The sequence below is a fragment of the Arctopsyche grandis genome, chromosome 10, assembly GCF_051622035.1.
Source record: "Arctopsyche grandis isolate Sample6627 chromosome 10, ASM5162203v2, whole genome shotgun sequence".
Taxonomy (NCBI): Eukaryota; Metazoa; Arthropoda; class Insecta; order Trichoptera; family Hydropsychidae; genus Arctopsyche; species Arctopsyche grandis.
Window position 1 is genome coordinate 18,454,535 of NC_135364.1, and position 265,654 is coordinate 18,720,188.

The 265,654-nt window shown below is 34.3% G+C and overlaps 8 protein-coding genes across 12 annotated transcripts; 5 read left to right on the plus strand and 3 right to left on the minus strand.

Annotated features, from left to right (window-relative positions):
• The first annotated feature begins 23,376 nt into the window (after window positions 1–23,376).
• Window positions 23,377–27,452, plus strand: LOC143918163 (larval cuticle protein A2B-like). Its single transcript, XM_077439904.1, has 2 exons — window positions 23,377–23,459; window positions 26,763–27,452. The coding sequence occupies exons 1-2, from the start codon at window positions 23,448–23,450 to the stop codon at window positions 27,345–27,347; spliced, it is 597 nt and encodes a 198-aa protein (XP_077296030.1). The 5' UTR covers window positions 23,377–23,447; the 3' UTR covers window positions 27,348–27,452.
• A 1,111-nt stretch (window positions 27,453–28,563) lies between these two features.
• Window positions 28,564–29,520, plus strand: LOC143917951 (uncharacterized). Its single transcript, XM_077439586.1, has 2 exons — window positions 28,564–28,621; window positions 28,706–29,520. Exons 1-2 carry the CDS (start codon window positions 28,610–28,612, stop codon window positions 29,444–29,446), a joined length of 753 nt encoding a protein of 250 aa, XP_077295712.1. The 5' UTR covers window positions 28,564–28,609; the 3' UTR covers window positions 29,447–29,520.
• A 2,158-nt stretch (window positions 29,521–31,678) lies between these two features.
• Window positions 31,679–32,636, plus strand: LOC143917950 (uncharacterized). Its single transcript, XM_077439585.1, has 2 exons — window positions 31,679–31,731; window positions 31,816–32,636. The coding sequence occupies exons 1-2, from the start codon at window positions 31,720–31,722 to the stop codon at window positions 32,578–32,580; spliced, it is 777 nt and encodes a 258-aa protein (XP_077295711.1). The 5' UTR covers window positions 31,679–31,719; the 3' UTR covers window positions 32,581–32,636.
• Window positions 32,637–36,397: 3,761 nt separating this feature from the next.
• LOC143917952 (uncharacterized) lies at window positions 36,398–37,344 on the plus strand. Its single transcript, XM_077439587.1, has 2 exons — window positions 36,398–36,453; window positions 36,537–37,344. The coding sequence occupies exons 1-2, from the start codon at window positions 36,442–36,444 to the stop codon at window positions 37,269–37,271; spliced, it is 747 nt and encodes a 248-aa protein (XP_077295713.1). The 5' UTR covers window positions 36,398–36,441; the 3' UTR covers window positions 37,272–37,344.
• A 1,421-nt stretch (window positions 37,345–38,765) lies between these two features.
• On the minus strand, window positions 38,766–40,863 carry LOC143917949 (uncharacterized). The gene is made up of 2 exons (XM_077439584.1): window positions 40,562–40,863; window positions 38,766–39,689 (listed from the first exon to the last, which is right to left on the minus strand). The coding sequence occupies exons 1-2, from the start codon at window positions 40,571–40,573 to the stop codon at window positions 38,904–38,906; spliced, it is 798 nt and encodes a 265-aa protein (XP_077295710.1). The 5' UTR covers window positions 40,574–40,863; the 3' UTR covers window positions 38,766–38,903.
• Window positions 40,864–51,699: 10,836 nt separating this feature from the next.
• Window positions 51,700–177,172, minus strand: chinmo (Chronologically inappropriate morphogenesis). Of its 5 annotated transcripts, XM_077440373.1 has the most exons (9): window positions 176,878–177,142; window positions 134,246–134,338; window positions 106,842–107,199; window positions 91,980–92,122; window positions 61,153–61,376; window positions 56,031–56,425; window positions 54,419–54,651; window positions 54,118–54,318; window positions 52,912–53,920 (listed from the first exon to the last, which is right to left on the minus strand). In XM_077440373.1, the coding sequence occupies exons 4-9, from the start codon at window positions 92,095–92,097 to the stop codon at window positions 53,691–53,693; spliced, it is 1,401 nt and encodes a 466-aa protein (XP_077296499.1). In that variant the 5' UTR covers window positions 92,098–92,122; window positions 106,842–107,199; window positions 134,246–134,338; window positions 176,878–177,142; the 3' UTR covers window positions 52,912–53,690. The 5 variants fall into 5 exon arrangements, 4 of the variants coding, with proteins under 4 accessions (XP_077296498.1, XP_077296499.1, XP_077296497.1 ...); XM_077440372.1 differs by lacking the exon at window positions 106,842–107,199 and having other exon boundaries at window positions 51,700–53,920; window positions 176,878–177,168; XM_077440371.1 differs by lacking the exons at window positions 106,842–107,199; window positions 134,246–134,338; window positions 176,878–177,142 and adding an exon at window positions 110,263–110,432.
• A 5,606-nt stretch (window positions 177,173–182,778) lies between these two features.
• On the plus strand, window positions 182,779–184,809 carry RFeSP (Rieske iron-sulfur protein). Its single transcript, XM_077439666.1, has 4 exons — window positions 182,779–183,171; window positions 183,902–184,039; window positions 184,109–184,286; window positions 184,355–184,809. Exons 1-4 carry the CDS (start codon window positions 182,961–182,963, stop codon window positions 184,644–184,646), a joined length of 819 nt encoding a protein of 272 aa, XP_077295792.1. The 5' UTR covers window positions 182,779–182,960; the 3' UTR covers window positions 184,647–184,809.
• Window positions 184,810–186,593: 1,784 nt separating this feature from the next.
• Window positions 186,594–262,523, minus strand: spir (spire type actin nucleation factor). Its single transcript, XM_077439299.1, has 18 exons — window positions 261,958–262,523; window positions 248,209–248,252; window positions 227,655–227,775; window positions 217,893–218,056; window positions 211,851–212,039; window positions 208,709–208,884; window positions 208,562–208,625; window positions 208,372–208,492; window positions 196,325–196,468; window positions 194,336–194,448; window positions 191,664–191,799; window positions 189,788–189,911; window positions 189,556–189,706; window positions 188,964–189,110; window positions 188,777–188,878; window positions 187,262–187,402; window positions 186,905–187,191; window positions 186,594–186,792 (listed from the first exon to the last, which is right to left on the minus strand). Exons 1-18 carry the CDS (start codon window positions 262,274–262,276, stop codon window positions 186,594–186,596), a joined length of 2,742 nt encoding a protein of 913 aa, XP_077295425.1. The 5' UTR covers window positions 262,277–262,523.
• Window positions 262,524–265,654: the final 3,131 nt, after the last annotated feature.

Below are 265,654 nucleotides of genomic sequence, written 5' to 3' on the forward strand. Positions count from 1 at the left end.
TATCCATACCTTTCCAATACTAATAACATGTTTGCTTCTATTTCAGCAATATATTGATTGATGTACAGAGGTACATGACCGCGTGATTGACGCAGAAAATATATAAATAAAAACATAACCTACAAAGACGCATGGGACACAGAGGTAATCCAAAATTATCGGAACGATCACATAAACATCGTAAAGGATATTCAAGTAAGTGAATGTATTCAATCTCAGGCAATCTGTTCAAAAGGCAATCATGTGGGTAGGTCAGTTTTTAAAATATGTTTTAAAGTATAACAATTAATTAACGCGATTGTATAAAATAATATCGCGCTACGAAGGAAGGTTTCATCGGTCGCATCGAATTTCGTATTAAAAGTGTAAAATCAGATGTAGTGTAAAATTAGCAAAGCACGTGGGGAATTATACTTGTAGCCCCAAAGTGGCTTAAACCAAGTACATACCGGTATATTCATATCGGTAGATCTTTGTTTCTTAATGTGTGTAGAAACACCCTCCCCCCCCCCCCCTTCCACGATAAATGTGGAATTATACTTGTAGCCCCAAAGTGGCTTAAACCAAGTACATACCGGTATATTCATATCGGTAGATCTTTGTTTCTTAATGTGTGTAGAAACACCCTCCTCCCCCCCCCCCCCTTCCACGATAAATGTGGAATTATACTTGTAGCCCCAAAGTGGCTTAAACCAAGTACATACCGGTATATGCATATCGGTAGATCTTTGTTTCTTAATGTGTGTAGAAACACCCTCCCCCCCCCCCCCTTCCACGATAAATGTGGAATTACACTTGTAGCCCCAAAGTGGATTAAATCAAGTACATACCGGCATATTCATACATCGGTAGATCTCTTTGTTTCATAATGTGTGATGAAACAGTGGTGATTTAAAATAAATCACAAGACTTGTAGCCCCAAAGTGGTTTAAATCAAGCACCCACCAATTTAGGGTTGTAATTTCTTCCAAAATATGTTGGATAGATTCTGGTGATAATAGTTAAAGTAGAATATTAAGATTCACGGTTAATCATTGAATATTATTACCTTATCTCTACGAATAGTTCAATTGACAGCTATAGTAGAGAACAACTGTATTTATGAGACGAAATAGTGCAACTTTCTGAAACAAATGTCAAGTGCTGAAAACGAGGAAATAGAAGCTTCGACTTCCAAGTCGCATAAAGGTCGAAATCCAACTAGGGACGTAGAACCTATTAGAGACAGGTCAAGCTCTAGAATACATCAGACTCGAAGTCAGACTCAATCGATAGAAATATTAGCGAAGGAAAATAAAGTAGAAGTTATAATGACGTCAATAGAATTAAGGTATTCAGGCGCGGTACAAAGACTAAAAGGAAAAATAGATAAATCCTCCGAATTAGATGAAGGACAGTATCAAACCATTAAAGAAGCATACGATTATGTCCGAAAACTCCATTACGAATATTTAGATAACCTTACAGACATACCGAAAGCGGCCAAAATAGACGAAGAGTACGATGCAATTACAATAACAGTTAAAAATCTTAAAGCAGCATTAGATTGCCAATCCTTTCAAGATAGTAAACTAAAGGTAGAGCAAGCAACAATTAAATTTGCTAGAGATAAGTTACCGACGTTAACCATTCCCACATTTCAGGGAGATCCATCTGAATGGCAATCGTTTCAACAAGCTTTTAAGAATATAATAGGAAACAAAACGGAATATTCGAATGTCACGAAATTGCAATATTTGCATCAATCCTTAATCGGTCCCGCTTTGGCAGCTGTATCAGGTTTAGATATTAGCTCAGACAATTACGAAATAGCTTGGAGTATTTTAGACAAGCAATATAATTTACCAAGACTTAATCTCAAAACTAGGATTAATTCACTTTGTGACTTAAAATTAATCACAAGAGAATCACATATCGAATTGAGAAATCTATTGAATCAGGTAACAGTGTGTATTAAAAACATTGAATCGTTGGGTTACGCGAGAGAAATTTTAGATCCATGGGTAACATGTTTAGTTCTAAGGAAATTACCTTTTAATATAGTAAGAGACTGGGAAATATCGCTGGTTAGCAGAGAAATGCCACCATATGAAAGTTTAGAGACATTCTTGCAGAATAGATGTAATGTATTACAATCTACTGCATCTGTAACTACGGTGAAGGAATTCCCTCATAGTCGTCAAAGAATCATGAGAACTCATGTCGCGAACAAAAACCCATCAAGTAAGGTAAACGCATGCGCATTCTGTCGAAATAATCATTTCATAGGCAAATGTGATAAATTCAAAGCAAAATCCAGTATGGAAAGAAATGAATTCGTTAAATCTAATAACATGTGTTTTAAATGTTTAAATTCATCGCATAAGATAACAAATTGCAAGTCTAACTATAATTGCTTAAGGTGCAAACAAAACCATCACACTTTGTTGCATCAGGACGATACATTTAGTTCCAATAATACGGGAAGGAAGTCAATTAATGCTCATTCTACTCATTTCTCTCAAAGGGAGATAATTTTACCGACGGTACAAGTAGACATTATAACGTCCAATGGAACGGTCGTTAAGGGTCGCACATTATTAGATTCCGGCTCACAAGTCAACTATGTTACCACATCTTTCGCTAAGAAGAATAACTTCAAATTAGAGAAAATCTCTCAAAAAATTGTAGGTATCGCTAATCAAGAAAGTAGCATTCGTCACATCACCAAGGTGACCATAAGGTCTTCAACCACTAATTACTCAACCAAAGTGTTGTGTTTGGTATTACCAGAAATTACTGGCGAAATTCCAACTGTGAAACTGGATCAACAGTTAATTTCAATACCAGCGGGAATCAAGTTATCAGATCCCCTTTGGAATAAACCGACGCCAATCGATTTCTTGCTCGGCGCCGAGATTTGCGTTCATGCTATGAAAGCAGGAACCATCCAGTTAGGAAAAGGTATGCCTATCTTAAAGGATACCGAATTCGGATGGACAATAGTTGGTCCATATCCCGAAGTAAATAATGCTCCAGGGAAGAGCCACATAGGCTTAAGTCAATTAGACAGTCACATTCAAAACTTTTGGATGATCGACCAGGTTCCTATGGTAAAACATCAATCTCTTGAGGAGAAAAGATGTGAGGAACATTTCCAAGCACACACATCACGAGATAAAAACGGTAGATTTTGTGTAGCTTTACCATATAAAAATTCCCCGGTAGTATTAGGAAGTTCATTGCACATTGCGGAGAAAAGACACAAAACTTTGGAAAGACGTTTTTTAGCCAATAATAATTTAAAAATGGAATACAATAAAGTTTTAGAAGAGTACATAAATTTAGGACATATGTCAGAGTGTGAACCTCCGGAGGCACATGAGGTTCATTGTTATTTACCTCATCACGTCGTGGTTAAGGAGTCTAGCCTTACCACTAAATATCGTGTAGTTTTTGATGCGTCCGCAAAGACAACGTCTAATATCTCACTAAATAATATTTTGATGGTGGGACCTAGTGTCCAATCAGATTTGTTAAGTTTACTACTCAACTTTCGACTCCATAAATACGTGATTACTGCGGATATTAAGCAGATGTACCGACAGATTCAAATAGCAGAGAAAAATAAAAATGTACAACGAATCATTTGGCGAACAGATCCCCAGAGTAAATTCAAGCATTACAAGCTTAATACAGTAACATTCGGAACTGCTTCAGCCCCATTTTTAGCTACTAGATGTCTAAATCAGTTAGCAGAGGAGAATAGAAACAAATATCCCATCGCTAGTAAAGTGATCGAACGTGATTTTTATGTTGATGATTTGCTCACGGGAACTAATACTATTGAAGCTGGTAAATTATTAAAGGTTCAACTGGAAACCATATTATTATCAGCCGGTATGCCCTTAAGCAAATGGACATCGAACAACTCCGATATAATCACGGATGTTAAAGCTGACGATTGTTCAGATTTTAACTTCTCTAACGAATCACACAAAACTTTAGGTTTATTTTGGAAACCGCGGGAAGACGTTTTTGTATTTAAGGTTCAAACCGAAGTCGAGACTGAAAATATAACAAAAAGAAACTTTTTATCAGTAATTAGTCAGATCTTCGACCCATTAGGACTATTATCTCCATTGTTAATTAATTATAAGATATTAATGCAATCTGTCTGGCAACAAACCATTGGTTGGGATGAATTCATTCCTCAGACAATCTTCAAAAAATGGAAAGATTGTCAATTATCCAATACAGTCATGAAACTTTATAAAATTCCTAGATTGATAATACTAAATAATGTCATTAATATACAGGCACACGGATTTTGTGACGCATCCGAGAAAGCTTATGGTGCTTGTATTTATGTAAAATGTACTGATCAATTGGGAAATTCCAAATGTCATCTTGTGTGTTCTCGTTCGAGAGTCGCTCCGCTCAGTTTTGTAACTATTCCGCGTTTAGAGCTGTGCTCCGCTATGTTATTATCAAAGTTAATGAAGTCAACAATAGACCAATTAACAATTCATATTAATGAAAAATATTATTGGACGGATTCAACCGTCGCATTGCATTGGATTAGAGGAGAGTCATGTAAATGGACCACCTTCGTTGCCAATCGAGTGGCCGAAATCCAATCAATATCTCAACCCATTGAGTGGTACCATGTCTCCTCTACAGACAATCCAGCAGATTTAATTTCTCGAGGGACTCAACCATCAGAATTAAATCATAATTCGTTATGGTGGGACGGCCCTAGTTGGTTGAAATTAGACGAATCACGATGGCCTCGAAGACCTCCTGAGATCACAATAGATCTTCCAGAGAGAAGGGTAGTCACTAACGCTACCCTTGTGAGGGAAAATAATTGGATAGATAAACATTCTCATCTTCCAAGACTCCTTCGAGTTTTATCATATGTTCGTCGGCCACTAAGGAATAAACAATTAAACGTTAAAGAAAATAACGAACCGTCCGCTTTAGAATTAAAAGATGCTTTAAATAATTTGATAAGGTTATCGCAAATGGAATCATTTCCATTGGAATATCGTTTGCTGAGCAAGGGACATCCAATTCCCAGTAGCAGTAAATTAGCTAAATTGTCCCCTCTATTCCACGAGAATTTAATTTGTGTTGGAAGTAGACTTCCTCTGGGAACAACTCTATCAACGTCACCCATTATCTTGTCAAATAAGCATAAACTTACACACATGATTGTCCGAGATGCGCACTTGAAATATATTCACTTGGGTACTCAAGCCTTACTATCGTTATTGCGGCAGACCTATTGGCCATTGGCCGGACATAATACTGTCAAAGGAGTGGTGCGTTCATGTGTCATTTGTTTCAGAAATAAACCACTGTCACACAATAGATTAATGGGATTACTCCCGCTTGAACGTACCACTGCGAATTTTCCTTTCAGTCATGTGGGGATAGATTTCGCAGGACCTTTTCCTGTGAAGAGTGGTTGCAATAAGAATTCTAAGATAATTAAGGGTTACGTTTGTGTCTTTGTGTGTTTTTCCAGTAAGGCAGTTCACTTGGAACTTGTCGGAGACTTAACGAGTTCAAATTTCTTAAATTGTTTAAGAAGATTCGTAGCCAGACGTGGCAGGCCCAATACGATATATTCCGACAATGCTACTAATTTTGTCGGTGCAAGTCGTGAACTCGTTAATTTAGTAAAATTAATTTACGAACGTCCTCATGAGGAGAAGCTACTACGGTATGTAGCCTCCGAAGGGATTCGTTGGAAGTTTAACCCGCCAAGGGCGCCTCACATGGGAGGGCTGTGGGAAGCAGCGGTTAAATCCATGAAGATTCATTTAAACAAGGTGTTAAAGGCCACCACCTTAAATTTCGAATCATTTTGTACGGTATTGACTCAAATAGAAGCTTGCATGAATTCCCGTCCTCTTAGTCCCTTGTCTTCGGATCCACTAGACCTTTTACCCCTCACACCTGGACATTTCTTAATTGGCAGATCCTTACTCGCTCTTCCAATGGAGGTTAAATATAACACTAATGTCCATGCCAATCTGCTTCAGATACAATTGACCACAGCAGCATTTTGGAAACGTTGGTCGGCGGAATATTTACATTCTTTGCAGTTACGACACAAATGGAAGAAGGACTCGAGCAACAATCTGAGTGTGGGTCAAATGGTCCTGTTAAAGGAGGAACACATGCTGCCAACCCGATGGGTCTTGGGTCGAGTCACTAAATTGTATCCCGGACCAGATGGCAGAGTTCGAGTCGTCGACGTCTTTACTGCCAGCGGAGAGTTTCGTCGGTCCAGTCATCTAGTGGCGCCATTGCCGATTCTACCACAAGGACCACTTGACAGGAAGGAAGATCAGCAAGAGGGAGGAGAAACAGCAGCTTCAATTCCGTCAACTTCGGTAGCTTAGTTTAACCCGAAGACACTACCCCCAACTCATATTACTTATTAGATGTAATCATGAGTTTAAATCAGTCAATGTTAATAGTAGTACTCCGTAATTCACTTTAATTGTGGTGTGTATAATTTAAGCTATTTTCATTTTAACATTCGGCAGTATATATCTCCGAATTTAATCTAATCATTTTGTCTTTATAATATAAGACTTGTCTCATGTCATCACTCGGAAGGATTATATCCGAGTTTAAAATAAACTGTTCAAATTTGACAGTTAAAATTAGATTCATGATTTGTTAATGTTAGTCTCCAAGCCACACTTAATGGAGCATCTTAAATTATTTCATGTCTACTTAATTATAACCTGCCGGGAGTCATCCGCAGGTCTTATGTTTCTTGTTATGAAAACATAAGTTAACTCTTACTGTTTATAGTATTTATGTGAATCATAGAATAAGTAAATATTATAATACTGAACATTTCGATGTAACGTAGAGACATCTATAATCATAGTTCGCCTTCATTTCCTGCTTGTAGGAATGAATGAATGACTTTCCAATTTACTTTTAATTTAGCAATGTTTGTGCTACTTGTTGATGAAATCAAGTTAACTTAGGAGCATTACACTCACTAATCAAGTTTAGTTGATCGGTAATAGCTGATCTGTCTTGACAACTGTAACAGTGTCAACATTGTATTGTCTAAGTTAACATCAAGATGAGGAATGCTTAAGTTTTAAACCATATACAGTCCACTCTCTCTTCTTTAAAGTAAACTTATCTTGTAATGCTTATTCACAGCTTCAAAGGAGATTTCAAAAATTTTAATGTAAAGAGAAACAACATTCACCAGAGGTATACCTATAAGTTGAAATATTACTGAACCAATAAATTGATTTTATCCTCACACTGGATGAGGCAAAGGTTTCATTATTCACCCTCTATTTAATTATTTTAAGAGCTATGATTTATTGTAAACGACTCGTCAGTAATGCTGTAACTCTGTAGAATAACTGTATTGTTCAACAGTTTTCCTATGTGGGACTATGTTCCGACTTTTGTAATGACGTGTGGCAAACAGTCTTATTAACTGATTGTCGATTGGCATTATTGACGAGTTGGCATTAGTGTCGGCCCAAGCGGAAATACGCGACGGTCGACAGAGTTCGAGCAGACGGCGTACGGACAACTTGTGTTCCGTACGCTCCGCTGAACCACCACGTGCAAATTTTACATTTCAATAAACTACATCAAACCATTATCGAAGTCTTTTCCACGTAGTATTTAACCCTCGAAACAGCAAATTTCCTAGCCTTATTAGTATTGTAAACCTCAACAAATGGTGTTCCATTATTCTTTTATTTCTGCCACTTACAGAAAACAGTAGAAAAACATTTTTCCAGAGAAGATTACATTAACTACTACATACATATATACCTATGTACATATATACAATCGTTATCTTAATATTTCAACAATACAATTCCAATATCGTATCGTAATGGTACATCAATTAAAATTTAAACCAACGCTAATTGCTTCAGTTAAATTTATAATCCGATCAATCACTATTCCTCTTATCTAACCAATTAGCTGCTAATTGTATAGGCATACGTCTAGTTTGTACGAATCAATTTTGCTAAGTGGTTAGCATCAATATGAACGAAGTGCACTTAATTCTACACCCAATTTCATAACCCACTCGATATTTTATTTCACAAATAAACGCTAAAATTTTGTACACTTAATAAAATAATCAGTGGCCTGTTGCCGTCTTAGTTAAGTTACACTCAAATTATTATATATTATATGTATATATGCTAAATGTATTCAATCGCTGAAAACATACAATATCTTATCATATATAATATAATACATCGTGCACTTATCATTGATTGTATAAAGGATTTGATACCATCCAATCGATAGTTTATACACATAGATATTAAGGGACGTAAGCCGGTAAAACAGTTCGTACTATTTTGTTTAAAAATACAATAAACGTACTACAGGTTACCATTATTTTTAAATATTGCTAAACGTGAAATATAATAATTAATGCTTTGCGAAATATTTATAGTACTCCAAATTAAAAAAAGTGAAACTATGCTACATTCAAATATAACGGCTCAAATATGTATGTACGACGTTGCATTTTATTCAAAGGTTAAATAATTGCATAGCTTTAAATTATTTATTGTTTATCGATTTGCAAACTCATCGCTGCTGAAACTATTACATATATGTACTTGCGACTGCAAGTCAGCGATAATACAAACACCATATTAAAAGCTCCACTACGAAGACAAAGCACACAGTGTTATATTTTTCGATAATTCCATATACTGTCACGTTGTATACAATACAATGAGTAATATGTTACTATAAAAATTCAAATTCATATTATATACAAACATATGTAAACTGGAGTGTTCTTCATTTTGCGGAAAATTTGTATGTGTATGTGTGTTTTTTTTTGTTTCTAATACGTCATTTGTTTAATATGTATGTATGTATAATATTAGTATTTGTAATCCATTTAGTGATACATTATAATGACGAAGTATACAAAATTATCAATGTTTCGGAAGTATACAAAAACACAATCAAATTCGGAATCTATTGTGGGAATAAATTTACAGTTGGTGTTTTATAAAGATTCATTTAATCCATCGTTTTCACAACTTTGCATATTTCCTTTGTAAACATCATTGTAATTAGCAATAGTTTAGTTTATGTACGGAAATAAATACATATATTTTTTTTATGTACCTTATATGTACTGTAACTCATAAGGTCAAGTAATTTTTACTCTAACAAAACACCATTCTTATTTTATTCAACGATACATAATTCCTATATTGTAAACTAGCTTATACTATAAAATCGTATATATAAATATATGTTTGTCAAATTTGTTTCGAAATCAAGACCAGCGATATTGCCGAGCTTTTTACATCACCTAAATCTGGCCAAAAAATTACAGTGGAATTCGTTTCCTCGTTGGAATATCTCATTTAGGGGGTTGAATTATACTTTTGCACAACTTTGACGCAACTCAAATACTGAGGACCGGCCGTACATAAATAGGTCATAAGGCCAAGTGATTTTTAGTCTTACAAAATATCATTCTTACTCGTATATAATACATACATAGCCAGCAGCACATCTTGGTGATTGCGTCACCGAAAGGTTGCCAGGTTCGATCCCGTGAATTGACCTCGATTGAAAAGAATTTATTCCGAGTATTTCTGTAATTTTTCTGGTCAGACTTGGATATTTGTGGCTTCAAGTCGTTTTTTTCCTATCAGAGTGTGCCAATTTATCTGATTTCATTATTGAAATGATTCCTTATCAAATTGACAAAAAACCATCCTACCTACTATTTGAATATGATTTCAAATTTATAATATTTATTTACATAAGAAAAACATCGTCGATCAATGTGTTTTGCCAGTGATGATGTATGGATGTGAAACTTGAACATTGAACACCAAGTTCCTACACAAAGTCCAATGCACTCAAAGAAGAACAGAATGTTGTATGCTTGGCATAACGAGGAAAGACAGGAAACGGTATGCGTGGGTGAGAAGTATGATAAGACTAGTAAATATAGTGGATAGAGTGAAGAGATTTAAATGGCATAGGGCGGGCCACATGGCTAGAAAAGTGGACAAAAGATGAACAAAATAAGTACTAGAATGGTACCCGAGAGAATGCAAAATGGTAAAAGAAATACCTCAGTGAAGATGAGTAGATTAAATTAGGAAAATGTGTGGGGTGCGATAGATAAGAGTTGCGCAAAACAGAGACGAGCAGAAGCGTGTTGGAGAAGCCTTCATCCATCAGTGTATGGTGAATGGCTGTAGATTATGATGATGATGATATATAAAAGATTAATACCATGAGTGTCACCTAAGGTTAAAAGCCGTAACGATGTCATGGGAGAATATAAATTAAATTAATATAATTTTATATTTTATAAGGCAAAAAAATACAATGCGATGGGTCTTCACGTTGGGAAAACTCATTTAGGTGATTGAATTACCATTTAAACCAGTAAGACATCACGTGAACGCTGTATTTGATCTTACTCACACACAATTAAGGCTGAGTGCAAGCAGAATGCAAGATGAAACCCACATTAATACAATAGCCTCGTCGGTGCTAAGATTCGAGGAACTCAACCATGGTACAAAATGTTATGCAAATAAATCATATCAAGCCTCATTATCGAGCTAAGCTCTGTCTTTCTGATTATATCTCCATTCCCATTAATACATATGTATGTATCATATCGTATAAATTAGGTTGTTCTACATCGAAATTGAAAAATCATGCCTTAACAATTAAAATAAGGCTTTAATAAGTGCCACAACACTAAATTCTAAGCAAAATTCACCTCATATTTAATGAATATGATCAAAGAGCGCTTGAAACGCTATGCGTTTTATTTACACGAGAGGAAGGGGTGACGGCGTCGCAGACGGCGCGCCCTCATCAGGAGCGCATCTTCTGTCAACAGGCGCTCCCCGGTCTGAACACACCCTAGGTCTACACTGCAACCACCCTATATCTACCCCCATATAGTATATAGCGAGTCTAAAGCCGCAGTGGCGTCACCCGGTACATGCTCTCACAGAAAGACTCTATAAATTATCATGATTTATACTCAACACTTGGCGGAAGAAGGGCGTAAGTGATATGTGGTTTTAAGAAAGTTTCAAATTAGGCACATCCTCATATATCATGCGGTGAAAAATTGTAACGATCGGACATATACGGAAAAAGTTATATAGTCAGATTGCTCATTGCATCAGAATTTTTTTTTATTATTTTTTTTATTTTTTACATATATACCAAGAAGGCCTTACAGGTAACTCCCAATGCGCCTTCCTGGCCAATTACAAATACAAATGCAGCATTTTTATTACAAGTCGTTGGATTACGAGACACTCGCAAATTAACGAGACATCTATGAATTGTACATAAACTTTATTGTACGTCAATCATACTTCAAATGGTGGTGACATAGTAGGTAGGAAGGATTTTTAGCCAATATTTTTTCCGGGAACCGTTTCAACAATGAAATCAGAGAAAATTGGCAAACTCTGATAGGAAACGATCAACCTGGAGTCACAAATCCAGGTCTGACCAACAGCATACTCATTATTCATTTTTTTATTCGAGGCCCGGGCCCAGGGATCTAACCCGGCGCCTTTTCGACGCTAAGCAGAAGCTTAACGACCGAGCTATGCTGCTGGCTATGTATCAATTGCCTCAAGAAAATTTACTAAATATCTATAGCGAGAATAATAGATTCAAACTATATGTATGTATGTACATATATAGAGCGTAGTTTATTCATATTTTTAATCTGTGTATGAGTACCAATTAAAAATAAAAATTGAGATGAAAATATTTTAAAATTCAATACGCGAAGTGAGCTTTTCCAATTATAGAGCAATTATCCTATTAACAGATGTTCACGAAGAGCGATCGAGCGATATTTTTAGATGTGAATCGAAGTCAATTTAAAGCTTATTATTAATTTTATATTTAAATTGAATACAAACGATACTCAATTAGATATCTAAAGCATTTGTTTTGATAACAGTGCTGCTACTGTATTAAAAAGAGTAGTTCGTGATTACAATTATATTCATTACGAAAAAGTAAATAAAACCGATAATACTGGTCATTTCATTTGAAAATTCCGATGCAAATGTTTGCAAGCCCTTGTCGTTAAGCTTCTTAGTCGATTTGTTCTACAATAGTATACATTCCGCTTTATCGTATTTATAGACGTCTTATTGGATAAATAGCCTAGTAAATATCAATCGCTGTGCTCATTCGCCCATTGAAGGTGAAGATAAAGACAAGCAAGTAATCGAATAACGAGCTGAATATTAAGCTGAAATATTTCAATGGAAAATATTGAGTAGTGACCTCACTCACCCTCCGCGTCCAACCCTCCCCACCCACAATTTCAGGTCACCACCGATGTCCAATTTTGTTTCAGTCGCTTATCTCCGGTTCTCAGGACGCGCAAATGCGACCTGATCACATTATTCCGCGCCATTCGCTTATTCGCTTAATCGCGCCAAACCGCCCGCCGACATTGGCTTGTGCGAAAAATGACCTTTCCCATTTTAAAATAATGTATTACATTCACGGGGGTGGTGCTATCACGTAGGTGACTGTGGCGTGTATCTAATCTGGGTACGAATTTTTACATCAGCTGAATAAAAATGACCGAAATGCTATGATATAAAAAGTCGTCCGGATGAAATTGAATCATTTCTGACAGTTGTTAAATGAATTAGCACTATGATTGGTAGCTTTTTACTCGATCTAATCTAAAAACATCAAATTTTGATGTAGTTATCCAATTATATGTGTTAAATCGTGTCCGGACATTTCATCGCATGGCCATTTCATCGCGGTGGCTTTTTATCGCGGGGACAACTCTCTGACAGATATCATGCAAATATTTTTTATCCACAATATTGTGGGAATTATGTAGTGAGTAATGTTGAGGAGTGATGTACAAACAGTGGTACATATGAGTGTACAGTTTTTGGGAGTTGACAGAAGTGTGACGCCAACTGACAGTTGGTAGTAGAGCCGCTGGCCGGACGGCCACCGGTAGGTGCGTACGCGCACGTTTGTATACTTTAATGTACAACAAACGTGCATTGATGGACAAAGATCGCCTTTGATTATCCCTCCCGCAATCCTCCCTATATCTTCGAATTCTACAATATTAACACTTTTATTATATTAATCAATTGTACTTTTGAAATGTATATTGAAACCGCTATTTACATATTTTTGGAGCAATGATTTTTCGAATCATACATGTATAGTAATAAAATAAACCCTCGCATACATGTATAGTAATAAAATAAACTCTTTTTTAATAAAATTAGCTATCGCAGGCGCCGGATTCTGGTATACATATAATTTTGAAAGAGACAGTATATATGTTTGTTTGTTCGTGAGTCATTTTAATAAAACATAAACAAATGAGTATTCAAATAAATTTATATAAAATAAAACTATTCAAATAAATTTAATAAAATGTTTAGTATTAGCCGGGTAAAACCACTAGTATATAATAATTTGATTGAAAAACATGAACAAAAACATAAAAACAAATATATTTTCCTTAAGATATGGGCTACATATTTATTTTCTTAAAAAGTTTCATTATTTTTTAAACCATTTAAAATATATATGCTATATTCATTCTAAATTTGTTTATTCCATAAAAACATTAAACCGAAAAATAACTACTTCAAACTCCAAATTTATTGCGATACTAATAAAATAAAATACCTCATATAAAATAAAGCTTGTTCTATTTTTACATCCATATGTACATATATTACGTATATGTGAGATATAAATACCCGTAAATATGCACGTAAATTCGTATCAAAAACATCAAAGTCCATTGAAGATATTTATCAATAAGCTGTGATGCATGAACAATAACCAAAATGAAACATTCGATGAATCATGCACTCCATATTTATTTAATCCGGTGAAGTCTATTTTTTTACAATTTTTTTATTCAATACTGAAATTCCAAGTAAAAAATAAATAAATTCGAATTGAAAACACATATTGTTTAAATCACAACAAAGCATTCAGTATGAGAGATCGTTTTTTATTAAGCACTTACACAACAAACGATCCATTCGTAATTTTAAAAAAGTCCATTCGTTCTAAAATTTACAATTTAGTTCCGCGGCGAACGCTTTTCCAAATTGAATCTAGTTTCGATTTAATTTGCGACGAGATTTTTTTTTTTGCAATCCGATGCTACGAGCGTCCATTTGAATATTGAACGATAAGCCGTCGGTACGGAAACTGCATGGCGGCTGGGAGAAATCGATTTGGATTGAAAATGCCCATCAAAGCAGAAGCCATATATTATTTCGATGGCCGATAGCTGATAATCGTCAGGTCTGTGATGAAAAGATACGAGTTTTCCAGGGGGTGCATGACACTTGATTGAAGCGCGCTGAATGCAGTGCGGGGTGGGAAAAGGGGGGGCTGTTTCCATGGTGAGAGACTTCCCCATCGCCCCCATGACAGGCCTGTCTCACCTGTCAGTTAAAACCCGTCCATTACGTCATGTTAGACACATTTTAGAGTCGACGATACCAGGAGAACACATTGCGCAGATGGTGGCTGCGCGTTGTATGGGATAAAGTGCACCATTCACTCTACATCTTGTTTTTCTATTCAAAATATTACTATTTTTAATATTTGAGCGTTCTATCTTCCACATTTAGTTTGTCAGTCTCAATTCAGGATAAAAATATTATAATGAGCTATAAAATAATACAATTCAATTAACAAACATTCTATTTTTTGATCAATTATCTTCGTATGCATATGAAGCTGTATAAGAAATATGATCAATTTGGCTTAGTCAATAATGGAAAACCGAAATTGAAATTTGTTTATACTATTTAGAATCCTCGTTTTAAAAAGGATGTTATATGTATTGAAAGGATTCAAAAATGCCTTTCGATCTAAATCGGTTTCATATGATATAAGGTTGAAATGAATAAATCTTCTCACATTAGAGCCGATTAGAACCAGATATGATTTAGTCGGAGTTTTCACATTTAAAAAAAACCCACTTCAATTCAGTATTTATGACGAACCTCCTAACGTTTGATCTCAGATCATTAAAGATTAATTTTCAAATAGTGGTTAAAATTTGGAGTAGTTTACCAAACGAATTTGTAAAATCTTTCTAAAAATAATCTTAATGACTACCTAAAATTCAATGAGTTTTTGTATTTCTTCTTTTTCGGTATATTCTTATTATTTATCGTTTTTATTATTATTTCCTTTTGATTCCTGATTTTTTTTTTATAATTGACATCATCTCCCAAGTATTTATTTTAAATGTCTCAAATTAACCATTTCTAAAACTTCATGTTTGAAATGTATGTGTGTAAATACATTGTATGTGTAGTTTAAGTTTGTATTATAAATGAAAAAGGTACTTATTTTGTCCATCTTTCGTTCATAGTGCTCGATTTGTACCCGATAAAATATCAATGGAAGGCCTTCATCCAGCAATGGATGATTGATGGCTATAAATGATGATTATATGTGTGTAAAAGTACAAAAACTCATTTTACAATATGTATTATTTAGTGATGGGTTTAATAAAGTTGATTAAAGAAAAGTGTGGTGTGCAAAAAGTTGTTTCTGTATTAAATATTTTAATAAATTCTCACTTTCGTAATACAGAATATGTATGATGTGCATAAGAAAATGAGAAAATGGCTACGAACGACACTAACGCCTCTCGCGGTCAACTTCTAAGTAATTGTTATATTTTAGTATGATCATATTTACATAGATGGCAGTACAACATATGTTTGCACGCAGTTATGTTAAAATTAAAAAAAAAAAACATTAATCATTTTCTTCAAATGATATATTTATAGTTCGTTATGCAGTTTTAAAATATTTCAGGCGCAATTAAGATGAGTATAGACCTGATAAAATACAAGTTTTATAAATTCTAAAAAAAAAAAATTATAAATTCTCATTATATTGCGTATATTTTTGCAATATGCACTCATAAATGTTTTGAAAGGGCGATTTGCCGGATGCAGCTGCTTTTTGTATTATGTTAGAATAAATTCGTGTGTTTTATTTCACATTCAATTTTTTCTTCGTACTTTTAACTATACAATATTTTAACAAAGAAAATATTTTATTTCAATTAATCCTTGTTATGTACATATGTATATTTACCTTGAAATGTGACAGTCCGAGAACCTCGCAATAATTACGAGTTCACATCAATAGGAATCACATTCCAGGCCGATAAATATTGTAGGCAAAAATTACCATATCCACGTCCTATGTATTTAATAAGTACATTTTAGGACTGATGATGCAAACTTTAGCTGCGACATTTCTAATACACATTTACGTAGAATCTAGAATAATCGGATTCAGAACGCAAAACTTATTAGATTATACAATATAACGCAACGATATTCCGGTTCAAGTTTATCGATATAATACATAAAATAAAACGACACTTCTTTTGTGTCGCCTGCTAGAAAGTAAAAACTAACAAAATGGATTTAGAAGGTTAAGCGCGTTTATGATTAATCGAACACAGCCACTTTCATACATCGCTTGTTCCGTATTAACAATCGTAAAAAAAAATAGTTACGTATCATTGCATACTTTAATCAATAAGCGTTTCCTCATACTGTTAATTCGCAATGCGCAAATCCTGCCGATGAATTGGATCAATTTGAGACATTTAGCATATTAATTGATGGTGACGTTTCGAGTACACCTTGACGACTAGGTTTTATCTTCTACAAAAAAAATTGTATATTAATGACCATATCTGAGTAATATATTAGTGTCGTCGATACACTTTTTCGACTGGTTGTCTCGAACAAGTGATATTTTGCATGCATGTGCCGTTTAGTGGGAAACTGTCCGACCTTGTAGTTGTCCACAGACGTGGTCATTGGTCATTGGTCCGCATTCTCCTTGTGGCCTTCCGAGGACGTTCGTAAAACCCTAGCCATAATGTAAAAGGCATTGTTTGATCCTGCCACGCCTTATCAACTCTTTTCATTGTAATCATACTGAATTAACCCTTCCTACACGATTTGTTTTTACGAACATATTAAATTATATCTACATAATATTTATATAATTTCTAGCTACAGACTAAACTTTACAACATTGCTGTCTCAAACCTTTGGAGCTAAGGTAAAGACACACAGAGAGGTACGCGGCACGCGATTTTTAGATAGTTTTGCACATGCAAAAAAATGTAAGACGCCAAATCTGTACCACAGCGTCCCTCGCCCCCTGGAGTGTTTTTACTTTTATTTTATCCTTATACTGACAGTGATCGATAACGGCGATTCCCATATTTGAAAAAATATAGGAGAAACGTGTCGAAATAATAAGATCGTACTTATCAATAATGACATGAAGATACAACTCTCACAGCTGGTGTCCACGAACACATCCCGTACTGCACTTTTGGGTGCGTTTTTACCATTAGGATTGGCGGTCCATTCTTGAATGATAAATAATTTGTAATAAAATATAAACGGAAGATAATATATAATGTCAATTTATAAGCATTACTTTACCTTCTTTGGTTTGCCGCCCTTCAATATGTGCCGCCCATAAGCGTTGCCTTACTTGCCTATGTCCATGGGATGTTCCTGCTTACAGGATGCACGGCCAAAGTCGTATTTATAAGAGACGTATTAAATTGGAGTGGACTACATATGGTCTAATGAATGCAATTTTCAAATCCAAAATACCACTTTGTATAATGAAAAATAATTGGATCAATGCAATAGTGCAGCACGCGACGCGTTTGCAGACACCAGCTGTGAGCTTCATATCAGTATCGATTAGTACGATCTTATTATTTCGACAATACTACATTTCTTCAAATTTATTAATCACCATTATCGATCACTATCAAACCTATGTCAATACAAGGATAAAATATCACCCAGGGGTTGAGGTTTGCCAAAGGATGCCACGTAAAGATATGGCGCACCACTGTTTTTTTTTTAATGGGAAACTATCTAATAAAAAAACACGTGCCGCGTACCTCTTAATGCTTTTTTACCTTTAACTGATCTAAATTAGTGTGTTATGACTACTTAAATATATAAAAACATATGTTATTTAAAACATCTATTATTAATATTATAATTATGATATTTTTTGTCGTTTGTATTAACCATATTTACAGAAGAGGCGGCATTTTGAACTTCACCTAGGGGCGGCGCAAAATCTAGGGACGTCACTGTCTATAAGTACCAGGGCTGTGGAGTTGAAGCATTTCAAGCGGAGTCGTAGTCGGAGTCGTAAAAAAAGCCTTGTAAAAAAATTTAGTAAAAAAATGTTTTTTAAAAACATACCTCTTGTATAATTTGTATATAAAATTATTATTTTGAATAAAAATACCAATAGTTTTTTTTACTACCGCCATCTATGTATAAAATTAATGACTACCAACTGTCACCGAGATTAAAAACCTTCGGACCTGAAATGCTTCTTATACGATATTTTATCTCTATCGTAATGGCGGAGGCTCCATTTACTTATATTGATGACCAAAATGAGCAATATGGCGAAGTATGAAAACGATCGGATAAGGGGCAAACTTTTTCCTGAATTGTAATCCTAAGTGAAACGTGGGAGGTATGTAAAAATCAACTGACTCCAACTACTTTTTGTTATTTTTTTTAATTAATAGTATTACGGTATGCATCAACTAGAATCTCTTATTTTAAAAGTTAATTAAATTTTATAATTACTTTATAAAAATCATGAATTTAAATTACATTATAAATAAAATCAGTGAATTACACATAAGTTTTGACCAAAACAGATGTCTCCTCCGTTTCATACTTTTTTATTCTCATTTTTTTATCAAATTGATTTGATATTGAAATTCATACATATATAGTATGAATATACTTACCTTTTATTTATACGTACATATTTCATTACATTCAATAATTTGGGTTACATTTCAATTTTTAGTGATTTTTTTTAATTCCTTTAATTTTTTTTATTTTGAAAATCGCTATTACTAATAATTTTACACGTTGGTAAGACAAGTTCGTCTTACCAAAAAGGTACGAATTGGAGTCGATAAATTTTGATCCGACTCCACAGCCCTGGTAAGCACAAATCCAAAATTATGTGTAACGAATTGCCACCATGAATTGCCGACCATAAAGGGTTAAATCAATTTCATCGACCTTTAAAGCAATCTCATACAAGACGTGTTTACAACCTTAAATTACATATATCACACAATAATTTCATAAAATTTAATGTAGTACATATAATCGAACTTAAAAAAAACACACACACAAGCGAACGCGTATAATTTAAATTTAATGCACGAGTGCAATGCATCCGGACATGACATTCAAAAGCGGACACGATATTCAAAGCACTTCATTCACCCACGTATTTAATGAAAAAGCTGTACCTGAAACTTACCTGCACTCTCCACATGATAATTTAAGCCATCCTATATTATAAATTCAAATTCTATCGCACGTAAAGCGTAGAAATACACTCGTAAATCACGCAATATATCAACCGGTCAAATTTATGCATGTAAACAGATTTATTTTATTGCGAGCTTTGTGCCACACGATTTTTTAATGATGTCGCCATATGTGTTTAAAATCCGCTGCCGGTTTCTATATTTATTAGGGGATTATCCGTGTGAATTTTAAATCGATTTATCGCGGATTCGGAAAAAATGTATACGTGTGATCTAGATCAGTTAATCAGTGATTCATGACCAAGGTTCATCTGCATAACCGGTAACTAGAATGTGCTATACTTGAGCTTCGACCCACAAATTACATAACGAATTGCCGCATACTCCGTATAAGGACGACCATACATCACTCGTTTGTATTGTATACAGTCAGTGTTATATTTTTTTCGATGGAAAGTTCAGACAAAGTGTGTTTATTTATAAGCGTAATTTGAAATTCAGATAAGAAGAAAAAAGTTAATTGTTTAATTTTATTTATATATAGAGTTTAGACGTGGCTATCTGTGTAATTTCATCGTGCAATTTAAGTTAAAAATTCTGTAATCTACTGTCAAATTAATTCAACAAACTACGTAGCTTAAAATTCGTAAGATTAGGTTGAATGTAAATCTAAAATGCTTTCTATTTTATTTGTAATATTGGTTCTCGTTCTCCTTGTAAATTGACGGCATAGAAGCAGCAACTATAATATAATATCGATATATTCATCCCCCTTAATACTATGTATGTACATATCTTCATCATCATCATTTACAACTATTCACCATCCACTGCTGGATGAAGGCCTTTCCATCACACTTCTATTCGTCTCTATTTTGGGTAACTCTCATCCATCTCATCCCACACATTTTTCTGATTCTACCCACCTATCTTCCGTGTGGCCTACTCTGCATCCTTTTACATTCTCTTGGGTAACATTCGAGCACTTCTTTCGTCCATCTATCATCCGTTCTTTTAGCTACGCTATTGCCATTTAAATCTCTTTACGTTTACCATTACAACAACTATATTTGTCATACTTCTCACCCACGTATTCCGTTTTCTATCTCTCCTCGTTATGCCAAGCATACAGCTTTTGAAAAATTGTCGCTATAAATATATTTATAATATGTATAATGATCAACATTCGTTATTGTATTTAGAAGTTCATTTATTATTACTTTTAAGAATTTCAACCGGTGTCTTATATTTTGTATCAAAATGACGAGTGAATCATATTATCTGTCAAAGAGTTTCTATAAAAAAAATTCGTTGGTGAAAAAATCTAATTTTATACATGAATATGTATATTATAAGTAAATAAAAAAATGTATTGAGCTCTAATATCACCCACTATATATAAAACCATATACATATGTTCGTATAGTACATACATAGATCATGGTCACCTTTTTTTGAACTCACGCACCATACCACTTTTAATGTCAATTGTCCAATTTTTTCACATCAAATTTAGCATACATACATACATATATAATTGTTCATATTTAAATAATTGATTATTTAATGAACTTAAAATTGATTCGCAACGAACTAGACGCGCAACAAGATAATACGATCAAAGCCATTGTCCGTTGCAATTTCAGGGACGTTTATACGTTACGACTAGTAAGATTTTTAACCTATTCAAAACCAGTATACTAAATATATAATTATAGATAGGTAGGCATTATAGTTCTTGTTTCCCTGACAAAGTAACCGGATGTCCAGACAAAACTAACGCCGACCTGACATATAATATTCCAATGTGAAAATATCGAGCAAATTTATTAGACACCCATTCGAGATACCTTCAACAGCATCGTAGTTTATTTTCCGATGTGTATTACATATGTTATAGATTTTGAATAAAATACGAGGAGTTTTTTTACGCGGTAAACTTGACCTTTGTGAGAACTCGTTTAGTTATAAATTTTTATTTTTATTGTGAACCACTTGGTTAAAAAAATGGAGTTTATAGGGCAATGAGAATAAGGTGTCAATATCATGAGCGTTTGCGTAATTTCTTGTGTGCTGTTTTGCGGTTGAAAAGTGCAATTGCAACCGTCAAAAGTATCGGGTTTTGTCCACTTTGAATTGTGACAGGTCGCCTACTCGTTTTAATCGATTTTGCATTGATACATGTTACTATACATACATAGTTCGAAACTTTATGCAACTTTGTATCAATACTAGGCGTTCAAAATTAATTTCAATACAATGTATTGTTCTTTTCGCATGTTAAAATTAAATATATAAATGATTCCGGCATTCATTGGTCAAACCATAAATGGAGTGAATACAATTGGTAGTTTTATATACGTACATACATTTACAATGAATGATATTCATTTTTATGCTATCACAAGAAATCTCGATACATTTTTCATTAAAATTATCACTTTATAAAGATGGACATATTTATCTGTTTTTCCACTGAAAATCCACATGTTTTAATTAAAACCAACAAATTTGATATTCTATGCATCATACATACTACGTATAAGCTAAAAAATGTTCCATAATTTACTTATATTTCCGACCTTTATCCACTTTAGCAATGCCAAGCAATTAAATTCATAGATATATAAATTAATTTTCATATTCTTATCTATATATTATACATATACATATATAAAAACTTCATCTATTGTTACTACGTACATACATAGATAAAGTAAAAATGAATGTCTGTGTGTGTGTCTCAAATAGGCTCCTAAGCCACCGAACCTATTACGATGGAACTTTCAGGATTTGTTGTATGTATGTCCGGGAAGATTACTGTGAAAAAAAATCACCCAAAAACGGAAACCGAAACGGGAAAAACGGGAATGAGTCTCATTGCAACGCTATAATTTAATTATTTTTTTTTGCTTCGCTGCCTACGTTTTACCTACAAATGGGAACGGGAACGAGAACGGGAACGGGAACGGGAACGAGAACTGGAACGGAAACGAGAACGGGAACAGGAACGAGAATTGCATGCGTTATTGTGGCATTGCAACGCATGCCGAGTTCAGCTAGTATATGTATGTATGTTACAGTTGAAGTGTTCACTCTTCCTCATTCATAAACATACTAGTTTGTTCATACACGAACTATTGGCCTTAGTTTAAGTGCTTACAGTCAAAATCTATCTTCAAACAGACTCACCAGGTGTTGCATGAAACTTTTAGCTGTCTAAAAAATAGATTTTTCAAAATGCCAAATATTTAATTGGGATATTTTATGGAGACCATATCACAAAGTTGCTATAACTCCGACTAATATCAAAAATATTACAACCCAGGATAAGCATACGCTTAAAGAGGATGGGACAAACGATTGAGAATACTTACGCTTAAAGAGGATGGGAGAACGATCTAGTCCATTTGTTTATTTTTTTCTTATGTGTACACTATAACTGGCCAGATTGGTTCGTGTATGAACAAACCAGAATGTTCACGAACGTACTAAATGTACACTTGGACTGTAACATGTACATACATTCATAATTTCTAAGTAATAAAATATTTCCGATACTCAATCTAAAAAATAATGATTACACAAAAGAGTAAAGATATGAAATAGTTCGTATATACACATTTGATATGTTTGTATGTATGTATGTATATTGAATTTTCCTGATTCTATAATTTTAGAACACCTACGAGTACAACACGTCTAATCGTCAGATCAGTACAATACAACTCCACATGTACATACATCCGATATTATCTCAACTCCTAGAACACAGCATCGCATAATACGATAGAATTACACAAGAATACGCAACACATATCATGTCAAACAGCGACACATTCCCACTAATCTAGGATATTAAATTCACATCGATTGGGAAATCTACAATTTTACGATCATATTTAAACCCTTGTCCGCAGAAGCACATACATCAAAGACGACTGACAGTTCTCCCCGACAACCAGCAGTCATTCCAGTACATATCCACATCGACAATATGGTGTTCAAGGTATTGTATAGTGTTCACCTTTAGCCGTATTATAGATTCGCGTGGGCCTCTTTCGTGTGTCCATTTCAGCAGTGTATAATTAATATTCACCGTTCGAGTACTGAATGTGAATCTAAATTTGAAACGGCATGTGTATGTATTCCGAACACGCGACAAGAGACCGCAAGGACGATATCCACGGAAATTGAAAGTAGCATTATCTAATCGCGGACGGCTTGATGGATTCGCTCAGCTCGATCTCAATCTGTCAATTAAGAGTGAAGTTGCCAGGAAAATGTAAAATGTTTTCGATACGTTTTTTTGTAGAAAGATGTGTTTTTATACAAATTTCAAATAGCCACCTAAACTTATTTCAACTGTTTTTTAATTATTTATATTTTATTAGTGTCGTACATATGTAGGTCAGTTTATCATTTGTATGAAAATTTTAGCTAAAAATTCACAAAAGATATTAATTTTCATCTCAAACTTAAAATTTGATCTTTTTTTAGGGTAATCATATTTCCCAGGACTCTGCGCAAAAAAATGTTCCCCCCTATGAATGTATGTACATATATAAAAAATATATATACAGACATACATACATATGTTGCAATTTTATAATTTTTCCCTCAAATAACCATTAATATTGTCAATGGATTATAATAATTTTTTTTCAGAATGTACAATTCTTGTGTACAAGGAATATATTATAGAAACAAGATAAAAAAATAATATAATATTTGATTCTCATGCACCGCAGGCAGATTTTTTTTCTGAAACGTATAAGATTAACAAACAAAATAACTACAAATTTTCCAAAACAACATTCTCGATTTCTTTTAATTGCAAAAATTAAGTAGGTGCAACCGAAATTTTTAATTTCTTTAATTTTCATTTCTTCTTTTGTTAAGTAATATAATTATTACCAGAACGAACATTTATTTAAAAAAAAAATAGAGCACAAATAATAATGAAGAAAATAATAGCACAAAGCGATATTTTTCAGAAACATGTAGAATGATTAATGTAACAAAATATTTGAATGTTAGTTAAAAATGAATAGGTATATTGTATTTAAATGGATATTTGTTTTCGATTGGAAAAAAATAATTTGGAAAAACGAAATAAAAAAAATTAAACGTTAAACAAAAGTTAAAACGGGACAAATCAAACAAGTTTACGAAAACGATGCGACGGGACACAAAGCACGTAAAAAAGGGACGTATGGTCATTCTTACTGTAATTCATATGTATGTAAATTAATGATCAAATAAATTAAATTGTGTTGATTTTTCACATGTAAATAATTCAATATTTTTAAGTAAAAATATTTGCTTTCGAATTTCTATAAATATAATCTTTATAAAAGCAAAAGATTGCTCCATCCCGAAATATCTAAGTATAAAACGAATCAAATATTTGAAAATAAATTATTGAAATCGTGAATGTCGATTCAAAAACCAATTCTGTTATTTTTTATTTAAAATTAACTACATACTTAAATTAAAAAAATATATCAACTTTCTGATTTTTTAAATTCATACATATCACATACATACATATGTACGTATGTTGTTCCAGAAAATATATCTTTTATTCAATAAAAATTAATAATTTTGTGATAATTAGGGCTGCCAAATATTCGAATGAACGTAATAATGAATAACGAATAGAAAGCTTTGAATTATTTAGATAAAGTTTTATAAAAGTCAAGATATCATCAAATTTTTAGTAGAATCCTAATCCTAAGCAATTAGAATCAAATGTGATGTATGTAGATCGAAAAAAAAAGTTCGTCTAAAATGTATTCGAATTCACGAATTGCTCAATAATTTATATAAATAGAGTAAAAAGAAGAACGATTTTGATTGATATAAATTTGATCCAATAATGGGTTTCACATTTGATTTTTCAAAAGCAATAAAAAAACTGCGCTAATTAAGATACAATAGAACTTTTTTCTATTGTACGTAACACCCAATAATATATCACCTTTAGATTGCTTCTTAATTTTATCTATTGGTAATATATGTGCACAATAAACAACATAATGAATAAAGATTTTACTCTCGTTTATACGTGATTGGGTTCTAATACCTTTTTTTCCACACTATAGGGTTCATTGTACGCTTAAACATTCCTTCGTTTCCATTTTTAAGATATTTTTAAATGTTAACGATGACTCCCGATACAATCAATCACCGTTTGACCACTCGTATCGCACGACTTGAAATGTAGAAAATGTAATTTAAGGTAAAAAAAAAAAAACCAGGACATAGTAGTAATACTTACGCAATCCAAATTAATTGAAACACTTGCACTCAAATTATGTTAGTACGTGTTTTGGCACTTGCTGTTTGCGCCATGTTTGGTCAATTGAGTTTTCGGCCTTCTTCCACATACTGTCGTCTATTTTAAAATTTATCGTATTGAGTATGGAGCGCGTGCTTATTTTCAAGACCACATTGCACATCAAATGGCGTTTCGCAAAGAGTTAAATCGTAAATGACCCCCTTAAAATGAAATGGCCATATTTTATGCATTCCTTTACCTATTGTATTCATGTTCATAAAACAATACTAAGAATATAGTATATTTTATGGAATCAAAGCGACCAAAAATTGATAATCAAAAACGTATCTAAGCAACATCAACAATAAAGCCTATAAACTCCAAATTGTTTTAATCGGTTTGGATATGCTTTTCTTGAATACTAGAAATTTTAATGGTAAGGATATAAATATCACAGTGGGCGATAAATAAAATGTATGGACTTATTTACAATGAGAATGATATTGTCAATACAATGCTTAAGTACGTATTTGTATATTATTATATAAAGCGTAATGTAAATAAACACATACATATAAATTATTATTGCCAATATGCTGAATGAGAAGACATTAAATAGGTTTGGTCGTTCTGAAGTTTAGAGGCAATTCGAATTTATTAGTAGGACGATTCATACCGAACCCTGTTTATGGGGTCCACGGAAAAGGCGATTCATCTATCGTAAAGATCGCTCCCTACGATCTAGCTAGCGATTTTACGATATCAATGCACTCAAATTTGATTGAGTAATACAATTCTTTTAAAAACTTGCTACCTTCTAAATTGTCGAACTGATTTGAACGAAAAATGAATCTTTTAAATCTATTTCATAGACCTTAAGTTGGGAAAGACTTGAATGAACTTATAAGATTCCATCTTATTGTAATACATTTTCCTACCTTTTGATTAATTAAATTCAAATCAAATCGTTTGATTATTAATATGATTCATTGAATCTACATTATATAATTTATGAATTCAATCTTCCAGATGTTGGTATTGTTAGCAATTGTCTGCATGACGCAAGCAGGAATCATCGTCCCAGCGATAGAAACCCACACACAAGTAGACTACGATGCAAATCCTCATTACAACTTCGCATACGACGTCCACGATCCTACAACTGGAGACATCAAGAACCAACAAGAGACCAGAACCGGAGACGTAGTCCAAGGACAATATTCTCTGATCGAACCGGACGGCTCGCGTAGGACCGTACACTATGCGGCAGATCCTGTTAACGGATTTAACGCCGTCGTTAACAAGAATCCTGCAGCTGCCGTTGTCGTCCCACAGCCAGCTGTCGTAGCCCACGCTCCAACTTTTATTCAAACATCTTCAGTAGTAGACAGGGCACATATCGTAGCTCCTGTTCGAGCTGTTACAGCTCCAGTTCGAGCTGTTGTAGCTCCAGTTAGAGCTGTTGTAGCTCCAATTCGACCGGTCGTAGCTCCGATACCTGCTGCCTTAGCTCACTCACCAACTATCGTAGCTCATTCGCCCACTTTCATAACCCATAGCTCTCCCATAACCTATGCCCATGCTCCTGTGATTTCCAATTCATATGTTCATTAAATTTATTTACAAACTGATTTAAAAGGACTGATCTTTCCTAATGACCGCCGATTTATATATTTTTTGTAGTACAATTGTAATAAAACTTAATACATTTTTTTATCGTATGTTGTCTTTTTATTTTTAATGTACATACATATCATAATAGATATAAAATGCGACTTAAAAGTTCAATAGCTGAAGGTCGAATTTGCAGAATGTGATGATTTTATACATATCATATATAGTATTATCTACTATCCATTAATTATTATAGAAATAAGTCATTAAAAGTTTAACTTAATGTATGTGTATTACGTATGCATCCATAAGCTTAAATTGCGTGTTTAAACTGTAAAATTTAAAAGCTAAAGATGAATGAAAAATCGTTTGCAATTTTTGAAGGTTCAAATTTAAGTATTCTATAGGTATATAAAAACAAATAATAATTACATTGACAAATTTAATATTTCGCCTTTACAACTTTTAGAAAGTTTTATTCGAAAACTTGTTTAAGTACATACTCACATTCAGTACAAAAATTGAAATTTAATTGTTTGAAGGTCGTTTATGCTAAAATGTCGTATTATTAACTTTTATACATAAATTCATTATATAAATTAAAACAATTCGTAGTTGAGACAAAATTTTTAAAATCTACTACAAATGTCCAAAGTCAATATTTGTATCAAACTACAAATGTATATATGTATGTACATACATACATATGTATGTTCTTATGAGTTCTTTGACAAATTTCGAATGAATATTAATTTGATTGCATACTTATTTAATATTAAAAGAAAATTTTAATAAAAAAAAAACAATCTATGAACGTAAATAAAAAATATTTCACGTATGTAACTAAGAGCATTATTTCAATGTCAATGTATGAAAATAAGTATTTTATTGGAGACTTCAATGAGTAAGTAACTTCGCAACCTAAACTCAAAATAAGTAAATATTCTTTGTAAACGTTTACTCTAAAAATGATGTATGTACATTTCAACATATTTATCAACGAAATCAAAAACGTACACTTTTACAATAATTGAAAAGGCGTCACATAGATATTTTTTTATGAAATAAAAAATGGTATACACAATAACTATTGTGTGTGCGTTCGATGATAAACGACCTTTCCGGTAAATGTTAACGCACATTGAGTGACGCACTCCCAGCATCTACCGGGTGGAGTTACTTCTACTTCAATATAAAAGGTAGAGGCGGACTCCAAACAGTATCACTTGTGCTCCAGTCTCTGAACACAAACGTTCTCAAAAATGGCATTCAAAGTAAGCACACGTGACTAAACACCTCAATCAAAACCCCCACCCACTATGTTTAATATAAAATTAATGATTTATTTTTAATTACAGTTCCTGTTCTTCGCCGCCGTCTTGGCCGTAGCTCAAGCTGGAGTAGTTCCAGTGGCTCTCACTTCCTCCGAATACGACCACGTCCCACAATACAGCTACGCATATGATGTCGAAGATGCGATCACCGGTGATAGCAAGAGCCAACATGAAACCCGCAACGGAGACATCGTCTCGGGACAATACTCCTTGACTGACTCTGATGGAACACGTCGTACTGTTGATTATGCCGCCGATCCCATCAATGGATTCAACGCCGTCGTCCGTAAAGACCCCATCGTCCATGCTGCTCCAATCGTAGCTGCTGCCGCCCCTATCATAGCTGCCGCCCCTGCCGTAGTTGCCGCCCGCACTGTAGCTGCTCCAGTTGCTTACTCTGCTGCTTCTCCTTTGGCTTACTCCGTCGGAGCTGCCCCAGTAGCTTATTCTGCTGCTGCTCCTTTGGCTTATTCGGCCGCTGCCGCTCCAGTAGCTTACTCTGGTGCCGGACATCTGGCTTACAACGCCGCTCCAGTTGCCTACTCTGCTGCCTCTCCTTTGGCCTATTCTGCTGCCTCTCCTTTGGCTTACTCCGCCGCTGGTCCTTTGGCCTATTCTGCTGCCTCTCCTTTGGCCTATTCCGCTGCCTCTCCTTTGGCTTACTCCGCCGCTGGTCCTTTGGCTTATTCTGCCTACTCCGCAGCCTCTCCCCTCGCCTACTCGGCCCGTCTTTCCCATGGAAACAACTTCGCCTATGCCTACTAATTAGTCAATTTTAACTAATTTATTCGGAACACAAATGATCTAGTATTAAGAAAACGAAAACAATAAATATTTATAAAAAATATAATATTTCTGCATTTTATTCAAATTTCTTACAGCACTGCAATTCACACATAATTTATCATACGAAGATATGAATGAAGATAATCAACATCTCTTCTTCGTAACAATTTGTCAATAACATACTTACATATGTATGTACATATATACACACATGTACATATACATACATTCATACATAAAAAGCTCATTGTATATTATGTAAAATTTCATAGTTTCATAATTTGAAGAAGAAATACTTTCATATGTGCATAAGAAGTAAATATTAAAAAAGAAATGCAAATAAGTTCAGTTTCATTTCATTATATTTATGCTATCAATTTTTATAATCATTCAAATCATATCATATTAATAAATAATTAAACAGCAAAAAAATGCCAATATGAGACATTTAATATAAAAGATTAACAATAGCTATAATAATATTCGCAAATTTTGATATTTTGACAATTTATCTTTTGCATTATCAATAGATAGCTTGCATTAAAATGTAGATTTTGAAAATCTGATAAGTTTCCAATGGATATATCATTGTGATGGATCATTATACTTCTGCAAATTATGAGTACTTTAAAAGACACCTGACAAAAAATTAAATAGTTTTTTTTATGAAATTGAAAACACAACATAAAAATGTCAAAAAGTACATTTTAAATTAAAATAGAACTTAAATATCGTTAGCAATTAGAAATAATATTATGAATTGATGTTTTTGAAATATTTAGATTTTTTATTGAAAATAAAATAAAGTTTTCGTCTAAAAAAAATTCTTAGAAATATAAAATTAAATAAATTTGCTACAAACTTTTGACATTTTATTTTATAAGTAATTATATATGTATATATTTATATATATATATATATATATATATATATATATATATATATATATATATATATATATATATATATATATATATATATATATATATATATATATATATATATATATATATATATATATATATATATATATATATATATATATATATATATAAATATATATAAATATATATATGTATATATATATATATATATATATATATATATATATATATAAAATATATAAAAAAAAGATTTAAAAGTAATAAGGTGTTTGCAACGTTTTTTATAAACTGGACTATGTCCGCGTAGATGCTTTTGTAAAAAAAATTATATTGAATAATAAAAGAAAAAATCCCTTAATAAATTACACATTATTTAAAAAATTATTTAATACTTTATCAGAAAAATAACGAAGTTCATTTATTTGAATCGACTTAATAAAACTTAAGATAGTAACTCTCAAACTGCAAAATTAGCAAATTAAACATAAAGGATAATAATTCCAGTCTTATAAATTAATAAAAGTAAGGTTTCAAGCGTTCTAGACTAATTAATTAAAGGGTTAACATATTTTTTACCTGCAAATAAATACATACATTTTCTGCACCACTTCCCAAGTTACGAAAGTGGCGACCAATTAGAACGGTTGAGTTAGTTTGATCAGTTAAGAATTTTTAAGAATGTTTATTTATTTTTCGTTATGTAATGTTTATTTTTTTTTCTTTATTTATGTATTTTTACTAGTATTTCATGTATTTTTTCCGTTTGTCCTTTCTTAATATTTTAAGCACAATCGTCGCTTTGGAGCAATCTGTTAGACGAGTGTGCTTGATTAATTGATGTACATATAATAAAATATCGAAAAATATTATACCTACGTATGTATATATGTACATACATATATAAAACATCATAATTTTGAACGACATATTATTAGTATGATCAAATCTAACACAAAAAGAAATAAACATTAAGAAAACTAATTGCATTGTTTTAAAAACTAAATGGAAAATGCTTAAGAAAAATAAGACATTATTGCTTCTAATAGCAATATCCGGTTCGACATATTTAATCCCTTCTTACATTATATAGCATGTACCTACTCTTAAAGTTTAGTTAAGAGCTATTATCTTACTCTATCATAAACCAATATATTTCAATACTACAAAAAAAAAAAAAACAAAAATCCCAATACTAAACAACTATTGAGTGTGCGTTGAAGCATATATAGCTTTCCGGTTAATTTTACGTGACGTGGGTATTTCGAGCATCAGTTGGGTGGAGTCAGTGCTACTTTACTATAAAAGGTGGAGACGGACTTCAAACAGTATCACTTGTGCTCCAGTCTTTGAACACAAACGTTCTCAAAAATGGCATTCAAAGTAAGCACACGTGACTAAGCACCTCATTCAAAACCCGCACCCACTATGTATAATATAAAATTAATGATTTATTTTTAATTACAGTTCCTGTTCTTCGCCGCCGTCTTGGCCGTAGCTCAAGCTGGAGTAGTTCCAGTTGCTCTCACTTCCTCCGAATACGACCACGTCCCTCAATACAGCTACGCATATGATGTCGAAGATGCGATCACCGGTGATAGCAAGAGCCAACACGAAACCCGCAACGGAGACATCGTCTCAGGACAATACTCCTTGACTGACTCTGATGGAACACGTCGTACTGTTGATTATGCCGCTGATCCCATCAATGGATTCAATGCCGTCGTCCGCAAAGACCCCATCGTCCATGCTGCTCCAATCGTAGCTGCTGCCGCCCCTATCGTAGCTGCCGCCCCTGCCGTAGTTGCCGCCCGCACTGTAGCTGCTCCAGTTGCTTACTCTGCTGCTTCTCCTTTGGCTTACTCCGTCGGTGCTGCTCCAGTAGCTTATTCTGCTGCTGCTCCTTTGGCTTATTCGGCCGCTGCCGCTCCAGTAGCTTACTCTGGTGCCGGACATCTGGCTTACAACGCCGCTCCAGTTGCCTACTCTGCTGCCTCTCCTTTGGCCTATTCTGCTGCCTCTCCTTTGGCCTATTCCGCTGCCTCTCCTTTGGCTTACTCCGCCGCTGGTCCTTTGGCCTATTCTGCTGCCTCTCCTTTGGCCTATTCCGCTGCCTCTCCTTTGGCTTACTCCGCCGCTGGTCCTTTGGCTTATTCTGCCTACTCCGCAGCCTCTCCCCTCGCCTACTCGGCCCGTCTTTCCCATGGAAACAACTTCGCCTATGCCTACTAATTAGTCAATTTTAACTAATTTATTCGGAACACAAATGATTTAGTCTTAAGTAAACGAAAATAATAAATATTTATAAAAAAAAATATATTTCTGCATTTTATTCAATTTTTATACCAATATACACATCTATACATTTTCAATTTATCAACAATTTAGGTTTACAGAGTATACATATGTGTACATTAGTGCTTCCAATCCCGGAAGGTTACTTCAGCACCGGGATTGCGGTGCTGGGAATTTCCGATCCCGGGATCCCGGTGCTAGCACCGGGATTTCAAATGTATAAGAAAAAAAGTTCAATTGCATGTTTTCATATTTCAAAAACGTTCAATTGCATTTTGCAAACTCTCTCGATGTTTCAAGCAATCCCATATTAGCATATTAGGCGCACTAATTTTGAGAGTTTGGCTACATTCTTTAAATTTTCGGTTGTTTCTACATTCTTTAAAGTTTCGATTCTTTAAAACATCGCTTTGATTAATTGATTTGTTTTTTACAAACAGTTGAAATAATCCACCCAATATAGAAAAAAACTCCAATTACATTTACTTTATGTAAAAAATTCGGATGTGACCAACCTACGACGTTATCTATGTATTTGAGGAATATAAGAAGTATAAAAAACAAAATTCGATAATCGAACATATGTATGTACATACACGTTCACACATACCGGCTATGAGCATTTTCAATACAAATTGAACACAAATGTAGGAAAACTTACACATATTATAGTTCTACTTCAGTCCGATTTGATGAGTGGTTTGGGAGATAATTTAAATCAAAAACCTAAAAAGAAAGAGAACACCTATAAGGGGAGGTACCATTTCCGGTCAACTTAACAATTTAAAAAAAAAATACGGTGTATCGATAAAAATTTCAGTAACCAATACTAAGTTTCAGTTCGATAGGACGAACAGTGTTCAAAAAATCCCCAAAATACACTGACACACAATAAACATACAGACAGAAACACAGACACATACATATTTTTTCTAGATCACGAAAACGTGATCAGTGGTCGATTCTGAGTTCAAATTAGTTAAAATATACATACTTCAAATATCATTGCGGTTGAGCACAATATCTGCGACAAAATACAGGCCGTTCATACCATTTCGTGGAAACGGCAAGCCGGCGTCGAAACCGGTGGCAAACAAATAGACTGACTGTCATTGCTCATCCCACCATTGTTCATTATATGTATAATATTGCTTTATGTTTTTTCCATATTATTTTTGTAAAAATAATATCTTTGAAGAAATTTATGCCAGCACCGTAATTTCGGTATTCAGACTAGTTTCAGCACCGGGGTTCACGGTGCCAGAAAACACCGGGATTCCGGGATCCCGGGATTGGAAGCCTTAGTGTACATACATAAAAGCTTATTTATTATACACTAGTTGTTTTACCCGGCTTCGCTCAGTTTTTGTAATATAAACAGCGTAAAAATGGCGAATCTAATAGTAAATATTTATTTGTTTTTTATTGAATTTATTTGAATCGCAAAAAATATCAAATAGTCGTCATAGAAATTTTGACTTGTTTACGAAGTTCCCAATCAAAGATACATACATACATACTTACATACATACAAAGTCTCTTTCGAAATTTTATATCAGATTTTGTCTAATTTCAACTAATTTTAATACATATTATTTTTAAATTTTATATATTTATTTACATTAAACTACATATCTATTCAAGATCGTTTCTTATCAGAGTTTTCCAATTTTATCTGATCATTGTTGAAACGGTTCCTTAAAATTGGCAAAAAAATCTTCCTACCTGTTGTCACAAATCTTCTGTATTATGTATGTATGTACAATTTGTAAAAATGTATGTACAAGTCTAAAATCCATAGATGTCTCAATGGATTAATGCTTTCAATTATTGTGCTCAACGTCTGCGTCAATTTCGCCAAGGTAACCAATAACATTATACAAATATTGAAATATTTGTATAATGTTATGTACGTGTTTTAACTATGAGATGATTTTTCAAATAAATAAATTAAATTTAAATAAATAAATTACGCATAAACACCGTAAATACTCGTAAAATGCATCCTCCGAGGAAGAGAGAAGATCAAAATTTCACTGATACATCACATTCAATTATGAAAATAATTGGCTACCAGACAAATAGGTTAATATATTCCCAACAAGCAACATGTTATTATAAAATCAAAATTAAAAAAATATATAACAATGGACGACAACTCTATGAACAGATAATTTTCAGATACAGAAATAAATATTATAAATATACCTAATAATAATGGATTATATGATTCATTTATAATCCATTATTATTAGATTCATTTATATTTAGATTCATTCATTCATTTAGATTCATTTATAATCCATATTATATATGTACAATTGTAATTTATCTAAAACTATTATATGTGATAATATTTGCAATTCATCGAAAATGGGAAGACGTTTATGAATCACAGTAGTATATATTTTTAATATGTCAAAAAAAAATTAAATAAAACATTCAATGTTTGATTAAGTATTAAATACTGAATGAAATGATATTTAATTTAACCATTAATAATTTATTTATTATTTATTATTTATTTATTAATAGTTTTGGACCATTGTGGCATTACAGGAAGAACCTAATGCGCCACAATGGCCTACATTAGGTTCTTCCTGTAATGCCACAATGGTCCAAAACTATTAATAAATAAATTATTAATGGTTAAATCAAATATCAATATCAATAATAAAATATAGTACTTACATTTAAAATATCAAAGCTAATAAAAAATTAAGTCGACTAATAAAAATGATTGTTTTTGTGATATCTGCGAATTCCGACTTCCAACTACAATATTTTCATGTGACGACTCATTTTTAATTTAGTCAATTAACCGGTAACCCCAATACTTTTGAGAAAGCTATTTTTATTTAAAAAAATATATAAAACATCATTCAAGCATTTAAATATGGATTAAAAATGAAAATTATACTATAGTCAATATTTTTTTCATTAGTTCATTGATTCAATTGGCGATCACACAAAAACCATTTCATAACCCCATTTGGGGTAAGACCCTTAAGTTGGAAGCCCGTATGCTAATCGATTAAAATATCTGAGTATACAATTATTTATTTGGACGAAGAAGATTTGCTGTGTGATTTGCACATTTTTTGTAAAGATTTTCAGTGACTCATATATGTACGTAATGAACTTTACATTAATTTCAGTTTAATTCTTTTTATCATAATTAAATCATAAATATGTACAAATTTTATTGAATCAAATATCAATCCTGAATATTTTATATTAAATATCGCAAAATGACAGTTTGTTTTATTTAATATGAATTACAAAAAAATAAAATAAAATAACACCAATGGAATGTGCGGCACTTCGATTATTTAAAATTTAAGATATATAATACTCAATATTCACATACATATATATATATTTTAAATATACGTGTAAGTAATTACCAATGTACGAATATGTAAAACAAATTACGTATGTCTATTATACACATACGTAGTTCAATATGTATTCTGAATTATCAATGTCCGTCCCACTTTGATCGCTTTTTACAAACTAATTGAATTATTATCGTGCCCAAATATTTTCCCCTTCCAATCAAATTGATTCGAATATTCTAGTAAAACTGTATCACCAATACACACATGTCTCAAGTACTAAACAACTATTAGGTATGCGGAGAAGGATATAAAAGCTTTCCGGTAAATTTTGCGTGACGTGGGTATTTCGACCATCGTCGGGCGGAATCACATAATATATTTACTATAAAAGGTGGAGTCGAGCTCCAAACAGTATCACTTGTGCTACAGTTGTCTCTGAACACAAACGCTCCCAAAAATGGCATTCAAAGTAAGCATACATATCCCAAAACTTCACACAAACCCATCTAAAATGATGATTCATCGTTACTAATTGCTTGTTTTTAATTGCAGTTCCTGTTCTTCGCCGCCGTCTTGGCCGTAGCTCAAGCTGGAGTAGTTCCAGTGGCTCTCACTTCCTCCGAATACGACCACGTCCCTCAATACAGCTACGCATATGATGTCGAAGATGCGATCACCGGTGATAGCAAAAGCCAACACGAAACCCGCAACGGAGACATCGTCACAGGACAATACTCCTTGACTGACTCTGATGGAACACGTCGTACTGTTGATTATGCCGCTGATCCCATCAATGGATTCAACGCCGTCGTCCGTAAAGATCCCCTCGTCCATGCTGCTCCAGTCGTAGCTGCCGCCCCTATCGTAGCTGCCGCCCCTGTCGTAGCTGCTACCCACACTCTTGCTTCCCCAGTTGCCTACTCTGCTGCTGCTCCTTTGGCTTACTCAGCCGCTGCCGCTCCAGTAGCTTATTCTGCTGCCGGACATTTGGCTTACAACGCTGCTCCAGTTGCCTACTCAGCAGCATCTCCTTTGGCCTATTCTGCTGCCTCTCCTTTGGCCTACTCTGCTGCCTCTCCTTTAGCCTACTCTGCTGCCTCTCCTTTGGCCTACTCTGCTGCCGGTCCTTTGGCCTACTCTGCTGCCTCTCCTTTGGCTTATTCTGCTGCCTCTCCTTTGGCCTACTCCGCTGCTGGTCCTTTGGCCTATTCTGCCTACTCCGCAGCCTCTCCCCTTGCCTACTCGGCCCGTCTTTCCCATGGAGCCAACTTCGCCTATGCCTACTAATTTGTCGATTTTAACTAATTTATTCGAAACTCAAATGAACTAGTATTAAGAAAACGAAATAATAAATATTTATAAAAAATAATATTTCTATATTTTTTTTCCACCATAATATCAACTTTTGCCTACACATTTTCAATTTATAATTGATCACCATTATGTTGATATAAAAACAATCTCGACATTGAATATATCGAACTAGATATATAATTTGCCTCCTCCAATTTTTGTTTCCAGTAACTTTAATATTTTTCTACTAATGGGTCACCAGATGTGAACAAATTCAGGCCAGGTAATATTATAATTTTCTTAAATCATATACCCAATTTCTCTTCAGCTTTGATTTTTTATTATATATTTGTGAACTAAATACTTATACTATATACATCCTTTAGTCGTTTTTTAATCTATACCGCTGAAATAATTTAACAATTTTGGATTTTATGCTATACACCCGAAATAAAAATAATAATGTCATGGGTTAGACTCGCCCATTTTTTGATTGATTTTTAATTTTTCGGCATTTCAACAAATAATAATATACTTGTAATTAATTATAAAAAAAATATTTATCATAAATGTGATCACATTTTATCTAAACCTCTTAATTTGAAAATTATCTTATTACTATGATTTTTTTGGAATAATGATTACGATATATATGTATGTACATACATATATATATATATTGTATATGTATAATGATACCAATAAATTCACATTTAATTTTCATAAATAAAATATAAAACTAGGAAAATAGGCACCAAAAAAATAAGTCGATACCTTTAAATTTTATGAAGATATGAAGACTATTACAATGTACTATAATTATTACTACCACATAAAATGAAACGATATATATGTACATACATGTATAATTTGAATTCTAAAAGCATTCATTATTAAAATACAATATCTATATATGTATATGTAAATAAAAATCAATGTTTGCCTGCTGTCTGTCACGTATGCGTTCCTATGCCATTCAACCGATTGCAATGAAACTTACATGAATTATTGGATATATGCCCGTGATGGTTTCTGTAAAAAAAATCGCCCGAAAATGGTATCGGGAACGGGAAAACAGGAATGAGTGGCATTGCAACGCAATAATTTCAAATGTGTTCGCGTCGCTACCTGCGTTGTTAGGGAAATATAAATAATAAAATAATAATAAACAAACAATTGAATAATTTCAAATGTGTTCGCCTGCGTTTTTCAAATAAAAATAAAAAATAAACAAACAATTAAATAATTTCAAATGTGTTCGCCGCCTGCGTTTTTCCGAAAATTAACAACACATGCCGGGTTCAGCTAGTTAGGAATACATTGCACAGTTAATTATTTATCTGTAATTATTGCCTCAATCCAGCTATATTTTACGTCATGTTTACTGGTGGTATGTAAAAGAAAGCCGTCTTTATTGTTCTTGTAAAATATGAGCTGAGAGAAATTTGTGTTTTTTAATAGAATTGGGAATAAATTAAACATGTATTTTAAATGTAAAAAATGTTTTATTTTTTCATTTTACTTTATTTTCTTATATTTATGAACAGTCGTTTTTTATTTTATGTTTTCTTTCGAGAAAGGTTGGAAAGTCGATTGCATGTTTAATAAATAAATTCTTTGACTAAATTAATAGCCATAAGCGAAGTTGGGTCCATGGGGGATGGCAAGACGGGCTGAATAGGCGAGAGGGGAAGCAGCAGAGTAGGCCAAAGGACCGGCAGCAGAATAAGCAACTGGAGCAGCAGCGGAATAGGCAACTGGAGCAGCAGCAGAGTAGGCAACGGGAGCAGCGGCTGAATAGGCAACTGGGGCAGCAGCTGAATAGGCAACTGGGGCAGCAGCAGCAGAATAGGCAACTGGAGCAGCAGCGGTATAAGCCAAAGGAGCAGCAGCGTTATAAGCCAAAGGACCAGCAGCAGAGTAAGCTACGGGAGCAGCAGCAGCAGAATAGGCAACTGTAGCAGCAGCGTTATAAGCCAAAGGAGCAGCAGCAGAGTAAGCTACGGGAGCAGCGACAGTACGGGCAGCAATGACAGCAGGGGCAGCAGCTACAACAGGGGCGGCAGCAGCCACGACGGGGGCAGCAGCTACAACGGGAGCAGCAGCTACGACGGGAGCAGCAGCTACGGTATGGACGAGAGGATCTTTACGGACAACAGCGTTGAAGCCATTGATGGGATCGGCAGCATAGTCAACAGTACGACGGGTTCCATCAGAGTCAGTCAAGGAATACTGTCCCTGGACGACATCTCCGCTACGGGTTTCATGTTGGCTCTTGCTATCTCCAGTGATGGCATCTTGCACATCATAAGCATAGCTGTATTGTGGGTTGTGATCGTATTCGGAGGAAGCATAAGCTACTGGGACTACGCCAGCACGGGCCACGGCCAAGACGGCGGCGAAAACCAAGTACTGCAATAAATGAAATAAGCATTTGTTTATTTCTAATTACGTATATTCTGTTTAAATTTAACTACTTAATGCTAAAACAAAACAAAACAACAGAAACTATATGAATCTATATTCAATCTTGAAGAAAATTATTTTTTTTTTTATTTTTTTTCAATTTTGCCACAGTGACACTACAGATTAGCTCCAAGTCGTCACTATGGCTACACAAAAAATATACAATAAGATGAAAAAATAAAATAACCATAATTAACCATACATATGTATAAGACAAATATAAAATAGAGCATGCTAAGATCCCAAATTAAACAATCCCTCAACCAGATCAGCATAGTTTAGATTAAACAAGTCCAAACCAATAGAAATCCGGTTGAGGAGCTTGATGCCCCTGGCAACAGGCGACGAAACCATCAAACTGGGTACGTGCCCCAGGTGAGGAGAATAATTTGCGGTATTTAATGTAGTAGCAACATTATATGATAACGAAATTGTTAATATGATAAGAATTGTACATAAGTTTTTGAGCTATTTTTTCTATTATGCTGTACATTAACATTAGAATAATATAATACTATAATTACTAACAAAATTAAATAAAAATTGTAAAATAGAAAATGATCAGTAGCTATTAAATTAGATATAAGATGTATTGTGAACATAATTCAGTAACAATAAAAAGCATTTAAAAATCAAAAAAAAATTGTTAACGATGCTATGTATGTATGTATGTATATAATGACTGAAATATCAAGCTGATGAAGCTTTACGTCGAGCAGGAGTTTTGAGGAGTAGGCTAAAACCCTATCTGGGTTGGTCGACCAATGATAGACAAGTATATATTTATTGAATAATGGTTAGGTTGGAGTACTACCCACCTTGAATGCCATTTTTGGTAGCGTTTGTGTTCAGGCACAACTGGAGCACAAATGATAGTGTTGCGAGTGGCCACCGCCGTTTATATACCTCCAGCTCCTGTCCGGTTGGCGAAATCCGTTGGTCCTGATAGTCGATGGTGGCCATGGTGACCAGCAAGCAGCAGAGGCGTCTTTCTGTGACCTTCTGAATGCTTGACGGGACGGGCGTGGTCTCTACGCCGACTCGTTGCGGTCAATATCGCCATTTTCAATCAGCGCCCACTAAACGCGGAAGCTTTAGATATTTACTATTACAGATTGTTAATTTAGTTCTGCTTGATGTATGGATGCATGTGTGTGTCTTTACTTTTTCCAGTTACATACGTTTGCCAATCCGTACAAGATTGGTTCGATGCGGTGCATACATATGTACGTAGTTGTGAGTCATGGACGCTCGGAGTGCAAATTGTATGGTTGTTATTTATTCATGATGGTTCTTTGTCGATGATACAATTTTGGCCACCAAATAGGAGTATGTATTGTACATAATTATCAGAGGTATTTAGGCTACATTTAAATTTACATTTGACTCAATTTCATCATAGTTTGAAAATACTTCAATAAAATGCTATTCTCGCTGTAGTCTTTCGAAATCGATAATTTTCTTTGTAGATTTTTTATCGTCAGTTTTTATTTTTATTTCAGATAAAATTAACTAAGCCCATCATTTTTAAGATTATATTATATATGTTACAGTTTAAGTGTTTACTCCAGTTCGTTCATTAACATACTAGTTTATTCATACACGAACTATTAGTTTTAGTTTAAATCAGGTCTGTGGAGTCGGATCAAAATTTACGATTCCAACTCCGACTCTGACTTAAACTCTAATTTGATCGATTTTAGTAAGAAATTTTCTTAAAGTATATTTTAAAGTATAAAATTATTAGTAATAAAAATAATAGCAATTCTCAAAATATAAAAAAATAAAATTAAAAAAATCATTAAAAATTGACGTGTTACCCAATTTATTGAATTATTGGTATTGAAATAGGTATACATAAAAATTAAGTACATTCATAGTATATGTGTATAAATATCATACACAAATAAATCAATTTAATAAAAAAAAAATGAGAATAAAAACACATCAAAATATGTGTTATTCAACGATTTTATTTAAAATGTAATTTAAATTCGTGATTTTTATAAAGAAGTTATTAAATTTAAATTTATTATTCGATTTCCCTCAATAAAATTAGAGACTCTAGTTGACGCATACCGTAATACTATTAATTAAAAAATAATATAAAAAGGAATTGGAGTCAGTTGATTTGCGGCTCCGACTCCGCTTGAAATGCTCCGACTCCATGACTCAGAGTCCGACTCCACAGCCAAAAGTTATCGTCAAATAGAATCACCAGGTATCGCATGAGACTTTTATCTGTCTAAGCTTTTGAACTGTCATAACCTTTGAGATATCAAAACTCCAAGTATTTAAAAGGGAAATATTTTGGAAACGATATTAAAACGTAGCTATAACTCCCGTTTCCGCTAATTTTTAAAATATTGCAAACCAGGGTAAGCATAAATCTATAAAGGATGGATCAAACAATTGAGAACACTAAAAATTATGCATGCTTAACAGTTTGTGCATGTACAAACTACATATGTAGTTCGTTTGCCAATTTGTTCTTTATGTACACTATAACTGGCCAGATTGGTTCGTGTATGAACAAATTAGTATGTTCATGAATGAACGGAATATACACTTAGCCTGAATTTTCGCCAATCACGAACTTCTAAACAAATAAACGAATTTCACAAAAATTAGACGCATTTTATTAAGAAAATTTATATCATATTAATATAGACTATGTACTTTCGGGAAATTTCCGACTTTCCAGTGTTGCATCCGCTCAAACTATAAAATCAACAACAAATGGGAAAGCATTAAGAGGTTTACACGTATCTTGAAATATTAAACGCGTTGACATTAAACGACTCTGCGAATTTATGCCGTTTTATTTGACATGATAAGAAATATTTTAAGCCACTGATAAAATAATTAAACTTATTAAGATTTATCTACTTGGCTTTAATCTTTTTCTTTAACGACACCCTAAATTGAAATTAATATTAAAAGTATCACATTTCGTAATTTGATAGTAACCAATAAATAGCAACCGATCGAAACGTACGCTGTAATTTTTTCAATCATTTTGATACTGGTTTTTTATTCATTTTTTAACTATGAACTATGCGGAAGGTTAAATGTATCATTGGTTTGGTATTGTGTCGTTCTTTTAACAAATGGCAACCACATTAAAACGACATCTTTAGTTTATATATACCTATATATAGATTGTTATAAATAAACGCGGTCGACATCCAGGTGAACTGAATTTTTTTTTGTATTATTTTCTTCGATCTCGACAAGTGCTCGACCTTTAAAAGAAAATCCTAACGAGACCATTTATTACATATCTGCGTCCAGCATCTACGCACGTCAGTTTCTTTTCAGCGAACGTTGTATATTGAGGTCGGCAGTTTTGAAACAGATACCGCACGAGTTTTTACCATCAGACATCCGAAGTTAACTAACCATTCTTCGAGTTTATTATTATCTTGCAAACGAGTTTTGCACGTAAAGGGTGCTCGTCGACATTGACTATTTCTTGTCTTTGAATCGCACTGTTACCTGGTGTGACGTACGCCCAACGTTTCCGTCATTCTACACCGTCGAAACTGGTTTAAATACACTTTTACCTGTAAATATCTCTATTAAAAATGAATTCGAATTGAGATATGCGACATATGAAGGGGATTGGGCGACTTGTCAATGTCGAATCTACGCGGTTTTTTCTTAAAAATATGATCCATCAGCATTCTAGAACTTTCTCTGACATTTTTTGCATTATTTTTATATACGTTTGATTAAATTGTCTTTCTACGACCTTGATTGAAATTTTCAATGGTTACTAAAACACTGTTCGATACGAAAAATTGTTAAGAGACGAGATATGACTTTTCTTATAGATCTATGCCCAGTAAACACGAATCTGGTAATAAAAAATGTTGATTGGCTCGAAATTCGGAGATATATTGTGTGTTTTTTAAATCGTGCGATTTTTCTATATCTTGGTGTTGTTCGGTCTATGTCTCAAAATCTGTCAATTTCCTGTTCAAAATTAATATTGGAATCTACAGTCGGGTATTTTATCTTTCATTTGTAGTACTTTTCAGCTTTCAAATCTCTCTGAGTAGTCGTCCAGTTCAAATCAAAATTCAAAAGTACGTATTTTCACTTGGGATTTTTTCCCGCTGTTAATACTATTTTATATTGAGTATTTTCTATTGAAACATGTTTATTGGGATAGTGTTCTTTTAAACGAAAACAAAAAATAGTGTGGCCAGAAAACTTTAAAAAACACATATATCTCCGAATCTCGAGCCAATAAACATTTTTTATTACCAGATTCGTGTTTACTGGGCATAGATCTATGTATAAGAAAAGTCATATCTCGTCTCTTAACCAAAAAAAAAGTCGTCATTTGTCGAACAGTGTAATCAATTGTAAGAAATTGATTTTTTTCTTTATTGATCATTAATCTTTTCTGATTATGCATATATGTATCATAATCGGGACATCGACATATTCAGTGTTACTTTTGGTCGGTTTATTAGATCCATTCAAAATATTGTTTTTCCTTAATATTATGATTTTACTATTTTTTTCATTTCTATGTTTTTTGTCATATATGTAAGTATATCATGTGATAAACCACATATTATTGTTTCGATTACTTTATCTATTGATATTATATTCTTTAATTGCTATTTTTTTTATATTGTATGATTTACTGTAATGGGGTTTTACCTGTACAAATATATATATGTTACAGTCCGACTGTAAATTTCGTTCGTTTATGAACATACTAGTTTGTTCATACACGAACCAATCTGGCCAGTTATAGGGTACGAATAGAACAAATTGACAAACGAACTAGCAACTAGTGGTTTCCATATGATTTCGCTTTTAAATACTTTTTTTGGCATCCCAAAAGGTTTGACAGCTAAAATTTTCACGCGACACCTAGTGAGTCTATTTGAAGATAGCTTTTGACAGCTAGTACTTAAACTAAAACCAATAAATAGTCCATGTATGAACAAACTAGTATATACAGAGAAATGTTATAACATTTCTTAATGAACGCACCGGAATGAACACTTGGACTGTAACAAATACATATTTTCCCACCAACTTGTCAAATTTGTATGATTGTATCACAAAATAAGTAAAACTGATGCTATATTTAAGTGTCTTGATAAATTATTACTTTTGTGTAATCATTACTGTTACATTATCTTAAAATATTTGAGCAGAAAATATTTATTTAAATTTATTTTTTATTGTGATTCAATTGTTTTTTTTTTTGGTCATAATTTTCATTTATAACTAGTAAGATATACATATGTAAATAATTTGAAAATATGTTTTACTTTTGAACTAGAATTTTAGTAAAATGTGCTCCAGTATAAATTGTTGTATAATATCTTCTTTTATATGGAAAATTTTGTTAAGTTGGTCGACTTATGAAATAGTCACAAACACTCCATATTGTATGGTAAAAATATGAATTGGGTTGGTGTAGAGTTAAAAAATAGTAAAATGAAAGTCGTATTACATATTAGCAACAAATTCGATTTATTTGTATTTATATTTTCACATGTCCGACATAATCCTCAAAAGTTGAAATATTACATAATGACTTATACAAGTTTTTTGTTAATGTTGAGTTGTTGAGTTGTAATGGTAGGTAGGTATGTATGTATATGGTAAGTGAGATAGTGCTTTGGTGAGGCGAGGGTGGAGGGTCGCAGCCCCTCGGGTTTCGCCCCCTGCGGCACGGCAGCTACTGGTCATACCCGGTCAACACAGGTAAAAAACAGTACGACTCACATATGCAATCGTTACATCAATATGTTATTGTATTTAAATTACTTATACTGTTCTCAAATGAACGTCGTCCAATGTTTTACAAAAAAACATCAAAATCAATATAGAGAATAAGAGATAAGGCATGATTGCTGAGAGCTTGCCGGCCAAGCCTGCAGCCCATACCGCACATCAGTTTTATCATTAAAACCGTAAAAAATGAAAACAATCCTTAATATAAAATCACAAATTGTGCTATACTTAAATTAGGGGAATTACAAATATAAATGTTGATTGAAAAAATCACAGACATTATTTTCAACGGACACAGACCATTTCTTATTTTTTTTTTAAGTTTTTTTTTGAAAAACAATATATTTTTGTAAAGCCTCACTATTTCCGCATTCATAAGCCTACATAGAAAACCCTAATTAGTTTTACAACCGAAGGTTTGAAATTTTTTTTCACATTATTTCTTTAGTTTTTGCAAAGATTACAATCGATTCATTCTCATCACACTCAACACACTCAAGCTAAGTTTTGGCCGAGCGAGCCTAGCGTCGCTCGGATTCTACGAGGTTCCGCACAACTCGAAAAAAATAAAAAACAGTCGACACACACTATCCGTTTTCCACGTTTAAATTTATAATTTAATATAATGTAGATAAAATAATATATCAGATAAACCCGAGTTTTTCACGTGACCGCCTCCTCGCATGAAGAACTCTTCGCCGTGCCTTCGCACAGGTCCACCCCATAGTCTCAGCAAGCAGACCGATAGATCAGGATAAAATATTCGACAACATCTATTAATAATACCAGAATATAACTTGTTTGCTTTTCTCAATATGTACTAAGTTTAGAAAATACCTGAATATTTTTCAAATTCAATTTTGTACTGACAGTTATACGTATAACATTTGTGATAAATTTGTACTTTGTATTTTGTTTCATTTTATACATATATACGACATTAAATGCTTCCAATCCAGAAGTATTAGACATACATATATGTATATATATAATATTTTTAATTACGGCCTGGCTCATTGCGAAGTAGCGCTCCTATATATATATATAATATAATATCTGACCGAGAGTTCTATCGAAGAACCGCTTGTCCCGCGACAGCCCCAATGATGACGAGCTCATGACCAATGCCTTACATAACATCAATTATTGTTATATATATATATATATATAGTATATATATGAATACACTTATTATTTCTCAACACATTTAAGAAGTGCAGTTTGCTAAGAAAAATCATATTTATATATCGTGCAAGTGGGGTTTTTGCATGTTTACCCACTCATCATAACATTTAATAGTTAATACACCGTATGTTTTATAATTGTAAATATAGTGCAAAAGGTATACTAAGATTTTTTAATTTATTTTTTTTACTTTTTTATTTATTGATTACCGAATCAACTCAAAGAAATCAACACTTGGACGGGTACTGTATATAAGATTTATCTTAAACTGACATTATCTTAAGATGGAAACTTTTTTTTTTAAACAAAACATACCAATGGAAGTGAGCGATTTGATTGACAAACACAAATCATACAATTAAAATGATACTGCACTATATATATATATATGTATGTATACAATATTTATAAAAAGTATTGAGTTCATTAATCTACTATCCACTGTTACACCAAACATCAATAAGATTTATATGTATATGCAGAATTTTCAAAACAAGTAAGCTTACAGGTAAGTAGTATGGTATAAATGCGGAATTTCGAAAAACCCAACGAAACACACAACAACAAATAATAAATAATAAATAAGGAAAAATAAATAAAACAAAAGAAATTAAAAATTTTTGTTAAATTTTAATTGGATAAATCCTAACAAACAATTATATTAATTTGCTTCATATCCAACGTAAAACATATATAACATCTATACAACATAAATGATAATAAAAGTAAAAATTAAAGGGTGTTTATACTCCATCAAGAGTTTTTTTTTTTCAATAAAGGTACAAGTTGTATATATCTTTTAGATTACTGAGTTATTAAAACATGAGACATGTGGTGAGCTCAAAACTGTGTAAGATGTATGTGTATGTGTGTGTGTGTGTGTGTGTGTCTTATGAATACTTTGCTGCCAAAAATTACGATTGAATATTTGACTTTGTTAAAAAGGAACTACGTTGAAAAAATCCACGGACATATATGATGCATTGCCTATTTATTTTTTAATAATAATTATTGTATCATTAAGTTAAGGAAAAAAAAAAACAAAATGAGGTAGAACGGTAAGAGATTATAACGAAAGAAAAAAAAACTAATACCTATTGTAAAGTTAACTCCGATAACCATGAAAACAGTCACCTGGCTCCGTGGAGCTTTGATCTCTAAAAAAAATACACCAAACAAACTACGCTGCAGAGATTCAAATCGAAGAAATAAAATGCCGCAGATTAAAGACTACAAAAATCTCCTGTGTGTGTTGATCTCTATGTATTTATATGCATGTTATATATTCTTTTCACTTTGTACTGTAATACATAATATAAAACTTTTTAATTATTGCCAGGAAAATTACAATTAGCTGTTGATTTTTCTTTCAAATTCTTAAACAATCGTAATTTTAACATAGGTGCAATCATATAATATTGAGCTCATCATACACAAACAAATAAACACTTATTGCATATGACGTGCCACACAATTATGTATATACTCTTTATATTTCGATGCCTATTTTTAAAACTCACAAATGATATTAGAATATTTTAAAAAACAGTTCATCTACATGTATATTTTTTTTTTACGTTTAATATGAATTTATTACGTGAGTTTAAATCTATTATAATATTCATTATCTGAAACCTGAGGTAGCTCATTTTTGTACTATCGATAAGTTGTGTCACTAAAAAATAATTATAAAACTTAAACTAGAGTATTTTTAAAATAAGATGGTATAATGAGGTAGATAAATTTTAGGATTAAAAAAATATTTAACGGCTAAGCAGTGATGTTCGTGTGGTGGTGCAAGTTAAGGTCCCTCGCGTTTACGGAGGGACATAGGAACTAGTAACACTGCAAAAGCAGCGCAGCGACGAGAGGGTCTCCTCACCCCAGTATCTTTGGCTTAAACGCTGCGACTGAACGCTCAAAAATATATAAACATATATATATATATATATATATATATGTGTATATATATATATACATATATATAATATAACTAAATAAATATAAACACTAAAAACAATTACTAAATTATAATATTTCCCTGAAACTTTTTTGAGCACATTCATAGGGAGAACTAATCTTATTATGTATATAATATATATATTTACGTACATATATACATATATTTATATATATATATATATATATATATATATATATATATATATATATATATATATATATATATATATTGTAAATATATATATATAATCACTTACTATTGAAATACTGTAAGTATCATAACAAAAATATTTCAAATGCACATCAATAGTGTTAAAATCGGCAATAGATGACTGCAATGCATGAAATATGAGTGGAGTCGTAGGTCAGAGCCGACCACAAGTCTCTGGCACGGTATCTTATCGAACATAACACAACTATTTCGAGAATAATTACAAATTTTTGTACACTTACGACTATAATTTTGATACAAACAAAAACAAAAAGTATAACAATTCATAATGGGATACATTAAATTTTAAAAATACATGTACATTATGTTAGGATGTTAATAACAATCATTGTGTTTGAATTCCAATTTGTTTTGAATAGTGTGTTGTGCCTAAAAGAATACCTTACCAAGAATGGACTTGTAATTTATATATAACATACCTCCATATTATACCCGTTTAAATTCATGCACAGTGTGCAATCACAAAGTTATTAATCTGAACCAAATTATACAGTAAAAATAGAAACAAACTTAATTTCACTTCTCAATATGCTCTTCAAACACTTGTAACGATTCGCTTGTTAGTATCGATATAACCATTCCCCAAAAAAAAATTGAAAAAATTAATTGAATGTGGAATTAAAAACAACAACATAACAATCGATATAAAGGATATGTCCTAAATTTAAACCATGCCTAAATAATTTCAATTATATTGCAAAAAAAAAATCAATTATTTATCAATCACTTATTGAAGTATAAAAAAGCTTATTAAGAAAAAATCACAAAAAAATTGTCTGAATTTAAAATTCAATCGAAAATAGAAACGATAAAATTAAACATAATTTTTCTGTTTAACAGAGAATTATATCACCACACTATATAAAAAATATAAATCGAAAAAAATATATTGTATGTATAAACATGCGTGACAACTGAGTTTTACATTTCATTCTTTAAAAAATATCTATTTTAAAACAAAAAATAATATTCCTAACACTTACTTCCATCCTTCACAAGCATTCCTCGGATCGGCAGTCGACTGCCGACCCATCCAGTATTTATATCTGTGCCTAGTCGTTATTAAATTTGTAATAGTAATATCGGTATCGAAACTTAACGAACCGCTTATTCAATAAGTGATTTCTAATCAGACTCCATTTATATTCCAAGTTTGCATAGTAGTAGTATTTTTTTTTTTTAATTAACAGTAAAGCATATAGGTAGAGACATTCAGATTCACAAATGGAAAAATCATATTGTTTAACATAATAATAAAGAAAGCCGATCCGAACGATCCAAAAATATTCAATTAGGGGGGGGGGGTGCGCGATTGGGGGGCACTTGGTGTTCGCAAAATGGCAAAAAACTGTGTCAAATACATATGTAATTCAGAGCGTGTAATAATATCAGCCACACTGATAAACTTATGCATGTACTGTAAAAATTAAAAACCCTGTTTTTATTTAAATAATTCACATATATGTATGTACTCAAATCTATTGTAAATATGTAATCATTAAGTTATTTAAAAAAATAAATATTTTTGGCTATTGTTTAAGCTTTGTAATATAAAAATCTGTTTTTAAATGATTTGATATTTATAATAATTAATAATAATAAAAATCAGCAGCGCTATTGTTAACTATTCAATAATAAATCTCAACCTATTCCATTAACTATATATTGCATCTTCAATATATATATAATAATATATATATAAATATAAATTATGTAAATGTCATGAATACAATTACTGTATTGCCTCTAAGTTCCGTTCCTGTAATATATTTATTAATATTGTACTGTAAATGGGTACTGTAACTATTGTTGAAAAAATATAATAAAAATACTGTAATGAGGTAACCACTTATAATCGGAGAAAGCTAAAACACTTCCTCGTCAAAAAACAGACGGGCTAAATAGACAACGAGCGAGGAATATTTGAGGGTCGGGCAACGGCAGGGGAACAAGGCAAACAGTAAATTACAAATGGAGACAACACAAACCTTATAGAACAATAAATATACAATAATAATAAAACATGAATGCAACATATCCCTAAATATCAGAGATATCACCTGTTGCTACACTCACACACAAAATAAAAATCGAAAATTATAATAAAACAAATTAAAAAAAAAAAAAAAAAAATTAAAAAGTAAATCGTGATTAAATAAGCACATGTGTTAAATAAAGTAGAATTATTATGCACGTAAAAATTAATCGAGGAGTTTTGGCACTAGCAGGTGTACGTGTGGCTAACGAAAACCACACTAATAATAATAGGTTCACTTTCCTATTTTTAATAATATAAGGACTATAAACGTAAAATCTACCCGTTGTGACATTTAACCGTTATTTAACATTCATAAGTTAGAGGTATTTTATTTATTTATTCATTTATTGGATACGGCGGCGTGTGAAAGCTTGTTTGCATATCTAGAGCACAACTCAAAAATCTCCATATTTTATATTATATTATAGTAAATTTGCAAACACGCTTCACAAAAATTGTACACATGTATGTATGTATGTATGTGTGAAAGTATGCGACGTCTTGTGTGCGCACATACTACATGCAGAAATTATTATTTTTATAATAAGTATATATGACCTGTTGCACATTAAATGACTAGTCGATAGATTGAAACAATGTTACGACGATTGATCCATTATTAAGTTGGAGCGATTTTTGAAAGTTAACCAAAAAATTGAATTACCCGTTGCTACGTGTTGTGCAGCAAGTCATCTACCCGTAAAAATAATGCACATCAACATAGGTCATAATAATGTTGTACATATGTTTCCATTTTTTTTTTTTTATTTAATATACTCCTACTTAATTAATACAGGGATAAGGCTGGATAAAGGTAGAAGGTTTAATTGATTTTTTGTATGTTTGTTTGTTTTTGTAAATATTGCGTTATATCAACATAGAAGTTTTGTCACTGGTTTTCCCCACAAAAGGTAAATGCAGAAAAAAAAAAAACACATTCATTCTTAAAAAACAATCACGCCAACATTGTTTAACAATTACCTAACTAACTATCCTATCTCATTGTACTTTGTACAATCATTTTCTAACATACCATGGTATAAAACTGTCCATCTACAATATTAACAGATGTGAAAACTGTATATTCCTATGTAAATAAAATTTCGCACCGACTCGCCCCAACAGTGTGAAATTCGCTTCGGACGATATTGAACAAAATTGAACCGAAGCACACATCCAGTATCACATATACAATTTTACATTACTGATAAAATCAAACGTAAAAAATAAGATGTTTCAAAGTGTAATAAAAACGAAACTTTTTACTATGATAAAAGTGAATAAAAAAAATATAAACTGATTTGGATCGAAGCGATTGGACACAATTTGGGCGAGTCGAGACTAAACCCCACAAATCCTCGACGGTTGGAAAAAGTCATCGGACGGCCGGTGCCGCATAGCATACTGATCTATTATTTACACCCGGCTAACGGCGAAGCCGCCCGCTCCAACCGTCGTTCCCTTATACGCCGATATATTCCCCTACAGAATACAGCTGTTTACGACATATATAATAATATGTACTTTTATATACGTAACATTTACATTCTTGACGCTTCACTGATCGTTATTATGATTTACACAAAACTAATCTTCATATTTTTATACACCTAGCTTGTAACTTATAGAGGTAACCATCATCTCACAGTCAACTGGACAAAACTTAAAGAATAACAGGTTTTCAACCCAAAGGATTTTTTTTAGGTACTGTAAGAACTTAAGTTATGGTTAAAAAAAAAAAAACATGTATATCTAAAAAAAAATGCAGTACTTTTCGAAAGTATAGATTTTTACTGCATTACTTTCTGACCATTATTATTTTGTCTATACACATTTTACTATTGATTTTTTATTACTTTGTAAATGGCCGTTTCGTATATATTATACACAGTACAACCGATTGTGGTAAAAATAGCTTCATCTTGCTTTTACTATTATTATTATGAATATATTATCTGTTTAATTATTTTTTCTTTATCTTTATTTCTTACAATTAAATATAAATATTTGTAGATCCTTTGAGGTATATCTGTTTCATCCTGAATAAAAATTTATTCATTCACAAATTTTGTATATGAAGGCGGTGCCAAAATATATATGAAGACCACAATCTCGTTCTGAGTAGATCAGTATCACTACACCATAATATATTATACGCTTTACAAAAAACTTCTCACAACGAGATTTAAAGATCACAGTTATGTTTGTAAATAACAAAAAAAGTAAAAATACATTATGTTAAAAATAATTTAACCAGCTATTCGACTTTTGTAATCGCTGTCAGTGTTTCAAAAATGAATTTTAACTCATTTCACAAATGTTTAAAAATCAATGATGAATTGCACCCGACTATACACAATGCGCCTAAACAACCACGACTGCCCTAATTGCAAACCAAAAACTCTCAAAATAACGTTCATATTTTAAATCGAAAATACGCACATATTCAATTATCAATAACAAATTTTGAAATTTTAATGTGTCATCAAATTTATTTTGATATTAATTCATTACTTTTTGATTCACTATTTTTATTTTACACAATAACAAAATCTAATAAGGCGGAAAACATATCTAATAATAATTATATACAAAATTAAACTATACTTACTTTTTAAGTACATATATAAAATTTGCTATTATAAGTCAACAGTTTAAAAATTACAACAGTTCGGTCGGTAACTAGGGGCAGTCGTTTTATCGTAGCGTTTAGTAAAATCGAGTGTCAACACACGAACGTATATATAAATTATATGAGCGACTACTGTGCGTGATTAGGTAATGGGCCGTGATGTTGTTGAAACTGTTTGAGAGCAGCTTCGTGTTTATGCTCACGGGCGATGTGTCTCCGCACCGTGTTGTTTCTTGTGAAGGTACGCGCACAGAACGGACAAGGTACCCTTATGCCTTGATGCCGTTGTCGTATGTGTGCCCGTAAATTTGTTTCGTACCCGTATAGCCTTTCACAAAATGGGCATTTCAATTTTTTACCTGCGAACACACAAACAACATTCAAAGATGATAGATACATCAAGACACATCAAGAACGGGACATGTATGTAACATAACGATTCAACTATCATATTTATTATGACTATTCATACATATGTTTACTACTTCCGTTACGAAACATTATCCCGTCTTTGGTCAAAATATAAATCAAATCCAACATTCAAATGAAATTTTACCATCTGCAGTAGCTATTCCTCCAGATTTACTCGCTGCTAAGTGTTTAGTTGGCCATAACGGTATGTCAGGAGGTGCATCAGGAGGAGGTGCGGGGGGAGTAGGTGGTGCACTATATGGCCCTCCTACTCCCCCTCCTCCCCCACCACCGCCTACTCCACCACTACTGGGAAAGTCTGGCGTTTCCATTTTAACACGTAGGTCTGAAAATGAAATAAATCTTGTATCAAAACTGTGTCCAATGTGTGTGTGTGTGTGTGTGTGTGTGTGTGTGTGATGTTTGAGTAATAATAAATACGGTACCTTCAGCTCCTTGGTCGGCTGACTGCCGGCGTTCACACATTTCATCTGTAGCACCTCTTTCGTATCCATTATTTGTAGACGCAGAAGAAGGAGGCTGGTGTGAATGGGGAGTGTGCGGTGTGGCAGGACCTGTCCCACTTTCTTCAAATCTACTACTACCTCCTCCACATCCTGGCGACGAACGCGTATCTGGTTCGTCACAGCTGCCTGCAATTGAACTTGATGAACCCGGCCTGAAAACAAATTGTTCCTGTTTAAGAATATGATAGTATACTATTTGAGCTTTGCCTCAATAGAAATTATGAATATACATATATATGTATAGCGTTTGGCTGATAACAAAGTTTGAGCGTTCAAATTCATCATTTCCAATCAAAATACAAAATTAGTATATAGAATCGGTGACGGGAAAAATGCATTCGAGACAGTTGCACTCTTGAGACATCCAAGACAAACAAGACATCTTGAGACATTCAGAGATGCTCAAAGAGAACTAACGCAATATAATTCCACAAAAAAGTGTCAAAGGGTATTTGTATGTTATCCGAGGGTGCTAACCTTTTTTTGTGGAATTCTATTAAGTTCTTTTTGAGCGCCTTTGTTAAAATTATGACTTCTCGAAACTGCGCTACTATTCAGTGCAATTGAGTGCATCTTTCCGGGAACCATAGAATCACTCATTGAAAATTATATCACTTATCCACTTAAAAATATATTAAATTTCCAAGACCTTCCAGTAGTAGTCAACGGAAAACGAATGCAGTATCTTTCCCAGGAAATGTATCGTAGATAAGAAACAAAAATAAAGCAGATGAATAAAAATGTGAGGATCTCAATCAGATCACTCATATGATTGCCAGATTTCTTGAGATAATTCAAACGTATCTCGGGATATCGTGGAAAATCAGGAGATCTGGCAACTTAGTCAAAGAATTTTTAAAAAGATTCAATTCTTGTGAAGTCTTCTTTATTTGGATAGTTTAAATACGATTTGGATTTGATAGTGAGACGGATAGATATGTCTGAAGTAAATTCTTTAGCATTTAAAATATTAGCCAAATTTATCATTGTACTTATCAACTAATCCTGATTGTACATAACAACGTCATAGTTATAGTTATTGCAGTTTACGTATTTTAACAAGAGAGTATAGAATTGTCATAATATAAAAATGGACCGATAATGTGAAGCAAATATTTTTAAGATGTTTGGCCTGAATAATGTGCTATGATAAAAAACATTTATTACACAAAAATGTGAATAAATTTTGTTTTCATTAAAATAAGGAGACTAATAAAAATAGAAAATTTCCAGATTAGAATTTGTAAAATGTTGAACTTTTCCTAGAACGTTGATCTAATTAAGAGTACATCAATGTTAGGCATTCCATTTAAAGAGGCTATTTACATAGGTTGCCAAATTATTGATTTGCCAAGAGTGCAAAAATATTTCACTATGATACTGCCGGTGTTTGTCACATTGGACTGGAGAAGTACATAGATTGGACAAACAATGGATAATGGGATGATTTTTCTGCATGATTTTCATTCGACTTCTTTGGCGATTGGTCAGAAATATACTTTTGACCATTCGTTGTGTTTTAGAAGTGTACCTGTAGTTTCGGGCGTGCGGTGAGGGCGTGGGCGAGAGTGGTGCCTTGCCATCGCGCAAAACAGAGGAGCGCAACTCAGGCGCTGCGGGCTCCTGAGGAGAGCGCAGCGCTCGACGACGAGGACCCTCGACGAACTGGTTGACGTGCTGATGATGGTGGTGAATAGGTGGAGGTAGTGGCGGTGCATACGGCCGGTGGTAGGCGGGCAGCGCGTGCAGGTAAGGTGGCAGCGCACCCCCAAAGGCTGCACCCGGGGAACTATCCGCTTCACCAGCCGCGGCATTTGCGCCCCCACCACCACCCCCGCCCGCTAGGTTGTTCAGCTTCACCTTTCCGGCAGGCTGTTGGCTCTGCGCCACTGCCAGCTTCTCGTGCTCTATGCTCAACCCCTTCACCTGAAGCAGAAAGTCAAAAGATATTACTATAAGCACTACCTATTTCAAAACCAAGCAACCACTAATATGTAGGACTAAACAACAAATGCTATTTAAATTCATTTGAAAGTTGGATGAAAACATGAAAGTTGGATTGAAGATAACAAAACTAGTATTATGCCAAGTAATTGATGGAATGTTTTTGTAAATGTTATGTTTACCAAGTCGAAAAATTTGATGCAATCAGCAAAAGCTGCAAAAATGTTTCATGTATTTGTGAAATACATGAAACAATTTACGAAAAAAAAAACACTTCGAAATAAAAAAAGTTTTAGATTGATAAAGATTTTTTGGAATCAAATAATGCTTTTTAGATAGATAAGAAATCCATGCCTCGCCAGTGTTCAATTATTGCCAAATAATCTTTAAAATGCAGAAGAATATATCATGGAGTAGACTAAAGAAGCTTTCTAAAAGAAAATGTAAACAAAATGATTCGACTTCTTTCTTAGATTAATTCTAAATAAACAGCTCTGTTATTGGAATTGACATAGCTATATATGTATGTTTATATATACATATATCCTAATTATTTTTGTCAAAATGTGGGATACTTCGGAACAATCTAATATTTTATTTTACATAGATACCTATAGAACATAGACCAGGAAGGCTTGAACAGGAAGACCCCAATGCGCCTTCCTGGACAATTAATTACAAACAATGCAGCATTTTTATTACATAAATCACTGTATTTCGAGAAGCCGAGGAACACGAAGTTAACAATTAATTAATTCATCTATTGTGACATCTATGGATTTTTAGACTTGTACATAATTTTTTACAAATTGTACATACATTAATACAGAAGATTTGTGATAGCAGGTAGGATGATTTTTTCACCAATTTTGAAGGAACCATTTCAACAATGATCAGATAAAATTGGCAAACTCTGATAAGAAACGATCGACTTGGACTCACAAACATCAAAGTCTAACCAGCAGTATTCTAAAGATTGGCCCGGGATCGAACCCAATAATCTCTTAGTGCTAAACATAAACGCAACCACTGAGCTATTCTGCTGGCTATATAATTTCGAAAGAGACTTTGTATCACAGTTTCTATGCTGACGATATTGATATCGTTGAATACTATTTTTTTCGGTTCAAATAAATTTAATAAAAAATCAAATAAATGTTTACTATTGACTAGCGGTAGTGGGCAAAATCACAAAGCTATGCGAATAAATACAATAGATTATAAAAATCGCTCAAAATTCAAACTCATATAAAAAAAAATCTCCATATACTATTGGAATAAGCGTAGTACTACGTATCCCACCTTCCGCGATGAACCAACGTAATACTACGTATCCCGCATTTCTCGTCAAGCTCATATGAAACGTAGTACTACGTGACCCGCTTAAGGTGTGTTAAATTGTTTTGCCATGTTTAAGCTGTTTATATTACAAATACCGAGCGAAGCCGAGTAACACCACTAGTATACTATATTAGTATGTCTCCAAATAGGTACGAGTGTTATAAATTTAGAAAAAGTTGCTATAGACAACCGTATTATACACACAAATAATCGTAAGTGAAACATAAAGGAGGTTTGTAAAAAGTAAAGCAAAAGGAAATTTTGGTTCCAGATTAGTCTAATGGAAGCAATGAGTGATTTTTTTGTACACCAAATAGCCCAAGATCATATTGTATGGAGATTTAACCTAATTAGACGAATAATAAAATAATTGATTTTTAAAACAGTTCAGTTAAGCTTTAGATAGTTTAAGGTTTAAATTACGTTAGTTGCCTTATTTATCAGGTTGTTTATTTAAAATCGGTTTGCATCTCTAGCCAATTCCCATAATCATATATCGCTCAAAGTAAATATTTTGTCCATTTTATCAGTGTCAACTAGTCGAAATGATTCTCCACAGAACTTGGCAATGTCCCATGACTAACTGGGTCGTTCTTAAATTTATTTCTTATAACTGCGGAAGACAATGAAAATCCAGAGAAAAATATAATGCTTCTGAGAAATGTTCAACAGACAGGCAACTATTTGATTGTCGAATTATCTAAGCTTGAAATGCATTTTGATATTCCACGTCCCATTTACAAGAATATTTTTATTAGAAGGTGCAATGCAGGTGCAGGTCACGATTTAGGGGCCTTTTTATGATATGCCCTCAGAAAAAAAAGTGGCAAATATGTATACTGATTTATAATATGTATATTTTTTGGAAAATTTCATTATGTAATTATTTTCCCGAGGACGAAAGCTGAATTGATATGGGTAAATATGTAAAATATATTTTCATACGTTAAAAATCAGTTTGTACTTGCCTTTAGATATTAACCTTTGATTAGACGCACGAACGTAAAATTTTACTCATAATTCAATTCGCTCAAATTTCCTTTTTGGAAAAAAAGCATAAACATAATACTTAAATCCTATAAACCTGGCGACAGGGATGAAATAAATTAACGTAACTGATCTTGCGAATACAAAATTCTAACTAATCGTTTTCCGGAAATTTTCCGCATTCATCATATTTGGCAAATTACTATAGATAGATATTTTTACTGCCAATTAAAACATTTGAAACAACTATCTATTCTAACTATCGTTCGAAAGAAATTTAAGCAATGAACTTTTGATCGAAGATCATATGGAGAAAAGCGGCTTTTCCGAATACACCACAGTTAAAATTATTAACAACAATAACGTTATCAACTCTCAATATATATTTATAAATGTTTTCATAATACATCCTTTTGATTACTTGTGGATTTATGACTGGCTATATACTACCAACATATTGATATCCAAATCAACTGTAGACAGATTGAGATTATGAATTTATCTGATTTCGTTTTTAGAGACAGTTCAATTAAAAAAATGACAAATATGTACATGTACATACATCATCATGCACACTTTGCTGTTTTCTTTGTTTCTTCGAATACACTCTAAAAGCAATAAGAAAAACTACTTCAGAGTACTGTCGTCAAGTTTTCACCCTTCAGATAAAGCAACATCCTTTTCTTAGAAAAAATCCCCTCCATAAAAACTAAACACCAATACGGAAATACCCAATCGAAAACATTACAAAATAACCAACGCAAAAATGTCAAAACAGCAACGTCCAAAAAAAAACCCTTCTAAAAGTTAATGGAAAAGTACTAGGCAAATACCCTTTCCAAGAAGAAAACATTTCCGGCAATTCACAATCGATCTAACCTACCCGACCCTTAGATTATGTATATCCCACGTGCGAAGTTCAGACTTTGAATATTTCAAATTAAGCTCCTTAATGAATTAAAAAAGTGTACTTTTGGCTATAGCAGCAAAATCAATACATTAAAACTTTAATTTGTAAACCTTGTAATGCAAAATTGCATATTATTCACATGACTGTTTATCGTTTTGTAATATCGTATACATGGCCGGGTATCGGGGGGACAGCCATGGCTCTAGCCTGAGGGCCCGGCTCGCGATGGGGCCCAGCATCAAGATCATTTTTTTTTAATTTGTTACGAAATTGAGAATTGTGTTTCATCTTCATACTTCGTAGTTATATTCTATTATTTTTACAAGATGACTTTTATTTGAAACTTGTGAAAATATATGTATGCTATCACTTATCAGGTGATCCTCAATGTTATTACTCCTTAATGTGTATTGTGAAAAATATTGATGAAATGATTTTTAATTTCAATTTTGAAACTTTTTTTGGGGGAGGGGACCTTAGCCCTTTAAGTGCTGACGTCTTTTCTGTAGAAAAGCCCACTGAAAATTTCGCAACATTTCCAACTAGAAATATTTAGAAATCCAATAGAAAGCAGATATAAAAATTGTAGCTAATCTAAACAAACCCTAGATAACTAGCACCGAGGATTTCGAGTTTTGTAAAGGTGTGTTTAGACTCTCTAATATATATTGCAGCAATAATAAAAGAAGTCTATTAATGAATGTATTTTTCAAAACTAGTGCTATCTTCTTCATTGTTGTTAAAATGCAATGCTCACAGTCTAAATGCCTAGCGACAATCCAAAATACTCAGCAGTTAGAGATTTCCATAGTGAAATTCTGCTATGGTTATAAATTCAGAAATTCCTGTGTAAACCAGTCTTTATAAACATTGACACAGATTACCCGACCCATGTTCAATGCATTTTTTTTAATACTACCTGGAAAGCCTAACGCCGATCGGCGTTTTGCCAACAAGTCCATGGGCCTGAAAAACGCCAATAGGCGTTGTATTTTGAGCATGTACAAAGTAAACAAGAATACTACCCGCTAAGTCAGGCCGCACACCAAAACAGCACGCAGCGTGCACGCTGCAATTGCTTCAGGAAGCATTTATTTTTCATACTACGCCGCGCAGCATATGTTTTGCCCGGTGTGCGCAATAAATGCATTCTGAAGTATTTGCAGCTTGCACGCTGCGTGCTGTTTTGGTGTGTTTTTCAGGCCCATGGATTTGATGGCATTTGATGGCCCTTTGGATGGCCAGCATTCAAAGTGTTAAGCATGCTACCCCAGGGGCTTTAAACATGTGTGGGCCATGATCGTGTATGTGTTATAACTTTTATCGAGCTTATTTGTGTCTAAAAGTTTTCATACAGAGGAAAATATAGAATGGTTCTGAAAATATTTTTGACGAAAAGTGGATACAAAAGTTGAAGCAATGATTGGCTTTTAATATTTGTATTCTCAGGATGGATGAGTGTGGTAGTAACCTGTAAGCTTTCAGCACTTTTGAGGAAGCCGGAGAGCGCGTCCTGGCTGACGTGCACCTCGCCCTTATACATGAACTCTAGCAGGGCAGCCATATTGGCCGCGCTGGTCGCTTCCAGGATCACGTAGCAAGGACCCGCATGGCTGGGGGGCGCAGCCGCGAACAGCTCCTGGAAGTGTTTGCTGCACGCCGCCAGGATCAGCTTATGCGCCCGAAACGTCGTGCCTGAAAATACGACAAAAGCCACATTTAATACACATGTGGTCGAAAAGAAAATATAATAATAAACATGTACAAGATATATATATATATATTATAGATAGTGCAAGATTTGGAGTTTCGCCCGTCGTATCGGTGGGCGGCGCCACTGGCGACTCGCGAAAAATAAAATCAAGGCCAAGCCGCATTCATATCAACGGGGTCGATGACTTTGGCAGATAATTGCAATCTTTATCCGTTACGTAAAATGCCGGTGCGCGTGCATCCGCGTACGCGCGCGTGCACCGCACGCACACACACACACATACATACATACATACAAAGATAATACATTCGAAATATGAAAAACAAAGTGATAGAATATATTTTCATAATATAATATTACATAAATGCTATACATGCATATTACTGCATACATAATACTTTATATTATAATTTTTTTCACACGATCCGGCTGTGACTGTGAAGGATCAAAAACAATCAATATACATATGTACATATGGTGTTGTGAGAATGTGTGCTCAAATTGTAATCGTTTCATGTTGCAAATGCCAATCAATGTGCATATTCGAGAATACATCGAAAAGTAGTGGAAGCAAACGGAAGAAAGTTGAGATAAGGGCTGTGGAGACGTTAAAAAAATACAGCTAAGGCATTTTCTTACAATTAGACACCGACTTTGAAGGATCAAAAGCATTCCATATAGTTCTGGGTGGGTATCAATGGTGTTGTGAGAATGTGTATATTACTGCATACATAATACTTTATATTATAATTATTTTCTCACGATCCGACTGTGACTGTGAAGGATCAAATGCAGTCAATATACATAGATCTGGGTGGGTTTCGATGGTGTTGTGAGAATGTGTTCTCAAATTGTAATCGTTTCATATGGCAAATGCCAATCAATGTACATATTCGAGAATACATCGAAAAGTAGAGGAAGCAAACGGAAGAAAGTCCTGATACGGGCTGTGGAGACGTTAAAAAAACACGGCTAAGGCATTTTCTTACAATCAGAGTCCGACTCTGAAGGATCAAAAGCAGTCAATATACATAGTTCTGGATGGGTGTCGATGGTGAGAATATATGCTCAAATTGCATTCGTTTTATGTGGAAAATGCCAATCAATGTACTATATATTCGATAATACGTCGAAAAGTAGTGGTAGCGAACGGAAAAAAGTGGATGTGGAGTTGTTCAAAAAAACATGGCATTTTCTTAGAATCAGACTACGACTCTGAAGGATCAAAATCAGTCAATATACATACATATGTACATAGTTCTGGGTGGGTATTGATGTTGCATAGATGGGTGTTGTAAACGTGGATGTTTAAATTGTATTCATTTCAAATGGTATATTCCAATCAATGTATTCAAGAATGAAAAGTAGTGGAAGTAAACAGAAGAAAGTTATGCTCTGTGGAGTCGTTAAAAAAATATAATTTCGAATCTGACTCCAATTTTAAAAATTACAAATTTTTACCATCATATTCCACCCGCTGTGGGAAGGACTTTGGTAAAACGCATATGCTGTCATTTTCACCCCATATTAACCAATAGCATTTCGTACGTACAATGTTCTATTGGCGATTCGAAATGCTATTTATTGGTCAAGAGACGCTGAAAGAGATAGTATGTATATACGTATTACCTAAGCCTCTTCCTCCAGCGGATGGATTATAGATTGATTTTTATATTAGATAAAATTAATATCTCGGTAGTACTTATGTAGTGTAGTTAGTAATTAAATATGCATATACATACATACATAATTAACAAAAAGCAATTTAAACGCGAAATCTGACATTATGGAGATACATATGCATGTACATACATATGTATGTTGCAAATAAATCACTATCTTCCTAAACACCTTTTTACTAACTTATTTAAAGATTTATATTCATAAAGTCATGCTTGAAATAACAAGTAGGAATCGAAGAAAGAATTTCGGTGTATATAATAAGGGAAAAAAGGTTGTGAAAGGCACGTGGTACTTTCCTAATTTCATGAGTATTCGATGTCGATCTACTTCAACATTTTTATTATTTGTGAAAGGTTTTCTTTAAATATTTTCTTTTGTTTTTTTATCTTTTTTTTATCTCATTTAAATTAACTTCACAGTGGGAATAAGAGTTTCAGTTTACTACATATTATGTTTTCAAAGTTTCTGAAGAATAGGAACAGCTTATTTCGAAGTTTTTAATAAAGCTCATCTACCGACAGAAATTGAGATCTATGTACATATGTAGATTTTAACTGGAGTGAGATATAAGTCAAATAGGCATGATGATTTTTTCGATTGGAGCTTTCCAAGTACATATATATATCTCTAGATCAGAGTTGACTGGTATGCCTTAATCATCAAAAAAAATTTTTTTTCAATTTTAGTTGGAATTTGAACTCATGACCTCTTCTCAACCGGTAGGCGAACGGAGTAAACCGATGAGCTACGTTGTGACTAAGAGGTGGAAAATTGGCAAAGAAAATATGCATTCATATGTATAGTTTTCAAGAGGATATGTAAAATAAATCAAGAACAGTTTAATCAAATAAAGATCGTTTATATACAACATTTGAAGACAAATGTACCAATTTTCCATTGGTTAAAAAGTGCACCAAAATTGAAAGTGCCTCCATAATAAACAAACAGTATAAATATTTCCACATCTTGAAAAAGTTTAGCACGTAACATGCAATTCATAGGAAAAGCGTGAAAATTTGAACGAAACTTTCCTGTAGATTCTGACAGCAGTTACTACACACCCTTAAGCTATGAGTGAAAACAACTACCACTCTCAAAACTTTCGCTGTAAAATTTTTAACATTGCGTGCCGATCGCCAATAGACGTTAGGCACCCCACACACAGACGGTATCTACACATAGTTCAAACAGAAATACGAAAACAACGTAGATAACCCAAACACGCAACCAACACATTAGAGTACGGACAAATGTTTTCGGTCAAATACATACATACATACATAAAACTAAATATAAAAATATTCATATACATATACATACAGGTATATAAATTATTTTAAATAAAAAAATTTCGTACATGTGCAGTATATAATAATATATGTAGGTATAAATAAAAAAAATAAAAATCATTTTTTTACAGTTATCCGTCATAAATGCTTATTTCAAACACTCAAAAAAGAAGTATCACAAAACATACAAGTCCAAGGGCGCGAGCGTCAAAATCGATTATTCCCCACAAACATGTGAAAATGGATTCTACGTCATACGTGATATAATAAAAGTGGCCTTTCCACGACCGCAAGAAATGGTAACGGAGTCAAAAAGCATTCACCGCTTTACATTTGTTTCTGTTATATAAATATAATGCAACTGTCATAATATTATATGACATGTGCCTACATATGACGTATGTATGTATGTATTTACATTGATATTATGTATTCATGTACATTGATACTATGAATGTATGACATTTAACACAATGATTCAATCCAAATAAGTAAAATTAGAAAAATTAGAAAAAAGCGACTACAAATTGTCATAGCTTATTTTAATAATAATTAGATACCATCATATATTCTAAAATTGATCCAATTCTAATGGGTTTATCTACTTTATTTCGGTAGCTTCCTTAGTCCAAACGTTTATCATTTGACCATTCTTATTAATTCCAATCTTATTTTAAATGGATGCTGCACTTTCCTACACTACATACATACATAAAATGTATGTCATTGCAGCGGTAATTTATAATATTACTAAATCTTCGAAAAAGATTTTTGTACTTTTTTATTAAATCGAATATAAAAAGCTCGTTTGGTAATTACATAGTAGCTCTATAATTAAGTGACTAAATGTTAATTCAACTTAACAAATTAAACAACAAACAGCTAGTGAAGCCAATAAAAAGCTTGTAAAAACAAGCTTTTTTCAGGTAAAAAGTACGTAATTCAATTTAAGAAAATGTGAATTCTTAAAAATGGTTCTCAAATAAAACTTGAATATTACTAAACCTTGAGCAATTAATTAAAACTATTTTTTAACCAAAGTATTTTATAATACTAATTTCGAACGTGTTAACTCTTAAAAAAAATTATACACATTCGTAAAAAAATACTAATCGATGATTTTATCAATTTCTACGGATGAAAGTACATATACAATATAGCCCATTCAAAAAATATATAATCGAATCTTTAAAAAAAAACTTCATACATTGTGTACGTATTATAATGTAATAATAGTATTTGGACAATTAAGATGAAACTTATAAAGATCGCCAATAGACCAATCAGTGTGCCTTCAAAGAATCATCAGCTTCTAGAGCCGGGTGGCATGGAAAGATTGTGCACTTGTGGCTGGACATGTGGAAGCTTCTTGGGAAAAGGGAAGGTCCTCTACTCGATGAATCAAACTAGCCAAGTCTTTACTGGATCTTTTCACTGAAACCACAAGGCTAGCGGAATTTTCTAGATAGGTAACGAAACGGTTGATGGAGATTGCCACCCTCCCTCTGTATAGATAAAAATGACCTATGAACCTATGCTAACAACAAAATCTTATTAATAACAGTTATATTCCCAATTTAATTACGATAACCTCACTTGAAGCTTTAAAAAAAAATCGAACTATGAGCCTATGAGCTGTTAAATACTGGTTCTAAAATTCATTTACACCTAAAAGTGGCTGGGATAGGTTGCGTTGGGTTTGAAATTGAAGTCGTATGATGTAAATCAATGGAATTAACACCTAGACGACGAAGCAGTGCCTATAGTAAGTAGTAAGGGCAAGGGCATACGGTCCAAGCATTATGCACCCAATAATAAAGCCCAAATTTGAAAGTACACGGTCGCAAATGCTGGTCGGCCTTCTAGCGCATTAGTGGTGGCAGTGGTTGCGCAACGGTGAGCTGCTGCTAGCCGATGCACGTACCACCGTTGTGGAACCGCACTCACCTTGACCGATTCTAGGAGTGATTCGATAAAAAGGTCAATAACAACGCCTCAAAACACTAAAATTATGTAACCTAAGCATCTTCTAATGCTCACTAAGAATTGTATTTTTTTTTTTTTGGGATTTTTCCCATTTTGAAATTCAAATTGGATTTTTCTTCTAATAATATGTAATGCATGAGACGTGCCTAAAGAAGATTTTTTACTAAACATATATGTAGCACTGGAATAACCGGATTTAGGCTCGATTACAACCTTAAAGGACAGGGTTGTCAAACATGTTGAACGGAAGTCTTACTATCTATTATTTTTTTTGTATATTATAGACATGTTTTTTAATTCATTTTATTATAAATATCATAACCTATAACCAAACTTGTACATATGCATTTATTATATGTATATAAAGTTGAAATTATATTGAAACAGACAGTGGTGATAAATAGATGGTAGCCAATCTAGGAAGGAACCGTATCAACAATTAAATCAAATAAATTGGCAAACTCTGATAGGAAACGATCAACTTACAAAACGACTGACCAGCAGCACCACAGAAATACTTCAAATCATACAGCGTATGATTCTTTTCAATCGAGGTCGAACCAGGGTTCGAACCCGTGACCCTTCAGTTGCTATCAATAAAGTATGATAAATCAATGAAGAGGCGGAGACCAAAAAGACAGCAAAATTGATTTTAAATTGCCAATTTTATAATAGTAATTCCCGATTACACTTTATTATCAAACAAACGTTTACAAAACATGAAGCATTACAAGAAAGAATATGGTGGGTCACCCGTTTTTGTACTTTTTTTGTACCGTTTTTGTAGTATAAACACTCTATACTATAGAGTGTATAGAGAATAACGAACTTATAAGAGGCTTATAAAAATAGCCAATAGTATAGCTCAGTGGCTGCATTAATGCCAACCAACGAGAGGTTTTCGGGTTCAAGTCCTGGGTTGACCTCGATTGAAGAGAATTTATTCGGAGTATTTCTGCAGTGCTCCTGGTCAGACTTGGATATTTGTGACTCCAAGTCGATAGTTGCCTATCAGAGTTTATCAATTTATCTGATTTCATTATTGAAACGGTTCCGCGACAAATCGGCAAAACCATCCTACCTACTATTTGTCACCACTATTTGAACGTGATTTCAAATTTATAATTTAAGACAAGCATTTATTTAAAGTAGGTGTCGCTCAGGGGTAAACTAGTAATGGCGTCATTATAAAATATAAATCTATTATTTTTAGTTATTTTATGAGTTACTTATACCGGATTAACCAGTTTTCAAATTTATGATGAAGGGCACAAAAGGGTTTCACATGAAAAATACGTTAATAATTGAGTATTTTTAAAAATGTTCTAATTAACATTATCTAAATGAATACGAAAGGGGGATCAAATCGCGATAACAAATTATGATCTTGTGTATACGAGTTCGACCCACTAGCAGAAGTAAGTTTGACAAGTCTGCCGTAGGATTTCTTATTTGCCATTTTTCAAAACAGGTTTACCTCCACATGTAACGGAATGATAGCAATTATACAAAATTACATTTTGGTAAGTAACATCGAAGAATTTTCCAAAAAAAACGTAGGTACCCACCGTAAAAAAATGGTAACAAAAATGCATGAATTACACACGTGCCTGTGCGTGACTATCACGATCGAATTCACTATTACAAGGAAGACCTTGAATTGAATTACGAGTCGTACTTATCAGAGCCCTATTTTTATAACAAATTTTAGTTGATAAAAATGCCACAAACATACGCGCAAATGCGCCTCTATCTTTGAGCAAAGCACGCTCGACGGAAAACAGCGTGAAAATGCACGAAAAACAAAAATTTATGCGTAGGCGTATACATTCTTGCTCTTGCGTGTCGTAAACAGTAATCATACACTCGAAAATAATCCAGGAAGCAAAGTGCATTCGAATCAATCGATGCGAATAATTATAGTCCGTTTCCAAAACCGCACAAGCAAATAGGTTCGATAATCAAACAACGATTAAAATTAAATTAAATTAAAAACGTAAGAGAAGCTGCACGGATTTTCGAACACATACTACGCGAATAGTTTGTTTTACCAGCTAACATACGAAGTACATAACATATTCTGAGGGGGATGAATGGTTAATTATTTAGTTACAAATTTTAATTATTTAATTATTTATTTAATTATTTAGTTATAAATGTTTAATGAGGGTCAAATCAAAGATGTGTTATTATTTGGAATTGTTACGAAACATCAGTTAAGATTTAGAACATTCAATAAAGATATATTTTATGTAGAAATGTATGAAATTAACACATATCTTTATCCGCCTGCACGCTTCAAATATATAAAATTCTTACATAATGTGATTTACATAAATTCAATATCAATAATTATCTTGAAAAAAGATTAATTAGTAGTTCGTTAGATAGACAGTAATAGTTAAAAATAGATGTATTAAAAAACATATGTACATATGTATATGTACATAAATACAGTAACAAGCGAATCATGCAAGCCTCTAAAATTTGCCAAAAATAAATACTAGTTTTAACAATTAATAAGCATTCTGTAAGAAAAATAACTATTTATATATATACATATATAATCAATATTTATGTACATAGGTATTTCTTATAAAATACATACGTGTGCATATGTATGTATGTACATTAGGCCGGAGCGGAAAACGCGAATTTTTGATTTTCATCGATTAACCCTGTACATAGAAATCTTTCATCTAAACGTTTTGAACAACATCCTGATTCTCCAACTAATCGATTTATCTCGACAAAAATATCGAAAAAGTAGATTTTTTGAATATATATCTTGTTCGAGCATAGTTTCGAATTTTTTTTCTACAATTAAAAAAAAAAAAACCGGTTAATATTCACCTATTGAAGTTTATTTGGGTCTACTATCATAAGTTTTGACTGATAAACGAGAATTTAAAGTCACCGAAAAAAAATAGTTGTTTGTATGGGGAAACCAATATTTTCAGAAAATCGACAATTTTTTTCATATTCCAGTGATTATTTTGAAAAAAATTCTCGTTGAAAGCTCTCTTGGGTATAGTGGGTACTTTTAATCTAAACATAAAATATTTTACATATAAGCAACTCTCATCCATCTCGTCCTACACATTTTCCTAATTTCATCCACCCATCTCCCCTGTAGCTTTTCTTGCACTCTTAATATTCTCTGGGATTACAATTTATTTACTTCTATCGTCCTTTCTTTTAGAATATACAATATGTACGTACATATATAATTAAATGTTTAATCCATATTTTTAATTCGTGCGTATTTTATCTCCCCTTGAAAAACCATTGAAAAAGTAATAAATTCATACTTTGAAAATTGAATTCTTAATTCATGAACCATTTTACATGTTACACTATTCGCCTTAATATAATTGCATCCGTCGCAATATTTTTATGTGAGTGAATCGCTCATGCTTTATATATGTACCTATGTATACAATATACATAGAATGATAGTATGATTGCATTCAACAACATAGTCGCAACTTACAGGATATCCTCATGCCTCAATTCAATATGAAAATTTGAACATTCATGCCTCGAATTAGGCAAGATGGCGACGCTTCAGGTGCACAACAAGAGTCTCTCCTGATAAGCAAATGGCAGACTTCCTCTCAACAGCGAAAACATCAACGTCATCGGTCATCAGTCAGTCGCACGCGATACGAGGCAAATTTAATGTATAATAATAAAAATACATATGCATATTTTTGCGCTAGGGTGTCAACGGGTTGGTTAATGGGTGGTCTAGCGTAGCAACTGCTGAATACATTTCATTTGAAGAAAAAAACTTATCAATTGAATCGATTAGTTACAGCCGCATGTTCTATGAATGAAATTGCAGATGGAACGAATCACTTAACCGTCGATTTATCGACGTTTAAAAACGAAATATTGAATTTTGAAGAATGAAATCAATCATTGCGATAATCCAAACGATCGTGCGCGATGATTAAATTGTACTGTGAAACACATTATTGAAGATTAAAATAGATTTTTATATGAATTTATTTCGCGATTGGAGTAACAATGTAATGTTACATAAATCGAGATTGTAGAATACTGCTTTTTTTTAATTTGAAACAATAAATTTGGCATTAAAAAGTTTGAGAGTCACTGAATTTATTAAGCTCTAAATCTAATCAGCACTTGACCTTGGCCTAACGAAAATTATTGCAAAAGTACACGTCTAGCCATTCGCGCTGAGAAATTCTAAGGGAGTACGTAATAAAAATAGCAGTAAATAATTTCCATAATTTTCCGACACTTCCGGTCACGGGAAAAACACGCAAAAATCAGACTAACGAGTGCGTTATGAAAAAAATACTGATTCTGAGAGAACAAAAGAAACTTTTTAAACACACAATTAAAAACTTTTCAAACAAACAATTATTTAAGGGTACCATTTATCGGCCCTGCAAAATGGCCCTATATCCAAACAAATTAGGTATTTATCACGACATAATATGCAAATGACCATCTCTAAAACATTTCGCCCTGCAAATAAAAAGAGTGCCCCTCTTTAAAATCGCTCGCACGACCCAATCGGGGTCCCCCGGCAAATCAAAAATAAAAGGGTTGCCAGTAACAAAAATAAAATTTGACAAAAATAAATACCGATCCTAAAAACCTAATCTTAAATTAATAAAACCAACCCTAACTTAACCTAACCTTAAATAAATAAGTGTTGGCTACTAAGATATTACGATGTGTTAGGATAGATATTACGATGTGTGGACCATGAGGAGAGTAGGAATGGACAGAAGCGGGGCGACGCGCTATCATCCAACTGCCAAAACTATAATTTCACTGATAGGAGGCCAGTTAAAATATAATTTGATATGATTTCACCCAACTATATCCAGTGAAAATGTAACTGGTTATGATTTCACTGAAACGTCAAATTTTATTTTTGTTACTAGCAACTCATTTGACGTTTGATTTGCAGGACGGACCCCGATTGGGTCGTGCGAGCTATTTCAGAGATGTTAATTTAACATTAAATGTCGTGTAATTTATTTTACAGCCGTGCCAAAAATATTATCCCATTATTTAAGACAGCAAACGTCAATTTTAAGATGTATTAGTTTTATACTGTACCAGCTTTATTACCCGGCTTCGCTCGGTATTTGTAATATAAACCACTTAAACATGACTAATCTAATAGTAAACATTTTATTAAATTTATTTGAATAGTTTTAATTTATATAAATGTATATGAGTTTAATTTATATAAAATTATATAAATGTATATATAGTAAGTCTCTTATAAAAAAATATATGTACGCCCCGGCGTCTGCGCCCCCTAGGACTCGTCCCTAGGGGGCGGAGCCCTAGGGCTTTACCCCCGACGTCTGCGCCCCCTAGGGCTTCGCCCTCGGCGCATACGCTCCGGGCACTTTGAATCCTTTGAATTGAAAAAAAACGAATCATTTGTTCGATGACGTCGCGGATCTACGAACGAACAAACAACCAAGGATACATACATCCATACATATAATGCGATTGTGTGGAATCCGCATGAAGCAAATTACTCTCTGATGATTGAGAAAGTGCAAAAAGCATTTCTTCGTTTCCTATATAGGAAAGAATATGGGTATTACCCATATCTCTACCCCACTCCTTTCCTTTTGGGCATGCTTGGGTATAATTCCCTTGAACTTCGGAGAAACTTCTCATTAATTCGTTTCGTTCTCCTGCTCTTACGTGGTAATACGTCATGCCCGTTGTTGCTGGAGCAGTTGGGGCTTTATGTCCCTATTCACTATGTGCGTGGTAGACATCATCATTTGCTGGCTGTACCTCCTGCCCGCACAGTCCTTTTTCGAATGGCTCCTATTCCAAGAGCTATCCGACTTCTTAATGAAATCGTTGCTGCCGAGACTGAATGTGATATTTTCCACCTTAGTGAGCGTAAATTGTCGGAAATTACTCTAACCCATTTATCTGGTAGTCTGCGCTCATCATTGTTTTCATGATTGATTGTGATTTATGAGTGAAATTTTGATTAACTCTCTTCCATTTGGGCCTTACAGGGATGTTTTGTATTTGTAGTTGTTTCTTACATATTTATTGAAACTGGCTGTAGGTGCAAGGCATTCCTTATGCTATATTTTATTTGATATTTTTACTTTATCTGTTATTATAAATGCTATTTTTTATGTATGTAGATGTATTTATGTTTATGTTTAATTGTTATTTTGTTTTTTTTCTTTTTTGTGTTATATTTTTTGACCATTGTGGCGCTTTAGGAATTCCTGTTATGCCACAATGGTCTGTTTAAAATAAATAAATAAATAAATAAATTACAAACATATGTATATACAAAGTCTCTTTCCAAATTATATATTAGATACATAAATATACATACATATATCATCCAAGCTTAACAATAATCAAAAATTAGACAACTAAACATAAAATGTACAGCCAACACACCCAGTACATTCGTAATGTTTATGAAGTGTTGGCTAGTATTATACGTTGTAACTACATAGTGTTGTAGAGAAGTACTATATTGTAAGAAATCTAGCAAAATTGTGCAGTAGATATTTTTAGCGCTTTAGTAGCCACCGCAGCATATATTTTTTTCATCTTGCGAGATGCTGGCGCGTCCGGGGCAGGGCATCAATGATGCGCACCCAATTCAGAGGCACCCAGAGTCCACTCGAGAGCTACAATATGTATCTAGTATAGTCCAACCACCAATGAGCGTCGAATTGGGCGAAACGCCATGGCGTTATTGAGTCACCGTTGCGCAATGGAGCAACTGCACGTTGCCCTCACATACTCCACGCACACACACCATGATGCGAACAAGAGACCGTTTGCATTCGTTGTTTTTTCAATTTTCCGTCTGGCGTCAAAGTGGGCCAATGTTAGCCGCGACTAGGGCCCGCTCAATGCCGACTTGTGCTAATTTTAGGGCTATGAAAACCACATGGGCACCGTGGAGCTGCCCGGCCTACGCAACTGCACGCTTGACCCATCCACACAATCCAAACACCATTAGGTGTGTGTATGTGCCTCCACCATTGGGAGCCATCATTGCTATGCGCTGTGTGGGAAGGATCAAAGACGGTCAATATAGTTCTGGGTGGCTATTGATGGTGTTGTAAGCGTGGATGCTCAAATTGTATTCGTTAAAAGCGGCAAATGCCAATCAATGTGTTTGAGAATACATCGAAAACTCATGGAAACAAAGAGCAGAAAGTTATGATCAAGGCTGAGGAGTCGTTAAAAACCACCGGCCAAGGCATTTTCTTACAATCTGACTCCGTAGGATCGAAGATGGTCAATATAGTTCTATATTGATTAGGGATTTCAAATATACCGATATTTTTCACTACCGGTACTACCAGTATTGAATTGTTTAAACAATTTGTGCTAAAAAAAAATCATTAATTACCAATAAAATATTAATGAATTAATTTAAAGACTCCGGATATTGAGTGTTGACTTATTCTTCGACTAATCCATACAAACTAGCCGACACGACGTTTTCTTCTAAATTCAAAACAATTGTACTTACATAAAATTAAAATAATTATATTTCAGAATCATCGTTAGTTTGTTTTGTACTACCGGTAGACTATTTTATAGTACGTCGAATCTCGTCCAAAAACCGGTAGAATCGATTTCGGTAGTGCCGGTATTGAAATTCCTAGTATTGATGGTGTTATGATCGTGGGAGATCAAAGTATATTCGTTAAAAGCGGAAAATTCCAATCAATGTATTTGGGAATACATCGAAAAGTGATGGAATCAAACACAAGGAAGCTATGATATGGGCTGTGAAGTCGTTAAAAACGGTACGACTCCGACTTGGGCATTTTCCGACAATCCGACTCCGACTACAAAGGATAAAAGACGATCAATAAAGTTATGTGTGGGTATCGATGATTTTGTTAACATGGATTATCAAATTGTACTCGTCAAAAGTGGTAAATGCCAATCAATGCACTTATTTGGGAATATGAACATCAAAAAATGATGGAAGCAAACAAAAAAATGCTATGATCTGAGATATGGGCGAAAACATGAGAAAAAGACAATGATATAAACACAGCGTCTCAGATCTGCTAACATTGGATATTGTTCAATCGCAAGTTAGAAGTTCACTATTCATACACACATATATTATTTAGAAAAAAAAATTGCGATTTAAAGTTTGAGTCGCTCGTTTTTTAACGACTGCGACTCCAACCAAAAAGCCATGACTCCTTGAGTCTCTCAGACTCTGACTCCACAGCCCTGATTATGATTTAAGTATACATCCATAGGTGGATCCTCTAGCGTTATAAGAGGGCCTGGAGGGGAGGGGGAGTCGGAAAAAACGAAATATTATCCTTAGTAACAAATCGTCTCTTCTATAGCAATATGTACATATGTTCGTATACATATATGTATGTACATACATACATGCATACAATGTAGACTTAGAAATAAAATAAGCGAAGTTAAAAATATTGCGATCACTTTAAATCCACGCGATATTAAATGTGTATGTAATATGATTCAAAAAGTTCATCATTCTGTATCATATATGTATGTATATATGTACTGTGCATTAATATTGAATGCAAATACAGTACCGAACTTCTCAGAAGATACGTCAATTGCATAAAAATTGAACAATTCACCGAAATAAATGTTTGACAATATGCTTATGTTAATTGTATTGTTGTTAATTAATTTTAAGTTCTAATTAACAAAATGCATTTTATAAAACTACATACATATGTATGTATAAAGTACCTACAGAAGCTTCACATAATTTTCAACCAATCACAAAGTCTTCTCTCAAGTGCATAAACGAAAACAAATTATGCATTTTATTTTTTCGCATAAAGGAAGAGATGATGCGTCATCCCAAATTCATCGAAATCATTCAGAGCAGAATGCAAAAAGCGCATGCGTCAATCCGACACATCCGTCATACTCATTCTGTTGGCAGAACCCGTCACAACCGGCAAACGTGTTACATTTTCATAAGCTTAACGATTAGGAAAAACGATACAATATAAATATATTTTTCATTTAAAAATACCGCTTACTTGCATACATACGTATAACTGACCCTGTAAAATCATCCGAGAGAAAATTCAACAAAAAAATCATTGACCCATTTACGCCAGCTGCTCGATAATTTACGAGAACAAATGTAGCTCGTAAAAACCTCATCACGCGCCACTATAGGTAATGTTTGAGAAAAACGTTCTCAACTTTTCACGAAAAACCTTACATATCGCACAAGTACCTTCGGAAAAATCCATAATACAACACACACACACATACATGCATACACACAGCCAAAGTACAAATGCATTATAAGCAACTTATACACGCACCCATTGTATAATTTGAACTTTGATTAAAACGATTCGTAAGAAATGATAAGCGACAATGAATAGATTACCAACTCCGATACAAACCCTGTGCACAAACTACTCATGCTTATCTCCAACTAGTATATGTGGCATAAACTATCGATAACATACATATGCGTGCGTTGCGCAATCGACCCGACTGTTTTCATATCTTAATATATACATATATATATATATATATATATATATATATATATATATATATATATATATATATATATATATATATATATATATATATATATATATATTATTAGGAGTATACAAATAGAGGGGCAATTTCAAAATGGAAGTGATTCTGAGATCCGTTTTGGCCGGACTCGACGGGGAAATTGGGCGAGGGGGTTGCTCTCCTCTTTTGAAGAACGTGAATGCGATTTTCCACTTGGGAACATGGCCTGATTGAATTCCCCGTTCTAAGGAGAAGGAGAACTAAGCCGAAAGCTAAGGTTCGACGAACCCGAAATACCCAAATATCTGATCGGTCTATCTTACCGAAGCAGATTTACCCCGTTTTCTAACGGGAAAACGGATTTACAATGCAAGAATTCATGAATAGAGTACAAAATCGAATATTTAAATGCAATCTAATCTTATTTTCAATGCTTTCAGATTACATTCTGTCTAATTTGATAAGAGTTTTCCGCAAAGTCAAACACGAACTGTCTTTAATCATATAAAAAATATGAACCATTGTTTACTTTTATACCTCCCATCACCTTCAAACAATAATATACATATGTACTTCAATGAAACTAACAGAAGAACTATGCACAGTATATACATACATATGTACATATGATGGTGTAGCAAAAAATATTTTGTAATATATGTAGGTACATTATTAGTCATAAATTGTATTTATTTATTATTATTTAAAGTTTGGACCATAGTGGCATTACAGGAAATCCTAATACACCACAGTGGTCAAAAATATAACAGAAAAGAAACAAAATAATTAACTTTATATATTTATAAATAAAATTTAAATTCTGATTCTTCGTAAATTTCATTTAAAAAGATTGCAATATCAAATCAGAATCATTCTACGGTACATTTCTCGCTTATTCGGCACTGTGAGAAAAATACGGGTTGGATTAACGATACATATTTAAATAAGTAAATATCGTTTTTCGTGAAACTTTTAAAGTGTTTTACTAACCGGGGATATTACATGCAAATAAATTGCAATGAAAAAATATTTTTAGCCCAATGTGACAACCCTAATACAATAATAGTAATGCGACGCCACACTAGATGCATATGTACATTTAGTGTACATATTTATATCTGTGGTTGCAATCTTATCTCAGATAATGCAATCTGTTTTGAATGCTAAAAACACTCTAAATTACGTCATAACGCCAACACCCTGACCATCCAAATTCTGTCGTGAAAACGTAATTTTATTTTAAAAAAAATCGATCAAATTTGAAATACATACATCAAAGTAAACGAGTGTCGTACAACAAAATGATGATTTGATGATACAAGTGCGATGTTATATAGCACTGTTTAAATTACAACACAAACTAAAATGCCTCTTCACAATACCTAGGCAAACAAGACACGCGTTCAAGGATAATTCTACATTTTCCACAAACAAAGCCTCAACAAATACGATTGAGTAATTAAAGGAAGAATTAACACGCATAAATTATTATTATAATTTACAATCAATAACGACAATATTTTGACAAGCCATATATCTAACGGAAACCCACCGGAGATCTTCCCGTGTATTTTTATTATTCGTCAAAATACACATATGACACATGCAGACAATTAGATAGCGTTGCAAAACCGAAAAACATTTTTTCTCATGGCCAACTACGCAATTTCCTAAGCACGTGTATGCACTGATATGCAACAGCCGATAAGTGGAAAAAACAACGCGTCGAAACAAATACCGATGGATTCGACCGCGTGTGAAGCGATGCAACGCAGTGCGACAATGTGAAGAGTAAGGAATTGCAATAACAACATCGATGATAGTGCATTGTTTGGGATTACTGTAGTATTCGTATCGCGTCGCGTCGTATCAAGTCACTTCGCTGTGGTCTCGGCCTTAGAAGGAATGAATCGCCGAAACTATTTACACATACGATAAGACATCGGATGTTAATCGAAATGTTATTAAAAAAAAAATCGATATTTATGTAAAAAAAAAACTGGGTGAATATGTAGGTGAAGAAATTATCAGTGCCTTTATAATGCAAGATAATCGATAAAAACGGCAGCCGAGCGTTATTTTACATTTATAAGCTGTCTAATAATTTTACAATCGGATACTTCATAATTTTTCCTACTATTTATGTCAGCATACGATTGATTGTTTGCTTAGGTAGTGTATGATAATAATATAGATACAGAAATTATAATATCTATTATTTTAAACACTGCTTAAATCCATATGTTTATTTATATTTTCTTCCCAAATATATAATCCATCCGCTGTAAAAAATCCCAATATATATAATCCATCCGCTGTAGGAAGAGACCTATGTAGGTAAAATGTATATGTTGTCCTTTTCACCCCATTACGATTAATAGCATTTCGTAAATACAATGTTCTATTGTCTATACAAAATGCTATGTATTGGTCGAGCGGCGCTGAAAGAGATAGCATGTACTTTTTACCAAAATATCTTCCTACAGTGGATGGATTATAATATAACATATTTACAATTATATGTAGTTATTTACGAAACCTTCAAAATCTCCACAATAGTATTTTTAAAATAAAATAAACCTTCGTGAAAAATGTGTATAATATACTAATATAGAAATACTAGTGATAACCAAGATGATATATCATGGGATGCATTATTAGAATAAAATTTTAAAATTTGTATTCATATTAACGAAAAACCTCTTAAAACTAAAACTAGTTTACGCTAAAAATTCATCTAATTGGTTTGACTCAAAGAAGTATGGACTTATATACAGATGATCGGCATAACGAGGAGATATATATGTATGTATGTAGAAAACGGAATACAAAAGGAGTGGATAAAATTGGGAGAGTGAAGAGATTGAAATAGCAATGAGTCGGTCACGAGACTTGAAGAATGGACGAAATAAGGACAAAAGAAGTGTTGCAGAGGTACCCAAGGGAATGTACATAAAAAGGATGAATACGAAGGGCGCAAAGATTTTTTTAAATTAATAATTTTTGACTCTCCGCGTTTTTAAATTCAAATGGATTAAACAATTATTTATATACATATATGCTAGAAGAAAAGACGATATAAGTGATCAAGTGGTAGGCGAGAGAATGTAAAACGGTGAAAAAGAAGACTGTAAAAAAGATGATTGGATGAAATTAGAAAAATGTGTGAGTGGTTGAGATGGATGAGAGTTGCGCAGAACAGAGACAAATAGAGGGGTGTTGGAGAGACCTTAATCCAGCAAAGAATAGTAAATAATGATAATATATACATGGTTAAATATAATAAAAATGTAAAAAACCAACCTTAAATCATTAACATGTCTTATACATATGTATATGCGTCATATTAGAAGGCGTTCTAAAAAATATTCTGTAACAGGTGCATAGGCACAAGTTCCAAGGCGAAGGGAACCTCTAAATTAAACCAATAAAAAATGCCTTTTTTAATATTGTGTAGTTTTAATAAAAAAATATACACCGTTACAAAAGTATTGCCTGCGGCACTGCACATGCTTAACATTACGCTAAGTTACACTAGTTACGTACTTAAAATTCTAATATTCAAACTAGCTGTTTACATACATATGTATGTATGTATTGCACAGTAAAAATGTACGACTGAGCAACATTCAAAGTAAATCGAACGATCCCAGCTGGAATTATAGTCCCCGGTATAAATTTTCCAAACAACATATGTGGTTTAGAAGGGGGTTGGGCAGCGGCGATGCGCGTCGCCCGTAAATCATCTGGTTTTCGTGAGGATGGGGATGAGGGGGGCGGCGACGGGCAGCAACGCTCCAGAAAAAACAAACATTAGCATAAGGCGGGCGGGTGCGGTAGGGCAGGGCGGCAGTCGGGGCAAGGCCGCACCGGGGAGGGCGGAAACAGGAGAACGAGTCGGTGGGCGGCCAGGGGGAGGGGGACAGCCCCAGACGCCGTCTGGCCTCAGCCTGGCTGCGTACCTCGCATTTTCCGGAAAAACGAACCGCCCACCGTTGCGGAAATCAAGAAAATTTTCACAGTAAATATGGATGAATCAGCTGTCTCCTAGCCGATTGGTCCGGTGTTCGTATGTCAAAGAAAATAGTACATAAATGGGTAGCACGCCATGTGTAATTTATGTACATAAGTGGGTTGCATATAAATTTATGTCTGAAGAGCAGGTGGTCTGATATAATATTACGCACAATGATACAGTCATCGTTCCGTTATCGGAAAATTTTGGACGTAAAATGAACTGATGAACTAAATGCCAATTTTGCAATTTCATTTTAGTAACAAAAATTTACTCTAGATAAAAATTTTATTTAAGTCTAAATACATGGAATGTAAACAATTTTGATAAGCAAATTTAATCAACAGATAAATTATCCATCGTATCTTTGAGACGAATACTTTTCAAGTAGTTTACATATTTCCTGTTATTATTTTATGTATATATATACCTATATACATTTTATGTATAAAAAAAACATTGAAATTTGTCGGTATATTTAGCAAAAAAAAAATCGCTCAACGAATTTCCACCAGGGTTTCCGAATATATGATTAAACAAACAAAGATGCATTAGCATTACAAATTTTAATCATAAAATGAAAAATCATTACAACAATCGAAACGATTAAGAAAGAGTAAATTGACGGTACTAAATGAAAGTCGAAGAACTCAAATCGAAGCAAATTACATTTTCTATTACTACATGATCCATGTTTTACAACTCGTAATAGAAGTAGACTTATTTGAATAAAAAGAAAGTGCCGATTCGAATTAAAAACTATCCACATTTTAAAAGCATCGAAATATAAATAAATACATATATGCACATATGTATATAATACTCGAATAATATGTAGGACATCATTTAATTATTATTATTAAGAAAAGAGTGTGTGTGCTCAAATCATCAATTTCAATATCGATTCAAGATTAAATGGCAAATATTTTCCTGCACTTTGGAGGTCTCCGAAATATTTCCCAGTTGATACGACATCAAGTACGATTTATAGTATAATATATCGGATCGCATGATAAAAGTCCTCGTATTCCATGAATAAGTGGTCCGGTAGGAGAGCGGCATCGCTGCGCAAATAGTCTCACAAGAGTCATTCGGGAGAAAAACAAACATTACCCCACGCGACGGTCCATAAAGTAGACCGTGGGGTGGCTGAAGGGGGAGGCTGGGAGGTGGGAGCGTGGTAGGGCGGATATCAAGGACGCCTGTAGTGGCGACGTAGGCGGACCCCGCCCCCTGGCAACTAGACACGTGGGACCCCAACAATATTATATAATAATAATATTATATTACAGTTATTCGACGGAATAAAACCGACCATTTAGCACCTGCTCATCGCCCGTAATAATTAAACCATTACATGTGTGTAACGCACGAGACCGAGAGAAAAAAACCGATGAACGAAAGCGAAACTGACTGCTATTTATAGCAGTGTTGATTTTGGTATAAAGCGGCGGTTCGAGGACAACGTTTAACCAAAGCTATATACATATTTACAAAGAGATTTGTTATCCTTCTGCTAAACGGGTATAATGCTAATTTTATCTAAATATGTACATATATACCGAGAACCCTTTTAAACTACTGCAGAAAGAAAATTTTTGCACCATTATAACGTAAGTTCTTTAACAGTATCCACATTAAAGCATTGCTTAATGTACAAACAGTTTCTGCTAATAAGGTTTGTAATAACGTTAATAATAATTTTAATAACATTATAATTGAACAGACAAATTTTGTCATCCAACAGCTGAACAGTCCATAAATGATAAAACATGTTAATTTGTTATGAAAAACAAATTGTTATGAAAACACAGCTTTCAACTCAGGAACATCAAACTTCCCACGCTACCCTAAAATTTAGAATGATGGCTTTTGAAAGAGATCAAATCCTCTTATCAAGACGTGAGTGCCCGGATTCATGTTCAAGAACACGTTCGGGAACGCGCTTAAGCCTACGTATTTATTGTATATAACTTTATTAATATGTCATTGATTTTGAATGAGTTTTCTTCTTAGACGCATCAAATTCAGACATTTTATATATTTATATACATTCAACCCGTCTAAAATTTGCTAGATCTGTTTCGTTAGAAAATGGAGAAAAAAGCAAGAAGAGGAAAGATTATTTTTTATTTTATTTCGAACCCCAACGCATTACTATAGACAGATGTAACAGAGTATAATTGTAAGAAAACAAGAAACTATAATATAATACATAGACATACATGTAGCTCCAATCTAAATTTTGACTAATTTTTTAATATATGTACATACATATATGTATGTACCTACCTTTCTTTATTTCATACTTTTTTGCTGATCCGATTTAGCATGTTATAGTATGGTTTACTGTATGTATATCGCATTACATATGTATATGTACATATTTCAAAATTGTACTACTATATGTATATACTTAGATACATATAGGTACATATGTATGTATATACTATTGGTAACCGAGAACAAACAATTCTTCAACCAAAATCTACCTTCAATTATCGATTCTTTGAACAATCACCAATTCCATTCCAAAATCACCCCATGATATATTAACGGAGATATCATTTATATTATAAATAAAATAGTTATTTCATCACGCTGGTGATTGTGCGTACAAACGTTACACATACAATGCGCATGCGCAGTCTTTCAACTGACATTACACTGATTGTTCGGTCACAAAAACGATGCGCAGTTTTTAAAACGGTACTCAATTTTTATCATAATGTTTTTGTTACTAAATGCAGACCAAAATGCATTTTATAACGATATCAACATATGAACTAAACCGAAATATTTTTCCTAGCAGTTTAATTTTATTTTTACATACACATTATACCAGGAAGGCCAAACAGGTAAACTCCAATGCGCCCTCCTGGCCAATTACAAACATCGATATACAATTTGAACACAGCAACATATGGATACATTTTTGATAAACTTACATTTTCGGAGCATTTTTTAATATAAATCGTCAAATTTCGAAATGCTGAAAAACTTGAAAATTTGCAAGTCATTTGTGGAAAAATTTGCAGCTTTTATATATGAATGAAGGAAATTCGAGATGCTGAAAAATCGAAAATTGCAAGAAATGGGTAAAGATTGCCAAATTGTTGGAACCGTTCAATGAAAATCAGATAAATTGGCACAATCTGTTAGGAAACGATCGAACTGGAGCTATAAATCGAGCTCTGGTCAGCAGCAACTAATGGGACTCGCTATATGCAACTAATAAGAATAATGGGAAAAAAATATACATATGTATGTAAGCTAATCCAAGCTACTGATTAATTTTATTTTGTTATTTTATTCAATCAATCTATGTTCACTCGTCATTACATATCGCTGCAATGCGACGAGTGTACTATAGAGATCAAGAAACACCACAAATCATAAGCATAATTATTACATAATTCGAAATTATACATGATATCTATGGCCAAACATAGCAAAGAACATTGCAAACATCGTATACAATACGATCAACAAACATGTATACAGATTTTTTACACAACAATCATCCACAGAGACATCTATGGAGAGAGACTCGGCGAACGTTGAGATATAACATAATAACTCAAGATTTTGCGAGAGAAATGGGGAGGCAAAGCCAATTTCGCAGGAATCATTTCTATGAAAATCACAAAAATTAGCAAACTCTGAGAGAAAAAGACCTACCTGGTCACAAACCAAGGTCTGGCCAGCAGACTCGAACTCATAATCACACTGACCATAGCAATATATGCTAACCACTAGTCCATGTTGCTGGTTATAATAATAAGAACATTAAAATTAGTCTGCACGCAATCTATTATCAACGGCCTCGGGCATAGAAATAAAACACATTCGGGAAATCGGAAAAATCTAGGGGAAGACAAAGAGGAAATCGGCAGAAAATACGCAGCCGCATATCGAAAACAAAGAAAAAGGCGGAAATCGAAAGTGAAAAGCGAAATCGCAACGGTGCAGGGGCGGGCGCGCCTCGGGATGCAAGGGAGTTGGGGGCGGATTGGGGGGGTGGTGGGCGGCCGCATAGAACCCAAACAGCCGCCCGCCACCCAGCCGCCATTACCGCCGGCTCGAGTTTCAAGGTCGTCGCGAGGGGCGCGGAGCCCGGGCGGCCGCGGGGGCGCAGCCTTCGAGGTTACCAGGTAACAGCGCATATCGAGCGACGCCCAAGCCCCAGGGCCGCGCTTCCGACTATCGAGCCCTGCAACACCCCACCTCCTACCCACCTTCCCCCCCCCCCACCCAAAGACCACCGAACAAACCTCCCCCTCCCACCCACTCGACACATCAAATCGTACAGCCCAAATTATTGCATCACTCATATGATTGGATGAAATTTATGATGGCGCAGTTGCCGCTTTCCCAGTTCCGACAATCAGAAGCTTCCACAAATCAGAATTGAAAGTGTGTAGGGAGCTTTGAAAACAGTCCATAAATAAAGCAGTAAAAAAATAAATCATGTACAATGTTGCCATGGTTAATACATACCTGTATCTGTATATAAAACTTTGATCGAGAAAATTATCTAGTAATTTATCATTATACAACAAAAAGCAATTAAAACGTACAATTCAGTTCATTTGAAAAGAATTTCGTGCCCATTTTAACTTTTGCAAAGTTTTTGCGTACAATTAGCGCTAAACGAGAAGCCATAAAAGGTCGGTTACTTTTGGCGGCCATTTTTCAAAATGGCGGACGGAATTGCCGCGTTCGGTAATACCATAAATGGAATAAATCATGCATTAGCGCAATCGAAATGCGTTTCATATTACATAGATATGTATTTTATAAATGAAATTATTTTATCAAATGTGTTCTTGATTAGTCGGCTGAAAATACGCTGCATTTTTTTTGCCTCAATGTACTCGTAAATACGCCGATAACGAATGTTGCGGTGACTATCATTCAAGACCTTGGAAGAAACTTTAAAAAATAACTCATATTTTTATATAATATAATGCTTCTTAATTACATCATTACTTTTATAATAGATGTACGTATTTATTATATTATACTGAATCGAAATGACATTCATCCATATATATGTACGATAAAGCCTTGAAATAGATATATCGATAAATGCTAATAAATATATATACATACATATGTATGTACCCTCATTTCCAATAAAATAACTCTAATTATTAGTAGTTCATGTGCAGAAAGCGTACGTACAACTGCAAGAACCAAAAAATTTCCTTCGAAAATATCAAAAAAAAATTAACAGCCTTAAATCGCGTATTTCAAATAAATATTTAAAAAAAAATTGATATCATACTCACCCTAAAAGTGCAACGAAAATATAAATACTATTGCAAAAAAAACAAAAAATAAGAATTTTATCGCAAATACGCGTAGTAAACAGGTAGACCTATCTGCACGAGAGAGAGATTATGAATGCGGGTGAAATTGATAAAGTAAATTAATGAATGAAAGACGCTTTACATAAAAATACATAAACCGAGTGTCAAAACATAAATATAATTTGGACCGAGCGAGCGCGTCAGCCACCGAACGAATTTTCCGAGAGAGAGAGAAGGAAAAGCGGAAAAGGGACGGAGTAGCGCAGACGGCGCCACCTTATATCCTTGAAGCTTCAAAAGTGCAGGCGGAAAAGTGACAGAGCTGTGGGGATGTTAAAAGAGCGAACGAGTAGGCGATACAAGGGGGCGAAGCCCCCACCACCCCTAGCCCAAAAGAGCCTACTCCAGTGACAGGGATGACGATAAGCACCCCCCCTTAGATATAGCGTGTTCTACGAATAAACGTAGTCTTGAATTATTATATGTATGTATGTATGATTCCATTCCTTTTTTTTTCCGCAAAACAAATTTTGATATAAAAAAATTTAAAAGCTGATTTTTTATAAATAACGGAGGAGGTTAAAACGATTCGCATCTATTCCGAAATGAAACCTGATAGGATCGCATGTACATATATACATAAATATATACGAATTTATCTGAAATGAATATGACTCACAGGGGAAAATTTCGTGGAAAATTGATATTGTTTTCCTTGATTTTTCCGTACAAAAAGATATATATTTACATTTTTAATAAAGAAAAGGTTATAGCGGCAGACTCCCACCAGACAACAGATATTTGAGAAATAACATGTTTTTGTTGAGAAATAACATGTTTAAAGGAAATTTTCCAAGAATTCTCCATAGGCAAGAAATATAATTAAACAAACACTGTATTGAACATAATAGATATCAGCTATCACAAGTAAATATATGAAAAGACGATAATTTGCTAAAAATTTGTATATACATACTATACATATGTACAATATAAAACACAATAAAATAACTAATTTAGCTTTTAAAAAATTATCAGCTGCGTACCTACGTACACCATCATTTGAATTATCAGATAAATTACGAGCGAAAATTAGTAAGAAGTACATATAAACTGATATTCAACGAATAAATCATTTTAAAAAAGTAGTATTAATGACGATAATCCGTTTTCGCAAAGGAAATCAATAAAATTAATTAAATTTTTTTTTAGTCGTCCGTTCTAAGATTTAGTATTCGTTTCTAAATATAATATACATACATACTAGTGGTTTTACCCGGCTTCGCTCGGTATATGTAATATAAACAGATTAAACATGGCAAAATAATCTAATAGTAAACATTCATTTGTTTTTTTTTATTAAATTTATTTTAATTCAAATAAAAATAATATTCAACGTCATAAACACTTTGATTTGTTTTCGATGCTCCCACCCAAACCTTTAAACCTTACATACAAAGTCTCTTTCGAATTATATATTAGATGACAGGCGTAAATTTCACCTCCTTCGCTGAATCATTTCATATTCAATTACATGTTAATACAATGTATTGATTATCTTAAGTCTCTTAGTCTATGTTGATGATATAATAAAACACAACTATATTAAGTCGAAACATCATTGGGATGCAAACAGCAATTCCGTACAATAATATACATACATATATACATATGTATGTACGTATTTTTCATTAATTACAACATTATACAAAAGTTTAAGCATGGATTTCAAATCGCGGATCAATTCCCTTCGCAAACAATATATCAAATGTCAACGAGTAAAACCCTATATATGTACATATACGTACATATGTATATGTAAACTACCGTTTTAATATTTAATTCGCTTAGGTTTTGCTGAGTTATCGCCGTTGAGTTCTAAGGACGCTATCATCAAAACTCAAGCAGTCCTTATCTTATAATGTGTAATAAAATAATTTAAAACTATTTTAAAATAATTCCGAGCGTTCTAATACGAAAGTAGGTATCGCTGTGGAGTTTATCGAAGACAAGCTCTGGTGTTCTATTTTAAGTTTTTACAACCGCAGTCGACGGAATAAAACAACACCATCTACAAGGCCACAGGGTGGGCGGGAAGGGAGACTTTGGTGGGGTGAGTGGGTCGAAGGGATGGGTGGGCGGGCAGACGGACGGAAGAGGGGGCGTAGGCGGGGCTGTTGTTGTGCCGGTGCGCCCTTATCTGGCACGCACTGCACCCGGCCGGCCGGCAGACGGTGGGTGGGGGTAGGCAGGAGTGGGCGGAAAAGGGGGCGGGAGGCCAGCTAAGGGTAGCCTACGCCGTAGACAAATTTAATCTAATATGTATCTCGCATATAATATTTCACAGCACATGTCACACACATGATCCACGTTTCATAATATTTTGATAATATTGCACTTTGTTGATTTTTCAACATACATATATACATATATGTAGTGTAGATATGACATTTTCATTTTATGTCAAAGCTATCAATAATTTATGTACGATAAAAATGGGCTACAAACTAATGAGAATGGAAAAAAAACTCGATAGATTACTATTATATGAATTGATAAATCGCCTTATCGTACGCAAACCTAAAAACACATATTAAATTTTCAAAAAAAAAAAAAAAACAATTTGAATGCAATAAATCAATCTATACATACATACATACATTCGATAAATAAAACTTTTGGTTTTTTTCAAAAGAAACCAACAAAATATAAAATAAAATACATGAAAACATAGAGAAAAGGAATACATAAGTAAATGTATTCGTCTTCAAACCATTTTATAAAATTCAGTATTTACAATTTTCATTTCAACTATAAATTTGTATAACCAAATGTTTGTATATATTTTTATAAACTCACTTAATATATAAATGACTATGACTACATACATATATGTATATTCAAGTTTTAGAAATACTGAAATATGCGCATCATAGTTTGAATAAAACGATTCTTAAGACAAAACAAATATGAATTTATTCGTTTCTCACAAAAATATATGCTCACATGTAAAGAGAAATGCATACTTCCGGTCGTAGAAAACTCTCACAGTACTCACACAGAATCATAGTTCATGTTATGGCGATAGTTATTTTGAACAGATTTAATCAAAAACACACATAAAACCGCATCAAATCTCACATCTACAGCGAAATGTCATAAAAACAGTATACGAGTGTACAAAACGTGTTTTTTCCATTTAAAATCCATTAGCAAATTCGAGCTATTATATATTACAGAAGGTAAGAGAATTAAATTAAAAACTTCAGCAGACCCATAAGTGCATTTTAAATCCAATTTATTTACCATCGCTCAAAAAACAACCAAGTGAAAAATTCGCAAATTTTTCAAGCTGTATAAGAACATCAAAACAGCGTTTTTCAAACTATTAGTACGTACATACATACGTCTTTTAATAATTGTATAAATCAGAAATTATTTCTTAAATACTTACATCGTTGAATAGAGTCAAAATTAATTGATAAGCGTGTTGACTTCAATTCTATTGCCTTTAATTCTCATGCTTAATACAGATTGAGCATATGTAGTACCAATATTTGAAAAGCCCATTACGTTTTAGGTAAATCGCATTTAAGGTAAAATGTATGTACATGGAAGTTGAATTACACATGTATGTATGTATATTATATACTAGTGGTTTTACCCGGCTTCGCTCGGTATTTGTAATATAAATCGCTTAAAAATGGCTAATCTAATAGTAAACATTTGATTAAATTTATTTGAATAGTTTTATTGTATTTAAATTTATTTTAATATTCATTTTTATTAAATTGAACGTCACGGATTCTACGAACTAAACAAACAAACATATATACATACATACAAAGTCTCTTTCGAAATTATATATTAGATTAAGCCTGGCTATAGTGACGCCCTGAAGTATATCTGTAATCTCACTATTGCTTAACTATAGTAAATAAATAAATAAATATGAATAAGAACAAAAATTGTATTTGACTAATTGAAAAAAACGGAAAATTTTGTATTCGAAATCGTTTTTTTTTTAAGATTTATGGAGCCCAGATTTATAGCAGTCGATTCTAATTTATTCATTGTAATTTTTATAATTGACGTCTTTGTTGTTTTGAAAGGACATCGACCCATTCCTAATTCAAAGTAAGATGAAATCTAATGGTGGGAGTTTGGACAGCGCTGATATATACAGCCTGAAGGAACTACCCAGGCTGGATTGGGGGCTGATTCTGCATCGACAGTACATATGTACATACGAAAGGAGATAGGATACAAGTAAAGGGTCGAGTGTCGAATGTCGAGCGGTGGGAGAACGGGATGGAGTCGGGCGTCATCGGGAGTTGGAGAGGGTGTCGTCAGGTGGTGGCTGGTGGCGAAGGGCGGCAGGGGCGCCCACCTGCCGCCCCCCAGCGTGGGCGGCGGCTGGCGGCGGGTCGATAAAGGAAGCCGCCGGCCGACACATGCACCTCACACCAGGCCCGTAGCCGCGTAGCGCGCACGCTCCTGCCCAAAGTGCAAGTTGCCCGCATTCCCTCTACTAGCACACTTTCCCTCTCCGGGGTGGCTAATGGCCGCCGACACACCTCCCCGACCCCCCACCCTTCCCGCCTTCATCCCTGAAAGTGAAAGCGACCCGCACGCCCCTGTGAAAATAAAAGCGACAGCTGTTCTGCGAGCGCAGCCGACCGACTGCACTCGGTACATGCGCGATCAATAACGACTCTCCCTTTCTCCCTCTCGCCGTGTGGAAAATGCTCCCCTGAATTATCCACCTATCTATTACGGCGATGAAAAATCGCGTGATTGTTGTTGTTATTATTATGACATGATCAACAAGTAGAAGACGGATAAAATAGACCGGCTCAGGGAAATGCCATTGACGGAAGTCATATGACATGATATACAAGTCGAATTGATTGATCGAATTGAACCTATTTACATACACACATAGCTATAATATACCGAATTAAACTACACTGCAATGTATATGTACAATATACAATAAAAAAAGATTCTCCAATAACTATATACCACTTGAATTTCCAAAAAGAAGTAAAAAGTTGACTCATCGGAAAATTGCACCAAATTCTATCTGCTTTGCTTCTTTCATTTCAGAAAGCAATACAAAACCATTGAACCACCTTTTGCTATACACAATTTATAGGTTGATGAATTTAACAATAAAAAAAAAACTAATAAAGTATTACACTCTGAAATGAAACATTTCGTTTGGGAATCAATAAATAATCAATAAAAGATTTATAAATGACTATGAAAGCAATTAAACGTAAAAAATTACTCTGTTTAAAGGTATATTCATACTAGCACAACACAGACCGGCGACTGCATGTAAACAGCAGTACGAAAAGTATTCTTTGGACACATTCATATGTTCCGTAATGTGTACGTGGCGTAGAGGTAATAGCAGTAGTTGACAAAATCTATGCATATGTCACCGAAATGTATCAAGCAGAAGCGTTTTTCTTTCGCCACTGTGGAAATATTCACCCACGGCGTGACGTTATAGTAGCGAGTGCAAGCGTACTAACGAAAGTGTGATGTGACAATTGTGACTCGACGATACGACGCAGGCAATATTGCGCCGTATCGTCGCACTCTGTAACGTATATGTAAACCGATTTTGCCTTGCACTCGACCCAAACAAGTCTGAACGTGCCGAAACGTGCGCTGCCGTATATAATGAATAGAAGTAGTATTTTCCATACTGTTAAAATGCAGTACTGAATAGTATGAATAGAACTTTACTTTAATGTATAAAATGAAAATTTGCGGAAGAAAAGTATTCTAAATTTAAATTTAATACAGTAATTTTAAGTAATTTACAGTAAGACAAACATTTAAAAAGACACCGTTGCTAATTAATTCGTTGTGATAACAACGTTCGTTTTCAGTTTGTCATTTTCATAATAATTTTTTTTCCACAAATACATATATGTATTATATTATGTATCTACGTTTTTAAGCAATCAGAATCTACAGAATCAATCATAAAATACGTGATAAATATAATATACGAGTATATTTCCTCCGTTATAAGTCTCCATTATAATTCTATTGATCGAGGTTGAATTTTCCACAGACGAAAAGAAAATTAAAACATTTTCACTAGAATTTCGTATTACACATTATATTTGAGAGCGAGTGATATTTCAGAAGTGTCTGTCCGTAGGGCACATTATGCCCGAGCGGCTCTTCATCTGACCTATTTTGGTTCCCCGGGTTTCCCCAACACCTCCTAACCCATCCCAACGGTCTCTCGCCACCCAGCATCCCCTCCTTCGACGCCCTCCCCACGCAATTTCAACCCATTCACCTAAGTTCCAGATTGCCCACCCGGCAACTCGCACCGCGATAACAAACCAAAAGTTTTTCATTAAATCTACATAATAACATCAGTCGGAAGACGCGTAGCTTATGCAATCGGCAAAATGAAACGTCACTGGACGCGAGTGGGAGGCGTCGTTTGAGATGTGCACGTTTTACGTCATGGCCAATTGTTACATTATATTGCTTTTTGCCAGGGGCCGCGACCGTCAAAATTGTACATGCAGAATTGCTGCACTTAATGGCGCACTTGCTATATCAATTGCACTAAACTGGCTTCGTTCAATAACAATCGGAGTTAGCCAAATGTATATATACGAGCACGTGAGTCAATCGATAAATTATTCAATCTAGAAATTCGTATTAAAATTATGAATTTTTTCGATCTCTCACCTTCGCAGTAGAGTGTGACATCTGCGAGACTCTCCGATTTGAATAAATTTGAAAAGGCTGTCGCAAGATTTGAACCGAAGCTATTCCACTTTAGACAGAACTGCTGCTGTGAGTCCATCCCCAGGCCGCCTGGAATGTCTAATCTGAAAGGACAAAAAATAAATAGAATAAGTTCAAGTCGGATAAAAATACACAAAGAAAATGAACCGTAGAAGAAAGAAAAATGAAAAATTCAAGTGGACTCGAGTTGCAGTAATCCGGCGCCTGTTTCATTTCAGTGAGTAAACACACATTTTACACATTTTTGACTTCTTAGATCTTATTAAAAAATATAATACTTACTAAATATTGTCACAACGAGTACCAAAACTACGATTTTAATAGTATGGTCTATAGTATGATACATGAATTCGACAAAAGTATCTTAATCAAACATGAATTCGGAATACATCCTGTCTCTTATAATCCGTACGATTATATAATACATACATACATATATGTATAAAGACTGATATTTCGTCACGGATAAACTATCAATGATTAACCGTCATCAATAATAATATCAGAAACCAATAATAGTTTTTCGCTTCCTGTAATGTACCGTCTTCGGTTCAACGAAATCTTCCAATCGTATTGCTTCATTCTATACGTACCCATAGTCATAGCCTAACGCAGTATACCTAAACATTTTTAAAGCCCATATCATTTCCAAGATCAAATTTTCGCATGGCAACAAAACTTCAGAACCGCAAAATTAGAAGGAAGGAAAACAACTTTAAAAGAGTAAGGCAATTAGTAATAAATAAAATTCTTACAACAAGAAGTTGTAGATCGAAACTGTATAGGAAGCTTCTATGTATTATATGTACATATATGTATTTGTACTAATTTTATTTAATATATATTTATATTTAGTTTTATGTTTAAGAACTGAATATATGTACATATCTAAAGATACATTTTAGTAACCACTATAACAACTACTACATACAACATTGAAGAAACATATATTTTTACATACATAATATTAAATGATATATAAAAACCTTTAGTAACGGAGGAAGAGTGTTAGAAAGCTTTCAGTACACAATACATCATATATAGCTGGTGCGCGTGTAACAATGCACTCAAATGTAATAATATGCAACGTATGGTGTTTAGGGGTGCATATGGGAGCTGCGAGTGGAGCGCGTGCGCTTCCCGAAATACGCATGCCCGGGCGGGGAAAGGGGGGTAGGTAGGGCATCAGTATCACACAGAGAGTAGGATGAGGAAGCTTCCCCACAGGGTGGTAGATGAAAGGTGGTAGGTGGTGGAGTGAAAGTGAAAAGAGGAGGGGAACGGGGTGGGTGGTGGAGTGAAAGCACGCAACTGCAGCTTGGGGCGGAAGGGAGCTCACATAAAAAGCGTCGGCCGCACTAGCCATCTGCTCGAATACCAAAGGTCGCTGGGTGGGGGTGGGAGTTGGGTGGCTGGGTGGGTGAGAGTGAAAGCGGTCGGCGGATCGAGGTATGGGGATGGAGGATGGGTGGTCCAAGGTCGTCTAGCGGCGGGTGAACGACCCCCCATCCCCCTTCCGGCACGCGTGACACACAATATGCACAAATCGATAGAGTGGGGGATGGTGAGCACCCCCATGGCGCTGATTAATGAAGCCTCTGCTGCTTTCTCACCGCCTGCTGCATTCGCCTGGCTGCCAGGAAAACTAGACGTACTGAAGCATACTGAACCAGATATAAATGGTTTCCTTTTGTTCGCCGATCTACTTTTATATTGAGCGCTACAGTCTGATGGGTTACTGTGGAAATAGACCAAGAGTTTTCCATTTCCTTTTGAAAGTGAAAGGGAAGTGTTATTTTACAAGCACACATGTGTACATATGTAGTCGCAATGAATTGATGGATACGATGGATATATTCAATAATTTTCATGATGCAAAAATGTTTATACATACATATGTACGTATGTATGTGTACCATCCACTGCTGGATGAAAGCCTCTCCAACACGCTTTCATTCGTCTTTGTTTTGCGCAACTTTCTCTACATACTTTATCTACATATCTCACCCCACACATTTTCCTAATTTCATCCATACATCTTCCTTGCGGTCTTCCTTTTACATTCTCTCGGGTACCATTCTAGCACTTATTTTTCCACCTTTCGTCCATTCTTCTAACTACGTGACCCGCACATTGCCATTTAAATATGTTCACTCTCCATTACATCCACTACCGTTGTCAAACTTCTCATCCACGAATTTCACTTCCTATATTTTCTCGTTATGCCGAGCATGCAGCATTCTATACGTCTTTGAGTACGTTAGACTTAGTTTAGATTATTTGCGTCCGATTTTCACATCCATACGTCATCATTGGCAAAACACATCCATTAAAATCTTTTTCTTCAGGCAAAGTGACATTTTTTATTCATAAACGGCCTCCATTCGTCTAAGATGCAATTCATCCAAATTTCATACATATATTCCTTTCTTCACCTTTACTACCGAACATGTCTAATTATATTATTTGTTCTGATTATACATTATAATTATATGCTGACTGCTTCTGCTATTTTATTATCTAATGAAATGCTAGTACATATGTATGTACATATATTTATATTATACATACATACACTAGTGGTGCTACCCAGCTTCGCTCGGTAAATGGAAATTAAATGAAAACCATGAAAAAAGTCTTCATTTTTTTTTATTAAATTTATTTGAATCGAAAAAAATTTATCAAAATCACAAACGTCTTTGACGACAGCCAATCAGAAAAGAATTACAGACGCCGTTTCGGTTTTATATACATATAAAACCGAAACAAGTATTAATGTTAATGTTAAAAGTACTCGGAGGAAATTTTTGAATGTTATATTTTAGATCAATTAATTTAAATAATCAAGTAAATTGTTCTGAATTAAAATATATTCCGTATAACAGTGGAGGGGGATAGATGTGATTTTTTATATAATACTTCACGATAACAATCATTCATACAGTTTACCCTATAATATAATAAAACTACAATTCGAAGTTCAATTACAGTTAAAGGGAAGGGCAAAAAAAGCATGATGGAAAAACTTCAAAAACAATAATAAATATTTCGACCGCAATATGAAACGAATCATAAATCTTCAGTCCATTAAACACATAACATCTAAACATTGAAAACGAAGCAAACAAACAACGTTACCTCACTTTCATTGGCCGATTTTACAACGCGCAAAACATTAACACGACAAACTTTAAACTAATTAAATTTGACCTAATTTTCATTCATCGCTTAGTCATCACATAAATAAAGTAAAATAACAAACATTTTCGGTTTGAATTATAAATGCGTGTGCATTAAAATAACGGCAACGAATTAATTTCAAATTATGTAGTTAAATATTAATAATGAAAAAAAAACAGTATACTTATTACCGTTTTAAAAATGAGTGCAGTATGCGAACATTTTTTTTAAAAACAAAATTTTTAAATAACAATAAGATAAATCCTCATTCATTATACATTTACTGTTTTTTGAAAGACGCATACAAATTATGTATGCAAAACAGTCGATAAAAACAACATCAAACGCATCTCCCTCATTAATGTCACATTCGCATTATTTTCCGAACAACAATATAAAATACACCTATCATTATTAAATACAAAAAAAAAAAACAAATTAAGTATGCGAATAATTCCGTTCATCGTTCACGTACAGTACAACGAATCGTACAATAAGCACCGATCGTTAGTGTATTGAATATATTGTACAAGAAAAATGTATGCGTGCTTAGGCAGAAGGAGGAAATTTCATTGTTACACGAAAATAGAAAGCAATTTTCTACATCAAAGCACCCGAAATCACGAAACGCTGATTGAAAGGTCGCAGTGGACTTTGCAAATGCAATTCGAAATTCACGATAGACTTTCGGCCGGGCAGGTAAGTGCTCGTGGGGTTATAAACCATACATATGTACACTACACAGGTGTAGGAAAGGCGATGTAAACGTCAATACATCACTTTGTTCGATCAAGTGAACAAGCGTGTACCAACTACTCAATAATTCAAAGCGACACGTAAAGGACAAGCTCGATCCCCGAACCATTTCACCGGTAAAAATCATTACTGAACTTTGGCAACCGTTGCGTGAAAAACAGAGCTTTTCCCACGGTTTTATTCATTGTGTCAAACCCCAAAGCTCAATTGAGCGAAATCACTTTATCGTGTTTTTAGAAAGTTTAAAAAATCGAATCGTTATCATGTACACACACACAGTCAAATTCATCAAGCTCAATTTTAAGCCGATGTTATGCGAAGTATTATGCGACGCAGACGATTCTTTTATAAAATTTTTCGAGCTTGATGTTTCAGATTACATATACTTTTTGACTTCTTAGAAACATTATCCAAAGCGAACTTTTTAATTATTTGAAATAAACAAACACCTACACTCTATGTAACATCGTTTGATGTTTGAAATTAAAATTATACGTATGTATGTATGTTAGTTAAACTTAATCCCATTGATTGAATAAAAAAGTACATGTTTAAAATCTCAATACTTATATTATTAAAAGTATTGTAAAAATACCGATTCAAATAGAATGCTCTTAGCAGTAAAAGTCTGTTTGAGGGTTGACGCCTATTGGGAAAACCCGAGAAGAATGAGCCTCGAGATTCAGGTTCAAAATTCAAATCCGGGGGGATGTGAAAACAAAGTGTAGAAAGCTTTTAAAAAATCTTTTATTCTAAGAATAAACACGTTATATTTTATTTGCTTGTTTTATCTCAGTTTTGTCGTTAAAAATCCAAATTACCGACCCTTAAGAAGTTGCTTCGACCAAACTGAACGGCGACTTTCCCGTGTTGACATTTAAAAATTCGTGATTGGAAAAAATAAACTTCACAAGTTTGTCAAATTGTGACAGGTTGTATATAAATATAATAAAAGTCAGCGAAAGGTCAAATTGTGAAATTTATAACTGAACAAAAGTTTAAAATTTACTTGTTAAATACGTAATGGGAAGGCTACGTCCCTGTTGGACTTCAACCCTGATATATTACAAAACAAAACAAAATAAACAAAAACGTTTCGAATTTACAATAACAAAATTATGTTTATTCACTAGATTGGTTCGTATATTAAAAATTTTCACTTCAAAAGGGAAACATTTCAGAAGAGAAGACCTACAAACACTTTTCTTGAAATTAAACCACTTTCATATATCGAACTTCAGAACTACGTATTAATATAATTTTTGGTGAATACATATGTACATATATAAAAATGTATAGGTAAATTCCAAATTAATGGAAGTCAAATGTATACATATACATATGTATTATTTCAGACCAGAATTTCTCCTAAAATCTACCTAGGAAAGTATTTTAGATGAAAAAACAGTCAACATTTAATTAAATGATTTTAGGTCCAGAATAAGGGGTAGTCAGTCTAATTTTCCGGAAAGCATTACCAAGTATACATACGTACATATATGTATATGTACAATCACAGCCGTGCGAAGGTGCGCCAAAATCGTCAAAAGTGAATGCTAATTTCAAAGGAGAAAAATTTGGGAATTACAAATTCCCAAATGTTTAAGTGAGATACATAATAAATACAATGCAATTTTCAGAAAATGGACCATTTAAAAGTCCTTCGATTAATTAATAAATTTAATTTAACTATAATAAAATATGAAGAAAACGTATAATTTTCTCGAATATTCTATTGACCGCCGCTAAAACAACATTCAATAAACTTAAAATAGTCAAAAGCTATTTTAGATCTATAATGATTCAGGACAGATTAATTTGTGTACACTTTCAATTGAAAGACAACACAATTCTTGGATTTGGATCGACGTTTTGCCTTTTTGGTAATTTGTCATATTGCATTGAATACTTATTATTGTTTCGTTTTCTTTAATTTGTTAATTATAGTTTACATACACACGAGCCTTTAAATTTGAAAGTGGCATAAGCCCATTTTTCTTCATTTCGAGATTTATTTCGCAAAACATTAAATATAATGTTTTGCGTTTCCGAGATCCGAATTCTGCTTTTCCGAGATTCTGGAAATATCGAATTAAAAGAAGCGATAACAATTGGTGAATTAAGTATAGCAGAAATAATGTTTTTAAAACTGAAAATTGAACTTCCGCCACTTTTAAATACAACGGCTCATATGTATGTATTATATATGCAGAGCCGATGAGGGGGGGGGGGAGCCGGGGTAAAGTTCCAGGGCCCTGACAACTCGAGGGGCCCGTATCGGAAAACCATACCTGTTATATCATACTTTCTTATTCAATTATTTAAAAAAAAAAATAGCAACCAACATATACATACATTTGTAGGTATTTTTCTGATAATTCTGGCATATTATAAATATATCTAAAAGATTTTTTTTTTTAGTTTGTCACAGGGGAAGCAATTATTTTCCCAGAGCCCGGGATTTCTCTCGGTAACGCTGTGTATATGTACAATTTTAAATACTATTTTTACATTTTGAGGGAGCGGGAGGTGCTGTATACTTATGCAAGATTAGAAATGTATGATGTACTTACACATAAAAACGTTACAAGAAATCCCGAAACCATACAGTCATTTTTCATCTACCAGAATTTGAACCCAATAGCTATCAATCTCAATCACGATCAAAACGCCAATGAGGTTTTTTTTTAATTCCTAGCATTCAACGACTAAAAACGCTCATGATGATTCTAATGCATTCTAAATGGGCTACCATTTGGTCATCGTCCTTTTACATTATCTCGGGTACCACTTCTTTTTCCACCTTTCGTCCATTCTTCTAGCTACGTGACCCGCATATTGCCATTTAAATCTCTTCACTCTCTCCACTACATCCACTACCCTTGTCAAACTTCCCACCCACAAGATTAGCTCACTAAAATAAATATGTACGATGTATAAAAACGTTACAAGAAACACCCGAAACCAATGCAGTCATTTTTCATCTACCGGAGTGTGAACCCAAGACCTATCAATCGTAATCACGATCAAAGCGCCAATGGGATTTTTTTTTAATTTTTAACATTCAACAACTAAAAACGCTCACGATGATTCTAATGCATTCTAAATGGGCCACCATTTGGTCAGCGCCGAAAGAAACTGCAGCACAAAGCGAAGCACTCCGAACGGTACATATATGAGGTGGTGTGCGTGTTGAAGTACTGCGTACATATGTACGTATAATAGTCGCACACCTCGGTTGCGAAACAGTTCACCGCATTAACGCACGCGAGATCAAATACAAAGAAGATAGTAGTGGTAATCGTAGCTGCAGCGGTGCGGTGCGTTGCGTTGCGTTGCTTGCGGTGTCGCAATCGCTCGAGAAATCTGCCGCGCGTTTAATTGCAGCTAGGCGCTTTTTCTGGTTGCAACACATCAGACCAAAAAAAAGGAAAGTACAGTTTGGCGGCCCTCGACGCGGCCCTTCACAGGCCCATTCTGCAGACTGGGAAGAGCGTCATTCTCACGGCTGGGTACTGCGCGAACAAAACAAGAAGAGTTCTCAACGCTGCCTGGGTCGCTCTTCTTGCACAAGAGCCGTGCCCGCACGCGCAACCCAACTGTCTGTTGTCACAATGGCGTACCAATTGCAGTACGTGCATGCTGAATATTTTAATTCGAATCCATTCCTGATGAGGAAATATCTATTGAGTTATTCTAATACACACTGTATATGCAGAAACATATCCGCTGTCTCGTCTAGTCAGTGTTGCAACGTTGGATTGCAGAATTGGCTAAACTTTTCTTTCGTTCTTAATTACATATATTTATTTACAATTTTACCATGTGACAAATTTACAGATTTACTCCAGTCATTATGGCTAACCATACAACAATATACATATGTATAATCCATGAGTGAAGTAAAAATATGTATGAGAGATACTGATAACCTATAAAGCAAATATTATAAGATACTAGCTGAACCCGGCATGCGTTACAATGCCACAATAACGCATGCAATTCATGTTCCCGTTCCCGTTTCTCGATAAGTGAATGTTTCAGTTTCACATTAATAGTCAATAATCAAATTAAAATACAGTAATTATAATTACAATGCCACTCATTCCTGTTTTCCCGTTCGCGGAAACAATTGCGGACATATACACAATAACTCATGTAAGTTTCATTGCAATCGGTTGAATGGTATAGGAACGCATACGTGACGGACAGACAGGCAGACAAACATTGATTTATATACATAAATATATAGACAGATAGTGTGAAAAAGAAAAAGAAATGTTTCTACGAAGTGACCCAAGAGAATTACATACAGCCAGCAGTTTGGCTTAGTGATAGCGTATATATTTAGCATCACTGAGGTCATAGGTTCGTGTCCTCGCCACTGCTGGTTAGATTTGGGGGTTTTGTGACTCCAAATCGATCGTTTCTCTATCAGAGTTTGCCAATTTTATCTGATCATTGCTGAAACGGTTCCTGAAAATTGGTATTAAAAAAATCTAATCCTGTTGTCACAAAAATCTGCCTGTGTATAATTTGTATTAATTATACACAGTAATCTGAAATCCATAGATGTCACTATGATTATTATTTCTGATTTGTTTATGTATTTCATTATTGTTATATTCTATATATTCTGATTGTATATGTATGTATTACTGTATTTCTGATTTCTGATTGTTTATGTATTTCATTAACGTACACCCGTCGCATTGGAGCAAATCTGTAATGGCGAGTGTGTATTGATTTGTGACAATAAAATAAAATAAAATAAAATAAAATATAACTTAGTGCTCCTGGTAGGAAGGCACTGAGATAAAGGCTTTGAAACTAAGAATAGCGACCATAAATTGTCACATAAAGGCGCAAACACACTGAATCGTACGACAAAGATGTGCTCGTGGTTTCCAGGTGGGATGGGCGTTTCTTTATATCTTTGTTAATTCGTACGATCTTATTATTTCTTCAAGTGTCTACTACATTTCTTCAAATATGGGAATCACCGATATCTATCACTGTAAATACAAAGGCAAAATATCACCAAAAGCACTAAAGGAGATGACTTTTGGAAAGATCGCAACGAGACGGACTAAGCATTCCACCGTGTTTTGCATGTGCAAAACTATGTATCTAAAAAAAAACACGTGCCGCGTACGATTCTGTGTGTATATCTCAGAAACCTCGATTGCATTATCAATTTCCAAGCAATTATGTAGCTCTGTCACTAGAGCTCCATATAAAATGTAATAGAAGAATACTCGAGATTGCTTCGGGCTAATGATTCTTCAACCGGAATTCGAAGCACTAAAGATATCATTTTGAAATGTGCTTACTTTTACCAAGAACCCCGACATTTTAGTGGTTCTTAATCAAATATCATGATATGCATAAGTACTATTTTTTTACTTTATACGAAGTGTCGATAGATACGGCATTGTGCTTTTTGATAATATTCCTTTAATGGAGTATTCATTTAGTAAGTATTGAAAATTTTTATTTAATTTTAAGTTCTCTTTCATTAAAGTTGCAATGATTTTTCAGTTGGAACCTTAGAAAAACTTTCAAGTTGTTCGGGAAGTAGGGTATCTTTTCATATACCTCGTACTTACATATGTTAACTTCTTCTCTAGATATTAATATGGTCCTCTAATATTCCAAAAACGAACCAAAGCGATCAACTGGGATGTTAGAAGTACTGAATATACATATGTAAGTTTATAGTTTTTAGCATACTTTCGTGTTTATCCGAAACATTTTCTCGAATTATTTGATGTCCAGAATTCATAATAAAACTTAATAAACATATAGAATACCGCATAGTCCACAGATATATGTTTTATTATTGTTTATGTACATGCATACTTATATTGTATGTATGTACATATCACCGCAAAAATATAGCTGAATATCAATATTGAAATATCTCGTTTTTTTTTAAACTGACAATCTGTTATTAGTTTCAATAAAATAGGAAGAGAACTGTCATCTTAGAATTTCGTATAATCAAAATTAATGAAGACCTCACATGAAGGAATTAAAAAATATCATGTTATATGTATCATACATATGTATGTATGTATGGAATTACTTCTAGTAAATATGCATGTCTAAATGCCAAATGCAAATTATCCTTACTATTTTCTTTCCAAGTATTCTTAATTCGGCCTCTTCTATGGTAATTGTGCTAACCGTACAATAAATATAGGAAGCAATGAAAAAGCTTCATAAAAAATCCTAGAAGCAAACAAACGATTCTGCACATCGAAAATGACAAGTTTGCCTAATATATTAGATATATGTCATACAACTTCGAACTACAGTTATCAATAAGTACACAGTCAATGTTTGAAACGATAATATCCCAACCAAAAATTTATGTAGAAACAAAGATAAGGGTTTCGATAGGTCGGAATCTATTTACATGCATTTCTATTCTATTACAAATTCTGGGAATAGACCAGCGCGAAGTTGGTCGATTGCTGTAATATTTTTAAAACTTACAAAAGCATCCCGCATCGTACACACTTAGCTTTCGAGATTTCCGGTCCATCGTAATTGACTTTGGAAATTAATTACGCGGGGCAGTATCCAGAGAGCGGAAGTTTGCACGAAAAACGGGAGAAAGAGATTCGGCACTTTTGGGAGGGAAACTCGACAGCGGAGAAAGTTTTCACAAGAGATAAAACCATTATAACATCTTACTGCAGATATGTAGTAGGTATTGTGAATTATGCGTAGTAGGTTCATATGGGTAGGGAAAAATCGAACTATGGAATGAAAATTGAAGGTCGCCGCAAGAGAAAAACTAGTTTTCCGTAAACAAGCGAGAAACCGAATAGAAACGACCAATGATAATGTTTGGGCAATGACGTCATGGACACGTGTGGCGTTCGCTCACCCACGCGCTAACTAACCTCACTCACAACCAATATGGTTTTGCTTGCACGCCCACAATCGAAGACTGGGATGCATTGATGTGGAAAATCGTGCGAAAATTTTGAGTTCCGATCAAAAGTGCAGAAATTTGTTCAACGATGCAGAAACATGGCAATGGTCCTATATACGTGTTACTTGAAGTATGAAAATTGTCTTCAGAATACAATATTTTTATTCCAATGACCTCAAATTAAATTATTTACGCATGGGAACCGTTACGAAATTCATTGGTTATTTTTCTCTTGTTGGGGCATTTTCTTATTAATGAATATTATATTATGAAATAATTTTAAAACGCTCCTCAAATTTTCAATACAGCTCTGGCGAAACATATATTAAATTAATAGATTATTTAAACAATACATTAAAGATAAAAAGTCTACTTAGACCAAATTATACAAATATAATAATATAACATTTTGCATTTTATAAGTGGAAATTTATATTAATAAATATTATAAAAAATGAAATATAATTTTTTAATAATTTGGTGACCGATGAAAACTTTTAACTTTTATCATTCAATTATTTAATTTTTCAGTTAAAACTCCAAGATCAATATTAAAATTTTAGTTAAAAAGAAAGCACTACCTCAAATTGAAACTAAAAATAGAAATAAACGCGTTTAACGTCATTTAAAACGCATTCCTGTGATCCAAGACACAATTAAATAAAAATTCCGATCTCAACTAGATCAAGTCGCAATTTTCCGGTTCTAACTCAAGCCAGCTTTCAAGTGGACCATCAACAATGACTAATAATATTTCATATCTACATTCATCAGCTAACCAAAGTGCCAAACTCATAGCTATGCAGCTCAAGTACGAAAAACAATAAAAAAAGAGCAAGTTTGCAAACAAACACACATATCCTATTACAGCATGTAATGAAAAATTTGGCCAGTTGCACCGGATAAATAAAAAATCAGAACATCCAAGCGTTCAAAAATAGACACATCATTGCGTCTGCAGCTTCCACACACACGTAACGTTGCATCACATTTTTAAATAAGTTTGCAACTGCGACTCGTCGAAGATAGCGAAGCATACGTGTGTACATTTTCGAACAGACACGCCCGGAGGTGTAGGAAAAATGTGTCCTCTTTTTTTTGCAAAACGGAATTTCGAACTTGCACATATGTATGTACTAGATACTAGATACATATAATTCGCAGATGGATTGGCCACTGCGTCGGTTAACTGGTTTGACAGAGTCACGTTCCACATACGTGGTGCGTGCAAAATGCAAATGCCAAATGGTCACCCTCGGTTCGATGAGTTACCGTTAAAATTCACGCATACTTTTCCGAAAACCTTTTCAAATATGTTACATGCCAAAAATGCGGTTCTAACGGTGTATTAACTGCAATAAAGATCCATAGGAAGATCTCGGGTTAAGCGTATAATATTGTAGGTAGAAGATACGCAACCACGGTGAAAACAAACAAATTAATCTCGTATTATCATATTTCGTCAATAACGCCTATTTTATTCTAATCACATGCGGGATATGTATGTAATAAATCACAATATTTAAAATGTTTTTAAAGACGTGTGAAAATTTATTCATCACTGTGAGCTGCGAGGATTTAGTATGAATTAGTTTTATAGTTATATTACATTATTATGAAATCAAACAGTTCCAAGAATGCTATTCAAGCTTTGAACGACTTGTTTAATATCTTGAAACTATCTTAAAACACACAAATGCGTATCTACATTAAAATTACAAAACAATACGACATCACTGAAGAAGAGTTAATGTACATAGGTACATAAAAGCACTCAGAAGATTTTATCCAAATAATACGTACTAAAATATATATATATATATATATATATATATATATATATATATATATATATATATATATATATATATATATATATATATTACTAATATTTATGTATAAGCATTTGATTTGATTTAACTTTGTACAAACTCATCAATATTAACATTAGTTAACATACACAAGCATAATAATTCACACAAAAAAATTATAATATATTGATTCAATGCACTATAATAAGTTCTGAGGCTAAGATTAAAATCTACAGAGTGGGTAAAAAATACCGTAATCTGTTTTGTGAAGATTTAAAATATAGCAGCATTTTGTACAAATCTACATATGTACATATGTATATCAAGTGAGATGTTTAGCAATTTAAAGCAAGCAAGTGATAAATATATGTATGTATATGTATACACAACTGTACTTTTCAAAAGCAAATTTAATTATATTAGTCAATCGAATGGTTACTAAATATATGTATAAATTACAAAAAAAATCATTATGTATATGAAAAATTGAAACAAAAATCTGACTAGGTGAAAGAAAATCATAAAAACATGTTTGTAATCGTTGTATATTATGGACTTTCATCCGATTTTTATAAGCGAAAGTTTTTTTTTAAATTATCCAATAAGATTTGAGTTTGACTAATATAATATTATATAAACGGTTCGATAGGTTTAAATTCCAATCATCAATAAATCATATTGGGCTATCAAATCAAACGATTTAATAATCGAATTTGTTTATCAACAGCTAAATCTGCAACTCTTCGACCGGTGCATTGGAATGAACCAGACCGGAGGCAGTCTATCTAGCAGATTTCGACCTGAGAACAAAGAGATAGTTCTAGACGGGGCATTTGAACGTACAGGTGAAGCATTGCAATTGGTTTTGGGTGTGAACGAACTGCAACACGAGCGCAGCGATTGCAACAGTCAAGCGTCCCGTTATGCGGCCGGGATGCCACCGTAACACCGCTCACGCATAACAATTGTTTTGTTCCGCGACAATCAAAACTGCCCAAATCCCACAATCGTCAACTCTGAATATAAAAAAAAACTACTAAAAACTAGCTCATCGGTCGACAACCAGAAGATTGTCAATGTAGAATAAATGTAAAAAAATCCCTTAAAAGAGGAAACAATCTGATGCACGGAAGAATTGGATGGCTTTGATGTGGGGCAGATATGAAACAACTTATGCCTTTTTCAAAATGAATTCGATTCGACTGAATCATTGATTATGATTTAATAATATATCATATAATATACTTCCAATATGACTTATTAAATAGCAAAACTTAAAAATCGTAGCAAATGCTTGTAAACTAAACTAGTTGCTTTGATGGTTACGTACAAAATTGATTAATGCATCCTCTCCAGAAGGCAGAAAGTTTGACTTGAGAAGATCTCAAAATACTGGCTTACTAAAAATGATAAAACATTTATATATGTACTTCAACGCTTCAAAATGAGTATGCTATGGCTAAAACATATTCATCTCGTTTAGTTTAAACGCTTCTATCAAAAGTTGAATTCAACATAAGATTGTCCCTACACATTCATTGCCTGTTGTCTTTGACAAAACGTAAAATATGTTTCACTTTAGATAATAAATGAAGACTTTGCAAAAAAGTAGCACTTGAAATGAGGTGCAATTACTTACATACGTCATAAGATAAGAAATCACTAAAAGTTATACATAATTCAGTAAGAGTGTTATAAACACGATTAAAATTAAGTAGGCTACTTAAAATAAAAACAATGATGACTTTGGAAGGAGTTTTAATTAGAGCAAAAGCCTTGACTTTAACAGCTTCTTTAAATTCATCCGAAAATGTAATAAACGGTTTTATTATTGAACATTTTAAAATTACTTTAACTAAAAAGTTAGCGTTTAGTATTGTCAACCATTTACGAACAAATTTTAGTTTGTATACAAATATCTAAAAGATAATACAAAATATATCCATGAAATACTTCGGTTATATAAAATGGAATTGAAAAGTTCCTCTTAGATTATAAAAAAGGTTGCCGACCGCCGATCTACTAACCGATCTAAAAAATAACAAAAAAAATCCTACTTAATAAAAAAAATTAAGAAAATAAAAAGGGAAAAAAACGTTTATTAAATACCTTAACAATTCAAAACAGTGACCGATCCGCCGTCCATTTCCTCGGAAAACCCAGTTCGATAGGTGATTTTCGAATTTCGTCGTTTGTACGATCTTGATATATCAACGCTCAACAACATTCTCTTCGATCACTATGTGGCGATATATATACCAGAAATATAAACGCAAAGATCTTCTCTAAACTACGAACATATAATGTATAATATATGTACGCACACAAATACACAGACACACACACAGAGGTATTATTTTTGAGATTTGAGATAGACACAGGGTTTCGAAGCGATTTTGCGTTTACGTGCACTCTTGCAAAGCGTCCCAAATGCGACTACGGCGAGAGCAGGCCGACCAAATATCCGCTGCAAAGAATTAAGCGTCATTAGATAGATTGAAAAACAGTTATATAAACTATTCTTTAAATGAAAAAATTCTACTAAAAAATTCTAAGTCTATTTTTTTCTAATATTCCATCTGGAATCTAGCTCAAAACGAAGTATTCAATTTTCCGGAAATGTATTGTATGCGAGAATACACCGACCAATTGTCAACGAATACGAGTTAATGCAGTTTTTTCCGCACCCCAAATTTTGCCAAATTGCATTCAAACTAGTTTCAAACATAACAGTTGTCACTCCTACCTAATGTATGTAGATCATTCAATTGGATGTAAAGTAGGGTGTGAAAGGAATTTTTTGTATTCGAAATGTGAATAAACGAAAGAAACTTCTCTAGTAGTATGTAACATATGGACAAACAAAATATACAAAAATTAATTACAAACAAATTTTTTTTAGTTTTTAAAAAATAATTGTATGTTTAAAAATTTAAGAATAGGAAATTTGAATCCAAAAGTTTAACATTAGAAATAAAACTTCCATAATTTCTTTTAACCAAAGATACTGTAAAGATTCGAACGATTTATTAAAATTAAAATTTTGGTTGTGCAATAGTATATACTAGTGCTGTGCCCGTTGATATTTGAACGGATGGTTTCGGAAAATAAGGTTATATGTATAATAATAATGATCGGGACCGAAGTCGTCATCGGAATCGGAATCGAAATCAAAATCGATATTTGTAATAGCTCTTGATATTTCTACATTATTTTTTTTGAATCTCCATACTTGTCCATGCACTCACCACATACCAACATACAAACACTAACACATACATATATACATCCTTTCATTTTTATATACATATTTTGTTTTAAATAGGCCTTTATTTATTTGATCACTTCGCAACTCCGTTTGATTTAGCCAGTAAAAGATGATCAGTAAGTTAAATCAGTCACCAACTGCTTGGTAAAAAATAGAAGTGATTTACTAACCGTTCATAGTACACTATCACTAAATCTTCGTAAAAGTCACTGACCATTTATTGAGAAAAAATGACCATTTAAATTGTTGCCTTTTAAATTTATTATAAATTACAATAAAAAAATAAAAGCCCGATAATGATTCAATTAAAGCTTCGTAAATTCGGTTTATCATTTGATACATTTCCAATTACACGTACAGTAAAACACGCTGGATCTCATTCGTAAAAAAATTGATGAAACATAAGAAAAATAATGAAATCGTAAGAAAACATGATACATGATATTTCGGTTTTTTTTTTTTATTTTCTTTTCTTACATTTCGTACGTCTTTTTGCTGAAACGCTTTTATGTATGTACATAATCGAGAATTAATGTACATATTAAATAAATAATCGTACATGTAAGACAGCTGCACAAAATAGATCTTATGCAGGAACAAAATGATGAATTTTGAAAATCCATTAACAATAACCACCTAACAAACTAATAAAAAACTAACGCACACATAATGTGCAATAAACAAAAAACTTGCCGTTAGCGGAATAACATAAAAAAAGAAAAACACATTACACATTTGTTTTGATGATAGCGGATTAGATAACAAACAAAATGTTCACTTGATAAAATATCGACGTACACACTATAATACATACACACACGCTAGTAGCGTAATTTACGCCAGCATACCAAAAATGCGTACAAACCTGCAATAAAAATTAACCGTCAAAAACACACACCCATACAATATTTTGTATACGCATTTACTCTGATATACAAACACCCTAATAACCTTGATGTCTGATTCAAGTTTAGGCGCGCGCGATGCGATGCGATGGTTGCGTTTGCGCAATACCGCGCGATTGCGTGTCTCTCTATCTAAATGGGTCACACTTGTGGGAGGAGAGCCGGACATTCGAAACCGACCGTTATATCATACATCAGCATGCATTCGAGTCTCGATTGCAATTCTTTGCGGAAATTTACACCGAGTTTGGGCACCAGGGGAGCCCTTGACCCATTTCCCGCCCTACCGGACATAAATCACGCGGGATGAAGAAAAAAAGTACCCCATGGGCGTCTTACAATGCCTGTGGACTCTTCGCAAGTACCCGAATACAATGTCGACGGGGTGAGGTGGTGAGCCACGTGACGGTGTCTTTTTTTTCTTTTCTCTCTATTTCATTATTTGTGAGAACGTTCTTGAACTTCCGAGTCTCATTTTTTCGCACGAAGGTTTTCGGCAATTCGACGAATCTCCCGTGACTCAACCCATCGTAAAATAATGACTCAAATATACTGAAAACACCCGTAGTCCAAAGGAGCGTTGAGAAAATGTATGAAAAGAGGCACCCGGAAGTGATCTTATCATTGGAATGGTATAAAATTTTGTTTAGAATATGAATTTCTATATAAAAACACACCAACGACGTTCTTTAGAAGTACGCATAATTTTTTTAATACGCCTTAGTTTAAAATACAAAATCATAGCTTTAACAATTTTAAGTGATCGAATATGAAAAAAGTATTTTTTAAATTGACTTAAATCGATAAATATATGAAATAAAATTTCCCGTTGCGTTTTAGTATGAAAAAACAAAATATTTTATGTAATATTGAATATACGTTGATCGAATTCGACCTTTCTCAAAATAAAAAAACATTGTCAAAACAAGTAAGCGACACTTTCGTATGCAGTACTGTGAGGAAGGCCGTGAATGTTAATTAGTTTTATATGCAAATTGAATATTTAACGCAATGTACATACAATTAGATGAGCTGGCAAAGAAAAAAAAACAAAAAAGAAAAGACTTGAATTTTTTTATCCAACCAAAAAAAGGCACTTACAGTAGAAGTGAACGAAATCCGCAAGGAATCTACCAAAGGTCCCATAGATGCGCCACCTTAAACTACACTCGGGTTTGTTTTGAGGGGGTGGGTCGTGGGGTGGCGCGAGGAGCGAGGGGGAGGGTTTGACGTGGGGGGAGGGAGGGCGACACTAGCGCCGCCAGTCGGTTATCAGCGTGCGTTCACGTGTTCTGCGCAAATTCGTCGGCGAAATAACACACATACACCAAAAACACACAGAAATAGCCAAACTTACAAATCACTGTACAGAGACGACATGGTCTCTCACGGAAACAATTCACAACAATCACTTCTGGCAGTATCGACAAATTCGGACGGTGTGGAGGAAAATAGATGCGCGCATCACGAAAGAGAGTACGGGAGCGGCACACTTCCGCGAGCTGCGGCGGTTCGCGACCGAATTTCGGCAGTTCGAATTTGAGCGCGCGCGCGTGCTGAGCCCAAACGTGTGTAAGTGACTATACGTGTGTGTGAGTGTCTGTTTTTGGGAGGTGGTGGGGGGGGAGGGCGCACGCGGTTGTCGCGAGAGCCGCGCCTGGAGCACCTCACCGGACCCAAATCTGATGAGTGCACAATTCGGCGGTGGGGGCGCCGCACAAGGTTACGCGCCTCCGCCCCCCGACCCCCCCGGGGCCCCCGTCGCCCCCCTCCCGGAGGCCCCCAGACCCCCGCTATTCAAATCGAGAGCGCATCTGCCGGGTGGGGAGGGATGCAGAGCAGCCCCGCTCTCGGTTGCTGCAATGCACTGCACCCATTGTAGTGGCGCGGGCAATGTCGACATTGCCGGTTCTATTGTCGGTGCGAAATGAGCCGTTTGGAAATTTTCATTTTTTTTTTCGATTGAAATGTGTATGTATGTCGGAATTGAAAGTCGGACAAAACAACTATGAGTACTTTAGTCGTCGTGTAAGTGTAAACAAATGCATTTGAAAATTTTGAGCATCACGTACACTGCTGATATTCGGATATACGCACATACACACATACATATATTAATAAAAAGAATAGATTTTAGTAAATATAAAAAAAGAAAATTTGTTGGGAAAATCGAAGGCTTAACGAATTTTAAAAATAGGCAAATGTGTCTGTACACATGTACAGATGTTTGAATATAATGTCTTACAAAAATTGTATATAATATATTCAAACAAAAGCATTTGTAATAGTGGTTTGAAAATTTTGAATATGACATGTCTGGGGTTTCTGATTTCCCGGACTTTTCAATTCCCGTGATACGGGACGAAGCTCACGATCGTTCCCGGGATTCCCGATATTCCGGGAAATGTGTAAAAATAATAATTTTTCAATATAATTTATATTTTATTAATATAAAATTTACTTATTCAAAAAATACACAATATATATACATATATAAAATGAAAAGAATCTAATTATAAAAATAAATTTATTTGAAATTCATGAACTTCTTAAGAATACTAAAATATTTAAATGAGAATCCGATTGCCTAGTTCTAGATTTGACACAAATATTTCCAGCAATGGAAAAAACTCTTTAAATTTCGGTCGAAGTTGGTTTTATAGCTAAAAAGACGAAAATATATTTTTTTAATCGGTTGTTTTTTCTCCTGTCATTATGTATATTAGAATATATCATTTGTTATTAGAATAGATCTAAGGTAATTTGTGAGCAAACATAATTTGTGAGCAATAAAAGCATTTAAAAATCAAAAATCAGATATTTTATATACATATACATATGTAGAATAGTAAATATAAAAAAATGTAAAGAGAATCGAAAGTTTGGCGCTGTTCAAAAATGGGCAAATGTATGCACATAATAATAATGAAAAACGAATTTCCTTTCTGCTATGCCGTTTTCCGAAATTTTGGCTCATTAGTTAATATACATATGTACATTTCATATCATGGATTTTGTATAATGACTATACACATGTAAATGTATGTATTATCTTCTTAGAAAACTTATATATTTACAATTATTGGTCACTTCTATTATATTACACGGAGACCATTAAATAATTTAAAGATGCTCATTGGTGCATTTATTTGCGTATTTTCTCCAGAGCTTTGGAGTCATTAAAAAAACACAACACCGACTTCGACATTTTCCCAAAATCCGATTCCAAATCCACAGCCCTGATTTCCTCATATTACTATATACTAATAAATAATTGTCATTTTATATTGTATTTTATTTATTTAGTTTTAAATAATGTATAAGTATGAAATCTACAGATATTCTAGGGATTTCATAACCTTACAAACGGATGCAAGTCATCCTGAAGACGACGAAAATAAGAAAAACATGTCTTAGATACTCTGTCTGAATTACCTAAAAAATTGGTTAAAATTCAAAAAGATTAAAATTCAAAAAAGAAAAGACAAACGGATCCATAAAAGAAAAGCGTAGCTTAATGTTTTTCGTCAAACAGTGTAATACGAAAATAACAAAATTTACCATAATAAACAAATGAGTACTGTAATTTCCAATGATATTTCAAAGAAATTCGAACTTAATTAAATAAAATTTTCACCTCGTAGACATAATTAATTGTAACTATAAAGGAAAAATTCCATTCACACTTATGCAATTTTCATTTTATGTACAATCCTAAAATAGTATATTAATAAATGAAAATCAGTACCGCAAATGAAAACAGTACGAGAATCACTTTGTTACAAGAATCCTTACTAAATTTGCGACATGCATCGTCTGTAACACATACATATGTACATATGTATGTATGTTCATAAGTTATGAACTTAGCCGAAATCAATAATCTCAACACCACACGAATGATAAAGACACCTTGCACGTTGGGAAAATTCGGCGATCAAACATTTCCAATTCTAATAATAACACGCAGTATAATTTGATCGCCATTTCCATTACACGTGCACATATGTACATATTTATTAATCGGACAATATGTATGTAGAGAATGAGCGAGATGGTTGGATTCAAAAACATGCGGTTGATGTTAATGTCACTGTGACACGTGGTGTCGATCTTTTCAAAATGATATGCAACCGCGAGTAACTCGATGAGGTAATGTTGAATAATAAACATCACATCGGTGACACACACGCAGGAGTTAGAGATTCAATATTCGAAGAAGTTTCAAATAAAAACGTGGAAAATACTACGGATATTGTAAATTCCATGAAGCTATTCAAATTTATTATACCCTCCCCTCTCACGTTATATCCTTCACCTGATTTCGACTCAATAGCATTCTAATTCACATCAGAAGTGAAGGTGTAGTCACTAACAATATCAAGTCGAATACATACAAATTACAACTATTATATTTGAATAATATACACAGTGGCGTCGTAAGGAGACGATAAAAGGTGTTCGACAGAGGAGGGTGCCATCTCATGATCTACATATACATATGTATTTCAATACAAATATATCACCAATTAAAAGCATACCAATCAATAGAACGGATTATTTTATTTTATTTTTATTTTTATTTTACATATATACCAGGAAGGCCTTACAGGTAAATCCCAATGCGCCTTCCTGGCCAATTACAAATACAAATGCAGCATTTTTATTATAAGTCGTTGAATTGCGAGACACTGAAAAAACTCGCAAATTAACGAGACATCTATGAATTGTACATAATTTTTTTATTGTACATCAATCAAATTTCAAATAATGGTGACATAGTAGGTAGGAAGGATTTTTAGCCAATTTTTTTTTTTCCGGGAACCGTTTCAACAATGAAATCAGAGAAAATTGGCAAACTCTGATAGGAAACGATCAACCTGGAGTCACAAGTCCAGGTCTGACCAACAGCATACTCTGAAAAATTCATTTTTCATTCAGGGATTGAACCCGGCACCTTCTTGACGGTAAGCAGAAGCTTAACGTCCGAGCTATGCTGCTGGCTACGCCCATCACAGATGGAGCCTATCTAAGCATGGCGTGCCGTATGATTCAATGTGTCTGCCCCTTAATCTATTCGAATTGCACGTAACTACTGCCACTCTAAATTCAAAGCCAATCATTAGTATAACCCAGACAAAAACATATAATAACTTTCAATGTCTATTTGGGCCGGTTCCTAAGATTTTCCTCCACGACTTGAGACTCGTATAAACCAGGCTTAACAGAAAAGTCTATGAGCACAATGCAGTGGCGCCATCATCTATTTTTCGTGCGGCGCGTGACGCTATAGCAAATATGCAGAGCGTTTCCGCCAAAAGCAATCCCCGCAACTAAACGACACAAGTCTATAAAATTGTGGAAAAAACTACGTAACAACATCAAAACGGACACCGAAACACTGAATAAGACATCCAGACACAATCAGGAAAGGCTTTTTTGTGTGGAGAATTTACGGTAGTCGTCGTCATACGTATTATACAAGGTCGACGTAAAATGTAAAAAGAACCGGTCGTTTTTATACCCACCGAGGAATAGGAGAGTAAGACTTAGTAGGGCATTCATTACTATGCTCGGGAAAAAAAGACGTTTTCAAAAGACAAACACACACACGCGCGTTCATTATGAATAGCCGTTCGTTTTATTGATAATTTATACCAGATTAATAATTCCCCCCTTGCGTGTGTTTTTTTTTTTTAGTGTACAAGGTTGTTTCGTTGGCGGGTGGTTTGGTTAATAAACGACAGTTTCGTTAATTTACGAGTACAAAACTGTACAAAATGAATATATGCATGTACATGTGTACTTTTTATGTTCTGAAAGCTGTGTATGGGCGCGGTGAGCAAAACTGACCAAGTTCAAAAAATTTTCAGTTATGTCAGGTGTACACCGTGCATGCTTTGGATGTTTAAAATCGTGTTAGGCTTTAAAATCTCGATGAACCGGTTTTGTATTAATCTCAGTGAAAATTGTCTTTTGTTTACCTTTTGCCGATTTTTATTTATATTAAATGTTAATGAACATACGTAAATATGAAATTTATGTTTTGTAGATGTTTTTCGCTCTATTCAACAAATAAATTTTATTACAAAATAGTCGTACATAATACTTAAAAGGTAATCATTACTACAACTTTCATTTTAATATGATTATAATCATTTCTTCATCTCAAAAATAGAATTTTTATGTGTTGTGATATTTTGATGAAAATTAACAAGACTCCCTATCGTTGCTAGCTTATTAAAATAATTGAATGCCTAATTGGATTTTCCATATATTTTATTATACATATAAGTATGTAATGTAATTGTTATTTAATATCCATCTCTGACTAAACTAACGAACCTTTCTTCTTTTTTGAGAAAAAAACAAATCCGTAAAACATTTTCTTTCCAAGAAAGCACAATCGAGACCAAGGACATATTTTCCTCCTGCTTTTCCTCTGTTTATTTATATGTACATACATATGTATTTTATTTTTTTATGTATAATTGATGGGTGTATTATTTTCGTTGTGTATTGATTTGTGTTTAATTGTTATTTTGTTTTTTTTTGTGTTATGTTTTTTGACCATTGTGGCGCTTTAGGAATTCCTGTTATGCCACAATGGTCTGTTTAGAATAAAATAAATAAATAAAAAAATAATATGTACATGCATTATTTTTATGCAATTTAATTCTATAAACATGTTATCTACATACATACATATTATATGTATGTACATAAATATGTTTATAAAAATTAATGTTCAGATTAATTGAATTAAATAATTATATATATTATATATGCATATCCGCGATTCATGGTCATGTTTTCGACCTAGGACCTCCAATTTTAATGTTTTTCTATTTGAAAGTACCCCAACTTTGAACGTTACAGATTTTCAGAAATGCTCGAACAAAAGACTCCAATACAAATATAAAGAAGTTCTTAACCTCAGTGTGTCTACATAGCAGCTTCGCCAAAATGTAGAAATCATAATCATTATCATCAATAGTATTTGTTACCAGAAAAGTTGTCGATTAAATTATGTCAGGAAAAAATAATAATTATATTTTCCAGGAAACGAGGGGGTCTTCGTAATATATAAGCATTCATATATAATATTATATTCGAATATAAAAAGTTGATGAAATTTTAAAATATTTTCCAATACAATTTCAAAAAAAAAATACATTCATCGAGTCCATCAAGTTTACATTGAAGTGCATTTTGAAAAAGCATACTTAATTATTGACTCCGCGTAAACCACGACTTGGTCACTTTTACCGGCTCACCGACAAAGATATAGAGATATAATTTTAATGACGCAAGAGCAGGTGTACGAGAACCGCGTAATAAACAGTTATCAATTAATTTGCATGCGTAACAAACACACACACACACACATGCACAAAACGACCACGAAAAAAAAGCAACAAAGATTTTCGACAATCCATTCACATTCGTATAGCAGATTTTAAAACGAATATACCACCTCATAGCGTTAAGCTGAAGAAAAATAATAATAAGTGCCAAATAATATACAATGTAGTTAAAATATGCGCGCAATTCGTCGATATCAGGTGTGTTTGCATACGAGGGGCCCACGAGAGTTTTCCAGTGGCAAAAATTGCATGTAAACAATGATCGCGTGAAAAAGCGTGTTTCAGATCAGCACACACAGCTGGGTATTTTTTCACACTATGCATATGTGTTTTATTTATTGGTTTCATCATCATCATCATCATCGCCGTAGAGCCGAGTGGCGCAACCGAGGCGCACATAATAATAGGTCACCGGGACGGGACGGTTGCTGGATGCTGAATGCTGCACAATCGACCGGGAATTCGCACACAGACACGCTCCGCGTGTCGGGATTGGGTCAACACTGGCTGGGATTCTTTTTTTCCCCGGTCAGAAATTATGGAAAAACTATGGTGTTAGTAAGTCAAAGCGGGGCCGTCCAATTATTTATTCAAATTGGTTCTAATTTTATAGTCGTTCTAAAAGCATTTAAAACTCGATTTTTTTTCAACTCGCGCACATATGTACATAGATACGTAGTTTATTACTCAAAGGCTGAATGATCCTTATTATAAATAATATAACTGGTTTATGTTATCTTGTGGCAGCCAATATACATGCATTAACAAATATTAAATCAATACATGAAAATAAGATCGTATATGTATAAGAGTAATAGAATCAACAAATTCTTTTATATATCATACTTGGGAAAATTCTACGTACAAAAAATATTGAGTTTGTAAAAAATAAACACACAATTTCATTCATCTGGGTAGAATCTTTTATGCAAAACTATGTATGTACTTTTAAAGAATGCATTATACGCTTTTTGCAACATTTATGTATGTACATACATAAAAACCGATGCAAAATTCAATCCTATTCATATTTATGAATGTATGTAGGTGTTTCAAAATTATAAAGCGGAAATTACAAGCGGATATACAGTTAGTTGTATGCATTTGAATGAGTAGTGCCATCAGTTAACCACTACCTTGCTCTCCTACATACATAAATACTTACCTTTACATGATAGTTATCTGATGAGCAAGCATTAATCGTGAAAGTGCATACAATAAGCATACACTGCAAACTTTCGAACAATTTAACAACGCCTAATATTGTGCGATACATAATAATGCACTTCAAAATTATGTAATTCTACAAAGTACACACACACAGTGAAATCAATCTAAATTACATACAATAAAGAAATCAAGAAATTTTCACACGACTGAACAAAATTCATGTGAAAATTCTTAAACATGTGTACGTATTTTCGATTGGGCAAAAATGCATGCACTGCAACAATGTATAAAAGATATGACAACATTGAAGTGCGGGCCTGAACCTCCCCCCACCCACCCACCCACCTGACACACATTCACACATACACACACACGCACACACACACAAAAAAAACATGCGACTTTGACAGTTGGAGCGCGCGCGATCAAACTCAGAACATGAACATCGACAATGACATTTACGACAACAACAACAACAACATGAAGAACGACAGCAAAGAACAAGGTAGATGATAAGAGATGGGAGGATGTGTGAAGGGGTAAATGTTGATATGTTCGTAGGGGTGGTTTTAGGAGGGTTGGTGGACTCACTTGTGTGTGAATTTCCTTGGCTTGGATGAGGGTAGGGGTGTTGTCGGGGCGCGGCATGTGCGATCGGGCCGGCGGCGCACGGCGCTCTCACGCGCTTGCAAGGCGAAGGCGCCGGGCGGCGCGCGCCGCCGCCCCCGCCCGCGCCCCCGCCCACCACACCCAAATCAATGGCTTCGATTATAATTCAGGAAAAGCGCCGCGCCGCCGCCGCCTGCACCCTGACCGGCGCGCCGCCCCCCAGACCCCCAAAAACTCCATTGCCATAAATAAAGGAAACACATGTGCCTCCCACCGCCCACCGCCCACCCTAACCCGCGATATACACACACACACCTTTCGAAATTCAAATGCAATCAAGTGTTTTCATAATCCCTCTACTTCCTCATTCTAACCCTCTAATGAGGCCGTCGTTCCATAAGTAATCACGACCAGTAAGCTTTCATTTTCATTTAATTGAAATGAGGCTATCATCCCCTAGGGCATAAAAAATCTCCATACTTCTAAATACTTCAAACAAATGGTATCAGGGGTTTTCACAATACATCCACTTCCTTGTTCTATGATCCCACTATTCAATTTTAAGGTCCTTAAACTTATCATCGTGTATCATACTCATTTTCGAGTTACATTAGGAGCTTTAATTATGCTATCATCCCTCAGAGTCTGACTAAAACAACCTGTAATTTCAACCGTGTACAAAACGATATTCAAAATGAAATTCCCTTTCAATACTTCAACCACTTCTCTATAAGCCTGAAGCTTTTAATTATACCCGTTTCCGTGCCATATACCCGTACCCGTATACGCGCTAAATATCTATACGTACATAAGTCTAGTTAAACTGTAGTATTTTAATCTTTCATTCAAAACTTGTGATTTCATGATTAAAACTTAAAACATGGATGCATCATCCACCTGGCGGAAATATGTATACAATTAATAAATTCAACTGCATTAAAAACTCAAATCAAAATACGTGGTATTGGTAAACAATGTACATGGTATTTTTAATCATTTCAACCACTTTCGAGGGCAACCGATATATTTAACTACCTTCAAATTAGAACATCAACCTAGAAAATACATATACATAGTTAGTGCATTCCCGATGCAGAGCTTTTACCATGTCATCACTTATACTTAGAATCCACTTACAAATGTATCTTACAGATTTCATTACACTTATTATTATCACTAGCTATCATAACTAAATGCATAGAATACATAATACAAAAGCATACTATTAAATTTAAATAAAACAAAATGAGCTTTTCAACACTTTTGAATTAACTCTTCACACCAGTAGTGCATTGAGTCAAAATTATGACAATAGGAACAAATTCAAAATTGAAAAAGAACCAAAAACTCCAAAGAAGACATTTCCAAAAAATATAGCCGATATAAAATGATTTTTGTATAAAAATATATAAAAATTATTTACATGAAAAGAGTCTGGAGAAAAACTGAATCTTAATTAAAGATAATATATGTACATATGTATCTACATACATTAGAATTCCGGTTAAAATAGCTAACGTATTTCAACTTAACTTGATGTATATCGTACTACGGATACGTATTTCAATTTAACTGGATGAATACATACGCATATCTATGGATGTATGTACATATGTATGTATGTACTCGCACAAAATTCAAACGCAATCAAAGTTCTTCCATAACCCTCGCTTCCGTGTATTACATAACACGAGCTACCTCCTAGAAAACTTACTCATCGAGACCCTAAAATGAGACCAACACCCCTTCAAAGAATGTAATAAATTAAGACCGTTCCGTTCGAGACGGAACAATAATGTACATCTATGTATGTACATATATATTACCTAAAACTAAAATTTGTTAATTATATGTATGTACATACATACATATGTAATTAATATAAGAACCAAAGCGATACAAGATCTTACTTAAAGCCAAAACTAGCAAATACTATTGATTTATACATTTAATAAATAGAGATGTGCAATTGACGTCGGTAAAGTGAAAAAATGCAAGGTAAAAGTTACTGAAAGAGCCTTTTCGTAACTTCGTAAACCTTTTCGATTTTAATAATATGTACATATTTCAGTTCTATGGCTAAAAAAATTGTATATTATACCTATAGATAGCGAATCGAAAGCGAAAAAGTCGACGACTTTATCAACTTAGATGCCTTGATCTCAATCCAAGGAGGCTGCTAATTGGAAATCCGCAGAAGAGTAGAAATAGCAAAAACGACGATCGTTAGTCTGATAAAAAGATATGGAAGAAACGCTCTACTGTGAGAAGAACGAAAATCCATTTGGTGCGATTTCTGGTTTTCCCCATTGCATTGTATGGAGTCGAGACATGGACCTAAAAAAGAGAGAATGGTACACGCTAGATGCATTCCAAATCTGGTGTTGTGGACCGCAAGACGCACGAACATCTCCATCCCCAAAGAGCTGGCAGTTTCAGAGACTCCACAACATGTAGGAATAGGGTACTTTCCTACTTTGGCCAAGAAGAATGTGGAGAGTCTGGAGAGGATGGTAGTCATAGAAACGCTGAAGGAAAGGCGAGCAAAAAGAACGGTTTCCCAAGAGATGATCAACTTGGCACAGAACCGGGAGGAGTGGAGGCGGATAATCCATCAAATTCCAGACGATATTAATGACCACGACACTCAGCATTAGGAAAATGAGGAAGAAAAAGTAGCCATAACATGTATTTAAATACAAGAGGGACGATGTATGTATGTACATATGTATGTGGAGAGGTATGATGTACATAGAAGGAAGTAAAATAGACCGAAAGTAACCCAGAATAAAGAAGAATATATAAAAATATATACCCAAAATATTTATAAGCCCGAGCTTAACAATACTACTACCACTATGCAGGGCCGACGGGGGGGGGGAAGGGTAAAATAACTGAGGCCCGGCTTTCGAAGGGGGCCCAAGGCCCCCGCAAATAATATGTACATTTTTAGCAAAATTATAAAAGCATTATTTGGTCTTTATACTCTTAGGGTATTTTGGACACTAAAGCAAAATGGTATAACTGTTTTCGAGTAACGGATTTTACCTACTTATGGCATAATAAAATTTAGGGAAAGGTCTGCTCGGGTGTTCAGAATGGTCAGTTCCCTTGTCACAATATCCAAAACAAATTAATAAAATAACCCTAGGCCGATTCAAGCAGGTAACAAGCGGACAAAAAAGAGATTAGTGCATTTTTACATCGATAATAAAGATAAAATCTTTCCCATTTACCTATTTTCAAATTTGCTATGAAATCAAAGTTAGTTTTTAATTAATAATATTTGTCGTTTACGAATTCATTTTTACTATTCAACTGTTTTCTATGTTGATTATTTTAACTCATAATCAATATGTATCAATCTGAAGTATGTATATGTACATATACATACATATATAAAGACATTTTAAAAAGCTCTCACAGAAAAAATCATCCCAAATTCAATACACTATTACCTACTATGTACCTACTTTTGCATAAGTAATATAAGTTGGTATTTTACAGTTTTTTAATGTTATATAATGTTATATGTTTAATTTTTATTTCATGTGTGACCGGCATTATTTTTTTTAAATGAAACTATCTTTTAACGTGTATTTTTAACATACATATGTTTAAATTATTTAATTTTTCATTTTATGTGTTGTTATAGTTTATTGTTGGATTTAATTAGTTTCATTTGTTTCACTGTATTGTATTTATGTATATAAATTAATATGAAATATATTTTTATTAATTAGCAACGATATTTATTAATTGAAATACACTTTTTTATATATTTTGGAATTTTTTTTTTTACTAAAATGGGTCAAGGGGGTGCGGATTTTCAAATTTGCACCGGGCCCGGATTTTCTTTCTACGGCCCTGCTACTATGTACATAAATAAACCAGGTCTTCGGGCTAGGACTTGGACGAGTTGCTACATACAATTGAAGTTGAAAACTATGTATGCACATAGAACCTTTCAATGATGTGTGGTCCACTAAAATAATACGCCAAGCTTTTGCGTTGGATTGAGAACCGACTCCATGTTGAAGCATTACAAAACGAACGTGGGGCAAGCAACAAGACTAAATTCCACGGATGCACACATCGCCAAAACAAGATAACGAGAAAAAAGCCATTCGAGTGTCGGACTACGACGACACCACATAGTGTGTAACGTAACGCGTGTTGTGCAACGAGCAACGAGCACAGGGCCAACACTCCACCCGAGACATTGACCCAAATGGGCCAAACCGCTGATAAAACACCAACGACTTCAATGTGCACCAAAAACTAGCGTACCAGTTGCACTGCAAACAAAAGAAAATCTAAAAAAAAAATCCAACAAGATCGAAACAACCAGTGTCTACTTTACAGTACATTGTATGTACATGTTACAAAGGTGTAAACGCTCAAAAAAGTTAATAGACACGTGGTAGCAAATGTGAAATATTTATTTATACGAGGATTCAGATCGTTTATAGGCTGCTTATATGCATGAGATCACTATCGAATGTTTTAAAAATGCCGCTAGTAGGAATTACACATGGATTTTGTACGTATGGCCTTCATGTCTTCGCCCTTCACCGCAATTAAACTTCACCTGTTGAAAAACGACCAAAAAAATTTATAAAGCACATTATCTACGGTAGTTTTCGATATTATTTAGGGCGCATTAAATATGTGTGTTAATAAAACTGCTTTGGATGACATGTCAATTTATTATCTGTATACATTATCGGCCATTGGAAACGCACCACACAGATGCAATTCTCGATTTACTTAAGCATTTTCACGGCTATACATACATATGTAACATTTTACAAATATAAAACTTACTTTCATAGAATCTTTCATTAATCGAATAAAAAAAATCAAAGCATTTTTTCAACAGTATTTATACTTAAAATTTGGAATTTGGTCCCATTGTATGGAATATTACACATTTTTCATGAAAATGTACTGTTTTTATTAACCCTTTGAATGCTGACTAACGCCAATCGGTGTTTTGCCAACAAGTCCATCGGCCTGAAACACGCCGATAGGCATTGTTTTTTGAGTATGTAAAAAATAAACAAGAATAATACCCGCTAAGTCTTTCCAGGGAGCATTGAAAAAAATGCTTGGCATTTAGATTGTGAGCATTACATTTTAACAACAATGAAAAAGATGGAACAAGTTTTGGAAAAATACATTCATTAATAGGCTTCTTTTGTTTATTGTATATTGTTGTAAGATATATTAGAGTCTAAGCACACCTTTACAAAACTCGAAATCCTCGGCGCTAGTTATCTAGGGTTTGTTTAGATTAGCTACAATTTTTATATCCGTTTTCTATTGGATTTCTAAATAATTCTAGTTGGAAATGTTGGCGAAATTTTCAGCTTTTAAAAAGCTAGCCCTGTCTAATGATATACACATATTATTTTATAAATGAATTAAAAAATAAGCTGTTCCTTCTTAGAAAATGTAAGATACAATTTGAATGAAACATATGTATTTCAATCTTATACAATTCAGCTCATAAGACAAGTAAAAATAACGGATACCTATCAAAATTCAAAGTCTTTGAATGATACAAAACTTAAGCAAAAGTAAATAAGAATATAAAAAAAATCAATACTGATTTTGCCGGCTATTTTAAAACCATTACACATTTCCAAATACCGCTTTTCATAATCTCGCCTTTATCTAATTGGACAAATATATATGTATGTACATACATATATGTATACATACTAAACTAGGCTTGACTACAAATACTCAACATTTTACTGCTGCTGCAATATTATCGTAGTGGTGATAAACAAAAATATACATAAATGTGTATAAAACATAATAATTTTATTGACCGATACTGTACGTATGATATCATTCTGCATTTTATTATGGAAAAATAGCAGGAGGTTTTTAGGATTGCGTTATTATGCAGTAAAGTTATCGGTGTGTGTTAGCTAGTTAGTGCGTGGGGCAGTAGGTACAGCCGCATGGCAACAACCACCCACCACCACCCGCCCCTAAAAGCTCAACCACCACGTACATACACACAGCTCCGAATTGTTTATGTCTGCAATATATCGATATCATTACAGTGCTATATGATATAGAAAACCTCAAAGAAAAGCAAAAAAATGGAATATCGACCTTCCCAAACTTTCATAACACTGTCTTTCACAGAAATAGGGAAGATTTTATTTTATTTTATTTATTTAAAAAGGCTCACCAACAATGTACATACATAACACAATATAGTCTTTACACATTTATGATTCTGGTATATACATATATCAATTATAGGTGTGCACAACATTACTTAAGCATATTACAAAAATAAAATATATAATAAATAAAATATAATATTTTTTAATATTTATATTAAAAAAATCTTACGGATATTTTCGTTCCATACATAGAACATACATAATTTCGCATTGATATAATTCAAAAGCCGTACTTCATATATTATGAAAAATCAGTACCTTTAATGGCAGTGAATTTCTTATATATTTTATAAAAAGTAAATTCAAACATCATTAAAATTTATATTACATCAAAAGTCGAACCTTTAAAACACGTGTATGAAGCCAAAGTACGTTCATATGTACATATGTATGTTTGTATTGAATTCTCAAACTTTACTTGTACGTGAAAATCAATTCCCTTTCAAGCGAAAACTAAACGTGGAAAAAATCATACAGCAAACTCGCGTCGGGAAATTTCGCTTTTGAATGAAAAATATTACGAAAGCACTTAACCTCGATTCGATTAATAAATACATAAAACAGTACTTATAAATAGATGTGAAAAGTTGAGAAAAAAAATAAATTGATCGAAAGAATTCAATCGAAACATTAAGGAACCGCATAGCACAAAGGTGACTGAACTTTATGTTGGAAACAAAGACATGCAAATCCTAAATAGTACGTTCGAAATCTTATAGTGCAAAAAAATCAACCTTGACTTTTGCAATAAACTCGCATTATAATGAACCTGGGTCGAAACGGCAACGAATACAACGAAATAAAAAAAATAAAAAACGAAAAAACACGAACAGCATCATGCAATTTGTATTCATCACGAACGAAAAGGAAATTTTCACCAAAGCATCTGCGCTCTCCGACCATGTATGAGAATAAGAGGAAAAATGGCACATCCAAAGATTCGTTTGGCACAACAGATACTTGCAGATGGTGAACAAGTGAAGACGGAAATAACGAACAAACAGTTGTTGGTCCGGAGCTGCGGTCGGGCATTGCAAGAGAGCGAGAGATAGGAGTGTGGAATAATTCTCTAGCTAAAGTTCAAGAGCGAGCAAAAATACGGCGTCAGCATAGTAAAAAGCACCACAACAACATTGCGAAAAAAAATTCAGCTCGTTGTTGGTTCGCTAACCAAAAAAAACCTTGCATTCTGCCGGCATGATGTAACAAACGATCGCTAGCTGTGTGCAGCCGGCCAGCATGGTTCCCAAGAGAGAACACGTAATAATCCACCAATCGTGTGTGGCCAGAAAAAAAAATGCATCGTTCGCTAATTTGAAATGCTAATTTTATCGCGGCAGATCTGTGCGGGTACAAAGTGCACCCGAGAATAAACGTTGCCGAGGACCCGATAAGGTGTTATCACCGAGTATTGTAGTGGATTCGTCGCTACCAAATGTGCATCCAATTCGTGAGGAATTTTCCCGGAAGTCACGTGGGCAAAGCCCAAGGTCGACAGTTTGGTTTAACGATGGTAAATACTTAATCGTATGTATGTGAGTGTGGTGCTTTACATGTAATATCATACATTTTAAACGAATGGATCGTTGAACTAAATAATAATAACTAAAATAAACTAATTAAAATTTAAAAAGACTAGTTTATTATACTGTATTATATACATAATATCAAGGCATTATTTGGTATTATAACTAAAACACAGAAATCCCAAAGGAAAATATAATTTAATATATTACATAATACATACATTGCGATTTTAATTTTCCTCTTAACGTGTCGTACTTGATTTCAAATTCCGCTTCATCTACATATCTTGAACATTTTTATTACATCTGATATTACAATTTTCTGGGAAAGATGTAATGTATATTAAATAAACAACCCAAACATAAAAGAACCTAAAGTTCCTTACGAAATATATTCAACTTTTTATACATTTCAAGATTTTCAAACACACTGGATACGCGTCGGAAAATCCTGAAAATTTTCCGAGAAGTACATAAAAGACATACTACATATATACATAAAATAAGCATGCTAAATTTCGTATGCAGAAATGTGAATGTGTACGTAACAATATACATACATATGTAGTTCAAGTAGATTATAGAAAACATTTATTCATACATCCTTGAATTGTTCCGTATATTTTTTGTTAATTATAATTTTAATTTATATTTTTTCCATTATGCCATTACGGGTTACTCCTGAGTGACACCCATGTTAATAAACTTATACATATATACATTTATAGACTACAAATTTGAAATCATATTTAAATAGTGGTGACACAGATAGGATGGTTTTGCCAATTTGATGAGGAAAAGTTTCAGCAATGAAATGAGATAAATTGGCAAGTCACAAATATCCAAGTCTGACCAGCAGCACTACAAGAATACTCTCGAACTAATTATTTTCAATCGAGGCCAACCCAGGGCTTGAACCCGAGAACCTCTGACTGCATTAACCCAACCACCGAGCTATACTGCTAACTAATTTCGCTTCACGACTAACCCGACCCCGGTAAATCGAGTGTGTCGTAAAATTTTTACTGGAAAGAAAACTATATTATAATAAGTACTTAGGAAAAGATAGTCGTACTTTTAACCAAAGTGGTTAAGAATGACTAATTCGACACTTCATTGACAGAATTATATCGTAGTTAAATGGAAAGAAAATTCTTCAGTGATTTCCCGTTACATTATAGAATAAATATTAGCAAAATAAAAACAGCTCATTCGAGCCAAACTCAAAATGAATTCTCCATAGGTGTCCAACAGTACAAAAGGCAATTCGAACAGCTCCGAGTGCAGAAGGTTAAACGCAAAAAACCGATAATGACGCGAGCGCAGTGTGTTGTACGTTATCGAATTCAAAACAGGAAAATAAAATTTCGGCACTGCGCAAAAACACTTTTATGATGCAATATTCGCAACCAAAGAGGGGGGGGGGCGAATGCAGGCGGCCCTATAGCACAGTGTCGCTTATAATTAGCGAATGCAGGGGGGCGGCAGGGGCGGCATAGGGGCGGGGGGTGCGGACGTGGAGGGGCGGCCATCGAGCAGGAGTCGTTCTCTCTTACATAACGCATTATTTTTATCGGGCTTTGGCTACGGCAACGACGCAGCGGCGTGCAGGGCAACGACCCACCAGCACACAAGTTCGCCAAAATATCTACATTTGCACAGAGGCCGACATAACCCGGAAAACCCGGAAACCGAAAACACCCGGGACAACCCCGTACCCTAGATAGGACCGGAGACCCCGCAAACGAGCGTGGGTGTCCGTCCAAAGTTCCAAAGAGCGCATTTTTATTCTCAGACACTTCATAAACCCAGGATGTTAGTTTTCATAGCTGAATATTTCAACTTGTTTATATATGTATAGGTTTCCGAGAAAGTTCAATATTTTTAGTAGCAATTCTTAATATACTGAACGAATTGATTTAGCTAGTTCAAGGTCTGGAAGTTGATCCTGAAACTTCTATTATGTGCTCAAATTAACGTGAACACATCCCAAAATAGAAGGAAATGTTTGATTAGGATGGCCAATCAAGTCCACAAAATGTTCAAAATCATAAACTTAAAATGAATAATGAATATTTATTCGTACCGTTGATTATTTTTTTTTATTTTTCATTAATTGGTTTTAATCCAAGAAAAACTTAAGCTAAAAAATAAAATGATTCTTGGTAATCAATAAAAAATAATTAAATGATAATTGCATTATTATATTTGTATGTATGTAAATACTAAGAAAAGATTTTGAAATTTTGTTAAAATACACATATGAGCCGTTATAATTGAAAGTTGCATGAGCCCACTTTTCGTAACTTCGAGAAATATCTCGCAAAAATAATAATGTTATGTTTAACAATATTTAAAAATACTGGTGGCCTGTAATACGTTAATTCTGTTTTTCTAAAATTCTGGACATATCAAATTAAAAGAAGTAATAAAAATTTGTGAAACAGAAAGTGTTTTTGAACTGAAAATTGGACTTCTGCCACTTTCAAATATAACGGCTCATATGTAGATGTTCTGCAAAACAAATCCAAACCACATTTAAATTCGTACATTCACATTGAAATTGTCCTAAAAAAAATCATGAAGTTTCCATTGTCAAAACATTTATCACGTAGCTTAGATTCTTTACGTAGAACTAGATACATATATACATATGTACATACGTCCACTCAATATGTATAAATCAGTATTAAAATCATAAAACTGCATTATTTATCGTATTATTCGTCAAATAATAAAATAAATAATGCATACCAAATATGAAATAGACCGCATTTTACCGTCGATTTTTCATATTAATTTTCATTAATACAGGAGATTTTTTTTTGTTTACTGGAAAATTTCTAGAATAATTGTGCATGCATACATACATATGTATATACTAAACGGACAAATACGACTTCTCTAAAAGACACACATATGTACATAGTACATACATATATGCATGCTATATTACACAATAATACAACCCACATTTCCATATCAAAAGATTTTCCGCAAATTTTTGAACCATCAAATACATTCACAACATCCAAAAATAGCCTCACCCGTGCATCATCCTCATACACACGCGTACATGCATAGATGAGATACTCCAAAACAAATGTGTATTGCCCGCTTTACAATGCAATGGCGCAACTATGTATGTATAAAGAGTTGAAGGCCACCGGGCCATTTCGCGTCTATTATGAGAATACTCCAGTAGTTCTTACATATATTTGCAATAATAAACTCAAATCATACATTGTTTATGCGAAACATAACAAAAACATGTATGTATGTATGTACAATCATTTGAACTTACACTTCAAATCATGCAACGTCTTAAAAAGATAACAGTTCCAAATTACGGAAATGCTCTGTTTTTTATTGTTTGAATATAGATTCTGAAATGAAATCAGCATCATGCAAATTTGCATCTGAGCAGAAAAAAGATGATATATTTCTATGAAACGTATACGAATAGATCGTGCAGGAAAAAAAGCACATAGCTTCAGCGTGGAATTAAATTATCGAGAAGCGAGTCGCAAACGGCAATGCAGAAATGAAAAAACAACCAACATAACCTCCATTTTTGGGTGAATCACCTACTTCAAGGATACAATCTGCACTAAAATCTAATCAGTTCTTCCTCAAACGTATGGCAGGGAAAAAAACTGAAAGCCGGTTTCGGCAAAAACCTGTTTATGCATTTGGCCGCACGGCTTTCATGCGACCAAAAGCGTTCTCTCTAGCAAGTATGTATGTATGTACATATGTGTGTATGTATGTATATATGTATGTATGTATGTATGCATGTACATATATGTATATGTAGAATACATACACGCAGTTTCGTTCTCTTTTTTTTTTCATTCTTCAAATATCACATTTTGATACGTCAAATCTCCCAACAGGCAATAGGCAATTTGAGCGAGATAAAAAAATCATCTTTAATTATGTATTTCAAAAATGAATGTAAGACGCCGTACACATTGATAAGCAATACATATGTATGTATATATATATATATATTTATGTATGAAACGAGATAATTAAAAAACCGTTGAATAAATAAATGAACCGACATTTAAACAATTAGTATCTATGGATCAATGCTCTTTAGAAAAATCGCCTAAAAACATCAAATTGAAATTCCTGCTAATTTTGCAGAATATTTATATTCATAATTTCAGGCCATTATTGAATAACGATTTTTATTGAAAATTAACTATCGTTATAATCTTTGATTTTTGAACAATTTTCCTCGTTCAGATTATATAATTCCCTCGTTTTATATACATATACAATCTATACATACCTACATATACATAATTATATGGCGATAAATTCGAATCCTACAGGTTTTATAGATACTTCAGGTGTGAACTATTATTACATCAATCTACTGATGTCGAAAACGTGAATATTCACTTTATCGCTTCTCTCTCTCTGAGGATTTGTGTCTTCTTAATATATGACGCATTTAGAATGATGAATCGTGTCAAAATGTACATATATGTAGATCAAATGCACTTACCAAAAAGCAAATTTATTAAAGTTCGAAATGTTGCTTATTATCAGTGTATGTATTGTATAATTAAAAAATCGAAACAAAATTAAACGAAAAGAAAGCATTTATAAAAAGAAATTCCACACGATCTACACGAAAACCTTACCTAAAAATTATTATCCTAGTGTAATGAGAAACTAATAGAAAAATATCATTTTCATTTCGCTTATTTACACTTAGCATATATAATTCATACGTAGATATAATAATATTATTGTTTGTTGGACTGTTTAGCGAAGAATCTAAACCAACAATCTTGGTCTTAAAAACTTATACCCTAAAAACAATGTATTTAAACCATGCGTTCTATAAAAAAAACTCTTATCCGTTACGATCTAAAATTTGACACCCTTTTTGGCGAGTACTTTAACTGTATAATTTCTTTCCATTAAAGCTTGTTATAATATTAACTCAAAAATAAAAGAAAAAAAAGCTAAAATTGAATCAACTTCCTTGAAATTCACCACGTTAAGTGAAACAGCATGTCGGATAGGTAATTGAAGGTCTACTACAATTAGTGAAAAAATACTGTAGGGCTCTTCAAGGTCCCAACGAATTGTATAACAATTTGCATATCAACTACGAAGCGCCTGACACTATATCTGAATAATTAATCTTATTTACTTTAAAAATGTATTAATTTTTCGAGTAAGAATCATTTTCCGACAGTCACAACCTTGAGGCTGTTTTGCAATCGACAATCAAAAGCCTATCATCAAATTTCATTGCAGGTGTCACGGATGGAGTTCGGCAACACAGGAACGAACCAACTTGAATACAAACTGCCCAGTTCAAGGCTGACGTTTTCGAACGTAGATAGATACCAAAATGCAAGTTAAACGTGAAAGTAACTATGGCAAATATTAGCCTAGAGATGATATCGAATCGAATAAAACATAAATACAACGAAAATAACTTACATACTTCAAATAGAAGGGGATAACGAGTGTACATACATAGATACCGACATTGAATTCCCATACCTTCAGGTTCGGTACGTGCAATTGTCGATTGTTGGGATTAGGAGGTATCAAACGATTTTTTGCCTTTACTTTCAAACAAAATCATTACAACATAATAGAAAATATATTATATGATTTTTTTGCGATGACGTTCGGTCAACAACTGGTTTTGCCCTTGACCTCGACTCCTCTTTTTATGCGTATTTTGTATCTGCCTCGAGCGACCATACAAATACCTACATAATAGTTTTTCAATGTCCGCTTTGCAAGACGCCTGCGCATGCAACACGATCACTATTATATTATATGTATATTCATCATTACTCAGTATGATTTCATATTACAAATATATATATGTATGTATATGGTATATGGATACGTATAAAATCAAATTTAAACTTCTTTAAGTATGTATCCTTGAAATTGCACGTTGAAAAATTTATAGACCAAAGGAAACAAATAAAACAACATATTGTATATATATGTAGAAAAATAAGCAGATACTAAGTAAATTATGAATATTTTTGGACACTAAATGAGAACATCAGTCAGGTCATGGAACGCAGACAGCGGAGATAAGATTTCTCAGGGAAATGAATGGTGACGTCATTGAGGAGAGGCAATTAAACTATGGAGAAGTATCAAATAAGACGTCTTGGTCATGTTCTACTATTTATTGAAAGATCGAAGAAAATTTGGATAGCTTTACCGAAGAGGAATCCAGTAAATTCAGAAGGTCAGTTGAAAAAAACTTAAAAGGGAAAGGTTGGAGAACCCATATATGTATATTTCAAATATTAAAATAAATGTATGGAGGACAGGCTACCTTGTAGAAGATGAAAGAATATATTTCGGTCCCATTATGATATATTAGTGCTGGCTATAAATGCAAGACATTCCATACTATGTATTCTGTTTATTTGATATTTTTATTGTATCTACTATTATTAATGATTATTTATTAATATATTTTTGTCTGTTTATTTTTTTCTCTTCTCTATTATATTTTCGACAATTGTGGCGCATTAGGGATTCCGATAATGCCACAACGGTCCAAACTTAAATAAATAAATTAATAATATTTTAGGAGAGATAGAAAAAAGAATACGTGGTTGAGAAGTATGACAAAGGTGGTTAATATAATGGTGAAAATAAAGAAAAATGCCGGGGTCTGACCTGGCTATGCCGGTATGACCCAGTGGACGATAAATGGACGAAATGAGTGCTAGAATGGTACCCGAGAGAGTGTAAATGGATGCAAGCCCACGGGGGAGATGTGTGGATGAAATCAGAAAAAATAGTGTGAGATGAGATAGATGAAAGTTGCTCAAAAGAGAGACGAATGGAATCGTGTTGAAGCCGTACAAAACACTCTCTCGGGTACCATTCGAGCACTTATTTCCTTCATCGACCAATCCTTTGGCATTTCAATATCTTTACTCTCATCCAGAGTTTCTTAAAACACAGACGAATGGAAGCATATTGGAGAGGCCTTCGTCCAGTAGTGAATGGCGAATGACTGTGAATGATGATGGAGATTTAGAAAAGTGATTTTTATTTTAATAATGGAACTTTGTGGGAAAAACGTAAAAAAAATTGTTGTGCATTTTTATTATCAGATAAACCTAAAAATTCGTAGACCACCGCATCGCTAGAATCGAACGAAGGCCTCTCTTGTCAGCGACCTGTAGCTCAGATAAAAAAAACACAAGTAGAGAAGGATTAATCTGTAGTAAAATAAAAAATTTAAGCTATAAAAATTGATTTCAGATAAAATGCACGCAAAACCCATACTAACAGTTTATAACATAATATTTCGAAACATTTTTAGAAAATGTGTGGAAAACCACTAATAATACTATAACATTATGAAATGAAAACTATTAAAAAATACTGTACAATTTTAGATTAAAGATTATTAAGTACAGTATTAAAACTCAAAATTAAGTATAGAAAAGTGGGTGATAATCATAAGGTTAAACATAAAAAAATGTTCTACTAAATTTTGAATCCAAATAATGTTATAAAATATTGTCTTTAATTTGAAAGCAATGAATAGCGTAAATTAATGCTGTATGTATTATTTTATTCAGATTTAAGCTTACAAAAACCAATTTAGTCAGCAGCTTATATTTAGGTCAAACTCTCGATAGCAAAACACGAAACACAAAAAACTAGCCTAACACTTGTTATATTAAGGTTAATATGATGAATGACCGAATAAAACTTATAATATCATATTTTACAAACCTTCAATAAATACTGGAAAATTTAAGTGCTTGAAAGTAAAAAATATATATACAAAAATCACAGAAACAATCTATAGATAAAAAAACAATCCAAAACTATCACACTTTCAAGTATGGGTCGTCGTAGATTAGCAAGCTCCGTGTTAAATTCATTCATAAATACTTATTATTACATACATGTCGAGTGGTGGTAGTAATATTTGATAATGTCGGCTGAAATCGCGCATCGTAAACAGTGCTCGATTCATTTTGAGCAAAAAAAAACTGTATGCCCTCAAAAGCCACAAAAATATGATAAACATGTGGTGTAACATCTTGAGAGCCAATCGACACACAAAATACGGAATTATTTTTATCGCCGCATATTCCTACACTTTTGAATGTTATATGCTTGAGTTGCTCGCGTACAATAAATATGTTTATGCAAAAAAGGCGCGATAAGGGGTTTATCAATTTTGGGGTCACGTTATATATGAATTGCCATAAAACTAACACTAAACACGGGAACCGCAAGTTTTTTTTTTCGTTTTTCATTCTGTATACGATTTTGCATGATTTGACGCATGCCGTTGGTTGGATGGAATAAAATTCAACTCTAAAAACAATCTATCAATACTTTCCGAAATGTTCAAAACAGGTGAGGCATACATACATATGTAAATAGACGTTCAAAAATAATGGGAGAGAATCACTTACATGCTTTTTATTTCGCCTTCTCCTGGCTCGTTCTAATCTGTATCGGTCATAGTCGGAAAGCCCCGTTGTGATTCGGGCTCTTCAAATTTTATTCTGAAAAGAGTGAAAAAAATGTTTAGTATTAATCAACAGCCAAAAAAGCTAAAAAAAACTATTCTTGTACAATGCTTTAAAATAAGTATGTTATCTTTTATCGGTAATCGGGCGTCTCGATTAGTCGTAATCTGGTATATAAAGGCCCCAATTCAAAATTAAACATCGATACACGTATTAGACCACGACCAGGCCTCCCCCCCCCCAGAATTTGAAAAATAATACATATTTAAAATAAAACATAAAATCAATTTTTTTTCAATACACTAAAAATAGTCTGAAAACCTGAATTTGATTTTAATTATTCGCAATATGATTAATAAACTTTTTGTATAAACCGTATTAAAGCAACGCAGGAAAAATTTTTTGATTACATAATTTGGTCTAAAAGTCACAAAAATAACGAAAATTATATATGTTTTCGCTAGATAAATATTTATCGTAAATGTACTGAAGAATATGTACCTAATATTTATATACTAATTTGCCGCAATTTCTACATGGGAATGAAATGAAACTTATAAAAAGTCTTATTTTCATTTTTAAAAAAGGCTCTGAAAGGAGGGGAGTTGCGCCTGTGTTTCAGCCCCCTCCCCTCCCCCCGGAAAATAATCCAGGCTACGGTCGTGTATCTGACATCGCATAGTAACAGATTTCAACGAATGTATGTAAATCGAAGATGAATCAGAACTATAAACACCGATTTTGTAGGGAATTTTATTTAAATTTTTTCGCTGAAGCATAACTATTTTAAATCAATCATTATTTCAGGAGTTACAATCGAAACAGTTTAATATATTATTTATTACTCGAGCCTCATTTCAAATCATAAATCCAAACTGTTCGACCTTCAGTACAAACGAAAATTACCCATTTTCGACAATAAATCACAAGACGTTGCATGACAATCGATCCAGTCCGAATTTGGGACACGAATAAATTTCCACCGAATCAAAGATGAGATACATACATAAGTACGCACGGTACATAAAAAAGCGAACATTTCAAATTTTCCACGGTGCAAAAAAATAAATCGAAATTTCCCAACAAACGATCCCAAAGTTATAAATATAAAAATTATTGAGAGAACGCTTTGAAATGCGCTCTAATTGATATTGAGGTGAAATTCGCGTGCGTCGTGAGAGTAATTAGGTTCGCGCTGCGGTGGGCTGGAGGGAGGTCGCGTAATTAGGGTAGAAGCCGCCCACCACCCCCGGGGAGGGTTATGTGGAAAATTCGGCAAAGGGGAAAACACGGGGGGTGGTCGTTAGTGGTGGCCGCGTGCATCGGTCAATAGGGGGCGGATATTTACGTCACGGGGCGAGCAATCGATCGAGCGCAACCTTCAGCCGCCCGGCCGCCACCACCACCGGCCTCATCTCGACAACAACCACCCTCATCCCTCACATAGACCCCCGAATATCCCCCATTAACCCCCAGGAGGGTCCCACCACTACTCGCTGCATCGCTGACCCTTTCCCTTTAACCCTTTCGGTCGGTGTGGCGTCTTGAATTTACCGCTTTTTGATAGCGCAAAGACCCAATCCGTCGGGAAAATTTCCCTAAAATCAGTACCAAAAAACTTTCCTGGTATCGGTGTGGAATGGAAAATCACAGTAGAAATTTAAACTTAACCAAATACTAATAATTAACCTTAAGCAAAATCAGATTCGGCAAATAAGCAAATGAGTCCACCGTACATTACGTCATAGATTTTTAAGCATGTTCAGACCAATAATCATTTACCGGTAAATAACACTGCAAATACAAGCCCACAAATGCATAAATCGATTCAAAGTTTTATCATATAAAAATTTTACTTTAAACATTTCAGTATAAGGTAGAAAGAAAACCGAAGATAGAAGGATAGAAGGAAGATTCCAACAGAAGATAAAAGGAAAACCGCTAGAGGAATATTCTTCCACAGAACACATTCGAAATGAATCCTATATTACTAAACGAGTTAATATTGTAGAATGTATGTACATATTTATGTATATTAATATATTTAGTCAGCAGTATAGCTCGGTGGTTGCATTAAAGCTAACCACCGAGAGGTTTCCAGGTTCGAGCCTTGGGTTGACCTTGATTAAAAAAAAATTATTCTAAATATTTATACAATGATGCTGGTCAGATTTAGATATTTGGGACTCCAAGTCGATCTTTTCCTATCATAGTTTGCCAATTCATCTGATTTCATTGTTGAAATGGATTCTCATGAATTGGCAAAACCATTCTACCTACTATTTGTCACCACTGTTTGAATATGATTTCAAATTTATAATATATAAATTTATACTTGATCCGTTCTAAGAGACTTGATAAAAGCGTACATGCTATCTCCCTCACCGCCTCTTGTCCAATACTCTTGTCCAACGGCATTTCTTGCAGACAGTAGAACATTTGTACGCCCGAAATACTATTGGTCGAGAAGCGGTGAGGGAGATAGTATTTGCGTTTTACCTGTCAACCTACACCGGATTGACAGTATATATAAATATATGCAAGTTTGATATCATAGGTGTCGCTCAGAACCAACCCGTAATGGCATCATAGGAAAATATATATTTTTAAAAGAAAAGATAAGAAATATTCAACTTAAAAAGAAATAAACCACATCGGTCGTTCAAAAGTCTACCACTATTTTTGCCATAAAAAAAATTGACCAGAATCTTTCAAAAATAAACCGATATTGCCAATAGTTATTGTATTACACAGTTATTGATATTTACAGATTTGGTCATCTTCTTATTAAATTTAAACTTTAAAATCCACTCTTTGACTGTTTACTAAGTCGAGCATTGAACACATGCCGATTAAAATATGATTCATGAAACACTCATACAAAAAAAAAACACATTTAACCTAAATATGACATGTAAATTAGAAACGAATTATAGATGAAGATATCAAACTTGCAAAAAAGTTATATTTATATTTAAATCGACCAATACCCAAGGTGTAAAACAACATTGCATTAAATACACCTTTCAAAAAAAAAAAAGAAACAAAAAATTGCGCAAACGCACAAAGATACATTACAAACTGTACCGAAAATAAAAAGCGTAATGCGACAATAATGACAAAAAAACAATGACCCGGAACTGAGTACTTCATAGTAGGCTTCTGCTGCTACTCTGCTGCGACACCAAACAACACAACACTATTTTCTATGTGAAAAATGACACTTTCGAGTGTAAAGCTTTCAACAACATGGCTAAATGTGTACGACAGCACTTTACAATGGAAAACAGTTGATAGGGGCGATACTGGACCATTTATTTCTTTATGCGGGCAAAGGCGGCGAAGGCCGACGAGCAGACAGTCGAGTTTGAAGGCCGACCGGTGGGGAGTCCCCAGGGACGGGAGACTAAACCTCCCAAAAACCCACCCCATCTCACCCAGAATCCTGCAGCCTTGACGTCGGCCTCGTCCTCGACTCCTGACAACCCACCCCGCCCACCTAACCACCCCCACACCATAGTGATAATATCTTGAAATGTTGCGGCAGCGCAATAACATCCGCACTACACAAACCTTACGTTCAAACCTGAGGTTACTGCGAATTTACATATGAAAACACTAGGCGAATCAAATGCTGTACCTTTTTTATAGAAGGCTGCATATTCCAAATTAATAATACCACTTACTACATATTATATTATATATAAATATATATATATATATATATATATATATATATATATATATATATATATATATATATATATATATATTTATAAGCTTGTTCGTTCCTTTGTTTGTTTGTGATAACGTTAATATTACATGCATACTTAATTTAAAGCCGATTATGTTTGTTTGTTCATTTGTTTATTTGTTTGTTTGTAGTAACGCTATTAGATACATAATATGACATATGTATGTATGATATAAAACCCGAAGAAAAATATTTACACCCTGGGTGGGTCCCGAACCCGTCACCCTCCGACTGAAAACTCGAACACGTTACGGGCACATATTTAAAATTCAACTTTAAATTAATAATATATGCTCATTTCGTACATTTTTCGATTAGTACGAAGTTGTTTTTATTCATATGAATATAAATTTTAAAATTGTATTTTAATAATTTCATCGGGTCTATCTAAAATATAATTTCGAAAGAGACTTTGTATGTAACTATGTATACATATATCTTTGATTGGTGTAATAAAAACACCAAATGAATATTTACTATTAGATTCTCCATGTTTACTCTGTTTATATTACAAATACTGAGCGAAGCCGGGTAAAACAACTAGTAGTCTATAAATATAAATACTACAGTTCTGAAAGGGACAGAGCGTCTTTTTATTATTAAATGCAGTGTCCCAGCATGCTATACACCTATTCACCCACACTACACGAGCGCATGTGTTCGCGCCAACTCTCGGTAACAGACCAATACGTACCGGTAACTTCATTGAACAATTTACAAGGGATAAAAACCTCTTAAATGATTTTTCGCGATTAATATCAATTTTTTTCGTAATAATAAAGAGTCAATATATTATTAACTGCATTAAATGTTTCGATTCAAGTTTTAGGAAGTTGTTTTTTCGTAGTAAACAATAATAGAGCTTACACATAAAAACACTTTTGAAATTTGACTATTTTAATCGACTGCTCTAAATCATAATTGTTGCTATATTAGGCTAGGCTAGACAATAAACTTGTCGAAAATTCCGAGTTTAGATTATGCAAAAGAGACATCGCATTTGAATAATATGTCTTAATATCAAAAATCTTAGCTCAGCATACTCGATAAAAAGTTGATCGTGTGCGCTTAGCCTCATCTATGATGTTTTGTCAACTTTTCAAAAAACTAAATAAAGTATATAAAAACCAAACACAGTAAGGAATAATCGGAACCCAACTCCTATCGAAATATCCCCATATGATTTGGATCTACATAATTTTCATTGTAATGATCAGCAATATCATCGAAACAAGATTTACATACATACATAATTTGATCACGATGACTCGAATGTCTTGTAATTTGTTCTCAGGGTATATCATTCGACCAACGATCATACCAACCTCTCTGATATACATATCTATACGTAGGCTTTCCAAATAGCGTACACACATATGTAAAAATGGAATATAGGGAATAATTAACGATCAAGAGCTAGGAATGCGTCAAATACGCGTACGCTTCAATAGTGCTAGTAGCAGTAGCAGCACATAGTACGAATCAAACGCAAATTGGCACACTTGTGCAATTATGAAGTCAACGAACTCTAAAATAAAACTATGTGGGCTCCGAAACAAAAGAAATGTCGCTCTCTTATGTGGCGATCGCCTATGAATAAACTCAAACAGAGATTTTTAAATAATGTAAAGCAAACTATCGATATTTTGGTTTAGTTAAGTACATACATACATATAATCAATTTTGCGTATACAAAATAAGAAAAGCAGGTACCAAAGAAGTGCAAAAAATTGTATCAAATCATAAAATCATTATTTTTATTTTTTGAAAAGACATTACATTTTGATCTTGACCTGTATTCAAATACGTGTGTGTATAATAAAGAGCACAAGAATTCCTCATCAAAAATTTTCTTCTCCCTTTTGCTCTCTCCCACTTAATCCCATCCGGTCATTAAAATATGCACATAAAGCGAAAGTCCATTACGTCAAATAAAATTACTATTGTTGGTTCAACATTCGTTATTAAATGTTGAAAATCGTAATATTTTCAGCATTGATATATATAATTATAAAAATGTAAATTCAATTAAAATATGTTTACTTGGTAGGATTTTAGTTGGAAGAATATAAAAGTAGTAAAAGTGTTGATCTCGAAGTAAACTAAAGCTAGTACGCACTAGAAATATAAAATATTTCCAGAATCACAATAGAATAATACAAAAAAAAAACTTCGGAAAGTCGAATTTTCTCACAATTGAAAATGTTCTCTAACGTGCGATATTGATATGGATTGTGTTAGACAGAGTAAGCAAAAAATCAAATAATAATCGTGAAAAATAGTTTTGATTCGCCATCAGAATGCGTACATTTATTTTCATCACATACATATATATGTACATATATAAAATTATACAAGTAATAGTTTAAGGAAAACTTTCCAATAACACATTACTGAAATATTAGCATTTATTATTTATAAACAATTTTTTTTCTTCGAAATAATACGTATGTAATTTGCATCGACTACGGCTGTGTAACAACCAAAATCAGATAAATAAATCAGTGGGCAGTGGCATCTTATGTACAGCATTTCCCAAGCTTTTCCGACAACTTACTTAAATATGAATCAAAAAAGTATATATAAATTTAAAAAAAAACCACACAAGATTGTAGCTGCGACTGCACAGCTTCCAGTCCTGGTAACTCCGCCATCCATATGTATGTATATTAGTACTTGAATCGCTGGCAAATAATTCAGTTGTCAAGAATCTAGATATTTACGTACATACGTTTGCTTTATTGATATTTATTACGTCGAAAATATCCTCGAATATATCGTCCAAGACACTAATTAACCACGGGGGAAAGATTCATTGCGCGAATTTTCACTTTCACACGTCGGATTTTCCTTGGCGCATTGTTCCGGTGAAAACAAGAGTAGAGACGGCTCTTCGAAGAGATTCTTCGGTCCAAAGGTGATTGAGCAAGCCGAAACATACGGCCCAAACCTTGAACACGGGCTCGCAATGAATGGACTTGGAATAGGAACGAAACCGACCTCGAATCGAAACCGGAGAGGTGGCCTACGAGCGCCTCGCGCCGAACCGAGGCACCGACCTTCAATTTTACCTGGTGCACCGGCCCAAAGCGAATAAACAAAAAAAAAACTAAAAATGCGACACGTGGACAACTTGCAAACCAGCCATTACAAAATATCAAAATTCATAAAACATGGCACGCAGCCATCGAAAGAGACGAAATGCGTCGCGACGCCATCGCCAACGCGTTCCAAATAATGCCCATGCGTTTTTTTCCGGCGACACTCAGATATTTAATGAGTATATATTTAAGTTGTATATATGTTTGAAAATAAAGTACGGCTCCTAAGATGCTGCATTAAATTAGAACATTTTGTTTGAAAAATGCACGCAAAAAGATTTCTGAATGCTGATTCATGATTTAGAAATTTTGCTACAACCGAATTCCGTAAACCATTCGGAATTCTTGGTTAGCTTTCAGCGTCAGAGAGTTTTGAATAAAAAAATGATTTTTTTTAATGAGACTGATTTGACATTTACTTCAATTGTGAGTAATAAAAAAAATTCCAATTTTAAATAATTTTCGAACACAGTAAAATACTAAAACTAGAGTAAAAGTACCACTTTCGGTTCAGGTAAAAATAATTAAAAATTATAATGGTATAAAATGTATAATTTCTATTAGATGTAAAAAAATTTCAGTCTGATTCTGAACAGTTTGGGAGATAATTGAATTCAAAACCTTTAAAAATAGAGGACAAGAGTAATAGATGCCGAGTTCGAATCCGTCAAAATCTCGAGTTCGAATTTTCGCATGATCACAAAATTTCATCTATTGTTACTACGTATATAATAAATATATATATATATATATATATATATATATATATATATATATATATATATATATATATATATATATATATATATTCTTTCATAGGATATGTATAAAAATAAATTATTATGAATAGTTAATTGCGGTCATATTTCTAAAATAGGTGCCTAGTTCAATGCTTATACTTTACAGATTAAAAATAAATATCTCCTTTATATCAAATCCATCGATTGATTTTACATTCACTCAAGACATCGTCTGCGTTGAAAATTTTCAAATTTGTCACATTTGTAGTGGAGGTAGGTTCGAAGCATTCTAAAATTGATCCTTGAACTGAAAAAGTTAAAGAACAGCTGTCTTACAACGAATTGAAACTTGAATGTTGACACTGTGGAAGCAAAAAAAAGCAGCACTTTACGTTATTGATAACGCCCATGTTAACAAAAGCAAATATTTTACCAAATACTCGAAAATACATTAAAATATCCCATTGCACCCAGTGGTTTATAAAACGCAGCTTTGCAAAATTGAGTTCAAACTAAACAAGCAATATAGAAATGTATCAATAAGGTTCGTCATACACAACGGCAAGTGTCTAAAAATAAATTCGTATTTACATAAAACACATCAATTTGTGCGACTTTCGTAAAAGGGACCGTCAGTAGAAATAATCCATTTTTTTAATAATTTGCATGAAAGGGCATCGCGTAACTCACTCCATACTCGAAGCAGATTAAATGATTATTTCAGCTCATAGAATTTTAATTTTAACTAAAATGTTTTTTTTTAATTTAAAAAAAGATCTTTTTTAGTAATTGAAGATTGTTTTGTTGCACAGCGTTGCTCAATTTTTCGCGATCATGATCCCGAAAAGCCCAAAAAATTAAGCACAACTAAAAAACACTTCCTACAAAGAGCAAAATCGATCGCACCAAAAGAGGAAATCTATCTATTTTCCGACCCAAATTTGCGCACCTATCCGAAAGATTGCATCGAGCAGCTCGCTAAAGAGAGTACGGTAAAAATAGCGTGTTGCGCAATATGCACACACAACTATGGAGATGATGATGATGATGTTGATGGTGGTGGTGGCGAGTACAACATGCGACTTGGCGAAAATATAATATGCGACGCGGCAGAGCACACACACACACACACACAAACCCATGCATACAAATAGTACATGTCGAAAAACGCAGTATGTACGTGTATTTTTAATACGCGCCGCACATTATGTATATCGAGTATCGTGAAAAACAAGTGGAAAGCGACTGCGACGATGACGCGCAAGCGGCTGCTGTTTTTCCCCGATTTTTTAAAAACGCAACCGCAACAGAACGGCCATAATTATAGAAAATAGTTAGCCGAATATGTGTCTTCATATGTACATGAAATGTGCACGAATGTGTGTGTGCGTGTGTGTGCACGCACTCTGTGACATGATGAGCATGAGTAGGCAAGAGTGTGTATGAGTATGGAGTAAGTATGTATGTAGTAGGGTGCAGCGTGCGCGCTCGCGTAATATTGGCGCGCAACATTTTGAGGCCCACCGACACAATCTGACATCCGCGACAGGGGTGTACTCATTGCTCTCGCCGTTTCATTTAGTGAAAGTATCCGAGTTAATTACGTAGTGAAGCGGTCAAATTGTCCGAAAAATTATTCTCGATTGTGTTTACACTTTCACGTTTGAACATATGTATCATACACATTTTGATGATAAGTAGCAATAAATTTGTATTCCAGATGTTAGAAAGGATAGTACTCTATTATATGTATGTAGATCTCTATCGTACATTTTTCGTAAAATGTACGATATCGTACTTGTATTGTATCGTACTAATTACAAATTTGTGAAAAACGATAGGGGATGCTGATTTTATTGAATCTGACAATTAAGTTAGATAAATGTGCAAATTCTACCAAAGCATGACCGGTCTGTATTAAAAATAAATCTTCAAATCTTGCAAGCAGCAATAGACGTATTAATCATCGAGAAAATCAAATAATTTTTTCTATTCAGGTCAGGTATTGAACCCACGACCTCTCTTCTAGTAAACGATTGCTTAACTGTAGCTCTTTAAATAAATATATAGATAATACAATTCAAATCAAAATAAATATAGATTTATGGTGGCCGGTGAAGCAGTTTTATCCACCGTATATTTTATTTTTTATATAGATATACCAGGAAGGCCTGACAGGTAGACCCCAATACGCCTTCCTAGACAATTAAATACAAACATTGCAGCATTTTTATTACATAAATCATTGTATTTCGAGATGCTGAAGAACCAGAAATTAACAATTAATCAATTAATGAATTAATCCATTGAGACACTTTGGATGGATATAGACTTGTACACACATTTTTACATATTGTACATAAATCAAATTCAGATATATGTGACAACACGTAGGATGATTTTTGCCAATTTGAGGAACCGTTTCAACAATGAAAATCAGATAAATTGGCAAACTCTGATAAGAAACGATCGACTTGGAGTCACAAATATCCAGCAGTATTAAAAATTAGCACGGGATCGAACCCAGTAATCTCTCGGTGCTAAACATAAACGCAACCACCGAGCCATACTGTTGGCTAATATATGTATGAATATGAATAGAAGTGGTAGTCGCAGCAGCAAGAAAACGAGGCCAATATTTTAGAATTTCAATGTACATATGTATTTACAGGCATTATTGCATAGAAACTCAAAAAAGCAGACGTATATGTATAGAAATTGAAATTCAATTGAAATCAATCTAAATTCTCTAAAATTAGTTATGTTAGTGTAATAATATGAGTTTTAACAAAAATGTCACAAATTCTCATTCGAAAGTTGGAATAATAAAAATAAATAACGAACGTTGGGTAAGATTTCGCACACTGGAAGGTGGAATGAAATGATAGACGCAGAAGACTGTCAAGTAACGTAAAGACGTCACTGAAACGTCGACGAGGATGGGTGGAGGGTAACCTACTCGAATTATGTAACCCCTAAACACCCCACCCCACCGAATTTTCTCCACCCATCCTTTCAGTTCCAAAGGCGATACCTGCCGTCCGAGCGACACGTTTTATTACTTCTCTTTCATAAGGGAATCAGGTCCATGGACGGCCGTTACATGATTATAAGATGAAGGTTTACCGCCTAAACCTTTTCGGGCCCTCATTTTTCGCCAACACGTATTTCCTCAAACCCACCCCCTTCGTAGCACACATAAAAAGTTCGTTCCATACAATCTACCAATTCTGAAAAAAAAACATTTCTTTTTCAATTTATTGAATTTATCAATATTATTTTCGATACGATATTATGACGTACAATAATATTTCTAACAAATGAAAAAGTATCGGAAAACTTTTCAAACCAATTCCACTTTTTGAATAATTAAAAGATTTGCGACACAAATATAATAAAATAATTTTAAAATAAATTATTTTTAATTTACCCCCATTTTAAAAATTAAGGTAGTTTAAATTTAAATTATGAACAAACGATCTTTAAAATAATTATACTTTGGATTATATATGTATATCACATTATTTAAATGGTTTAATTGTAATTTGTAGATATGTTATAAGATTTTCTTATTTTATTTTACTTTAAAAAAATATTTTAATATTAGAATAACTTGCCCACTGGCCCATCAAATTTTAATTTATGGCAAAATTATTATTAATAGTAATTATAGGTCTACTTTTTGTAGTATTCTTTGTTTTAAAAATATAATATTACCAACATTATTTTTATTTCAATGGTATTAATTGAAAATAATAAATACCTGAGGTTAGCGGAGAATCGATTATCCACACATACATGTGAATTTACAGAAAAATTTATTTGACAGAATCACAAAATAATGAGTTTCTAAAAAAAGTATCTATCAATTCATTTACTTTTCGGTACCTTTTTCTTTCAAGGTTGAATTTAATAAAACTTTTATCAAACTACGGAATTATATTTTGCGTATGAGATTAAATCACCGAAATTATTATGGCAATTAGTGAGTGAACGTATTAAAATTTTTGTCGAAGGGCAATTTCAAAGATTAAAACAGATATACATTTTAAATGGAAATATGTACAACTATTTCATGAGATTAATTGAGTGAAAATATACTGAACTACTTTCACACTTTTACAACATATTTTAACTATAAAAAGTAATTAATAAATAAACTAGAGAATTAAGTACCTTCAACCCTCATATAACGCTCTGAAATTAAAATAGAGGAAAAAACTAAAATTAATAAAGATAAAAATATAATAAAATTAAAGTACTATGGCAAAAAATATCACACGGCAACGTTCAGGGCGGCGAAGTAAATCCTTTTGAATCATATTTTCTGAAAATTTTGTTTATTCTCCCTTTTTCCTTTCTTACGGAATAGATCTAGCGCGTTATAGAAGGATTCACTATACAATATACGTAACGCATGTACATATAAGGGTTTTCAACTAGCCAGAAAACAATGATAGTCCGTTTTATCGGTGATTTTTCAACTGTTAACTGATTTTTCTCTTAACCGGTACTGAAGTATTGTAGCATTTTAACAAAATGATACGTCACCGTACTGATGTTACTTATTGACTGAAAATTTAAGGTTTTAAAGTTTTTTATTACTAAAATAAAAATAAGGTTGAATGAAGAGTTGAAAAGGGTTAGTGTACTGTTCTGAGAAATATGCACCAGTGGCGTGCGGTGAAATTATCCCCGTTTTTGTCGCACGGCCTTACTTACGTGAGCGCGAGTAGGATACCAAGGGCCTTGCTGACGTCATACCGAGTCCCCTTGTATCTGTAAGGCTGTGCGGCAAAAATAGCAAAACACACATAAAAACAAACCTATCTGATGGAAAATTTATATTTAAATAATGAAATAATGAAAGCCCCCTGACCGAGCGAATTTCGCCGGTTTTTAGTCATTTTAAAAAAGCAGTTTCTCCAAATGGCCGGTTTCAGTTTATCCGAATATCTAAACCCAAGTATCTGCTTAGATTTTTCGTATCAGAAACGTCAAAAATAACAAGAACTGTTGCACATCATCTGATAACTTGCACTAAATTCATGAATTAAGCCACGTGTTTTTTGCCTACTTCACAAAATCGGTAATTTCACAAATTCGGCATAAAATATAAGATAGCACCATAATTAAACGATATTTTTGCACCATCGTAATGGCGGAGGATCCATTTACTTATATTGATGACCAAAATGAGCAATATGGCAAATTATGAAAACGATCGGATAAGAGGCAAATTTTTTCCTGAATTGTAATCGTAAGTGAAACGTAAAGGACGTTTGTAAAAATCAAAATCAACCATCTTTCCACCGAACCCATTACAAAATATCAACGCCTCCTACGCGCAACCGAGAAAATTCTATCAGGAAACCAAAATTTTCATACATGTACATATACATATATGTATGTACTAACTCAGAGCACCGAAAACGTCTCTCTCCGAACGAAAAGGGATTAAAGGGCACTCGCCCAATGGGATTTCGCAGACACGAAAGCTGATTTCGCAGAAACCGTAGCCTAGAGGGAGAGAAACACGGAGACCGGGGGAGAGAAGTAGGCGTAGGGAGGAAGTGGGCGGGGGGGAGGAGGGGGAGACTCCTGGCAGCGAACGCAAAATAAATAACGCGGAAGCAGTTCGGCGAGTCGCCATGACTACCGCCCTGGTGGCCTTGCAATGGTGTGAGCAGGGCATTAGCCCCGGCACCGCTGACCCTGGCGTGTGCACGGCGCCGTGTGCCGCACACACACTCGCCCATGCCAAAACTCATACAAACCCATGACACCACATACAAACACATGCACGGCCTGTTACCTAATGTCGCGCAACGCAACACACACACACACACACACACTAACAAACACACCAACACGACCGTGCACGAGCTCGCAGTTGCGTGGCGCAGCGCTTCTCAAAGCATATGTACGTACGTTTCGTGGCCCTTGACGTTTGATAACGGAAAAGGCACTTATGTAGAGGAAAATTGTTTACCTATGTAATTATTGTCATGGGTGTACACTATAAATGCGTACGTGTGTTGACCTTCGTTTCGCTTTTTCTGTCGGTGTGCGTAAGTAAATTCACTATACGACACGGCGCATACGTAATGACTATTATTCAATCCGATTGTCTATGTACGATATTTTGCACTGTACTACACGAAAATGAGTTTTTTGTTTGCATTATTCTGAAAACGCAATAAATAGTATTTATAACACGTCAACGTTTTTCAATTGCAAAATCAAATATCCATAATGTGTATAAACGTACACAGGTCTATGATGCTGCAAAATTCTGCAGGTATATGCTGCAAAATTCTTAAGCAGTTTGCCTTTAAAAAAAATTACACGGTAGTCCCCCGTCCCGTCCCCCCCCCCCCCCTCCCCATCTACCTAAAAATATTGAAAAATTATTAAAAATCAGATATAAAAGAAAAAAGCGCTTGGGCCAAAACAAATTATTTCAATTCTTTTCTATCGCTAGTTTTATTATAACCTATGAGAAATCTTTACCAATTGGATACTTTAATAATTGGAAGGAAAACTCAATACATGAAATGCTAAGCAACATATATATTATTATATTATATTCGACATATGTACGTACGTACATATGTCGAATCAAAACGACTATTATACTACGCCGAGCGTTATTGCAGACAGACACACACAGAATAGCGCTATTATATACATACTCGTATATGATATTTTAAAACCCGCGGTAAAAAAAACGCCAGTGCGTTTCCGCCCTTATTATGAAACTTCTTGAAAAGTAATTACGTCAATATAAGAACTAAACATTTGCCTTACACACCAAAACCGTAATCAATATCAAAAAGATTTAAAATAATTAACAAAGACACTCGACAATAGACGAACACAAATATATACCCCATAAACCGAACTACAGCCATAACAGGCATATTTTAGGGGTTACATTCAATACCTATGTTTAGCATTGTTGGAAAAATCTCATAATCTCATAATCTCACCTAAACAAAGCTACTAGTTCGCTAACCACCTCAATTATTATATTAATACCTACATGTAGAATGTTTCCCCATCAAAATAAAGTCCCACTAATGCAAAATAATTCCCCTAGGCCCAGAGTACAAAATTGAATTTGTACCCCCTTTTCCCTAAATCCGACCAACTAAATTGAAGGGTTGCATAATTACATCAAGAGACGATTACTCATCGAGCTTATTCAATTTTAAAATGATATACAACATAACGATGTACGTTTGTCGAAAAGTAAAAATAAAATAATAAAATCACGCATAAACAAGCGCGATGCGATTGAGGGCCGCTGAGTCGCGTTACGTGCGATGCAAAACCGGAAGATAAATAATACCCATTATAATATTTTGCAGAGCGAAATATTTTTGACCCAATGACTAGAAATTTTCAACTGTCAACCTTTTACAGTCCGATGCAATTCGACACCGTGGCATGCAAAACACCACGGATAAAAAAACAACGGACTTCAAACGAAATTTTCCGAAGACCTTGAAGTGGATAAATAATTAATTCTGCGGCCGGTGAGGTAAATAAAGGTTTAAATGCCAAGGTTAAGGATGCCTTAAAAATAGTGTATGCGGTTTCCTTTCGTTATGCTAATCTCGCGAATCCCTAGAACCGTTCGCGTAATCACTGATAAAAAAAACATAATATATATTTAAAATTATTATTGTTTTGCACAACACTAGAGACAAGTTTACATACATCGAATATGATGCAATCAAAGAATACACATCCATATAAAACAATATTATAACTGTATTACATCGACTGTATGTACATATGTGTGTATGTACATAAGAGACATGTTTTTGGTATCGCTTAAATCGGGGTGCATCTTATAACGTATGTCAAAATTGCAGTTGCCATTGACGTTTCATCTTTTGGCGTCTCAACGTTCAATTGACAAGCCATATTAAGACTATCCAAGGAAGAAGTATGAAGTCTGGCTGTTGATTGACAACCATCCATTGACCCCTTCTGGTAAGATAAAAAAAAAACTCGGGCTTTTCTTAAAAGAGTGGGTACTCTTTTAAGAAATGCTGCATCACCAAAGTAGTCGATGGTGTTCTGCAAAAAAATGCAGATAACAACCATTATTTTACGACATACGTCTGGCATTTAAAAATATGGGTGCTGCCTATGAACGATTTTAATACGGTATTCGAAATATTTTATTAAGGACCCATTAATAAAAGTGCTGATCGGGTTCCGGATTGAAGTTCTACATACATACACAAAATTTTGCGATCACCATTGACACGATAAGCTAACTGGAAACGGCTGTACAAGTGTAAATAAACCTTTATACTAAATAGAGTTCATAAAATTTTAGACTTAGTCTACATAAATATTATCTTATGAACGTGTTTTCACACATGTATTTATGTTTGCAAAAACAAAACACGACGCATAAAAATATTGTAGTATTATAGTACATTTAAAATGCGCCGCAGTCAAAAATTTCCATTGAAAATGACTACATACATACATATGTATAGTATTTCAATTTATCCACGAAAAACACGATTCGATACATGTAAAAACGACCTTAGTCAATATAATCATATATAACTTGACAAGGATCAATATCAAGACTATATGTGTGTATGTAAGTTCAGACGTATATTTTTCTGAAAACAACCTCCCCCACCGTCTTTTGCTGTTACAAAACCGCTGTAAAAACAGTCGTGAATGGGTCCGCGCGAACTTGAACGCGAATTTCCACAAATGAGTTATCGTTTGTTGTGGAGCTTTCCCGCGCGGATGCGGACGGGGAGGCAGCATAGGCGGAAAAACTTTCGGGCGGCAACGGAGAAAAGCTCGGCACAATGAACTGAAAGCTCTCGGCGGAAGTGCCAGTGGCTCTCAACCCTGAAGGCGCGGCCAAAGCCAAGGCGAGAAAGCTATTTTTGGAGAAAACGCCGACGTCGAATCGCTCCCGGACCCGAACCCGACCGCCTCCGGACAATAACCCAACTACAAGCCACTTGTGCCAAAACACGCCAAATTACATAACTTTCCGCATTGAATCTCGCAGAAATCAACAATTTCCATCTCCAGTCCATCTTCCTAACTTAACTTTCTCTGAAAGTAAACTGTAGGCGGTCACAACCAGTGAGATATATAGCTTCAAGGTGTCTCGTTAAACAATGAAAAACGATTGGGAAATCTTTTGGGTTGACAAAAAAAAAATTGACAAATAGTCCGCGTTTAAATTGTTTCCATCGTTTTTTTTTCAGACTTTTTTTTCAAAAAACAATATTTTTATAAAACTTGACAAAATCTTATATAGCAACTATTGAATAAAAATGACGACACTTCTATTGAAATCTCTCATTTAATAAATCTTAAATACATTTTTGGACCAAATGAGTTTCGGCCATCTTACAAAAAAAAATTCCGGTTTAGGAAATAATATTGGGGTATAAAAACTTAAAAAAAGGAGGACACCTATAAGGGGAGGTACCATTTCCGGTCAACTTAAAAATTTAAGAATTTCAGTAACCGATACTAAATTTCAGTTCGATAGGACTAACGGTGTTCAAAAAAAAATCACACAAAAAACACACACACGCATACACACAGACACACATCGCGAATACGGAATACGGAATCGCGAAATCGTGAATACGGAATATCTGGCACTCGTTCTCGTTTGTACATTATTTCACGTGGGTATCTTTCGATTGATGCGAGTTTTTGGGTACCAGATATTCCGTGATCGAGAACTAAGTGACTTAGAGATTTTAGTGACGTGCGCTAAATCGCTTTTTGCGGAATAATCCGAACCACTGCATGTACCCGTCCAAAGTTTTTTTTATACAATAAAAAGTTGGGTTGGGGGTGCTGCAGTACCGCAATCCCTATGCACGAGCCGCGCCTAATTCTCTACGTAAAAATGAACACAAAAAAGGTCATCCTAACTGTCATTTTTATCAAGCCCGATCGTAAATGATAACCATATGGATGTAACGAAGGCAGCAAATTCACACACTACGTACATATGTATGTATGTACATGCATAGATGATCTATAATTATATAATAAATTGGGTCCAAATAGACCAAACTTACCGAGTCGCACATCAAGGATTGCGTCAACCTTCAAATCCTTGACATTTATTACACATAATAAGATAACTGCTATCAACATAGAAAAACCAACGAAAAAGTCGAACAAAGAAAGGACTGGGATAATGTTTACTCGTATTATGCATTCAAACATTTTGCTAAAAAAAAGCGACGCAACACGATGTGACACAACAAAAAGCCACAAAATGTTATCAGATCTGATGATGCTACCTTGTTGAAAGTGTACGTCGTATTCTGTGCACTCAGCCTTGCTCATAATTTTCAGTCCTCGCTTAGCCCTATTGTAGGTACGTATATTGTGTACATATTTCGAACCAGAGATAAGATCCAGAGATCGTGAGCCACGAAGATGGAGCGGCGTGTGAATTTTTGGGTACACGTGTTGTACAATTGCACTTCGAGGTCAAAACTACATACACTTACACAACTATGTTCTTTTCACATGTCGTTGCGCGCACACTATGCCGGAAGCGATGACTTCATTTTTAGGCACTGATGCTTGCAATAGAAGTGCAAAGACCGATAATCATTTGCGTTTTTATAACGCTTGTCCAAAAAAAAAAAAACCGACAAGCTGCATTTACTCCACGACTTAGTATGTATTATAAGTTATCATTATTATTATTTAATATATATATATATATATATATATATATATATATATATATATATATATATATATATATATATATATATATATATATATATATATATATATATATATATATATATATATATAAATATATATATATATAAGCTATCTATTTTACAAGCCTTAACATAAAAGCATACTAATATCCTCATTTAATTTAAATAATAATGATCAAAAAAATAAATAAACAGATAAGAATCGCCACTTTCGAAATCAATTAATAAATTCTCATTTATAATAATTACATTATTGGTCGTTGCATTATTCATCGACAATAATCTATGGATCATAATTTGTCAACTAATCAGTCGCAATATTTAGAAAAAAATGGCCGATCTGTTAAAACTTTGATGGGAAAATTAAATAAATAAAAAAATAGATGAATAATTTTAAATGGCGTTCTGAAATGTTAGTATATCCCTATTTTATATTTGAGATAATAAGATACATATTACTTATTTATATCTATATGATCAAAGTATGTATGTGGGCTTAAAGCTCGCGGGAATTAATTATCAATGATATATTTAAAAATTGAAACAAAACGCATGCTTATGGGAACTACCCTTTGCTGCTACTAGCGCAGAATCATAGTGCATAACGAAACAAACTGACAAGACAGGAATCAAACAGTTACCAAATACCACTTTATTACTAATTCTGGCGACTAATTGTAGCCTCGATCTTAAGAAACAATCAAGCTATTAATCGTTATAGCAATAAATGTGGTACGTTACGGTATACGGGGTGTGGGAAACCAGCGAGGATGAGTGCGCACGAGGCCCATATCTCATGTAGGTCAGCAAACGGGGGGCGGCCGCCCTTGGACAGACCCCAGCCTCCCAAAACAGCGTCCTTGGATCCCACAGTGCGAAACAGGAACATGTGTCCTCCGAGACGACAATACCGGGTATCACAACCCAAACAAGCCAGCTATGATTATTATCTTGACATAAGCTTATATTCAGGGCCTTTTAGTCGTCGTGATCGACTCCGGATTCGATTTCGGGTTTAAATCCCATTTATTTTTTGCTTAATAATGTAAGTGTGGGTCTGGTTCACGGCATCGAAATAGCAAATAACGGAAAGCAAAGATCGAAAATCGAAAGATCGAAAAGAATGTATTCATGGTAAACGGTATTATATATGTACATATATATATATATATATATATATATATATATATATATATATATATATATATATATATATATATATATATATATATATATATATATATATATATATATATATATATATATATATAATATATATCAGTGGCATGTGGTGAAATTCTCTCTTTTTGTCGTACGGTCTTGCTTAATGTGCGCGGGCAGGATACTGGAGGAAAAGCCTGTTCCTCTTGTTCCTTTGTACGACAAGTTCATCTGTACGACAAGTTCCTCTCTACGACAAGAGGCTGTACGACAAATGTGTATGAATACATTTTTTTACTTATCAATAATGTATATATATATATATTAAACTAACTGAACCCTGCATGCGTTGCAACGCTACAATAACGCATGCAATTCCCATTCCCGTTCCCGTTCTCATTCCCGTTCTCGTTCTCGTTCCCGTTCCCATTTGTCGGAAAAACGCAGGCAACTAACACGTTGGTCGCGACGCGAAAACATTTGAAATTATAGCGTTGCAATGGCACCCATTCCCGTTTCCGTTCCCGTTTTTTTTTCACAGTAATCTTCCCGGACATACATACAACAAATCCTGAAAGTTCCAGCGTAATCGGTTCAGGGGTTTAGGAGCCTATTCGAGACACACACACAGACATTCATTTTTAAATATATGTAAAATATCATTTTATATAGAAAGTAGTAAATAATAATTTATATTTAGGTTAAATAATTGACATATCCGGTAGTAAAGAAGAAGAAATAACGAGACGTATGAAATTCAGATGTAGTGCATTTGGACGAATGAATACGGTTTTTAAATAAAAAATGCCACTTTTCCGGAAAAAAAAGATCTTCAATCAATGTGTTTGACAGTGATGACGTATGGATGTGAAACTTGGACATTAAACGCCAAGTTGTTACACAAAGTCCAACGCACTCAAAGAAGTATGGAATTTTGTATGTTTGGCATAACGAGGAAAGACAGGAAACGGAATACGTGTGTGAGAAGTATGACAAGGGTTGTGGATATAGTGGATAGAGTGAAGAGATTGAAATGGCAATGGGCGGGTCACGTGCCTAGAATAATAGACGAAAGGTGGACAAAATAAATGCTAGAATGGTACCCGAGAGAATGCAAAAGGGTAAAAGGAAGACCGCAGGGAAGATGCGTAGACGAAATTAAGAAAATGTGTGGAGTGAGATGGATGAGAGTTGCGAGAGAGCCGAGTGGAAGCATATTGGAGAGGCCTTCATCCAGCAGTGGATGGCCAATGGCTGTAGATGATGATGATATGAATATTGAATTACTAAGTGGAATGGCACAAAAATACAAAATGTATCCAGATCTGAGACGCATTGTTTCTATCTTTGTCTTTTTCGCATGTTTTGGTCAAATTCAGGAGAGTCTGATATTTGATAAATCCATTACAACAAATGCGAACTAGTTAATACTCCAAAGAAATTTAAAAAAAAAAAGCTAATGGTAAAGAATAGGAAAAAATATATTATCTTCGAAACCGAATCGGAGTAGGAGTAGGAATCGCTTTTTTTCGAAACGACTCCAAAGCCCTGGTAATACTCATCCATCGAAATGACTCGTCATTGCGTCATTCTTTTACGTATCGAATATCTGCATAAAAAATCGTATATACACGTTGCAATTTTCGCAGAGCAGCTGAAAAACTGAGGAAATTCGCAGCACACAATAACGGGCGAATTTATGTGCCGCCGCCCAACGACGTCGTGTCTACTGCGCGGCCTTGGGAAGCGAATTCGTACAAATTGGGTTATTGTACCGGTGGCGATGGGGGTTGGAGAGTAGGGGGAGCCGGGGTGGTTCGGGGGTGAGCGGGAGGTGACTGGCCCTGACGGGAAGTGCGACTCACCCCCTCCCCGGCCGCCGCCGCCCACACCGCCTTCGGCACAAAAATCTCTTTCCCATTCCCCGGAGCAGTCGTGTCTGGTCTGGGATAGCGTGGGAAACACCGGCCCGGCCTAGCCCGGCCTGGCCCGACCCGGCCCGAACCACCCTCCCGCCCACCGCTGGCCCGGAGGAAGCGGCCGCCTAATCACGCGCCCCGCGCACGCCGCTGCTAGGCGGCAAAGTTCGTAACCACCCACCCACCCACCCAGATCCTCCCCTCACCCCCCCCTCTCCCCCCGTCGTCGCACTAAACATTTAACCCTGAATATTTCGTTTTATAAAATACGAGCTGAGTGCAGCAATGTAATAAACTGAAAACTTTGGATCACATTCAACCCAATTGATACCTAACGAATGTAATTTTACCGAATTCTTCTGGAGATGGCACTTCAAAACAATAACAATTAAGACAATGAGTGACCTTGGATAGAGGCATGACATAATAAATATAGAGAGAAATCTATTCGAAATGAGGGAATTGGAAATACGCATGTGCGGGACTAAGTGCACGCGCACTTAAACTATATACTGCAAACATCAATAAAGAACCTTACCGCCAACCTGCGTTTTTTTGCGAAAATACGCTATCTATTTTTTTGCTTGCGTATCTTCGAGCTTATACTATTGAACTATTCATTTTTTAATTCATTAACCCTTTGAACGCTGTCCAACGCCGATCGGCGTTTTGCCGACAAGTCCATGGGCCTGAAAAGAGCCGATAGGCGTTGTATTTTGTGCATGTATAAAGTAAACAAGAATACTACCCAGTAAGCCAGGTAGCATTGAAAAAAAAATGCATTGAACATGGGTCGTGTAATCCATTTGTAAACGTATTGTACGTTTATAAAGACTGGCTTACACTGGAATTTCTGAATTTATAACCATAGCAGAATTTCTCGATGGAAATCCCTAACTGCATTTATATTATTTAGAGTATTTAGAGCATTTAAGAGTATTTTTGATTGTGGCTTGGCATTTAGATTGTGAGCATAACATTTTAAAAAGAATGAAGAAGATGGAACTAGTTTAAGAAAAATACATTAATTAATAGACTTATTTTGTTTATTTTATATTGTTGCAAGATACGAGTATATAAGAGTGTCTAAACAGACCTTCACAAAGCTCGAAATCCGCGGCGGTGGTTATCTAGGGAAGTGATCTAGGGTTTGTTTGGATTAGCTTCAATTTTTATACCTGCTTTTTATTGGATTTCATAATAATTCCAGTTGGAAATGTTGGCGAAATTTTCAGCGTGCCGGACTTTCAATAGAAAAGATGTCAGCACTCAAAGTGTTAAAAAAACCGAGAAACATCGTTTACTATTCGGAAAACTACCCGTTGAATATCAACGGACATAACACTAACAATTATATAAATATACAAGTATCAAATACAAATTCAAATTCGTCTTCTAAATCCAAGATATGAAAATATGACTTTAAATTTCATGCTTTTGTGACGTGGCGCCACTCCGTATTGCGACTGCCCCATTGTCCCAATATAAAGCAATACGGCAATACAAGTTGCCTTATATTCGAACCAATATTGCCCTCGATCTACATATATTATACATACATATGTACATGTAGTGCTAAAAGTGGCGACTGAAATGGATAAGATACAAACAAAATTCAAAATAAGCTTGGAAATTCGATAAAAGTTTACGGTTGACTCGACCCAACAAATCCGCCGAATCAATACGTCGAATAAAATGGTCGAATGGAATACGTATATATTACATAAGGACAATACCCAAAAGGAGTTCGACTATCACTTATAAACGTCGAACCACTTCGGCGAAGGACGAAATCCAAGCAATTTCAAAAGTGTCCCGAAATGTCACAAGTCATCGATACGACGAAAAGTTGCGCACAGTAAGGGGAGAGGACGACGACACACTTTCCACTCGTCGACGTTGGCAAAGATACCATCGCAGGCTGAAGGGGTTAAACCAGGGTTGCCAACCGTCCTGAAAATAAATGTCCCCGACAAGGATCCCGGATATCTCAAGATATCCAGGTATCCAGGATCCCGGCCGAATAGACTAGTGGTTAGCATATAATGCTTTGAACAAGATAATCACGGGTTCAAATCCCACTGGTATCTGTTGGCCAGACCTTGGATTTGTGACTCCAAGTCGATCGTTTCCTATGAGAGTTTGCTAATTTATCTGATTTGCATCGAAACGGTTCCAACAAACTGGCAACCTTACCCATTTTCTCACAAAATCTCGAGTTTTCAGTAATCTCGAATTTCGCTGAATTGTATAAAATGCTGCAAATTTACAAATTTGACCATAAATGTCTTTGTAGATATTAATTGATATGTATTTACTTTGTATAATACTAATAATCCTTTGAATAATAATGTTTCTGGCCAGGAAAACCGAATGGGGTTACCTGCTAGGCCTTCCTGGTAAAAATTTAAAAAATAAAATAATAAAAAACAAATAATTAAATAGATACCCGGAACACAAATCGTTCCGGGAGTTTAAAATAAATATTTCTTAGCATTATATGAAAACTTAAACTCTAGGAAATTATCACCGAAAACTATGTAGATAGCCTCCGCCTTGTAACGATTTGATACATTCTCTGCAGAAATACTTGAAATCATACAACGTATGACTCATTTCAATCGGGGTTTAACCCGAGATTTCTCAATATCTAGCAACACAGGCTAATCACTGAGCTATACCATCTAATCTAATATATACATATGTACATAATTTCGAAAGAGACTTTGTAACTACATATGTAAGGTTTGGGTGGGAGCATCGAAAACAAATCAAAGTTTCTATGACGACGATATCGATATCGTTGAATATTATTTTTTTTCGATTCACATAAATTTAATAAAAAAACAAACGAATATTTACTATTACATTCGCCATGTTTAAGCGGTTTATATTACAAATTATATTAAAAATACCGAGCGAAGCCGGGTAAAACCACTAGTTGACTATACATATTATATATGTACATATGTATGTTATTCGAAAAACCATTAAAATCACATGCCAAAAATGTAATTGATAAATGGTAGTTGTGATCTCACACTGCCACATGTCCCGAAATGATTTCAACAATATGTAGTTGGCAACCCTGTCGGATGTCGGGAGAGAGCGGAGGGACCAACGTATCAGATGAGCCGAAGAGGGTGACGTATGGCCCCTCCATCGATGAGGGATTTGAACGTCCCGGGGCCCAGGGTCCCCGCTAACGATAAGCGATCGGTCACGGCGGCATTAATCCGCGAACTTTTACATTATCCCACACACTATGCCCACAGGACCCATGCTCAATGTCTCCCTACAGCACGGCGAGTTGACGTTCAGCCGTCGCTCGGATTTCCAATCGACGGCGCCAATTGTGCCAGATAAACTTTCGGCTGAAATTCTACCTTTGAATCACTCTCTAGCCCTCCTTGGATGGATCAATGTAGGTATTGTATTTATTCGGAAATTACTTTTGGCTTAAGCCTTTGAAGCAGTTTCCTTTATGAGAGCAGGTCGACGATTCTCCCGTGGGAGAGTAGGGGTTTGGGTGATGATGGGCGGGGGTGAAAAGGTGGTGGCCCCGTTGCGCCACGTCACAGGTTTCCAGAATTGTCGCCAGGCAACGCTTCAGCCCCCAGGTAGCCCGACACCAGGTGTGATCCCTACCAACCCGACACTCTTCCAATGCTTCATTCCGTGATCAATAGCCTAAAGCTCGTCCGCAAACATAGGCGACAACGACACAGACGGCTGTCGCTATTTCGAATTTTCCACCGACATACATATGTACATATGTACATATAATACAAACACACTAGTCTCTCTATATATCTACCGTATAGACAAAATGAATGATGGTCCAAGAAAATCCTCGTTCCACTTATCCGAGATTACGGCCTGGAGGCGGACAAAGTCTAAAATAGGATTACGATCCAGATACTCCGAATCCCACCAAAGAAAATTGCTAAATTGAAAAAATATTTTCATTGAAGATTGGAGATATTATCTCAAAACAATAATTTGAATATCAAAAAATATTAAAATAGAACCGATTGAATTTCAGACCATCGTCGTAAAGCGAAACAAAAGTATTTTAGCAAAAAACTTAAAAACATGTTTTTACATAAACTATCATACACATATGTACATATATATCTACAAATGTACATAGATACTAACGAAAGCATTCTGCTTAGTTTGAGCTAAAAATCGTAAATAATACCATATTAGATCTCATATTTCAATCAAGTTTTACCAATCCCAACAAAATTTTCATTCTAAAAACACCACAATCGTATCCACCAATAACGATTTGATTTAAGGTATTAATATTACACGAAATTTAGCAATTTATTGCGCTTATATAAACCCCGTGTAATACTAGTAACTAATACTACAAAGATATTCATGAAATTGATTTATCGCCTACACGTACAGATAAAGAAAGAACGTAGCTTTCTTCTTTATTTTCTTAGAGATGAATATTTGTACAAATCCACAATTTTTAACTAGAAAATTTTGTATGCATACAATAAACGAACAACTGATACATAACCAGTAGCCTGTGGTTAGCATATATTCTTTTGAACATAGTGGTCACGGGATTGAGTCCCACTGGTTGCTGCTGGCCAGACCTTGGTTTGTACTCTAGATCGATCGTTTTCTATCAGAGTTTGCCAATTGTATATCGACGTTTATAATTGGCCAAGAAGGCGCATTGGGGTTTACCTGTTAGGTCTTCCTGGTATATATGTATACATATCTTCTATGGAAACGGTCGCAGTGACGTCGATGTTTGCCTCTTCTCCTACATCTGCCTGCTCAAATGGTCCTGATAGTCGTGATTCTGTTGTGACTGTGTTGGCTTCTTCTTCTGCTTCCTCTTCCGTTTCGTCTCCATTGGCTCAACCTCCGTTGGCTCAATCAAAACTGCCATTTCTTGTCTCCAAGAAAGTCACGCGCCAAACTGGGAGACCGAAAATTGGTAATTTATTACCAAAATGCACGAGGTCTCAGGACAAAGCTGGCTGCGTTTAATTCAGCCGTTTCTACTACATATTTGTGATGATATGGTAGCACTAACGGAAACATGGTTGACTTCATCATTTTTTGATGCTGAATTTTTTTATTCTTCCTGGAGGCTGCATCGTCGCGATAGAGTAGATCGACGTGGTGGTGGTGTATTATTTGCTTGTCGTGATTGGTTTCGGTCAGTCCGGATGACAAATTTTGAAACTCTATCTGGTGAGGACTTATAGAATTCATAACTTGAAAATCATAATCGAGAAAGAATATTACGAAATACAAAAACCTTGTAAACATAGAATGAATTCAAGACGATAAACGATATATAATAATAATAATTATTATTTTTAGTTGTTTGTGTATATATATGTTTTGTTTTTGTTATGTCTAATTTATTATTTTGTTTCTTGTCTTTTCTGTTATATTTTTGACCATTGTGGCGCATTAGGAATTCCTGTAATGCTACAACGGTCCAAACTTTAAATAAATAAATAAATAAAATAAATATATGTATATGTATGTATGTATACATTTTTCGTAGCATTTCTGCATAGGACATACATATACATGTACATATAGAGACACGCCGCAAAGCAAGATCATGTTGTTAACATTCGAGTCCTCAACCTCTATATATAAAATAAAGCTTTAATTTCCATCTAATTAAAAACAAAGACTCGGGAAGGAGATTCCACTTATAAAAGAACACGCAGTTATTGAGCGAGTTTTTAGGGGAGTGCATAGTGCAAGACCCAAAAACGCAATAAATAAATCGAGGTCCCCGGTCGTAAAAAGTCTTCCGTCTCGACGCAGACTGCGAGATGTGTCCTTCAAGTGCTCTCGGTGGGAGGGGGGGCGCCGTGGGGTGGCAGCCCACGCCTGCAACCCTCCAACAGCCTCCCCTCCCACCCCCCCATTCCCCCACGACCTTTTCCAACCCACCACCCATCACCACACTCCTAGTGAGTATTTGCGGTCCCGTAATTATATTTGTCTGAGGAATACGCGCACAAACAAAATTACACCGGATTTGACAACGACGGTGATGAATTAAACGTCAAACACCGTCGTACCGAAACGTCACCCCATCGATTGCAAAAATCTAAAAATTATAAAAATAAATATATAATATATATATATATATATATATATATATATATATATATATATATATATATATATATATATATATATATATATATATATATGTATATATAAACATACATTCATACTATAAACACATAAATTAATAAATGTCATAACATGACCTCATTCACTCCACTATCAAAAATGCACAATATTGTGACGCAAGCAACCCGATGCGCCATATCACTTCCGAACATAAAAATACTTATCGGTACTAAATGCCATCATTACGCGCACTTTCATTTCCGTTATTAGTTTATTATGAAACCGAAATCAGTTAATGAAATAACCCAAAAATCGTTGCGTCGTGGAATAAGTCACTGTATCACTAGCGATTATACCCATTCCATTTCAGAGGGGTTGCAAATCTGGTTCGATGAATCTTCACATTTTTGCCTGTTATCCTCCTCTCCATCGAGTCTTCCAAATTTAGTGTTTCTTCATAACTAGTCGTACAATTTTGCTTTTAAAGCATTTCTATGAAAATTCCCGATGCATATTGGGAGTACTATCAAAATCGGTTCTGGAGACTAAAAAAATTGTATACCACAAAAAAATAAATAAGATAAAATTGGAACAAAGAAGATTTTTTTATTTTAATGACATTCAAATTTAAACGACGGCTATTGTTTCCAAGTATTTTTAGTCCTCATCCGATCCAGTACTAGATAATTTTGAACCTAGTCTCAATCCAATTACATACATAATCAAGATATTCTTATCTGAACTTGAACGAAATTCTCAAAATGGGCTGAACAATTTACATCATATCATAATGAACTTCTGCAAATACATACATACATATATATATACATATGCTTTAGCATTTTAAAGAAACACGTTTTCAATGGGACAGACGAAAAACTTGTCTCGTGATAAAGTCACCCTTAGAAACCGCCACAACTGAAAAAAATTATAAAAACAATTAATTCGAACAATCACACCCACGCGAGGGTAACGAGTTTTTAAAAGCTCACAAAGAGTCCGAGTAATGAAAAAAAATTCGCTCGACGAACTCCGAAGCTCCGAATTGAAATTAATTATATCCGAAGTAAAATAAAGTCAACAAACTTGAGTAAATAACAGACCCGAAATGCCGACTGAACAATTAACACGATGAAAGGAAATCCGTCAAGTTCACATCCGACTCTACGAGAGCGAAAAAATCGCCAGAGCGGATTGACGTCATCAGGCGGAACTGCAACTTTTCATTGACTGAAAACTCGAGACAAAGCTTCGTAAACTTTTCACCGCGTTTTGGACTTTTTCGATAATTCCTACGAGAGAGAGAGAGAGAGAGAGAGTATTTACGAAATGACTGTGCGCTGTTTTGTTTTCAAACCTCGTACAATAGAAACGTTTCGAAAATTTCACGCCTAGACTTAACTTGCAAGTAAATTCAGAGCCCAGAACCTGGAAACTTTTGATTTATTATTATTGTGTGCGGCAAACTTCGAATCAAAGATTCTCAAAATCTATTCGCGAAATTTGCCACACTCTTATATACGGAATTTCAATAACATACGTATATTTTTCAGAACAAAAATCTCTCAGTAGTCAACAAAAAATGATTAGTTGCAAAAACGTACCTACACAATTTTTTCGGTATATTTTTTTTATTCGCATAACATTTTTTAACAATAAAAACACTACCATACAAGATACTATTTGAAATGAAAGGAATGAAATAATTTAGTAACAAAATTGAATTTTAGTATGTCTGTGCAATCAACCCTCCTATAACGCGCTAGATCTATTCCGTAAAAAAACGGGAAAAAGTTAAAATTAACAATACAATGTAAAAATGATACAGAATATAACGCCCTCTTGCATATCCACTCTTTAACTTTTACGTATTTTTACTAAACCAATCTAGTGCTTTATAAGGGTTGACACACATTCATAGATCCCTAAACTTAATCAAACTCAACGATCAATGTATCATATTTTAAGAACCCAGAGGTTCTTAAACTATTAAAGCTTATATAGGCTATGCTAAAATAAAATCTCCTCCCCTGACACTAACACATCTTATATATAAAGCTGAAACGGTGTCTGTAATTCGTTTCTGATTGGCTGTCGTCAAATTCGTGTCTGATTGGCTGGATTGGTCGATCGTTAAATATTATGATTTTTTTTCGATTCAAATATATTTAATAAAAGCACAAATAAAGACTTTTTTCATGGTTCGATGGTATTCTCACTACTAGACTGCATTTCCATTTACCGAACTGAGCCGGATAGCACCACAAGTATTACATAAAAAAGCGAAAACGAATAGAATCAAAAATCGGCAAAACTTTTTCACCAGCGTATTATATTTAAACAATTTACTCAAACGAGTTAAAAACAAAAAAAAACTTGTTTGAGAATTTTCAACGTAAAATTGGGGTAAACGGGCCGAGCTTTAAAGCTCGCAGCGGCAAAGTTTCGCCGCCATTAAATCACCGGAGCGTCCTCCCTATAAATTATTGCACCTGCCGTTCCTCCCGGAAACGTGGCGTAAATCGAAATTCGAGAGAAAATTCATACGTGACCTGAAAATGGGAAAATCCAGATAGAATAATATTCCAAACCGGGCACGACCAGTTTTCGGAGAGAAAGAGAGAAACGGCAGGGGGAGGATGGTGCGAAATCTGGGAATTAATTATTTCGCATGCATATAAAGGCCGAAGAGCCACTGCAAAGCTCTGGAAGCTCCCCGATAAGGAACCCGCACTATAATTGTAAAGGACGAAACCGGAAACCGTCACACGAGCGATATTGCCGCATTTTGTACACACAGACACACTGTATAGTATGTACCTATGTACCTACCCACTGCCTAAGCCACCTGCATTAATTTACATGGCAACCGAAATAGTCGAAGTCTAAAATAAGGTCCCCACTATCAAATTATAGTCTTCACATGTTGAAGTGGCATATGCGTATCTGTGTTTCGTTTCGAATTTGGATGAAGGTCGACCAGAAATGAGGATGTGACCTATAGGGCCCAGAAAATTATGCGGTGACCTTTGTATAAGTTGCCTTGCCGTTTAGTTATCAGTTTCTGCTGCTGCTGCTGCTGCTGCTGCTATGGCGCAATCTGCGCCCGCCCAATAATATTGTAACTTCAACGACCTAATGTAGTAAAAACTCCATTATCCAGTTTAAACGGAACTGACCGTAGTTCGGATATCGAAAAACCCGCGCAGTGAAACGAAGAATGATTACATCAATATTTATAATTACGTCTAATTTTATTTTATATATGTACATACGTATGTATATGTATAGGTATATAAAACAGTGCGTATATTGAGAGCCAATCTTCTAAGCCTGCTTCAAAATGAAAACTTCATATGGACATATTCAAGCCACTAACTCACTCACTAATCTTGTGCTGCGCAATCGGCCTTCTGCGGTAATAATGCACTCGTAATTCTTATCATTGATATAATGATGTCACATAAAATGTCATTTGATTAACATTTAAAATATATGATCCACAATTGACTGGTAATTTCAGTCTGATATACAAGATTTTCTAGACTGACCTTCAAAAGGATGACTACCTAGTCAAAAAAGCAGGATATGTATTCCATTCTTGACATATAACGTTTATGTATAACTTAGACGTCAGGTGTTCCAGTACTTTTAAATCTTCATTAAAAAAAAAATAATATAAACTTATTATACTGCTTTCCATCTTAATCTTTTCGCAAGGATTCCGTTCCTTTCAATGTTTCTTCGTTACGCTTATTCACGTGATTCGAATAATTGAATCGAGGTCTCGATAAGTCATTTTCCGCTTCAATCTGGAGGAGGAAGTGCAAATTCAAAATACCCCGTTATAATTATCACACAATTCAAATTGGATATTAATTCGACAAACGTGAGAGGTTGTCAACGATACCATTGGCTCAGTCTCAAAAGACTTCCAGCAGTATACCTGTTTGTCTGCCGTTCATCATGCCCGAAACGACTACACGATAATTAGCTTCAGCTCCTTTGAAAACTTGTTTGGAAATTCACAAAGCGAAATTCGTATCTCCGCAGCATCGAACGGAGCAAGTGAATAAATTGCCAAGTCGATTATGGAAAGCCCTACGCGCTTCCTGTAGAAGATTGCGTGTATAAACCATTACAGTGAAAGAGTTTAAGAATTATTTTAATTATATTATTATACATATATGTATAATATGAACACAGCCCAGAGAAGTCTCTAGGATTTTTTTAAAAATATGTCAAAACTGTAAATCTCGAGAAAATCGAGGATTAAATAAAATTCTACACCTAGTGTGTCTCTGAATAAATTTAATTAAAGCTGTGTTATAAACGTTTCATCGGAATTGAAGAAATGTAATACGTATTTTGAGTTCAATGATTGTTGAATTCATCTAAAGTCGTTTAGTATTTATTTTCGTTTTTGTATTACATACTTTATTACACTTCATAGTTCATCGCACATTTCCAAAGAAATGCTACTTCCAACGCTCTATTTATTGTATTACATCATTTGAACAATCTGATCTTTCCAGTTGGATTTATAATTTTCCGGAACATTTCTAATAAGAACATATTTTCAGTTGGAGGCAACTTGAGTTTTCTTAGAAACGATCAAATAATAATACAAAACGACATATTTTCACTTTCTTCTAGTACGTTAGCTGTTCGAGGCACACTCTCCCTTTTCCTCACAGCGAACTAACGCTATAAGGTAAAATGGATATGAGCTCATCGGTCCAATCGATGTCGAGCTAAGGCAGGTTAAGCCCGCAATTTAGAAGAGCCTTACAGATACAAGCCACTTCACATGAAATTGGAACATAAACGAAATTTAAGCTCGAATTTGACTGATGTGAATCAATATCCAATACTCTTCTCATGTTGTTCTCTTCAAAAACCACAGATAATCCGAAGCCTTCCCTTACATACAATACAGTCGAAATTCCTGCTCATAATAAAATCTTCAAATACCCCACTCCGAAGAAAGAACGTTCAACAAACACTTTTCTTTCTTGTTAAATAACTGAGCAGCAAAAATGTCCACAACTTTCACTCGTCCAATACTTCCTGATGCGACTGGTATTCACGCAGACTTGCATCAAATCGTTATTACATACGTTTGCATCGGGTGACCGTCACCGCACCGAATGTTAAAAATTCGAAAATGTTCGTTTACCATGCATGCATATGAAAAACGGTTAGTATATATGTATATATATATATATATATATCAGTGGCGTGCGGTAAAAGTCTCTCTCCCCCCCCCCCCCCGTCGTACATCCTCACTTAATTTGTGCGAGCAGGATACAACAGGAACAAGAGGAACAGGCTTTTCCTCCCGTAACCTGCGCGCGCACATTAAACAAGGCTGTATGACAAAAAAAGAGAGATAATTTCACCGCATGCCACTGATATATATTATATATACATAGTACCGTTTACCATGCACCCTTTTTTTTTTGATCTTTCGACTTTCTTTCTTTTTCGAGATCTTTCGATTTTCGATCTTCGCCTTCCGATATTTGCTTTTTCGATCTTTTGACTTTCGGTGCCGTGAGGTAGACCCGTTTGCATCCAACTTTTCTCTGACGAGTATACTTTGTCAAAACTCCTGTCCTCTTTTGTTTGCCTCTACTTAAACGCCCTTCTCTTGATTTTCCACCTGCACCTCCGCAGTTTCACACGGAAGTTTACTATGCAGAGGCATAAATTTCACCTTTTCCCTTATGACATAATTACCGCCAGCGAAGACTTAAGTCCGGGTCAATTAGTCTCTGGGTGATATATTGAGACCCAAAGGACAGCAACGGCGAATAGTCGTCCAATATTCAGATGTTTAGGGCGAGCTGTTGTAGTTATAGGCGAGGCCACTTACATAAGCAACGAACGCAACTCGTTATCTGGGGGCCTTGACAGACCAGACCGCACCGCGACTGGTTTGGCATCCAAGCACGTGTGCGTAATATTACGCACACACATACGCACTCTCGCACACATGCTTACCAAAATGCGAACATGCCAACTGCCAAACCGCCAATTTTGGATCGTCCACGTGGAAGCTTACGCACCTTTCCGATATAAAACACGCACATTCCACAACACTTGTTTAGACGATCGGGTCTTTTAGTACCAAAATTTGCACCCCGCATGCGTCTCTCTCTCTCTCTCTCTCTCCTCAAAACACGCACTCGTGATTTAAATTTAAATTTAAATATAACCCCACCACCACCACCACCTAAAATAATACAAGGCGATTAAAATAACTCATACAAAAAAAAATAACCGCGTACGAGAATAAAATAATGATTAAAATTAAAATGTGCGTATAATAATATAGGCGTCACGCACACGAAGCGGTCAAGTTCAACGAAATGTGTTTGTTATTGATGGGGATGTGAACAAAAAAAACTCACCAAGGTCGTAAAATTTTATATAATGGAAAATTCAACAGTTTGCGACCTTCGCTTTCGGTACATTTTCCATAATATTTTCAATGTAAACATTAATATCCACTGCACGGATATCTGTATGTATGTACATATCTAATATATAAATTTAAAAAAAAGCGCAAAACCTCACAAATCGAGCTACGATCGGCATTGAATTATAACGATAAAAACAATTAATTGACCAGATGTAAATACGTATAAACTAAAACTCGAAATGAAAATGACAAAAAAAAGCAAAATCAAATGCGTACAAAATTTATTACTGTGAATTTTTTAACTGAAATTAGCCCGCTTGAATTAAACCTGCCCGACCCATTTTCGGCAAAATAAATTTTGGCATTTTTCTGCTATCGAACTTAAATTGAAAAAAAAATACCAGTCAACGAACCGGTTTTGGAATCTCTGATCAATTCTGGCGAATTCGATTCATTCAAATCTGGCGTTTCAATTGGACGAAAGCGAATAATAGAGAAACGCTCGCACGTTTATGTATAAGAATGGTCAAAAATAAAAGAAAATGACACAAACGCTAAAATTTAAGAAATAAATTATCATTAAAAGTCCTTAATGACACAATATTACATCGATAAAATTACAAATTTACTGATTGAAAAATGAATAAATACATATGTAGAAACGTTTACTAATTCCGAATGATTTATTGAATTGTTTAATAAATAACTTTTAATTGTTATATTTAAGATGTATTTATGTGAATAATAAACTATGTATTTGTTAATATAAGCTACATTTTTATTGATCGGTAACCGCGACATCTATGGGAGCTCAGTTCAATTTATTACTAAACAGAAGTGCATAACGTTATAATTTATTTAGTATGCAATTACTTTTTATAGAGGCAATTCTATTTGTAAATTAATCATTTTTATTAGAACTGAATAAGATAAATTGTCATTGTTATGAAAACTTCCAGATAGATAGATTCACATAAAAAGTTAAATTAAAATAATAATTTAGATATTTCAAAAACATACTTTAAATATTTATACAATTTATTTCACTGTCAAAATACAGGTCGTAAATAAAATCTGTTAGTAACTCTTAAAAACATTTTACAAAAACAATATAATATCAATTAAAATTTTCTAATATTATTCACCCCTTTATCGAAAAGTGATCTAAAATCATGAATTTTAAAAACTTCTCCCAAAATTAAGAATGTTATAACATTTCACCTGCATATATGAATTGATCGATCGATCGACTATTAAATAGAATTTTTTGATATTATTTAAATCTAATTGAAAATATTGTAATTGCACAAAGTAAATTTCATTTTATAATAGTTTCTCGTCATTTTTAACAGAAAATTCACACAGTAATAATCTACACATAACTTTAACAGACCGACAGATACGGAAAAGAATGACCGAAATTCTTCACGACAAAATGTGTTATTATTGGCGACATGTACGATTTTCCCCAAAATAAATATACGTACATACAAAAAGTGAGAATACACATAAAATATACCAATACAAAACCAAAATTATTTAGGAAAATGAGCAATGCTATGATTATACCCCACGTACGATAACAGATATCGCAGAATACCGTCAAACTTATTCGACATGTACCCCAAAACGCATAACTTCACCATGTAACAAAATCCTCTCATCCTCTCAACTTAGCAATTCTAACACTATAAAGCAACGAAAATCCACAAGAGAATCCTCCCTAAACAAATTTATATTTTGTGGAGTCGTTCGTCGCAGCCCATCCGAATGAAATATACATGTATATACATACATATGTATGTATGTATATACATGTATGTATGTACCTTTAACCGATGACTTAAAGCGAGACTGTAATATAAAAATGTTGAACTTAATAACGAGCAACAGCTATTCTACCGCCTCCGTTCGTTAGTTAGGAAAAGTTCGAGTTTTCCCGAAAGAGGTTTCTACGCCGACTGGTGTTAACCACGGCAGACCATAAAACGACTGTCAAAAAGTAAAGCACGCACATAAAAAAGAAATAGTGAATGCAAAAAACATTTCGAGTACATCTCAAACTCTACAACCCTGCTTATCGTGCGCAGAGTATACACCGAGGATGACAGATAGAATTCGTAACAAATAATATAAAAAATTACGTATTATTTTTCGTGAATAGTTACAGTTGAAAAGTATCTTTCATTGGTAATATATTTTGACTAGTTAGAATATATTCTGCCTAACCCGCGTTAGCCGATTCATATGGCGAATTACATTACAACTGGTCAAAATATATTGCAAATGAAAATATACATAATTCAACTATACCAGGTTAGATGGAGTGGTTAGGTTTTCGTGAAAACGTCACTCGATTAGTAAATTGAGTTGGAAAGTCTCATTTTCTTTTTTTTTTTAAACACATTCTTAGAGTTATCGTAATACAATACACATTACCTAGCAAGCATTTACGCATTCGGCATTATTTAATTCTAAAGCATTCGTAAAAACATCGGAACTGTCAAAACTCAACTGTTACATTACATCTGGTGCACATTGGTGAAACTGTATTTGCACTTGTAGAGTTCAAAAAACTAGTTGAATTGTATAAGAATAGGAATTACATACATATAATAACCCAATAATCTCTCGGTGCTAAACATAAACGCAACCATTGAGCTTTACTACTGGCTAAATTAAAGCAAATAAATCAAATCAACCGTCTCACGCTAAATTTATTTTAACTTAATTGTTGTGACGGTTCGTAAAAATCGAAATCCCAATTCGACTAGTCTGAATTTACAAACTGTTGCAACTATACACATACATACTTGCTTGCAGCTTGTAATTGATATCTACATACATTAATGATAACCCCTTGAACGTTTCTTTTCCAACGAGAATTTTCCGGCACACCGCGGAAAAACACGCTCCAACTATGCATTTGCCATCGCCGATTCGCACAGAGCCTTCATAATACATCAATTCCCCACCCCCTTCCCCCATTAACCCCCCACCCCCACCCCTACCGTTTTAACATGACGGCGGTGTAAAATGAATCACCCTCTCATCTCGCCCACCCACAACAGCCCACCCAAAACAGCCCACCCACCCGCCCGCCCGCCCGACTGACGCACTTTCAGACTTTTATCACCAACCCCGTATGTAAAAATCCCGACGAGCGTCGACCGAGCGACGCACTGTCGTGACGACAGAATCGCCATGACATTAACCTTTGACCCAGAAAAACACGGAAAAGTATATATATACATATTTATATATATATATTAAGCAGCCGGTCGGCCAAAATCAATAAGGGCAGGCCATAATATAGGCTCTAAAAGCGTCGCAATTATTACCGGTGAAACGCGACTCGGCTCGAATCGATCGGCTTCCACTTCCACTTCCCCACGCATATATACATATGTACTTCACCCGACACACATACACACACACACAATATACATATATATATACACATCTCCGACGTCAAATAGCGGCAAGTTAATCAAGTGCATCTGACGCGCGATGGGGGATGATGTGCAACCGGAAACCGCCCTCAAAGGTTTCGCTGACGACCCTCCGTGCAGTGCGTGCTTTGATGTGCCCCCCCTGGATTGCTAGAGTCGCTTTCCGGTTCGACGGGCAAACATCTCCGATGTGCAAACATGTCCCCTCCGAAAATGCATCCCATTATAATATACATAAGCCTGTGCGTACAATGCGTGCAGATAGCTGGAGATTCGCATTCGAGTTATAAGGCGACTCTCTAAAGTTCAGCGGTAGTGTGCGAACCGGTGTGGTGCGACCTTTACGCCATAGACCGGTTCGATGTTAGATTTTACGATACGGTTTTCCTGTGTCGTTTAGTGCCGAAGTTAGATTTGAGGCTAGCCCTAAAGTGGAAAGTGGATGTTTTTAATCTACATACATATGTATGTAGAATTCTATTTCTTGAACGTTTGAAAGAATATTCAGTAGCAGATGTACATATCAAAGGTGCATTGTATCTACAACTGCTGCGAATGTTTCAGTCTTATTATTATCGTTTGTTGTATAGGATTCAAAACATATTTGAAATTTATAGAAATCTGCCGGTAATGCAATGAATATTTACAGGACTTTAAATATCGTTCAAACTATTCAGAAGGGTATTCAAATTAGAGCTTTTGGTATAATCGAAAGTATTATGCATATCTACACATCTTTATATGTACATACTCGTAGATAAGTTCCACGAAAAATCGAGTTTTTCTTTCGTTTTCGGCGTTACAATCCAAATTTCGAATTGATCATCGACTCACTTCTATAATCATACGAACTAAACGAGAAGATGTTGCGAATAAATTTAAAGAAATTAAACGTTTTGCAAAGACGTAAGCGAAAATTGATTTGCATGATCGTGACAAATTGCGAACAATTTTCATTTCTTAGCGTTCGCACGTTTTTATTTATAAAATGAACATAAACGTTACAATCAAACTATTACATGCATACAATTTCAAAAAAGACGTACAAAATCTGCGTACAAAACTAAGACTTGCATTTATTTGGTCATATGACGACTGCTTGATTATTGAATATTTGTCAAAAAATACTTCAAATCATTCATTTTTATCTCCATATGTCTATGTATAAACACACTATTACATATAATTGAATTTTCGTCAAAGATACTGACCATTTAATTTGTTTCTAAAACAAAATGGAATTTCTATAACAAAAAATACAAAATTCTGAATTAAAAATATACTGTAAGCCTTTCTCAGCCTTTTTGACTTGTGGCCCCCTTTTGAGTTTAATATTTTTCTGTACCTCCGTCATACCATAATAGTGTCTGTTGCATACTAACAAGTTTGTCGATCTTCAGTTGTCAGCGACATACAAATATCGCCTCTATTGACGATATATCAAGCCAGGTACGAACTTTTGAGAAGAGATAAATAACTCGACCAAATCCAAATTCAACGAGATAAGATGTGGGAAATGCAATGAAATCGGTGACGTGCCGTGAAAATATCTTTGTCTTTTTGTCGTACAGCCTTACTTGCGTGTACGCGGGCGGAATGCAAGGGGTCTGAGGGCGAAATCACACAGCGTGGTATGTGGTATGTCGACAAGTTCTCCTATATTTCTTAAAACCGTTATCGATCACTGTCAAGGAAGGATAAATAAAACCATACAATTTGACCGAAAAAGGTCTAAAGGGGCGGGGCGTACTGCTCGGCCGGTCGGTTCGGACGGTCGTGGTATACGTGCCAGGTATGCCACATTTTTTATATATGTTTAAAACTATCTAAAAAAAACGTCCCACGTACAACATCCTGCATCCCGCGCTGTGTGTTCGCGCCCTTGGGGTCTTAAGTGACGTCATACCGAGTCCCCCTGTACTTACAGGCGCACGTAACGCACACTTACACGTAAGTGAAGCTGTGCGACAAAAACAGGAAGATTTTCACGGCACGCTACTGAATGAAACATAAACTTTCCCTCTTCCAAAGTTGTAGAAATGCATTCGCCATTTCAGCGCATGTCTTTATTTAGTTCAAATCTAAAAGGTGTCCTAGACTTTGACTATCTTCGAGAAGAATTATTGCCATTTCCAAATACTTCTTTGGAGTATTAAAGGGAAATATTGACAACCCTTCAATTTTGTCGGGGCTTAAATTTTGGTCGCCTGAATGCGGTAGAGCTTTGCGTCATCGTCGACTTTTCCAACCTATTATTGCGAAAACGTCTGCTTTCGGTAACTTGTCTCTTGCAAAAGCTGTCTGGTTCCTTAAACCTTTGAATGCCGACCAACGCCGATCGGCGTTTTGCCAACAAGTCCACGGGCCTGAAAAACGCCGATAGGCGTTGTATTTTGAGCATGTACAAACTAAACAAGAATACTAACCGCTAAGCCTTTCCAGGTAGCATTGAACATGTGTCGTTTAATCCGTGTCAATGTTTATAACGACTGGTTTACATCGTAATTTCTGAATTCATAACCATAGCAGAATTTCCCGATGAAAATCCCTAAATGCCGAGTATTTTAGATTGTGGCTTAGCATTTAAATTGTGAGCATTACATTCTAACAACAATGAAGAAGATGAAACTAGTTTTGGAAAAATACATTTATTAATAGACTTCTTTTGTTTCTTTTATATTGTAAAAACACCTTTACAAAACTCGAAATCCTCGGCGGTAGTTATATCTAAAGTTTGTTTGGATTAGCTACAATTTTTATACCTGATTTATATTGAATTTATAAATAGTTCTAGTTGGAAGTGTTGGCGAAATTTTCAACGTGGCGGGCTTTCAACAGAAAAGACGTCAGCACTCAAAGGGTTATTGTAATAGATGAGCATTTGGACCTGTTTAATTGTCACATTGATGAAGTCAGTTTCATGAGATTCAACACGAGACTATTTTTTTACTATATACATAACATGTGCGTGGTAGACATCATCATTTGCTGGCTGTACCTCCTGCCCGCACAGTCCTTTTTCAAATGGCTCCTATTCCAAGAGCTATTCGACTTCTTAATGAAATCGTTGCTGCCGAGCCGTAAATTGTCGGAAATTACTCTAACCCATTTATCTGGTAGTCTGCGCTCATCATTGTTTTCATGATTGATTGTGATTTATGAGTGAAATTTTGATTAACTCTCTTCCATTTGGGCCTTACAGGGATGTTTTGTATTTGTAGTTGTTTCTTACATATTTATTGAAACTGCCTGTAGGTGCAAGGCATTCCTTATGCTATATATTTTTTTATTTGATATTTTTACTTTATCTGTTATTATTAAATGCTGTTTTTTATGTTTATGTATGGATGTATTTATGTTTATGTTCAAATGTATTTTTTTTATGTATAATTGATGGGTGTATTATTTTCGTTGTGTATTGATTTGTGTTTAATTGTTATTTTGTTTTTTTTTTGTGTTATGTTTTTGACCATTGTGGCGCTTTAGGAATTCCTGTTATGCCACAATGGTCTGTTTAGAATAAAATAAATAAATAACTATATACTAGGAAGACCTAACAGGTTAATTACAAACAATGCAGCATTTTAACACTGAATTTATACGAAACACCGAAAACTCAAAATTAACGAGACATCTATGAATTTTAACTTGTTCATTAATCATACTGTCTGTGGAACGGGAACGGGAATTGCACGCGTTATTGTGGCATTGCAACGCATGCCGGGTTCGACCGAACACATCAACGACGACACACTTTTTTTTATTGAATAACTTAATATGCCAACACCCATGCGATGATATGTCATCGGGTACAACACTAGTTTATTATAATAATAAAAAATAAATAAAAATATTATTGAATTCCATCCGAGGCTCATGTAGAGTTTGCTATTCATTTTCACGGGTTGATATTTTCTTGAAAAGTTCTGAGGTGGACCCGCTGTTGTATAGGCCACGAATTTTCCGGCAAACTTTCATCCTGGTCAAGCCGATTATTTCATCAATGAACAATTTCCATAGGCGTGTGCCGCGCGCGCACTGCAATTCGACGACCGATCGCCAAAAAACCAGTTTCGTAAAGAATTTCCATAAAAAAAAATCACCAACAAATCGTACACGTATCCAACTGGAATCACATCAGAATCCGGCGACACCAATCGGCGACACATTCAAATCGCGACATATGTATGAAAAAAAAGACGAAATACAACATAGTTACGACGAGAGTCACCACAGTTTGCAGAGAACCATCGATTGACCCAGCTGTGCTGCTGCAACGAACATCAAACAGTACGAATCGTTACGCATTCTCCACACTTTGGAAAGAACACGTCGGCAAATATGTACCGAAAACACACACACACACACACATTCAAATACAAACCGTTCGTACGAAATTTGGGCGCGACCACCATCTATCGGTGCAGTTGCATCGACACGGAGCTTTCACTGCAGATGCGCAATAGGATTTCTCTCGCGCGTGCACGAGACCTACATTTCGACATGCAAACAAACCGACGAAAAAAAAGGCGCTTTCTAATGAACGGCACGTGCATAATTTTCGGCTTTGAATGCACGGGTTCGACGCACCGTGCAAAACTTACACGTAACAAATGTGCATGCTAGCTTGAAACGCCCGGCTCTGCCCGGAACCGCGAATGCTAAAATCATACATGTCGCCATTAAGCCTTTCACGCATGAAACATCTTCGTCTTTCACATATAAAACATTCTCGTTACATTACATATACATATATAAAACAAATGCATTTTTTCAAAATAAATGTATCGAAACAATTGAATGTCAATTGTTTTGTTTTTATTGTTTGTTTTTTTTTTAAGCATACAGTTATTGAAAAAACAAAATGGCAGGATCGTTGTGTGCATTAAATTGTGTATATTAATCGGTGAAACGATGTGGAAATGCACAATACGTACGTACGTTCACTTTCAGAGATAAGCGAAAATGGCGCGTATACTGAAATGTCAAAATAAGACGGCTGTGTTTGTTTGCTTTACGGCCAAATTGAACGTTGTGACATTTGGGGTGGAGGGGGCAGGGGGAGAGGGGGGGGACGCGGAAATGGAAAGCGGAAGCGCGAAGGGATGAGTTTGGTGTACCTGAGTGGCGCGGCTGATCGAGTCGCGGCGGGTGGTGGGCGGTGGGCGGTGGGTGGTGGGTGGTGGGTGGCGGGTGGCGATCGCAGATTACGTTCGATGACTGATCGGTGATAGTTTTCAGGCAGCGGCCATACAGCCGGCGGCGCCGTCAGCCGCGCTCCCCTCACTGTCAGTGCTCGGAACGCACTTCTCCTACTCCTACTCCTACTATTCACTACCACTAGGAAGAAGTCCGCGAGTGGCGCACGCCCGCCACCACACCACTGCTGCCAGTTCACCGCCACCGCTATTGTGTACATTCCGCCAACCTGACTATTATTGAGGAAAATTCAGATTTCCGCGTGACCTATTGAACAAATTTCAATGCGATGTATCAGTTGTGGTGGAAAATTACGTTATTTTGTATCATTATTCCTATCTTATATTTTTATTACATATCCTTTACGTTTCACTTACGATTACAATTCAGGAAAAAGTTTGCCTCTTATCCGATCGTTTTCATACTTTTCCTACATCAATATAAGTAAATGGATCCTCCGCCATTACGATAGAGATAAAATATCGTTTAAGAAGCTTTTCAAATCTGCCCGGCGAGATAAGGTCTGTTCATACCTAGTCAGCACGTACCGACTTCAGCAGGTATCCGGCCGTACGAAAAGAATTCTTTGGTACATTTTGTATGGGTATATTCATACCAACCGTCACGTTTACGCCACGGCAGGCTTACAGCAGTACCCGACATTTCCTGTTCATACCTTGCAGCAACATCCGTCAACGTATCGCATCCGTTTTTTTGGCCATCGTGGAAATATAAACGCGAATTACGTGTCATGAGTCTGCCGCTTTGCTGTTTTGGACCAATTATCGAAAGTGACAGTTGACAGTTGTTCAATCTTTCGACATGGTTTTGGCGCAAATATTTAAAAAAAATATATATATTTTTATGGAAATATTTAAAAAAATTTTGTCCATCATCCACAAGCTCCTTATACAGTGTCCAAAACTCTCCTTCGGTTTTTCTATTTTTTAACATGGGATGCACATCAAAACGCCTCCGTGCTTTTTTATTGCCTTCTTGAGCTTCTTCTTCCAACAACAGCGCGATTATACATAATTTTTCGTTCGATAAACGTCGAAACATTTTTGCTGACTTGTATTCTGACGCGTAGCTACGAATGCACGTGTATGCATTCATATTGTAAGTACTCGACAATACGAAGTAAGCAATATTGCGCCGTATCGTCATGGCCTCTAATGTATAAGTAAGCCGATTTTGCCTTGCACTCGGCCAAATTGCTGTAAACGTGACGTGACCGCGACGTGTAGGTAGATATGAATAGAAATGTAATAAAATGACATATCTGAAACGGAGTCGTGCAGTGCTGAAGTCGTGCAGTGCTGTTAAGTATGAACAGACCTATACTCGGTGACGTTTACCGTTGACGTTTGTTTATTAGTTTTAAACATAGATGGCGGTAGAAAAAAAATATTGATGTTTTTATTCAAAATAATAATTTGTTCCTATATGAAAGTCATCGACACTATAATTCATCCGCTGTAGGAATACACTTTGGTAAAACGTACATACTTATTTTATTTATTTATAGTTTTGGACCATTGTGGCATTAAAGGGAGAACCTAATGCGCCACAATGGCCTACATAAGAAAACAAAAAATAAAAATTAATACATAAAATAAATAGAAATAAAAGGCAAAAGCAGAAAAATACGATAAAAACAAAATAAAAATAGTACATAAATATGAACATAAGGAAAAAAGAATAAAATAAAATTTATAATATAATGTACTAATGTTTTTACCCGGTTTCGCTCGGTGTTTGTAATATAAACCGCTTAAACATGGCCAATATAATAGTAAACATTTTATTACATTTATTTGAATAGTTTTATTTTATTTAAATTTATTTGAATATTCATTTAGTCGATGACGTCACGGATTTACGAACCAACAATACTTACATATATACTTACAAAGTCTCTATCGAAATTATATATTAGATGACACATCCCTGCGAGACCCAAATGGAAGAGAGAAGATTAAAAATCACTCATACATCATATTCAAGGTAAACGGGTTACATCCCAAATGTGAATCGCTACCAGGATAACCACCGCTGCGAAATCGCTCACGCGGTACTCCTGTCGCACGAAAATTCGTCGCACTGGAAAATTTCCGTACAGAAAATTGCCCAAATATTGATCAGCAAATGCTTTTTTATGCAAAATTTGGGCAGTTTTGAGCAATATTTGGGCATTTTTCTGTACGGCAATTTTTCTGAGTGAAAAATTTTCGTGCGACGGGAGCCCACGCAAGCGATTTTCGTAGTAGCGGTTATGCTAGTAGCGATTCACATTTGGGATGTAATCACCGAACCCCCATTCAATTATGAAAATAATTATGACCGTAGACTACCAGACAAATAAGTTAAAATAATATCCGATAATCTATGTTCACTAAGGTGGAAAATGTTGCATTCAGGCTCAGCAGCAACGATTTTATTGAGAATTCGAATAGCGCTTGAAACACACATCTCTTTCACCGCCTCTTGACCAATAGCATTTCGTATAGACAACAGAACATTGTATGTACTATTGCTATTGGTAGATATGGAGTGAGAACGACAACGTATGCATTTTACCTAGTGTTTTCATACAGCGGATGGATTATAGCAAAGAGTTTCCGACAAAAACTCCCTTCCTAATAAATACTGAAGATAAAAGCCAACAGTATAACACAGTAGTTAACGTAAGTTGCTGACGACTGAGAGGTCACAAGTTTGAGCAATGATTTAAAGTTTTTAAAATAATCGATGCCTTGTATGATTTAAAGTATTTCTACGGTGCTGCTATATTTGGATATTTGTATTTCCGATTCAATCGTTCTCTATCAAAATTTGGAGATTTTTATGTTTTACTTGTCGAATTTAGTTGTTGAAACGATTCCTCTCAAATTGGTAACTTATCCTTTATTTATCAACACTTTAAAGTTTATATTATCTTCATTTACAACCATTCACCACCAATTGCTGAATGAAAGCTTTTCTAATACGTCTCCGTTCGTCTGTTTGGCGCAACTCTCATCCATCGCACCGCACAATTTTTCTCAATTTCGTCTTCCCATCTCCTATATGGCCTTCCTTTCACTTTTTTACATTATATTGGGTACCATTCTTGCACTTCTTTTGTCCACCTTTTGTCCATTCTTCCAGATACGTGACCCACTCATTTCCATTTCATTCTCTTCACTATATTCATTACCTTCGTCATACATCTCACCCATGAATTAGTTTTCCTATATCTCCTAGTTATGCTTAGTATTTACAGCCATTCTTCTTTGAGTACATATATAAAATATATAAATTGCTAAATATGCTACTATGTATTTTACTTTTACATTTTTTTTCGTTTCAAAAATGCTACACAACCGATGATTAAAAATATGTGCACAGCAAAATACCGCTGTTTTAAAACAGAAATGATTTTAATATACAAAGTTTGGTTACTATGTACAAAAAAAACATGGGTTGAATCTTATGGGAATCCAATAAGATTATTTCGATACAATTTGTGAATGCGTATACAACGAAATTAAGTTAATATTTCACTTTTAAAACACAACCTCGAGAATTATTTTAACGTATTTTAGCCCAATAGAAAATTTTACTTCATTACTTCATTACAGTTATTCTTATAGTTTTATAGTTATAATTGAAATTTTAAATAATGATTTATTTACTTATTGTAATGGATGTTATGAAAACACAGACACTTGTCTCGGGTACCTGAGTTTTGATTTTTAAAGCCCAATTTTTTTTGCATCCGGGTTCTACTCCGGAAACAGTGTTTTCCATATGTAATTTTTTACATATATCAACGCTAAAAATAATACTGGGAGTAAATAAAAATAGTTTCAGAAAATAATATGAAATGTCGAATGCAAAAAATGACGATGCATACACATAACAAACTCGGATTTGCACATTTTTGGCCCTATATCAAGTGGAAAAATTATGAACGCAAGCCAAAACGCAAAAATAAAAGAACTCAAATATTTTGAAACGCAAATATTATAATTAGAGACGTCAATTATGGCAAACTTTTTTATCATGTCCAAATATCTACAGTTTCAGTCTAAAAACTTGGGTATCATATAAAGTTATTGGTTGGGTGATTACTACAGACCGGAATCTGAAGGGGCTGTTTATTGTTCAAAGATTGTAAATGCATTGTTAAAAGTTTGCCGAACCTTTTTTACAAAGGATTTACAACAATGGAACAATAGGTGGCACGTTTCCGGCCCCTTCAGATTCCGACCTCTAGTGATTACATTGCAAAAGTGAATCGCTACCAGGATAACCATAGCTATGAAAATCGCGTGCGCGGAAAATTTGGCTTACAGAGAAATGAGCGTACAGAAAATTGCCTATCGGCTTTGCCGCCTTTCCCAAGTATATTAAATATTAGAAAACTGTGCAAATATTATTGCGCAAATGTTTTTTTTAATGATAATGTTGCGTAGGGGTGGGTGGAGGATCCAAGAAAAAGGCCTTAGTCGTTTCACAGCATTTATTGATGATTAAGGAGATACACGCACTAGCAGTGCTCAGTTCAGAATGACCTGATATCGCCTACGTACCGCCTTATAAAGGGTAGATCTCTCAGGACGTCTAATCTGTTTACCTATTGTATAGTCACGTATTCGGATATGTATTCCCACGACACTAGGTCTCCCCCGTACCGATTCTGAGAAAGGACTAATAACGGTCATTGTTTAGCCTAAATGCACTTAGAGTCCAGATATAATCCTGGAAGTAAGTGCAAGCACTTAGTTAATCCGTTAACAGATATCCGTTGGTCCTAAGTGCAAGCACTTAGTTAATCTGTTAGAGATAACCCTTGACAGGTAATCCTTGAACGGTCACACAGTATCTGGGATTCTATTCGCTTAATCTGCGGCGTACGTAACAATAATAATAAAAATCTCGTTAAAAAACATTCGCGCAATATCATTTGCGCAGTTTTCTGTACGCCAATTTTTCTTGCACCGGGATACCGCGCACGCGGTTTTCGTAGCGTCAGTTATTCTGATAGCGATTCACTTTTGCGACGTAATCCGTTTACCAAAATTATTACCAATCCAATGAAACTCGACCTCAACAATTTGGCTTAATTTGTCTCAATCCTTCCGTGGCGTTTCACTCGCGTTGGTTTGTATGAAACATAAAAGAGAAAAAAGAGCCACAACATGAAAAATTGCTTGTTTATGTACATATAACTAATTAAACAAACTTTTAAGTCCAGCAAAAAAGCACATTGGGGCCAGGTATACACTGGGCATTTTGTAAAACTACTACATAGACATCCCACAAAAGTGTAATCACATTTGTAAAGTAAAACTTATTAAGTTATTTAAGTGTTTCCACATGTATGGAAGTGTTCCAAAACACCCAGTATAAATTAACAAAAGGAAACCTTTGCCTAGCCCAAAGCTAGTTGTCGGATACATAATTTCAATAATATAAGCATCGCACTGTGAAATGATCACGTTACACTCACAAAACGTGTGTTTGATAATCATCCATTGAATTGAGACCAATATTTTTTGCCACAGAGATGCGAAGAGACACCTCTGTGAAGGACAGTACATATAAGTTCATTATAAATTTTAGAGTTAAGTAATTAAGATGTATTTTTTAAATTATCTTGATAGCTAAGATAATATACATATAAATAAAATAAATAAATAAATAAACGCAAAAAAAAACTAAGTATTAAAATTAAATCCAATAAAATGTTTCCCTATCTAGAGTTTTATAAATCGGAAATATTTGTAACGCAATCATCATCTAACAGTTTATTCATAATACGTAAATGAATTGTCATTAAAAAAAATAAACGAAAGAAGTGAGTCGTTTCGTAGTGGGACGAGTCACATCGCGTTTAGGCCAACAAGTGTCATAACGTGTGGTGTGGAAGTGGTCGAGCAGCTGAATCGGAAGGGTAGTCTTGGTCGGTGTTGACGATCGTAGTCAACGTCAAGTCCGCGACTCCAAATTCGACGAGATGATCTCGGTGGTGACCCGCGGGGGCCCGCTCGGCCCACTGGTGAGAGCCACCTCGACGGCCGTCGGCACCGGAGCGCGCGCCCCCGTCGCCGCGGCGCCCCCCTCCGCCCCCGTGGCTTCGCCCCCCCGCCCGCCCGCCGCCTCCACCAACCACGCGCTGGCCGCAGCCCTGCCCAGGGCCCATCTTCGCGTCACCTCGGGACCCGCAGGTTACATAACACTCACTCTACTCACACAACTCGTCCAAATTATCTTCTTTTCTTATCGCCAGGATCGAAAGTCGAGCTGGCCGACATGGCCACTTTCCCCCTCCCCCCCCAATCTTAACACCGTTCGTCTATATATCGAAGTTCACATTCAAAGTGACAGCTGATTTGAACATAACCTATACTACTATATGAATATCGATTTGAACGTTTCTTTCAAAATTTTGTTTCATATCCATTTTCATTATGACTACGCTTTTCTTGTGACACGTGACAATGAGATAAATCATTTCGATCGAAACTTTTGTATGTATTTAAAAAAAATTTCATCATTTTATATAACATTCTTCAATGGATCAAACAAATTTTCTAATATTTATCATTTTCCAAACCATTGAAAAAAACAGGCAAGTCTTTTTTTTTCTTTAAGAATGGTATCGATATTGCACAATCAATAGTAAAGTTACGTTGAATATTAATAAAAATTATTGATTTTAATAAGGTAGCAATTAAAAAATATACATTCAACCATTTATTTCAATGCTTTTTTTGAACATAGCATCATCATATTAATGCTGCATATGTTACCGATTCTAAATGAACTTACATATCGAAATCCACTTTCAGCTAATTCAAATTATAATAGTGCCATCTTTTGCTCGGTCTCAACATTATTATTGCAGTTCATATTTATATAATATGAAATATTTATTAACAAATTTACTCTTTACAGTTTCCACTCAATTGCGATATGCGCATACCGACGTCACCGTTCCTGACTTCTCTCACTATCGTCGCAAGGAGACTTTGGCTCCCGACAGCAAAAACAATCACGAAGCCCGAAACGGATACACATATTTGATTGCTGGAGGTATACTATAACGATCTAGAAACACTTTAAGGCAAACTTACAGCTTGTTTAAACGCAATCTCATTCTAGGTGGTACGATCGCCGGTGTTTACGGAGCCAAAGTCGTCGTACACGACCTGGTCCACTATTTCGGAGCGCCCGCCGACGTATTAGCTTTAGCCAAGATCGAAGTTAAGATCGACGCCATTCCCGAAGGAAAGTCCATGACCTTCAAGTGGAGAGGAAAACCGTTGTTCATTCGGCACAGGTATACTTCTTCACAGTTAGGCTGCGGTTTATTATAATTTGCAAAAATTAACGTCGGTTCCTTTACAGAACTGCCGAGGAGATCTCCAAGGAGGAGTCGGTCAGCTTGGCTTCGTTGCGAGATCCCGAACTCGATTCAGTGCGAGTCAAAGATCCAAAGTGGCTCGTAGTCATCGGAGTGTGCACTCACTTGGGTTGCATTCCGATCGCCAACTCTGGAGACTTTGGCGGGTTCTATTGTCCATGCCACGGTAGCCATTATGACGCATCCGGAAGAATTCGCAAGGGTCCAGCTCCCCTCAATCTTGAAGTACCGCCGTATCTATTCTCCGAAGACCATACCGAATTAGTCGTAGGTTAGGACAATTGTCGATGAAGATCCTCTTGTTCGATGGAGACATCGCTTGTTATATTTGAAGAACAACGTGAATGTTATTACTTTATTGTTAATAATAATGTATACATCAAATCCAACGTTTTATTTATGAAATAGAATAAATTATATCATAATACATTGAAATGCGATTTTTTATTTATTTCAAGTTAATTTCATATATCATTTATTTAATTTAACATATTACATATATAAGAAATATTTACATTTTACAACAATTTAAGGATAAATAAACGTAATCTCTTTTTTATTTTGTTTTAAATTCATTTTTAACGGATTAAATGTTGTCCGGCAACTACTTTTACTCATCGAATGAGATTCGTGATTGTATCGTAATACATATATAATATATATCTTTGAAGAGATTCTATTTATGTTATAATCATATACTTTTTTATATATATATATATCGGGCACTTCATTTCACATATAACATTTGTAAATACATTTTTTTTTCTTTTACTTTGAATTACATATATAATTATAAGGAAACTTTAGCCATGAATTTACACATAGATTTAATTTGCAAAAAAAACAAATATTCACGGATGAGTTCAGCATTTTTCAATAGAATAATAAAATAATATAAAATTGCAAAATAAGCATCATACATACGTTGCAACGCTATTTTAACACATAATATGATTTGTCAGATTTTTTAAATATTTTTTTTAATTAAAATTAGTATGAATAAATATGATTAAATCTTCTAAAAAGTTCAAATTTCTTTTCTTAATACAAATATAAATTTTCCTCACCGCATCCGTGATCGTAAAGTGAACGTATTACAACATTTAGAAAAGTCGGTTGACGCACGGTGTATCTTTGGGACAGGTACAAGTATTTATTACAGTATTTTCAGATGAATTAAATATCTTATAATCTTTGGTTTGATGCCTGGTAATACATATTAAATCATTTAAATATTTATTACACCTCAACAATAGCGTATTTGGAAAATGAACACGAGATAAATTTCGGCCACTACCGTGTGCCAAATTTATAATTATACCATACACGTGAACCCTCAATTTATTTCAAAAAAATTACAAAAAGCTTTGCACTTCTATTATGATTATATGTATGTAATAATTGTTAGTAATATTTTTATCAGTTGTATGTGCTGTATGAGAGAATTTGAATTATTTTTTTTAGTAAATATTTTAACTTTCGTATAATTGCCGAAACATTCTTCTTTTATTTTTGATATATTTAAAAATATAATTCTATTTTAAAGCTTTACGTAATTAATAAATTTTCTTTTTTTTTTAATTCTTTTTTTTACATTCAACAATTAAATATATATATAATATAAACGTGCGCATTTCAAATACTTAATAGTATGAATGAAATAGATTTATATAGATTAGCCTCGCTTATTTTATAATAGATTTGAGCTGCAAATAATAATATTATACATCGGTTGCTATTTCATTGAAATATTATGTAAATATGTTTCTTTTTTTTCATCTTTCGAATTATGAAGAAGAAAATCACTATTTCTAACTGAAATAGATAAAATTATAATATAATAATCTCTATATAGATACTTTTTAAAAATCTTATCCCTAGATATCTTTGGTGAGTGCCACCTAGGGTCACGAGTTATTTTTTAGCATTAATATATTACATAAAACATATACATAAATAAAAACAATGACGTTTGAATACGAAAGATCGGTATGTGCAAACAACAATGTTTTAAACTGTATATACACAATTCTTTTAATTTTTTTTTTTAAATAAAATAGGCCATAAAAGTATATTTACAATTATATGAAAACGTAAAATAAACCAAAAAAAAATTTAAAAAAATTGTGTTAATAAATATATAGGTATATGTATGTACATGTTACATTGAACATATTTACACAAACTAAGCAAGATAGTATAATGGTCTTTTTTTGTTCATTTTCAATTATAAACTGGTGATAGATCGAGAGTGAGATTTTTGATGGCGTCGTTGCGCGTCGCCGATCTGCTCGTCCTCGACGACTTGATGATTTGCAGCACCATCGTCTTGCAATCGTGACAGACTATCATCTGCGTACCTCGCAGTCTGTCCGAGGCTCGGCCGCCACCAGCCAACGTGGCGCCCCTATTAAATCTATTTCTGTAAAAAATAAATACACAATAAATCCATGTGCAACGAATCGACAATATCGGCTCGTATGCTTTATAATTGTGAAGGTTTGAGTCTGATCGTTCAATCACGAGCTGGTTACCTTCTGTCTAACGTGTGGCGAGGACTACCGCTGCTCAGCGGTAAACTTTGAGGTCCTTCCATACTCCGAGTCATGATACTGTTCAGCGACGAGACTTGCTGTTCGCTGACGTAGCCCAAAGACGAGCCTCCTCGTGAGCCGGGAGCTGACTGCGCACAAGACTGTGGCAATTTAATACCCGGAGAACTGTTCAATGCACTCTCCGCAGGTCGCACCATGTCTGAAGCTTGACTCCTCTGCATCAGTGGACTATTAGGAGCACTTCCGACAGAGTTATCAGCACGGTCCTGAACATAAATACCGATTAGACATCGGAAGCACAAAAAAGGGTTATTTAAATATGTTGTTTTATATTACAGTTTGGGTTTCCGGTGACATTAAACGAGCCATGAGCGATCTGGGGAATGATGTGTTGGTTTCGTCCTCGGGTGACGGCATCAGCGAAGGACTTAACAATACAACTGGTACATTTGAAAAGTGTTCTGTTGGTATCCTCATCTATAAGATTAAAATTAGTATGAGTAATGGATTATAAAAGAATATCATCGGAAATCTGATATTCAATAAATTATTAATAAAATATAAAATATTCGAAATCAATTCACCAAATGCGATTCTACTAGTGACGTTTTTTTTCGAAATGCAGCTGTTCGAAAGACATATTTTTCGAATAACACATTGTTCGAATGCATATATTTAGCAAAGTTTCAAACTGGTGTTAATATGTTTAATAACTTGCACTCGCTGTAACATTTTTTTCGATGGCGTAGTAACACAATTTATATATGTAATTTACCAGCAGAACAGACTGGTGGTTAGCATATAATGCTTTGAACAGAGTGGTCATAGGTTCAAATCCCACTGGTTTCTGCTGGCCAGACCTTGGATTTGTGACTCCAGGTTGATCGTTTCCCAGCAGTTTGATTTTCATTGAAATGGTTCAAACAAATTGACAACCTTACCCATTTTCTCGCAAAATCTCGAGTTTTCAGCATTCTCGAATTTCGCTGAATTGTATAAAATGCTACAAATTTACAAATTTGACCATAAGTGTAATAATATTTGTATCAAATGTACAATGTTTGTGGCCAGGAAGGCGCATTGGGGTTACCTGTTAGGCCTTCCTAGTATAAATTAACGATTAAAGATAACAATCAAAATAAAAATAAAAACGAGGACATCTATGAGGGAGGATACCACTTCCGGTCGACTTAAAAATTTTGAAAAAAAATTACCACGTTACGATAACAAATTAATTATGCAATGCAAAGTGTCAGTATGAAAAGCAGTCTTCGGCGGCGTCAAATAACAATAGACCACTACAAAGCAAGAGAGCAAAAGAGCATGGTTGACGATAGTGAACCATTTTTTGTGCCAAAAGCATCGTGATAAGCAGTTTTAGGCAGTCGATGGATGCTTTTCGCACAAAAAATGGTTTACTATTGTCAATTTCTTAGAAAAACCATGCTTTTTTGCTCTCCTGCTTTGAACACAAATGGAACGTTCTATTATTATTTGAAGATCATCCTTCCAACGCCGATCTTTGATGATAAGACATTTAATGATGTTTGAACAATCGCTAAAATACACACACTCATTTTTTTAAAACCATGAAAAACGTGATCAGTTTCAGATGAGCGATATTTTTATTATTAAAATAAACTTGAAACCGTCAGTACAACAACGCCATCTATCCGTCAACGTAATTCTTAACATTCGAACAATTTATCATTCAGGGATTTTTTTTCAGGAATTTGTCATCCGAAAAACTTTGCATTCGAAAGACTCGCGCTTCGATAATCTGCTATTCAAATTACTCGCTTCTACCAATTGATTTCGACAAATTTACCCAAAATCAAAATATATATATACCTTTGAATAGCATTTTGCGCATACGGTTTTCTTGCATAATTTACAGCGTTGTCCCCATGGTCCAAATATGCCAAACCTTGTTTTCAGACACAAAAAGCAGACCTAAAAAAATAAAAATAATTTATATTACAAATCCAATGTTCATTATTACACTTTGTTTCACAGTCAAATTAAATAAGTAATGTACCTTTCGTTTTTCTACATCTTCTTTTACGCGTCCTTCCACTGGCAAAGCTTCCAATTCCGCTTTAGTCAAAACAGATCTTATATGAACTATCTCCTCTAACGTAAGAGATAATCGGTCGTCTAGCGACATAGCGTCTTGCCAATGTTTCTAAAATCATTTAAAATCAGATTATTAATCGAACGCGTCAAATACTGCAAAAATTCTTTCAACAACTACGTATAAGATGGTTTTGAGGGTTGAAAATTTGATAAATGGCTTAAAAACGACAATAATGGCCTATTGTATATAGACAAAATATAAAGCAAGTTAATGATGAATTACAACTTATTACATGTTTCATGGCGGCGGTTCAATTCAACTACTGATTAATACTTTTTGTTCGATTTAAAACATGCATAAAGATTAAGAATACTTCAATGCATACATTTAAATATAATATGATACTTTTTTCTGTTAATTTACTCACAATAGCAAAACAAATACGTCAATGCAAAAATTAAAAAATAGCAAACACTGATACAATCGTTATATTGTCAGGATAGATACCTCATTGTAATTAAAAATGGATGAAAACAAGCATTACAACACTCACTTTACAAGGTTGACTAACCGACTGGATTAGTTCGTCTTGCAGCGAACTCCTCGACCACGATATATTGTTCGGTATTGTTCCGAGTGTCCCTAAAACGCCTCCTTCTAAATCACTACTAGCTCCTGATATACCCGATTGTCTAGAATCCGGCCTGAAATGTTACAAAATCATTGATTTATTGCAATACTTAACAACAAAAACAAAAGTTTATAATGAATTTCATTGCCAATACCTTGATTGTGGCACAGACTGAGATCCGGAGACTCCTAGTGAATCTGTCGGCTTACTGCATGCTACAACTGTATGTCTCCTCATTGAGGCTCGCCGTGACGGGCATTGTGTTGCTAAATCATAAGCTGAAAAAACAAACCAGTTGTTTAATACAAAAAAATTAAATAAAACAAAATGACACAAAGCAACATTCTACACATCTACGTGCAAAGGTAAAATGAAAAATTAAAATCCATGCATATATTATTGCTGTTCAGGCAAAAATAAAAATGAAGCAAAATCAATAATTTTATCATTATTAATATTGATTGGATTCTTTTCATACATTCGAGAGCGCTGTCACAAAAATGATGATATTCATCGTGCGTGACTCTTCTCGGCGGCGCACGAGGTGGACTTTCAGCTGTATTAAAATCATCTCGTATCAGAATTTGATCTTATATTTACATTTCAAATTAATACTATTGATAATATTTTAAAAATAACGGCAATTACTAAAAGAAATTCAATTAGTTAAAATTAGTAAATAGTTAAAAATTCAAGTAATCATCGAATATTAGTATTTCGGTACGCCAAATCTGTACCGTAGCGTCCCTTGGCAAGTCTCACCCCCTGAGGTGATTTTGGTAATATTTTCTCCTAGTATTGACATAGGTTTGACAGTAATCAATAATGTTGATTCTTATATTTGTAAAAATGTCGGAATAATAAGATCGTACGAATTCAGTTGCATATACATACACCCTAATTTGATATGGATAGCCCCTGCAGAGTGAAGATACGCCTCTCACCGCTGGACTCCACGTCCCGTATCGCACTCTTGTCAAACAAAGATGCAACACAAAGAAAAATAATCTATGATCTGATATTTTTTAACTAGTATTATATATATGTATGTAAATAATGGATTATGCTTTTGTATACTTTTAAAGAAGACTTAACATATCGATGGCCTGGTGCACGAATATTGTATGTCCATTTTTGAATTTGTAACGAATTTTTTGTTTGCAGATGTTGGGATAATTCAGGTTTTTATGTATACCACATAAATAACCTTTAAAAGAAAAACCTCATCTACAAACTTTAAATTCGATACAAATTCAAAAATGGACATACAATATCTGTGCACCAAGCCATCGAAATGTACGCTTTAAGTTCAAAATCAAATTTGTGGACGAATGGCGTGTCACGTTATGGTAAGCAACACTCAAAAGTGGGGCACGGGACGCGTAGATTGACTCCAGCTGTTAAAGGCGTATCTTTATGTCATTATTAATACGCACGATCCAATTTTCTCACATTTATTCAAATACGGGATTCAATTTTATCGATCAATGTCAATACAAGAATAAAATATCACCGAAAACACTCTAGGGGGTGAGTTTTGCCAAGGATAGCGATGGCACAGATTTTTTTACATGTGAAAACTATCTAAAAAAAGAACACGTGCCGTGTACCTCTCTTTGTGTTTTCACCTTAAGTTTCATTTTACAAAACTGAATAATCATTCTAATTAGTGCTTGTATAAATTGGAAAGCACATTTAAAGCTATATTTAATTGAAAATTGGTGTAATCCATAATAGGAGTTTAGTATTGACAACTATGTATAGGTATATAGCCATATAGGCACTGACAACTCAAATAGGGAAGAAAATAAGCTTACACCAAAAACAGTTGTGAATCTGACAATTCAACAGATCAAATCTGCCTCAGTACAAAAAAAAATATGTACTCTCAAAACATTGACCTTTATGCAAAAACGACACACTTCAAATTAAATTTTGCAAAATTGCCGTTATTCTTCGAATGTTGCATACATCATAACACATTCCAATTTACACTCTTAGCATAATTTACGAATATTTGATCAACTCACTTGTCCTCATCAACGGGTTGCAAGACGTGCCATTGGAAACACTGGAAGAATTTCTCACGAACTTCCTGGGGAAGGGTTGAGGTGCACACTTCTCCACGGAGTTTGAAACATCGTCGATATCCTCATCGTCGTCGTCCTGAAAATCAATAACACACATTTGGTTAATGCACGACTCTTTTTTTTTAGTACTCTTCCAAAGGTTTACTTTCTCCCGTACGTGGTGGCTGCTGGATCGATTCGACTGGAGAAAAGCTCGACCTGACCGCGTGACCCATTTACCGTATCCTCAACGAACCCGAATAAGGTATATTTATACGCAAGTATACACTCGTTGGGATAGGATCATGTCGAATGTTAAAGTATTGAGTTTATGAAATGAAAAAATTGGGTCATGTTTATAATAGGAGTGTCTAAATCCAAAACGATACAGTTTTGCACGATATTGTAGCATATGGCTGAAAACTCATCAAAACTTTTAACCGTAACGAGTACAATTACGATTTTTGGATTATTGATTCGAAAGGTGGGTTTTAGACCAACCGCTACTGGTCTAGTTGGCAATATTATATTATACGGCAGTGCAGTGGTTATTCCACAATTTGGACTGTAGCCAAAGAAGACTCTGCGAATGTACATATGTAGGTCCACGTACGCCAAATTTGCTTTTGCGATTTATGTATTGAAAAGCTCTTTGTTCGACTTGGAATATTCAAATTTAATGTAATCAACACCTTCAATGTGCGTAAGAATAGTAATGAGGCATGTGACGTGACGATACAAAGCCAAAACAATGGGTGACGTCACGTGTTCCATCATCAGGACTTGTCCTATGAAGGTGTCAGATCGATAGTAGCGCTGACAGCTGAGACAGGCCTAGTTCTAGAGGTATCATTTTAGAAAACATATAACATGATCGGGTCTGATTTATAGTGATCTGATCTACAGATTGTTGGCCAGGTAGCATATGTAGATGAGAGTTTGTCGCGTCGCGTCGTTTCACTATGCACTTACGAATATTTTTCGCCATATCTATGTACTTGAGACGGTGTCAATTCAAAGATCAATTTACTATAATCAGTGTCAATATCAAAGTCAACTACCGTATTCAGTCTGATTCGGCTCAGTAATTTGATTGACTGGTAGTTCTATAACGACACTTGAAGATGTTGAGACCTCTAATTGATAATAACATATCGAAAGCTCAATTTTCTACTGTCATAATTATGATTTACACATAATGGTAAGATCAACGCCGGTCTATATTGTAAGAGCATATCATAAGTTTCAATCTATCGACCGATTAATTTCCTAACACTCAATACTTTTGATCAATTTATGACCTTATGACTAGAGTACGAACCTAAAACGCGCCGCTCATTGTTCAATTGTTGTAAATGCTTTTTTTAAAAAGGTTCGGCAAACCTTTAACAATGCATTTACAACATTTCAACAATGAACGGCACGCTGGTTATCCGGGTTTTACTTTTGACTAGACTGCGGATAGACACCGTGTATTTTCTAGGAATCGGGGCGGTTTAGCTTTATTTACAAAGCTAGAGTCCAAAAAAAAAACGTTCAGCGAACCTTTAGCAATGCATTTACAACAATTACTTGTGGGCTTTACTTATGACAGTCATTACAATGGATGAAGATGTTTCTGTCGAAACACGTCTGCACGTACTCACTGATAAAACGTCTTCGGTTTATGTACCACACAATTATGGAACCATCTGATTTAATAACGACAATCGTAATGTCTAAAAAGTATTTTAAGCCCTAAAAATTCCGAAAATATTTCACTTAAAGTGTGTGTGAGAGAATTTCAGAAAGTACCACATGCATCAAATTCCGCAAATAAATAAATTTCAGCCAAAATAATCAGTGTAATAAAATAACCATTGATGAAAGCATATAATAACACTGAGCAATAAAAAAACACGTTTTTTATTTACTGAAGCGAAAACTAATCAATCTATACTAAGTTTGAGCCACTGAATTTGAATATGACAATATTTTTTTGTTGGCTCACTCTCGTTTGAGATATTTTGGCTTTTGTAGGGGGCTGGGGTGGGCAGCCCCCCCCCCCCCCCCTAGATTTGAACGGGACTATCAACGTTGTTTAATGTATTATTATAAGTTTCAATTAAAATACTAAACCAACAAAAATAGAATATTTAAATTCTTTAGAACACTGTCAGGTATAAACACGTCAATTTTTCCCAGAAAAAAAATACTAACTCCCAAATATACATATATAAATATTTGTTTTGTTGTTTATCTTGCTTTGAAAGATATTTGTAAAACTCGTTTATCCTTTAAAATTATTTGACTATTAATTTTATTAATAAAAATATATCGTAGTTCCGGGTCAACTTTCATCCCCATATATAAAACTATACCACATAGATCAAGCTGCACACATCTTTGTAGCCAAAAAACATTTTATAAAAAAGATCTGCCCAATTTAACGCACACTTCTTGTGTATGAACTATCAAGAAAGCGAAATCTAGTGTCTTGAAATGAATACCAGCACATTTGCTACTTGCCAAAGAGTCGAGAACTCGTTGGGCTTGAGAAAAACCTATCGCAAACCCCCCACCAGTCGATTCAAGATCCCGTCATACCAAAATTAAGCTATCAATTTTACATGTCAAATGTTAATATCACTTACATCAAACGATTCGAAGTCGACTTTGATCAGCCTGCGTTGTGGACCACCGTTGGAGCCTCCACCTCCGTCTCCTTCATCTCTAGAGCGTCGTCTACCAGGACTCGGTGCCGACACTGCAACAACATGTACACATGAATATACTTCACATAATTCACAAAAAAGCTAATGACAGACAACATGACTACGACATAAACAAAATATGTGGGAAACTGGAGAAGAACGTGGCCCTGACCGACCAGATGAACCGTTACTTTTCTTGTCCAACACATTTTCGATGATGAATACTCGCTTTCGAAGGCACGTAGAAGAATTTCGTATATGTATGTACATATTTACTACCAATTGTATTCTCTTATCTAACGTGGACCATTCGAAACCTCATATGCACGTATAATGTATGCGTAAAAGAAATATATATGTATGTATGTATATGAGAACAGATTTTGTCGGTTGTACATATGTATGTATGTATGTATGTAGTTTAAAGACTTTCGCGTATAGCATTGTTACATGTACTGTATAGTCATTTTCATTTTTTGTTTACTTAAGTATAATTTCTTCTTAACGACCGAAAAAGTACAAAAAAGAGACATAAAAACATTGAAAAATGTATGTGATGATTTGCCATTACCTCCTTTCACGGTTAAAATCAATTTCCTAAAAAAAATCTATTATAATTATTTATAGATTCCGTTATTCTATGAATGATATAATATATGTAATAATGCTCTAGTCAAAAAAGCTTCTGAAGTAATAATTCTTAACAACTTTCAGTTCATAGAAAATTTTAAGAAACAGTATATGTATATGTTACAGTCCAAGCTTTCACTCCGCTTCGTTAATGAACATACTAGTTTGTTCATACATGAATTACTTTTTTTTAATAGACTCACTAGGTGTCGTGTGAAACTTTTAGCTGTCAAAACTTTTAAACTCAAAACGGCAAGTATTTAAAAGTGAAATCCTATGGAAACCACATTACAACGTTGCTATTGTTCCCGTTTCGGCTAATATTGAAAATATTTCGCAACCCAGGGTGAGCGTAACAAACGATAAATAATATTTTAACTTATGCCTAATAGTTAGTTCATGAACAAACTGTTTAGTTAATTTATCAATTTGTTATTTTGTGTACACTAAACCTAGCTAAATTGGTTCGTATGAATATGAACAAACTAGTATACTCATGAACGAACGAAATGTATACTTGAACTGTAACATATATGTATGTATGTATGTATTATAAAAAGTTACACACTCTCTAAAAAAAAGTATTTTTGCATTAAAAACTTCTTTCAATATTTCGATACTTGTTGCAATGTATGTATGTACATACATATGTACATATTTATTGTAAGAATTGTAAGCATTTTTATTCACTAAGTTCTAAATTTAAATAAATTCTTGCAAAATTACATAGTAAATAACTACAAATTATCTATTATCAATCCAATATATGTAAAACTAATCTGTATTGTAGTCTAAGACCTAAATTAAATAAGAATTACATTCTTAATTCTTACTATTTATGTATTATTACTTATAACATGCTGATGTTTGTTCAATGATTTTGATCAAATGTTGTTCTTATATATATTTGCATATGCAATCATTACATACATACATACATATATTTACTATGAGGTTTACCGCACCTCGTTTTACACAATACAAAAAAGTAAAAAATTAAACAGATACGATTACATCAAGACAATCACACCGTGAGAATTATTTACAATGCAAACCAAAACCTATAACCAATTAAACGAATTCCAACCAAACGAATACGAACCAACAAAATACAAAAACACCTACGAATCATTCATATGCCATAAACTACAGACAAATAATAATAGACGAAGGAAATCCAACGAACTCGCTAATGAATCGATCGTGCTGAAATAAAAAAAAGCATAAGAGGAATTCACGACGTTCAAATTGGAGACAAACATCAAAGACAGCACGAGCACTAACCCACAGTGCTAATACCTGGTGTTGGTTGTGGATGTGGATGTTGGTGTGGCACTTGAATGACTCCAGATCTGACTTTGTTAGCCAGTGGATTCCTCTGATTAACGCGCGAATCTCTGCTGATTTCCAACTTGACGGATAGCTTTTCGTTTTTTTTCAGACCTAAATTTGAAATTAAACTGTTATAATCTTGAAGTTTTGGAAGCTTGACGTCGCCGACGAGAGTTGTGGGAGATGATTGTCGAAAGTGCAGAATGGAAAAACCGAAACGGACGGGCGGAGAGAGGGAGGATTTTTTCTTCGTATTGCAGCATCTGGTTTTTAAGAAAGTAAAACGTCACAATTCAATGACGTCAAATCGGCAGAGGTACAAAATCAACCACGGAGAGTAAATGTCAGTGACGTCGCGGTAAAGCGGGCTAATAGGGCATTGCCCCAGGGCGCCACACTCCAAAAGACCAGGGCAAATATAACCCCTAACCTATGTACGTAGCTTCTTTTATATAAAAAAAAAAGTTCAAATATGCATATAATACAACCGATTCATCTTGATGATTTCAATTCAGGGATTGAGAGCATCACCTTGCCTAGTAACGTCACTGGCTAAATAAACCTCGAATACCTATCGATGGAAAAACTCCAAATTAGATAAGGATTCAATGGACCGTTATGCGATGAGAACCAAACAAAAAAAAACAACGAATTGACCAATTCGCAGGGAAAGCCCCACATATTTAGTATGCATTGTTAGAATTTCGATTTGCACAACAAAACGGTCGTGTCTTCGGTAAAATATGTCACATGTCTAACCGACCGTCCATGTTCATGACACGAGTGAATCGAATACGTACACGAATTTCATGAACGAAAAAAAGACATGCATTTTCTCTTCGGCTGTGAAAACGACGTCTTGTTCCAATTAACATGTGGCTTCACTTCGTATGCGTATTATTACGCATTGTTCAAATGTAATTGTATTATATTATATTACGTATCAAATCGTTATAGATATTCGCTTTGTGTAACAATCGCTTTGCATGCGTAAGACTCGGGCAACGCCGTGTATTGATATAGCATTATATCTCGTAAACATTCCCGAGAGTGTCATCAATAAAATTTAGACTATTTTTAGAGACGCCCACAAATAAAAAAAATACCGAAAATACTACATAAGTGATCTGCAAACTTTTTTGTGGTGCATTTAAGAGCGAAAACACACCGAGTGGTACGGGACGGCACGTCCTTTAGCTTTGACCGTTTCAAAATTGGGGTTCCCCAAACCGAATTCGGGTGTATTTGCAAGTGCAGAGTGCATATGTTTAGGAGCTCGCACGTGTATGCATATCCATATGCAACTAAGATAAGACAAGTTTCTCCTACATTTCTTCAAATACAAGATGTGCCGTTATCGATCAATGGCAAGCAAGGATAAGGTATCACCGAAATCACTCCAGTGGGTGATCTTAGGGACTGTGTACTATGTATATGAGCAGCGTTTTTTTCGCATGTTTAAAATTATTTAAAAAAAAACTTACACGTACCACTCAGTGTGTTTTCGCCTTATGAGGAGAGATTAAAGAAAAATAAACCACAAATCCAAATGAAAGTCATCCAATCAAGCGGCAACCACGACAAGTAAGCGCAGCATTGAACATTTCAAATTCTTAGAATTGATTTTTATTTATTATCTTCTATATATGTATACTATGGGTATAGCCTGTGTTGCATATAACATGAGTTGACATCGATTCAAACATGTTGGTGCATCCCACTTTACTTCCTTCTTGCCCGTCACATTAAACAGCGTGAATAAACCACACCGTCTTTTGAATGTTTGTTTGTTATTTCATTAAGTATGTAAGTTTACAGTTTTCAATTTAAAACCACCAAATATGGAAAACCATCTTATGGTGCTCTAGCTCAAGACGTGGACGGTTTTTGGAAGAGGTCAAAAAATCATAGAAGGTTTTCTATTTTTATTTTTATTTAATTATTCCGAGCAATGCCGGTCAATTCGACTACATCGAACACTGTAGTATCACTGTAGTGATATAAATCCTGGATGAAATATCTAAGGTCGCAGACATACATAATCGTACGCGGCACTTTTTTTTATTGAGATAGTTTTGCACATGTAAAAAAACGCTAGCACGTCTTATCTATACCAGGGCAAAATCACCACCTGGAGTGTTTTCAGTGATACATTTTTCCTCGTATTGACATATGTTTGACAGTGATTTCCATATTTGAAGAGGTGTAGTAGAAACTTGTCGAAATAATAGAATCGTACAAATTAACAACGACTAGTCTTCGGCTTTGGCTGGGTGCTTGTAAAATAACAATAGTTAAGAAAACAAGCGAGAAAAAAAGTATGGTTGAAAATAGTGAACAATTGTTTGTGCAAAAAGCATCGTCCCAACGGCCATCTTTGATAATGGCCTGAAGAAACGCCCTTCCCAGCTGGAAGACACGAAAACGTGCATGGCGTACGATTCAGTGTGTTTGCGCCTATAGTCTATGCTCAATACATGTGACATCGTCAACATTTGTTTGTTAAATAAGACTTATTCGTATTTGTGCATCCTTTAAAATGTTAAAACCTGTTGCTTCATAAAAGCACATATGCAACATATGAACATGACAATAAGTTGCCGCGCAGACCTGGTAAACTTTTCAAGGCCTAGTTTTGAAACATTGTAAAGATAGCTTAATTTTTCATTTTGTATGATACACTAAAAGTAATATAATGCAATATAGAATACATGTTCACGTAACATGAATGTTGGCAAGTGTTGGCTGAACCTTTCAGTTTGCATACGTACGTATGTATGTATATTTGGAAATTTAAAGTTGATTTCCTCTTAAAATGTCCTTTCACTCTGTTTAAACCGTGTTACGTACGAGCATACGCCATATGTTTTTAAAACAACCTTCTAATAAAATACAACCAATATGTCAAAAAGTTGAAATGTCTCTCATGAAAAACTACGAGCACTAAAATCACGCTCTAACTACAAAAAAAAAATTGTACATTTTCAAGGCACTGCCTGAAATATTGAGAAAGAAATAGCATGTCTCGAATAAACACGCACCTTATTATAGTAATTTTAAAGATTGTTGCGATACTGTCCGTTTATTTGTAAAAATATAGACCAAAAATATAGATATTTTAAAAATAAGTAGTATCACCTGTCAAAGTATATGTAAAACGTATAAAAATATTCATCAGATTACAAGGAGAAAAATTGATACACTTTCGTCTACATTTGATACAATAATTTCTATGTACAATAAAAATAGCAACACGCAAACAACCCATTCAACTTTATAGCAAACCGCTTCATAGTTCTGAAACATCTGCACTTGAGCACGATTTAATATACAAATATATCAATGATTTTGTATAGAAATACGTACTTGGATATGCTATAAACAGATTCAACAATTATATTTAAACAATTATAAATACACTTCATTTATATTCGTACAAATTGACGCAACTTATTTTCGTGTTGCTATGTTACACATACATATAAACATTTTTAAACAATGTTAAAACAAAACTGGTAGCTTTCTATGATGTCATAAACATACGTACATATGTATATATCCAGCTCTGCCCAGGGTTTTTATTTTAATAATTTACATATGTAGATCACAATAAGAGCTTTGAGCGACCAGCCCCGTCTTCAACAGCTAAGTTGACCTAAATTTCAAGTATAATATTATCAGTTACAGATCAGAGCCTAAATTATTTATGCACACACGGATCGACCGATAAACATACAATCGGACCTATTTTACACGGTCGATTCGTCGGTTGAACGACCGGACAGTATCGTTTAATACAATTAACACGAGATTATAATGGCGTGTTTAAAAATAAACACGTGGCCGTGGAGAAGTGAATGGATACGTTGCCTTTGGACTTTCTGGAAGTTGGCACTGGTTGCCAGTAGGATTGGTCTTGGGCTACGTCAACGACAGGCTCGTCCGGAGACTGGGGCGGCTGCGCCAGACCGACTACGGCCCTGGGCGCCCCTCCGACAAGGAGAAGAGCAGATCTGCCGCCCTTGCCGCCTCTTCCACACTCCTTCATCGCACGCCCCTGGACTGGGGTGAGACTCTACTCGGGTGTAAATATGCCGCCATCACCTTCCCCCGGCCCCTATGCAAGCGCACGCCCCTGCCTCGGGTCAGAGCCGTACTGGCCGTGGTTGCGGGACGCGCCTGCGCAATGCGCCATACCCTCCCTCTGGTGCGCCCCCTTAAATCACCCCCTAAACACCCCCCTGGTTTACCTCGACGTTTCACAAACTTTGACATTTTCAGAGTATTTATACATAGGTATATATTTAGATATTTCTGAATAAAATCTGGCGAGCAAATAAGTGTCAAAGGTTGCCCAAGCGTGGTAAAATGTAACCCACGTTAAATAAATGTCTTGCGTTTGAGGTGTTCAGATTGAATTAAGGATTTAGACGATTCAAAAATAGAACCATTGTGTGTTTGTGTAACGAAAATATCCAGCTCTGCTTGGGATTGCTATATATATTTCATTTTAGTAGGAAAACTCTAAAGTTCCATTCCTATTGGTTGAACATCTAACATATGTAAATCTCAAAATACGCAATTCCTATTATTCAGAACATTTCAATTAACCAATATAAATGGCGTATTATAATCTTTACGGCGAACATCAATGAAGTGAAATATAGACGGAAGCAGCTAAGAATCATAGTGGAATAAGCTAAGATGTCCTGACGAATAGGTATGGCGTATTTCTACTGCAAACATCAATGAAGTGAAATATAAACGAAAACAGCTAACAATTAAATAGCAATAACCAGCAGCATGAACGAGTGGTCACGGGTTCGAGTTCCACTAGTTGCTGCTGGCCAGATCTTGGTTTGTGACTCGTTTCCTATCAGAGTTTGCCAATTTTCCTGATTTTCATTAAAACGGTTCCTTCAAAAATTTGCATTCCTTCCCCTATCTCTTTGGCATATCTTGAGTTATTTTGCGTCTCAAAGTTTAATTTCTCCATAAATATCTATGTGGATGATTATCGTATAAAATTTATATATAATTTGGTGTATTTCTTAATATGTATAGTACACTCGTCGCATTAGAGCGATCTGTGAGATTACACGATTAATTAAATAAAAAATAAAATAAACAAGATGTTCCGACCAATAGCAATCGCGTATTTTTTCTCCTTGCTGCACACATCCATGAAATTAAATATAGATGGAAACATTCGTACTGACGTGAAATGTTTTTGATTCAAAATTCAAAACATTGAGAAACTCTCAGACTCGTACATTATCCTCCCTCGTATTTAACGAGTACAAATTTAAATTCCACATAGCAAAATGTCCTGCAAAATTAAATACCAGTGACTTACAAACGTCCTCCAGACGAAGGACCATTGTACTTGGATTCGCCTTCTATTATTTATATTGTAAGGATCAAGATTGAAGACTCGAAAATTCAACAGCTCGAATTTGTTATCAATGAAAAAACATTTATCATTAAAACTAGAGAAACTTTGATTCATACATAGTATTTACATATGTATAGCGTGTTTAATAAAATGCATTACCATTTTCGCAATGACTCACTAACTTCAATTTGAGGGGCGATGAAACAGTAACGATAAGCGGCGGGATTACATTAGAAAAGGAGTTCTCAACCAGTGTTCCATGGATCTCCTGGGGATTGGTAAATGAGTCTTAGGGGATGCGTGGGTTGCAGACTTACATATTTGCAAACTCAATTTCGCTCGAGTTGATAATATTTTTCTGATAGGTATAATAAGAATAACGCATAATATAAAAAATCGTCTGCGTCGAAAATGACCTTAAAAATTGATTAAATAGGCGAGCCTACCCATAACATTTTTAATGGAATCGTAAAAAGACGTTAGATTGAATTTATAATTTCTAGAATAACAATTTCCGAAATTAGCCTACATATAATGTTTCTAAACAAATACAGAATGTAAATATAATAATAAATAAATTTATTTTTACTCTTCCTGGGACGCATTAGGCTTGATCTATTTAGCTAGTTTAATACATACTATATACACTTATATTTATCTTAATTACATAACTCTAACCAGCAGCGTGGTCTAGTGGTGAATGTTGAATTATTTCGTACTTGATGTTACGAGTTCGAATTCCCGCTAAGTCTCGCTGTTGGCCAGACCTTGATTTGTCTAGGTCGATCGTTTCTTATCAGAATATGCCAATTTTTCTGATTTTCATTGAAACGATTCCTGTAAAATTGGCGTTTCCTTCCCAATTTTCTGTTGCGAACCTTTAGTTATTGTTATATATTAGGTTTCGCCATATTACTCACCATAGATGTCTCTGTGGTTGTTTATCGAATATAAAATTCGTATTGTTTCATGAAAGTTATTCATCGTTATTTATCGTATTAATACGATGTTTGTAATATATGTATACTGACCATAGATGTCAGATATTTAGATTTACATGTATCTATGTAATAATTATGTGGACCAGGAAGGCGCATTTGGGGTTTACCTGTTAAGCCTTCCTGGTATATTTGTATATATGTATGTGAAAATATGTATGTAAAATAAAAAAAAATAAAAAAAAAACTCTAAAACTAAACAAACGTATATGATTACAACAAAATTAAAATTGAATTACGTTACATTCAAGTAAAATTTGCTTAAATAAGTGTGTATAAGTTACGAACAAGCCAAATACATACATTGTATGTATAAAATTTTCATCCATGTTTCTAAAGTTAGATAAGATTTGATTTTAATGTTTATTGTTAAATATGTTAGAATAAGCATGTACATATGTATATTACAAGCCAGCAGTATAAGTCGGTGATTGCGTTAACGCTAACCACCGAGAGGTTCACGGGTTCAATCCCATAGTTGACCTCGATTGAAGATAATAAATAGCCTCGGGTGTGGCTCATGTATGAATTCCTTCCCAAAACCACTCGTTGAAATATCAACGGGCGCAACGCTAGTTTTCGATATAAAAATTTATGAATAATAGATTCATATACTTATTTGATTTGAATTTTTAATTTAAAATGTATTCATAAAACTGATTTAGAATCTCAGAACGAAAGAATATTACATCCCTTTATGGTGGTCTTCCATTATAGGTATGTAATATAAAACGTAGGTGCAAAAAGTCAATTTCATTTCGTTTAAGTTAAAAATAAAATAAAATTAAATCACAATAAACGTCAACCAAAATTGGAAGCGAGATAGATTTAAAATTGTATCCCGAATTTCCGCGTGGGATTTGACCTTTATGGTTCTATCTACGTACATACATACGTTTGGATAGAACCTGCAAACCGGAACCGAACAACGCTTAACTAAACCGAAAACATTGAACAAATCGTATTTGGGCGATGTTGTTATTTTTTCCACTTTATTCAAATTTAGTCACTGCACGCCATGATAAGATTAAACGGTTTTGTCTTTCGTGAAAAGAAAAAAAAAGAACGAACGAGCGAAGGATTGAGTCGAATATAAAAGAGCATTCACTGTACCAATGGCCACTTTCTCCATCTCAACACTGTTTATTATTAGTCGTGCTTGTAACATTTGCCACGTCGAAAATTTGTGGTCGTTGATATTACGATTGCCAAATGTAGTAATATGTATGTATAACAAAGCGTGTCTGGTTGCGATCCAGATGATTTCCAAAGATCGCCTTGAATATTCAATGTTCACTCGAATGATGTGTAACAAATTGGTTATATTTCAATACAGCTGAGTAATGATGATTTATCGTTTATGTGAAAATAAATATATGTAAGCCTGTAAAACAGAAGTAATTGTAGCAAATCGGTACGTTTAAGAAACAATGTTAGTGTGTTAAAGATTAACATAACGTTACAGCATGTAACCGAATTCTAATAGACGGTAAATCTATTGATCCCATTACATACATACATGCAAGTTGAAAATATAATTAAGTTTTGAACTGTACTACGTGGGTCGATGTACTTACGTACATATGTACATACTGAATGCCAGTTTTTTGCATGGACTTTGACAGGTGACTTTTTTTTTTGCTCAGAGTTTGACGTTAACTGATGCCGGAAAAACATAGGCCACACTTTTGTACCGTTTTCAGATTTGCTTTAATTTATCAATTAATGTTTAGTCTAGTCGTCTTAAATCTTTGCCTTTATTCGTCTGTGCTGATTTTGTATTGCTTTTTAGTAGTCGAAAACAGTGGAAAATAAAACAAGACAATCGGAAAATGATTAAGGCAATATGCTTTTGGAGAATTGGAGCAAGAAAGGAAAACCTTTTTTTCCTCTCTTGCATTCATCACTGTTGGAACGTGTATCGTTATTTTCCGGTGCCCTAATTCGCCCTATAGACCTCGGATTTTGACGGGCAATATCCTTTTGAGGCGGGACAAGTTGCTGATGGGCCTCATTTGTAACGCATTATGTAAATTAAATAATATATTTAAAGCTAGCGGAAATATAACAAACAACGTTCTCTTCTTTCACTAACAACCTGAAACATGTCCTTGGCTGGTGCACTATTGTTTTTTAATTAATCAAAGGGAGAATTTTAGCCCTCGCGATTCATAGAATATATTCAACGCCAATATTAGATATGTATGTATTGATTTAAAATTACATCTTTGGTTTAAATTATTTAAAATGACATATAATCAATATAACGTTGACTTCTTGTTCAAAAAATAATTTTTATTTTATAAATTATAATAATTCCTTGAAAAATGTAAGACAATTGCCCAGTTCGGCCTTTGAAGTGACCATTTTTTCAAGGCCGGCGCAACCCTGCACACCATTGTTCATTTTTATGGTGAACCTTTTTTTTTGCTCTCTAGCTTTGTAGTTTGCCCTGTTTCCTGGAAAATAGCCCCAAAACGCCCTCTTTCCCGGAAAAAGCACGCTCCACCGCCTAAGACTAATAATTATCATCCGAACTCTAGTCATAAATAGACTACAGAAGGTGATTAGGGTAAATAGTTTTTACTATTGTTAACTTCATTAACTTCGAAAACCTTTTGTTTTTGCTTTCTTGGTTTTAGCTCTGTTGGAATGTGTATTGCTATTTGTCATTGCCCTAATCACCCTTCCGTAATCTAGTCATGAACTTCATAAAAACGATTTTCTTGAAATAACATTTTAAAAGTTTAATATTAAGAGAACTATGATTATGATTTTTTCACTTTTAAAATACAAAAGTACAAACAAAAGTGAAAGGTCAAATTTTGCGCCAAAATATTTGGCGCAATATTTTTAGGATTTTATTTTTATTAATAGATCGAAATTTGTGAAATATAGCTCAAACAGTTACATGAATTGAATTTCAGCCTGAACATTGTAAAAAAGACAATCTTCAAATATTGAAATTAACTAATATTAAAATTGATTTATGAAAACAGCGACTATCAAAAAACAATAAATTAAGATCAAATTTAATATTTAAGTTCTCTATTTTTAGTAATTATCAATGTTTACGCATCTCAAGATTAGGTTAAATTGAAATACAAACAATACAGTATTATTTAATTTAATCGTTACGTTTTCTAATTGAACAGTCGCGCTATAATTAGTAACCAAACCAAACAATGTAAAGTTTACCAGTTAAAATATCCATAGTCATGTTGATAAGATCCTATTAGTCCAAGGTTAATTCGCACAATAACACAATACTAAATATAAATACGCGTGGCTTTCACGGCGATTGTTGTAAGACAAAAAAAAAGCAAACAAACGATCCGACGAAAATTGATCCAATTAACCAAAACGGAGATTGAAAAAAAAAATAGCGCCACTTGAACTCGGCCGTAAACAAACTCGGAAGTACAATAATGGGAAATCGACGTTTATTAAAGATCAGCAAGACAAACGAAAGATTGAGACGAGCAACAACGACCCAGACCGGTGTCTACTGGACCACTGCATAGTACATTTTCCGTAGCCGCAAAGCCTCCAGCGGTTTTACTAATGCCCGCCATACACTATATTTTTTTCTTTGAAATGAAAGTACGCAGTCAAATAAACACAATCCTCATATAACTTACCAAAAATCGAATGGGAGCTTCGCAACATAGCACTTAAAAGTTTCACTACACTGATTTATTACCGGTTTGTAATTAAATTGATGGAACATCTCATCCGCAACATGTCGAAAGTATACATATAAATAAATAGTGATAAAAAAATACAGTGAATATAGATATGTATTATTAGATCCTCCGCTAGCCTTTTAAAATCCAAGACCCTCGCTTTATTATCATCAATTTTATTATAATAATGTAATGAGACCTTTAAAATATGTATATATTATAGTCCAAGTGTACATTTCGTTCATACACGAAACAATCTGGCCAGTTAGTGTGCACAAAACAACAAATTGACAAACGGACTAGTTTGTTCATGCACCAGCTCTATGGTTTGTTCCATCTTTTTATGTATGTATGGATTTACATATGTATGCTTAAGCCGAGTTGCATTTTTTTAATGTTAGCGAAAACGGGAATTATAACAACGTTATAAATGTGGTTTCTATAGGATTTCCTTATAATTTTTTAAATCCTTGGCGTTTTGACATCTCAAAGGTATCAACAGCTAAAAGTTTCATGCGACACCCAGTGAGTCTATTTGAAGAAAAATTTTGACTACTAGCACTTAAACTAAAACCAATAGTTAGTGTATGAACAAACTGGTATGTTCATGAATGGACCGGAGTGAACACTTGGACTGTAATATATATGTACATCGTGAAATCATTTGAATTTTTATTCATATTGAATCTACTTAAGATGTTTAAACTGTCTTTAACTCAAAAAATAATTCTTTTAAATAATTCAATTGGGATTTTACACATATTTTTAGCTAATAATGCCATCATTCAATTTGATATGTCAAGTTTTTGATACCAAAAAAAATGTAATTTCCACAAAAAGAATTGTTTCGATATGTTTGAATATAATTTTTAGCATTCTCCGTGATTTTTTTTTATTGCAAGTCATATTTTGGGTGTTGCCAATTTACATTCAGGCAAAAATTCCGAATATGCAGTTAATTATCGTATCGTATCGTGTATGACCGACAAAATTTCGAGATAGCGAGTGAGAGGACGGTTGAGAGCCTGTTTTGGTTCCTGTCGTGCCTTCACATATTGTAGCAAGTAAAAGTATCGTTATTGACGTGTATAGGTGTATTATATAGACGATAGGTATATAATGTATAACACCAGATTTATCTCGCAAATGCGAATCGTGGCCCTATTTCCCACGGCGAGTTGCGCGACCTGCGTCATTGCAAATCTGCTGAAATTGCAATCGTGTTATGCGCTGTGCGAACGTTGTTATGGAATCGTTATGTAAAATTGGCAAGTAGTAATAAAGATGAATGCATCGTAGTAAATCCATAAAATCCATTCAAAATTTATGCATCGTAAATTTGAATGTTAAATGAAAATGCAAACATTTTATATTAGTAGTAGTATATAAAAATAAAAATTATTAAATAGAGACATCTATGAAAAGTTTAAAATGTTATTTTGATCTACGATCAATTTATTATTATAGTTTGTTACCATTGCCAATAGATGTCTCTAGACTACAATCAATACTAAAAAATAAATGAAACAATATAAAAAAAACTATTTAAATTTTAATTTTGAATTTAAAATTATCACATCGCATGCAATCAAGAAAAAAATTTTTTCACCGCAAAATAGTTGTAATAAAGAGTTCCAAAAACCAAATAAAATAAGGGTGTAAGTTTGGACTGGGATTTTCAGGATTTGTGAGGTTCGTCAGGAATACATATTCTAAAATGAACAATAAAAAATATACACATACATTCAACAATATGATACTTTAAAAGAACCAAAAAATCTAAATAAATAAGATCTACGTTAGATAAATGTACTTAACTTTGTTAAAGGACATTGAATCCCGATTGAAAATACCTTGTTAGACAATAATTCAATTAGTGAACAGTAAAATTATGAACAGTCATACTGTAAATAAATTCAAGCAAAGCATACTCACGTTTCGATCTTGATCTGGTGAGGGTAGGTCTTAAGGGTCGTCCTCGTTTTATTGAATCTAATAGCTGTTCTCTGGGCGTAGCTTCCCGAGCAGTAGCCGGTGGTAACTTCCTTTCCGAGGCCTGCGACAAAATCCCACTTGAAATACACAATAATAACCCAAATAACATATGAAATATATAATACAATACCTTTTTCAATGGAGGCCTACTTCTAATGAATTCCAAGATCATAGCATGAGCGTCCTTCTTCACTCTAAAAATTAAAACAAAACTTAAATATATACATACATCATCAACATATTTTATGAAAATAAAATGAATATATACATAAGATACCTAGGAGGAATATTTCCGTCGACTTTTCTCAATTTGTATCTCCTCGAACGAATATCGTCCATTAAAATTTCATACGGAGTCATTTCGTATTCAATAGGAGTACAAGATGAAAAGTCGACCTTTTTTAGCTTGACCCCCATCCTCAATTCGCCGATTACTTGCATCCAAAATCGTGCCTATAAGCAAGAAAAATGAATGGTAAGTAAAAATTATATGCATAGTAATGGTTATAAACAAAACTACACAGATCAATTGAGCATGCATTTACAGGATATAAATGTTACATACTTGCAGTGCCAGCCATATCCTACGGTGGGACTAAAATAAATTATAATTCTTTTAGAATTACAATTGCAGTACAGGAATATGGTTACACACATAAGTAATTACTATTGTTATTTCGATAATCTTAATATAAATCGCATTGTTCGAGATTATTGGCATAGTTTCGCAAGCGGAAAACGTTCGGTTAGGTTAGGTTAGGTTGCAGGATGTTGCGGCATTCGAAAGTGTGTGGAGTTTTCTTATCGATAACGATCTTTCCGATTCGTAAGATGAATTTCCTCCTATTTGGATGCGATGTCGGTAACGCTCCGACCGAGCGTTGTGCAAATATAATAATTCTTAACTAGAGTCGTTACTGTGGGGTCTTTAGTTTTGGTTTTTTCTTTACATAAGCAACGCACCGTTCGTTCGTTGTTCTCTCGGTAAGTGCAATTATTTCGACATTAGGTACGGCAAACACTTTTTAAAAATATCATATAACGAGCATTAGATTGGTGGTAGTACTAGAAAAATTGTTAAAATAAAATACGACACAGAAAAAGAAAATTAATTAGAAATCGGTGACGTTGTAATTGAATTTTGTACGGAGTCCTGTTAATTTCGATTGTTAAATCGACGATTCTTGAGAATTTTTGAACACCAAATTGGATTTAATTATTCATTTTGCCTATACATATGTACAAATTGACATTCTGCCGAAAAAGATTCACGCAAGATAGTCGGCAACCTACAGTATATAAATCCTAGGGTATTTTTGGTAAAATTTGACCTTTTACTTTTGGATTTGTCACAGTCCTATTAGTAGAAAGTTCTTAAAACTTTATTTCACAAAAATCGTTTATGTCAAGTTCATGATTAGACTACGGAATGTGATTACGGCAAATAAAAATACACATTGGGAAATGACAGAGCGAATTTGGCAAATAACAGAGCTGAAAGCAAGAAAGCAAAAAAAAAGCTTGTAAAAAAGGTTTTCGATGAAGTTAACAATAGCAAAACATATTTGCCCTAATCACTTTCCGTAGTCTATTCATGACTAGTGTTCAGATATTAATTATAGCATGAATGAATAATGGTCACTGCAGTGGTCTAAATAGGCAATTATTTTATATTTATAAAATTAAAATTATTTTTAAACAAGAAGAAACGTTGAATTAATTTTAATAACTAGCACTAAATCAATGGATTTAGCGTTAAATATTTTCTATGAACCGCTAGGACCAAAATTCTCCTTTAGACTAAATAAAAAAAAATTGCATATACATGTGTGATAGTAGATAGTGGAAGAAGAAAACGTTGTTTATTATATTTCCGCTAGATGTTAGTGTATATAATGTGTTACCAATACGGCCCATTGGAAACTTATCCCGCCCGAAAATGATACTGTTCTAGTTTAAATTCAATGTATACGCATAATGAATTTCAACTGCGACATTTTGACTGATTTGTACTCAGTATTGATCACTGATCACTTTTTTAATATAATTTAATATGTATAATATTTGCCCATTGCCATTTTGTTCCGCCCCAAAACAATATCGCCCTGGTCATAGTTTCAGGTATTTATTGCTAATGTTGCTTACTTTAGTATTAACAAATTTTATACATTGCAAAAAAGTTGTATTTCCCAAAAAAAAATACGCATGTGATTTATTACAATAGTTTCACTATATGCTTAGTTTTTTGCAGAATCATGTTCATTACAGAAATCACTTCGAACGTGTGGCCCACTTGAAATATTTAATATATTAAATCAAATCAGCCTTTTTCATACAAACAAAAACCATGAAAAGTGTCTCAGGTTTAAGTATGAATTTATATATGAAATTTAAATGCCGCATTTACGAGTATATAAGATGGAATTTCGATTCGTGTAAATTGAGGGACAAAGTGCTAAAAATTATATTAATTCGACACAATTTCCTCACATTAAATTTTACGAAGAAACTGAAATTGATAAAGTGCTCAAATCAACTTCGCTACACTTCAGGTAATGACACACAAAAATTAAATTTGTAAACATTTTACTATTCACTTTCAAGCGTTTCTATTTATACACTTTTCATTAAAACTAGCGGATAACATCAATACACATATAATTACTTCCGACATATGCAATCTTTGTATTGTAGCTTAGCCTTCAATGACATAAGCAATTACACTGTCCAGATTTATACTGTGGGTATTTTACAAAAGCTTTTATGTACAAAGAAAACAAATCTAACACTTCTTTAATAAGATTTCCGGATCGACGTCTGACATATATAATTCGAAAATGATAAATCACGATCAAAATTAATACAAGCTCTCTAGATAAATAAGATGATAGATGATAAGGAGACAATAAACGAGGCAATTTATCGAGCGATAAGTCGCATGTATGGTAAATGTCGTAGTAGGCTATGCTACGAGCGATTTGTCGAGCAATCGATTGCCCCGATTTGTTTCTGATAATCTTCTGACAAACAAAGATTCATTTGTCAAATACAATTTTAGGAGCACATTGATAGGGATGGAAGCTTTGGGATCAAATTTTGCTCGAATCATCATCGATTGTATTGTGAACAAAAGCCGTAGACTCTATGGAGACACTCTACGTAGACACTACGTCGTAGACTTTACGCTGTAGACTCTACGGCAAACCATCACCCAGTAGTAGATTGCCGAGCAATCTGTTTGGTGATAGATTGACGGCAATAAATTGCCTCATCTGTGAATTCCTTCAGACTAATACAATGAGGCAAATTTCGATAAAAAGTCCGTGAGACCAATTTTATTGGCTCAAAGGACCAATTTTATTGGTACTAAACGTAGCAAACTTTTCATACTTGTGAATTTATAGAATGTTGTAAATTACCCAATCGGAAAATCTTAGACTGTCCAACTCCCGGCAGGCGGCAGCATCAGCTCTCCGATAGAGGTCCTTGGCTCCTCCATCGCGCACGCGCGCCAGGAATTGTGTCAATTCCATAGCTTCTGCAACCAGCGCGCGACACACAGCTTGGTAGTGAGCTGCGGCTCCCCTGCCCCCATGCCACGCACATCTCTGCAAAAACATAAACAATGCAATAAATACAACCGATCAATACGTACCACTCAATGCTCAAAAATCAAACCGAAGAAAAGCGTTTTTCCTTTGAAAAGCATATTATTCAATTTCAAAATAATAAAAATATAAAGCATTAAAGTTTCGTTTATACCAACACAGCTCAAGCTAGCAACTGCTCGTAAACGAAAAATATTATATAGTACATTCTATGTATATGTACACATTCATATGTTCCGTAATGTGTATGTGACTTATCGAAACAGCAGCAACCGACATGATCTATTTATTGTATTTTTTTATTTCAATCGAACATGCATACATGTAATACTGATACAATACAATTGTACAAGCATTTTTACAGTGCGAATTCATACAAACATCATCCACATTGACATATATGGAGAAATTTTTGCAGCACTTTATTATATAAATTGACGAACCTCAAGACACTGAATAGCTTGAAATTTGCAAGACAGATTCGAAATGAAATGCCAATTCACAGGAATCGTTTCAGTGAAAATCAAAAAAATTGGCAAACTTTCAAAGGAAACGATCGACCTGGAGTTAGATATCAAGGTTTCACCAGCGGCGGAACTCTAGTGGGACTCGAACCCGTGACCGATACATGATATGCTGACCACTAGTCCACGCTGCTGGTTAAATTATACAGCAGTACGTGTCACTGAAACGTATCAAGCAGAATCGGCTTTCTTCGGCCGCTGTAGAAATATTCACGCATGACGTGACGTCATAATGGCGAGTGCACCCGCATTAACGAAAGTGTTTCCATTTGCGTATGAAAATTTTCCGAAATATTATTTTTTGAAATGATCGAATAAGAAAGTATGATATAACAGGTACGATTTCCCATGGAAACAAAGAATGCGCGGATCGAAAAATAATAAACATTTAGCATTAAAAAAATGTATATACATATTTTTATGTAGAATAATATAAAATATCAATATCGATCAGTCGAACGTCTCAACACGGGGACCCCCAAGTAGTCTGGGCCCTCGAACTTTGACCCCAGCTTCCCTCCCCCAGGGCCCTGGAACATTGGCCCTACATACAATGTAAGCCGATTATGCCTAGCAATTGTCCAAAACAAGCAAGAACCTGCCGAAAACGAGCAGTGCCGTATAGTATTAATAGAACTAGTCTTTTCGATGCAGTGCTGTGCTGTTTTCAAATCAGTTCGAATTCTGTCTATATCCCATTTCAATCAGCTTGGTAGTACACGTGCTTTGGATCTCGATTTAGATCGGATGAGATTTGTTGTTGATAGGATAAATTTTGTATGGAGCTATTAAGATCAACATCAGGGTGTAAAAATATTTACGTACATACATACATACATATCGAAACCAATAGATTTATAACCGCACATCTAAATATGAACCTGAGTTTAAGTGTGAAATAATTTTGCAAACTGCACGTGCTTTTATGCGTCACACTTCCAGTACAATTAATTCTGAAGTACTTTTCAAAAACATTTGATAAATATTCACATTTCTAATACATAATAAGTTCGCCTCGTCAAAACAACATGAGCATGCAGATTTTAGCACAGATTACATTATAATAAAATCAATAAATTAATTAAAAACTAAATTTAAACGGATAATGCATAGATCAATAGATGTTTGATAACATAACATTTTGCGAATATCTAAGCCTATCTGATAATAAGAATAGCCTTGTAAAGAGCAAATTTCACTGGCGTACGTGCCTGTTTTATACATATACATTAAAGTGTATATATTTATATTAAAAATTTGAGATCATATCAACTAGCGAATTAATACATATAGTATCATATTAAATTACAGCCAATTTGAGATGTGAAAATCGTTGTATTGCTAAGTAATGGTGGCAGTAGCTTTCCGTTCGACCGCTTAATATCGAATTATCTCCGATTCGGACTTCTCTCTCGGCACTTTTGCACAGGCCGATGATGATAAGCCATCTCTAGAAGTGTATTAAGTATACTTTTGTGGAGTGCAGAACAATTGCTCGGCGTGGAATATAATGCGCCAGCAGTTTGACCCCGATCTCTGTGTGTGCGAGCTGAATTTCATTTATAGGTTTCATAAAACGTGCCTCACTTAGATCGTGATGGCCTTTTGTGTGGATTTTTTCCCCGATGCCTTTCCATTTTCATGCACGCGTGTAATATTTATTTATTTATTTGTCTACGTATGTATATTTGGACATAATAATAACAATCGGAGCGATGGTTATGCGCTTGTGGAGCGTTCCGTTCGTTACTTCTTACTGAATGAAAGGTCCGGAGTTCAAACTGTGTTATGAGATTTTAACGATCGTATCGCTACTGATTGGTATTAAAAGATAATTCCTAACCTTCAATTTTTCCTCTACATTCAATTTTTTTGTTGTTTAATTCTTCTGAAATTGCTTTCTTGTGTAACATTGACAGATATAAAATTCAGAACGGTCATCCCCTAACCTAACCTAAAAGTATTCATTTTTGTCACTACATTTTATACCTAATAGTTGATACACACAGTCAGTGGTGTCACCCCAATTTTAGAACAACGGGTTTCCAATTTTTTTATCCGTCAAAATAAATATAAATTTCAATTTTTACGTAATAAAGACTTGAATGAAATTTTTTCTTATATTTTATTCTAATGTTATAATATTTCAAATGATTATTTATATAAATTCACTAGCTGTTAAATTTGAATTCAATACTGTACATAATTTGATTTTTTTACGTTGCTAATTTAAATTTTTGACACTTCAAATAAGTGTTCGCAGACTTCCAAAGAGCTTGAAATTTTAAAATATTAAATATACAGTAAAATGAATTTTAAAAACATAAAATCATACAATATATACATACATACATAAAAGAACCTTTAGAAGCATAAAACATGCAAATATGTATGTATACTTTTATAACCTACTCGAAAATAATTAATATTTTAAAATAATTAATGAATTGATTAATTTCAAATATGTATGTAGATAATAAATAATTTATGAATTATATTATTTACAATTTAGTGTAAATCTACATATATTTTTTATCAAGCTTCTCTTTGACTTTTACTAGAAATAATGATTCCATGTGCAGACTGCAGAGACATTGAACGGCGAACAGTTAATTTTGCTTGTGCATAACGGAAAAAAGGTATTTTCTCTTTACCTGCTATGTAATCCGACTACGACCTTTTCTAAATTGTAACCCTGGAAAACAATTTTCAAGATTTGTATAATTTTTGACAAAAATTATATGAATTTTTAGATTTCTAACAACGGGTTTCCAGAAACTTTTGATTTTTAACAACGGGTTTTCGGAAACCCATGGAAACCATTAGGGTGAAACCACTGAACACACTCCTTCTTCTCTCATGCTGAAGATATCCCAACAGTTTTTCTTTCTTTGTTTATATCTCCATCGATCAGAGTTCGAGGGTTAGAGTTTTCCTCTCCTTAATCCACTGTACATATGTATGTACATAGAATAGTTCCAAGCTCATCACATAACTGATCTCATCTTCTTCACATCATGAACATCCATTTGAGCATGGCTTGGTGGTTGCGTTAATTCTAGCCACCGAAAGGTTGCCGGGATTGATCCCATGGGTTGACCTCTATTGAAAATAATTTATTCGGATTATTACATATCTGTAGTACTGCTTGTCAGATTTTGATATTTGTGACTCCAAGTCGATTGTTTCCTATCAGAGTTTGCCAATTTATCTGATTTCATTGTTGAAACGGATCCTTATAGAATTAGAATAAACCAATAAAAGCATCCTACCTATTGTCACCACTATTTGAATATGATTTCAAAATACATTTATATGTGTGCCAGTTTAATACATAGCCATGGAGTCCATCGGCTATGCCACCTTTCCCAAATATAAATTAAATAAATAAAAATAAAGCATCTCATACAGAAGACAGCAATGGAACAATCATCCTTAGTTCCCATTGAACTTGAAGTATCCCATATTCACATCACCTGGGGCACGTACCAATTTGATGGTTTCGTCGCCTGTTGCCGGGGGCATGAAGTTCCTCAACCAGATTTCTATTAACTTGAATTTGTTAAATCTAAAAAATATGCTGATCTAATTGAGGGATTGTTTAATTGTTTTATATTTATGCTAGTTTGTTTTTTTATTGTGTTTTATTTTATTTCCATCTTATTGTATACTTTTTTTCTTTTTTTGATTAGCCATAGTGGCGACTTAAAACTACTCTGTAATGTCACTATGACAAAATTGTAATAAATAAATACGTTAAGTCTTATTTAAAAATACACAAAGGCTTAATACATACTGTACATCATATATATAATACCGATATTCTGTCTGTCTATCTGAGATAACGCTCGCCGCACTATATTAGTCGTTTCAATTCGACATACATATGTACGTCACATCTAAACCACTGCCAAAAAAACGTACGAATATAATAAGAAAATAAAAAATTCTGTTTGCTACCAATGTTTCCTCTGGGCAAATAGACGGCGCTAAGTCTCTGAGCGTTTACCGCCAACTATTGAAAATTTATTTAATTAATTAATTTTTCTATTGGTGTTTTTTATTGTTTACAAGTAGGTATGTAGGTATTTTTACCATTTTTTTTTCATATTAAACAATTAAATATAAATATTAAATTAAATATATTTAAATATAAATATTAAATGAAATATATTTGAAAAAAATTCGACGAGAAATTCACAAACAGAACCGACACATTAATTTAATTTTTTTTTTTTATTTAATAATTTAATAATATGCCAACACCCATGCGATGATACTTCATCGGGTACAACACTAGTACATACATATAATACTACATATGTAGTTAGAAAAATATCACATCATTTTTTTCTTCGTGTTGCATCTTTGTTTGATACAAAAGACAAACCTCATGTTAACTATTTTAACTATTCCACATAAATACAAAACTCAGAATTATTATGCTATATACATCCAGAGGTCAGTGGCATAGTATTGAAGATAGATCACTTCCTTATACAGCTATTGAAATTAGGATGCATCATCTCCTGTCGAACTGGATTTCCTTTCAATTGTATAGGTATATTATGAATTTACGAAGCAAGTCGTCTCAAGTTCAATCGAACGTTTGCAAAACATCACCTAGTCTCATTTATAAAAGAGATAAATGGTCCATTAAAGATCACGCCAAATCCATATCATTACTTTTTCCATACAGAAATCATTGTGCAATCGAATTTCACAATACATGACCTCGGTAATGGTAAGGAAATCTGTATTACATATGTTAATTCAAGTCCTTCATAAGTGGGTGGTACAATACTATTACGTGTACACAATTGTCGAACAAATAAAGATGTAGCACACAGAGAGATAAAATTATATTTTTACTCCAAAACATGTCCAGATTGATTGTATAAATTGAAAAAATGAACTCTTCCAAAGAAAATCAAGATAAATAAAATCAAAACCATTACATATTTGGAATAGTATGACTGTTGGAAATATAAAAATAGATCAATACAAAAAAAAATCTGTCAGATAAATGCCGTGGGTGTTGATCTTATAACTTTTATGCATACGGACAATACATCATTACGCGAGACAAATACCCAACGACCTTCGATATAATGACCGGTAAAACATTCTCCAAAGTCCAAATTTAAATTTTTGCGGATACGTTATATAATTGGATACGTAATGGTATCAAAAAGTGGGTATTGGAGAACCACGTGAGTGATGGGAATGTTAACGAAAAATGTGTATCATTGAAATTATAATATGAACGCTTGAGAGCTTGGAGGCCAAATCTTTCATAGAGCTAACGTACGAAATGCGGATAAATTACCTCCAAAACATCATTACAAGTGAAATATCTTCTATTTGGTTCATCCAAAACATCTCCAGAATCTCTTTCGATGCCTTCATCGTCTGTTTCAGCCGTACCACTGCCGATTCCAACTCCAATTCCGTGATCGTTTTCATCACTCTTCAATTGAGATTCCCCCGTATCTAAAACAAAAAGAAAAAAAAATGAGAACAAACGTTAAGACTTGAAGATTTAGATCAAATTTATCCGAGAGATTATCATATTTAATGCAGACATTACGACGACTTAAAATACCCAAACGATATCGAATGTAAAAAATAGCGCTTTCGTTTGAAAACGACATAGATAAATTTTTATCAACTTATATTGTTGTCATTGTGATATATGATTGTTTGTTTATGATCTTAATATGTAATATATTCAACAATTGCGATATCTATCTATAAATACTATGATAAATAAAACACAAAAATAACAAATTCCACAAATTGAATTACATAATTATCTGCAAAGCCAAGAAGGAATTTAAGGTTATGCAAAATACAATTTAAAATCAGATGTTTTAGATCAAAACCTTAACGGTAAAAGATGAAAAAATATAAAATAAAACTTCATGAATAATTTAAGAAAGTTAAACGCGCGTATACGTGAGTAATTACAAGCATTTCATATTTTCATTCAAATTAAGTTCATATACATAATGTATGCGATATAAACCGACCGTCATATCGTGGCAAATAAGAAATAATTTTAACTGAAATAATACTGTCACATGAAAGCTCATTTTAAACTTTCAGTATTTCGATTATTTTCATAAAATCAACATCCAAGAGTTAACCTCATTCCTTTCAAGTCTATAAAAAAGTCCATCAACATACAGACACTCTTTACTATCATCATATCAATAAAAGTATGAGCTGTGGTTTCCAAACCAATTGCTACTAGGTCTCCCTTTTGAAAAAAAATCTATTCTTGGTGCCTCCTATTTTATTTCATGAAATAATACCAACACATTTTTTAATAATAAAAAAAAATACAAATAGAATAAAATTGACGGAACAAGGAAATTCTTCTTCCAACTGAATTATCAGCAAGCGATTTCACACATGATTCGCCTAACATTATTTCAACCATATCAATAGCTGCTGGCAAAACTAGTGTTTCTACTATCGTATATAGTTTTTTTAATTTTTGCCATTCAGAAAGAAACTTTGTACGATATTGGCATTGCATTTGATGAAACAGAAACTATTTTCCTGAACGTCTGCTCATGTTTATTAAATCAAACTATAATAATTGGCAAAAAATTTATGGGTTTACCAACGTATTCAGAATGCATAGTTTCAAGGTGCCAGTTTAATTTACTTGATCTCATACTATCTGAAGCTAAAACTTTGATACAGAACAAACTTCTTGATCTTCCCGAACATGATAGCATTTGAGAATCCCATTAATAAATAGGATGAATCGTATTTTCTTGTTTTGATATTTCTACTTTCTTGTTTTCTGTCGCTTATATTCCTACTATCTTTACATGTATTATCGTCAGCATCTTCATTAGTGAATTTTCTCTTTTAACCAATCAAAGATTATGTGCGTTGATTTATAAATATATATTATTTTATTTTATCATGTTTATTTTATTTCATCAATTTGAAAATCGCTGGTATAGAGTGCTTTTCTTAATATTAACAACCGACTTTAGTGTCTCAACAACCATAAATTCTATTTCCATTTAAATGAACCGCACACAAAGTTAATCAACGAATCAAAGTCACACAGTAACAAGCATTCCATTAGCAGCAATATATAGAAAGCAGCTGTTGATACATCGAAAATTGGATTAAGAATTTCAAAATTTCGAAATAAACGACAGACCTCTACTTCAAAATGGATTCTCTTCAGACAGTTCCGGGATTGCATATGGCCCGATGAAGGTTGACGATTTAATTTCCCGTCGTGTTAAGAGTCATTGTAGGCAGAAACCGCAACATCAACAACGGCAAGGCAAATCTCAATCGTTGACATTAAAATATTATTACAACAACGCACTATAGAAAGTGGCCGATCATTCTGCATAGAGAGCGAGTGCAGGCGAGTCCGTTAACTGCTCAATATAATGCATACTATACGCATTTAATACATTAGAAATGCAAAACAAACAGTAGATACGCACCATGCGTGACATTTACGATACAAATACACATATAATATATGTATGTACATCAGAGCGATAATACTAGTACCTACAAAACCTTAACTTGACAGAACTATTGTCAGACTATTCGTTCTGCGATTTTCGCTGACACTTTAGCATAGTTTATGTTTAGGTATTATCGACATTGCACATTTGCGTCGAAACCTTCCATGACTCACTGAAGGATTATGCACGCTTATGGCAATGATTGTGCACGAGGTATGGGGTCAAATAACGTCATCTGTAGTGTCCTTTGTAAAAGGGCTCCGACCGGAAGGAAATGCACTCAAATATTATGAAAAGTATTCAATTTGCTATTTTTTGCGATTCATCTGTGAAACATTCTGTTTGAGTTTCTGAATTGAGAAGATTCATATATGTATGTAAATGTACATATATGCAGTATTCGTGACTTGCTTTTGTAAATTTTTGGTCATAGGTGAAAATTTTTTTCCGTTTGGACCTGATTATCCCAAAGTTTTGTGAAAAATTCATTTTTTTCCAAATTAAAAGCACGTGATCGTGGTTTTTTTTTCTTTTTTGAGAAATAATTATTTCAGTTCGTCTATTGATGAATGAAGATTAATGTCTATGAGTAGTTTTTTTTTTACACTAAATGCCCAATTTATCTCAATATGTGCACATATTATATTTCCAATTATGTTCAAACTGTCTTCGGTCTGCGTTTAACATCAATTCAGTGTTGAGCGACTGGCCGTTGTCATCAATATCCTTTCAAAATTAATACATATGTACATATATAATCAATGCTCTGATTATCTATTGCAATCAAAATTTGCTATTATTATTCCACAAAAATTCTATTTTTTACAAGGTTTTTCTTGGTTAGTAATTGAATTTCAGACATATCAAAGGCGATTTGTATGAACAAGAAAACTCTTGTTATAAACGTATGTACATAGGTACATAAGTTATGGCATTATCTACACGCCTATCTCCGGCTGGTTCTTCCAATTAAAAAAATGCGAAACGTTTATAAATAAATTATGATGTCCGGTATGAATCACATACGTAGAACGCATTTCCTATTTATTTTGATAAAACGTTTAGTTTAAAATACAATAAAAAACACGGTAAAACTTGTCGCGCCCACTGCACTTCGATACGATTCTATAAGTGGGATAATGATATATAGACGACGTGTATACAAATATCACAATATGTATTTGAACGACAAGATCAATAATTCACATGAAACTGAAACCAGCACCATATTGGCTTTGATCGGTGGCGCAACTAGCGCCCCCGCACTGTTGCATTGCGGAGGGCCCAGATTCTTAATAGGTACCTTGCAGAATTTGAAATAATTAATTCAACGTTCATGTAACACACTGTTACTTACAGTCCTAGAATGCATTTTGATGAGAAATGGTACTTCATCATTTACAGCCAATCACTATCCACTGTCATCCGTCTCACCCCTCGTTTATATTCACTCTGGTACCATTCCAGTTCTTCCTTTGTCCAACTTTCATCCATTAGGGCGAAAACACACAGCGATGAACGTGGCACGTTTTTTTTTAGATAATTTTAATGTGTGAAAAAAATGGGCCGTGCCTTGCACATATTCTTGGAACGCCCAGCACTCACTGTCCCAAAATGACCTCCTGGAGCGTTTTCGGTAAAATTGTATCCTTGTATTTATCCTTGCTTGACAGTGGTCGATAACGGTGTATCCCATATTTGAAGAAATATAGAAGAACTTGTCGACGTTCACGTGCCACGTTCCTTGCTGTGTATTTTCGCCCCTTTTCTCTTCATTATATCAGCTTCCCTTGTCAAACTTCTCACTCAAGTATTTAATATCGTATCTGTCCTCATTATAACGATCACACAGTGTTCAATACTCCTTCGATTTGTTAAAGTTTCACATCCGTACGCCATCACTGGCAAAGCACATTGATCGAAAATCTTTTTCTTCGGGTAGAGTGGCATTTTTTAAATTTAAAAACGACGTTTATTCGCCCAAATGCACTTCATCCTAATATCATGTATCTTATCTCCTCTTCTTTGCTCAACTACTTCTAATGTTTTATCATATAATGGCATGCAATAACTGTTGAATATTAGTTCGATTTTATTTACGTTAATTTTTAGTCCTACTGTCCTATATACATATATTGTATGCGTCTTATACTTAGTGACTAATCTCCTCGATATAGGATTACATCGAATATGAATCGATGTAGTGAGCTTAGAATGTTCGAAAATGAACCCCTTTAACCCATTAATCCGTCTTAGAAACTACCTCATTGTGTTGGCCATCGAAATACATAACTTACAAACCGAAAAACTTAATCGATGTCATCATAATCATTTACAGCCATTCACCATCCAATGCTAGATGAAGGCCTCTTCAACACACTCCCAATCGTCTCTGTTTTGCGCAACTTTCTTCCATTTCACCCCATATATTTTCGTAATTTCATCTACCCATCTTCCTTGCGGTGTTTCATTTACCCTTTTACATTCTCTCAAGTATCATTCTAGCACTTCTTTTATCCTTTCGTTTAACTACATGACCCAACCGCTGTCGTTTCAATCTCTGCACTCTCTCCACTATACCCACTACTCTAGTCATACTTCTCACCCACATATTCCGCTTCCTATATTTTCTCGTTACGCCGAGCATGCAGCGGTCCATACTTCTTCATAGAGCGCATTGGATTTTGTGTAGCATTTTGGCGTTTAATGTCCAAGTTTCGCATCAATACATCATCATTGGCAAAAACCATTGATAGAAGATCATTTTATTGATACTACATATACTAAAACTTGGCATAGCCCTATTTTTGTAGCCCAGAATTTATGGGCAATTTAGTTGAAACATTACTATACGCATAAAACGTCTACATGTATATTACACGTTGGCCATAATATCTAAAACTTCATTAAAATATAACAAAGAAAGTTAATGTAAAGCAAACAAAACACGTAAAATTTCGTTTATATTGAATACGAAATTAAATGAACATATGTATGTATAAAGCCTACTATAAATTTTAATATAGATATATGTAACTCTCATATGCGAACAAATTATTCACTCGGAATGTACGCTATTTTCAGACATGCCCAATAACAATTTATGGTCTGATTTTATAAATGTAAAAAAAACGAATGTGAATAAAAAATTAAATGGCAATAATAATTTGTTCGTTCGAAATCATAAATCACTGTGCCGACTGCTGTCATTAATAAATTTTTGAATACATAATAATCGCATCAAATTTAACGTATCAACCGCTAATTGCTACAATTTAGAAATCTAATTTTACGGACGGAAACCTACGGAAAAAAATAAAATTAAAAAAAAGCCGACAGAATTTTCACACACAGTCTAAATACCTACTTATAAGACAAATACAAAAATAATTGATAACAACACATGTGTTGGACACAATTTTACATGGGAGCACATCTGATCAACCGCGATTACTCTAACTGGGAAAATGCTTTCACTCGTCACGTCAACCGGTCTTTAACGTATGAAATTTGTGTGTTTTGTATATACGTTTTATAGCATTTTAACGATATATCCCTTGTTAAGGTTAAACTTGATTATCACCATCATTATATCCGGCTAGTCAGCCGGTGGTCATCATTTGCACAAAAACAATAGACGTTTGCGCGAATGTCACGAACGATGCACATATTTAATGTACCTCTATGTACACACATATGTATGGAATACAACTAAATCGAAAGTTTTCAAACTTTTTTTACATATGAATGTTATATAAAAGAAAAAAAGATAAGAAGAGACTTCACTTTGAGATAAATAACTCGACTAAATTCAGATTCAACGAGATAAGATGTGGGAAATGCAATTATGTAAACTTGCCCTCTCCCAGAGCTGTGTAAATGTGCTCGTCATTTCAGTACTTATCTAGAAATTATCTTAATTTAGTTTAAATTTATCTACTGTTTAATTCTGACTCTTATAGAGTTTGCCATTTCTTCCCAATAGTTGATTTTTGGCTTTTGCCTCCCTTAAATTCCCTGGGTCTCCAAGGGGACCACCCGGACTTCTAACTGTACTGTACCTGTAACTTTTACCTTTTACAGTTTACTACTTTGTAAAATGAATGTTTATCTCAATTAAGTTAGCTGGGGCACGTATTCAGAATGCCTGAAGAAATTCTCTCCTCAGTACCGGTAGGTAAAATACTATGAGGTGCCCCGAAAGGTATTGAAAACGTGCCAAAAGGACTACAATGTGGATTATTGTAAATTACTCGGACCCAACCATAAGAGAGGGGGGAAAATAAGAGACGAAACAAAATTAGAACTACAGCGTGGTACAAAGTAAGCATTCTGAAACTTTAAGCTAAGCATGCACTGCAGTTTTTCTTTGCTAAGTTAAAACGGGCTGAACTTATGTACATTCATATGTACATATGTATATTGTCTGCAATTTTGATGTTTCAGCTTTAAAGTTTCACAGCTTAAACATCTCGTAATATTATTGATATATACAACGTCATACAACTTGCCCTTTATCAGCCTCCTGCAGCTATTGACCAAAATAAAGTCAGCAACTCTATTTTTTTATAACCACATTTCGCAACTAGGTCTAATACCAAGTCGTGGAAGGTTTAATATTTACTGAATTCACTATCAGGCGTCAATAAACCCTTAGTTCAATAGTTTAAAGTTAATATATTAACTTTTTAAAGGCACTCTTTGGAGCAGTTTGAAAACCCAGGATCTGAACAAAATAGATGTGATGGTAAATAGTAAATGTGGGCCAGCACAATGCGAATCTGGTCAATGGCGATAGAATGACACGGAGGTCTCGTATTCGGTTCCGGTGATGGTGATGGTGGTGGTTTGGCACTCAATCTCATGAAACTCGTCATCGTCCACCGCAATGTCATTCTTGATAACCTTCTACAATTTAATCCACGCTTATCGCAAACGATTCCTCCAATTTGAGGTGTTCCATTGATGAATTGCTTCGCTGAGTGTATTCTAAAAATAGTTATTTTGAGTAAAATCCAGTGTCGTTTGAATCATACATATACATATTATATCATTATGTCTTGCATCAGCAAGCCTGATTATATGTAGGTATTCTTCGAAGACTGTGCCCATTACCAGCTAGCTTATCGCTTATAAATAGTATCAGAATTGAGTTAATTAGGCTTTTTAGCAATTCTTCGAATCTACTGCGAAAATTGATACTCATATTTATAGTTCAAATTTAATAAAACTGTTTTCAAAGCATGGTAAAAAATTGATAAATAACATGAATATTTTACTTTCATCCATCCATCTATTCGATTTGTAAATAGCGATAATTATTTAGGTTGTTTTAAATTTTGAAACCTGTAATTGGTATTATTTATTTTTTGGCAAAATAGGAGAATATGGAATACACCACCACTGGAATATCATATCATATCGTATCATACCTCGTTGACTTATTCGTTCACACCTACCAACTTAATTGAGACCATTTTATGAAAAGCTATACTATTCTATACTATTTTCTTATTTGATTTACTAGAAATACCGTAAACGTATAAAAACTTCAACTCAACAAAGGAATGATTTATATACAGTTTGAGTTCATTTTCATTGAATTTATAGCGTTTTGGATTACGTGAAAAGATCATAATACCATTTTTTAATATAAAAAACACTACATATCCAACAGTATTTCCACGGCATAAAAAGGCACTGAAAAGAAAATCCGCAAACGTTCGCAAAACTACAGCATTGAACCGAACGATAATTTCGGCAAGCGTTGACCGTGAACCGAATCTGCAAAAGCACTTCAATAAATACACTACTTTTTTTTTTAATTCAAAGCGACTTTTGCGTGAACGGGTTAAAGATAAAAAGACGACATTTTGTGTGCAAAGAGCGTGATGGAGCGTTTACACAATCAACGACATATAAATCATCTCAGGACCGTTTCGGTACTTTGCGGCTCACAAATGCATGCACACCGAATTATGTACAATGCACAGATATCATTATCCAACGAGAATACGGTTTGGAATATTCACTGATCCATTTCGAGAAGATCTATGTACTTGGTAAAAAAGAACACTAATCGACGACAGGGAACTATGTACTTCTAGCTGTAATTTTATATAGATTGTAACAAAAACAATAAGGCACGCATAAATTAAAGCTCGGAAACGAACTGGTATCTGTCAACGGCCATATAAGAAAGGCGGAAGATCCATTACTTGGACAACTGTGACCGTAATGTTCCTACGGTACCAGTCGAGCTGGTAGTTTTTCAATTTCGTCGTTAAAATGATAGACTGCATAGCAAAACATCGTTCAGGTATTCAAAGTGACCACTATAAATATTAACCCTTTGCGGTCGCACGGTGTCTTCCCTTCGTCGACACTTCGCCCCGATCTGGTCGCTTGTCTAGTACGATTCAACTTTTCACATATTTTAGTGAAATAACGCATAAATTTACCACAATACAATGCAACATTAGTATTTTTCATTAATGTGATAAAAATTTGTATTAATATGATTTTATCACAAACAATCACACCTGTGTATTAAATAAATGTTTATTATTGAGCTTACCTATTTATCTATCTATTTTGAACCATTTAAAAAAATGCTTTTTAGTCTTATTTCATACAACATCGCATAACAGGATTATCCAAGTATTCAAGTGATGATGAAAAGGATTTCCTCTCTAAGTAATGCAGGTTCAATACAAAACAGTATATTTTTATTCTCATCATATTATAAGATTCGTTTATACAGTACAGCTCAAGCTGGCAACTGTAAACAGCAGTACGAAAAATATTCTTTAGTACATTCTATATAGACACATTGATATGTTCCGTAATGTGTAAGTTGCCTATACGAAACAGCAGTAACCGACACGATCTATTCAAATAATACAACAGTAAATTTCACCGAAGTGTATCAAACAGAGCCGGTTTCCTTTGTACATTGTGGAAATATTCACGTCATAGTGGCGAATGCACCCGTACTGACGAAAGTGATGCCTTTTGCATATGAATATTTTGCATATGATATTGTGACAATATTGACTTAACGATACGACGCAAGCAACTTTGTGCCGTATCGTCATGCTCTGTAATGTATCCGAAAACTTCTCCGTACAGTGTTGTGCCGAGCTGTTGACGTGCCGTGCTGGATAATATAAACGGGCTTTAAGACGTACTTATTTCTGTCACCCAAATTTATACTGAAAAAATAATAGCCTGGAATTTTTTTAATCAAAACTATAACAGTTTTTATACTTCCACGTATAAAGGACTTATTCTTCAAGGATACAAGAAGTAGACTGCGTCTAAATGGCAAAGTTCCAAAAGCCGTAAGCCAAATTTATGGTAATAAAACTATATAGACTTATTAATTTGCGAGCATTTCGAAACTGTCATCTAGATCCACCATAATAACCAACGACCTTACACATTTTACAACCAAATAGCAGGAAAATGAAGATAACATATGTATATATCTATTTTTTTTTTAAATCACATTAGAATACAATAACTACTAAATATTTGACTAAAATATAAAATAACATAATATAAAATTCACCAACCATCATCGGTCGTCATATCTCTGATGAGCCTTTCGAGATCCGGTGATATGAGTCGTTCTTCGTCTTCGGGTTGAGCATAGTCCAAAGCTTGATAAACGATCAATGCGAGATTGACCACCATCTGAAACAATCAATGACTAAATATAATAATGCACATTTTAGCATATTCGTATTCAGCTGCATATTTCCCAATAATTTCAAACAATATTCCGATATTGACAATATATAATGATACTTAATAATCTTATCGCGAATACACACGTCCTTTCTGATAACCCAATCAATATATCTAATATAATATCCAAAAATAAACTCACGCATTTGCGTCAATGATGAAAGATATCAATTCTATCTTTCGAGTTTATAATATTTAGATTAGATATCTATCTAATCTAAATATTATAAACTCTCTTCGGGGAAAATTAGCAAAGTTCAATGCGATATCAATTATATTGAACTATGGTTGAAAACAAAAAACAAACATGATGACTTGATAAATTAAATTTAAAACGATTGAAAAGATCAAAATTAATTTGATACAATATATAGATATGTATGTACATACATACATATGTAGGTATATTTGCGTGCATAAAATTACAGATATCAATCAAATGAAAGTTGGAAGCATATCAAATATTGATTTAAATTTGCTTTGTTTGTTACGCTACGATAAATTAGAATGCGTATAAAATCATCTATCTAAATATTTTTTTGTTTGAAAGGAAAGTTTGTTTAAATGCTATGATCAAAATATAATACGTCGATGAGGCGGAAAATCAGTTTAATGGATTTTTGCCATATTTTGCGCAATCAATAAATGTTTTATTATTTCAATGGACGAATTACAAACAAAGTCATTCACAAAATTTTTAAAATTAATTGATTACAATTTTACAATTTTACGATTAAAATCAATTACAATTAATTACAATTTTACGATTGAAATCGGACATTCCTTGTCAAAACATTATTAACATACGTATAACCTTGAAAAAACGTCATAAATCACAATAGTTTTTAAAATTATCCGTAATAAAACTTGAAATCGTACTTCTTCCTACTTTCATTTCGATCTCCTTCAAACGGCAACGAAAATCCACTTAAAAAGCAAGAAAATTCCAAAATAATTCTTAGAACAACCCCTCACTAACAAGCACAGTACTTTCGTAAATTCTACATTCACGTTAAGTTTACCCTCGATTTGCGTCCTAAAAACAAAGCAATCGTCAATACCAATGACCCAATCAGTACAATAGATCAATTGAGGGCTTATAAATATTTCAAAACCACTCGCTTCATAGTTTTGAAACGTGTGTACATCCGCCAGACAATGATGCAAAACAAAAGATATAAATAGGAAATAAAAAGTAAGACATAATATGTAATTCTAACGATTAAAATGTATATGAAAAATGTATACATGCTCTGAACAATTTTGCACATTATGTCACAACAGCAGTCGAGTTTCAAGATAAGATACCAATAATCTAAACGAGGTTTAATACAATTTGTACAATTCGAAACTCGATAAACCAGCACGCATGTCGACAAAGTTTCAGCATGAAATCGATTAAAAACAACAACAACGAATCAAATAGCACCCTATCGCACGCATCATCAGAGCCAGCACTAATCACCCTAAAAGTGGGTAACAGTAAAACAAAAACTGATAGCGGTGGTAGATAGAAGAACCGAAGAACGGTCATAAATTGCCTCTTCACATTTGGAGAGTTGGCTGGCTGGGTGCGTTGGGAATGTTCCCACGTGGAGTACTATGTACATATATACGAGGTATACGAGAAGAAGAGGTAGAAGAAGGTGGTGATGTTGTAGAGGTGGACGCAGATAACATCTCTGAACCGATTCAGTACAATCGCGATCAAAAACAGAAAACTGGTGCACCTCTCTCGACACCGAACGGTATTCTAACGCAATTATTGTAGATAATATATTTCCGTGTAGCCCGGCTTCGAGAGGTGTACAAAAAAATATCGTAACAAATATAATAATCTGACCAGCTTTGCTGTACAAAGCGTTTCGGCTTTGCGAAAATGCATTATGAAAATGAATAGTCGATATCGACCCGCTTCTCTGACACAGTTACATTGATGAAAAGCCTAGCGCTCGTTGCCAAAGCATAACTTTACTCGGTGTTAAATTGCTGTTGTCTCTTTCAAAGAGGTGAAATGTCCCATTGATATTATACGCATGATTGATTGGTGATGTTCCAATAATTATAGCCCAGAAATGAAGGACATAAAAGTTTAATGGGGAAAAAGGAGAAAGAGAGAACAATTTTTGAGAAAAAATTAAAGGGACGGAGAGAAAGAAATAGTACTTGAAGATCATTCATCTGAAGGATTTGAATCAATATAAAAATTAATTTAATATATGTATATACCTATAGATATAAATCATCATCATTCACAGCCATCTGCCATCCACTGCGGCCTCTCCAACACGCACCCGTTCGTCTTTGTTTTAAGCAACTCTGGCTGGACGGAAGAAGTGCTCGAATGGTACCCGAGAGAGTATTTTGAAAGGCTTCTCCAACATGCTTTCACTCGTCTCTGTTTTGGGCAACTGTCATCCATCTCATTCCACACATTTTTTTCTAATTTCATCCACCCATCTCCCCCGTAGCCTTCCTTGCACATTTTTACACTCTCTTGGGTATCATTCGAGAGCTTCTTACTAGCTACGTAACCGACCAATTTATATATAAATTTCTTTACCCTCACAATTACATCAACCACCTTTTTCATAATTTTAACCCACATATTCCGATTACTATCTCTCCTCATTTATGCCAAGCATACAGCGTCCCATATTTCTGTGAGTCCACTGGACCTTATACAGCAATCTGGCGTTCAATGACCAAGTTTAGTATCCACACGCCATCCTTGAGAATGCATCCTATATATGTACATATATGTATAGGAAACTCCTTTAACATATTGACAGATGCGTAACCATGCCATTAGCGATGTTGAAGCTTTTAGATAAGATTTGGAATGCAGACGGTACGCGGTACGTTTTTTTTTTTAGATAGTTTTATACATGCAAAAAAACCGTTGGCATTGCCTAGCCTATAACGACACGATCCTTCCCAAAACTCACCCACTGTAGTGTTTTTGGTGAAATTTTATCCTTGTATTGACATAAGTTTGACAGTGTTAGATAACGGTGATTCCCATAATAGAATAAATGTAGGAGAAACATTAGGCGCCAAAAACAATCTTAAAAATACCTAATAATTTTATAAAAAAAAAATCATATTTAAAATTAAAATAACCATACACATAATTATTACTACTACTATGTAATAGTAGTAATAATAAAAATTTATAAAGTTCTTGTTGATTTTTTCATAATTTAACAAATAATACACCAGAAAGAGACTGTTAAAAGGGAATTAAAATTACATATATAAATCAAACTCGCTAGATGTAAATTCACCATAAACACTCGTTGATGATGCACAAATTTAATAGCCTTCGACGGGTGAATGGTACATACAATGGTATATTTTCCTTATTGAATACTACACAATCATCAAAATATATATCTCATAAGTAGTAAACAGTCCAGCGGCAAATTTCATTCGATTTGGACGTGCAGACAATTGATAAATTTACAGATTATACTGAACTAGTCCAAATCATTCATCTCTTCTAAAAAATTTATGATTCTGTTTGATTAATGTGTGAAATTCTATGAATTATTAGAATAACAATGATCAATTCAGAACCCAAACAAAAGGCACAAAGTAAAGCCATTACAAACATTGATAAGATTAGCGTCGCTGAGATTTCTAATCAATTAGACAATTACATAGATCAGTGTTTTTAGGAAATTGAATGTATTGATTGTAATTAGTCGCTAAAATCTAACTAGTATCAATCGGAACATACAATAGTGACAATATTTAAACATCACATCTGCATAAAAAAAGTCACGTTGCAGTCAACAACTCGTACTAAAATATTCACTAAATAGCGTTCAATTCCCGTGTAAACCAGTAAACGTCTACTCGTTGTATTAATATCGAAGACGAATGCATTGTTCAATTTCTTTCTTTCTTTTGTTACACATCTTTATTTCCGCTTGAATAAAAGTACATATAAAACACCTGACACGCCTCACAGAACAATAGCACCGGGAAGATGTCGTGTACACACATACACCACGACTAGATGTTATCGCATATAAGAGGCCATCATCCTGTTTGGTTATGGCAATAAAAACCACTAACTATTATTTTATAAACAAAATTTAAATCAGCTCTATTCAAGATTCGAAAGCTTACAAGCAAATCGAAACAACTTCATTGTATCAAAATATGCACATATGCATATATAAAACGCATACTTGATTACATTGCAGCTTCATCGTACGAAACATTCCTTTGGTTTCTTAGCCTATTGGAGGGGATAATTCTAGAATGAAGGCGGATGTAATGATTTAATGGATAAGATGAATACGTATTTGGTTGTGCCAATTTTTGGGCCACAAAGCTGCGATGAATCAGCTCAACTTCTTGTGGACGAGGAGGCAGATACTCAACATGCATCAATTTTTTTATAGCTTACAGAATTAATTACTTTGGTAGAGGTACCTTTCGTTCGAATATTTCCAACATTTCTTTGTTGGGCTGTCATTGTGGCATTGTCTATACGGAATTTAGTACAATTTTCGTATACGAAATGTATAAATTACATCCTCGAAAAGGTTGACGAGCCCGCGGCTGTTTCGAATGAATGACGATGCTGGCCGAAACAGGAGAGGTTTGGCCCACATTTGTGGCATCTCGGCCCGGCGAACCGGCCCATCGACTCGCAAACTGCATTCACGCACATGTTCCAACATCCAACAGAACCACTCATTCGACTTTTCGACTGTTTGGCGACTCGCTCTTGCATTATTGTTGCGTTATGTGCGCGCATCTCCAATACCCCACCTGTCACCTACGAGTTTCCGATAGTAAATCTCATATTAACTTTGGCGCGGGGTCTTGGAAACAGAGGAGTATGAAAGGGTTCACAAATTTCGGATTTATTAATTCCATATTGAATTGGGCTGGCAGTGAAGTCAACTACCAACTGTAGCAACGGTCAAGTTCTAAATGAAGCATAGTTACAAATCGAAGCAATTGAACTTTTCCTATACATTCTTAGATTAAAGCATAAGTAAGATATGTACAATGGCTGTTAAGCATCCTATGTATATGTATAATACATTTTTCGAAAAAATTTTAGGCAATTCTAAAAATAAGTAATATTTCAATTTGACTGATTAAAATAATGGAATTTCAATAATGTAATGAATTGTTCGATTTTGCGCTGTAAGTACTTCATCCTTTATATAATACAATCTTAATTAATGTCATCAATCAGATTATCACATATTTGACACTTTCATAGAGATAAAATAAAGCTGTATTGACATTTCAATCATCCAATTATAGATCAATATGGACCCATATGCATACATATACATATGTACATCTGTGTATATTACAAAATATTGCACTTGTTTAATTTTTTGACACATATTTTGTCTGAAAAATCTTAAAAACAAAATTCAATAGAAAAAGTTTAAAATATTTAAAAAGAAATTCATACATCAATAATCATAATATTTTTCGCATGGAGCTTTTAATATACAGTTCCTTGTTTATTTTCAAACAAAAATCAAATATGAAACTAATATAGATACATATCAAGGAAATACAGACCCTGACACTTTCATACAGATAAAATGAACTTGTATTGACATTGTTCATCCAATTATAGACTAGCATGAACCCAAATACATATGTATGTATGTATGTATATTACAAAATATTGACGAGCACACTTTGCACTTTTGCGATCTGATTTCGAACCAATTTGAACCCTTCAGGTCACTTTGATATTTTACCGACATAAGGGGGTTAGCTAACATTGAAGTTAGCTATAGTATCCAACATGAAGCTACAGGAGTTTAATGATTAACGAACTCATTAATCTTTAGATCGGAATCTTGTGTCGAATCGAAACTATGACAGCTAGCTATCCATACGAGACTTTCTACCGCCCCTTTGCAATTCAATTAAACATTATTTTATTTTACCATGTTTTCTGCTTTTGCTTTTTTCCTTTATTTAATATTTTACTTGTTTTTATATCTTTATCAAATGTAGGCCATTGTGGCGCATTAGGTTCTTCCTGTAATGCCACAATGGTCCAAAACTATTAATAAATAAATTATAATAAAATAAGTCACCTTTTTCACGTTCATCTACTCTCATACAGTTATAAAAACACCCCCAATTAACAAGTCAAAAATCTCAAAAGCATAATTCGATGGAAAAAGTTTAAAATATCGAAATTGAAATACGTATAATATGTATGTATGGCTATCGTATGTGTCACATGGAATATTTCGATATACAATTCCTTATTTGTTTGCAAACATGAAACCAACATATACGTATACATCAAAGGATTACAAACCCATAACGCAACAAATCAAACAAGGAAGAAGGAAATCACGAATTGGAGCAGAAGATAACCCATCGACGAAAAATCAACACGCGACACAGTAAAGAGTCACGCGAATTCCCCACACTTGACACAACAGCAGGAAACAACCGACTCGTCGAAGCAACTAAATTAGGGAGTTCCAAGCGAGAAAAAAATGTTGATCATCTCTGAAGTAAGAATGTAACGTTAGGCTCTGCCTCGGCCACCTACAGCCCGAGGCGGCGCTGTAACACCGCGACGAAACGGCATTTGGCGCAAAATTTAAATTCAACATTACTATGTGAATTCGCCGTCAAACTGACAGAGAGTCCGGTCCAGAGAGCGGTGTTACAAGCAGACATACAAGTAGTATACATATATTAGAGATGGTCGGTCGCCGTGTGCTTCTTTTGTGGGAAAACGCGAATAAGCGAAGCTAGATATATGTATGTATGCATGTATACATATGTATCGATATATAAGTACATAATCCATCACGACGGGTGTCAATCACCTGAATGTCCAAATACAACGTGTTTGACTGTTACGGTACTCACTGTAACTTTTTTCTTGTGCATCTCTTCAATGGCTGAGACGACACCGTCTAATAATCTCCGTGTTGTCGTGTTAACCCTTTTCAGTCGGAATATATTTAAATCTTCAATAATTGACACTATGTATATGCAATGAGAAGAATCGGTTCCTTATTTGGAAGCATCATATGTATATGTGTATACGAAGATAGTGTCGGGGTTTGCTTTTTGATTTTATGTAGTTGTGCAATATTGAATATGGCGAACATCTGAACACTCTCTCGGGTACCATTCGAGCACTTCTTTCATCCATCTATCGTTCATTCTTCTAGATAGGTGACCAAACAATTGCCATATCAATCTTTTTACTCTCACCATTACGTCAACCACTGTTGTCATGTATGTATATAAAATTGAGTGCTTTGGGATACGAAATCTTACGTATGTCACCAATTGTTGTTGAAATGAGTTCAAATCAAATTATGCATTTATATGCGAAAATTCGCGATGACATAGTTATTATTTATTTTATTTGTTATTATTTATAAGAGAAATTTGACATAATTTTTTGATGATAATTTGGCTTAAACGATAATTATTTATTTTTATTCAAATTTTATCAGCATATTATTTAAAATTCTATTTTCATTATTTATTGATGACAATTGGTGGAAAAAGCATATAAACACAATGGGTAAACTAAGCTACATACTTCTCGATAAGCCACAGTACAGGCGATATTCCATGAATTGCTAACACTAACTATAATCCAGTTTATGATCTGACATAAATCTTTTATTTTTCTAAGATCTAAATCTTAAAATAAAAAGGCCTAAAAACACGCAACTAGTAACAATCAACACGCAAAATAGGCAAATCAAAAGCAAAAAAAATTGAAATTTATATAAATATTCAGCATAAATTCTTTAAACAAATCATAAAAATAAAGTACCTGACATTTCAACACTAAAAACTCAACATAACATTCCCATAGTACCTTTAGTTAGCCATGCGCCCAGTACAAAGGTTGTACTAGAAAAAATCGTGAGCAAAAAGGGTTAACACTAATCCAGACAATGTTTGAATTCACACTCGATAAATTTCAAAAGATTCGTACGTCTTTGAGAGATATCCATCTCGATGTTGCTTTTTTTCGCATCAATCGTTACACGGTAAAAAATTACGCAGTCGAAGATTGCGTGCGATAAGTTAATCTTCTCACGTTTATACCTACCGTATATAAACCAAATTACGAAAAAGAGTTCTACAAAAATTTCTCAAGCGCGTTCGTAAACCAAAGAAAGTATCGATGAGATACAGAGAAACATTGACGGCTCCCGAAACTGTACCAAATATTCGGTAAGGTCAACGATCCAAAACAATATCAAAAAACAGACGTAATGATTAGTGTAAGTACCGTAAAAGTAATAAAAAAAAACAACAACCTGCAAGTTTCAAATAACAGCCGCTCTACAGCCTCTGGTCTCCTATAAGGTAACGTTAGACGGTATCAATCCGAGATGAATAAAAAATAAAAAAAAAAACAATTTCGACTCGACCTCAAAATGACCGGCACTCATTATTTCGAATTGACGAATAACAACCGAGTTCGAAAACCATCGACTTTGGATGAACATAAAACAGAAACAAAAAAAAAAAGTAATAAAGACGGACAATCGTAATCAAATAGTTGATTTATATAATACCAGTTTGATACACGTTGAAGAATGGACTAACGAAAGCGAAACAACGGAAGACATTTTTCTACATATGAATTAATAGATATATTCTATGGATATTTTTCTTTTTAGAGTTTTCCCACAATACTAACTTTTTGGTTTACATTCGCAAGAGTATAAAGAAAGTATGAAAGAGATAAAAACAAGCGACCAATTTATGAAACGTCGCACATATGTATGTATGTATGTATGTACATATGTATTTAAATCGCCAGTCAAAAAATCATCACAAAATGCTTTGACATGTTTTCAAGAACTCCTGTGTAATTTTCACCACTTATATACATACATATGTACATACTAGATCTGGTCTTTGAAAACTTTCACCTTTTCAGTGTTTGATTTCATCTTTGTTTTTTACTTTCCTTTAACAAAGTTCCTTTCTGAACGTTCTCCTTTTATAAGAAATATAATGATAGGAATTTGACTTCCCAATAAGTAAAAATAAAACTGATACTATTTTAATTCCTGTTCAGATATGGTATGCTAATTCAAAACATCGGTGTATAACACAGCAAAAATTTTATCCCAAGCACATCTAAGATTTTAGGAAAGATACTAAATATTATGTGAATAATTCGTAATGAACCGATCAGATTTCATGAATGGAATTTTGAAACAAGATACTCGGAATCATCAATGAAGACTACAAATGCTTTTAAACTGGTTCTTCACATCTAGATTGTGACTAAAATTATCTAAAATAACATAAATTCCTTAAGCACACAAGAGATCGCTCTCATATATATGAGAGTAGACACTACACAGATAGATCATCATCAAAACTAGTTGAGATCATAGGAATTTATTTATTAAAAAATCAACAGATAACAGATGTATAAATGCATAAAAATAAAGAATAAGACAAAGTATAGATTTTTACAAAGTACATAAAATGGTACATAGAGACAAACAAATGAAAAAGAAAATAATAACAAACTAAAACATGACTTAATAGAACAGTGCTTAACTAAACATAGTGATATAATATTGGATAAGATTATATAATAGAAATATAAATGGATCAATCAATCAAAACTCTCCCGATGACAGTCTTGAATTGTAAGGAAATACCGAATAGATCAACGTCATTCAGCTCCCCGTTAAACATACAATGGACACGCTGTAGATAGGAATATTTTAGGGAATTGGTTAATTGAAAAGGGTGCAAGAAAGGATTAACTGGGATCCTAAAACCAACCTCACTCAGTAAATCGGGACAATCAAGGAAACCATTTAGAAGCTTAAAAAGGAATGTAAAATAGATACAACAAGTTTTCGTGGCCGAAAGAAGTCGCAATATATAATCTGACGAGGTACCCAAAAGCAAACCAATCAAACTCCAATACTCTGCAAATTCTATGTACATCCACTTGAACAAAACGAGACAAGCGATCACAAACCTGCTTCGCATTGAAGCTCGAGCTTTCGTGCATAAATACCAGAATCCCAAGTCACAAAGTGACACCTCAACTACCACACATAACATCATAATAATATACATCAACAAATCCAATAATGACAAACGGTCGAACGCGTGAAAGCCAACGCAGCACTGCATAGTACTCTTATTACTAATTGCACTTGCACGCGCTTAGCGACCGCTAATTCAAAGTTTACACATGCACAAGTGCATCACAAACAAAACTCCACTACTACGTACTCGAGAGCTACACAGCCGATACTAGACGATCAGGTTAACGTGTAAACCGTTAGTTACATCGCAAGTTTAACCAGCACCCATATCTAACTCGATACATAAGTACATTAATACATACATATAATATCTACATATATGTACTACAGGAGAATTTTTCGTACACGTTAACCCTTTGAGGCATGGCAGAGCTAAAAATATGCCACGTTTTTGATACCTAAATACGCGTGGTGGCATGTTTATTATACCACTTCGAAAAATTAAATTTACTTGAAACACAAAGGTTTAAATGAAATCCCACCAAAAAACTATTTGTCAAATTTTATATAAAAGTAAAATATGATATGTGACGAGTTTCTTCAATACAGAGAAACAAATCTTTCAATTATAAATAAAAACCAATGGCATCGTTAAAGAGTACATATTTATTTATGGCATCCAAACTGATCACAGAAAAGTATTGAAAATAAAATATATCGATATTTAATGCAGAATTTAAAATTGACTTCTACAATATTATATTAAAAAATGCGATGCAAAAAAAAATATTTTAATATACACTTTTATTGTTTTCATTCACTAGATGTTGGTTAGTGACGCAAAATTTGTGAGATGATTTTGAACCACATCCACTCTTCCAACAGCTTTGATAAATGATAAATGACCAATGTATGAATGTATGTAAACTTTTAATCTAGAAACATTAGCAGTACTAAAAAAAAACATTTATTTAGCTCATAGCGTTTCGATCAGGCATATGTGCATAAGTAATATATCACATTAGAAACATGTTTAAAAAAAAAAATACGATTCACAAGGGCGAAAACACACTGAGTGGTATGGGATGTCATGTGTCCTTGGCTTCCCGCAATGCACATGCAGAATGAATTTGTTTGGGAGCTCGCACGTGTATACGTTTTTGTGTATACATATATGCAACTGACAAGTTTCTCCTAAATTTACTTCAAATATGGGATTCACCGTTATCACTCTCAAGCAAGGATAAATATCAGAATAAAATATCACTGAAAACACTCCAGGCGGTGATTTTTAGGACTGTGTACCACGAATATGGACTTAGGGGTGCTGCGTTTTTTTTTTTTGCATATTTGAAAGTCTCTAAAAAACACGTACTACGTCCCACTCAGTGTGTTTTCTATATACTGTGTATTCAGGTTCTACTAAAATTGACTATGTCTAAACGCCAAATCCACAAAAACTTTTTGCTCACAAACAACTGTCAGATTCCACATACTAGTCCAAGTCGCCGATCTTAACCATTGGACGTTCGAAATAACTCAATCAAATTCGACATGTCGAATCGAGATCGATATAAAAATACTGTTACGCGTCGTTAGAATTAAGTCATCGAGATTAGCGGATGTCGATGCATAGTTAGAGACGGGATTCGATTTTTTGTTAAGACGTTCGAAACGAAATTGACTTATCCGATGTACAATATACACAAGTGTGGTAGCGTTTAGAATCGCATGCAACAGACACCTGTAATTAAATTGTGATGCGGTGAGCTCAATACGAACGGTATTTTTAATTATAAAAATGCCGGGTTCATCTGTAATACCCACTAAACACGCCGTGGCGATTATGTAACGAATTTGCGACGAATCTGCTCTGAAGATTTTCACTGATCTGTGTGAGATAACTGTGATGTCACATACTGCGAGCGCGCGCGTGTGTGTAAGAAAGGTGAAACTTGCAGGATGCGATAATAGCGGATGATTGAGACGACACGAGGAGGAAGTCTTGGCTATTACACATTTAGATGCTCCTCTCTATCCGCTGCTCAACATCATTAGATGATCTTTCACATGTATCTTTAAAACTTTTACTACGTTGCGCAACAATAATAAAATACGTAAGATTTATTTTAAAAGCCAGAGAGATTTGATTTGTGTATCGAAAAGTTCACGGTTCGATTCCTGATGCGGTCGAAAGATTTATTAAATTACTTCATATTTGTATGCATTGTACATCGAAATGTTTGTTTCGGAACAAACTTCGTACTATATGTATAAGTATAAGGATTGTAAATAGGTTTTTGTGCTCTTTTTCCTATTATGCTGTACATTAACATTAGAATAATATAATATGTACTATGATTACTAAGAAAATTAAATTAAAATTGTAAAATAGAAAATGATCAGTAGATCAGTAGCTATTAAAATATGTAGATATACGATGTATTGTGAATATAATTTATTAATAATAAAAAGCATTTAAAAATCAAAAATCGTACTATAAGTGTGTACTGAAGATTTTGTAGATATTCATTAGTCATGAAACACATTCAATTAAATTCATTGACAAATAAAAATTGCAAAAATATTTTCATATAGTGAAAAGGCAACGTTCGGAATCCTTGAAATCCAATACTAATATGAAACTCTCAGAATATAAATTTCTCATGAAATATTCAGATTGCTATAAATCACAAATAAAAGCTATCTACATACATACATAAGATTATACATATGAAGCTGAAATTTCGGATTTCTATTCTGAGAGATGACCTTTTCAACATCGATAATAGCTTTTTCGTTCATCCGATAACTGCAATCAAGTGACAACTTCGCCTTCTCACAGAGCAGTTTTGTATTATTTTTATCTAAACTGAACTGAATTGATAATAATTACAAGGAGATTGACAATTAAATACTTCCTATCGTTTACCTTGCCAATATTTATATCGAATTAATAAGCCAATTAAAATTTCGCATTTTGTATACACCAAATTCCATTAGAATGTGTCTATACGGTATCTATAGACACTATGCAATCTTACATATGTACAATACACGTACGTTTTTGAATCATTACTAATTATTTAATAAAAAAGCCACAACTCAATAAATTGTATTTTAACATTGGAATGTCTCTATTGGAATGGTCGCATTTCAACTATTAAGGCGCAGACACACAGAATCGTTCGGCACGGCATGCCTAGGCTCCATAGGCTTCAGATTTGAATGGGTGTGTTTTCAAGTCATTGTTAATTCTTACGATCTTATTATTTCGACAAGTTTTGTCCTAATTTTTTTCAAATATTGGAATCACCGCTATCGATCACTGTCAAACCTATATCAATACAAGGATAAAATATTACCAAAAAAACTCCAAAACACAAAATTAATGCCCTAGCTCATTGCCCACTCAAAACACCCCATACCATCCCCACATGCTCGTCCGGCCGTCCACGTACAAATGAGCCCTCGTGTATGTGTGTTCTTGACAGTACTAACGGTGTTAGATCTTTTGAACTTCTGATAGTTATAATATTTATTTTTTGTATTTAATATCGATACTATTCTATTAAAAAAAATTGCGTACGTATATACATCACTTCCGTTTTTTAAATATATTATTTTCAAAATTATAATATTCTAAAAATCGAACTTTCGTACAATTCAAAATATTAATATTCTGTATTTTGAATCCTATAGAGTTTTGATAAAATATAACCGAATTAGTCATAAGAACTACTATACCAAATTTATACTCATTTCCGGATAAGATACATCAAATTTCTATCGAACGAATTCCCAGCGATATTCATACACTTTTCAAGTACATTTTTATTTTATTTTTTATTTTATTTTAATATACAAGTATACCACAGTGTCTTTACAGGTCACCCCAATATGATACTGTGGCCAGACAATACATAAAAGATCAAAAACATAAGAAAAAATAAAACAACAATAATAGAAAAACAAATAAAATAAAACATTAAAAAAAATTGTACATAAAAATTAAAATATTGAAAAATTGAGAATTAAAAAAAAATTGAAAAATCAAAAATTAAAAATGTGTACGTATAACCACTCAGAACGATAACTTTGACGCAAAAAACAATCTATCAAGTGTCAATTTACTCATTATCGCAAATAAACACACACACACATAGGCAGTGATTACCTTTTATCACACAACGACAATAAAACGAGATGAATCGAAAACGCCGATCAAATTACGCACTTCCCCAAATTCGATTCCCGGAACATAAAGCCCGACAGAGACTCGCTATTATTTTTATATTGTCATCGACGGAAACGTGTTATGTAAATAAAATTACACTTATATACCCATACGCTGGAAGCGAAATGGTCGAGATGTAAAAACTATGTATAATCGCGAGAGAGCACCCAGGAGCGATGAACCCGATTGTGTACCGTTCGCGATATAACCCGTCTGCGACCGTCATCATTAATAAAATTTCAAATATACATATGTTCATATCTACACATACATACTGTAAATAAATATAAATAATTCGACGACTTTGAGCGGCGGAAGTACGAGCGAAGTGATTATTATGCATTGCAAAAGTGAACGATGCGCGCGATAAAACAGCAATAATGTATGAAAATTTTTTCGAATAAATTTCCACGGTTTCGAGTTTAGTCACACCTGTATGGGTTTTGTGGTTCGGCTCATCCGCGCGTGCTCTTATCGTCCTCCATATCTATTCCACCTGCAGATACTTGTGTACTACCACGGGCATAAAAACACAATCATGATCATTAAAATTGTACGCCTAAAACGTAAATAAGCATGTGGGGTGCGACAGAATGCGACGGTCGCTGATCTCGTGTGAACTTCGCTATATATGTACATATACCTATATATAATCATCCGTCGAATAGGTCGTACAATCATAGTTTGCATTTCATCAAATGAAAAGTGCTTATCGTCTTTCGGAATTAACAGTAGTTACTATATAGCGAAACCAGTTTATATTGGCAGGTTGCGACCGTTTACTACGGCACAACTACTTAAAGCCGTAATGTGAACCTGTATTGTATGTTTTGCTGGAATTCCAATTAATAACAATGTTATATCATACTATTAAGTATAATGAAAGTGCTTGGCGTTAACCAAATTACTACATATATCCTGCAAGGTAATGGTAAGGACCAAAAATCAAAAAAAAAATCATACACATACATATGTATGTATGTATATGAATATATGTACTTATACATTTGTGTGTGCTTACGTATAGAGGGAAAATCAGCTCAATGAGCTTTTGTCACGTTTAATATCGCATATTTGTTTGGCATAACGAAGAGAGATAGAAAACGTAATACGAGGGTTAGAAGTATGACAAAGGTGGTTGATGTAATGGTGAGAATAAAGAAATTGAAATGGCAATGGGCGGGTTACGTAACTAGAATAAAAACGGACGATCGATGGACGAAAGAAGTGTTCGAATGGTACCCGAGTGTGTAAGGAAGGCCACAGGGGAGATGGGTGGATGAAATCAGAAAAATATGTAGGATGAGATGGATGAGAGTTGCTCAAAACATAGAGTAATGAAAGTGGGTTGGAGAGGCCTTCATCCAGCAGTGGATGGCGAATGACTGAATGATGACGACTTGCTGCAAAGATGCGCATCGTCTCACCCCCTATTGCTATAAATGAATTTTAATTATTTAAAATAATTTCACTTGTTATACATCAAGTCTGAAAGACAAAAGATGAAATTGGTATATTACATAAGTCCTTCAGAAAAAAATTGTTATTTTTTAATTTACCCTAAATTTACCGAATTTATGATACAGGTTTTTCATTCCAAATTGACCCTTTTTCAATTCAAATTGACCCCATTTCAATGTCAATTTGAAATTAAAAATGTTTAATTTGGAATGAAAAACCTGTATACTGCTGGTCATATTTGGATATTTGTGACTCCTAGTCGATTGTTTCCAATAAGAGTTTGCCAATTTATCTAATTTAACTGTTGAAAAGATTTCTCACAACTTGGCTACCTACCCTATATATACATATCTATTTGTTAACACTGTCTAATTAAATATAATGTCAAATTTATATTTAATATATGAACAAGTATGGTAATAGGCAGAGGCATCCAGGGAATTTTAATTTAGTGACAAAAAAAAGCAAAAAATAAAGTCAATGGCGAATTTTGTCGACGAATTCGTCACCGCTAGACGGACGGGAATTGGCAGGATTCACTTACCATTTCAGATCGAGCAATTAAAAATAGTCGGACTCCAGGAGTTAGTACCATATCTCCCCTGGTAAATAAATAAAAAGAAGAAAATCTGCTGCCAGTATCCGAGTTTCAAATTCTTTGCAGCTTGTAAGTCAATTATTAGAATATGAACTTTGCATAATTTGAGTAAAGAAAATGTGTATGGGCCTGTGTCAAATTACTTTGATTTATCGCCTCAATTTGGGGAGGCTGCGTAGAGAGCAAATTCAAACGCGGCGATGAATGCCAAACTCAACCGGTCTCAGTCAGCTCAAAATCGAGCGATCAAAAATGAAAAATGTACATTTTAAAGAGTGACGAAAGATTACAAGATTCCCCATAATATGGCAGCATTTAAAACTGTATAATATGCTAGCGTAATCGTCGGTTTTAAAAATGGTTGCCCTGGTCGTGTGTATGAAGCGATTTGCACTACATTTTGTGCACACACAATCAGATCGACAATTGAGATTCCCGTAGGCTGGGCTGAATAATGGGGATAATTACGTGTAGTTAACTGCGACTTCGCATTGTGATTCTTCTTCGTTTTTTTTTCCTTCCATTTTTGATATGATGGAAGTGTGTATTGTGAGAAATTCTCTGTTAACTGAACGTAATTGTTATTCGCTACTACACCGAGACGGACGATTAAAAAACATAATAATATGTCCAAATGAATATCATACCGTCTGATTACTTTCATATGCCAAAACTGGACTTTTCGCCGAACTGGCAGTTTCACATTCTCACATTTTGAAGCCTGATACATCTATATAATACAAATTCACATATTTATAGCAGAATGGATCACTATTAAAAAATAAGATGTGTCAATTAATTGCGATCAGTTTCTATAACATGCAATGTAATCAAAACTTTATGTAAGTCTATTTCATTAGTAATGTATGTATAGTAAATATAGAGGCAGACTTTTTTACTACTTTTGAATTTTAGAATTCGCTAGAAAATTAATTATAAGTACTTTAAAACAATAAAAAATCACAATCAATAGAAAAAACATCTGACTATTGATTCCAATACTCACTTTGAGCACAGCAATACTAGATTTTGAATTAAAGACCGCAAAAGCTAAAAATCTGTAAAAAGTGCGCATTTTTTTAAACGCTCATATCTCGTAAAGGAGACCCAAACAACAAAAATCATTATCATATTCGAATTCAGTGGGTCAAATTTAGTAAAGATTGGTTAGTCTCCGCTCTGGTAATTTTTTTTTGTTGCTCAGTGTAATTACATATGTACAATCGATATAATTGTTCCTTTTAAGTAAAAAATAATAATTTTTATTTTATAAATAACTAGCTGACCCCGGCATGCGTTGCAATGCCACAAAAACGCATGCAATTCCCGTTCCCGATCCCGTTTCTCGATGTGTTTCGATAAGTAAATGTTCCAGTTTCAAATTACTACGTAATAATCTAATTAAATTACAGTCATGATAATTTGTCGGAAAAACGCAGGCGGCAGGAACACATTTGAAATTATTCAATTGTTTGTTTATTTTACCCTAACAACGCAGGTGGCGATATGAACACATTTGAAATTATTGCGTTGCAATACCACTCGTTCCTGTTTTCTCGTTCCCGTTTTTGGGCGATTTTTTTACAAAAACCATCGCGGACATACACACAATAACCTATATAAGTTTCATCGCAATCGGTTGAATGGTATAGGAACGCATACGTGACAGACAAACAAACATTGATTTTTATATGTACATATATATAGATGAAATAAATCAATTGGTAATTTAATAATAGATATTATATAAAGGTGCATTTATACCAGCTCAAGCCGGCAACTGCACATAAACAGCAGTACGAGTAAAAACGTAAAGGAGGTATGTAAAAATATTGCCCAGTTCGGCCTCTGAAGTCGCATCTTTTTCACTCGTGCTAAAATTGCACTAATCACTACAGCCCGGACCCTGAGAGGGCTGTATATTGTTCAAATGTTGTAAATGCATTGTTAAAGGTTTGCCGAACCTTTTTTACAAAGGATTTACAACAATTATACAATAAACAGCACGCTTCCGGTCCTACCTCTACTAATCACCCTCCGCCCTTTAATACTATCCGATTAACTAACTACCTGACTATCCAATCCTTTTACTTTACCTACACATATCAATTTATTGATATGTGTAGGTAAAGTAAAAAAAAATTAGAAATGACACCAAGCAAAATTAATGACAGAATACATACATACTACATCTTTGGCATTAAAAAAACAACAATTTCACTTTTTAGTAGGTACATACAATCCTCTAGTTTTATAAAATTTTGGTAAAAACAAGAAACCAGACAGTGGAACTCACAAACAGGACATCAAAGAGTGCAAGAGGGGCGGCGGCCGGAAGAACGGGTCACGCGCGACCGCCACCCCAAACAAATGGAATCTCGATACCTGTGTGGGTTTCACATTTACACGGTCAGTAGTGTCGCTCTCGGCAACCCCGAGTTAAGTGCTTATATTCATGATGATTTCATCGATCGGGTTTCTTTATGGTCTAAAATAAAAAAACCTCCAAGTCATCCTGTTACCTTCGAAAGTTTTCGAAGCGTTTTTTGTACAAGTTTTTTATTATTTTGGGTACCACTTTCGGGGTGGTCAATTTTCTCACTCTCGCGCAACCCCCTCGGAGCGGTTCAAACGGGTTATGGTGGTGCACGCTTTAATATTTTGTACGTTCTTTGAATTTTTGTGTGAACTTATGACTTGCATTAAGACAAATAGTTGGGATTTTATAGCCGGAAGAGGTATGGCATGCACTGGTGCCTGGGAAAGCAATCATGGGTTAAGGGTGAAGGGCGTGCATAATGGGGCTTCGGTCAGCGACGTGTCTACTTGCATGCATATGTACATATATTAGACATATATTAGGTCCACAAATTCCGTGACAGTATATTATATGTATATATCTACATACATATATATTTCAAAAGTTATAAGGTATTACTAACAAGCTTCGACAGTCTATATTTGAAAACGTTTTTGTATGTATTCAACTTTTTTGCCTTCTTTAAAAGTATTATAAATTATTTTTCTTGCTTTTTTTCGTGTTGAAATTAAATAAAGTTTTAGTAACTTTAAGCCAAATTATTAATTCGTTTACTTCTTCTCTTTGTGTCCCATTATTATAATAAAGAACCAAATTTTAAATTGTTTGATAATATTTTGAACACAACATGATTTAAAACACATATTTAGTTATCATTTATGATACTTATCGAACAAAATTTTTGGTATATACTACTATCAATTTAAAACACTTTTGATAAAAAAATACATTGAGATTAATAAAAAATACGTTATTGTACATATGTATATATATGTATGTATGTAATAATGTGAATTAAAAATATTTAAGAATTTTATTATTAATAGTTATAAAACATATAATTTTATAACACTAATTACACGCAAATATAAAAAAAATCAAAAGCTAAAAGTAAAGACTCCCCATCCCCACTACAGCTATCAAAAATGTTATTAATAAAATCCTGGCTACTTTTATAAAAATATAAAATATGTTGTTACGTCAAAAAGAACTTCAATAATTGGCATGGATACTAATGAGATAATCTATAAAATAGATCAAAAATATGTATCAAAAATAAGTGGGAAAAAATATCTTATATAATATAATTTACTCGAGGATTAAAAAAATATATATATTTTTGTTTTATTTAAAAACAATTCTTTAATGCCGATAAATAATACCAATCTTCAGGTTAAAGTCTACCACCTACATGTTTTTTTCCCAAGATTACCGCATAATATAACATAATTCCAAGAGATAAGACAAGGTCGAATTCAAAGATAAATCGTGCCTAAATTGAATGTAACACAGATTATGAAAAAAAAATTCGGTCAAAATAAGAAATATGCAAAATTTGTGAAGGGAAATTCCTTAAATCGCATCAAAAGTCATTGAAACCATTAAATCGAAATTGAAAGCAGACACACGCTAGGAAAAGCCTTCAATCTATCGAATACATATTGACATTCATGCGATTTTACAACGTTTTCCGCTGCAAACGGCAATATAAAATATAATACGTATGTGAAAGTAAACATACCGTTTGTTCGGGAATAACCATGCTGGCACATCTTTTTTCCGAATCTGAAATCATAAAATAATATATTATTACGGGCATAGAATAATTTACGAGTGCAAAAAGGTCAAAGTGTGTCTAATAAAAATTCAATCTGCAACAAGATAAATCCATCCATCCATTATCGCTAGACAAAACAATCAAACTCTGATCATCCCAAATATGTATGTATATTTAGCAAACTATGTATGTATGTAGGTACGAGCATATGCGCTAGTCATACATGCATACATATGTATGTACATATATACAAATTGAACTAGTGAGGCTTCGTCTGTCGCTTTTAACTACGATATTTATAATACATAATAACGTATCGTGCTGAGCTGGGCAATTTCGCTTATTCCTAAAATATAAAAATAAATTTTAGAAACGAATATGCCGCGCACCAATTGATCACACCCCAAAACGAATGAATGAGTTACACAATTTGAATACGTAATGAAATATTGATTTAAAATTTTCATCAGATTAAATCAAAGGAAGTTGCAAGTATGATTAAATCGACCGTAAAAAAATTGTGTCGACTTTCTACAAAACTCTATAAATCATCACCTTTTGTAATTTTTTTTTTTTGCTTATGAATTACAATGAAAACGAATCTGTTTATGACCTTTTGAATTTGATTTTTTCTTATGGTTGCATTCAAACATATTACATATGGTACATTTGTATAGCGTTTCTTAAGTTTATGTATCATTTCGTTTACTACATACAATGGTACAAAAGTTATAAAGTGCATACTAAAATTAATGTGAGCTGACAATAATTTATATACATATTGCCAATTATCGATACTACTGTATTGGGGTTATTGACGCGTTGAAGTTAATCGGCAAATAATTTATCAAATTTTATCAAACAACTAAGCTGATATTTATCTGACAGCTTATAAATAATATTGAATTGTTTATTGTATGTATTAAATCAGCCTGGTTTTACAGAAATTGGAAATTTTACATGTGGATAACTAATCAAATTTTACAATTGTATCATTCGCCTATCTCAAATGACAATGTTAATCGGACAATATTAATTGATTTTTCAAAAAATTTACTAAATTCTACTCCAGTGGCTTTCAACCTTTCTAAGTTCAGCTTTAAGAGTAGAATACTACGAATACCTTATTCATTATTGGATTTAATTATATTTCCCAAATATGTAGATTTGAAATATAAATGGTGATTCAGGCTAAATTTTAACTCACCATAGGTAAAATTTTTATAAAATAAAATATAGTAATAGTGTATATTCTTGTCTATTTATATATTATTCTCATATTGGGATAACCTGTGAAGACACTGCTATATGTTTATTACAGTGAAGATAGGAAATATACAATTAGAAGTAGGGACAATTATGTACATACATATGTACATGAAATTAAAAATATTATATTGATTTTGATAAAATTACCGATTGTATGTAATTTTAAAAGCAGTCGAAAATAAATACGTATTATTTTTCATGCAAGGACGTATCAATTTTTTGATTTTGATTTTATAAGCTTTTTATTTTTGATTTATTATGATCATCCCACGTCTTAAGTATATTCTAATAGTTACTGATCCAGTGACGTCGTCTATTTTACACTTTTTTTGTTGTTGTTAAAATGTATAATAGTCGGTTTTAGTCATAATAGGGAAAAACTCAAAAAGCCATCGATCTTTGAAATCCATCAACACAGCCCCAATCCAATAATAACACCTGCTATATTAATAAAAGTGGTAACAATAGGATCTGCAGATAACAAAACGAGCCTAGCACGTATATACCATGCAACTAACACATGACGATTAATTAAACTTTCGTTCAGACCCAAATATGAAACAAGCTAAGAAGAGGTACATATGTAAAAAGCCATGTGAAACGTAAAGGAGGTATGTAAAAAAGTAAATAAAACGGTCGCAATGCTATTTCCCTTTCCTTCACATTCAAATATCGATCAATGGTGAAAATTATACATACACATACATAATATTTGTTTCTAATACTAAATCATTTCGGTCAAATTGGGATACCGATCTTTACCAATCATCATCATTTACAGCCATTCACCACCTACTGCTGGATAAAGGCCACACCAACACGCTTCCATTCATCTCCGTTTTGCGCAACTCTCATCCATATCACCACACACGTTTTTATAATTTCATCCACCCATCTTTTCAGCATTTTACATTCTCTCGAGTACCATTTCAGCACTTCTTTTGTCCATTCTTCTAGCTACGTGACCCGCCCATTATCATTTCAATCTCTTCACTCCCTCAACTATGTCAACCACCCTTGCCATACTTCTCTTTACTAAAATGTCGATAAAGATAAGTCCAAAGCGAAAGAACAAAACTGTATGTGTGCTATAACTTCACAACTCAGCCCGCCTTTGCTCTATAAAACGGCGAACAATTCGTGTAGGGCACGCTACGCCTAAGAACATTGGGGTGCATAAGACAATGCAACTTTTAAACTTTTAAACCACTAAATATATATTACTGTGCATGGCTTAAAGCGGACATCCTTAATATACGCCACTGGTACATATGTATGTATTTATATGTATGGAGTTCTAAATGAAGCACGAGGGACATAGACGAAAATCTCTACATTGCCTGCTCTCAAAGACAGCGGGCCACTCAATCCAGCCATGAAGAATTTCAGGTCATGAAAGCCATTCAAAGCGACGGTGAAATTAACGGAGGTGAGAAAGGGGGTGGAGAGGCTGACACACAAAATCCGAAAAGAGCACACAATCCAGGGATATCCAAAGCGAGTGAGTTTGGTCAACTTTTACTGATCGAAATGTTAACGAGCACCAGTCCTCCTCTCTCCTAGATCACACGCGCGCGTCTGTAATCTGTTATCATAACATAAAAAACTTTCCAGCCTAATTGCATTACTCGAGACTGACGTTTTATTTTTATCGACGCGGCCGCTATTACGTATACTCGTAATAAACAACAATAATAACGAAGCGTCCCGGATAGATAGATATAACGACAACTTTCGACCAAAAATTCCTTATTAGTTTACATACACGTACACGCTCTTGAATTATCTATAAAATCATCATATTTTTTCGTTTATATGAAACTGCGTTGATGGTCGTCTGGCCGGATTATATCCCTAGATAACCGTTTTTGTGATTACTCGGGCTCGTTGTCGCGTCTGGGTGTGTTGACGTTAAATTAACAATAACAAACTGCGGTAATTTGTGATTCTAACGCAGGGGTGGGCAGTTTTGAATAACGGGCGAGATTAGATTAAACAATAGTAAATTCTGAGAACTAGGGTTTCGGGTAAATGCCTATTTTGTGTGTACGCATAGAAATATTGTTTCCCACATAAAATATTCTGGAAGCATTTTCTTGATATTTTAATTACATATAAATTCAGTCAACTAGTGCTTTTTTGTTAGATTGTACCTATTAATTAAAATAGTGGGATTTTCTAACAATTAAACACATTTTTTCTACACTTATAGAACATCATCGACAATATATCACCGAAAATGAGCTGTATAATTACATATTACACTTTTATTCAGGATAATCATAGACGTTTACGATTCATTGAAACAATCAAAACAAATACTCTAAAACTGTTTAGCAAAAACTGCTTTAGTCAATATTAGTAGTTTTTAATCACACAGTGAAAAATAAAATATCTTGGAAAATCTTCATCATCCCTTATTTGTCCGCAAACGAGGTAAGATTTGCGACGCAACGTCACATAGCTGGTCGCTGCAAATGGAACCACGTTTATTTTTTTAGATCTGATTCCTAATATATGTCATCGCGATCCTTGGCAAAACTCACCCCCTGTGGTGTTTTCGGTGATATTTTATCCTTGTATCGACATAGGTTTGATAGTGATTCCCATAATTGAAGAATTGTAGGAGAAACTTGTCGAAGTAATGATATTAACAATGACACGCCTATCGAAACTGGAGTTCATCTAGGAGTGCCATGTCGCATTTTTTAATGTGTTCTTACCATTAAGCCTCCTTTTAAGTATTAAATATAAACCTTTCTTTTTAATATACGCTATGACAGGTCACCCTAAATCGTCTCGATAACTAACTGTGTACATATCCAAACACATTATACAGATATTAATTAGAAACTGAAAGCATGTGTATTGCTTGCAATAATCAACAAATTCAGAATAGCCGAATTCGCAAGGAAGGGGATGTCGATCTTATTGGAACCAACACAGAAGGGTACGCGGAAGGTTTTTTTTTTAGATAGTTTTCCACATATAAAAAAACCACTAACACGTTTGAGAAAGCCAGGCCAAAACTCACCCCCATGAGTGTTTTCTTGTATTAATATAGGTTTGACAGCGATAGCTAAGAATAGGGGCTCGGGTTCTATTTCCCAGGAAAGAGTGGTTGCCTATTGTCAATTTCTATTGTCAACCTTTTTTTTGCTCTCTAGCTTTGTAGGACAATAGAAATTGACAATAGGCATCCCCTCTTTCCTGGGAAATAGCACTCGAGCGCCTATCCTTAGTAATAATCAGATATCGGAGTTAGATGGATGTTTTTAAATAACAATAGTATTCAAAGAAAGAGGGCAAAAAAGCATTGTTTTTGCAAAAAAATGACAATCTTTAACCATTTTTTGTGCCATAAGCATCCATGGAACGCCGATCTTTGGTGACAATGATAACGGTGATTCCCATATTTGAAGAAATTTGTCGAAATAATAAGATCGTACGAATCAACAATGACATGAGGATTACCCAAGCATTCCGCGCCGTACGAATCAACAATGACATGAGGATTACCCAAGCATTCCGCGCCGTACGAATTAATGTGCCTTAAGTTAAACCAATTGGCAACAGGAGACCTTCGATCTAGATCTCGCCTAGACGCACTCAAGTCATCGAGAAAATCGAATAAATTTTTCGATTCCGGCCGGGATTTGAACCCACGACCTCTCTACCGGTAAACCGCTGTGGCATTGATAGTTTAAGTTAACGCTACAAACGTCTCACATAATGATGGAACAATCCAAACTACAATACCATAAAATTCCTACCAATCTTTTGGGAGGGCGGGGGGGGGGGATTCAATCGAGCATTCATCACTTACCGGAGCGAAGAGTGCAACGGCAGACAACGCCTTTTTGAAATCGACCACAAAATAAGATCGGAGATGTACACGACGAGCATAGATCCAGCAAAAGTGGGTAGGTCCACGGTGTAACGAACTGCGAGGGGGGTTCACACGGCCGACGAAGAACGTCAATGGCGTCCGCGTGATCTTGAATCCATCGAACCGTGAACCGACACAACAAACGCTCTTTTTTTTTTACACCGAACTCGAACGAGTAATTGCATGTTATACAATACGTACAATTTAATTTGTATGTCATGAGTATGTTGGTCACTCACTCGCTCACTGCTCACTACGAACATTGAATAATGATTACAGACGTTCAGTCATTCGAGTGCTTTCAATTTCAGCAATTACGTCAGGATGCAAACGTTTTTGCATACGTTTACATACATTGTAGGAGTGTGTCCCTCTTTAAGTCCATGCATTTTTAAGCAGTAACATATTTCTTAATAAGCTTTGCAACTTTTTCGCCATAGTAATTAAAGTGGTTAGAGGAACGTAATGACGTTTGGATACGACAAAAAAAAGGAGAGAAATATGAAGATTTTGTAGTTGAATTGACGTCGCTTCATGCTGTCACGCATTTTATGGCAAACATTTTAATGAAGTTCCTTTGAAACCGTGCATCTGTGTCTGTCTAATAGATGCCAAAGAGAGAATTGATAAAAATAATAATCCAATAGATATACATGAAATGCTATTTTCCGATCTAATGATTTTGAAACCAATTCCTTGCCCTTCGACAAACAAATTATTGATAGAAAGATGTTCATTAGAGACCCGTAGTTTTAGTATTTTGTAATTAGTTTTAGCAACAATGTGATTCTTTTAGATTATCTCATCATATCCGACACACATACTAACACACACACACATATTTTTGAAACCATGAAAGAATGATCACTGATCGATTCCGAGATAAAATCATCCAAAATTTTTGGGTCGAATTTTTGCATGATAACAACACTTCATCTATTGTTACTACGTACATAGATAAAGCAATACTATTATCTATATAAAGAATGTAAAACTATCAATAAATAGTAGTAAACAAAATATCGCACAAATAAGGATCTATTGTGCTAATTATTATCATTGTAAAGTATAATACGGCCAGAAGTATATCATAGCACGGTGGTTGCGTTAATGCTCAACACTGAGAGGTCATTGGGTTCGAGCCCTGGGTTGACCTCGATTGTAAATAATTTATTCGGAGTATTTCTGCAGTGCTGATGGTAAGACTAACATATTTGTCGCTCCAAGTCGATCACTTCCTATCAGAGTTTGCCAATTTATCTAATTTAATTGTTGAAACGGTTCCTCATCAAAATCCTACCTATTTGAATATGATTTCAAATTTATAATCTATAAATTTATAGTAAATTTCATGGTAAAATATAAATAATAATAATGCTAAAAATATAGGTCACTAATGATCACATAATACCCTTCATATTTTATTTTTGCTAAGCTTTGAAATGGGGCCACCTAAATATTTTCAACTTTATTAAAGACGTTTTACAGGTCAACGAAGTCAGTCCATAAAACTCTCAGCATGAGGCCACCACCCCCTCCTAAACCAATATAGTCTGAGATACACTTGCACCAAATCAACCGCAACTATATATACTAGCATATAGTTTTAATCATATAACATATATAACATATGAAACTACAGAGGAAAAATTGAAGTAGTGATTAGGCAAAATATATCATAGAACATTTATAGAATCAACCGAAAACTTCTTAGCAATTTTGCATTAGCATTAAGGCGCAAGCACACTGAATCGTACGCCGTGCACATGCTCATCGTTTCCAACTGGAAAAGGCGTTTCTTACAGTCAATGCTGATTCATACGATCTTATTATTTCGACAAGTTTCTCCTACATTTCTTCAAATATAGAAATCACCGTTATCTATTTCATACAATGCAAGGTATTATGTACATATATGTATGGGCTGTACTAATTATTGGATTGTGATTTTTTAATTCGAATGAGTACTATAATAGTCATGTGCTATACGACTAGATTAAGGCGCAAACACATTGAATCATACGGCACGCCATGCTTAGGTAGACTCCATCAGTGATGGGCGTATCATCGTGTCATTGTTGATTGGTATGATATTATTCTTTCGATAATTTTCTTCTACATTTCTTCAAATATGGGAATCACCGCTATCGATCACAATCAAACCTGCGTCAATACATACAAGGGGGGGAAAAAAATCACCGAAAACCAGACAATTTGCAGCATCCAAACCTGACCAAAATTGCCCTGCAAGAACATCTCCTACATTAACTAGTCAACTCAAATTCGCGAGCTACCGCGACACGTCGTTTTCGTGGGCGACGGGGCGTGACAGAGGCTTTAAAATTAGCCGAAACGGAAGTTGAAACAGAAAGGCGAGTACATACAACAATAACACACAATGGATGCGTGGGCTTGGACGGGCCTGGCCGCGGACCACGGTTAATATTCAGCAAGGGTGGCCTAATAAGGCTCGAGACCGGATTGGGAAGCGCTGATCGATGTTCGGTCCACTACTATACCAGCTGCAGCAGCCAACAATCCAACATCCGAGGAATGCACGAGAATCGGCCATTGTTTCTTTCGCGCTCGCACGCCTCCGGTTTCCCACACCTGCCTTCGCCTCTCGACTATACTATTATTGTATTTATATTATACATAGCATATACTAGCGCCTTTAGTCAGATAGAGTACATATTGAAAACAATAGGTTTAATCAAAATAAATATTGCACATCGGCAAACCACTTGGGAATAATCGTGATAAAGTTTGAGAACATGATAAGAATTTGACCCACTCCAAATTTTTTCTATTATTTATGTATATAAAACGCTTCGAAATGAACCCGATATTTGTACAAATATAATATATCGGTGTGTAATCTTATTTGTACGGAAAATAATTGAGCCATTCCGTGATTAAAGTGAATCATTACGTGATAAATTTGCATAAATAATAATTTTAGTTTTAGTCACCGCGGCATAATAAACGCGTTTATTGCAAGATAACTTTGCACGAGTGAACAAGCAAATATAATTAATATACATATGTATGTATGTATGTATGTATGTATGCATGTATGTACATATGTATATTACAGATCGTAACGATTTGACGACTCGCTTTATGTTACGAACTGTGTAATTACAGTCTAACGGACTTTACACTTACATTACAATTACAGTCTGTAAACAAACATTACACTTACACTCCGTGACAGTACCTTCCAAAATACACGAAATTTTAATAATAAATATCGAACCAAAGAGATCGTATCAATGTACAGACTAAACAAGTGTTTTTCAACCTGTATATCATCATTTACAGCCATTCGCCATCCATTGAAAGCATCTCCAACACGCTTCCATTCGTGTCCGTTTTGGGCAACATGCATCGATCTCATCCCACACATTTTTTCTAATTAAAACCCACCCACCTCCTCTCTGAGGCCTTCCTTGAACCCTTTCACATTCTCTTAGGTATCATCCGAGCACTTTTTTCGTCCATCTTTCGTACGTTCTTCTAGCTACGTAAACCGCCCATTATCATTTAAATCCATTTACCCTCCATATTATATAGCCCGGTATAGCTAGGTGGTTAAGTTAATGCTAAACACCGAGAGGTTCCCGGGTTCAAGCCCTGAATTGACCTAGATTGAAAATAATTTATTTGAAAGTATTTCTGTAGTACTAACTTACTGATATTTGTTTCGATTTCAAATTTACATATAAGTTTAATGCCGTCGCTAAGGGGCAATCCGTAATGCCATCATGGGAAAATATAAAAAAAATCATCTACCCTTGTCTTACTTATCACCCACTTATTCCGTTTTCTGTCTCACCTCGTTATGCCGAGCATACACTGTTCCATACTTATTTGAGTACATTGGACTTTGTTTCAAATTTTGGCGTTAAACATCCAAGTTTCACATCCATACGTCATCCCTGGCAAAATACATTGATCAAAGATCTTTTTCTTCAGACAAATGACAATTTTTGGATTTGAAAACGGCATTCATTCGCCCAAATGCACTCCATATTATTTCCATACGTCTTAATCATAACAATTAATTACAAAATCATATTATACAAACTGTTATTTAAAAATTACAAAAACATTTTAAAATTTTAAAATGAAAGCTCTGAGTCATGCACATGTCGTACACTCGTCAAATCTATCATACAAGTGATGAAACTAACTCCAATTAGTAAAGTAAGTACATATGTACATATTGCAAAAACATCTCAAACAATATACGATATATATGTAGGCCAACGTATACCACTTATCGAAGTATAATATGTGTACAATTGAATGTCTTTAAACAAATTGTAATGTTGGCACTAACGAATCAGTATTTGATTTTTAATATGTATATCCAACGATCATACGGAGAAGAATCAATATTGTACAATGAGAGGTCAAAAGTGGTCAGAATGAACTGTGAACTATGACATTTCCCGTTTCCAACTCGAGCTAGATCAGTACATACATATGTACATATGTGTTTGTATAATAATATCAAATTCGAAGTTGTAAAATTCCAAAGAATTTCAAAATCTTACACAGATAACAGAAATACATACATATAATGCGGTTCAAATTTAAATTTCGTTCTTTTATAATAGCCCAGATAATAAAAAATAAAAATAAATGATAAGTGAGACGTTAGCTCAGTGTTCTATGTATGTATGTATATCAAAATGCAAACATTTACCAAGACCAAATTGTTCTACGGCGTTGTTAAAGAGAGCGCAATAATGACGAATCGGTACGGATCCACGAACAATAAGATCGTATAATCGCGTCTAATAATAATATTGAAATTGGAGAATCGGAACAAAAAAAGTCCAAAGTTGTGTTACCCAACGAGATCGAGGACCGCGATGGTTGCGTCACGAAAGACGACGAGCAGTTTCACTGGCCTGATCTTGAATATTGGAAACACCTTGACACCCAACATTCACCGGTTGACACACATTGAACAGAAAAATTTTGTGGAACGAACACTATGCTGCGAATTTTCGATATTTGAGCTTTCATCCTCGATTTCTCACAATCGAAAGCAAATTCAATATCCGCGAGGAAAATTCGCAACAATGAGAGCTGATCTCAAACGGCCAGAATCAATGTTGTCTTGTCCAACTCCATTCCTCAACCTCTGATAACGTTTTTAAGAATTGTAGAGTACATCCTGGGAAGAATAGAATCAATCAATCTCTCCGCCAACAAACTATTTGTTATAGTTTGGCGGATTTATTTATATATTTGTAATATGTGTGTTTAAAATGAATAAATTTCTTTAAAAAAAAAAAAAAAAAATCGAAGCCGTCGCGATTGCAGTTAGACAGACTGTATTATATTACCTGTCGAATCAGTAAATAGATAAACGTTGATAACTAGAGATTGATAACAAAATGGATATGAATACTTAAATATTCGATCACAGATCCTTATCGTACCCCAAACTAACAAAAGTTGAAATTTAAACGTAAAAAATCACAAGCATCAAATAATTCTTTAGAAACCCAAACTGAAGAAAAAATGGAAAAGGGACTGAAATCAGACAAGAAGATGTAGCGATCAAAATGCAGCGTGTAATTCAAATTATACATCTACCCAAGATTTCTGAATAACACCTGGCTTCGAGCATCTATGTACAGACGAAAAAATGTTTCCAGTACATATTCCTATGTAGGAATAAATACTAGTCCTTATTAACCCTTTAAGTGCTACATCTTTTCTGTTGAAAGCCCGCCACGCTGAAAATTTCGCCAATATTTCCAACTAGAATTATTTAGAAATCCAGTTTTGAGTTTTGTAAAGGTGTGTTTAGACTCTCTTATATATGTATCTTGCAACAATATAAAATGAACAAAAGAAGTCTATCAATTTATGTATTTTTCCAAAACTAGTTCCATCTTCTTCATTGTTGTTAAAATATACATAATGCTCACAATATAAATACCGAGCCAAAATCTAAATTCTCAGAAGTTAGGGATTTCCATCGGGAAATTCTGATATGGTTATAAATTCAGACATTCCGGTGCCAACCAGTCTTTATAAACATTGACACGGATTATATAGTCCATGTTCAGTGCATATTTTTTTCAATGCTATCAAAAAACAGCGCCTATCGGCTTATTTCAGGCTCATGGAATTGTTGGCAAAACGCCGATCGGCATTGGTCATCAAATTTGAAACTAAAAAAAGTAATTCCTCACATAGAAGATTGAAAGCTGTCACATCTCACAGAATCCAAAGAATTAATCATACGAGACATCTCGTGTGAACAATTTGCGGCCGAGGTACATAAGTGATAAAGGCAGATCACACTTGCGGCTGACCACAACATCAGCATCTTGAAATCCAACACGAAACCTTGAAAATTAGACGTGCTAGGCAATGTCACCGCCGTTGCAACAAGTGTCATTGCACATCACGTGGCTCTCAAGCAGTTGATGCACGATGCACGGCTGATTGGATTCCTTCACCTTCGACGCCTCAATAACAGTTGGGATATTGAAATGGAAGAAGGGGGTTTAGTATGAAGTAGGGTAGGGTAGGCTAGGGTAGTGGGGTAGGGTAGGGGCGAGGTCGTTTCGCCATATTCGTATATCGATCGGAAGGACCTTGCGCTACCAACGCCTCCACACCCACCACCCCTTTCTAGCGAGCCGCGTGAAACTGCACCAAAGGCAACTTAGCACTCATCTGTTGCAATGTGGAATGGCGTTTGAAAGTGCATGCTGCCGAGTGAAACTTTACTATGCGGCAAGGATTGCATTTTTAGCATACATACGTGTGTATATATTTTGCATTTCGGTGATTTTCAAAGATAATAATAATTATACTAAGTATATACGTATGTATGTTTTTAAAATGCAAACACATATAAATTTGCATTTCCCGAGTTAATTGAAATAATTTCTAGGTCAGCGACTCGTTCGAGTTCAATTTAGTGCTCGTGTTCATTTGCTGAAATAACCCATCGACAATATTATGTATACTAGGGGGTGGTTCTCACACCCCACGCGTCTCTTCTGTGTGGTATTTTTTTTTATGTCCGCGTACTTTTTGGGTCACAAAATTTAATTATTGTATACTTTTGGTTAGAGCCTATCACAGGGGGGTCCGACCAAGTCGTTTGGCAAGTCAAATGATTTGATTTGTCTATTTGTGCTCTTTGTGGCAGTTTGTCAGGTAATCGTTTCGAATGTATTCTGTGAAAATAAAAACGATTCATACCTTTGTCATTCTGAGAAAGGTTTTACCTTTGGCATTGGAACAGCAAGTATTTGTTGAAAAATTACAGGTGTAAAACGACGTTGATTTCCAAACATTTCGACCTTTTCTTGCCCAACAAAGTTTTGGGAAAAACCTTATTAACTTCTATAAATTAATATTTTATTCTACTTGCATTTGAAATCAAGATTTGCAGTATGCTTTGACGAACTATGTATGTATTAAACTATTAACATTATAATACACAACTAAACTTTTTGATCATTGAATGACTATTCTAAGCCAAAAGTTAAAATTGATATTTTGTTCATAAAATTCATAAAACCTATTTGGAGTACACTCAGGGCCGCCGAGAGGGCGAGAAGCTGGGGTTCAAGTTCTAGGGCCCGGACTACTTGAGGGGCCCCGTGTTGGGACGTTCGACTGATCGGTATTGATATTTTATATTATTCTGCATAAAAATACATATATGTCTTTAATGCTAAATATTTATTATTTTTCGATCCGCGTCCATGTGAAATCTATACTTTCTTATTCGATTATTTTACAAACAGTATTTAACATATAGGTATTTTCCTAATAGTTCTGATAGATTTTTCGCATATTAAAAATATATCTATAAGAATAAAAATTGTAGCTCTTATTGTTATTATATTCGCCTACATACATACATATATACATACATATATGAGTTATTTATATTTTAAAATTAAAAGTTAATTCATAAGTATACAGCCTTTAATTAATATTAAACTGGAACTCCATTAAAGTATTCACAAGCTATATTTTATATTTAATTAGCACGACATTATTTTACTATAACATTCAATATACATATATTTTTGTTAAATCTTGGCTAAAATGCATTGTATACATACATACATGATAATCGATTTTGTAACACATACAACTGGCATACCAATTTCACAACTGTGAAAAACCTTAGCACATACAGGTATAAATTGAGGTTTTTCACGGTTTTCCTAAGTATTATGCCCATGATACATTTTCAGGTGGAAAAAAATGAAATTCTTCATTGCGAGTGCGATAGTATTAAAACTTAGCTAATTCGATATAGTAAATAAACAGCAAGTGCGTATGTTAAAACAGATCGAGAAGAATCACACTAGTGCGACATTCGAATGCGCTCAGTTGCTAAGCAACGAATCAATTCTCCCGCGCTGACAGCCAAACAAAACACACCCTTACGTCGTCGCGCGCAAAGTTGAAAATCGCTCGGCGCGCCAATTTGCACTAATTTCGAATGAACGATTCTGGACCTAGAAATGTTTGTTTACAAATGTAATACCTACCCACTGAGAGTGTCGCGGTGCGCACGTGCACGGAGCCATCCTTGTGCAGCACCAGGTGCTCCAGCTGCAGGTGGGGGCTGGAGTCGGGGGCGCGGCGGGAGGGCAGAGGCACGGGGGCGGAGGCTCGCACGCTCACGGCCCCCTGGTGGAGCAGAGCCCAGGCGTGCTCCTCGCTGATGGGGGCGTTGAAGGCCTCCACGACCTGCTTCAGAGAGACGCATCCCGAGGAGTCTGCGCGGTGGCCGCTGCCGCCCTCGCCACCCCCGCCCACCCGTCTGCTGGACTTCATCTCGGAGACCGGAACACGATTAGCCGACATCCATCGCTCACCACCGGCCACCACCGACCACCACCGACCACCACGCGCACTGTTTCAGTCACAACACAAAACAAAAGACGAGCGGTTTTTTTTTATTTTACTTCATTTAATTACATTTTCAATTCTAACTATCTATTCAAATTGACCAATGAGAGCGTTCAATTCGCGAGGGGGTGGGGCGCACTGTTCGCTGATTGGCCGACGCGCGCAATACACAACCACACAATCCGCACTCTGACGTGCGACTGGCGAATGCTCGGCGTCAAAGCCTTCCGCCCCCTTCCTCCGCGTGTCTTGCTCCCCCTCCACGTTTGCTTCGTCCCTTTCCGCTCCCTCTGCGCATTTCATCTGATATGCTTCAGCTGAAAGCCGCTCTGATTATCTATGCGATTGTATTTATTTAATATATACATGTATTATTGACGTCGTTGATATGATAATTAATTAGATGCGTTAATTAAAAACAGCGATGTTCAAATTAAATTAATGATTTGTATCAAAGTTTTATGTCTTTCTCACAGACACTAAAATTGAACTTACGGCCAAAAATTTCGAACTGAAAATGTATTTTTTTTAGTCGAGGATTTTAAGCCTTACTTTTACTTTTTATTTACTTTTTAAAACTCGTACATACATACATATGTACATGTATGTAAATGTACCATTTTGATTTATAGCCATTTGATTAAGCCATTATTTCGATAAAATAAACTTCTTTATATTAATATTCCTGAAATCGAAATCTCTGTATATTGATTACATCGCTTTTTCCTACCTGATAATAATTGGACAGGCTAGGGATCGGACACTATGTATTGTTTATTTCTATTTTTAACAAGCTTTTTCGCTCTTTTGATTTGAACACTTGATGGAATGGTCTTTTATTTTCAATTGCCCGGAAGACTAGTATACTGATAAGTGATAATTGGGCATATATCGTAATGTACATTTTAGCAGCGGTCGCCAACCTTCCGGTCACCAATAACACTATATTCATAATTTCAAAAGCCACGTAACATTAATGTGAATTTTACTTTTTACTATACGTAGTGACAATAGATGAAGTTTTGTGATCATGCGAAAATTCTAACTCGAAATTTTTGATCCGAAACCTTCAATCTTATTCATATGAAATGCACCTGCATCTCTAATATAATTTCGAAAGAGACTTTGTATGTATGTATGTTTGTTTGGGTCTTAGATTCCGTGACGTTCAATTTAATAAAAAAAAAAAACAAATGAATATTCAAATAAATAAATTTAAATAAAATTAAACTATTCAAATAAATTTAATAAAATGTTTACTATTAGATTGGCTATTTACTATTGTTTAAGCGGTTTATATTACAAATACCGAGCGAAGCCGGGTAAAACACTAGTATTTAATATAGCAAATTTATAAATACCACAATAGCTTTCAAATGTTGTTTAATTTTAACCAGGACTGTGGAGTCGGATCAAAATTTACCGAATTTCCAAACTCCAACTCCAACTTGAACGATTTTGATAAAATCGACTTTTCTTGCCAACGTATAAAATTGTCAGTAACAAAAATAATAGCGATTTTCAAAATATAAAAAATTAATGGAATTATAGAAATCGTTAAAAATTGACATGACAATTTATTGAATTGGTAATAATATAGGTATAAATAAAAAGTAAGTACATACATTAATTGTGTATATGTATGAATTTCATTCACAAATAAATGAATACGAAAAATGAGAATAAAAAAAGTACGAGACTGACGAAACAATTGGTTTTGACCACAAAAGATTAAAATATCTGCAATTCAACGATTTTACTTATAATTTAAATTAAAATCATGATTTCTATAGAGAAATTATTAAATTTAAATTTTTTATTGGATTTACTCCAATAAAATTAGAGACTCTTGTTGACGCATACCATAATATTATTTATTGAAAAAAAAAAAAGAAGTCGGAGTCGGTTGATTTTTTTACGACTCTGATTCCGCTTGAAATGCTATGATTTCACAACTCCGACTCCGAATCCACAGCCCTGATTATAACAACATTATTAAGTTTAGTTTAATTATTACTAAATAATGTCTATTTTATTTACACATTTTTAATATTTCCTGTTTTATTGAGTTGTTGATTTTTGGCTCCAATGACGTTACTACCTATATAAAAAGAAGAGCCGTTTTTATTTCAAACCAAGATCGGCAACGAGTTTTAATTACTGTCATAAATAAAAATATCTTTTTGCACAAATATGTATATGTTTTTGAAAATTGAATCAAAATTTACAACCTAAAACGATATTCTCTCGCATATCCCGTTTCCAGGACAGTTCAGTGGAAAGAGGATACTTCTTCCAGTACAGTTCATGAATTTGTTGCAGAATAAAGGCGGAAATTGTCACTAAGAATTTTAGAATATGTATTGCCATATAAGAAAATGCAAATAATCTCCAGATTTATCTTTGGGCCACCAATAGTTCGCGTACTACCGGCTGGCGACCGCTGCTAATCATTAGGGTACATCGAAAACTGCGAATTTTCTCACTTGGAAACAACTCAAGTTCAAAAAGACGTTCTGTATCGTGAGGAATAAGTTAAAAATAATTAAAAAAAAATTTGCACTGCCTCCAGCCAATTAATGTTTGTGAAAATCGTAAATTTTTCAAGCACCGCCTGAATATTTCTTTTTTTTTTTTATTTACTTCATCATATAAATTGAATAGTCTTACATTTAAAAAAAACTTCACAATGGGATTTTTTTCATATTGCTAAGGTATGAAATCTATATACATATATATAAAAATGAATGTCTGTGTGTCTCTCGAATAGGCTCCTAAACGACTGAACCGATTACGATGGAACTTTCAGGATTTGTTGTATGCATGTCCGGGAAGATTACTGTTAAAAAAAAACGGGAACGGAAACGGGAATGAGTGTCATTGCAACGCAATAATTTCAAATGTGTTCGCTACCTGTGTTTTTCCGACAAATGGGAACGGGAACTGCATGCGTTATTATGGCATTGCAACGCATGCCAGGGTTCAGCTACTATAATATAAAACTTTGTCGCACATACCTCAAACGCCAGTATTAGTTCGTCTCCGGTTCTAAATTTATGTCTACTTTTTACTAAATATAATATATCATTTTCAAAAAATTTTGTATTTAGATCGATTCTCAAATAAAATCTTCAAAATTCGCTGTTTTCAATGTACCCCAATGTACATACATATTCAACGTGGCACAAAATTTGTTACCTTTAAAAAAAATTAAGACAAGATCAAATTTTAAAACTTCATAACAAAACCCACTAACGAATCAGAAGTAGAACGCTTTACCAGGAATGGCTGCCAAATTAATTTCTGTCACAATGCTATCAAGAAAAATACTAG

What these genes read in the sequence shown, in the direction of transcription:
- chinmo (XM_077440371.1), bottom strand. Translation starts at nt 110,285, where the DNA reads ATGTCGTCTCTGTACAGTGATTT. An exon ending in CCGCACGCCCGAAACTACAG is followed by an intron (nt 54,652 to 56,030) that starts GTACACTTCTAA and finishes ATTTGTTTTCAG; the next exon opens with GCCGGGTTCATCAAGTTCAA. An exon ending in AGCCGACCAAGGAGCTGAAG is followed by an intron (nt 54,319 to 54,418) that starts GTACCGTATTTA and finishes TTTCATTTTCAG; the next exon opens with ACCTACGTGTTAAAATGGAA.
- RFeSP (XM_077439666.1), top strand. Translation starts at nt 182,961, where the DNA reads ATGATCTCGGTGGTGACCCGCGGGGGCCCGCTCGGCCCACTGGTGAGA. An exon ending in CGTCACCTCGGGACCCGCAG is followed by an intron (nt 183,172 to 183,901) that starts GTTACATAACAC and finishes TACTCTTTACAG; the next exon opens with TTTCCACTCAATTGCGATAT. An exon ending in CACATATTTGATTGCTGGAG is followed by an intron (nt 184,040 to 184,108) that starts GTATACTATAAC and finishes ATCTCATTCTAG; the next exon opens with GTGGTACGATCGCCGGTGTT.
- spir (XM_077439299.1), bottom strand. Translation starts at nt 262,276, where the DNA reads ATGTCGGCTAATCGTGTTCCGGTCTCCGAGATGAAGTCCAGCAGACGG. An exon ending in CACCAGATCAAGATCGAAAC is followed by an intron (nt 196,469 to 208,371) that starts GTGAGTATGCTT and finishes TTTCAAATTTAG; the next exon opens with GTCTGAAAAAAAACGAAAAG. An exon ending in AAGATGTAGAAAAACGAAAG is followed by an intron (nt 188,879 to 188,963) that starts GTACATTACTTA and finishes TTATTTTTTTAG; the next exon opens with GTCTGCTTTTTGTGTCTGAA.